The following is a 237500-nucleotide window of genomic DNA, read 5'->3' on the forward strand; positions in this document are numbered from 1 at the left end:
GTCACTCCGTGCCCTCGTCTGTGGTGCCATCTCAATTGCCACAGATGATAATTAACAAAGTTATTAACAAAATTATCCTGGCCCTCGGGAACATCAACGGAGACCCTGGAGAGGGAAAGTGGGACGGATGGGACAAGAGGTGCGAGAAACGGAGACAAGACAGTATTCTGATCAAGTCTCATTTAATCAAGCAAAAAGCGCTTGCTTATAAGCAGAAAAATCACACAACACAAACCGGTTGTCAGGGTAACAATAAACATACGTCACATCGGAAACCAATGATTTCCCAAAAACTTCTTACCTATAATAAGTTTCCATTTCCCCAGAGCTCCTAACTAACTATAGAGTGAAACTCATTTTAGTGCAGAAGCAAGCTACCAGGAAGTCTCCAGTATTCTTGGCTGGTGCTAACGCTCACGTATGTTACTTGGAAACAAGGGCCCATGAAGTAGAAAACGCCTAGCTCAAGCAAAGAAAGGCGTAAGCAGGCCGGGTGGCCCCGGACACGGAATTATTAGTAAGCAGTCGTCACAAAGTCAGGTAAGCACTGTTTAAAGCTTTCTCTAGCTGTAGACATGTAAGTTTACAGATCATCAGATAGGATGTTGGAAACAGAAAGGACTCTGCTCCGTTTCCTAGGTGGAGAACATCCCGGAACTGATAATCTCTCCTGGCTCTTGTGACATTCCTGACTTTCTTGCCCTTTTTCCTCCTTCCCCAGCCTCCCCAGCTCTCAGAGTTCCTTAGCTCCCCTCCCTTCCCTCCTGTCCCCTCCACGACCTTGTCCCCATGAGAAGGAGGACCCGCCCTTCCATCACTCTGTCCTCTGTGAAATGAGGACACCCTTTGGATTCTTCTGTCCACACACGATCTGAAGGAGTTCTGGAGCCATGCCTCTCTCAGGCCCATGAGCACGCACATTTTGAATGGAACTAGAAAGACCCCGAGGCAGAGTGACAGACGGGAGCATCTCCATGTTTCTCCAGACAGCGACAGAACTACAATTACATTTGTTCTTTCTTTCAGGGGACCAATGTGGCCTTTAAGACGGAAAGGCCAAGGGAGGCCAGCATCCCTCTGCACGGGACACAGCCGCCCATCCTGCATAACGGCAGTGTTGTCTTGGATAGACATCAAGGTTTTTGTTGTTTGTTTGTTTGTTTGTTTGTTTTTGTCTCTTTAGTGCCTTTCCCTAGTTAAAAGAGAAATGTATAGACAAGATTTTTTTTAAAGATTTATTTATTTATTTATTTTATTTATATAAGTACACTGTTACTGTGTTCACGCACACCAGAAGAGGGCATCAGATCTCATTACAGATGGCTGTGAGCCATCATGTGGTTGTTGGGAATTGAACTCAGGACCTCTGGAAGAGCAGTCAGTGCTCTTAACCGCTGAGCCATCTCTCCAGCCCCAAGACTTCTTTAAAAAAAATGAAAACAGTATATTTAGTCTTAGAGAAACAGTAATGTCTCTCTTGGTCCAGACTCCTAGTACTGTGTTGTCATCGTGATAGCAACATTTAGTGCGCCCTTTAACAATTTTGATGCATTCACTTGCCCTTTTTTCCTATAAACTGAAGCACATTATATACAGCATGTCATGTTTCGCTCTTTTTCATTAATACAAACTTAGATTATATCCAGGTGTGCTGACACAGGCCTTGAATCCCAGCACCTATGGAGCTGAGGCAGGTGAATCACTGTGAGTTCCTGCACAGCCTGGCCTACACAGTGCATTCTAGGCCAGCCAGAACTACCCAGTGACCCCATCTCAAAAACAATAACAAACCAAAAAACAACAAAAATCTAAATTAAACAAAAGATAAGTCAGCATCGATTACTCTAAAATTTCACGAAGCCACAGGGTCCTGTAGTGAGTCATGACCCATTCTCTACAAAGCAGGGCTTGGGTTTATTCCACTCCTGGGCTGTATAAACAGCCCCTAGGCACACACATACTACTGTATGGGTATCGGATACTTATAAAAGACGATGGTGGGATTTTGCATATTCACCTCCACTAGATATGACACAGCAGTGTTCTGAAGAAGATGCCCAGATTCCCACTCCCCCAGTGCAATGCACATGAAGGGCTTTTCCTGGCCCTGTCAAGAGAAGTCCTTTGAAAATGGGCACTTACGCAAGAAAGTGCCACATAATGGAATTGCCCTGAGAAAATGGATTTTTAAATGAAAGGCCCAAATTACACAAATTGGAAACTGCCTGAATCCCTCAGAGGGGTCAAGCCAGGCCCTGACACAGCTCACACCTCTCCCCAGACTCCAAAGCCCTACTTTGGTGAATCAGTGCACCAAACACTGCCACTCACTGGGGGAAGGGCTATCCCCAGAACCACTTAAGTTCGCATGTGAAGCCACCTTATAGCATATCCTCCCATCTAAAGCCCGAGTCCCAAGTTATTACCAGAAACACCTTCTTTTTTTATGGGTGGGGAGAGCTTTCTGATTTTCGATCCAGACTCTCACACTCTGGCCCAGCTGTGACATGTTATACACATCCTGCCTCAGCCTCCTGAGTGCTGGGATTGCAGAAGCGTGCACCACGCCCAGCTTCTGAATCGGCTTCCTGTGTCTCTAGATTTCTTACACGAATCAAGCCACTGATTATCCAGAGAGGAGATACTGGGTCATACCTCTTTGCTGAGTACCTTTTGGGTTTCCTAGGGGTCTGTGGGTAATGCGTGAGAACGAGGGGCAGGGAATGGAGAGATGGCTCAGTGGTTAAGCATGCCTGATGCTCTTGGAGAGGGACCCAGGTTCCTTTGCCAGCATCCATATCGGTTGGCTCACAACTGCCTGTGACTCCAGGGGAATCAGTGCTCCCTTCTGACCTGTGCAGGTACCTGTGCACTCACACAGGGACATACACACATATACAATAGACAGACAGACAGATAAAAAGCTTAAAAAAGAATGAAAGGCGAAGGTGGAGAGAGTTCAACTGATGAGATGTTTGTTACATAAGCAGGAGGAGCTGAGTTCAATCCCCACAATTCATGTAAAAAAAAAGAAGAAGAAGAAGAAGAAGAAGAAGAAGAAGAAGAAGAAGAAGAAGAAGAAGAAGAAGAAGAAGAAGAAGAAGAAGAAGGCGGCATAATAGTATGTGCCTGTCACTCTAGAGCGAGGGGAGGGCAGAGACAGGTGAATCCTTGAGTTTTCCTAGCCTACTTCGTGAGTATCAGGCCAATAAGAGACCCTGTCTCGGCAAACGAGGAGTGACGCCCAAGGTTTTCCATATGCACTGACAGGCACAAGTGTACACCTTCACACAGGCACGCACATACAGGAGCACGTGGGCACACGTGGGTAGGAAAGAATGAGGAGTAGAAATGGGCTATTGAAGGCACTAGACCTCTAGGGGGTGCAAGTGAGGTCACCATTCCTTGGAGAGTCACAGCCCTGACATGATCCACTGGAAAGCCAGACACGGAGGGTACACGTACTCATATTCTTCTAACTCTGTGGACAGCTGAGTCACAAAAGTGGTGTGACGATAGTTAGGGGGAGAGAAGTTGGCCCGTTTCAACCCACCAGCCGCTGGCCTGGCACGTGACCGCAGCGTTGCGGGTTCTTTGAGGCCAGTGGAGTGATATTGTTACATTAAGATTCTTGGTGGTTGCAGTCGGGGAGTGTCATGGCTACTCCATTGAGAGCTCCTCAGAAACCAGATGGTCCGTTCTGCTCACAATAGCATACACAGTGCAAGACTTGGTTGTTCGCCTCACAGAGTTACCGGAAGAGGCCAACTCTCCTGTCCTTGGGAATGCTTCCTCCAGTCCACTCTGTCCTATGGCTGAGCCTGGCCCAGGAATCCTCTGTCCCTCACCTCTATCCTGAGACCCTGTCCCCTGTCCAGAGGAACCTGGATGACGGGCTCCAGTGTGTGGGTCTTGAATTTTTTGTTATCTAAAGCTTCCTAGCCTGAAATAACATGATACCTTCAACAGTATCCAACCATGGTAACTTTGCCAGGCCTTCAGGAGGGCCAGGAACAGAGCTAGAAAGAAGGGAATGAGCAGCTCTCTCTCTCTCTCTCTCTCTCTCACACACACACACACACACACACACACACACACACACACACACACACACACTGTGGCTTTGACTATTCTAGGGACTTATTTAATATTTCTCAGTTTTCTGCAGAGGTAGTGCTCTAACCATTTCATTAAGAAGGATCAAGTGTAAGGATCAGAGAGGTTAAATAAGTTCCCCAGAGTCACACAGCCCTTTGTGTCTCTGTGGTAGACTTCTGCTGACTTTTCTTGCCTAGTATTCTTTTTAGGCAACAGCTCTTTCTCTCTCTCTCTCTCTCTCTCTCTCTCTCTCTCTCTCTCTCTCTCTCGTTCAAGGGGGACTGATTCCTCCTCCTTTCCCAGTCCAGGAATAGATGTGTGATTCTGGAACAATCGGCATACATTCCGAGATCCCTGCTCTAACACAGTACAGAACGCCTTCCTTCCTCCATCCCTCACACGAGAACTGTGTCATCAGCCGGAGGGAAGCCTTGTCCTCGTGTCCAAGAGATGATTTCTATGACATCTGTGATGGTTTGAATAGGAATGGCCTTCATAGACTCAGGTGTTTAAACGCTTGGCCCATCGGGAGTGACTGGTACCATTAGGAGGTGTGGTCTTGATGGAGTAGGTGTGGCCTTGTTGGAGGAAGTGCGTCACCAAGGGGCGGGCTTTGAGGTTTTCTACGCTACCCCAGTGTGGCACACAGTCTTCTGCTGCCTGTGGGAGTCAGATACAGAACTCTCAGCTCCTTCCCCAGCACCACGTCTGCCTGCACACTGCCATGTTTCCCACCATGGCGAAAATGGACTGAACCTCTGAACTGTAAGCCAACCCCAATTCAATGTTTCCCTTTAAAAGAGTTGCTATGGTCATGGTATCTCTTCACAGCAATAGAAACCCTAACTAAGACAGCATCCTTTAAGGATCTAGATATAGCCATGCCTAAAAGCAAAACAAGTATCTAGGTCTCTCAGACACATCACGCGGCCATTGGTGGGTATTTAGAGAAGTACAAGAAACCCCTGGAAATTGAATCCAGGTTTGTCTGGCTCCAAAGCCAGTGCTCTTCACACAGCACACAGTGAGTCCATTCTTTCCTATGGCCCAGACTTAATAAAGCTACTTTAACCTCAGAGAAAAGACAAATCACAATGCAGCATTGGGTTGAAGACACCTTGGACACACTTTTGCACACACTGCTCTCAGGTTAGTGAGGGAAAAATAGCTTCCCTTTGTAGCTCCAAGTTCCATAACACTCCAAGGTCTTGATCAGTCAGTGTGGCAACCCACCCAAGATGGTGCAGGTCCCTGGGTGTCAGGCAAGACCTGCCTTGCTCTGTGAGGCCACACAGATCTCCAGCAATTGTCAGTACATTCCTGAGAGAGCATCACTGGATTATTGTCTTGCTCTGCTTGTTCACAGCACAGCGTGCAGCACTGTGGCTTAAACAACACAAGTGCTCCACACCTCAGAGGGCTGCTCTGTCCCGCATCTGGAGGCAGGAAGTCCAAGGTCACGATGCCAGCACATTACAGTTCATTCCAAGGGTTCTTCTCGTGGCTCATGTGCATCCCATTTCCTCTGTGCATGTGGTTCCAGACAGTGTATCTGGTATCTCTTAGAGCTGTTACTCTTATGGATCAGGGCCCTACCCTTGTGATATCACTGAACCCTAACTTCAATAAGGCCCTGTCTCCAGACGCTATTACAAGAAGGGTTGGGTATACATGTGGAACTTTGTGGGAGGTGGCATATAAACCGTTTGCCTCAGAGATGCTGTGGAGAATTCCATTCACAAGAGGTATGGAGAGCATTCAGAAGACAGTACATGCTGGCAGTGGTATTGCTTCTAGAAGCTCAAGCAAGCCAGCTCAGATCAAGGCAGGTGACTTCTGGATCTGTACCTTTTTTTTTTTTTTGATGGCTCATGAAGGGACTGTGTCTTTGCTCTTTCTGTCTTGGAGGGCTGTGTGCTGGGACTTCCTGGTTTCTAGGTGTTCAGGTTTGTGGTATCCTCACCGGGAAAAGCTAAATTAGTTAATTGAAAAATGAAAAATAGGAAAATTAAACAGGCAAGTTCTCCAAACATATTGGACCAATTTAAGAGCCAGGTTAACGTTGATTTATTGTTTTAATAAGGTTCCCGTGTAAGGAGAAATGACTGGACTGTAACATAAATAAACGTGGATGGCATTTATTTGGCTATAATATATGGGAACAACAGGGGAAGGGACTCGTTGAGCTTTGGTTTTTTTCTTATCTTTAAAGCCTTTGGGCCTTTATGTTATTTTCAACCAAAACCTATATTCAAAGAAAAATGTGATCCTTAGAGCGTCTTCTTTACCAAAAATGACCTATAAAGCTATCTTTGTCGCTCAGATGAAAGTAACACACACACTGGTCCTCCGCTCTCAAACCAGGACAGTGTCAGGGCTGAGAAATGCTTGAGGCTCAGGAGAGGCCATGGGTATGGACAGAGGGCACACATTAGTCAGGGTTCTCTATAGTAGCAGAGCTTAGAGATTTATTAGAATCACTTACAAGTTAAACCGTCCAATTAATTCAACAGTGGCAGGCTGCGAATGGGAAGTCCAAGGATCCAGAAGTCCTTCAGTCCACAAGACTGGAGGCCTCAGCTGGTCTTCAGTGCACACTGGAATCCTGATTAAGTAAGCTCTGATACCAGTGAAGGAATTGACCAGCAAGGTGGGTGCGAACAGAGAAGAGCAGAATCTTCTTTTTCTCCCATGTCCTTAGATGACTTCCACCATAGAGTGTGGCCCACGTTAAAGGTGTGTCTGACTATCTCAAGATCCAGATCAAAGGCATGAGTCTCTTTACCTCAGAAATCCAGACTAGACATGGATTCACTCTCTTCAAACCAGACAAAAATAATCGTCGCAGGTGTGACCTCCATTTTTAGATTGTGGTTTGTGTCAGACGTAGTCAAGTTGACAACCAAGAGTAGCCATCAGAGACATTCCTCAACCTAGCATCCACTCAAGCCGGGGCCATCTCACCAGCGTAAGGGGGCAGTAGAGAGCTGAGGTTCCAAAGCTGTGGTATGATGTGATGCCTTTATGGCTCAAGTCCACCTCAGGTTTAGAGGTCTTTTGGACCATCATGGAAAACTACCATCATTGGCCCTACTTCTGTCTTTGAACTTTCTGGAAAGTGTAGTCACCAGAAACTATCTAATGTAGCCAGGAAAAACAAAGTGTTTCAAATGTATAGGTTAGATCCAGGTTTTGTATGGCTAATCCATAGACTTGAAGCTGATATGGGCCCTGATGTAGAAACATTGAGGCCAGAAGCCACAGAGCGATTTCTAGTGGCCTTGCAAAGACAGACAAAGCTAAGAGCCAGGGTCTCCAGGCTCGACAAGTAGCCTGCGGAAGCTACAAGCTCTACCAAGTGGCCACTGAGCATGAAGCAGCTTACACTGTGCACCCGAAGTCTTATTTCTTGAGCCACGCACTAGGTTTTGATTGTGTTTCTCCATATTTTTCCTTGCAGGTCTTATATATTGTGCAAGAGATTTTCAAAATAAAGTTACATTTTTAAAAAGACAGTAAGGCAGGACAGTAGGGGTCTCTTTTAAAACTTAGTGTCTTTGTTGAGTTTGAGGGAGAACTCAGAAGTTAAGAGAGACTACTCCCCAGTCAGGCCTACGGAGTTTAAATCTCCGTGTAGGTGAAAGGAAGCAAATCCACCAGCTCGTGAATGAAATGCCTTTCTTCTGCCCTGGAGTCACCCCTCTGAAAACTGTCCTTCCTTTATTTCCTGTACACAGTCCCTGAGGAGAGATAACAGTCTTTTCTCTAGCTCATGAAATCTGGATACAAGCCACAAGGAGGAGTCTGAGCCCACCCAACGAGGGGGAAGGACGGAGGAGGAGGGAAGAGAGGGAGGAGTGGGAAGGAGTGGGGAGGAGGGGGAGAAGGAGGACTCCATCAGAAACAATGGTACTTTGCTCCACAAACCTTCCCCCCTCCCCAGAAAGGCTCTTCTCACTGTACCACTTTTAACAATCTAGTCTGTAGTCGATCTAAGATAAAATGAGCTGTAAGTGGACATTTATCAGTATTGATTTGTCTGATGAGCATCAATAACGTTACATTATCAACACACGGAGAAGATGAAAAGGCTGAGGAGTGATGGGGGGCGGGGGTTGGAAATTGTTCATGAAAGAACACGATCTCCATCAGGAGCCTCTGGCTTACATTAACAAGTCCATGAAATTGATTTCCATGGAAAATGATTTAGATAACAACCCAAGGAGACATTACAGAATTCCTGCAATCATTATCTTTTACGATCTCTCTCTCTTCTCTCTCTCTCTCTCTCTCTCTCTCTCTCTCTCTCTCTCTCTCTCTCTGATAACCTCTCACACTTGATAAGGAAACCATGAGTAAAACAAAGGAAACCCCAAAGGTCTGCCACAAACAGTTAGCAGGCGTTTTAAATAAGAAGCTAACCATGGCTTCTTCCGCTGTTCCAGGAAAAGCAATACCTTAGGTTAATTGACAAGTTATTGGTTGAGTTAATAAAAGTAAAAATATTGTCACTAATAAGTGTGATGGGGAGGACTCAGAGAGAATTCAGTGGGCCTATTTGACGAAGTACACGGCACTGGCACCTACCCATACATAAGATACTTTGAAAGTCCCCACTGCACTGTGACTGGAGGGAAAGGCACCAGTTGACCCCATGTGCACCCACCCTTTACTGGGGACATGGTATGGCTCCTCATCCATAAGTCTTGAATGATAACACCGTCCCCAAATCACCACGTTGTGATGATAGCTGCTAAGAGAGGCAGTCAACTCAAGAGGGAAGGTCTAATGGTATTGCATCTTCAAAGTACTGTTTCTTTTTGTTTCAGCTAAAACTTCTTGGAGAAAGGTGAGCATGTTCAAAGACATTCCTGTCCACCATCTCTATGATGGCCCGCCATGTTCCCGTCCAAAACGGTGACCTTTCAAACATACATTCTGTGTGCTTGAGCAATGCATGCTCTAAAATGTCATTGCTGTTTTTGCTTCTTGGTCTTCGGCTGAGCGTGCCCAGCTGTACATTTCTTAAAGCCCTAATCCCTTAAAACCCCTAAAGCGCTTCCCCATATGTATGGATAGCCTCCCCGAATAGCACTCACGCTTCCTTTGGAATCTCTCCAGGGCTTCCCTTACCCACTGCAGGTGGTACATCTCCACTCTTTGATCATCTGCTCGTTGGCAATCTCCCCTCCATTTAGGGAAGAAAGACCTGGAGGTCTCAAGTAGTCACCTTGATGGTGGGAAAAAACCAAAGGATCAGTTTACCCCCAGAGTCTTCTCACCAGCACTTGTTCCCCATGGATCCAAAACTCTTGCAAGCCACCCAGGACCTTCTCATTGTCATGTGCTGTTTATGACAGGTCTCACGACGTTGCCTAAGCTGGCCTCCAACTCCTAGGCTCCAGCAGTAGTCCAGTCTCGGCCTCTCCAGCAGCTGGGACTGCAGGCACTTCTGTGGGCAGCATACCCATCCTCCTTTGAAGTTCTTGGTGATGGCTTCCAGCCAGGGTGCAGTGGCTCAGCTCTCCAGAGAAGTAATGAAACCTTCCTCCCTGGCTGCTGAAGTGTCTTTGCACCAAGTTCTGCAGGACCCCAGACACCCCTTGACCCCTCACCCTCTCTTGATTTTCCAACCAAAAGGTTAATGCCTCTTCTCTGGGATTGGGAGGAGAGAGATGCTTCCAGTGTTTTCCTGCCAGCTAGCTAGCTGTTCAGATGCAGGCCTCGTAGTTTGAACTGTGTTGCTAACCAGTTCTCTCTCTCTACACTTTCTCATTAGTCGCTGACTTATTTGTGGGACAGCGGAGAAGCTGAATCCCCTCTCCCCAGAGAGGCCCTTCGGTAGGCTGCCCGTCTAGGTCAGTGGCTTGTCTGTTTAGTTTTCCTGTTAGCTCCAGCTGCCCCGGGGGTCACTCTACCTTGAATGGCTTGTAATATGAACCAAAAGAGTGGAGCTAGAGTCCCGGCTTGCAAACAGCTCGCTTTGTTTTCTGACCCATGAAAGTGAGGTCTCAGCAGGGTGATTTTTCTGTGGGTGATCTGCTGTCAGCACCAACCTTGCCCTTCTGAGGACTCACACACTCGGAAAGGCTCAGCGAGGCACACAAACGCACCCAGGCAAGTTTGGTCCCTCTTTCTGTCCTGTATTGTCTGTTCCTCTGCACCGTTGACCCTGTAAGGCATCGAAGTGTTGCACAAAGCTCACACCCACAACCAGCACCGCCTTCGCTCATCCCAGGCCTCATGGCAGGTATTGGAACCACGCACACTCTGTCTTCACTGGATTTCACAAAGAAACCTTTGTGGTGAACAAGATGCATAGTTACCTGAGGCCTGCAAAACACAGACGCCTTTCATCATGCATCTTCATAAAATTATAGTCACTGTCTTGTCAGAAGGCTGTAAAATTTGACATTAACATGAAGTCCCCATCCCAGAAGAGTTGGCAGAGAGCTCACTGTAGAGGTGGGAGAAGGCGTGGAATTTAACAGTGAATGTGAGGTTAAAAAGACACAAGAATACCAACTTGATTGCTGCATCATTCTAGCTGGTGGGGAGTTCTCCAGTTCTGAAATATCCCAAAGTAAAGAGGAAGAGGAGGAGGAGGAGGAGGAGGAGGAGGAGGAGGAGGTGGAGGAGGAAGAAGAGGAGGAGGAGGAGGAGGAGGGGGGGAGGAGGAGGAAGAAGGGGAGGAGGGGAGGGGGAGGGGGAGGAGGGGGGGAGGGAGGAGGGGGGGAGGAGGAGGGAGGGGGGAGGAGGAGGAGGGAGGAGGAGGGGAGGAGGAGGGGAGGAGGGAGGGGAGGAGGAGGAAGGAGGAGGGGGAGAGGAGAGGGAGAGGGGGAGGAGGAGGAGGAGGGGAATTCTAGAGTTTAAAACCTCTTGGGGAAAGCAGGCTCAACATGTCATTGGTCTTTTCCAAGCAAGATTGTGCTGGCTGCTAAATACAAGGATGTCATCACCCCGGGATGCATGGAAGACCTGGAGGGGACTGAGGCAGGTTAGTGAGAGGTGCATCTTCCTCTCCCTCTCTCCCCGTCCCCCCCTCCCCATCCCCACCCCTTCAGCCTTTGCCCTCCTGCTCTTCCCTTCTCTGGCTGGTCTTCACAGTGGTGTTGGCAGGTAGCTTCCAGCTGGGATGACTGCCAGGTTTCTAGATGGAGGAGCCAGGCTGCAGCTGTGTTGGGAGTTGGGGGAGAGAGAGAGGGGGGGGGAGGGAGGGGGAGGGGGAGGGGGAGGGGGAGGAGGAGGAGCTGGTGTGGCTGAATGCAGCCCTGGTTCTCCCTCAGGAAACTCGGGATTTTCTAACACACGGGCAGCTGCTGCACACAGCACGTTGGGTAGTTGGAGTAGTGAGCTGTGTTGCAAATCTGAACACAGCAACAGCATCTCTGACAAAGAGCATCACCACACAGAGCAAAGGGGGAGCTGGGAGCTTTGTCTTCAACAAGGCTCAGGGCACATGGAGGTGCTTGACAGACGAACAGATCCCTGACAGACAAACAGGGGGAGGAGCTACAGACAGAAAGCAAAGAGGGCAAACTTCCAGTTTCTTCCTCACCCTCATGACCTGAGATGAAGGCTGCATGGGCTTTTTCTCCCTCCAACAAGTCTGTCTCCCTCTCTCTGGCTGACCAGATAGGTTCCAGGCCTTAACATAGTTACCTCAAGGTGTGGGCCTATCCCAAGCCACCCCCAAAAATTTAAAACCCCAACCCTCCAGGGGGAAAGTGGATTATGGTTCTCTCTGTGCTCTGCAAGCAATCTGACACGGTTCCTATCTTTTAATTCTTTAATCTGTGGAGAAAATTAACTTGATCAAGATACCTGCATGGTGACATTAGGGGAAGAATCCTTTTTCCTTGTCAGAGTAAAGGACACAGTGATGTAGTCCTCTGTGTCTTGAATCCAAAACACCTTTTCTTTCCTCAAGAAATTAGGGGGTGGTGTTCATGATGAAGCGATGTAGAGGTGGAGGTTTGCAAGGTTCCCCTAAAATAATCTCGACTGATCTCTAAAGCTTCTACGAGCATTAACTTTTGATTTATCAGGCTGGTGGCAATGGGAGACTTCGCAAGTATTTGTGTTTTAATGTCATTGTGCTAAGCAGAGCAGGGCTGTCCTTCCCCTAAATGACCTCATCCGACTCCCAGGAACCTACAGACTTGTTACTTTATGTGGTAACAGGCCTGTCTACCTATGATTGAGGAATTCTTTTTCGAAGATTCATTTTCTTTTCTTTTTCTTTTTCTTTTCTTTTCTTTTTTTTTTATGAGCTGGGGACCGAACCCAGGGCCTTGTGCTTGCTAGGCAAACGCTCTACCACTGAGCTAAATCCCCAACCCCAATTCATTTTATTTTCATTTAGGTACTATGTGTAGGCAGGTTCCCAAGGGGGCCAGAAGAAGCTGGAGTTCGAGGTGATTATGTGGGTGGAGGAGTTGAATGTTGGTCCTCTGAAAGAGCAACGGAACTGGCTTTCTAGGTCCATGGGTGCCGATCTTGATATAGGTGATCCTGCTATCTGCCTCAGGGGGCTTAGTCATGAAAGAACCGATGTGAGAAACGAACAACCAGCCATTGGTGACTGAAGATGGGAACAGGCGAGGAATGAGGGAGCTCTACAAGCTCCGAAAGGGAATGGGTTTCTCTCCTAGAACCTCTGAAGACGGGTAAACTCTGGTGTCGTTGTGACGTCAGCTTGGTGAGCCCTGTGCTGGGTCCTCACCACTAGCACTATACCGGATGTGAACTATTCTAGTGACCCAGCTGCTGGAAAGGTCAAGGCAACAGGAAGAAAATGAATTCAACCACAGACAAATGAGGTCAGACTTGTAACGGACGAGCTTTGTGTTTCAATTTGGATTCAAAAGGATTCCACCTAGAATGACCTTCCAACGGTAGTTAGTGTGTGCATATCCGTGGAACCGCCCAAATTTTACAGAACTTTTATTTTCTTAGCTCCTCTTCTTAAAGGAAGATTGCATCCTATAGGTGGGTGAATACAGAGCGAGGGAGTTTCGTGACACCTAAGGCACAGCAAAGGTGTACACCAGAGAGAAACGATCAGCCAGCCTCACACAGACCACCCCAGAGAGAACACTACTCCTGGTCTTCAGATACACCACAAGAGGGTGTCGGATCCTATTATAGATGGTAGTGATCCACCATGTGGTGGCTGGGAATTGAACTCAGGACCTCTGGAAGAGCATTCAGTGCTCCTAACCACTGAGCCATCTCTCCAGCCCAGGCTGACTATGTCTGAAATAAGCAACTGCCTAGACAGAGCTCTCTCAGTTTTCCTATCCCTTGAGTCACAGATGCTCCAGAGACTCCAGGGATTTCAGGACACAGCGCACCAGTCACATTAGCTCCTTCCAAACCGAAACTTCGGAAGTTTACTCGCAGCACGCCGACTCAGAGAGGTCCATTTCCACACCAGGAGAACTGACGATACCTGTTAGCTGGATCGCTCAGGCTGAGCCACTGTTTCCCAGTGTGCGCTTCAATTCGACCTCGCCTTTCTTGAGTCGAGTGTGCATTTCGTGTGAAATGATCTCGTGGGTTTTTGTTTTAGTTTAATTTAGTTTTTGTTTTGTTTTGTTTTTTATTCAAGGCAGCGTTTCTCTGCATAGCTCTGGCTGTCCTGGAACTCGCTCTGTAGACCAGACTGGTTTGGAACTCAGAGATCTGCCTGCTTCTGTCACCACCATGTGGCGACGATCTGATTTTTAAAGGTCCTCAAGTACATACAAATATACAAGGATTGCTGGCCTCACGTCATAATGTAATAACCCAGTTGGGTGTCTGCAGCCATGCTAAGACCTGGGAGTGTGTTTCCAAGCTCTCTCTTCCTAGTAGAATTTCTTTGTAAGCCAGTATGGGTTAGGAGCAAGAAATTTTAAGCATTCAGTGCTGCACTGTTGAGAAAAATGAGACACAAGTAAGATGGACATCTTAGATATTGGGGCTAAAGGGATGGGAGAGCTAAACCACTGGGTTTCCAGGAAGTCCCCCTTAAAGTGCAGATTTGGGAAAACGAGAAGCTTGTGTGCACCTCAGGACTTTACTATCCATGGCGTCTCTTAGTGGGGAGGATGCCCCTTAGCAGAGGAATGCTAGCCTGCCACCCAGAAGGAAAGGAATTTATGTGGACTGCAGCAGAAGACGGCCTTGGTCTAAGGGTTCTGGAGAGAGTCAGAGATTAGATCAGTTGGGCTCCAATGCAGAGAAAGTGAGGCCATTAGCTTTATTGGAGAGAATCTGGGTGGTGTCCTACTGCGCCCTCTTTGGTCCTTGTCTTAGTTAGGGTTTCCACTGCTGTGACTGAATACTGACCCAAAGCCACTTGGGGAAGAAAGGGTTTATTACACCTTATTAGCCCCAGGCCCCACTCCATCACTGAGGGACGTCAGCGAAGGACCTGGGAGTAGGAACTGATGCAGAGACCACGGAAGAGCATTTCTTACTGGCTTGCTCTCCATGCCTTGCTCAACTTGCTTTCTTATGTAACTCAGGACCACTTCCTCAGGGTGGCACCGCCCACAGTGGGCCCTCCCACATCAGTCATCAATCAAGAAAATGCCCCTCCCCCCAAGCATCTACTCCACTGAGATTCTCTCTTCCGAGGTGTGCCTAGGTTTGTGTCCAGTTGACAAGACCCAACTATCACAGTGTTCTGATCCTCTGTCTCACAGACCATATTCTATAAGTAACTTCTCTATATACTGAAGGGCCTTTTTTTCCTGGTATTTCGGTATTTCGGAGACTCACCATGTAAAGGAGGCCTCAGAGTTGGAGCAATTCTCCTGCATTCTACTTTTGTTGAATACTGGGATTACAGGCATGTGGCCCCATTCTCACCTCAAACACAAAGATTAGTGGTATAAACTGCAAACCTTGTCACTGGGGCTCATCTTGGGGCATAATCAGCATTCTCCCTTCCTTTCTACTCCCTTTCTAGGGACCCTTTAGACAGCAGCTGCTGGCTTAGCTGCTTTACCCGATGGGTACTCATCCCTGAACAGCTGGAGGTCATCATGATCCTTTCTCTAAAGCCACAGACACTGCTTGGGGCTAGGCAGTTAGGTCAGGCTGGGTCTAAGCAGATCATCTGGGTACCATACATGCTTCCTGCCCTGTGTCGGAACGGCAGCCCTCCTAGTTCCTGCTGACCAGAGTCTGTTACTCCCTCCTTACATGTTGACTGCACACATGGCGGAGAAAGCCTGAGGTCTCAGATGGAAGTCACAACTACAGGTTGAGTGGGATGCTTGTCTTGTGGGTGCATTGTCCTCTGGGAACTAAGACGTCCTCACCACAGAGCCCAGAGTGATAAGGTCAAATCCATGAACCAATAGAAACCTTTCTTCCTTGTAAGTTGATCTTGACACTATGATAGGAAGTTGACTAAACATGATTGGTATTTTTTTCTTTTATTGAAAATCTAATTTCCCCTCACCCCTCACCACTTATGCTAGGCAGGGGAACTGGCCCCGAGGTTACAAGAGTTTGAGAGCTGGCTCTGCTCCTCAGAGGCTGCAACACTTGGGAGAGCAGGCCCTGCCCCTTACCTGTGTAGCACAGTAGAGCTGGCCCTGGTTGTGGGGGTTGTGTGTGAGCCAGTCCCAGGGGCATAAGAATTGGAGAGCTTACCCATCCCTGTGTCTGCTGCAGTACTCAGGAGAGCAGGCTGTGGACATTGCCTGGACATTGCGATAGCTGGCCCTGCTAGCATGAGTTTGGGAGGGCTGATGGGCTGAGCAGCTCAGCTGTCATCCAGGACAGATGCAGGGCCCTGAGTTGGCCCACCCCAACAGCTACCCATCTGTGAACTGCCGGGGCATGTGAAGGCCCTACAGATCCAAAGCTGCAGGACCTCCATGACACAGGGCAACAACAGGATGTCTGAGAGGAGTCCCAAGGAAGGTCCCATATTGATAGTGCAGCAGAAGCCAGAGGCCTCGAACCAGACCAATGACTCATTGCAACCAACATTTGCAAGTGAAGATGTGTGGACAAAGGGGAATACTGTGGGATGTACTGCGACACACCACAGCTTTCTTAACAAGATTTTTTGTTGTGGGGGAGTTTGCAAGGGCAGAGGGTGGGTTATGAAGGAACCAGGAGATGAGTGCGATTGGGGTGCAGGATGCGAAATTCACAAAGAATCAACAAAAAGTTAAAATTTAAAAAAAGAAAACAGATCTTTAAAATCACATAACATATCCTGATTATGGTTCCCCTTCCCTCTACTACTCTCATGAGTGGTGTTTGATTCATTAGCCTGAATGCAATGAGGGAGGACCAGATACAGAAGAGAGTGATCGTGGATTTTCTACCTTCTCTCTTAAACATCAGAGGTCTAGGTCTTTGGCTGTTGACTTCTGGGATGTGTTCCAGTGACATTCCAGTTGCTAATCAGGTCTGTAGCTTGAGAGTTGAGATTTCACCCGCTTCTCTGGATTTAAATTCTTCAAACTTGGATTGATCCATGATACTGGCTTCCCTGATTCCCCTGCTTGCAGGCTGCCTATCATAGGACTTCCCAGTCTTTATTCTCACACAAGCCTATTTCCCTAACCATCCTTTGCTCTAACACACACACACACACACACACACACACACACACACACACACACACACACACACACACGTAGGATTGGTTCTGTCTCTTTGGAGAACCCTGAATAATAGTGCCGTAGAGTTCTCTGCTTTGTTTCTGTCTTGGCCAGTGGGGAGGAAGGACATTTTCCCATTCAGCCTTATATTCAGAGATGGCCTCCTAGGTAAGGAACGAACATGACTGTCTTCCCAATCAGTGCTTATGTCCATTCCAATGATATACATACCCTCTGTCTGAAAATAGACCACTTAGGGATCCATGTACCTAGTAGACACAGTGAGAGTTGGACCTATTGCTTCTCACTTATTTCCTGGCTTCTGTGGACTCAACCCTCTAACTCCTCTGCTCCCTCGATAGCAACACCAGCTCAGCCTCTGCATCCAACAGTTCCTAAAATGTTTGGTATCTCCCTATTTCCAGTTCATGAGTAGCCGAGTTCTGGAGGCAACATATCTCAGGCCTCATGGCCGCACAGGCTCATCCACTTTAGCATCCTTGCTCCTTTGGTCTCATCCACCAGGATCTCTTGTGGTAGTTATGGCATTTCCATTCTGCATAGTGGGAGCCATGGGTTTCTTCAAGCTTCAAGAGTCAACAGATTCTAGCAGCGTTTAGAGTGCTATCCCAAGGTCCTTGTCAATGTGCCATATTGTGTAACACAAGATGATGAACTCTTCCTTGCCCAGGTCTTACTTCCCATACCCATTGGTCAGGGTATAGTCCTAGATGTGGCATGTTGGCTCTGCTTGTATAGTTTAGCCGAGTCCTTCAGTTCCCTCAGAGAATAGCCATCTCTCCTTTATGTAGACCCAGCACTCATTCAACCAACTTAACTGCAATACGATTCTCTTCTTTTGTCTGTTGATAGGGAGGGGATTTGTGAATTTCAGGGAGAAAGCACGGGCAGCCTTATAGGGCAGAGACCTCCGCAATACTTCCTGCCAAGAGAAAAGAACCAGCACTCACCAGGACGGAAAGAACAATACCCGTGGGCCCTAGGACATCTGTCTGGAAGACTCTGGGATTAAGTCCATCCGCTCAGATATTCCTATCTCAGCCAGCAAGGTTCCACTTCATCCCTGGCAAACCAGTCAGGTTGAGGACTCAACCTTCTCTGAGTTCTCTCAGGTCTAGAGTTCTGCCCTTGGTCTGTTGCTCAGTTCTTCTGTCTGCTGGCTGTGCATGGAATCTCTTCAGTGAAGCAAAGCTTCTGGCTTCTGCCAGTTGTACTTTGTTTGTGACTTATCATTTGCTATGGTTGAGCGTTTGCTTCCAGAGGATGCATGCTTTGAGGTAAAGACTTACAGAAAGCACACTGGGAGGTGAGGGTACTCTTGGCATCCACCTCAGAAACAGTCAGACAGAAAGTAATAAACTTAGATTGAACGGAAGCAAGAACCCCACTAATCCCATAGGTAGATCCAAGGAAGGCATGGCCCTGTGGGGGATCTCAGGTTGAAAGGAGAGGACTAGGTATCCAAGGGCCATCTAATAAAGGCTGCCCTCAGAAAAAGGTGTGAACTTAATGAGATGACTGTCAGTCAGTCTTTAGCCCTGAGCTAGTCCCAGACAAGGACTTAACTAGAACTGTTAGCTTTGGGAAGATTTGGGGAGTGAGTGCTTGAGTCCTTCAAGAGAGGCCAAGATACCCATCGTTCCATACACATGCCAACATGTATGGAGTTTTGGGAAACTAACAACCGAGAACTACAAAACAGGCTCTTTGATGTAGACAACCCCATGATGGTTCCGCAGATTGTTCCGGAACTTCAATTCTCTGCCTTCCCCTTCTTTGCTACTTGGTACTAAAGGCCCCTCCTGCCTCTCTGAGCAACTCAAATGTTAATAACCCCATGCTATACATATGCGCATTCTCTGGGCTATGCTGAGCTGTGCCACCCTGCTGAGCTGTGCTTTCCTGGTCCTGAATGGTCTGCCCTCAGTCACCTAGAGTTTGCCCTGGGCCTGCAGCCAACTCACTTACTGCCCACAGAGCAACGGGGCAACACCAAGAGGCATGGCCCTTTCCTTAGCAAGGAAAAGCAGTTGAATATCGCGTGCCGGAGACAAATTGGCCACAGAACTCCACAAGTTGTGGATGTTATTTCAGTTCCTAAATGATTAAAGTCTCTAACCTCTGGAACCGTGATAAAGAACATGGGTGGAGAGAGGCTGGTTTTTTTTTTTGATGCTGGGGGAAGGGATGGGCCATCTTTCTTTAGGCAGTGCCATAGGAAGCACACCCCGTAAGAGAGCCACAGATAAGTAAGACATCATTAATAAATCAATGACAGGGAAATGAAAACGGAAGCAGATGAATCAGCCGGTGGGTCGGGTTGTGCAGGAAAGGCACCTCATCTGTGGCTGCTGTCTGCGCCCTAACGAGTCTGCAAGATCAGAACAGTCTTTCATACCAGTACTTGGAATAATGAAGCTTCAAGAACGATCAAAGCATAAATCAATTTTTAAATGCATCCCGGACCTCCCTCAAACACCAGGAAGCATATTTTCTCTCGCTTTGAATTTTTTTCCCTCCCTGGCAGGTGAGGAGAGGCTATGGAAAAAGGGGGGAGGGGAGAAAAGAAAAACCAACTGCCTCATTTTCGCTCCGCTGTGAGGTGCAGGCACACAGCTAATTTAGTGTTTAGCCTCGTGCTTTGATTCTTGCCAGCGGAAGGCACTGAGCTGTGTTTAATCGATACGTTAGATCCAAGCTGATGTTTTCCAGCCTGAGCCATGCCTACCCATCTCTTGCCCAGAATAGCTACTTTCTAACTTCTTTTCCCTCTCGGGCACATAATGATTAACATTTTGTTTTGCTAGCTTTGAAGACCTCAGCACAGAGAAATATTTTTTTTGGTCAAAAGCATAATTTTTCCACTGGGGGGTGGCATGCTTTCCCCTAATGGTAAGAGAACCCGGCTTTAGGACATGAAGGGTCAAATGAACAGTTAGTTCTTTTTTTTTTTTTTTTAAATATTTATTTATTATATATAAGTACACTGTAGCTGTCTTCAGACACACCAGAAGAGGGCATCGGATCTCATTACAGATGGTTGTGAGCCACCATGTGATTGCTGGGATTTGAACTCAGGACCTGACTGGAACTGACTGGAAGAGCAGTCAGTGCTCTTAACCGCTGAGTCATCTAAAACCATGCAGAATACTAGGATAGGCAGGGTGAAAGTTTCATGATGGAAAGATGGGCAGGACCAGAAAGAATAAGGATTTCCAGGAAAAGAACACACATTTGGGTCCAAAGCAGAAAGTCCTGTGCACTGGCTAACAGTAAGGCCTGCTACACAAGACAAGGGAAGAAGTGTAAGGAAAGAGAAGAGATGTTAAGAGGAGAGGCCAGGGTAAGGGAGGGAGAGACCCGGCTGTGCTTCCACTGAGTGGTCCGTTCACTCCTCTTCACACCCCAAATCACGCAGAGGTCAGCAGCAACAGCCCCAGTGGATGTGCTCTCTCCCCTTTGTGCGCCGTCCTTTGAAACACAACAGCTTTCGGAGGAAATTAAACAGACCGCAGAAAGAGCTGGTTTAGAACACTTTATCACAGAAAACAGACCGCCCTCAGGTCAGCGGAGGCAGCACAGGTGACCCTCTGTGGCTGTAGTTTCCACACACGTGAGTCGATCCATCGCAGACTGAAAATACGTGGGAAAGAATCGACTGCCCTGAGGGACACACGCCTTTCTCGGTAAACAAGGCAGAAAGATGAGTTGTGCAGCATCTGCATTGTGTGAGGTAGGGTAAGTCACCTATGGGCGATTTAACGTATAGGGAAGGATGTATATTAGTCACACGCATTGCTACATTACTTTATATGAGGGACTTGGGCACTCTCACAGTTTGGTACCTGTAGAGGTCTTGGAACCAATATCCCATGACACGGAGGAATGACTATATGTACTAGTTTGTTTCTATTGGTGTGGAAAAAGACCAGACAAAAGCAACTTAGAGAAGAAAGATTTTTGGAGGGGTGGGGCAGGGGAGTGGCTTACAGTTCCAGGGAAATAACTCCATCTTAGTGGGGAAGGCATGGTGGCCGGAGCATGAGGCCAGCTTGTCACATTCTATCAGCAGTTCAGGCCAAGATACAAACTCTGGAAGCCAGTTCACAGAGACCTAATTCTTCCAGTGAGGTCCCGAATCCTAAAGGTTCCATAGCTTTCCCAAACAGCACCACCATGCAGGGACCAAGGGTTCAAACACATGAGCCTGTGGAGGACATTTTGTGCTGGGAACCATAACAGGTTCCTTCCGGTTCTCATGTCTGGCCAGAGGATTGGGGCAAACAAGAGCAGGTGTGAGCTCTCGATAATAAGTGATAAACAAGTAAAAATCTCAAGGCTCACACACACATTTTCAGACCTGAGCATTAGGACAGAGATTTGAGGTATTTTTTTGAACATTACAGACTGTTCTATATGTTAATACGTTACAAACTTTGCATATTAAGCACAATATAATATTGAAATTTCATAGCCACTTGATAACCTCAAATGGAGGTACCTGAAAAAGATAAAGAAAATGATACCCACGATTTCCCGGTCTTATTCATACCTAGAAATACCCAGGGGTCTTGTTAATGTTCAGATTCTGGGTAAATACTCTCCATGACGGAATATGGACCTTCGGATAAACTGTCTTCCATAAAAGCAGGCAAAGAGCTGACAGGATAGTTAAAACGTCCTTTTCAGAACTCTGGTGATTAACCAAACACATGCAGCTACCTGCAGACCAGTGTTTGGAGGAGCTGAACAGAGCTCGAAGGCTAGAGCAACCTGTACCATCGTCTTCCCCTCTTCCCCCTCTCTTCTCCAGAGGTATAGAGTGCTGTGAAAATGGCCGTTCCCACAGCAATCGTAGCCGTGAAAAGAAGCAGTAGGTGGAGACAGTAGACTGAGCTTGAGTTACAGCGTGAAGACGTTCTGTAGTGTAAGATAAACAGGCCTAGAATGCAGGGACCAGTGACCCCCACTCACTGAAAGACAGACTTGAAGCAAGTTGGTTGGGGCTGTAGATAAAGGACATGTTTTTTTTTTTTTTTTTTTTTTGTTCTTTTTTTCGAGCTGGGGACCGAACCCAGGGCCTTGCGCTTCCTAGGTAAGCGCTCTACCACTGAGCTAAATCCCCAGCCCAAAGGACACGTTCTTATGCTAAGGTGGCGGTTGCATGAGGATGCCATAGCAATTCTAACTATGCATGAATGACCCTGTCAACAGAGACTCATACATGAGATAAAAATTAATAGAACTAAGGAAGAAACTGATCATTCAGCTAGAGTAGTTTGAAATTGTAGAATAGTCCACATCTAATAATGGAGAGACAAAAGTCCAATGTGGAAAGTAAAGATCCCAACACTACAAAAAAGGAAAACCCGTAGGCACCTCTAGGATACTCCACCAAAGAGCGGCCACCCCCACCCACACTGATTTTAACTGAGCACGCAGCATTCCCTCTGATAAAACACATGTTAAACTGTAACTGAAGTTTCAATAAAGTAAAAAAGATTGATATCATACGATGCCTTTTTGTGCAGTGGAATAAATTACATATTAATAGCAGAAGCATATTTTTGGGAATTCACGACGTCGAAATTAAATAGCACATCCCTAAAGAGCCAATGGATTAAAAAGGAAGCCAGAAGGTAAATGCTTGTGGTTCTCAAACATGACTTAGAGGTGAACATAGCATGCGGAACTCATGGGATGTTGCGAAGCTTCATCCATTGGGGTGGTTATAAAATGCCACAAACCGATTGGCATTTTAGAAACAGAGACTTATTTCTCATTGTTCTGAATGCTTAGTAACTCGAGATTGCACAGCTAGCAGACTCAGCAGTGTGGGCCCACTCTCTGGCTCCAAGACAATGACTTCTTGTCCTTAGACGCGTGCGTGGGGGATGATGAACTAAGCCTCTGATGGCTTCATGTGGGCATGTGCACACGTACACGCCACAGAATGTGTCAAGGTCAAAGGCAAAACTCTGGTGTCCCTTCTCGCTTTCCACCTAGTGTGGAATGGAGTCTCAGTTCCGCCGTTTTGCTGCACACACGAGGAGAGCCCATCTTCGGGTTTCCTAGGAGCCTCCCACCACCCCCGCCCCCGCCTTCCATCTTGCCGTGGGAACAGTGAGGTTACAGATGCACACTACTATGTCTGGCTTTAGATGGGCTCCGTGAGTGTGAAATGAGGTCTTCGTGCTTGTGGAAAACTGTGTTACCCTTTGAGCCATCTCCCCAGCTCTGAGAAACTAATCCCAATCATGAGGGTTGTGCTTTCATAATATATATTTGTATATGTCTATAGTGACGTAATTACTCAAAAGTGTTGACGGCATAGATGCTCGTAACGGCATTCACTATTCACGAGAGCCAAGTATTTGAAACAATTTCAGCGTCTAGGCAGCTTATTAATGCATAAACTAAAACATCTATACTTATGATATGATATTCATTATTCAGCTATAAAACCACATGACAAATGACTTCTGCTATAATGTAAATAGACTGTGAGGACATTATGCTCAGTCAGGGAAACCAGTCGTAACAGACCGCATTTGTAAGTGTCCACTGACGTGAACTGACCAGAGTAGGGAGATGTAGACACTCTAGAAGAAAGGGAATTTGTAGTTGCCTAGAATTTAGGTTTGAAAGGAACTACGGAGCACCGGTGATGATACACGGTGATAAAGATATCCTAAAAGTGGTTACGGCATTGGCTACTCGATTTCAAATAAGCTGTATGATGTTTTGAAGCACACATTTTTAAGGGATGATTTCTTTCTTAAATTAATTGTATTTTAATAAAGCTTTTATTTAAAACACAAGACTCCCGAACTCCCTTGTAGGCTGAGGTAAAGCAGAGTGAGGGTGGGCAATGAGCATTTAGCCAACAGCCACATTCTTAATTCTGTTACTGAAAGGAAGAAGATCTGTATCTAGTGGGGACCAACTCTCAGACTCGGCACCTCCCCATCCCCCACATGCTGCACTGTCTGCCACAGCCTTCGTGGATGCCATCTGGGCAGGATTCCCACCAGATATCTGTGCACGGGGTTGGGGAACTATTCTCGTAGCTGACCTACTTCTAGGGGTTTTACTCACACTTCTGAGATAAACTTTCTTTCTCGGGGGTGGTGGCACACATCTTTAATTCCAGCAGGTGGATCTCTGTGAGTTAAAGGCCAGCCTGGTCTACAGAGCGAGTTCCAGGACAGCCAAGGCTACATAAAGAAACCCTGTCTTGAAAAACAAAACAAGACAAAAAATTCTTTTTACTCAAAATAAAAAGGGCATAACCTAATCCAGTGAGATGTTTCCCTTAGGCCGCAGCCAACACCCTGGCTTAAAGAAGGACATCTTTGGGGCTAATTCTTTGATAGAAAAAATGTCCTCTGAGTAATGGATCAAGGCGCCCATTTTTGGTCATCTCATATTCCAAGCCTTCTGTGATGGTAGAGAAACTCCTTTTGTACTCCTCAGTGTCCCTTGGTGGTTGGGAGGGTCCCCGGAACAGTAAATCTGTCAAGGGGGCGTCCCATTATTACGTCATCCCTGAGGCCCAAGAGGCCTTATTCTGGGAGGCTCAGGAAGTCTTTCATCTCCATAAAGGATCCCACTGCCGTCCACACTAACTCCTGCTAAAGGAGAGGTAATAACGACCAAATAAGCACTTATGGATTTGCTAATTCACCTCCCACAGAACTGAAGAGAATTCAGTTTACCAAAGCTGCAAGGCGGCTCTGGAGGTAACGCCGGGGAGCCTTGGCTTGTCCTTTTGTTTAGCGAAGATGCCACTTTCCAAGTGTGTGAGAATCCCAGATCCACACGAAAACTGGGAACACACACTCATTGTGAGAGCACTTGGCTTCCCAGGCAGGCTTCCTGGCAGCCCAGGGAAAACTGCTCCTTAGCAAGCTCAGAGCAGGCGCCCAGAGCAGGGCACCGGAGACAAAGTCAGTGCGCAGATCAACGCAGACCCTCTCCCTGCCTTCTCTTTTCTTACTTGGGCATAGCTGAAAGGGAGCATCCTGCTGAGCATATATTATATATTTCCCAAAATATTAGCTGATGCGGTTACTAATTGGGATGCATTTGTTGGACTTCTTCTGTCCACTTCATTGCTTCCTGACTTTACCAGGTAGGTGCCAGGGCTCTGCCATTTCTCTGCCATCAATGGAACAGCAGAGGGGTACGTACTTGTCCGCTATTTCCCCTTTCATCCCTAAGGTGATGCTTTCCTTCACGTGGGCTCTTTCCAACACACTCTCCTAGCTTGGAAACACCATCAAGGCTGGCCTTACAGCCTGAGTTTTCTCATACCTCTCTGCCTACGAGGAGCCCCAGGCTGAGCAGGGCCACATGTTTGCTCTCATGTTCTCATGCTCTTAGAAGTGACATAATTACTTTTAAGCAAAAGACTGAATATGTATTGTTCACTTGACCCTGTGCGACACTTGGGGCTTCCGGTGCCTCACGGACCCTTTTGACAAGAGGCTTAACTACTCTTAACTTCGTTTTCTTTGCTTGTTAAGTGTAGAAAGAGCCTGGTCAGCCAGGACCATGGTCGGAATCCAGTGTTGGCTGTCACTGGTTCAGAGTCCGTTCTTAATGTCGATGTCCTTCCCCGCTGTGTAGTGTAGTTCAGTGTTTTACCTAGGAAGGGGCTGAGACAAAACCCACTAAACAATGTCTCCAAGGTCATGCAGCTCATAATAGACACAACCCTCCCTGACATTTCCTATTTAGAATACAACTGGGGTCCATTTCTGTGGTGCTCCTAAGTATCTACACTCATCTAGGAATCGATATGTGAGTTAAAGAAACAAGACACACAGAAACATGGATACTGCACGAGGCATGGGCTCCTTCCACCTGGCAGACTCCTGCAGCAAAAGCTGATCACAGCTTTTCTTTGTAGGCTAGGTCTTTGATTATGTTTCTCCCACTGGTGAAGGCCCTTCTCTGCTTCCAACGCCCCCAAGGTTGCCCTCATCTTCCCTTCAAGACTTACATGTGTGTTCCTCAAGAATCCTTCCACTGAAGGAACATCGTTTCAATCCTAGCTACCGGTTTTCCTGTTTGCTTTCCTCCAGGCATGAAAGATCACTGATGACTGAAGATGAGGTATTTGCTGACGAGTGTTTGCAGAACTTAAGATAATGTGTGATTGATTTCAGTCACAGTTCACTACGTGACTGGTGAGAAATGGGGCTCTTTGGCCCCACACAAAGAGAGAGAGGAACTCAGTGGATAGACACAGCTATGGTGAAGGAAGGGTCTAAGTTACTTCCTAGAGGAAAGGAAGACTGGAAAAGGAGAACACAGGTAGAGGCAGGAAGTCCAGTTAGACAGGGGTAACAGCTTGAGCAATCGTGGAAATGAAATGCAGGAAAAGTGTAGAGACCAGCAGGTGAGTATGGGGCCAGGGTTTTGATCAAAGCAGCAACTACAGACGCATATGCTTCTGAAACCAGGCTCATAGCTCAGTCATAACACACGTTTATAACACACAGTGATGACACATGGTCGTGTAGTGCAGTAGGAAGGGGAAAGGGATGAGACACACCAGGAAAACAAATGTCCCGTTTAAAGGGAAAGTAATGGGTGTTATTCTGTGAGAAATGACCTCAGGGGCATCATTCAATTTTCTCCCAGATGACACTGATATTCAGAGTGTGTGTGTGTGTGTGTGTGTGTGTGTGTGTGTGTGTGTGTGTACCCGCACCCATGTGTGCACCTTTGTGAAATATCTTCATTTTAAAACATTTTTATTTTGAAACTTTCCGGCAGTTACAAAAGCTAAGATACGAAGAGCTGAGCAAACGTAGCACGGAGTCTTGCATTTACCCTCTTCACCCACCTTTCCCTGATAGGAACAATTTACACCCCGGCAGGGAGAGTGTCACAATGACAATGGTTAACAGTGCCCTGTGGTGGCCATTAAGTGGTGTGCTTGTTCTGTCGGTCGCCAGCTCTGGCCAGCATCCTTCCGGCACTCCAAAATCCAGTCTAAAATGCCATGTTGGGATCTCAGTTACTGATTTTCTCCTGTCTCAAGTTTGCAGTGTGTGCGTGTGTCTGAAATTGTGTTTGCCCCTCTGTCACGGTCAAGTTGAAATGATGTGTTTTTGAGGGGAAGAGTCACGGAAACGGTGTTGTGTTTGTTCTCAGTGCTTGATGTCAGCGCGCCTCATTAAGGGGGAGATTTTTTGATCACTTGGTGAAGGGGGCGTCTGCATGTCTCTCCACTTCAGAGTGACTGGATTTATCTTGCATACCTGACAAACACCTGAGGGCAGACTTGAAGCCTGCCAGGGGATCCTCCTTGCTGTGGTCTTGACCACCTATGACCCTTCATGGATGATGGACGTTGCCTACCATCGTTACGGGGATGCAAGCCTGGTAGTGCTTTTGTCTTTCCCTCATCCATTCCACAGCTATTAATTGGAATTCTTTTCTGTAAGAAAAACCTGTTTTGTCTCTTTTCCTCATTTATCCATACTATTCATATAATGTTCATATTTCAATGGAGATTTCCCTTTGTTTTGTTGATTATAGTAGTATTATAATCCAATATTACCATTGTTTTGTTATTTAAGCTGTCCCTTTTGGTATATTACACAATGGCATTTTAAAACTTAAGCTATAACATATCCTTTCCCGCCCAAGCACAGATCTGTTTCATTCCATGGTATGCATCGAACGTGATTCTGTTTTTTTTCTATTCATTTTTAAATTTGATATACTGCTGATATGATGATAGTTCAAACTCTATTGATGGTTAAGTTTTTGTTGTTTTCTTTTAAGAAAGGTTCTCACTCTTCAGTCCCAGGCTGGAGTTGAACTCAGACTCACCCTGAACATCCTCCTGACTCAGTCTTCTGAGTCCTGGGATTAACTTTCCATGCTTTAAAGCCAAGATATTTATTCTTTTGTCAAAGGAACTGAAGGATTCACTAAGGACTAACTTAAGCCCTTCCTCTATCCTAGCTGTACCCCCAAACCTCTGCAAAGGAAATAATGAAGGATCTACTATGTATTGAGTTAGCAGAGTGACTTAGTGGTGGAGTACTTGCTGACCACATAGGACAGTCTGAGTGAAATCCTCAGGCAGTTTTACCTCCTTCTCCTACGTCCTTCTCACAGGAGCCCAAGCCATTCTCTAATTCTTTCCAGTGTAGCTCTTAGAATTCAAGGCTGAGAGATCTCTTTGAGGTTAGATCAACACATAGTTTGTTTCCTTCTATCCTCCTCATCCCAACACAGCTCACCTTTGTATTAAAGCACCATAATCACTTTAAATCACCAAATGGTGGGCACCACTCCTAGGGCATGTGAGGTCGACTAGATGGCCCTCACCAACACGGCACCGGAAACTCTCCAACAGCCTTCGACTTATTTGAAAATGTTCTCTCTTTATTATTTTAACCCTGTCATCTGAATTTGAGTGTTTTCCTGATCGCAGCTATGTTACGGGCTCCGTGGTTTTATCGTTTGGTATGTTCAGGGCATCACTACCTGGGGCGATTTAATCCCATGAAGAGGTGCCATTCATGAGGGGACCTGAGCAACACAAGACTCACCACAAGCAAAGAGAAGCAAGCTGTGATTAATGAGCCACTCTGCTGCTGGTGTCTGTGGCTTAAAGAAGGCAGGTAGGCTCCAGCTGAAGTCCTCGGATAGACAGATTAGCTAAACCAACACCACTTGTCTGCACGGGTGCCTCCAAATTATAAATGAGTAAAATCCAATTGTTTTGGGGTTTGAATTATTTGGCTTTAAACTTGGCTAGCTATGCTATTAACTATTGATCTGTTAATCTATAATAGCTTAGAACAAGACTTTGATGGAAGCTGAAGAGTTTTGACCATAAAGTCAATAAATCTCCCAGAAAACCTCTTTGCCCGTGTATGGCGCACATGCTTGCTGGCAAGACTTTGTCCCCAGAAATTCTCAGTTCAGCTTGACTTCCTTGACTACTTGTAATACTGAAAGCCTCCCATTAGAAGGCAAGCCATTTGGATTTCTAGCTATGTGGCCATTACGTGCTAACTTCCTGCAGATGATTCTGTGTGCTGTGGCTTCCCAGGGTGCTAACAGAAAGACGGTGACTCCCTTTCAACTGTTCCCTTCTTCCAGGAAGAGCAGAGGTTCTTGCTCCAGTTCACGTCAAGTGCTCCATTGTTAATTTCAAGAACTGGAGTGACTGGAGACATTTCTCTATCTGAAAAAGCTAATGAGATATTTTTATGCTAGAGTAGAGCTGTAGGTGTGCTGGATGAGGCAGGGGATTGGCTGGGAGCTCAGTAAATGAAACTGAGAAAGCCAGGGTGACAGAGATTGCTCCTGAGTAAGGCCCTTCTTATAGCAAGCATGTATCTTTCCCTTCACTTTTCCCGTAATGGGGTGAGGAGGGTTGGAGGCAGACCTCAGCCCAATTGACTCCAGGATGGCAGTGACATCCGGGCCATAAAACTCAGCACATAGACAGCACCATCTGCCAAAACAAAAACAAAGACCTAAACCATTAAAGTCTATAGTTCCTGGAAAGCCTTTAAATGTAGTAACCTTGTAAGTGTTTTGTTTTGTTTTGGCTTCTGTAGTTCTGCTTCTTGATAACTTCTTGATAACCATTCTTGATAACTGAAGTATATCAACACAGAACATGGTTTTGTGCTTAAAAACCTCACTCTGAGAAAAACTCAGGACTACACTGGGATCCCGAGAAGCCAGTATATACTCCCGTACTCGCTGCCTAATGACTTCCTATTGGCTTAAAGCCGTATCTGAGTAGTCTTCTCTGGTCGATGCCCCACATCATTTCCCTTACTCTCACAGCTCAGCCTTTGCCTACTGACCACTCTCCTTGTTGACAAAGAGCCCTCCAAGGTTTAGCTCTCTACAAATATTCATAACCATATTTGGGGGGCATCAGCTCCTTTTAGTTATTTTGCATTGCTGTGACTGAAATAAGCAAGAGAACAACTTTAAAAAGATTCGTTTATTTTCTTCAAGGTCTCAAAGGATTCAGTCCAGAGTGACTCGGCCCCTGTGGGTGTGGGTAGAACATCCCAGCTCTGGGAGTGTGGAAGGAGGGGCGGTGTCATCTCAAGATGGACAAGAAGTAGAGCAAGAAGAAGGGAGCATCAGACGTACGCATCGGTGACCTATTTCCTTTTCCCAACTAAGCCCTGCATCCCAGACTTGCTTCCATCACCCCAGATAGCACCACCGACTGTGGGCCAAATGTTCAGTGGAGGAGACAGCTCACATTCAAACTTAACGAAGCCCCGTTTCATTGAGTACAAGACAGCTCTGCCTGCCAGCAAGCAGGAGGCGTCCTTGTGCCTTTCAGACTCGTTTCCACTGTGGCCCGAGCCATGCCTTCATTCCACACCAGTCAGCTCGGTCCTGCAGCATGACCCTCTCCCGAGGAGAACTAATCTTTAAAGGTCTTTCCAGATACTTTCGGAAAGGAGAATGCAAATTATTAAGAAGCAAATGAATAATACATATCAACTTTTATCATTAGATAAAAGAGCATCAAATTGAAGTCAAATTAAGATGGCATTCTCATTCTCTCTCTCTGTCTCTCTCTCTCTCTCTGTGTGTGTGTGTGTGTTTGTGTGTGTGTTTGTGAGTGCCTGTGTGTAAAAGAATTAATTCGGGGAAGAATTTTTAATACTTGTAAAGCTGTTATCCCAATTACAATGCTTAAGGGTGCTTTGACAACACTGTCAAAGCCAAATTTCTTAAGCAACCAGTAGAATATATCATTTCACAGAAAAAGGAGTCTCAGAGAAAAAGGGCAGCTTCTGGGTTAGTTAATTCAAAGGTTCAACAATGACATGGTCTTTTTGGTCTTCCCTCACTAGTTTTGCCTTTGTGTTGACGTGGTTCAAGGTTACCCATGTAGACAGGGCACTGTCCAACGAAAGAATGGACACTTTTTCTTGTTTGACTCTTTTCAAGAATTAAGGAAAAAATAATCCATGAACCTTCCAGCTCCTCTCACCACCCAGGGTTTTGTGAGATGTTCACCTCACTCACGATTTATTCCCAAAGAAGGCATGGGCGCCTAATCAAGACAAGGCTCTGACAGGAGACAAGAAGGAGCAGGGCTTGTGGATAGGCAACCTGTGGTGTCCACTCTCGCTGCCAGGCGGTAGATGCTATATGAGCAGTTCGTGGGTGGACTTTCTAGGATGCTGCGCTATGTATCGAGATACTTAGGAAAGCCCAAACCCTTTGTCACAGCAGTTCCATGCCTAAGGATGATGTTAGTACACCTAAAAGCAGATAAGCCCGTGTCCTCAGAGATGATCATCCCTACAGTAAGAAGGATTCGGGGGAGGAAGAAGGAAGGAAAGGAAGAAGGGAGGAAAGGAGGGAAGGAGGGAACTTCAGGTCCAATAATATGGAAAGATTAGTAATTTCAGTATATGTCCTTTAATGCTATCTTTTAGCATTTTAAAATTCATACAGAGGACTTTTAAGAATGGGGGAAATAGTAATATTAGGATTCAATGAGAAAATGTGATGTGAAATTATATACACATAGTGTAAAACTTCAGGTAGACTCTCAGTAGCAACTGTCTTCTCCACATTTCCAAGGCTAGGGACGTGTGAACCATGTCCCCCCTCACAACTCTGAAGTGTGATTATTCTTGTACCTTGTGAATGGATGAACCAGACTCTGCAACATTCATTAAATCCCCAATTTAAATGCCATTCCCCTGGCCATTGGCAGGGTAGATACTGGAACGAAGGTCTCCCTCACTGTGTGAGCGACCCTCCTTCAGCCTCTCCTGGTTTATTCTCTCTCACCTGCATGGATGAACCTTGCTTAAGAAACATGAACACACACATCTTGGGTGAGGTGGCGCTGGATTAAAAATGAGAAAGATAGGAAACCCAGAGGAAATGGCAGAGAGGAGCTGGGTTGACTTATTCACCATGTCTGCCTGAACACTCTGAGATTCCTGGTAGCCAGAATGGCTCACTGAGTATCTTGAGAACATCAGCCTTAGCTTTAAGAATGACTCCTATCAAGTAGCCAACAGTGCCTTCTCCCGATGTTAACTTCTAAATCTGTAGGCTCAACAGAGAGTTTTCCTACTGAGGCTGGCCCACACAGGGCTGGGCAGGGACATGAATGACCTCAGGTGCTTAAGGTAGAGAGAGCTTGGCAAGTCTGTGACAGAAGAGAATGAAGAGCCATTATTATGTCTTAGAATAATTCTTCCAGCCCCAAGCCAAACATATGTTTGTAACTACTAAGTAAAAAACTGGTAAAGTACAGACAGAAAAAGGACCAGAAAGAGAATTCTTTGTTAATCTCCTTTTGCTCTTCAACTCAAAGCTGCCTGTGGCAACCAACCCTGATGGTGGAGCCCAGTTAGTGAATTGGTCACGCTACCACAGGATTTATCTCATCCAGCGTTTCTCAACCTGTGGGTTGCAACCCCTTTGTGTGTGTCATATATCAGATATCCCGCATAGCAGAGATTCATATTCTGATTCATAACAGATGCAAATACAGTTAGGAAGTAGCAATGAAAATAATCTTACGGTTGGGTGCCGCCCACAATGTTAGGAGCTGTATTAAAGGGTTGCAGTGTTAGGAAGGTCAGGAACCACAGATAAAGGCATGCATTGTCTTGGCATTGGCAACATGACAGAGCGAACCATGAGTCAGGCCTTTGCACTGTGCTCTCGTGCCCACTCCCACGGGTGGGTGAGTCCCTGCTGGCACTACGACAGGCTTATGGAAAAATGGCACCCACAGCCTCTTTGGTGCCATTACTTGTAAGAGAAGGACAAGAATAAAACAGACGTGCAAGAACAATGACCATCACAGCTGACTTTGGAAAGGCCTTGAAAACAACAGTCAGCCATATCTTCAGGAAAACTCACTGGAGATGAGTTTTCCTGAAGATATGGCTGACTGGGCAAAGAGCGCGTCTTCTACAGTGAGCAAAGCTCACACCTGTATTTTGCTTCTTGTTCTGTCTTTTTGAATGTTATGTTTAAAACACTTTCAGGTTTATCTTCTATGCCTGATAGTTCAGTTTAACAATATGTTACAGAGGGGAAGAGAAGATATTCTTTTTTTTTTTGGTTCTTTTTTTCGGAGCTGGGGACCAAACCCAGGGCCTTGCGCTTCCTAGGTAAGCGCTCTACCACTGAGCTAAATCCCCAGCCCCCAAGAGAAGATATTCTTGCACAGTGAATGTACACCTTGGGCATGCTTCCGTGTTATGTCTACGCTGATGTCCCCAGGTGGCCCTGAGCAGGCAACATGCCACTCTGGGCTTTGGCTTGAGAGTTTCTATTCTCTAAGCTCTTCACAATCATCAACTTAGTGGCTCCGAGGCCCCCTAGTGAAGATCCAAACACAAGTTGTTCGGAGCTTGAGAGAGCGGATTACCTCTGGGCTGCAAACTATAGGAAAGGCTGCAAACTTATGTCAGCCTTGAGAAGAGCTTTCTAGGTACAGAGAGGGTCACTGACAGGGATAGGACACCAGGCTATGGGTTTGTTGAAACAAGGGTAACCAGAAGAACCGGAAGCAGAGGAGTCAGGAAAGTGGCAAACATGTTTGAGAAGAACGTTGAAAGACCACATCTACCATCGGACCCAAGGAGGCACAACCGGGGCTAGAAACAGGAGAGATGCTCAAGAGTAGGGAGGCAATCAAGGATGAAGCCGGAGGGATGAGTAAATGTAGAAATACAGTCGAAAGATTCGGCAGACAGGTTCTCCTAAGCGTTTGTCATACCCCAGTTATAAAAAGAGCGAGTGGGTTCAACTGTGGTAGGAGCCTTGCATCCTGGAGGAACACTTACAAATAGACTCACTATCTAAATGAACTTAGGTTGACAACAAGATAGCGCAGAAAGCACCAGGAATTCCATGCCTTTGACATCAGCCTACAGAGCAGTATAGTCATTGCAGTAGCCGGATGTTCATTGGTACGTGGTTACTACCCACAGTCCATCACTTCTGTCCGGGTTAACTCACGGTAGTGCAAATTCACAGGCAACAGGAAGGAAATGTCATACTGGATCTGGCTTAACTATTTGAGACTTCAAAGCCTGCCCCCACAGTGATATACTTCCTCCAAAAACGCCACACCACCTCCACCAAGGCCACACCTCCTCCACCAAGGCCACACCTCCTCCACCAAGGCCACACCTCCTAGCAGCGCCACTCCCTAAGAGCCTAAGGGGCCATTTTCATTCAAACTTATCACAGAGGGAATCTTGTGGACGTTTTTCCCCCTTTGTTGGGACGATTATGAATAAAGTTCTGTGTGCAGTCTTTTGTGTGGACCCGAGCTTCCAGCTCATGTGGACGATGCCAAGGAGTAGTGCAGCCAGGTCTCGTGATAATAATGGGGGAATGAGTTTTGTTGACTCTGCCAATCTGTCTTCCAAACTTTCTCTACCACTTTGCTTTCCCGTGAGCCATGACTGAGAGCCTACGTGTGTCTGAAAGTCAGAGTGGGCATGCCCGTTTGTGTTCTGTGCTCTTCTGTGAACAGCTACATCTTTCATCAACACAGTTCTAACTGGAAAGAGACCTTAAAGCACTGGCCAAAGTCTCTCTCTGGACAGGCACTCTGGCGAGATCTGAGCCTGGCTCCTCCCAGACAGCAGCCATCTTTGATCCTTCCTGAAGTAGCCTGAAGCATAAATGTGGCAGTGGGCTTTGTTAGCAGATGGCTGTGGAGAGTGACACGTTTAGGGTCTGAGTCAAACATTCTGTCAGCTCTTAACTATGCAAATTGTCAGTCAGTGACATCTTTGACATTTCCCTATTAGAAAAATATGTTACTATAAATGACTGTCACTTCTGACGTGCTGCTGGCTGTGAGGGGAATGGAATTACCAGGTGTGGGACCTGAGAGTCAGGGCTACTTCTCGAAAGGCACAGGCCAGAGAGAGCTTTGATGTGTCCGTTCCTGTAAGGGAGATAGATTGGGAGTTAGGGAGGCAAAAGGGAGAAGTTTTGAGGAGACCACGTCTGAGGCCACAGTTCTTCCCAGGCGCTCCAAACAGGAAAACTGCCAGATCGTTCATCCTCTACAAACCACTGCACATGAGGGTTTGATCTGATGTCTCTCTGCAGCAGCAATGGGGACCTATTTGTCATCTTTGAGACACGGCTCTGATGACAGTTTCATGCTGGTCTCTCACTAGCGCCACAAAGCTGCCTTCATCTGCAGCAAAATATCTTCCAAGATAATGTTTTGATTTTAGAATAGTTTCAGCTTTAGGGAAGCCGTTAAGATGGCTCTGGGAGGTCCCATATACTCCATGCCTAGCTCCCCTCATCATTAAAACCGCACGTTGTTAGTACAGCACATTTACCACAGCCAATGGACCAACACCATACACCCTAGTCCATTGCTTCATCCACATTTCCCTAGGTTTTGCCTAATGTCCTTTATCCAGTCAGAATTTCTTCTAGGACACAATACATTTAGTCACCATGTCTGCAAGGAACATTTTAAATAGGAAAAGAACAGCGTGAAATCACTTAAGAGTTTTTTTTTCTTTCTTTTTTTTCTTTATACTTTGCTGGGATTAAACGTCTCAGTCACTCTTAGAGGAGATTACTTCTAAGATTGCCTTAGGTGACATCCCATAACCTTGAAACAAATAATTTGGAGCGATTTCAGATTGACTCCTTATTGCACGAGATACACTTCACTCATAATGGATCCCCTATAAGTGAGCAAGGCATAGATCTGGGAGCAGGAAGCTTGCGAGCCGTCTCCCTTGCTACCTCAGTGCACTGAAACCACCTCACTGTAACCAGGCCTCCTCACCCTCTGCCCTTCTCAACCCTTGGGCTTGCCTCAAGTCATTGTTTCAGGAAGAAGTTTTCCATTTCCCAAATTTCAGGAGGTTCAAAGGGTAAGAAGTTAAACACCCCTCACCAGGGAGGAACATAAAACGCCTCACTATCAGTTTCTGAAGTGTTGAATGAGTGTTCGGACCCAAATCACACTGGGCTCTCACACTGGGCTTTGAACACCTAAAGTCTACAAAGACTACTGGCCCACCTAAAATGTCTGCAAAGCATTGCCCCTGCTTGTGTTTTGTCACAGAGAAACTCGGGCAGTGCCTGTCTCGGGAGTGTCTAGTTAGGGACAACGGCATTGCTTACCTCAGAGCTTGTATTAGTTTACCTCAGAGCTTGTATTAGTTTACCTCAGAGCTTGTATTAGTTTACCTCAGAGCTTGTATTAGTTTACTTCTGCTGCTGTGACAAACACCATAGCCAAAAGTAACTTGGAAAGGATAGTGTAAGCATTTCGTCTTACAGCCTACAGTCTCTCACGAATGGGAAACTGGACAGGAATGCAAGGCAGAAACCTGGAGGCAGGAACTACAGAAGAGACAACAGACGAATGCTGCTTGCTGGTTTGCTGGCCCAAGACTTGCTCAGTCTGCTTTCTTATACCACCAGAACTACTTGTCCAGAACTGGCCCCACCCATAGTGGGCTAGGTCCTCCCACATCAACCGTGGATCAAGAATATGCCCCCAATTACTTGCTCACAGGCCAATTGGGTAGAAACATTTTCTCTTTCCTGGTGACTCCAGTTCGTGTCAAATTGGAAAAAAAATCTAACTAGCACATAATGTCCTTCTTGTTTTTAGAAAACAAATAACCCTAGGACACCCCATGAAACCATGTCAGATCTGTGCAGTATCCTGAAGAGAAGCAACACAGCTGAGACGTGTGGCAGCCACAGCACTTGGAGGTAGAGGCAGGAAGCGCTCTGAGTTTAAGGCTTGCCTGAGATCTACATGAGTTTAAGGCTATCCCTGTCTACATAGGAAGTAGCAGGCTAGCCAGGGAAGATAGCATAGTAAGATCCTGCCTTACTATGGAGGGAAAGGAAGAATAGGAGGAAGTGGAGGTTGAGGGGGAGGAAGAAGAGGAAGGAGGTAGAAGGGAGTTTTCCTTTTGAAAAGATATTTTTTATTTTTTAAATTCTTATTGTTACATGTATACATACATATAAATACATAAATGTAACCTGCCAAATCCATTTATATTTCATATGTATATGTGTTGAGGGCTGACTTAGATAACCTATTCAGGGCTCATCCCTGACGTCTGAGTCTCCCCTCAGCAGCAGTCATTAACTGTCTGTAGCTCTTCATGTCCTGATGGAGCCTTGTGAGATTTCTGTCATCCACGACGGCTGCCAATTGGTGTCAGCGCATTTCAGCTGTTGTGCAGGCAAGCCATATTGTTGAGATTTCAAAGACCCGGCTTCCCTGTCATTGATATAAGATACTGTCTCGCAGCCGACTTCCTAGTCCTCAGGTTCTTACAATCTTTCCACCTCCTCACCCACAATGGTCCCTGAGCCTTAGGTATAAGGCCTATGTCAGAGACGCATCCATGTGAGCTGTGGGTTTGGTACTGGGTACCCCATGGTCAGTTTTCCATTTTAAGCAGCAAGGCTTTCTGTAATGGCCTCTATTTGATGCAAAAAGAATACTTAGAATATTTTTTTTTCCGGAGCTAGGGACCGAACCCAGGGCCTCGGGCTTCCTAGGCAAGCACTCTATCACTGAGCTAAATCCCCAACCCCTAGAATATTTTTTTAAATCATGAGACAGAGACAGTTGAGATATCTCAGTGAGTAAAATGTGTGCTACATAGGCTTAATGCCTGAATTCAGTCCCAGAATCCACGTAAAGGTGACAGGAGAGAACGATGGCAAAATGTTGTTCTCTGACATCGACACATGCACTCGACACACACATACCTACACTCACACGTGTGGAACACATGTACACACTAGGTAGGTAGATTATAGATGGATGGATGGATGGATGGATGGCCTGATAGGTGGTTGGGTGGGTGGATGGATTGATGGATGAATGGATGGATGGATGGATGGATGGATGGATGGATGGATGGCCTGATAGGTGGTTGGTTGGGTGGATGGATTGATGGATGGATGAAGGGGTGGATTGATGGATGAATGAATGGGTGGATGGATGAATGGGTGGATGGATGGATGGATGGATGGATGGATGGATGGATGGATGGATGGATGGATGGGTGGCCTGATAGGTGGTTGGGATGGATGGATGGATGGATGGATGGATGGATGGATGGATGGGTGAATTGACAGATAGAAGATAGTTGGATGAATGGATGGATAGGTAGGTAGGAAGGTAGATAGATGACTAGATATATGTATAGATTGGATAGTCAGATGCATGGATGATGAGTGATTGGATGGATGGCTCAGTGGTTAAGACTGAGTATTGTTATTGCAGAGGACCTGAGTGCAGTTCCCAGTACCCATATGAGGTGGCTCACAGCTACCAATGACTCCAGTTCCAGGGAACTCAGTGCCCTCTTCTGGCCTCTGGAGGCACCTACAGTCATGTGCACATACCCAACCTCTACACACATACACACCTAATTAATAATACAATCTTTAAAATAATGAACACTTTTAAAAATTCTGACATAATTAAGAACAAAAATGTAAAAAATGATTGTTTTTGGTTTAAAAAAAAACAAGAAACCACAGAATTATTTATATTTCATCCTTATGGAGAATACTGTACCAAGAAACAAATGCATGGTGAGACCAGATTAGTCACTGAAAAGATTCACCTTTTGCGATGTTTTGTGTATGCTTGGTCCAGGGAGTGGCACAATGAGGAGTGGTCTTTTGGCACAAAGTGGCCTTTTGGAGTAGGTGTGTCATTGTGCGTGTGGGCTTTAAAACCCTTGTCCTAGCTGCCTGGAAGTCAGTCTTCTCCCAGTAGCCTTCGGATTGAATATGTAGAACTCTCAGCTCCTCCTGCACCATGCCTTCCTGGATGCTGCCATGCTCCTGCCTTGATGATAATGGACTGAACCCCTAAGCCTGTAAACCAGCCCCAATTAAGTGTTGTCTTTATAAAAGATGCCTTCGTCATGGTGTCTGTTCACAGCAGTGAAATCCTTATTAAGACACCCTTACTCTGCCTTCTCCATTTGCCTAAGCTTGCCCTAGTGCTTCAGTTCTCCACACAGCCCTAAGGACAACTTACCATTGCCAAACAGGTTCTTCTGGCATTTTAACACGTGCTCAAAACAGTAATAAAACAGATACTTTATCAGAAACATCCCAGAGAAGATTGCAAGGACTTCTAGAAAGACCGGTGACACCATTCAGAGAGGTAGGGTACGCTAGGAGACCAGCGGAGCAATCTAGCTTCCTGGGCTGGAAGCAGGGAGGTGTTGTGGGTTTGATTTCAGTTTTATAGCCTTATAAGCTGACACTAAATGGGGGCAGTGAGGAAAAGAGGCTTGAATTGGCTGCTTTGATATTCTTTGCTTTCTTTAAGAGATTCAAGGAAACCAGAATTCCTTCTTCTGCAGGGTCTGTCGATGTGTCTGTCGTGGAGCTGACACTGGACCACCTGGGCCATAGCATTAATCCAGTTAGGAGTGCAAAGTAGGACCCCAGCATTGTTTTAGTACTGAGCGGCGGCCCTTAGCCAAGTCCGTGTGACCCTTGAGCCTCAGCTTTCTCGGTTTCAAAACAGATTCAACAGAACCAGCATTTCCAAGTGACACTTTGTGGGGGGTTAATACCAATTATCTGGGAAAATAGTGGGTTAAACATATTTATCTTGTTGCTTCATACATATCTCTGAGATATGTATATGGTATGGCTTGGGAATTCTCAATCTTGTCCTGTACTCATACTTGAATATTGAATATATATCTATATCTATATATCTATATCTATATATCTATATCATCTATATCTATATTATCTATCTATATCTATATCTATATCTATATCTATATCTATCTATCTATCTATCTATCTATATATATATATGAATCTTTTTTCTACCTTCCTGCTCATCTCAGGGCTTCTCCCATTATATTTGGGTACATGTTAATGACCATTAAGTTCCCTGCCCTACCTCCAACTCTAAAATGCATGATTTTTTAAAAAATTCATGTTCATCAATGTGAGATGTTATATAATTGGTCTCTGAAAAAAAAATACATGAGGAAGGGCTGAATGCAGGTTACCTGAGCTATGAAAGAGGATATAAAGGTAATTGTTTTTCTAGTTTTAACTCTGTCACGTCATGGACTTTACACTTTTGGTGCTAGGTAAGTGCATAGAAGTACATCAGATAGTGAACATGTAAAATCCAACGTTAAGCTCCTACACTGATGTTCGCTGAGATGTCAAGACTTTGAGTGAGGTTGATTTTGGTGTGTGAATTTTACTTGGAAGTGTTTTTTATAATAAAGTTTATTTTTCATTTTTTAAATAAATAGAGTAAAAATACATTTCCTACGAAGTCAGAAGAGTCAGGGATCATGTTCATGAAGACAGCGCAATAGAAGGTTGGAAGGAAAGGTAGAGAGGGTGCCCTGAAGGGACCGTCAGAAGGAAAGCCTACCATTGTATCAGGGAGCTTGGATTACTCGCTCTCCTTTGGAGCAGCCAAAACGTGCGAATGCGTGCGTGCGTCGTGCGTGCGTCGTGCGTGCGTCGTGCGTGCGTTGTGCGTGCGTTGTGAGTGCGTGCATAGATGCATGTGCTCATATGCATGTGTATGTTTTTAAAACGATCCGTAAACACAGCAGGTAGTGGCTGACAGCTAAAGGAGAGGTGTGCATTACAGACAGGTTAAGAAGCGTTGCCACCAGAACCTTCATCTATGGACTAACACAAGAGGGACGACGAACAAGATGGCAGCCCTGAGGACTGATGTCTCCTCAAAAGCGGATGAATGACAGACCCCACCCCAACCCCGGCCTGCGTCTCTCTGAGACAGCGTGGGCACTTCCTGAACATCCTCCGCTGGGACGTGGAGATCCTGGACTCACTTCCTTCTCGAGGTAGAAACAACGCTCACGGGATGATGGGTGCACGTTCAGGTTATTTCCTGTGACTCCCCGCAGCATCCTATTCCCCCATCTACAGAGCTGGGTTCCAACAGAAAACAGTAGCAAGTCCAGGTGTCCCATGGAGTGGCACTTCCTACTGGAGTTTCTTGCCCTCTTTGGGAATTAATTAGTGGCCCCTCCACATAAAATAAGAGTCAGATCCACAGTGGCTACAGGAGTATTGTCATCCCCACCCCTCGAAACACTTTTCTTATCGAAGGTCTCCCCGCCCCCCGCCCCCAAACAGCCTGCATTCTACGGGTGCTTGGCTCTAAAATCTGGCCAGATAATCAGACGCAACCACTCTCTTCATTTGCTCCGTGGAAGGATTTGTTTCGTAATGGGATGAGGGTCTTGCTGGGTCTAACAGCCCGTCAGATACATCAGCCGTTCCCGGGTGCTGCCTGGCAAGCGGGGCTTAGAAAAGGCCAGCAATTCTTAACATTAAAACAGCAACTGGGAAGCGAAGACTGGTGGCCCAGCCTCACCCAACCAGATTGCGCGGCTATTTTTATCCCCGGAGCTCAGTATACTGATGGAATGCAGAATTACTTTTGTGATTAAATGTGGCCAAAAAGCCTAGCAAGTGTTAATCTCTGGAAATCTGTTACAAATTGGATGGCAGGCACCAGCAAACTGCTATTTTTTAAGTCTAAAAATAATTCGTAGTGCTCTTTGGTGTAAGGAACGCGGCAGTAAAAGGAATTTTCGTTTAATGGGCTGCGGTGGTAATGATTGTTAGCAGTCAATTCCTAAATATAGAAGGAGACATTATGTCTGGGGTCCCAAGGGGAAAGGAGTTGGGGGGCAGGGGCTAGCGGGGTGGGCAGGGCCCTCCTGGGGCAAGTCTTCGAGCTTCCACATTTCAGTCATCCTGGTCCAGAGGGTGCCGCACAAAAGCAGAACTCCTTCAACTCTGCCTTTGGAAATCTTTTACCACTGAGATGAGAGTAGGGTCAGATGTGGCCAAAACAGGGTCGGGGCTCCATTGACTGGGTACCATTTGAAGTCGCGGTGAATACACTGTGTAGTCTGTTTTGCCTTTTATCAAGGCTAGGTTCCTTTGGAAAGCAGGAATGGTTCCAGAAGAATGTTCTGCCACAGAAAAGGGTGTGCTTTCTAATATGGACCATCTGGAGTCACTTGTGCCAGACAGGCTGAGACAGAGGTGGGACCCCAGGGAGGACGGCAAAATGCTTTGTCATCCAAACCCAGGCCCTTCATGAGTTACTCTGAATGCCCTGAAGACTTCCTGCCAGGACTCTAGCCACGCCTGCCTCAGTTTCCTTTCTGCTTGGGTAGAGACCCCAGACTCCCTCATTCCCAGAGACGTTACTCCTCCTCTCCCTCCTTCCCCTCCTTCGCTGTCATCCATGTGGCCAGCCCACGAGCATGACCCACTGTGTTCCCATCATCCTCAGGGCTGTTCTGCACTAGCATCCTGGAGTAGACGGAAATCAGCTGAAACTGGTACCCTTCCCCTAGACTCCTGTCTGTCTTCTCAGTCCATCTTCCAATAGGAATCCTTCTTCAGTCTGGCACGGGTCCCTCCTCCTCCTCCTCCTAATCCTAAGGGAGGTCCTTCTAGGCTCTAGAACCTTCTGAAACCAGGCCCATCTTCTGTTGTAGAAAAGCATTGTCTTTTCAGGATAGCTACCCTTCCTGTCCTCTATTAAGCATATTTTAGGGTTTCCAGTTACTTGACAAAGGTAAGTACTTCTTATGGGATTTCAGCAAAAAAAAAAAAAAGAAAGAAAAAGAAAAGAAAAAAACCATAAGAATTAGTGGAATTAGAAAATTTCTATTTTGGAACACCCAGTGAAGCAATGAGTCTATTTTAGGCAATGATCAATGGCTTCTCCAAGCATAGGTTAAATGTTGGTGAGAAATTTTATGATGAATGAATTAGAGGTTGACAACCTTGATTTGATCCATCAATCTTAAGGGCACTAATGGAAAGATAGCCAGACATTGTGAGCCTCCTGAAACAATTCACTGGGAAGTTCACAGCCCTTCTCAAACTCTCACTTTTTTGAAAAAGTAAATCTGAGATTAGCCAGGTCTTTAGAGTTCAACACTAATTAGAAAATCATGAGAAGTCGAGGAATTTTTGAAGTGACATCATGTGACCCGCTGACAAGTTTACATCTTGAGCTTACCACAAGATGAATGAAACTCCTCCTCCCCACACACACAGACACACACACACACACACACACACACTTGCACGCACACACACACACACACACACAGACACACACACACACACACACACACACACACACACACACACACACACACATACACACACATACACACATACACACACACACACACACACACACACATACATACACACACATACATACACACACACACACACACACACACATACACACACACACACACACACACACACACACACACACACACACACACATACACACACACACACACACACACATACACACACACACACATACACACACACACACACACACACACACACACACATACACACACACACACACACACACATACACACACACATACACACACACACACACACACACACACACACACACACACACACACACACACACACACACACACACACACACATGCACACACATATACACACATACACACACACATACACACACATACACACATACACACACATACACACACACACACACAGATAAACAGTATTAAGAAGTTAATTGTTGTAAATAAGAAACGCACCGAACTTCAAGCTACGTTACTCAGGTGTACTTCCAGATAAAAGACGTGCTTTGTAACTGGCCCAGGTGCTAAACGTATTAGTAATATGATCATGGCTTTGCCTCTTAGTCCCAAATCCCAAGTCTGGGCTACTCACCACAAAGACAAGCTTCAAAATCCACATAACTTTTTCAAACTTTTAGCAAACAGTGCTTGACATTAAGTATGGAAAACCTTTCCTCATATGTAGAGAGAAACTGTGACAAACAGCCCAAATGATAAGCAGTAGCAGAGGCTAAGGCCTAGGCAGTTTCTCACATCTTGTTCCTGAACCACGGTAGTTTTAAAGCTCTCCTGATTATAGATGTGCCATAGCCTCTTACGAACACCCATATGTACTGCTGCGTGCCTCTACATACATGCACATATGTTGAGTCACTAACATATGTTTGTACACACACACACACCTATGGTCATGAGCAAACAATATTTCTTTCATTTTTTTTTCTGTCTCAGAATAAATCTTGGAGCAAAACAGTGGAGTTTGAGCATTCACAGGAAATAAATTCCAATGATCCATGAGGAATCTCAACACTGACCTCCTGTCTATGCTGGAGGATCTTTCTCAAATGTCCTTCACTACTTTCTCTACCTTAGAAAAAGAATGCCAGCCATTTTCCAGGTACCGCGGGATTGAATATCTCGTGGGGAAGACAACACGAGGGCGGGGTGCATGCCTTCCGGTTCCTGTGAGGTATCTATCTGAGCATGAACACTGCTCTTGAACCCGGGAACCGACCTCAGCCCTCGGTGCTCTTAGAACATTCGCTTCTACATTTTATAGTTTTTTTTTTTTCTTTCTGAGCCTCAGCAAGTAACTGTAGCAGTTATGCGGATTTCCCCTTACACCACTGCTTCCGATCTGTTTGATAACTGTAGGATCAAACTCCCTGATTTGTGAGCAAAATCGGGATAAAGATGCTGATCTGAGAACCCCAGGCTATCCCTTGTAGGTGGCCCATTCAGTCTTTGAGTACCCAGCAGAAGTCTAGGCAGATTTTGATGTCTTGTTCTAAAAGCATTAACTCTTTGAAAACTGCTGGGATGCTAAGGGGTGTGTTTGGCCTTCCTGGTTCCGAGGTGTGTTTGACACACTTCACGTCAGAGGCTGTCAGAGTCAGAGCGATTATTCAGAAGCACAAAATTAAAAAAATATATCTGAAGAGTGTACTTGGATGGAGGCTTCCATTAGCTCTGTTTAGGGGGAAATGTGGTTCAAGAGCGTAGACACGTGAATACTGATTCTTAAATCCCCAGTCAGTCTCAGCACCGTTACGCTGAAACCCAAGACTTAGGTTACACATGATCTTTTTAAAGCAAAAACAATAGATCCTTTTCCAGACCCCGCTTCATCAAATTCTCTGTACAGAGCGGATCTCTGACACACTGCAGCCCACAGAATTTACATTGGTCCTTCTGTACATACATGCCTGGTCTTAACGTGTGCATCCAATGGTTGTGAGTGATTTTCCGGTTAAGAGAATTTCATTTCAGTCTGGGATTATAGGTCAGTGACAGTATTTCCCTAGCAAGCAAGAGATCCTGGGTTCAGTCCCCAGTTGGTGGTGTTGGGAGAGAATTTCCTTGAAATAACTTGGCAGTTAGTCTGAACCATTGTCTGGATAGAGTTAGAGCAGACCTACAAGACACATTTTCACACACCATCTACTTGTGGTGTATTTTCTAACTGTATGTTTCTTACTCCCTCACTCAGGATACTCATGTGGGTCCGTAGGGGTCCCTGTGGAGAGTGAGACAGCAGGATATTCATGTGGGTAAACAAGGGTCTCCTACGGAGAACACAGCAGTACATAGTGGCTACAGCATAAGCCTTACAACCTGATAAACCTGGGTTCAAATCTGACTCTCACCTCCAGCGTACTACCCTCTGTCTTCAAGCTTCATCTGCTGCTAATAGCTTGTGCCAGTTCAATGAAGAAAGGCCGCTGTGAGGGCTGAAGTAGTAGTAGACAGGAGAGCCACCCGTAGGCTTTAGGGTCATGCCATCATTACCTAGTTCCATATGACATGAAGTTGTTGTCTCTGCCTCACATCTCCACAAAAGTGGTGATCAATACTGAGATGCCCAATTCTCTTTAGCACACATATCCATCAGATCTAACCTGCTAGCACCAAGAGGGACAAGGAAGCACCCATGTCACTCCTAGCTTTCAAATCTGGGGTGGTTACTTCTCTCTGGTGGAACTTTTCACAGGTTGCCTGACCTTTGAATAAGTCTCAGGTTTATATCACCAACCCCATCAACATCGGAATGTTTACAGGAAAACACGTGAACGTATAGTAAATGGTAAAAGCACACTGAGTGTGTGGTAACCTGTTATCATTGACCTGTAATAATTCTAATAAACGATACGCTCGCCTGAAGTTCTGAGCACCGTGCCTGAAATACAGAAAGCACTCAATATTTATATAACTATTCATATTTCTATGTCTGGTATGGTGTTGACATTGAGGCACCCCTTCAGGATTAAATGGGACCCCCCCACTTTTCAGGCAACTTTTCCAAAATGCACTCCTAGGTGTTTAAGGCTAAACTCTGGAAGCATTTTCCTAATTAATCTCAACCTGCCCCATATTTTCCCCCAATTTCCGGGTTTAATGTATCTTTATTCATCAACGTCTGTCAAGATGTATCCGAGTGCCTTTACCAGCGGAGTCCAAACAAACAGAACCCACCCATTGCTTTAATGGCAGCAGGAGCTTAATTATCTAACACTCCCAGGGTAAGAGAAAACATCACCCCCACCCCCATCTAATATAAAAAAAGATGGAGGATAAAACCAAAGTCCTTACCTATCCGTGCTGAAATGGGTGGGAAGTTCCGACCCATCAAGTAAAGTCAAGTCTCAAGTAATCAGGTATTTCTAAGGCTCCTACATCAGAACTATACACAGCACGAGGGAACTGCTCACTCTCAAGTCGGGCGAGGACGTAGAAGCTTCCCTTGGTGGGGAGTGGCTCCCTCCTTCTCTCCCATTATCCCATAGAACCCAGACTTCCAGCAAGTGGCAGTGAAGAGAAGAGGGAGGAGTGGGATACAGCACAGCAGGCAGAGTGCCTGTCTTGCTAGAATTAGCACCTGAGTTGGGTTCGCTAAGACCTACATTTAAGCATGTGCTTGTAATTCCAGTGCTAGGGAGAAGAAGGCAGTCAGATCCTTGGGGGTGGGGGGTGGGGATGGGGTTACTGACCAACAAGTCTAGCTTACCTGTCAAATTCCAGGTCAGCAAGAGGTTTTATACAAAATAAAAAAAAAAGTGGACCTTTCTTGAGGGACAACACTAGAACTAATTCATAGTTCATTCTCTATCTATCTCAGTTTCCCTGCCACAGACACTGGAGTTGTGCATAGTCGTGATCTGCCTGAGGTGGGTGCCGGGAACCCTTGCAGGGGTCCTCTGCAAGAAAGCAATACACACTCTTAACCACAGAGCCATCTCTCCAAGTCCAAGTTTCGGAGGCCCTTAATGATATCTAACATTTTCAGTCCTCTCGCTGATAAACACCAAGAATTACCGGGGCTGATCAAATCCTGCGGCTGCTTCCTCCGAGGACACGGCTAGCATTAGGTCTGAGGTTAACTTGTCCCCTCCTCTCAATGAGGAGGAAAGGTCCCCTTCACACATCTACCCGTCCATCTCCATCTCTTGCCTTATGCTCTGCATGGCCTCACTTGAGATGATGGTCCAGCCTCTAGTCCTTCCCTCAGAGATAGCCTAGCCCTTAGTTACAGAACACTCCTCCCCCAGACCCATGTCAACAACTGCAAACAGACGCTTCAGGTATCAGAAGATGTGTAAGAAAAATGACCCAAATCGCAGACAGACACCTGCGTTCACCTCAGGATTCCAGCACTTCGGTTCTTCAGGTGAATCGTGACCTTCCTTTGCTCTGAGCCATTTGATTGATTACCCTCTTCCCTTACCTCCAGCCCCAACTTCTGAGAAGAATCAACAAATCCCAAGACTTCGGATAAGTATCCAAAAAACATAGTCGGTTTCTAAGCATGATTAAAGATAACCATTCTCCTTAGAGCGTTTCAGTCACCTCTCTAACTAGGTTAGTGGTGAGGCTTGTAGCTCCAGGAAGTCTGAGTACCCAGTTTTTGGGTAACTGAACCTCTTACTTATGGCAACCTGCCGCTAAGATCTTGGCCTCCATTCAAGGCCTGGGCGTGGATGATGTGTTAGAAACCCCAGCCTAGAGCATTCAGTCAGGGAAGGCTGGCATCCAAAGTTACAGCGTGGGTGAGCCAAGGGGATGCCAGCCCCAGCACCACTTACCTGTCAGGCCTGATTAGGGGCTCAGCCTCCAGGCAGACAGACCTGAGCTCAAAATCTTGCCTGCCACTTTCAAGCCATGAGATTTTAGGCAGTTTATACACAGTGTCTTTGAGCGTCACCCTCTTCTGTAAAGCAGAGACTATTAACGATAACCCCAGTGTCATGGACTGTTAGGAGGAGTAACATGAATGGTGTTTATAAGCAGTATTCTTTTCTCACTTATGTACGCATGGTTTTGTTCAGAAAACAGGAGCTTTCTGAAAGAATTATGTTATTTAATTTACATCTCAAGTGTTGCCTGCACTCCCTGTGCACCCTGGAAGAGTTCTTCCCCCGCCCTCTCTCCCCTTTGCCTCTGAGAGAGTGCCCCCCCACTATCCCCACACTCTGGGGCATCAAGTCTCTACAGGATTAGGTGCGTCTTTTCCCACTGAGGCCAGACGAGGCAGCCCTCTGCTACACATGTCTTGGGGGGCCTAGGACCAGCCCATGTATGCTCTTTGGTTGGTGGCTCAGTCTCTGGGAGCTCAATGGGGTCCAGGTTAGTTGTTCTTCCTATGGGGTTGCCATCCCCTTCAGTTCCTTCAGTCCTCCCCCTAACTCTCCCATAGGGGTCCCTGACTTCAGTCCAATGCTTGGCCCTCAGTGTCTGCATCTGTCTCAGTCAGCTGCTGGTGGAGCCTCTCAGAGGACAGCCAGGCTAGGGTCCGGTCTGCAAGCACAACATAACATCAGTAATACTGTCAGGAATTGGTACCCACTCACGGGGTGGATCCCAAGTTGAGCCAGTCACTGGCCAACCATTCCTTCAGTCTCTGCTCCATTTTCGTCCCTGCATTTCTTTTAGACAGGAGTGATTTGGGATCGAAAGTTCAGTAGGTGAGTTGGTGTCCCCATCCCTCGACCGAGGACCCAAAACAGGAGTTTTTAATATCAAGTACATCATTTTAAAATGGCAAATAGACATATTGATTAGTCAGATGTGCTGAAGGAGAGGGAGTGGCAGGAATAAAACCATCATCTACCGTTAGAGACAGAGATGGCGAAATCCACATACTGACCCTCGAACGAGGAGGGAAGTCAACACAGATGGTTCGGAGGAAGCTCTGACATTCAGATCGCCCTCAACTGTTCAGGGAATAATGTCCCCTCAGCTTGGCCTGGGTCCGACGAAGCCAAATGAAAAGCTCGGGGCAGCTCTCCAAGGGCCAGGGTGGTCTGAGGAAGGGTTAAGCATCCCAGCGCAGCGGCAAGCAGGCAACATATTTCCAGGCAGCTACGTTTATCTTGTGTTTTGAGCACCTGACTCAAAGCTGAGTAAGAGGGTTTATTTTCTCACTTGGAAAGTTTTCAAAACACCAAAGGGATTTGGTTAAGAGGGAAATAACTCCACTCCAGCTAAATCTTTTTCACTGGCCAAATGGGGCAGGCAGGGAAAAAAAAATCAGAAATCTGCGCTGGGCAGTACACAGAGCCATTCAGGGGACACTGTCATTTGTTTATCAGCAGCAGCCAGCAGCTTCCTGCAACTCTCGCCGCAGCTGCCGCGCTGCAAAGCAATGTCTTTTCATTTTCGGAAAGAGGCGTGCTGAGAGGAATGGTAAGGCGAAGCAAATGACAAAATATTTGACTGCATTTCTCTCCTTTCGGCTATTTTTACCTCACACAGGCTTCCCTCGCAGCCTCTCGCTTTTCCTTCTCGCTCTTGCTCAGCAGTGGAGGTGTGGGTCTCTCAGAGTTCTCAGGAGAGGCTGAGAGTCAGAGGCCGAGGCAAGACGGACATGATGGGACCACCTCTGTGCTGGACTTAAAATGGCCACCACCTCTGTGGGAAGGTTGGAGGAGGCATTCGGGAAAGGGGAAATGGCCAATTCCTCGAATGTTCGCTCCCCAGAAGCAGGGCAGAGCGTGCCTGCTCCTTACTTCCCCAGCGAAGGACTCTGTAAACACACCCGGGCTCCTCAGTGTGAAGGGTAGAGATGTTGTGTTCTTAGCCGAGAATGAAACTTGGTAGCCCACACTATATTGATTGATTGAATGAATCAGGGTCTTGCTCTGTACCCCAGGCTGGCCTGGAATTCATCTTTGCCTTTGGTCTCCTTTGTATAATCTGGGTCAGTTCTCTGTACCATTCTCACCAGGCTGTCCACTGCTGTCCTCATGAAAAGTTACTGTAATTATCTTGCTAATGTGCCTTAGTCCATTCGTCGTTCATTCATTCATTCATTCATTCATTCATTCTTTCATTCATTCATGGGTCATGCACCAGGTTCCCGTTATGAGTGTAGGACTGAGAACAAAACAGAATGAGTCCCAGTTCCTAGCATCCAGGGGGTCACTGCTCGCTCCAAGAAACCGGAAGGTAAGCAAGCAGGACAGCAAGCAGATTTACAAACAAACATCCTGGAGCCAGGGAAACTCATCTGCCGTGGTTATAGGAGGATGCCCTCTCTCCTGGCTACCGCTTCGTGGCCCTGCCTTCTCCTCACCCTTTGCCAGTTCCCCTGTAGGGTTGGTTTGTCTTTTGCGATCTCCCTCACTGCACTTCCCACCACATTTCCCATGGCCCAAATTCTTCTCCGGCATCACAGAGGACCGACTCTCGAGCACACACCGCCTATTTGTCTAGATGTCTTTCTCACCGAGCACCTCAGTGCTAATTCTTTAAAGTGAAGCACCGTTCAAGTCTCTCCTTTTACCTAGAGCGCATTGTGAAGATTATAATCTACAAAGAATATTGAAATGGGAGAGATTCCCTGGGCCTCGCCTCGAACTCGCTTTTATTCTCCTGATTTATGGAGTTGATAGGTGAGGCAATGTTCTCATCCACTCTGCACCGGGGCTGCGCTGACAGCTCCATCCATCAAGCAAGCTGTCAGAGCGATGCTTCAGAGACACCGGGAAACAAAGGTCCAGCTGGTTAACACTTCCAGGGGGTGAGGAAGGAGGCTGTTAACCCCAGTGCCCAGGGAAAAGTATTTCCCTCCCTTGGCTGAGATGTGGACACAGCAGTAAAGTCTCAAGATGGGAGGGGTAGAATTGAAAAATGAACTCCAAATACGTCTACATTTCCTCTTCCTTTGTGAATCACTCCCTACGAGAAATACGTTGATAGGTAATCAGCTGTCAATAGTGATCCCATCGAAAACAGGATTTATCTTTATTAGCAAACTCAGATTCTGATGTCCATAAAGGTAGAGAAAATAAGGGGTGTAAGCCCAAAGGGACAGTTATGCTGGTCCGATGATGTGGCAGCTGGGGGCCCTGAGCCATGAGAGGATAGGGCCGGTTCCATAGTCATTACATTAGTCATTTGGTGACTGAGCCTTTCAGAGCACCTTGAAGTTTAAACGCATATTAGCATCTAAAATATACACTTCAGCTGTCATATAAAATAGTATTTTGTTGTTGTTCCTTTCAAACGCCTTAGATCCTTCTGGTTTTGTTTGGATCACTCGAGTTATTCAAGGCCAGAGAGAAATCCCACAGGGGTTTGAGACACTCAGTAGGATAAAGTCTGGTAAAGTCAGGATCAGGCGGGCAGCAAGAGTCAGTGCAGGGTTCCCGTGCTTAGACGCCTTGGCACCTAGAACTTGGCCAATGGAAGAGCACAGAGAGGCATCGCCCACAGGCAGCACTGCAGCCTTGGAAGTTCGAGCTCTGTGGGCGCTCTCTAATAAGGGCCTGTGCTCCTCACTTGTCTTCCCTGCCCTCGTTTGACTTGGATGAGTCATTCTGTGTTGGGCGATGGAACTCCATGCTGTGGAGGATGTTCTCAGCTCTTCACGGCGGCGTACCTGCTTAACTTGGCAGCTAATGGTATATTGTCCTCAAGAGCGCTAGTGCGGGTGACAGAGGGGGGTGGGTCCGATCACAAAGGGGCTCACAGTTGACAGTGATGAGGAAGATGCACCTGTCTGCTCCTTTCAGGTTATTTGAGGGCTCCTCTTCAAGTGAGTCTGTCCTCGCCTCTTCACCTAAACAGCTCCAAGAATGCATACTGCCTTGCCAAGCGCCCGCCCTCTCCTGTCCCTAAGCTCTCAAATATCCACACTCCATATTCAGAGACCCCTCAAAGGTCTGCGCAGTCCAATTTCATCAGCAGGTCTGTTGCCTTCTAGGAAAGCCTCCAGAAGCACAGGACCTCATAGACCTCCCCAAAGACTACCTTCCACCTTCTCCCCGTGTCTGGATTAGCTTTGTGTTGGGAAGAAGAGCACATCTGAGGTGCGAACTCTGTCCTGAAGAGAACATTTCCGCTAACTCTGTGGGAGTGAGTGCTCACGGGGCTCAGGGGTGAAGGAGGCATTGTGGTACGAAACCTAACTACCCCACTATAATTCATATGCTAAAGTCTTGATGGCCAGCACACAGGGCCTTTGGAAGGTGGCAGAAGTGTGAGGGGATAGGGTGTTGTCCTAGGCACGGTTACTATTGCTGCAATGAAACACCATGACCAAAGCAATTTGAGAAGGAAAGCGCTTATGTGGCTTACACTTTGTTTTATTACTGTTCATCATCAAAAATAAAGTCAGAATAGGGGCTGGAGTGGTGGCTCAGTGGTTAAGAGCACTGACTGCTCTACCAGAGGTCCTGAGTTCAATTCCCAGCAACCACATGGGATCTGATGCCCTTTTCTGGTGTAGCTGAAGACAGCTACATATACATGTACATGTACTCATATACATAAAATAAATAAATTTTATAAAGTCAGGATAGGAACTCAAACAGGGCAGACCTAGAGGTAGGAGATGAGGTAGAGGCCATGGAAGGGTGGCGATTACTGGCTTGCTCCTTCTGGCCTGTTCAGCCTGCTTTTTTATAGAATCCAGGTCTGCCAGCCCAGGGGTAGCCCTGCTCACAAGGGCTGGGCCATCGCTCATCAATCCCCAAATAAGAAATGGTCTAGGGGCTGCCAACAGCCTGATCCTGTGAAGGCATTTTCTCAATTGAGACGACTACAGAGCTTGTGCCAAGTCGATAGAAATCCAGCCAGCACAAATACAGGGAGAGAAAGTTAGATCCTAGGCAGCAAGCCCTTGACGGAGTCTGGAGTCCTTTCTCTCTTTGTTTACTGGCCCCATAAAGTGAGCTGCTCTGAGCCACCACATGGTCCTACCACAGCGTTTGACTTGGTTTTCCTGCTGCTAAATAAAACATTCTAACAAAAGCGACGGAAGGGAGAAAGGGTTTATTCTGCTTCACTGTCCTTCAGGGCATGGAAGTCCAGACAGCAAGAAAGAAGCGGCTGGTTACGTCATCGATCCAGTCTGTAAACAAGGTTGAGGTAGGGGTATAGGGGTGGGGTTAACACAGGGCGGTGCCCAGCTGAGGTTTTCAGCTCCTACAGTCCAGGTTCCTGGTCAGGAGATCGTGTCATCCACATTTGGCAGATCATCCTGCCTCAACATGTGCAGAAAGACACACCCCTACAGGATGCCCAGATGCCAGGCCCCCATGTGCTTCTCTCAAGCTGACACTCAACATGAACCATCACAGTGTTTTGCTTAGGGACAGGCTCTGAGTGACAGGGCCAAACGACTATGAACAGAAGCCTTTGAAACCATAAGCCAGGGGGTTGGGGATTTAGCTCAGTGGTAGAGCACTTGCCTAGCAAGCGCAAGGCCCTGGGTTCGGTCCCCAGCCCTGAAAAAAAAAAAGAAAAGAAAAGAAAAAGAAAAATGAAACCACAAGCCACAGCTAACCTTTTCTCTTTCAAATGAATTGCCTCAGATCTTTTATTTCGATAACAGAAAGCTAACACAGGAAGGCTAGCTGTCGGAATGTCCTTCCTTCTGGTTTCAAAGGAGGAGGAACACCCAAGAAGATCCCTTGGAGGCAGAGGGAAGATGAAGGCATTGGGAGGATGCAAATCAGAGGAAGAAGGTAAGTAAATCACACATCGAGGAGAAAGAAGACACTGGTGAGGAACTGGCAGGATGCAGGGATCAAGGGGACAGTCGCCTCAGAGACTTGGATGCACTGCGTCTGTGTGATTTTCCCGTAAACTTGCCTGTCCATTGCCCAGAAGTGCTTTGGGAAGCCTACGGGGCCAGGTGAGTGTGGCATCTACAGAGTTAAGTTTGAAGACGTGACTGTACATGAGCAAAAAGGTAGGAACAAGAATGGCCTAACAGGCTGATCCTGAGCTGGGCCATGTCAAATAATTAGCAGAAGGCGAGGGGCAACGCTCCACTTCATTACTGTTATTGCTGGGGTCACTGTAGGGTCACAGAGCAATTCTCTATTGTAACAGGCCCTCAGACCTTAACATGACTGACTCCATGATGGAAGTACCATTCAGGTCATAAAACTCAGCATGGAGACAGCACCTCCTGCCAGAACAAAAACAAAGACCTAATCCATCAAAGTCCACAGTTCTGGGAAAGTCTCTAAGTGTACAACTACCTTGCCTTTTGGCTTCTGGAGTTCTGCTTCTGGCTAACTGTTCTTGTTAACTGAAGAATGTCAACCCAGGGCATAGATTTTATGCTTAAACGCTCACCCAGAGAAAGGCTCAATGCTACACTGGGGTCTGAAATAGCCCCAGTACAGTCATGGGTTGGCTAATAAAGATTTTACATTGGTTTAAATCCATGTCCAAGTAGTCTACTCTGGGGAATAGCCCACATCCATGCCTCTGATTGGTGACGAGAGGGTGCGAAGCACCTGGAGGGGTAGCCTCTGGTAATACTTTTGTCCTTCTGCTGGTGACTTGTGATCAAAGGGCCGTCCCCAGCTTTAATCTGAGATCGGGCAGCCCATAACTCTCTCCAACTCCAGGTCTTGGGGAACTGATGTCCTCCTCTGGCCTTTTTAGGTACACATATGGCATAGGCACTCATAGACATGCACATATACACATAAACAAAAATAAAAATAAAAAAGGAAGCCTAAGAGGCTATCCATTTGAGAGTAGGGGTGCATCAGAGGGGCTTGAAGGAGGAGAAAGGGCTGGATCCTTGCAATTCAATTGGAATAGAATCAGTGCAATTCTATTTCAATTAAAACATTAAAAAGAGAAGCAGAGTTAACTGGGGGAGGGGGAGAAGCTATTTGAAGGTGCACTGGATGTTTGGTATGATGGGTAGGCACACATAAAACTTAGGCCCAGATGTTAGCTTACTTAGTGGTTCTTCACTCATGGACTCTAGTCTACAAGCTTAATTTTAACCCATGGCCTCAATAGAAATTCCAATACCCAGTTTTTAAATTTACCAAGTGGGAGTCTGGGCTTAGAGACCAGTGTCATAGTGGAATGGCTCGCTAAGAGACCTAGACACGTCTTGGTGTGTTTGGCTTACAAAACGATGCCCAATGTTTGGTGGCTTCTGAAACCCCATAGAATCACAGAAGCCTGGCACAGACTTCAGGGATCTGGGCTGAGTAGGCCTGGAGTAAGCTTAAACATCATGTTTAGCAAGCTCTACAGATGATTATGGTGTCTATCCAGATGTGAGGACCATTAGAAAAACAAACAAGAAATGGAACCCCAAGTCCCAAACTATAAGCCAATGTCCCTAGCAAAGTAAACAAGGCATGGAAAAAATCATGGCCTTCGCAGATAGGTGGAGGAATGTATCAGTGCTCGTTACTAGTGAGGGAAGGAGAGCTTTGTAGAATCTTTCCCCTGAAAGGCTACACTTTGACCCTAAAGAATGCAAGTGACCCTGAACAACGGCAACAGCCCAAGAGATAGGAAGAAGGTATGATACAGACAGGACAAGGACCTGTGTTCCTCTACGTAAGGGCTATAGTTCAGTTTCTCAAACAGTAATGATCACTAGGGGGTAAGAAGTGGCCGCAGCTATAATACACAGCTGGGGCTCCTGAGTTCTGCTGAATCAGTCTGTAGGAATGCAGATTCTTCACACCAGAAGAGAGCATCAGATCCCGTTGCAGATGGTTGTGAGCCACCATGTGGTTGCTGGGATTTGAACTCAGGACCTCTGGAAGAGCAGTCAGTGCTCTTAACCAGTGAGCTATCTTTCCAGCCTGGAATCCAGATTCTTAAGGAGCACCTTATCTACCTATGTATCATGCATTTACATTTGAGAACTGCTGGTGGATGTGTCTCAGGAAAAAAGCGTAGAGGATTGGAACCCCTCACATTTTAATAAAAGCCAAGGACAGTCAGACTGTGAGGCCTGGACAGGGAGCCAGGGCCATCCATGTGTCACATTTCTACCTCAGGGAGGGGGAAGGGTGCTTGGTTGCAAGTGAAGTCACTTACAGATTGTCCATTGCCATGTATAGGCCAAGCGCTTAACATTTGAGACATGTAGCACATGGTATTTCAAGAATATTAAATTTAACATATCTCTAGGGTGAGAGTGCTTGACTGCAATTATAAAATACTCCCAAGAGGGCGAGGGAGTAAGGAATGCCTAGCCAGCAATATAGCCTAAAATGTTCCGGGGAAATCGCTTGATTGTACTGTACACGGAAGGTTTCCTGTCACGTTTAATTCCCTTGTTTCTTGCTCCTTTTCTTAATCTCATTTTCCTTTCAGTGCCAAGCAGAAAAATTCCTTGAGCAGTCATTCAAAAGATGTGAGTGAGTGTTTTGGAGACAGGAAGGGAGGGGGTGTCATTAGAGGGATTGGAAACTGGGCCAATCTGCAAGTGGTAGCTTGTGGTACAGCAATCCAGGCTAAGGACCCAGGAGAAAGTACCAGAGAAAAAGTCTGAGTCGCACCCCTGAAGTCCCCAGAGTGACCGGTGGGAGATGTCAAAGCATTTCCCACCACTGAACTGGCCACTGGACAAGTTCAATGTCTGTCTATCACAGCCCGGCTTGAACATGTATGCTCTACACATCCAGTGTTCAGGAGAGCCCAGACACCTTCATTCTGCCTTCATATCTTTGTGTCTACTACACTGGAGGCTTAGGATGTCTTTCTGAAACTCCACTCCCCTGCCCCCACACCACAGAGCTTCATTAGCAGTCAGCCGGCCTTCTGAGTTTCACTGCAGTCTCTGGTTATTATACCGAAATCCATTAAACACATAAAATGTCTTATTGGAACCTCCAATTAAACCTCAAGCCTCATAAAAGAGGATGGAGTGATTATGGAAAAGTGATCTAACGCCATGCAAAGCGTTGGAAATAATAATGTCGGGGAAGAATGTGGCGCCTTCTGCTCAGGGAGGGAAGGCTTGGGTTCTTCCTGAGTCATTCTACCTACGTCCAACTTTCTCTACCTGTGAAGTGGGGGTCAGTACACCAGAAGACCGTTGCCAATGTCATTGTGTAGAGGCCAAGGTGAGGTGGCTCTTCTGTCTGCGTGCTCGTGCCTGCGGAATCCAGGGGAGGAAAGTGGCTCTCTCAGAGCAGGAGTTACAGGCATTTGTGGGTGCTGGGATCTGAACTCTGGTCCTCTGCAAACGCAGCAGGCACTCTTGACTGCTGAACTATCTCTCCAGTCCTAACTACTACATGGCTATGTGACAGCCCATAGAATGGCTGTCCCATTGTAGCACAGGTAAAGGAAGGGAGGGGTTTGAGCTGGTGGCCCTGACAGTTAGGAAGGGAGTCACATCGGCACTGTTCATAATGTTCTGGAATACTTAATATTCCATGAGAGGGGAGCGGCACTAAAGTGTTCATGACGCTGAGGTCTCCTTTCTTTCAACCCCTCTGAGTACCACACCCTTTACTATGCCCCACAGTGAGCAGTAAGTTCTGTGAGACAGAACAGAAGTGATGAAGCAATTCGCCCTTCCTTTCTGTAGTTGCTGAGATTGGAGGCAAGGCCTGTGAGCTCTCACCCATCAGTGCACATACATGGATACACACATGGCTTTGCTAAAGCCACAACATGCTAGGGAAGTGGTAATGGGCATGAACTTTGGAGGCAGACTTTACCTCTGACACTCTTGTGCGGAGCTGACCCTGTAAAAATGACGTGCTAACTCTGAATCTCCATTATGTTTGCTGTGAAGGTTAAGTGAGATAATATGGACCGGTTAGGTTAGGCTTTGAGTATGAAATGTCTCCTGTAGGCTCATGTGTTGAACCCTTGATCCCTGCTGGTGACACTGTTTTGGGAGGTGGGAGTCTCACTGGAAGAAGCAGTCACTGGTGTGTGTGTGTGTGTGTGTGTGTGTGTGTGTGTGTGTGTGTGTGTGTGTGAAGAGAGAGAATGTGTGTGTGTGAGTGTGTGTGAGTGTGTATGTGTGTGTGTGTGTGTGTGTGTGTGTGTGTGTGTGTGTGTGTATGTGTGTGTGTGTCTGAGTGTGTGTGTGTGTGAGTGTGTGTGTGTGTGTGTGTGTGTGTGTGTGTGGAGAGAGAATGTGTGTGTGTTGTGTGTGTGTGGGTGTGTGAGTGTGTGTGTGTGCAAAAGTGCGTGTGTGTCTGAGTGTGTGTCTGAGTGTGGTGTGTGTGTGGTATGGTGTGTAGGTGTGTGTGAGGTGTGTGTGTGTGGGAGAGACACTGTGTATAGGTGTGAGTATGGTGAGTGTGGTGTGTGTGTGTGTGTGTGTGTGTGTGTTGGGGTGACTTGGGGGTTGTGGCCTCCACCCTCTTCCTCAATCTGCTTCTTATCTGCCATGAGAGCTCTGAAATAAATGTTTTCCTTTAAAGCTGTTTCATCAGGTCTCTTTGTCACAGCAACGAGGAAAGAGGCTAAGACATGCCCAGATGTAAAAAGAATGGGACATGGCATGTGGCAAACACCAGGCAACGATTATCAGTATCGCTACCTTTCCATTCGTGTTTGAAAGCAGAACAGAGCTCAAAGTGCCAAGACACTGGTTGGACAGCTGTTCCTTCAATAATAACTGAGAGTGAACTTCTCAGCGCAATCCTGAGCCCTTCCACTTGTTTCCACCAGAGAGAAAAGCAGCTACTTATCGTGAGTGACTTCTAACCAGTAGCGATACTTACGATCCCACGTGTACATTTAAACCCATGAGTTTAAGAACAGTTCCAGGATACCTAAGCCCTGGTTTGTTCTGTATACATTTCAAACGGTTCTGTTGCTTGGTTGTGCAAGATTCTCTCATCATGATTACCAGGTACCAGCCACTCACCACCAGCTCCATGCCTTTCTATCAGAAGCATGTCTAGCCTTCACATCGGCCTACAGGACAGGTATTTTTCTTCTTCCCACGATACAGATGTGGGAACTTGGGGCCTGAAGGATGAAAATGACACCTGGGTCCAAATGGGCCCAGGATGTGAGAATAAATTCAGACCTGGTTGTGCATTAATCTCTCTTTTGGCTCTGGTATACCTCTCCTGCTCATGCGAAAACGCACTGGTCAGTGATGGCAGGCTCTGGAGACATCATAGCTTGTAACGGAACTTGGTTTGGGCCACTTTGTTAGCTTTGCTGAGCTATCCCATGCTTCCCACACACCCAGCCTCAATGCCAGTCCCCCAAGCCTCTGTCCTTCTCATTCCCACGCCCACTCTTCATAGCATCTAGGCTCAACTCTGGCCTAGCTCTCGCGTCCTCAGGCCTGCTAATGAAGAAAGGGTTGCATGCTTGACATGGAGATGATGAGAGAACTCTTACCAGCTCTGGTCCTGCCTGTCTGTCACCTACCCATCTGTTCTCACGTCCGGCAACGTTTGGCCTCGCCACATCTCTTCTGCCAACTCTTTGTCTTCTTCTTCTTCTTGCTAAACAACAGGCTTTGAAATTATGAAAGACCAAGACTGAGGACGCCCTCCTCTGCTCCTTTTTCCTACTTCCCAGATGGTGCTAGGCCCAAGACTCCCTGCTTATACTCCTGCAAGCCAGGAGGCACATCCCACCTTTCCTTGGGGGTGGAGGGTGTAAGTTGGACAGATGCTCATGCAGGGGTGCTTTCTGGAACATTGGGCTGACGGGTCTTGCACGCAGACCCACACCAAGACCACAGAGTTGGTAGGCACTGGTACTGTAGGTTGAATTGTACCACAGAACAGCTCCTTATTAGAACCATGGTAGATAAGAGGAGGTATCTCGGCTCATTTTCTGTTGCTGTAACAAATTACCTAAGACTGGGTGGTCTGTAAAGAACCCTGTTTTGACTCACGATTCTGCAGGTGAGATATCCCAAGAGCATCATTGTACCGACATTGCAAGAGGGCCTTGTGCCTCCTCAGCTCCAAACAGAAAAGTGTAAGGTGAGCAAGTGGGGGTGAGAGTTAAAACGCCATTAACAGCTTCACTTCATGACCCCCTGGGACCCCTCATTCCTCCAAGATCTGCTTACTATACTCTCAAAAAAAAAAAGGCAATAAATTCTCTCAGTCACTGATCTTAAAGGCTAGCCTTTCTGCAGTCGCCATAGAGACAATCAAACACCATCCTTGGTGTTGAGGGTGATTTGAAGCATCCATCAGAAGAGGACTGGCCCCTAGTTCACTATGGTGTATATCTGTGAGAACTTGGAAATTTAGACACAGGTACGACTCCAGAGAAAGCATCACAGGGAGAGCTTGCACTCTCCAAGTCAAGGGGATGAGGAGAATGTGGTAACCACTAGAAGCTAGAGGAGTGCCAGGGAACCAACCCTGCCAGTCTAGTCTCCTGGACTGCGAGGGAATACATTTCAGTCATGTAAACCACCTCACCTGTGGGGTTTGGTTACACTGATCTAACAGACCACTAGGCTGGAGAGATGCCCAGACACATCCTGTGAAAACTCATGACGAACCAGCCGTGGGCGATACAAAGTGAAAGTAGTGAGGCGTGGGAGTGTTGCCTGAGGGGGAAGGGAGACTGCTCATGAGTCAGCCTCCAGCTGCAACCTGAGGGTCTTAGAGTTAGTTCTAGACTGGAAATACCTCATCCGCACCAAATTCCCAATCGTTGGCCATGGAAGGTCTCTGATTCTGCCTGGGAAGAAGGGAAGAGGCTGGATTTTGAACCCACTGTTAGCTCCAAGAAGGGGCTTGTCATTTCTGTGGGCTCTTCAGTCTTGTGGAATTTGAAAAGTATCTAGTGTCACCAGTGGAAAGACATGTCCAATCAATGCTGAATCCATCATTTACTATTGATTATTGTGTTCACTCTCTTCCGATTTGAAAACTCTCAAGATGAAGTCGTTTTTGTGGACCCAGGTGCTGTACCTGCTGTTGGGTAGAGCAGCCTGGCCTCATGCACTAAGAGAGGACCATGCGGGACTCCCCAGACCTGCCTGGACTGTGCAAGACCACACGGGAATGCCTTGGGAAGAACTTCAAGTACTGTACCCATCCATTACGACTGTGGCAGTCACTGTACAGGTTATATTACAAAAAGCCCACAGTTTGCCCTGCTCTTTACCCTTACCTCAGATTGAACCAAAAAAATACATACTCTCAGGTACAGAGGGACAGCGCCGCTGGTACCATGTACAAGGGTAGAACCATAAATCCACACCCCTTTCCACCAAGGCAGTCACCGAGCACTGTCAGAACCATACATAAAACATCTCCCTCTGTACCGAGCGGCTGGCTGGCTTTCCTGATTTACTGCGCGCTCGGTCTCCAAGTTAAATACCCACAGAAACACCCAAAAAATATATCCTCTCGCAGCCCTATCTGAAAACCGCACGACCCAAATGATGTCCTCTCGTTTATCACTTACTCTCTGATCCCTGAGTGCCGCTCTCTGAAAAACACCTCTACAGCGGTGTCCCGTAAATTCCACGAGCACAGAGGAACGGAAGCAGGACTCTCCGGGTTTAAGGTCTAAGCATTTTTAAAGTGACCACATTTCCAAAGTGAGACCAGACAGGTCAAACAGTTGGTGTCTGGATCCTTTTATTGGGGCTATCAGTGGCTTCCCTTGATGGAATATTGAGTCTACCTTCCTTGTATGCATGTCTCTTAGAAGTAGGAACAGTGGTGATGAATGGAATAAACAGACCCAAACCGCCTAGTTCTCCCTAGAAACCATTAGAGAGCATCTGTGTGTATGCAGAATTACTCTCCTCAGGGAATCCAGGAACACTGATCCCTACTCAATCCCTACTCAGTGGCAATCCACTGAAATGCACAATTTCCCCCTGCTTCAGATGACTAGTCCAAGAATAAGCATAGAAGGTAGACTGGCTCTGGGTAGTGAGTTGGGTTCGTGACTACTAGATAGAAGATACCTTTGGGCCTTTGGTTTCTCTTAAGATGAGGACACTGCCATGGTGATCAGAATTCAGCCTCCATTCCCATCTTTAAAACAGGACGCAGATTTCACCGAGGTAGCTATCCAACTGGAGCTGGTTGTGTAGACACGCGACTTCATTCTCACAATGACTCCATGCTTAGATTCCTTGTGCTCGCACATATGATTCGGAGATGAATTTTCCAGTACTCCCTCAAGGTCACTCCCAGTGACCAGAAGCTCTCTCCAGGCTCTATCTCATAAGGTTCCACATAGAGTGATGCCATGCTGGGAATATCAGTATCAGGCCTTTGGGACAAAGGTCACATGCAAAGTCTAATAGTGGTGCCCTCAATGTTTACTTTCTTAGTAGGGTACAGCTATGTGCAGGTAAACCAAGAGTAAGCCATGGCCTCAAAGTGCTTGGTTGTAGAGAGGTCTGCAGCCATATAGTCATGGAGATTCTATGCTTCCTTAGTTCTACAAAGATCACTTTCTGACGTATTAGCAGCTCCTGTTTGGGATTCGAACACTTGCATTTGAAGTCGAGCCTGCTTCTCACCAATGGTGTAAACTGGACAAGCAGCCTTTTTGTCCTGTTTCTTGGCTCCCACAATTGTAAAATGAATGTATGCACAGGACTTGCTTCTGCTTCTACTTGACTGCTCGCTCTCTCTCTCTCTCTCTCGCTCTCTCTCTCTCTCTCTCTCTCTCTCTCTCTCTCTCTCGCTCTCTCTCGCTCTCTCACTCTCTCTTATCAACTAGCATTTGACACTGGCAATAATTCCTCACTGTTTTGTTTTACTTGCCTTACGGGAAAGATTTCTTTTATTTGGGGTCTTAACCATCCCAGAGGCTCATAGACCTTCCCCCTCTAGGTAAACCTTAAGAAACCGCTTCTGCATTGATGAGCTTCTCAGCCTCCCAGTGCTTTTGACAAAGGCCTCCAAGCCCCAAATCAGATACCCTCAAAGGCTATGGACTATGTGTGGTTGGAAATTCAGTCTGGTGAAGGGAATAAGAAGAATCTCCGGACCAAGCCCCACCTCTGCCAGGCAGTTGCTGTGGTCCTCTCCAGTAACCGGGCATGCGATCTGAGTCCTGGCCAACTGGGGAGTTTACTGAAACGAAAGCAACGTCACCCAAGAGATGTTCCATTCATTGCTTTCTCATTGTGGTGACGGCAAACCTGGCAGAAGCAGCCTCCAGAAGAAAGGGTGGATTTGGGCTCGCAGGTTGAGGGTGATGTGAAAGTCAGGGGCAGCTTTGTAGCAGGGGCTTGAGAAAGTGGTCACAGGATGTCCCCTGCCGGGAAACAGGCAGATGAATACTAATGTCCATTTTCTTCTCTCCCGAGGCACATTACTGTCTGCACTCAGAGTGGGGTTCGCTTCCACAGTTCCACCTCTCTAGAAATACTCTCAAAGACATGCCCAGATGCAGCTCCTAGATGGTTTCAAATCTAGACTAACTACTACAAGCCCACCTCTTGTCAACAACTTGAGACTCAAACATATGGCATTTTAAGAAAATATTTTAACTTACTTTAAACTAAAAGTTGCAAAGCAAAAAACACACAATGAAATTAACCAGCCCCGTTATACAAGTCAATGGACTTTGATACAGTTAGGACGGCTCCTTGAAATAGAAGCTGTGGGCTTACACGTGGGGTTTGATATTTTTACTACGGAATATACTTTTATGTACATACCACAGAAGTGAAGCATTTCGACAGCTAAAACCAGAAAAGCTTCCTTTTCCTATCGTGTGTTTAATAATGGATGCACACGTGTAAGCAAAGTGTACATGTGGTTTCAACATAGCGTGCAGGAAAGAACAAGGAACGCCAACTATTCTGGGATGGGGAAAGACTAAATGCTGGCAAAGAACACTCAACTTTTCAATCATAATAACACCACTGTCTTCCATAGGCTCATGGCTATTTCGTAGTACAAAACTCATCTGTTTTCCAAATTCAGAAGTCCACAGTCTTAAAAGTTTAGTCTTGAGATCAAAGCATCTTCAGAGACTCTAAGTGACAGGGGAACCCGGCAGAGATGATGACCCAGACACAGTGACCATGCAGACACAATCATAGCCAGTTAAAAGTCTTTATTCCAGCTGTCTGGGATGACACTCAGGTATTCAGGGACCCAGGTGTAGCCCCCCATTGTCCAGAACATGGGGTTTTTGAAGACCTGTCTTGGAATCCACTTGGCATCTTTAGGGGTGGGGTTCACGATAAGCAAGTAAGTTGGCAGAAGCTAAGTTAACGAGTGCATCCTGACCTTGGGTCCTGGGTTAGAGTTGGCGAATTTTCCATGGGATTCCCCATCAAGAAGATGGAATTCTGGTTAAACCCGAAATGGTCTCAGAAACCATACAAGTTGGAGGCGCCCGTGCACTGTCTTGCCCTGTCACAGTCTCCACTGGTTCACTGGGCACGAGTGAAACTGTTGACTGTCCTGTTGTGAGGGTAGAGGGGACTTAGTTGGTCCTAAGGGACAATAGCTTAACTGAAGCTTTTCTGTTTGACGTGGTTGGCAACGCAGTGGAGGGCGTGTGCCTGCAAAACCAGCAGCATAGGAATAGTAATAATTCCTGCTGTTAAAGCTCACTCTGTAGGCTGCACTCCTACCACAGCCGCAGTGCCGGATGCCGTCTAGAAACGTCTTCTGCCAAACAGCCAAGTCCGTCTCTTTTTAAAATTTGGCCTCACTCAAGTTTTTAGGACACGGGCAGAGCATAGCCAGATTCTTCTGTAACGGGAATGGTTTCTAGCCCAGTTTTCAGGGTCCTGTCGTCTGAAGCTTCACGAGCTATGCCTCCAAATCCATGTTTCCCTCTCGTCTGGTCTTCTGAACTTGCGCTAGAATGGCCTGTTGTAGCCAGGTTTCCGCACTCTAGGTCTTTTCTAGAAGCTTCTAATTTTTATTACCCTCACCCTCAAAAGTCACTTCCGTAAACCTATGAGCCCCATGGTCAGATCTGGCATCACATCAGCCCCACATCTTGGTACCAATTTTCTGTGGCTGGTTTTACTCATTTATAAGAAGCAAGAAAGCATTTGTTGACTGTTTGACTGGCTACAGATGGTTACCTCTTTTGTGGTCTGCTTTCCCAGCCACAGTTGGCAATATTTGGTATCAGCCCAGTTCTCTCTTACCTTGCCTTGGCCATAGGAATCAGAAATGGCTCCATTGGCTATAGCAGATCTCCTTGACTCTGTAAGTTACCCATTTAATGCCTGTTACATGCCGGACAACATATGGTGAGCTGCCTCGTGCAGTGCCTTGCATTCTATACATTATGTGTGAGGTGACTGATCAGATACATGAACACATATATGCATTCTTAAGTTGCTCAAGACAAGGAAGGAACATACAGTTTAAACAAGCTAACCTTAAAAGGCTGCTTTCAACTCCAACTCAGAGTCGGAGAATTTGAAATGCTGAGTTATGGCCTCTGGATGAGTATGACCTTTCTGAAGTGGATTTAGGGATGTAGTTCCCTTCAGCCCATAGTTACCACCAACATTCACAGCTCGCCTTCATCAAACAAACACATTTGAGGAAACCAGAAAAATTCCAGGCAACCAAGCCCCAGATTTTCCATGGATATTTTTTTATCATGATGTGACTAAGCCATGAAACTTCTTGGCTATAGTTCAATGCCAGATGATGACTCTGCAGCTGGAGAACCCCTGACACATGCATGCAAGGTTTAAAGGACTCCTTTTTATAGGTGAATATATAGAAGAAGGCATGAGCTATAAATCTGGGGACAAAAATCCCATACTATCTTTGTTTTTAAACACCTAGCATATAGCCACCCTATAGATGCAGACCCTACCAATGTTGTTGGGATGGCTACAGTTGTTGGTGAACCAAGGACCACACAGCCTGCTTTTAGTGACCCAGTGCCAACACCCGCGCCATCACCAGCCACCAAATGCAGAATATTTCCACTATTCCCACAAGTCCTATTTTCTCCCTATGCACACACACTTTATGCCTCTTTATAGAGCCTGTGCCTTCCTGCCTTGTTCTCTCTCTACTCCATCCTCGCTCAGAAGCAGCCATTGTATACCTCCACCCAATTAAACCTCTTCCATGATCTATTACATGGTGTGACTTTGTGGCATTCCTTGGCCCCGATCTGCCATGGTCCTCTTTCTCCAAGAAACCCTGACAACAGTGGCAATGAGTATTTTTTTTCCCAGCTCTTCTATTAATTTAAGAAAGAGAATAGCATCGTGAAAGGGGCTATAGTTTCCTGGTGAGCTATTTATGCTGGTTCACTATTAGCTAATGCTGAGCTAGGAACTGATGCCTTCTTCCTGGTCCCAGTTGAGTAGGACAGAGCTTAGAGGAGGAGGTTGGGTAGACGGAGTCACAGATACATCTGGATGCTTCTCTGTTACACTTAGTCTTGGGATTGATTACAAGGAGGCATGGAGGTTGTGGTAGACTTCCTTTAATGTGCCTGAATGCTTTGTTTTAATGTATGTCTGTATACTGTGTACTTGTCTGGTACCCAAAGAGGAAAGAAGAGGGCATTGCATCCCCTGAAACTAGAGTGATATACAACTCTGATCTGTCATGTGGGTACTGGGAGTCCAACTTGGATCCCCTGAAAGAGCAGCCAGTGCTCTTAATTACCGAGTCATCTCTCTGGTCCTGAGCATTAGACTTTCTTCTCATTGTTACAATCTTCATTGGAAATTTGACTGCATTGAAAGATGTCTAAGAGGTTAGTGAAGTGTACCTCTGGGCATGTCTGTGATGATGTTTTCAGAGGCAATTAGATTGTGAGGACTCTAACCTAATGAGTGGATCAATTATCTAACAGATCCCTAACCTGATGCTTTTATTAGGAGATGGGTGGTAGGGGGTGGGACTCGTCTGGAGGAAGTAGGCTATGGGGCTGGGGCATGGAGCACACACTTGGGAGCATAGACTTGTATCTTGTCTTGGACTTCTCTTGTGTTACTTCTCTTTCTGTTTCTTGGTCCACAAGGTCGTGAGCATTTCTGCTTTATCACATGCCCCATTATAGACCAACGCCTCTGAAAACATGAGCTGAGCTCCCTCTACATTGCATCAGGTAATTTGGCCACAAGGACACAGAAGTAACCAATGCAGTCACAGTGACCAAATACACAAGGGAAACAATTTAGTGGAGGGAGAACTGATTCTGTCTCATAGGTTCAGAGATGTCATTCTCATGAGGGAGCAGGGCCACACAAATCATGACGGCCAGGAAGCAAAGGGACGGTGGCTTTCTTCCTCCTCTTTCTCCATTTATTAAGTAGTATCACCATCATTCAGGGTGATCTTTCTTTTGTAGTGCATCCTCCCTGGAAACATCCTGCAGGCCCGGAATGTGGTTTAAAATCTCCTGGATTGTCAGCTCATTCCATCGGACAGTCAGACTTAATGGAGACAGAAGTCTTACCTATCCCCACACAGATGTGGCTGCGGTTGTGGGTCGCTATCAGAGGACCAGACTGGGCCAGAACTGGTAGAGGAATTCATAAGACCGGACAGTGCTGAGCAAGGAGATTGTGGTGGGTGCGAGCTGTTTTTATTCATCTATACAGTTTACATATAGCACTAGTCTCATACAGGATGAAGCATGCCCACCGACACTGTCAGCTTCGGTAGCAGAACCTTAGAACAGTGGAGCTCAGGTATCTTGGGCACAAATCAGAGATAGAATGAAGAAAACACTGGTAATACCTGACACAGTGATCATATTATAGACCAAATATACGCTATCAGACGTGGGCGGCTTCCTATGAATCCGGTCTATAAGAGCAAGCAAGCCACACTTTATGGCTTTGTCTATGGGCTTATGTTTCCTAAATACAGAAATATTATTCTGTCATCGGATGGAAATAAAAAACAAAGATAGATTCAATAGTAGAGAAATTTAAACACGTGTTGCTTTCAAACCACAATTAAACCATTAATGTATATAATAAAATCGGTCTTCTATTGTCTCAAAACATCGGTGAAAACTCAAATTCTCCTCCCCTTTGTTGTCTTCCACTGCCCTGTTTAAATAATAAAAATAAAGGAGTCAAGGAAGCAGATAGAACACATCCAGGCACATTAGACATCACAGTGGTCCACTTTCAGATGTAGTTCAGTATCTGACAATGGTGGAGACAGCCTGCGAGAGGCAACTGCGGATACCAAGGTACAAGGCCAGCTCTGCTGTATATCACCACTGATGAAGCTCTTGCCCTGCGTTCTCTGTATGGAAGCCTATTCCAGAAGTTAGCATCGATTTTCAATAACAAAGGTTTGGGTTAAAATAATGCTTGGTTGTTCAAGCAGCATAAACAGAAGCAGCATATCAAGATAAACTATCCTTTAATAGAAAAACAATCTGACTACCTTTTGTTTCTGTTCTGATTCATTCGTTAGAGAGCATACTACTGTAGGAAATATAGATGCCAGTAATTAAAATCCCTACAATCAAATTAAGCTCTGCAGGTCTAGAACATTTAAATATAACGTATAGGAGTTGTCATAGTAACCCCTTAAGTTGTCATCGTGCAGCTTCCTAAGCAAGGTCTAGAAATGAGATAACATTTGGGGAGATACCAGCCCAACAGAGCACGTTAACTAAGTCTACTGTAACAGTTGAGCAGCCATTCCCCATGGAGAAGACGAGGAGACAGTAAGAATACATAAGAGATTCCCATGCAAAGCTCTCTACAGTGGCTGGTTCTGTACAGGCCCCAGCAGAGGAGGTGATGGGGAGAGAACAAAGAGTGGGCTGTCCCTAAGAAGGAGACCCTGTCGTCCATTGGTGGAGTTGAAGAAGGCCCACATCATTCTTTCTGCATGGAGGAAGTAGGTTCTTCTTCAGGGGAAAGGTCGTATTTCCCTCAGGGATCAAAACTGACCACTTACCCATCCTTTAACAATCCTGAGCCACATGAACCAAACCCCACCCCTCGAATACTCTTTCTCCCAGTCCTTGGTACTGCATGGGAACTTGCCAGATGGTGAAAACGCCTGCCTTCTTGGGTTGTGGGTGGTCTTATGCTGACCGCCACCTCGCCCTTCCTCTCTGCTATTAATTAAGTGGGACATTTTTTAAATCTTCCGTACAATTCTTTTTTTTTCTTTCTCCGATTATTTAAGAGCACTGGATTAGACTCTGAGAGTCTGCCCATCCTCACATCAACCTCTTTCTGTTTGAAACAACTGTTCACAATGAGCTGGGCTATCGCAGTCTACTTCCTGAGCAGACAACTTGACTGATGTCGTCAGGAAGTGTGAACTACCATAACCCTCTGGAGAACATTAGTCACGGGAAGCATCTAAATTATCATGCTCACGAAGTCCCTAAAGGGTAGCAATAATGGTGTCCATTGCGTGGCTGTCAACTGTGCTGTGGTAGTTGCAGTGGGGCGACTTCTCTGCCGGATGGATGGGGCTCTGAGACAAAGGAGGTGATGGTGGGGTTGTGACACAGACCGTCAGATAGCTCTCTCTTTAGATGACATTGTAGTATGAGGACTATGTCTAGACTAGTGACAGATAACACATTGCAAATGAAATGGTCTAGTTCTAGTTATGGCGATTATATTAGTGTTTATTGGTGTTAAACTGAAGACCATGTCATCGATTGGAACTCATTCGCTTTCCCAACTGCCTGGGAGAATTATTTATGTTACAGATAATGGAAGCCAGGAAAGGACTCTAATGCCAAACTCACCAGCCACATTAAAGTTAAAAAAAAAATCCATCCACCTGGGACTGCTCAGGACTTCAACACAGGGCCAACGCTACTCTGATGCTAAGATGGGACGGTAAAAGAGGGGGCACTGGTCTATAAATGACACCTGCAGCTACAGGACGGCATTAAAGGTGTACTTATGATTTTCAAGGATCAGTTTCTGTCTTTGGTTTTACAGGACTGATTGCAAGACATTCTGACCACACACACCACGGGGAGAAATCTGACTGGAGTTAGTTTTTGCTAGCACATGAGGATGTTACAGAGCAATGCACATGCACTTCATGTCACTGGATTGTATAGTTTTACAATATTTATTTTATTTATGTGTACATGTGTATATGGGCACCTATGGAGGACGAAGGGTCAGATCCCTTGGTGCTGGAGTTAAAGGTGTTTGTGAGTGAATCACTTGATATGGGTGCTGACACCTGAACTTCTCTCTCTCTCTCTCTCTCTCTCTCTCTCTCTCTCTCTCTCTCTCTCTCCTCTCTCTCTCTCTCTCTCTCTCTCTCTCTGTGTGTGTGTGTGTGTGTCTGTCTCTCTCCTCTCTCTTCTCTCTCTCTCTCTCTCTCTCTCTCTCTCTCTCTCTCTCTCTCTCTCTCACACACACACACACACACACACACACACACACACTCCACAGTAAACATTCCTCTTTTTTTTTTCAAGTTTCTTTTTAAGGGAGAGGGACAGGCTCCAGAATAGGATGCTTCTTAGAGTTTTCAGAGTCTCCCAGGCAATTAAGTGTGGTCCTTGCAGCGGACACCTGTGGTGTTCTGATGGTTAGTATCAAACCTCTTCTCTGCTTTGAAGAAACCATAGGATGATGCTAGAAGTGTGAAGTAGACGATGGGGCGCTCCTGTGGAATGTTCAGGTGCTGGACTCTAAAGAGAAGGCTCTCTAGATGTAGCTTGGAGTAGAGGTGACAGAAGCCTGTGAAGGGCGGTGAGTGACAGGCTGTGGCTGTAGGCTCTGCAGCTCCTCCATGTTCTGTTTCCTATAATTTCTGCCCATGATCTGGATTTTTCCAGGCCCCCTGCTAATGCTGCAATAGACTCTCTCTGCTCTATTATTTTCCCACTTAGGCTACCCTGTGTTAATTTCTGGGGCTTGCACATTCATTGGTAATATATGGAGAGAAAATATTTCATTATTCCAGCATTGTCAAGAGGTATTTGAAATCAAAGCCAAAGGGGGAAGTCAATGGTTTCTTCACTGTGTAAGAATCTTAATTGAATCTTCTCATCATTTCCAAACCATTGCACTTGGTGGGCGTTCAAGCAAACGGAGGCACAGATGATTCTGAACTAGTTTTTCTATCACGAAAGAAGACTTTGCCAGAAGATCAAGAGCCCTGATATTACCCTCTGGTATTTTTGCTAGGGATGATTTAAGGGTGGAAATAGGAAGTCCCAAAGAAGAGGCCATTGTCTCATCTCTAAAAGCCTTTTCAATGAGTGTGTGATCAATGGGGATATTACTTCAGCAGACCCTGGGGTATAGCTGTGTAGCAGTTTCCTCTAAGATTAAAACCTTCTATCATAGAAGAAAACTTGCTAAAAAAAAACAGGTATTAAAGGGGAGAGATAGCACAATAGTACACTCTAAGAGGAGGTGAAACAGCCTATCCTGCAGAAGAGCTTGTTGAGCTCAGGAAATAAACAACTCAATGGGTTCAGGAAGTCACTGAAACTGACTAGATGCATTAGACCCTTTCCTCCCCTGGTGTATATAAATGGTAAGGACTACTGAGGCTTACTCTCAGGCCAGCTAAGCTGCCTAGAAGAATCAGGGAGATGAGTCATTTGGAAGAAGACAAGATCAGATGAGCTATGTAGAAAAGACTCAGACTGGTTGAGTGGCCTGAAAGAGGCACACTCCAACTTGTGTTGCCTGAAAGCTGTGTGGGATACACCAGGTTTTGTGAGCTGTCCTTCCTGCTGGGGTGGCCTTTGGTGATGCAACTGTCTTTGAGTCTGTTTCTGTTTTTCTACACAACTCCTACCCATGTTTCTATAAGGAACAGCAATAAAATTCCTTGGTTGGCCAACATAGACTTTGGTGGTACCCAAACATTTGTCTATCATTGTTCTTTATGTAAGGTATCTCATTGTTCTTTATGTAAGGTGATGTCATTGTTCTTCATGTAAGGTGATGTCATTGTTTTTCATGTAAGGTGATGTCATTGTTCTTCATGTAAGGTGATGTCATTGTTCTTCATGTAAGGTGATGCCATTGTTCTTTATCTGAGGTGATATTTGTTCATCTCTCCCAGAAATAGTATCACACGATAGGTATTCATCTAGAGGGGGACCCAGGAGTCATAGACAATATAGTATCTAAGTTCAAAAGCCAAGCCACAGAGCCCAGTGCTGGGCTGTGAACTTGTTCCCAGGAAGAGTGCTTTCTCCTTCTCTCAGATCCTTTGCTTTTCCTTTAAGTCAGTTTTGACAGCTAACAGCATTCTGAGGAAATCATGGGGACTGGAGACAAAGTTGTTGGCTATGGGATGTCTCTGTCAATGCGGTAGATGTGGCCTTCCTGTCCTCGTGTTTCACCCTGGCAATCTGGGTAGCAGAAATGGAGTGAACACCACACCAAAGCTTAGCTACACTCTGATTCTAAGACAAATATTGCTTAAAACCAAAAAATCTGCATGGTCTGTGACCAAACCACTAGGCATTTCTTTCTATTAAATTCAGTGTTCACTGTCTTTTTCCCATTCGAACCACATTCTGCACTCTGAGACATTCAGGGCAAGCTGAAACTGAGGTTCTTTGGTTGGTTGGTTTTGCTTTTTATAGTTTCCAGGGCTGTGATTTACATCCAGCATTTACTGACCCCACATCCACATGGCTTCCATTGCACTGAGCTCAGGACAGAGACTAAGCAACAGGAGTTATTCTGGCTATGCCATTTCTGGACCAAGCTACCTTACAACACCCAGTGGACTCCAGGAGGACAGGGTGGGAACGTGTGCAGTGGTGTGTCCTGGCCCGCAGGGCAGTCAGCAGAGGTTGGGGACCACCTAGGAGGGAATGGGGGACAAGAGATTCGAAGAAGGATGCCAAGATAAGAGTCTGATCAAGGCGACAATTTTATTTTTTCCCAAGGCTGAATTTATACCATAGCAGGGGGTAACAGAGGGAGGAGGAAGTGAGAAACATTTATGAGGCCAAGGACACAGCTCTTTGTGGTCAGCTGATGTCAACAGGATGTTGGCTTCTCAGAAAGGTCACAGGTTTGTCATATCACGAGTCATCCTGACCACCAGATTTGTATTAGTCTTCTGCAGTTGGCTGGGGATTTTCCATGAACCCAGTCATACTTAACTCTAACTATACTATTAACCTCAATAATGGAAGGGTTTAAGGGCATCGCTCCCAACAGCAGTGCACAGCCATCTGTAGACATCATTTGCAGGCAATCTATGCCCTGGCCTCACCTGCTGCCAGTTTCAGGGCTCTGGAAACAGAAAGAGGCTGACTATGGGAGAGAAATCACCATGTTGGACCTTGCCCCATTTTTGAAAAGCTTTCATTGCTATAGAGGAAGAAGACAAGTGAGAACTTCCAAGTTACTCAGAACTGGCTCCTCTCTGAGAAGGTAGGGAATGTGCACTGAGGTAGAAACAATGTTACTTCCAGGACGGCCTCCATTTTCTCAGTAATGTTTCTACTGCTTCATTTAGTGTTGCCGGATTAGTCTACAGAAGTGTGACTTCTTAATGCTGTGACCCTTTAGTGTAGTGCCTCATGTGGTGGTGACCTTCAAACATAAAACTATTTCTTTGTTACTTTATAACTGTAATTTTGATACTGTTACTAATCATACCATAGATATCTGTGTTTCCTGGTAGACATAGGTGACCCCTGTGAAAAGGTCATTTGACCCCTGAAGGGGGTCACAGCCCACAAGCTGAGAAACACTGTTCTACAGGAAACATGGTGCCATGACCAGAGACAAAGGGGAAGCAGGACATTACAAGTGGGGGATGGACTGTTGCCAAGTCAAGCTTATAGCAACAGAAGAAGGTACAACTAGGTAAGATGTATTAATTTTGGAGTTTTGACCTCTTAAAAAACACAGAAATTTTAGTTTTAGTTTTAATCCCGGGTATAGGATATGGGGCTGTTTCAGATTGTCCGCAGCAGCCGACTATGATTTGCCTAGTGCTATAGCAGGAGTGTGATTTTGCCAGCTGCTGGTGTTTCTGTGACTGTGTGACATTTGAAACTCTGGGGACTTTTCAGAGGGGATATAAATGCTAGGGCCCTGAAAGGAGGTTTGGGGTGATGGTTGGTTGTGTTGTTAAGTAGTTGTGCACAAAGAGGAAACAAGAAAAAGAAATTAGATATTCTGATGTTGCCCTAAGGAACTTGATACCCCTAACCAGCAGGAAGTAGTCTGACAATAATATTACCCCCTTTGTGACCCCTGACTTCATTCAGGGATCACTGTCCTTTCCTCTCTATATTTTTTCTCTCTTACCTAGTGTTAGGGGGTTAAAAGAGTGAAAGAAAAGAGGTGGAGAAGGGTAGAAGAAGAACCCACAAAGTAGCCAAAGACAGCTACAGGAAAATCCATAGCAATGGCCAACAAAAGCACACACACACATGCACACACACGCATATGCACACACACTCACATACACACACACTCACATACACACACACATACACACACACTCATATTTACACACTCTCTCTCTCTCTCTCTCACACACACACACACACACACACACACACACACACACAAAATAACTCAGGTAAACCAGTTAGATCTGTAAGGCAGGTGGCACTATAGCCTACCTAGTGAGATATTTCACTATTTCCCAACAATTCTATGGGGTTTACGGAAATTAAAATAGCAATTAAAATTCCATGAGTACCTACCCAGACACGTTGCTGTTGCTCGACAGTTTTGTAATATTTTAAGTCCTTTGCATAATTGAATTAAATAACATGAATGGTACAACTCCAGAGCTAAAGGCTACCATATTCCTGGAAAGAGAACAGCATTATCAAACATACTTATTCTTGGGTGAACCAGACAGAAAGGAGTTAAGTCCTTGATTCGAGGCTTAGCATTTTTGAATATCCCAAGTTCAAGAGACAACCTCCCAAAGTGAGTTATTGTACCCCAAACACACTCGGTGTCCCAATCATCCCACTGGGTGCCGGAGAGGGAAGTACACACGTGGGTTGCTAATCTGTCCAGTGAGAGAAAGCGTGTGGTGTGAGTGTAGCAAGAAGTGGAGTGCTACTTTGAAATGCGTCTCCCGTTATCCCTCTTCATGACCTTGGGCAAGTGATTCCAGCAATTTCGAACAGGGTGCTGCCTTCGCTACCTTATAAAAATGACTATTGCAACTATCGATCAAACAGAGGTGCCACGAGGCTTAATTTATTGGTTAATGTTTGTGTTCCACTCCGCAGCTCCTAGATGGAGGGTGCAGAATGCAAAGCGGCCATCGATTACAGAGACGTCTGCCCTCTCAAATAGCTCTCTGCAAAGTGTTCACTGCTTTGGCACAGACGACGTCTCCAAAAATGGACGATTTCATCCAGTTCCTTTTCAGCCTATAAATTGTTTCCTGCTCCTGTACGGTCTTCGGGCCCTATGCAGAACACACTTTCCATCTTGTTTGAGGGCGGGGAATTTCTCCTCAGTGCGCAGGGCAGTGACTCAGAGGCTCGCCCTTCCCTCTCCATTCCGCCTCATTCTTTATGCCAAAGGGCCATTAGAAGTCTGATTTTCTTTTGATGCTTAATTTAATACATAGGCGTGTTGCATCGAGCTCAGGACTTTAGGGTTTTAGGGCTTGGCTTGGTTTTAGGAATCACTAAAGAGTTTCTTGAAAACAAAATTTAAAAAAAAAAGTATATAAGCAGGTATAAGTTTGAGCATGCGCTGATGAGACTCAGCCAATCCCTGAAGGTTGATGAAACTCAGCCAATCCCTGAAGGTTGTTCTGGAGCCGATCTTGCTACTGTCAATACTATGTTGTTATTAAACTAATGGCAAGACCCCCCGCAGCAAAGGAACAGTTCTCCCTACAGAGACTCCACATAGCTCGGTGAGTTTTGACAACTTCTTTTGGAAATGGAACCAGAGAAAGAAAATTCCAAATAAATTTTATTAGCACATGCTATTTTGAGACTTTCCTTTTTCTATATTTTCCTTCTGCTTCATTTTTTTAGAGTAGTTTTTTTTTTTTTTTTTTTTTTTTCATATTATTTTCGAGCCCTACTGCTTACGGAGTTATCTTAGAAAAGCCTAGGGATTTACGGTGATCAGGTACCGTCAGAGAAGACAGGCTGCCGCCTTTGAAAGAAGAGTGTCACCCCAGTTCCCAAGAAGAGGGGCATACCAGGCCATGCTGGAAGAAGCTCTAGGGTCAGGCATTCTGTGGATGGAAGGAGAAGTGAGGCCCAGGCTTTGGTTTCTCTGGGAAGGGATGACAGCAGTCAGGTGGATATGCGCATGCGCGTGCGCATGCGTAGCTTTGGAGCATTAATGGAACGGAGTGATCTAGGATGCAAGAACGCTCTCTAGCTGTCTGGGTGTGGAAACTGTGCAGGGAAATTTTTGGCTTAGTGTGAGTTAGAGGAGGTCAGGGCCGTGGGCTGCGGGTTCAGTCGATTGTTTATACAAGGTGTGTGTTTAGGCAACTTAGTAGCTAAGGACTAGATAACGCCGGAGGAGCAGTTCCCTTTCAAGTCCATATGGCCCCCAAAATGGAGAAGCATCGCGAAACACAGAAACAGCAGGATGCAAAAATCACGATAAATATGAAGGATCTTTTCTGAGAAAGTTCCGAGCAACTAAGTTTGGCTGGGTAATACCCGGCCTCAGTTTCGTTTTCTGAGATAAGTTCTGGATATACAGCCCAGACTGGCCTCCATTTTGAGATCCTCCTGGTTAAGCCTTAACAATGCTGGATTACAGACCTTGCTCTGTCCGTCCGTTTGTCCGCCCGCCCGTCCATCTATGATCCTGATAGCGCACACATTTTATAAGAAAAGTTGTGAAAATACCCATGAAAACAGCTCTTTGGAGAGTCACCTGGTATAACTCGGCCGATGTGATCTCATTGCAAAGATTAAACTAGAGACCTAAACTGAAAAGGTCTGGGCCACGCTTCTTCTTTGCTCTTGTGTTCTTGTAGAGTAGCTCAAGGTGAAGTTTGCAGGAGGGGACCCGGAGAGTTTGGAAGGAGCAAGCTAGCATTTTCTGTCTCCTTTGGTTTGTGCCGTGCTGTAAGAGCGCTCACACAGATGCAAAGCCTGACGTTCGGCGTGACAGTTGTTTGGAAACTCAGCACTGACGTATGGCTGTGGTTGAAAATCCTTCTACAGAGACAGCTGTCTTTGGCTTGTTGGTGAGTGTTCCTAGCCTGCTATATAAGCAGCTAAACATGGCTTACACGTTCATACGTCCCACATCACATCTGTGGCAAGGGTCATCTAGTTTCTTCAAAGATGGAATCTCAGGATCTCTTTCAATAGTGTCCTATGGACACACACACCCACACACATACACACACACACACACACACACACACACACACACACACACACACACTACCACACACACACACACACACACACACACCACACACACACCACACACACACACACACACACACACACACACACACACACACACACAATTTATCTTGACTGTCAAGACAGGTAAAATGTAACGTTCTTTCCACCTCTATAGAGAATCGTCAGGATCCTGCCTCTACGGTTACAATGATTTGGAATTTGGGATCGTGAAAGCGAAGGTTTCGTTAGTGAATAATGAAGTCAGAGAGGAGCCATTTGATGCTTAGATCTTTACAAGGGAGCCTTGCCTTTGGCAACATGCACCTCAGGCCTCTGTTCACTGACCTACTCCATTCCTGGTTAACTTCAGATAGGCAATCAGACTGCACACTCACCCTCCAGTCCACTTCTTATTAGGATCAGTCCTCTCAGTAGAGACCTGATGTGGGAGCTTAGCAGGAACTGCCAATGCCCATCTAAGTGTCTCCTTCTCCTTCCCCAACTCTCTCAGCCTCACCTCCGGAGGAAGACACCTGACTCTGGCTAAACAACACTCTTACACCCATACCGATTGTTATAGGCTCAGCCAATCCACATGTTTCCTGGGACTTCTCCGCTACAGCACCAGAGGAGACCATTTCTGGATGGAAAGGCAGCCCAGGAAACTATAAAGATGAGGCTGGTGGTGGCCATTTCCCCCTTGGGTAGAACATAAATGATTATGTGAGCCCTGAGAAGAAACGTGGGAGACAGAGCTCTCAGATCCAGCCATACTCGAAGCTAAGTGTACACTATTACTGACCAGGTACAAGAGCCATGAAATACCTTTATGTTCCCTTAGGCTAGTTCAGAAACTGGACTTTTAAAATTTCCAAGTGACAGAGTCCTAACTGGTAAACAGATGTTTTTAAAATACTAGAGTTATTTTTATTGTCCGTCTCCTAGCTTATAGGTGATTATTAATAAAGAGAAACATAACTTAAGATAACATCGACTGAGTGCCTCCTACATGCTAGGCTCAAGTCCTTTCCATAGAGCAGATGAACGAGAGAAGTGCATTAAGTAAGTCCATGGGTTGCGAGTGACTGAGTTGAGACTTGAACCTAGGCAAACAAGCCTGAGTCCGTGCTGTCAGGGACTGAGCAGTTGTTAACTGCAAACAAATTCTTTCTTCCTGTGAAGTCCTTCATTATAATATACAGTGACAGAGGGGAGCAAGGCAGAATGTCCCCTCTCCTCTCTGTCTGACTGCCCCAAGCTACCAATTTAGCTTTCTAAGATAAAGAAGAGGACTTAATTACCCTTTGTATAGAATTTGAGTGCCACTGTCCTCCAGACCTAGGGAAGGACACTGGGGAAGGACTGTGACTCCCAAGCTCAAGTGCAAATTAGCGCAGTCCCCAGAAACATCTATCTTTTCCTAAGCCTAGTGAATGATGTCATTAATCTGCAGAGGGATCCAACTAAATCCCAGAGTAAAGTGCAGTATATGATCTCAGATAAATATACCGAGGAAAGCCAAATGTTACACAGTGAGAGAGAGCAGTTCTACGGCTCAGTGCTTGCCTGGAGCGAAAAGCAGGATGGGCTGCCATGCTTCCTGGGATGAGGTCACCCTGTTTGCATTTCCCCTTGACAGCTCCTGAAGATCTCTGCCCTTGGTCTCATTTCTCCCCCAGAATCAGGCCCCGAGTTTGCACTTAGTTTCTTGATTACCTGCGGAACCCTCGAGGCCGCAACAGCTGTGGCTATTTCGGGTCCTTGGATTTAGGAGCCCAGTGCCTGTCCCTTGCACCTGCCTGAGCTGTGACTTTTGGGATGAGTAGTGACATGGTGGGGAGGAGCAATTCTGAGATCACAGGAGTAGCAACAGAGAGCACCCAGCGTGTGTGTGGTGTACATGTCTTCCCCAGAACGCCAACCATTGTAAGAAGGCTGTTTGGCCTCCAGCTGCAGGAGTGAGAGGGTACCTGGGAAACACGGCGGCGTGACATAAGAGAAAGACATTCTGAGGTGGGGTAGAAGGAAGTTGCTTCTTAAATAGGGGTAACCTGGAGAAGAAGCAGCGGTTTCTAACCGTCCCTCTCAACACTAATGGGTAGCAGTAGGTTGCAGGATCTTGGTGAGGAGGTAAGGAAGTAGACACACTTCTAGTTTCTTTTCTTTTTTTTTTTTTTTTTTTTTTGGTTTTTTTTCGGAGCTGGGGATCAACCCAGGGCCTTGCCTTAACAGGCAAGCGCTCTACCACTGAGCTAAACACCCTAGTTTCTTTTCTTAACAGAAATCAATACACACTTTGTTTTCCTCAAAGTCTTGATCAAAATGCCTTCAAACCAAAGAGGAAGGCTGTCAGACAGCCCCCAGGAGCTCTCTGTCCTCTTTGGCTTTGATTTGGGGTAATCCATTCCCCGTTTGTCTGACCCTCAGACCTGCTGTATTGTCAAGGCCTCTAAGGAAGGGAGAACAAGGCGGCAGCTGGAAGATAGCAGTGATGGTGAGCGTCATGGAAGGTGAGTTCTGAGAGTTTAAGAGAACCAGATTTTTCTGCACCGTCAGACGCTGGGAGCTTGTGTCCTCATAGTAGCATCTACTGGTTCTTTCTGCCCAAAGGACTAGACGTATGACTGTGTGAGTGCAGATCTCTGCTTACATGTGTGCAGCGACTCATGAAGTGAACACACATCCTCACCCATGTCAATGCTAATCTAGGCAAGAGATCCTCCAGGCCCTGCTAAAATGAAATTTACTTAAGAAATCATTGCTAAGCCTTCCAAGCAGACTCAGTAGGATTTAATGTGTGTAGTATGTGTATCTTAAAAGAAAACCTCATTATTTGAAATTAAGATGACTATTGGTCCATGAGACACCACGACACAGGCAATCATAAAAACAAAGCATTGGAGGACTTGCTAGAGCTTTTGACCTGCTTAACGGTTTTAGAGGGCTAGTCAGTGTTCATTATGGCAGAGAGCTGGCAGGCATGGCACTGGAGCAACAGCTGACAGCTTCATATCCTTATTCATAGGCACACATATGCACACACATGTACACACATACACATACACACATGCACACACACATACACACATACACACACATGCACACACACATACACACACACATACACACACACACACACACACACACACATACACACACACACACACACACACACACACACACACACACACACACATACACACACACACACACACATACACACATACACACACACAAACACACACATACACACACATACACAGACACACATACACAGACACACAAACACACACAGATACACACACATACACACACACACACACACACACACACGTACACACACATACACACACACACACACACACACAGACAAACAGAGAGCCTGGGTCTAGTGTGGAAACTTCAAACCCCACCCCAGTGACTTACTTCCTCCAAAAGGGCCGCACCTCCCAGTCCTTCCCAAACAGTTCCCCAACTGGCAACTAAGAATGCAAACCTATGATCCCATGGGGGGCATTCTCATGCAAACCACCACAGGATATATTTGCCAAACCTTGAGGAACATTAGCTTTCATCAGAGAACCCTTGGGAGCCCCAGTTAGCAATCCGATAAACAAAAGATAATATGGTTAAATGTGGCTCTTGCCCAGGCCGTCACATACTGGTTGAGGAGAGTTTAATTGGATGAGGCTCCAACTGTGAAGAACTGGAATAGCCACATAGAATTAAACCTGTTAGGGGTATGAAAGGGTTGCTTGTTTGATGCCTAGGAACTGCAGGAAGAACTTTGAGGAAGGCAGAGCTGCAGAAAAGGGGGTGTTCTTGGCCATATCTTCATCTCTCTCTCTCTCTCTTCTCTCTCTCTCTCTCTCTCTCTCTGTGTGTGTGTATGCACATATTAAAGTGAATGTTTGGAAATCACGGGATAATTTATGGAATATTTATTCTCTCCTTCCTACGATGTGGGTCTCTGGAATGGAATTCAGGTTGTCAGGCTTGGTGAAAAGTTCTTTTACCTGATCCTAGGGTGTATCCTTTTTAAACATATGTTTTGAGGTAAAATTCATGTAGTTGCTATCTATCTGTTTAAGTGTACAATTCAATCTTCTTCCTGTATAATCACAGTTGACCAATGACCACTAATTTTAGAACCTTTTCACCTCCAAATCTTATACCTACTCATTACCATTCTTTACTTTCCCTTAATCACCAGTGACCATAAATTTGCCTTTGAACTTTTGTGCCTGGCTTCTTATACTTAATGTACAACAGCCCAAATTTTGATTTGTGCATACTTTGTTTATCCTTTTTTTCTTAGGTGATGGGTGTTTGGATAGCTCAAGCCTCCTATTACGGGTAATGCCAGACTAGCACTGACCCCTCCACATGGCTTTTCATAGTAGCAAGGTCATGGAGTCAGCCTGGATGTTTGTAGATGTCCACGAACAGATGAGGGAATACAGGAAATGCTGCACATGCATACAAAGGAATTGTACTCAGTTGTAGGGAAAATGGGATTTGCACAAAAGTGGATGGAACCGGAAACCATTATTTTAAGCGGGGTGGGCAAGGCTCAGAGACAGATGGGTTGCACACGTTCTCTCTCGCATGCAGATCCTGGCCTTGGTCAAACATGTATGTTTAGGTGGGAGAAAATGATGGTGAAAACCAGGAAACCAGAAAGAGGCCCAGGAGAGTAAGGGCAGCTCTGAGGGAGGAGGTAGGGAAGGCAATAAAGTAGGAGGGGGACACCGATGGTGACAGGGCACATAGCTGAGAAAGAGGTCTGGGAGCCGAGGAGGGTAGGTGGGGATAGATCAAACGTGTGTGGCGATGACTTCGTACGGAAACCTGTAGCTTCCTAGGCTAAAGGTGGAAGGACATTCACTCACACTTCTGTGTTTCCAGGTCTTTGCGCATGGATCTAGGAGCAGATTGCCAGGCCACACAGGAACCACATGCTGGATGTTCCAAGGAATTGCAAACTGCTCGTCCCAGAGCAACAGCTCTGTCCTCCTATCCCGGGAAGGGGATGCGGGCTCTGGCGTTCCAAGCTCTCATCAAAGCTCCGTGGTGGTCTTTCTTAGTTATCCCAGTGATATAAAGCAGGGCTGTGCATCTTTAATTTGCATTCCCCAGGGGCTAATGATGTTGAGCATATTTTATGTGTTTATTGGGCATTTATGTACCTGGCCAGGGGTGGGGTGGGGGGACTCTGGCCCTTTTTTATCATGGCCGCCAGATATTACCTCCATTTTGTGAGTTGTCTGTTTGCCGATCACAGTTTCGCTCTGTGCACAGCTTTTGATTTTGATGAAACCCAATGTGTTTATTGTTCGTTCCATTTGCTTTTCCTGGCTGTACTAAAGAAATGGGATGGTTTGAAGTCCCCAGAGTTGAAGCTTTCCTCTAAGAGCTCCACAGTTCCACTCTTTGACCCACTGAGGTGATATTTTTATTATAAGACCCCACTGAGGTATGGGTCTTAATTCCATTCTTCTGCATGAAGATGCGCAGTGGTCCTTGATCTATTTGTTGAAAACACCACCCCCCAACACACACACACACACACACACACACACACACACACACACACACACACACACACACACACATTGAATGAATTCCAGCACACTTGCTAAGTGGGATACAAGTATAACTAGCTGTTTCACTGTAGAAACACATTTTACTATTCATGACATTTCAAATTTGGTAAAAAATAAGAACATGTGCTTCTTGTATAAAAGGCTATGTTTGTATTTTTTTTTAATGAAAATTCTATTTCCCTCAACAATAGTTATAACCTTTGAGTATCAATTTGAATAGAAACAAACCTATCGCAAATGCAAATGTTTCCTTATGATAGACAAGCTAGCTTAAGGCTCGAGGGCCCATATGCCACTCTTCTGCTATTAAAGGGGAAGTAGGACTATCACAAAGGTAGTGAGTGACATAGTTATAGCAATCAAGAAGACCACTAATCCTACAACCAGGTTCGATTCTCCTATGAGTGAGATTGATTGGATGGTGATAAAATGTCACAAGAAACAGTAAAAATAAGCACTGATGGAGTTTCCTTAATAAATCCAAGTTTCTTTAATAAAAAAATTTGGGAGATTTCAGACCACGGACGTAAGAATGCAGTGTGTAGAGTATAAGGAAACAACAATCCTGTCTGGGACTCAGGTGGGAGCTCCAGAAATGTACAATTAAAGTCTACGTCTGCCTCCACGTCCTGCCGTATGTCCCCGTGAAGCCAGTGATAACAAAAGTCTAAAGACAGCTTACAAACATGGTGAGATTCATTTAATAGCTTTTGGAGATTTTTTTTTCCCTGTAAAATGGCTTGTATTTCCACAGGTACAACAGTGAAGAAATAAATTTCTCGATTTGACATGAAATATAAAAGAACAGATTTTACAAATATAGCCATAAAATTTAACTGCTCGTAACACTATACATGGTAAATATGACCAAGCCCCCTAACTTCTAGATTATTGAACACAGAGAAGCGGCCTGTGATATCATCTTAAGAGGCAGAACATCCTTTTCAGCATGTTTATTTTTGTTTAGAAAGTTAAGCAGACCTGGAAAATAAGTTTGTTTTCCCCTACTGCCCACTAGGGAGTCATGAGGGCACGCGGACATTTGTGAGGACGCATTACTAAAAAGTAATGACAGAATTCTTGTGTTTTTTTACCACTTCAGGAATGCTTAGCTTCCTTTACAAATATTCTCAAGTTCTCTCGTTGGCCCTGGGTTATGAACCAAGGGCTGGAGCCGCGACCTATGCTCACCACCACAGCAACCTATGCTCACCACCACAGGAGCTTTGGACCCTCAGCCCAAAGGCGGAGCTCTGGGGTCATGAGATTGACAGCTCTGGGAACAGAATCACATCTGGTGAAATCAAGGTCCTGGGGCTTGTCTCTCTCAATTTCCACTGTTAGAGGCAAGACTGCATGAAGCCAGTACTGAGAGTGGCATGACTGCCCACCTCTGTGCCCACCGAAAGGAAAGAACACCTCTGGGGAAGAAAAGCAGGGAGTGGAACCAGGGAGCAACCGTTAGTACACATGTGTAGAGCGTGTGTACCCTAAACTCTTAAAGGGGTTCAGAAATCAATACTGAGCTCTTACTTGCAGAGACTGGTAAGCAAAAATAGGGGCCCTTGCTGCTTTATGGAAAGTTCTCGACTCTCCGAATACAGTATACGTAATAACTTAAAAACGATTTCCCTACTAGCACTGGGAAACAAATTCTACTACAATCGCACTTACGCCGGTCCTGGCATCTTCTGCACCTAGATTAGCTCGCCTCCATAATGACCTCCAATGTTTTCTAATGGCTTTCTCCTTTCTCTACACCCTAACCCTGAAAGTCTATAACCAGTTATAATCACGTGGCTTCCCTGAGGCACAAAGGTACCAAACCCTATAATTAACTATTGAGGAATGATATAAATATGCTCTATTTATATTAAAAGATTTTAATTCTTCTGGGCCACAGACGGACGGGGATGGGGGAAGGACTTGGGAAGCTTAATGCTTAACTCTGCAGTGTGAACTGTGTAGCCCTTTTTCTTTTCATTTTTAATTTTTTGCAAAAGCTGAACGAAATCAGAGAAATGTTGAGAACCACGGCGTGCATGACCCGGCAGCACCGTTTATTAACAACAACAACAACAACAACAATAATAAAAAACACTAGAAAAATACTCAGAGCTATATCCCATTCACTCTGATTTTTCTTTTGTAAGAAAATGACACAACTGAAAAAAATAGCATCTATGGAGGCGTGTCACAAGGGCTTGACTTCTGGAAACCTATTTGAAAAGACGACTGGTCGGGCTGAGACCAGGATGAGCGGTCGGTGGTTTCCGTATGTACAAGTGGGAGGAGGTGTGGGACTCATCCTTCAAGTGAGGGCAGCCCAACCGGAACACCCAGAGCTGACCTTGGAGAAGCTTCCTTCTCTCCATGGTCTCATTCTACATGGATGAACTTCAGTTCTTCATTCTCAAAAAAACCAAACCGTTTTTCAAACTTGAAAACCTTTCCTCAGTAGAGGAGCGACTCATCAGAAGCTGCCCCAGTCAACGTGGCTGCCTTTGCAGGCTGACTATTCCTCTGGCAGGGGTCAGGGGTGGGGCGGGGGGCGGGACCTCACTGGAAATCAAAGGAAGAGCTAAGGCAGCCCCTACTGCAACCGGAGAGCCTGTGGTTTATTACCGAGTTCGCCATGGTATGACCTCTGACGCTGGGATGCTTGCCTTATTCCGAGGTATGTGCTGTGCACGCAGAACTACCAGACATGGTTCTTGACACAGAGAAGTCTGGTATCAGAGTGAACTTCCTTGAAAAAACAAGTTTGGTGCTTTTCTTCTTTTGTTTTGTTTTTTGATAGGTGAAATGTAAAATTTAACCTTACTGGGTGTGAGACCCTTTATCTTAGAAGATAACGACAGGATGTCAAGAATCCTCAAACTATAAATTTCCATATAACTAGAGGCAGGGTGGGGTGGGGAGGAAAACCAGTGATAGAAACGTTGCTGCACCAGATGGCACCCTAGGTTTCTCTAGAAAGTTCTCTCTCGTGTTCTCTCTCTCTCTCTCTCTCTCTCTCTCTCTCTCTCTCTCTCTCTCTCTCTGTCTTTATTTCACTTTTTTCTGCAGGTAATCTATGTAGAACATAGGGAACTACCAGTAAAAAGACTGTTGTTGGATTTTCACATCATAAATATAATTAAAACAAAGAACTCTCTCATAATTCTTAACAGTCTCCAAGGGAAAATAAAGCTATTTTTAAAATGACAGATAACTCCAGCAAACTGAGTCGAACTAAGCAGCAACACTACAGAGGAATTAATATTACCATTTTGCCCTCAGGAAAAACTACTCAAATAGGTTTAATTGGTTGAAAATAGGTGAAATATCAGCTAATAGGCAAGATATGGAAAAACCGATTCAAGTATGGATATGTCATAATCATATAAATTATTTATATTTACAAAAGCTAAAACAGGCAGATCAGATCTGTTGACGGTCCATCTGAGCAGATGTTAATTTAACCGAAGACTTTCTCCCTGGGAATGGGGTGGAATGCAGCTAAGCCCAGCAGTGTGTCTCCATGCTGACATTCTGGGAGCCTCTGATACTACTGTCACCAAGCATAGAAAACAAGCACTCAGGCATTATCAATCAATGCAAGATGAAACAGAGGGCCAGCGCAGCTCATATGAAACTGATTTAATGATTCCCCAGTAAACACTCACTTGCCCTCTGGAAAGCAGGAATCTCGACTAGTCTCTACAGACATGCCACTCAGTGTTCCGTGACAATCACATTTAGATTTAGCTTGATTTGCAAACATTAAAAAAAAAACAAAAACAAAAACAAAAACCTTATGGGGTTCCTTAAGCTGTGAGGGAAGGTGACAGATGGTGGGAAGGTAGGGGACAGAAATGACAATCTCGCTGTTGCTTGTTGCTTCTGGGCTTACAAAATCTTGGCTTTCCTAAGAAGAAGAGAAAGGAAACACCAGCACGTGCCAGCAAGTGGTTTTAGAAGTAAAAGCGTATTTTAAATCCCACTTGGGTCTTAAGTTTTCTGGTGTGCAGATAAAACTGATGTTAGAGTACCTAGGACACGCCCCCTGCTGCCAACAGAGGCGACAGCCCCACTTAGTGCTCGCCCATCACTGCCACCCTCAGTTCATGAATTCAATCATCGATCAATCAATTAACCAACCAACCAATCACTTCTTGACATGTAAGTGTCATGCTAAGCAAAATTAACAACAGGGCAGGCTAGGACCACGGGGGGGGGGGGGATTCTTTGTTGACATGCCAGGTATCTGATGAATGAATATGTAAGTGAATTCCACTGAAGTTAAAATGAAACAGTATATGGATTCTCTCTTCCAACCAAAGTAAAAAAAAAAAAAAAAAAAAAAAAGGTGAGGAAAAGCTACAGAGTTCAAGACAAGTGCATGGTCTACGCCTCCTGTCCACGGGTGTTTGTGGCAGGGCCAACAGAGCTGGCCCTTTGGTACTGGGTCAGATTCTGGCCACTGCCAAGTATTCCCAACCACTGAACATCACCAGATGTGTGACTCCTGTACCACACAGCTCTGCAGGCTGTGCTCTAAGAGACATCTGCAGAGTACCCTTCTTCTACATTTGTAAAATCTTACCCAAGTTTACAAAGGGGGAAAAAAAAATCTGGTTAAAAAACCTAAGGTTAAAAATAAAAGCATGGCAGTTGAAATCCAATCATTACACAGGTATTAAAGTTCAGTCAGGCAGACCTCAGGTGAGGCTGCTGTTCTGGACATGCCAAACACAGTGGTATCTGTCATCGCCTGCCCCACCTCTGTCGTCCCAACTCAGTCCCCCGTCCCCTCAACAAAGAGCCTTACAAAAAGGTAGGATCTACAGTTAGTGGCGAAATCTTCACAGTAACGTGTTAACGACATGTAGATGGTCGTCCAGGGTGTCAGTCCACTGGACCTTGGAAAATCAATTTGATGCAGTTCTGTTCACCAACCAGCTGCGTGGCACAGAACGGACAGGCGGCGTGAAACGCGTGGGTTCCGTGGGGCAGTGGAATCTGGGACCAGTACTTTGCCGACTTCTCCGAACAGACGTGCCCACAGGGGGTGAAAGCGTGAGTTGGGGGTCCCGCGTCAACATAAAACCCTGCCTCACAGCCCAGCCAGAGGGGGACGTAGGGGCCCACAGTCCTGCACATGGGGCACTCCCTCTCGTTGGCTTCGCCGTCGCTCCGATGGCCCCAGCTGTGGTAGCCGTGCACGTGGCCGCAGCTCAGGTACGCCCAGGGCTGCTTCTCTTCTACCACTTCCTTCCGGTTGATGCTGGGGAAGGCCAGGGTGTTGAGGCCCACGGGACACTGGGGTCGGGCTGCGTTGATCTCCTGCCGGAGGGCTTCAATGTGCTTCTGAGTCGGTGCGTGGAAGAGGCCGTCGGCGGTTCTCCAGAGGAGCGTGGCCCCGCACAGGTCAATGAGGGAGCCGTCTTGCAGGACATTCGTCTCGCTTTCCACCTGCAACGGGTTTAATAGAGACGGCTTTAAAAGCGAAATCCAACGATCCATGGGGGCAAGGGCACCCCAACATTCTTCACTCAGAACGCAACAGAGCAGAAGACACGGAGGTAATGCATCCCATTAGAAAGGGGAGGGGAATTATCAACCCCGCCCCCAAGCCTTCGTACCTGCCGATGTCCAGGGTGCAACCCAGAGCACAAGGCGCTGAGCTATTTAAGTTGGATTAATGCAACGGTTACCTTAAGAGTCCCATAAACGTCCCACTTCTGTTTTTAACGTTTTATGCTGGTAATACATCCACAGAGCTTAGGACCGAGGAGCTCCTTGCCAGTGAAGACCCATGCTCCTCTGGCAGAGCTGACGCCCCACCAGAGCATCTAACACATCCCAGGCGACCCTTAGCTGCACAGGCCTTGATCTGCCCTTCATCCGTTTCTCCTAAGGTCCAAGGTGGAAGCCTTCGTGAACGAGTCTTTGTTTTCCTAGGACAAGTGTGCTGCTCGCCCCATGCTCCCCGTGCTTGCATGGGTGATTAACAGCTGGCAGGCGGCAGCAGGGTCAGGCATGGTCAGCAGGACTTGGCCCAATCAGAGGAAGTGCCAGACGCAAGCTAAGCCCTGAGGGGAGCAAGACTAACAAAACAGAAACCGTGCTCTGCAGGGGTGTGAGCAGGACAGGCATGTCCTGGTAAACGAAGCACTGGTAAACTGACCCACTGACCCACTGACCCACTGACCCACAATGGCTGCCAGTAGACTCTGGGGGCTCGTGGGCCCTTATAGGTGTGTAACATTGGGGTGGTTACTGGAGCATGCTGTCATCCCCTCCCTTTCTTTAGGCTGTAGAAGGTGGCTTTGACAGTCAGATAAACTAAAACAGTGGATTCTTGGACTAAGGTCTGGCATGTAGCAAGCACTTTCTGTTACCGTTACTTTGATGAAGACAAAGGTTAGGATGAACTCTGAGAGGATTCTTCCTGAATGGAGATTTGGAAACGTTTGCAGCCAGGAGGAGGGTGATAAGAACAGCCCACCAGAGAGGTGTGATTGCCCTAAGTGTGGAACCCACAGGGAGCTCACAGGGCCCTTGGGAACTGAACAGGCTGGGAACTCTGGGTGACAACATAGCACCAGGCAACAGGCCCAGGCTGCATGGCTGGGGGCTGGGGGAGGTCTTGGTGCCAAGAGAGAATCAGTGTGTCTTTCGCTAGCTCACGTCTAGCTGCACAGTGGATGGACTGGAGGGGTGCAGGGTGGTTGGTCCTCTCTATAAGGCAGAGCTTGGGTACACCACATGCAGCAAAGAGTATCTGTGGCACCAGACAAATCGTTAGAGATCTTGATTTGAGGAAGAAACATGTCTGTAATTTTATATAGATCTAAGACCTGTTACTGATAGGCACTGATTCTGAATCTGTCTGGGCTGCGGAGACAGTCCCGTGGGTAAAGCACTACTCGTCTTGCAAGCAGGAGAACCTGAGCTCAGAACCAGTGTGAGAAGGCCACGGGTGGTACTGTGTCCTTGTCATCCCAGAGACAGGAGGCTCTCTGGGAATCACTGGCTAGCCATCTTAGCCTAGTGGACACAGCCCTGCTTAAAAAAGGGCAGGCAGTACCAGAGGAACAGTACTAGAGGTTGTCTGTTGTCTCTGTGTGCACAAGTGAGCATGCACAGGTACACAGGCACGCACGCTCATACCACTTCCACCTCCTCCTCCTCCTCCTCCTCCTCCTCCTCCTCCTCCTCCTCCTCCTCCTCCTCTTCTTCCTCCACCACCAACCCCTTCTTTCTCCTCCTCCCTCCTCTTCCTCCCCTCCTCCCTCCACTACCACCACCACCTCCTCCTCCTCCCACCACCACCACCACCTCCTCCTCTTCCTCCCCTCCATCACCTCCTCCTCTTCCTCTTCCTCCTCCACCACCAGCACCACCAGCTCCCCTCCCCCTCCCCCACCTCCTCCTGCTCCTCCACCTCTTCCTCCTCCCCCCCGCACCCCCCCAATTTTGGGGCTGTTTCTTTTAGCAACGTTATGCAGTGTCTATGGCACATGCTGCTGTCTAGGCTGTATCACAATAACCAAAGGGGATGAGAACCCCACGTGGCGCCACGCTCACTGGACAGTCTTGCCAGGAATGCTTTATTTACTCTTCTTATTTTCCCTTGCAGGGGACTGAGCACGAGTCCTTGCCCGGGAAGGGTAACAGTAATGTTCAGTAAAGAGCTGAGCTGCCTTCCTACGCCTTGGCCTGTGAGACAGAGTCTTACAATGCAGCCCCATGTGACCCAGAACTCCCAGTCTGCCTGCCTCCACCTCTCCAGTACCATTCAGAGTCAGGGGCTACTGTGCCCGGCTCAGTGTCTGGCTTTTGCTCACACAGGTAGCAAATGCTCAAGAGTGACCCAGCTCAGGGGAGTGCCAAGCTCAGCCCTCTGGTGCAGTACCTGGTGGAATTCTAACTGGATCTGGGGTCTCAATGTGGCCACCCAGGGACCAGGGCAACATTTAACTTTCATGTGCTACTTCCCTTCCTGGATAAGGTGAGGGGGTTCTGCCTCCTGTAGAGGGCTGTGTGGAGAGTGGCTGAGCTGACTGCTTGGTAAGGGAGGCAAACGTCCTGTCTGCACCCACTGTGTCTTCTTCCGACACTGTAATGATTAATCACAAGCCAGTTGAGCTAGGGCAGTCTTGTGTAAAATTATCAGATCACCAGAAACATTTTTGTAAGGAAATTGTTTTCATTTCCCCTTTCCTATTAATATTTTCTCAAAAAGGACTCAGATAAAAACAGAGTTTGCCTGACCTTTCTCAGAAAATGCTTTTCACGTGTGTTCACTGGAGACGCTGAGAAAAGGTGGCCTGGCTGTGAGATGAAGGGCCCTTCCCTGTCCCTGAGTGGTGTGGAACAGAGGGGGTCAGAAGGACTCTAGAAGCAGGCCTCAGGAGGAGGACAGCCAGCTGTCTGTCCATCAGGTCCCTCTCCCTCTCTCCACCTGGAAACATCTGGTCACCATTTTCATCCCTGCAGCCCATAGGACCCCCACCCCCAACCCTGTGTACTTTGTGTTGGGTTGCCTGGGAAATGTCCGCTTTTCTATACTCTAGAAAGAGGCATCTGCTCTCCCCTTCTAGCTTCTATGCAACAAAGTGGAAGTGAGTGATTCTCTTCAGGACCTGTGCCACAGCTACTTCCCTGTCAGGAACCTCGGACGCTCCTTACAACCGGAAAGGGACACAGAGGCACTTGTTTCGAGGCTCGGCAATGACACTTCTGAGAAGAGGCCACCATGGGGATACAGGAATGACGTCAAGTAGAACAGCCTACCTTTGTCTAGGGTGAACAGCACTGAGAATGCAATTAGCGTCTATGAAAGTAACGGGGGTGGGGAGGAGCTGTCCACTTAATTATTTCTTAGTTTTAGAGAACCAGATCTTCTAGTTTAAACATTTCCCTCACTGCCTCGCACTGCTCAGGAGTTCTCTGGCTTAGTACAGTATCATGGGGAACGACGAATTCTGCAGTGATAAACACGATTAACGACTGTCTTCTCACGGCGGTCGGGAGTGAAAAAAATAACACACGTGCACACAGAAATGGCCAGCTACAAGGAGAGGACAGCCGGACCCCTCCAACTCTCCGGAGCTCAGGGGATCGTTTCTGGATCAGAAAATGGCATCTCCCACCCCGCACGAAGGTTCTGAGCGTTATCAGTGGGGAAGCGACGGGCACCATGAAGCGTCTGCGTGCATTTTCCAGAGCGGAGCCCAACTCACCAGCTTCCCCCTCTGCTGGGCCGACCTGGTCTCCCTCAAGGTGTACACGTCTCCACAGACGGAGATCTCTCTCCAGACTCCGGGCTGGGACTCGTCCGTGAAGCCTCCTCTCGGGTGCATTACCAGGACGCCATTGGTGGTGAGTCCGTCCATGTGTCCGCCAGGGTTTTTCCACTTTGCTGCCTTCTCCTGGGGAACGACACCACAGACCAGAGTAAGCTTGCTAAGGGAACGCACGGAGCCTCCTAAAATACAGGGAAAGCCAGTCGGCCATAGTGGCGCGTGCCTTTCATCCTAGCACTTGGGAGGCGGAAACAGGTGGTTCTCAGAGTTCGAGGCCAGCCTGGTCCACAGAGCGAGTGAGTTACAGGACAGCCAGGGCCACACAGAGAAACACTGCATTGAGAAACAAAGTTCCCGGGGGTTGGGGATTTAGCTCCGTGGGAGAGGCGCTTGCCTAGGAAGGGCAAGGCCCTGGGTTCGGTCCCCAGCCCCGGAAAAAAAAAAACCCAAAAAAAAAAAAAAAAAAAAAGAGAGAAACAAAGTTCCCGGCAAAGGTGGGAGAGAGGTGAGGGATTTTGGATTCTATTTAAAGCTGATAAGCGGAGGACAGTGTGCTGGTGTGATGCCAGGAGAGGTGTTAAACTGTTTGAGGCGGAAAGGTTCATCTCTGGCCACGCATGACACTCTCCTCAGGAGTTTAAACATACCTGGTACCTGACCTCCTCACTGAGGGATTCCCCTCCCCTGTGTCAAGCCTGGCATCTAAGCCTTCACTCCCTTTCGCTGGCCTCACTTCTGCCTGTTCTCACCCAGGGACCTACAACTGTTTTACATACACTCACGATCTGGATACAGAAAGAAACAATATTCTTCAATTTTATTAGAGGTTCCAAATTAAAACAAAAAATGTTAAGCCAGTAATGTGGGAGCCGGTGTGTTTCCACGCAAACGGCTGTGCCTGTCCTCAGGGTGGCCAGTGATGGGACAGACTGCTCCAGCGGTTGTGCTGCTTTGACGCCCCTCCTGCTTCCGGGACCATGGGGGCAGGGCAGGGGGATCAAAGCCCTGCTTAGTACAAACCCATCAGAGCAGCCCAGGCTCCCCAAGACCCCAGACCACAGATGTCCGAAAGCTCAGGAGAGGGTGGCACACTCAGAAGCAGACCTCCCTCTCCTCTCAAAGCCCAAGTGGCTGGTGTGCCGGCAGAGACAGTGGGCAAGACACAGAAAACCGGGCCCAAGATGTCACAGGACCCCGACATCATCCTGTGCTGGACTGGCCTTCCACGGCACTTCCTGTCATGTGGGACAATATATTTTATTATCCTTTAGCTCACAATGGACAATTACTCCCTGCAACAATATTCTGATTCTAGAGGTATTTGTATCAAGGCAGGATAGTCACTAAAGCTTTTGGGGTTTGTTTATCAAGATACCCCATGAGGGAAGGGCTTTCTCTTTGTTATGACATACCACATACAGGATGGGATACAGCAAACACTCGCCTTTCTGTGAACAGTTAGTTCACTGACAGTTTCTTTCCTTCCAGCTCTAAGGAGTTAAATTTAGCAGCTCGTTTTTCCCTTTGAAATAAACCTCTCAAATTCACCATAAATGTGTTATACATAATGCTAACATACACGCCTTTAAAATAATTACTGTGTACATTATAACTTATACCGCAAACACAACAACAACAACAACTGAGTAATCTATGGATCTTCTCTTCACTGAGGCGGCAACTCTCTATGCTGTACAGGTTGGCCTTGAACTTATAACCCTCCCGCTTCTTTCTCCCGAGGGCTGGGTGCATGTGGCCAGGCTTCAAATTATCCTCAGGTCTTTACCGCAGCCTTCTCAGGCTGAAAACTAAAACTTAAAAAAAAATAAATAAAAAATCTAACTACAGCCTCCATACAAAGCAAGCTCCCCCCAAATTAAGTACCTATCACAGTAGCGGATGTGAAACCAGAGTACAGTTACAGTACTTACGCCGAGGAATATATTTTTGGAAGAATCGAACCCTGCTGCGAATATGCGTGCTGTGTACGGCTCGTTCCTGTCGCACACGATCCTGCAGGCAAACCTAGAGATGGTGCTCTGTGTGATCTGGGCATCGTCGTTCTGACCGCCGGAAACCGTGTCTGTGACCACGAAGTCGATGGGACTTTCTGTTGACCTGCCCACCTGAAGGAACCAAACATTCTCATGACGCACATGAAAAACGTTGCGTTCACAGGGACAGAGGCCCAGAACCCTGTCACCTTCATCATCTCCGCTTAACCATGCCCTTTCTTGTTACTGGAGAGAGAATTTATGGTAGACGGCAAACAGATCTCTTTTAAAACTCCACTTGATTTTATCCTACTACCGACAGTGAATGAGATCTCCACGCCCCCGCCTCGCCCCACATGCCCTGTGTGTTTTGTGTGCAGACTGACACGCACACAGAGACCAGAACACAACCACGGCTGTCATCGTCAAAGATGCCGTCTACCTCCTGAGATGCTCTCGTTGCCTGCTGTTCCCCAGTCTGGCATGGCGGCCAGCAGCAGTGAGCCTCCTGTTTCTGGCCCCGGCACTGAGATTACACACAAACTACCCTTGGTATTTTGGGTGGGTTCTGGGACTTGAAGTTAGGTCCTCATGCTTGCCGACTGAGCTCTCTCCTCAGCCTGAGACGGACATATATAAACATGCAGGACTACAGGTATCATGCTATAGCCTAGACTCCCTGGCCTTACTCATTTTGTATACTGCAACGTTATGTCTGTTAGTCTACCCATTTTAAATATCACGAGAAAGCTCAACTTTCTATTCTTGGAGAATGATGTTGGATTTTCTATCTGAGATTCACTTGGAAATATTTTTACAGCCAATCACTCTTGGTTCTATTTTCAGTGGTCTCAAACCTTTAGAGAAACAAAGGAACTGTGCTTGCTGGATTCCGTGAGTCAGAGCCCTTGACTTAAACACAGACCTGCAGGAACAAAGCCCTTCTTACTCTGAGACAGAGGGACAAAGCCGCCATCACTCAGTCAACCTAAGAACAGGGGATGGGCGCTTATCCTAGTCAGTCTAGAGCTCAGAATATGAGTGAAAAAATTTAAAAAGCGCTTCTTAGAAATTCATGAATGGATTAAAAAGAAACCTCTCCGGGGAAGTCTAAACGTTGCTACCAATATCACAGTGTCTTCCTTTCCTTGGTGAGACGTCGACACTGCCAAGAGATTGAATTTCAAGAGAATCTTAAGAGTTCTAACAGAGCTTTTCCCATTCAGTAGATTCCACCTTCCCCTATGAACTGGAAGACACATTTGCTTATGGGTTGGAAAATCCTCAGGATGGGATATTAAACATGGATGTACTGATGCTCCCTATGTGTTTGCCTGGAGACATTGAAAGACATGGCCTCCAATCAAAGCCATTTACATGAAGATGAAGAATTCCTCACTAAATATACCGCTAATGCCTTCGCCTGAAAACAGGACTGGTTCAGAAGCTGCTCATGGGAGGAACACATGGGCCCTGCCATGTATGCACATAAGGCCATGAAAATCAATTTCCAAGGTGTTTTTGTTCTGGATTGTGAATTCTGCCTGGAAGATAAAGCAATGTAAAATACATGATTTTTTTTTTAAAAGAAAATCCAAATGAATAAAGTAAAAGGAAGAGATCTTACAACACGTAGCTCTGCGTGCTTTCCAGGAGTGTCACGAAGTCCCTTTGTAAATTTGTTCTGCCTGTTCCCATGCACTGACTGCCCCAGGAAAGCCAACAGACGTCTATTTCCTCTCATTTTCTTTTTTCTTTTTTCTTTTTTTTCGGAGCTGGGGACCGAACCCAGGGCCTTGTGCTTGCTAGGCAAGCGCTCTACCACTGAGCTAAATCCCCAGCCCCTCCTCTCATTTTTAAATGACCCTTAACTCCTTGTTCTAATGGCATGGGTGTGGGATAGATGAGGTGACTGGTTCCGATGAAATTCATCAACTTGAGCGCATATACACCGCTCAGCGGTGTGCATCTCAGGCTTAGAAAACGTACAACTTGCTTAATACGATTTTACCTTCGAGATACCCTAAAGCCATACCGTCTAATTCGCCTGTCTAGGGTTGTGTACCTTCCCTCTGCTGGGTTTGTTTTCAACACGGGTGTGCACCTTAGCTCCACTGACCGACAAAGCTGTGAGTCCTTTTGCTGCTGCTGTTGTTAAAACTACTTACTAACAAACTTTAAAATAAGCTTTATATATGCACAGTTCAAAATGAAAAGGTACAAAAGCCGAGAATAAAAGCACAGCCCCTTTCCTTTTAAAAGTACAGTATTTCGCCTTTGCTATTTTAGAATCTTACGCACATCTACAACGTGTTCCGATTACATCCACCAGTCCCTGCTGGATTCCTCTCCACGTCCCTGTTCTAAGTCCCAACTTCCTGACATTTCTTTTCCCCTTAAACTGGAGTCCAGTTACTGATGCCCGCATGTGCACTGGTGCAGGGCACAGTCCAACCGCAAAGAAAACTGACCCTTCCTTCCCCAGCAGCCAGGAGCTGTCAACTGCTCCTCAGTGAGGGTGGGCGCCTCGTGAGCCCCTCTCATATCCACAAAGGAATGACTGACTAGTTTGACCCTTCGTCGGTCATGTGGAGGCAAGCTCTAGGTTTCTTCTTCTTCTTCCTCCTCCTCCTCCTCTTCCTCCTCCTCCTCCTCCTCTTCTAAGTTTTACTTTGTAAAAGAAAGGTCACAAATGCTTCAAATATTTAATAAATATAGAAACATAAAAAGGAGAAAATATGGTTTCATCAGCACCATACCTCACCCTGCATTTTTATTCTAGACTATGTTTAGGGATGAAACAAATGTGAGAAGCCCTGCACCTTTCCTGGCTATGCTACAAAATCCAAAGCCTGGGTCCTAACATCTATCAGTCTTAGCGAAGGGAGGTGGGACTTCACACACTTTGGGTCCTAATGCCCATCACTCTTGGAGAGGCGGGACTTCACACACTCATTTGTAAGGCAAAAGCCACTGTACTTCTATAAAGAGCCACACGCTGCTCTTAGACAGGTAGGCGAGGGATGTACAACTGAGGCCCACTTCCCAGCCCCACCCCTTCATGTCCTCGGCCATTATTTCCCTCCAGGAGTGCAACGTTGTGACTTTCCCCCAAGTCACTAAACTCACATCCCATGATTCAACTGAAATTGACTTTAAAGACCTGAAATTCTATTTCCAACCAGAGCATTCTGCCTGGATCTGTTATTTTAAGCCCTGCTTTTATCTGGCTGGCCATACTGTGATCTATCATCTCACCTCCGACTGCACTTCATTTCTGGGGTACTAGTACGATTTCCTCTTTAAGACACAAGCCTCTTAGTGCTTTTGCCGGCAAGGAAATCTCAGCCACTTTCTTACTGAAAGCCCGGTTGGTGTGGGAAACCTGCCGTCCGTCTTTTCTTCTGTTGGATCAGTTCCCCCTTCTCTTACAGGCAGTTATGTAGACAAGCTGAGAAGCCTCTAAATTTCATCTGACAGTTGAGTGGTACACAAGCCAAGATGCCTCTGAATTCATCTGCTATTCATAGAATGCTGGCACTCGGAGAATGGCTGTAGTGAGAACTTCACTCACCACACTTGAAGTTTTATATATAATAAAAGTGTATTTGTTGAAGGGGCCCAGGAAGATGGTTCTGAAATAGCACAAAGGCCTCTTGTTTCTCCTCTTCCTCACTTTCCCCTCTGACACAGAAGAATCATGGCTGTTTCTATCTAGGAGTCTTCCCTTACAGGGGCCTTAGATGCCAAGGTGGGGTCCCTTCCATGGCTCTGCTCTGACTGTCACCCGAGTCTTCACTCACTCCCTTAGGTTTGGGGCTCTCTGAGCTGCGGTTAAAGGCACAGATCTGTTCTGGTTTCTGTTAAAGATCCTAACCTGCCACTGATAACCTTCAACTACAGTAAAAATGAGTATTAAAAAAATGACTCTTGGTTCAGACCATCTCAGCCATGCTGAACTGATATAAAAGTTTCCGTGGCTACTCTTGGAACCTCGTCCTGCCACCAACCATGCTGTGGTTGGTGGGCACAGTGGGCACAGACCCCCACTGGACGCCTGCCTTAGGAAAGATCTGCCTACACCACCAGCTCTCACACCTGTATACGCCTTGGACAACCGCATCCACCTGATCAACTTCCCTTCTCAGCCCAGGCCGGCTGGCTTCCTGTCCCGCTCCCTTCTGGGAGTCAGTACACTGCTAACCCCAGGCTACAAGTCTGAACACATCTGCCCCTGGTATTTCTCCTGCACATACTTTCAGCTCCTCCCCTTTCTTCTCTCCTATCAAATCTCCTTTGCTAACTCCAAATTCTGACCAGCAGATCCAACCTATCCTAGGTCTAGTGAGCATCCCTTGTGAGACTCGCTCTGAACAAACAGATCCTGCAGCCCTTCTCGGGATGGCAATGGCTGCCGTACAATATGTTCGATTTAAACGTCAACCCCAAGAACAGTCCTTGGCCTCCCTGTGGTCCCTCTGTACAACCCTGTCACTGGCTTCGCAGCATACTTAGGTACTAACATTTTCCCTCCTTGGCTCCAGTTATCACTGTACGCAGGGATTCAAGTTTATTTGTGTAGCTCAGAACACTTCTGATGGTCTTAGGAATCCTCGACCATGAGTTAATGCTTGCTGATACGATATTTTGCTACTGAGTGGTATCTCAGTTCCCGAAATCATCGGAAATCTGTGCTTTCCTGCGGTCAAGACCCAGAGGTTGAGAGCCGCTGATCTAGGTCCTTCTCTGCAGGTAACAGCATCCTACTCTTCTCATCTCTTTTTCTCCCATCCCTTCCTTCCTGCTTGCCTCTGGCAACTCTACGCTTGACCTGGGATGTCTGCTGATGGGTGGGTGGTCTATCTGCCTTCCTGGTCTTGCTTTATTATATGTATTGTTGGGGACAGAAGTGGACTGTGTGTTCCAGGCAAATTGAATCACATCCCTAGCTCTTTGTCCTCTGTATATCAGACATAGCAGACACTCTGTATCTATACCTAGATATGATATAAAGATGATAGAAGGATTCTAATGGTGAACCAATGCTGTGGACAGACAGACAGGCATGTGTGCACTCACACACACACACACACACACACAAACACATACACACTTATACACACACACACTCACTCACACACACAGTAGTCTACATAGTGAGACCTTGTTCAAACAAAACAGAACTCCTAACATGATGCTTTGTTTAGTACACAGTGAATGAGTGTGTGTGTGTGTGTGTGTGTATGTGCATGAGTGTGTGCGTGAGTGTGCGTGAGTGTGAGTGTGTGAATGAGTGTGTGTGATTGTGTGTATGTTAGTGTGAGTGAGTGTGTGTGAGTGTGTGTATGTGTGCATAAGTGTGTGTGAGTGTGTGTGAGTGTACGTGAGTGTGTGTGTGAGTGTAAGTGAGTGTGTGTGAGTGTGTGAGTGTATGTTAGTGTGAGTGTGTGTGAGTGTGTGTGGAGTGTGTGTGTGTGTATGTGAGTATGTGTGTGTGTACAGGACAATTTCTAAAAGTAATAGTTTAAAATGCAGGTATTAGTAAATCAATGCTAATTAAATGCTACCATCGAGAACTATAGTGATGCACCTAAGTTAAGCTGGTCTCCTGGCCTCAGAGGCAGAGCACACTTGGTCCTCTCTCTCCTCTGAGCGACAGTGTAAGGCCCCGAGTCTCCTCTGAGTCCCTGAGATTTATTTTACTTTCTTGTTGGGAGCTTCTTTATTTCCTTTCTCCATTTATTCCAACCCCAGGAAGCAACTACTAAGATCTTGCTTGCTTCTGTGAATTCAAACTCTACCATCTCTAAACCCCTAAATCCACACCTAGCCCCGACTGTTCACGCTGACACTACCAACACACACGAAACCCTGACTGACATCGAGCTAACAGGGATGAGAAAACGCAGCCTATGCTGAGGCCCGCCCTTAGAAAGGTGAATGCTGGTGTACTGTTTGCCTGCGGTAGACTTTGAACATGCATGCTTGTTAAAAGGAGAAAAAGCTGGGCATGGTGTTGCATGCCTTTACCTCAGCACCCAGAAGGCAGACAGAGGTGGATCTCTGTGAGTTCACGTCCTGCCTGGTGTACATAGTGAGACCCTGTTCAAACAAACAAACCAAAACAAACCAGAACTCCTACCATGACTCTGTTTGGTAGACAGAAAGTGGTAGATATTACAGGGCTGGAGAAATAGCCGTTGGGAGCTGTTCTTCCTGAGGACCTACATTTGGTTCATGGCGCCCACATAAGACAGCTCAGTTCCAGATCTAAGTCCTCTCCTGGCCTCTGCAGCCACCTGCATACAGATGGCATGGACTCTCACACACAGACACATTACAAAAACAAAAAACAGATTATTTCAGGAAAACCCACCAGTGTCGTGCTTTCTTAAGAAATGGTCTTGTTTGTCTTGCCTCTCTCTGTAAGGAGGAAGCATTGGCTCTGTGTGGAAAACAAAACCCAAAGCTTACTTCTGCCATGGCCAGCTCCGACCTCAGTTTAAGGTGGTCTTCCCTTCAAAAACCTTGAGTTTTCAGCTTCAACATTTAGAGGCTATTAAAAAAAAAATCAGTATTTTCCCTTTTTCTGTCTATGTATGCAAGGGGTTGAAGGAGTAGATGGTTGTGTGAGTGTACAACGAGTTCAGACGTCAATGCCATGTCTTTCCCAGTGACTTTCACCATTATTAACCCTTGGTTTTCTTTCCGCGTGTGCGTGCGTGCGTGCGTGTGTGTACGCGTGCACTCTCGCGTGTGCACGCACAGGAGTAATGAATGGGGGGCATGCATGTAAGGCACTGTGTGGAGGTCAGAGGCCTTGCTTGAGTTGCTTCTCTATAATTGTAGCTTCTGGGAATTAGGTGTGGGTCATTAGGCTGGAGGGCAAATGCCTTTACCAACTGGGCCCGTTTACTGATTCTCTTCATCTTATTTGGAGGGCCTCTTGCCGATTCTGGAGCCCCCCAGCAAGACCGGTTGGCCAAGAAGCTCTTGGATCTGCCCAGATTTCTCCCATAATAAAGTAAAGTTTCATCCCACTGTGGTGCACCCTCGGCATTGCCACATATTGGTGGCGAAAAACTCTATCAAGTTTTATTGGATCTTGAGTCTTTTTACTACTTTGACAAAGTGAAGCTCTCAGAAGTTAACTGAAAAACAATCCAACTGCAGCTTTAATTCACTCTGACAAGGGAAGGGCACGAAGAAGAGCGTACTCGTCATCGAAGGGTGCTGCAGTGGGTGTGGGGAAACACTCGAGATTCTCCTTAAAGGGGTGCACCGGCTCCCACTCTGGCACCTGCCTGCCCACTTCGCACGGGACAGACAGGAAGCTGTTGACTTAAGGTTGGGAAAGTGTCTGAGGCAACCGTCAAAGATCACGACGACTGACAGTTGAGGATGCTTCCAGCCCGCTTGTAGTAAACAGGCTTTGCGTTAAACATCATTATGAAGTTCCATAGCAATACTGACAAGAAGTACGCTCCCATCCGTGGCATACAGAGAGCCATTTAGGTGGCGCATGGAACGGCATAGACAGTGGAACTGCTGCTAATGCTGTGTGTAAATAACAGAGGCCTTGCCTCTGAGTCTGAACAACTAAGCCTGTATTTATGGTTATGTCTGTTACTTAGTGCGCAGCTGTCCAGAACTGTTTAGCCTCACGCGGTCCCTGAATGTGCACACCACTTCCTACTCCCCCCTTCACAGAGCTAGCTGCCTGGACGGTGTCTTATTTACCATTTTAGAGACTTTTAGTGGACTTGAGAAATGCTCCAGTCATTTAATAACGCCAACTTAACAATACAGTATTTAATACTAGTATAATATTTAGCATTATTGCCTGTATTTAACACCATGACGTAACTGTTTGACACTTCACAGTAAGCAAGCTTAACTAGCTCTGATGCTAACGGTATGACTCACTGTACACAGCGGCACTGATATTTGCTCCACCAATCTGTTCTGAGCTCTGAGTCTGTATTCAGGGCTTTTCCTTGTCCGGCACGAAGGCCTTGTGGGGCTCCAGTTACATTTCTTAAGCAATGCATTGAGCAAGAGCCCTGTGAAACGTCATGTTGCACATACGAAAGGATATCCTTGGGGTGAGTCTGTGGGAAGGGAAGGTCTTTCACTTGGGAAGATCAGAGTTGAGTCCAAGTGTGTGAGCATTTCGGGTTTTCCACAGCCATTTCCAAACCTCTGCCCCCCACAGAGGTTGCATCAGTTTATAACGCACTGGAGATTAACCTGTCTCTCCCCTATTTCTGACAAGAGTCTTTGGCTTCCTTTTCTAATCTAGCAAGAGAAAAAGAATGTTCCTCCCCTAATCAAAAATCACATATCCTTTTTTTTTTTCTTTCGGCAGATGAGTACAGTGCAGTTTCTTATTTTAAAGAGCTATTTAATGTCCTTTTAAAATGAATAGCTGTTACATCCTTTGATGGTATGTCAGCTCGACTGTGTGTATTTTTCTCAGTCATTTTTTAGGAGTGTCTTATCTTTTAGGACCTCAATTACTTGTGACATGAATTGTAAATATTTCTCCCATTTGTCACTTGCCTTTTACTTTATTACATTTTGGCTATGAAGAAACTTACCTAAAAGACAAAACTTATTCATACTTTATGTTTTGTGGGGACGTCTCAGGATCAGGAAGCTTTAACTTGAGTAATTTATACAGTAATCACTTAATTCAGAAAACCTGGCCACCCAGTCATGTGGAATTTTACAGTGTTAATTTGTGAGGCGGTTTTCTTTCCCAGCTAACTACAGCAATTTTGATCTTAAGTTTTAATCAGATAGTTTATAAAGACAAACATAGTTTACAAAGACAAACATTTCTCCACAAATTTTGAGGACAGTTTAGAGAGGAGACCCTTCTGACAGAGACGGGTTCTTCTTTTCAGTCAGGCGTTGAAGCTCACGTGTGCTACGGAGCTTTCTGGTCGACCCGCTCTACCTGTGCTGAAGTTCACATTTACCTTTAGTTCTTCCTTAGAAAATGTAACCGTGAACCAAGGATCTGTGGTTAAGTTACGTTTCACATTCATTAACCATTTATGCATACACTAGTGGCAGAGTGGCTGGGCCAGTGGATCTGAGGGTTTATGTCCCCATGCTGCTGTGACGCTGCGGTGACGTTGCCCTGTGCACACACTGCTCTGACTCAGTGCTGTCCAGAAGCCACTTCCTCTCAAGGTGCCTGGTGCTGCACTTCCGATCACTAACAGCAAGGAGTACTCTGCCATTAGCTCGCCTGCATTCAGTGACTTTAAAATACAGCCGCTGGCTACGTCTTATGGTTCTCTTTCCGACAACTGTCCCTGTTTCGCTCTTGCTCCTTTGTAAAGTCTGGGGAAATGGGTGCGGGATGGGATTTGCATCTGGATTTGCTATCTCGAGCCCCAACTTTAGTTTTTATGTTTCTGACACTCGTAAGGAAGCCACACTGTGAAAAAGAAAGCCTGCTACTCCGTGGGCTAACCCGCCTTCCCACTCTGACACGTGAAGTCACCTCTGTTCCTCTACAGGGCCTTTGTTTCTTCATCCCACGCTCACTCTCTCTTCCCTGTGCAGATGTGCAGGGGTCCCCTCCGAGGCTCGCCTCCATGGCTCACCTCCGCCTTTGTGCGTGTCTGGGTCCACATTAAAGCTTTCTGTTGGTTAAGTCCTGAATCTTGGGTGCATTTTCTAACCCCTTCTGTCCAGTTTCATTGATGTTTTCCCTCTTTCTTTCCTTCTGCTTTTGTTTGGTTTACTTCTAGACTCTGCAAGGTACCATTGGCTCTTCCTACACTCATCCTATAACAATCTTAAGGTCAAAGAGCTTTTTTGAGATAAGTATTTAATAATCTAACTATCAGGTTTATCTTCTTAAAATTTAATTATGAAAGCACATATGCTTTACTCTTTCTATACGACAGTAAGGCACTGACCACATCACATGAGTTTTCTATACACTGCCTCAATTACTTCTGGAAGACTCCAGTATTTTTTTTTTTTTTTTTTTCGGAGCTGGGGACCAAACCCAGGGCCTTGCGCTTCCTAGGCAAGTGCTTTACCACTGAGCTAAATCCCCAACCCCAAGACTCCAGTATTTTTAGGTCTTCCTTGACTTGTGCCATTTAAAAAGCTCTGTTATGTTTGTTTTAAAAGTGGCCGCCTTTACACTTTTTGTGTCTATTTTTAATATCTATTTTTATTACATTAAGATTGGTGAAAAAAAAAAGGAGGCTATGAATTTGAAGGCCAGCAGGGAAGGCATGTGGGAGGGTTGAAAAAAAAATGCTGTAATTAAGATACAGTCTCAAAAACAAGCAAACAAGCAAGCAAAAACGTCTCGAGATATGGTTTTATAATTTCCTTATACTGCATTAAAATCGGAGTAATTTTTACATTATTCTCACCGCTTTTCCCCTGGGCGTGAGTGAATGGCGCTATGGCAGATGTTCTGGCTAAATGTCAAAACACACACGTGAACGGAAATGGAACGGCTTGCACTGAAAAAGGCGCGTTACCTGAAACATGTCCGTGTCATTATCATGCGTGTACTCCACCACTACGGTCTGGTTCCGTGACAAAGTGTACGATATGCTGTGTTGACCTTTGCAGCTGATGGCCTGATCAAGAGAGGGGGGGAAAAAAAAGAAAGAAAAACTCATTTAAATCTCATCTTAGCAACTGGCCTCACTTCTGCTACAGTTCATTCACATCTCTATCAGGAAAACCCAGCGTAAGCCGGCACGGCTCCAGTGCTCACAGCCTGTCCCCCTAAGGGTTTCATTTCAGAAAGCTTAGTCAGATACTCTATACAGGTATTAAAAAAGATTAGTTTATTTGCAACCCTTGATTTAATTACATCCTCAGAAAAATATAGACACTCTCTTTATCCCCAAACTTAAGTGATAGAGCTTTAGACCAACCACGGTGATTTCTTTAAATTTTTAAAATTTCTTTCACACAGTGGGTAAATTAATAACAATCGGTCACACTGCTTCATCTGTGTTAGAGAGATTATAAGCACAGTCAAGAAAAGTCACCGAAAACACTATTAATATCCTGCAAGGATGCCTAAGTGACAACATAATGTTCCAACCCAGTCACGTCTATCCTGGGCTCTGCATCCCAGCTACGGCTTGTACAAGCGATTGCTGCGCTCACACGTTTTATATCTCACAGAGTAAGGCAACAAGGTTTGGTGGTACATCACAGAAACCCCAGTGCTTGAAAGATGGGGGCAGGAGAACAAGCCAATCCCCATTTTCTAGTAATCTAGGAATAGTAAGACAAGATATTGCTCATATTTTCCCCATAACAGTGTTTGAACATGTCTTAAGTTGTAGTCACGCGCTTTTAATATTTGTACATTAGCAAGGGAATTGATTTAAACGATGCTCTGAGCTGTTTCAATTACATTTTCCCTAGTACTTTAACTTATCTTCATTTCTACGCTTTATCAAGAATAATAAATAAAACTTTAATAAGCTTCCCCATTAAACATTTACTGAGGGAAGGCACTGTCAGAAGCGCACAAAACCCTTCTGAGGTAGCTGGGCGCGTTCACACAACGGACTTGGAGCGGCTCTCTTTGACCAGGAACTGCTCAGGGAAGCAAGCAGCTGGTGCCCGTCCCAGGCAGCTAACGGTATCCAATCAGGAACTCCGTGACCGATCTTTCCAACCCTTCACTGGTCTGAGTCAGACAAGTTCTATCTTAACGTGAACGATATTCTATCATCAAAGTTGCTTTATTGGTTTGGAAGACATTTGATTTAACAATACTGCTAGAGAAATATCCCCCTCCCTCCCTCCCTCCCTCCCTCCTCTCCATGCAGGTGAGGAGGAGGAGAATTTGCATGAGGAGGTCAGAGGTCAGTATTTCAGTGTCTTCTCTCAAATTCTATCTGCACACGTCCCTAGTAGGAACTTGTCAGGCAAACTCCTCACTCTCAAAACACTGTACCTCAAAATTATTACAAGCTCTACTCGTGCTTGCTAGATTTATCATTCTCCCAGTGCTGGGGACTGACATTTTGGAGCTGGCTTCTGCTAATGCGGGGGGTGGGGGGGCTAGGTCAACCCTGTGCAGGTGCCCTGGAGGCACCCCCACGTCACCCGGGGATGCCAGAAGGGGCTCTGTGCGGCTGCCAGGCTAAGTCCAACTGTGCTACTGGGTTTAATTTGTAAAGTGCTCTTGTGTCCACACCATTAAGCCACTATATAAGGAATGCAAGCCACCAGCGGGAGTGTTTACTGTCCTAGTGTGCACTTCTGTTGCTGTAAACACCATGCATGACAGCAAGCAACCTGAGAGGAAATGGTTTACTTCAGCTTCCGCTTCCAGGTTGCAGCTTATCTTTGAGGGAAGGCAGCCAGGTGCAAGGGAAACCCGGGGGTAGGAAACAGGTAGAAAGGACGGTTTTCTGGTTTATGCTTACCTAGCCTTTCACACAGATCTTCACACAGTCCTGGCTCGCCTGCATACACTGATGGTCACCAATGTTGGAATTTCTTCCAGACATGGTCACAAGCCCACTTGATAGAGGCAGTTCCTCACTTACGTGTCCCTCCTCCCAGGTGACTTTTGTTTCCATAGAATTGACAATAGACACACTAACCAGCACAGGTACATATGAGGATGGACTACCTTACAGAGAGACTGCCAAGGCAGAGGAGCCGCACCCAAGTCCCGTAAGAGAGAAAGGGGGACTGGACTTCCAGGCTTTCAAAGCTCCATGCTGTGAATATCACGTTTAACAAAATCTTAGCATTTGAATCTGCTGTGGGCTATTTATGTTGTCAAACAGTAATGGATAGGCTTAGGAGAGGTAAACGGTATGATGTGAAGGAAACATGCTTTCTGCATCTTTAGGATTGAGAGAGCCATAGCTGAGGCCTATGATTGGACGCCCTGGATCTGGGGAAGGTAGGAAAGAGGGGACCAACACACTGCAAAAGCTCCAAGAAGACAGCCAGTGCTGAGTGGCTCACAGGACACCGCCAGCACCTCACAGTAGGACCACCTCACAGTAGGGCTATTCTCCTTTATTCTCATTCCCAGCTTCAAGGGCACCACAGGCATTCAATCATGACGAAATGAGCAAATGAAAGAATTTGCCACAGACACAAGTCGACGTTTATTGAGTCTTCCCCTCACTCTCCTCGCTCTTCATGAATGAAAGCACTGACAGTGACCCATCCCGTTACCCTCAACCGTCCCCAGTCTACGAAAGCTACTTTACTCTGAGTGTGAACTGGATTAAAATGTGCAGCCAGGCGATTGTGTCCGCACAGAATGACAGCTTCTCGTCCATCCGACTAAAGGAGTGAAGCCCGACTTTGAAGTCCCGGAGGCCCATGTGGGCCCACTTAGAGCAGGGCACGGCTTTCTTTAGCTGCTTCGCTTTCCCGTGTGTAGCTCTTTCACAGGCTTAGTGCACCCAGCCTTTGACATGAAGGGTGAGAACTGTCAGGGGGCACGCTGGTTCAACTTTCGACTAAGAACCTGGTGTCATGGAGTGTTCTTCAGGTCTCTAGACTCAAAACCCGAAATGGTTCCAGCTCCTCCTCTCTTAAATGGAAGCAGGCACATCCCGTGCTAATCACAGGCAAGAGAGCACAGCATGGGTTTGAGCATATCCCCCGAGTATCTTTTCTAGATGCCTTGGACGCCGATTATCACAGAACTGCAGGGTACATGGCAGTGTGACTAACTTTGTTTCTGGGAGCTCACTTTGCCCAGTCTCCTCGCTGGGTAAAAGCAATTGGGGCTCCCTCTGCCCCTAGGAAGGGAGATCAAGATGCTTGCTGTGGCCACAGGCTGAAGGACGCATCTGACTCCAGCGTTCTCAGCCCGGCTCTGCGACCACTGCCTTGGGTCTTCCAAGCTCTCTGTTCTCCACTTCATCGACCTGCAGACACCAATGGGACCTGGGAAGGAGGGACTTGGGGGTTGAAGAAGCTCAGGCCAAGGGATGTTTTTTGTATTCTGTCCCCTAGGCGTGGCCAGAACCTGCCCCCACAGCCACCTGAGGGGTCATCCTGCGATATGGCCTCACACTCTACTCTAGGGACCACGGCCCCCTTGTCTTTGGAGCTTACCAAGAAGCACAACGTATACTTCCACTCTCAAAGGCCTTCTGAACAATGGCTGCCATTGCAGTCTTTATTAAGACCCGAGGGACCAACTACTGAGCCTGCCTCCAAGGCACCTGCAGGTTTCAGGCGGTATTATTCTAGGTCCCTCTAAATACCAGTTCTAACTGGTAATTTCATCTTCCAGTCCATTATGTAATCCAAGGAAGTAATTATACGAGGGGATCACTGCAGAAAGGACGTGATAAAAGGAAGAAATAACCCGCAGCGGGCCCGCCATTAAATGTAAGCATCCCAGGATGAAGTGTACACCTAGACTGGTGTTACAGGAAACAACAGTGAGGCAGTTGGGGGTGGGGTGGGGGGAGTCCGGATGATGTAGATGGATTGCACCATTTTTGGTCTAAATCAACTTTTGACCTGTGTGTGTTTAGAAGCATGCCCACTAACAGGCAACTGGATGAGCTTGCTTGACTGTGAGGCAATGTGAAGCAACTGTGTACTCCGTGATGCTAGGCAGAGAGAGAGAGAGAGAGAGAGAGAGAGAGAGAGGGGAGAGAGAGAGAGAGAGTACAGCATGGGTACCACTGGGTCTTTAGTAGACACCAACACAGAAGAGTAGTTCCACTAGCCGGTGACATTCCACAACATGTGAGGTCACATTGCCCATGGTGATGCAGCCTCAATGTGAAGCCAGCCTGTGTCTGAAGCTTCTCACATTCACGTTGCTCGCTCTGTATGAATGGCTCTTGGTTTATTCTTCTAGGCTCCAACTTGACATGCACTTGAAGAAAAGAGGGCATGGCCACATGTGGGCGCCACTATGGTCAACCTGGTTAGCGGAGTTTGGTGCTGAGGAGAATATCACACTGGATCTGGCTTGAATCCTAGTCCAGATACTCATCGGTTTAAATGGCATCCTTTTCTGATGCTTCTGTGACCTTAGTTCGCCCACAAAGGGAGTCAATGCCAGCAGCTCTGAAGTACAACAGAGGCTGGGCACCCTGGTGCTTCCCTTCCTCATATGTCAAGCTGCGCTTACAGCACGGTGTCAGAACCGAACAGGTCTGCCATCAGCTCCTGGGAGTCGACCACATGTGCTGGAGATGACTGTTCTTCCCGGCTTTAAATACATGTTCGATACTGACTGTGTTAATTAGAGATCATCCTGGTATGACAAACACGTTTTTCTAGAACTAATGACTTTTATGTCAGGATGACAAGTGTGATTAGGCAATAAATCCCCCGTCAGTCTGGTTCAAACTGCTACAGGGGGAGAGGAGGTTTCTGCCATCCTTGTCAATTTACGTATAAAATATGCATGAGCACTATTTCTAAAGTAATTCTCAATTCATGGTACATGCGCGCGCACTTTAAAGACATTCCATTTTCCAAGGAACCATATATTTCAGATGAGTGCCTAAGCTCATGGCCATGATAAGGAGGTCAGAGTGTGTTTAATCAACGGCACTAGCATTTCCTAGCAAATCAAAACGATAAGCCTATTTGACAGCAGCAAAAGTTTTGAACTCGGCACTGGGCCACACCCGTTCCCATCAGCCTAGGGAGCTATTTTACAAGCCTTGACAGAGAATCTACCGGGTGCCTGGTACTGGACAGTACCCGGGGCAGACACAGTCAATCACTACAGACTAGAGAGCATGGAGGCTGAGGATGCTTAGGAAGTACTGTTTCTAATTTGGGGTTCACTCCACTACAAGGAAGCCGGATGCTCCAGAAGTCGGGAACAGCAAAGGTTACAGCAGAAAAGCCACTTCCTCTGCTGGCTGAGCGTCTGCCCCTAGGGAGTCCACCATTTCTACTTACCATGTATCCGTGGACTTATGCACAAAGTACAGAGTAAGCCAAGGTCTCACTGTGGTGGCCAATACTGACAACTTGACAGGGCCTAGAGTCACCAGCCTCTGGGCACACCTGGGAAGGACTGCCTAGGTTACCCCTACCGAGGTGGCTTACTCACGATAACCGTGGCAGCACTACTCCACGGGCTGAGGTCCGAGACTGAATAAAGGGAGAATGTAGGCCGACTGTGTTCCCTGACTGTGGATGCTGTGTGACCAGCTCCCTCAGGCGCCTACTGCCATGACGTTCCTGAGACCAAGGGCTATCCCAGGGAACCGTGCATGAGCCCGAACAATCCTTTCCTTCCTTAAGTCGTCAAGCCACAGCAACAGGACAGTAACGGATACTGAAGACCAGCGGTACCGTGATGTCTGAGTACTGCTCTGATAAGCATGACCAACCATGTGGTCTCGAGTAGGTGGGCTGAGGAGTTTGGAATTCTGAGCTAGGAAGTGCTCCACTGCTGGGACTACAGCTCAGTGGGCTGTTCTGATGGGGGCCTGGACAGCAGAGGCCCAGCTCACGGGGTTTCAGAGGGAAAGGAGGATTCCGCCATTCAGGGTACATTGTGACAGTGGATCTGGCTGCCTCCTGCAGGCATCCTGGGAACCTGAGGGAGACTGAATTTAAAAGTAATGGACTAGCGTATTTGATGGCAGAAATCTTACAAGGATGGGATTCGGTTTGCGACATGGCTACTGTTCGCCACTCCTGTCAACTCTACAGGGAAACCCAGTGACACGTCCAGAGACTTGTCTCCCACACGATTCTCTGTCCTGTCAAGTGGCAGTCAGTGTTAACCATCACACTCGGGGTTGGAGGATGGTTTATTTCATTGTACTACATACAGAGCTAAGCCGGATGCACGGCCTTCTCTTGTTTTGTCTTACCTCTGGGGAAATCGGGATGTAGTATAGTTTTCCACACAGGAAAGCCGAGATTTGCATACACTATCTATTCATATAAACACGTTCCCATTACCACACCATGCACCAGTCGCCATAGAGGAAGCAGCGTATCTTAATCATGCAGCCTGCAGAGTTCTACTTTGTTGTAGAGACATCTCCCCACTCTGACTCTGTGGCAGCTCCTGACAGAACATGAGAGGATAAACACAAGGCCCTTAGAGCACCATATTCAGGGTTCAAAGTAACACTGAAACCTAGGCATCAGCACTGCAGCCACCCAGGGGGTCACATGGTGACAAAGACCAGGCATGGCCCCCTGCAGGAGGGTGGCAGAGCCAGTCCAATCTGGTAAGAAGTGGAAAAGCTACCCTCAGCAGACTCCTTCACAAAGATGGCGGTGAGCTTGCTTTCAAACAGTTTTATGGTTGTAGAAATGAGCAAAGAAGAACGTGTAAAAAAAAGGAAGATTTTAAGAGTATTTCTTGAAATACCGATGGTTCGGCAAAACTAAAGCAATATTTGCTCATCGTTGCATATGTTAAACTTGACAAACAGAGAACGGTAACTGTAACAGAAAAGATATTTAATCAGTCAGCAGGACGTGCTTTAAGGGGTATGTGCAAGTGTGTCTTCTACGATCTTCTACAGATAAGTTAATATTTACACTGACAAACATATGAGGTACTCATCCCAGGAAGTGAAGTTTATTTAAAGAGCGAACGCTCGTATCATAAGTAGAATAAAGCATCTTATCAACGGCTTCGCTCAACATGCAAACTTCATTGGCTAATAATCCACGTAGGCACTGCCCATTTTGTTGGCCTGACCAGGCAAATTTCCAGATGCCATAAATTGGCCCTGACACAAACTGATTTTATACTAAGACAACCCAAGACCTGCCCTGCCATAGATATTTTTTAATATGCAGGCCAGCTTACCAGCTGTCTAAACAATTCCTTGAGCGCCGAGAAATACTGAAATGGAGTCTTGCTCCAAATAAAACGTCTAAAACCCACTGGTTCCTACTACTGATAGGGCAAAGGGCCTCCTTCAAGGGTGTTAGAAAGCGAAGTTCAGTTTTTCCGAGTTGACTTTTGTTTTTACAATTCTTAGACGCAGTTAAAGTTGGTCCACCTGCTAAGGAGCCCTTTTCCTTATGCGACTGGTGAAATCTAGAATTCTAGTTATATAGAATCATGAAAATATTTTCGAAAGAAAACATGTATCTTGGCAGTTGGCATTTTCAAGATGCTGAGCCTATTAAGAGTCAAGAAATTACAATTTTAATATTAAAAAGTCTGGGGTAGGACGATGGCTGGCTGGCTCGTTGAGAGCCCTCGCCGTGAGCCCTCGCCGTGTGAGACTGTCACAGGTGATTTCAGTGGAAGGCTGAGCGTGCTCCATGTTACTTCTCAAGGCTCATTAAACCCAGCCTTTTTATGTGCATCAGATGGGGTCTCATGTGGCTCAAACCATACCTCTGAGGAGGTCTAAGCAAACCAATCCTTCGGCCTCCACCCCCCAAATGCTGGCATTTTATTACTGTTATGGAAAAGGAAGCCACAAAAAAGCAAAACACAAAACACTTATTTTTCTTTCTTCCTTTTCTTTTTTCGAGTCAGTCTTGCCATGTAGCCCTGGCTGACCTAAAACTCCCTGTGTGGACCAGGCTGACTGGTGTTCCACTCACAGAGACCTGCTTGCCTCTGCTCTGAGTGCAGGGATTAAAGGACATTCATTAAGAGATTTGCTACACTCCATCTCTTAAAAACCTCTGCCTTAGCTGAGAGACAGATTTTAGGTATCGTTCCTACCCTGTGAAGTACTGCCTTGAAGAACCATGTGACCCTATCAGTGGGCATCTGAAATGAACTAGAGTTCAGTGCCCAGTAGGTAATTACCACTGTATCAAATGTGATCACGATAAACACTCAACATCTCTATTGGCTATTCAATATTTAACCTCACAGTTTCCCAGGTTCTTGATTCATTTATAAGGCAAGATTATTTTTTCTTTGTATGATTTTGCTTACGGGTATGCACAGGCACCATGCATGGGCTTGGTGCCCAGGGGCCAGTGAAGGGTATCGGATCCCTTAGAACTAGAGATTTGTAGATGGTTCTGAGTCACCAGGCGGGTTCTAGGCTCTCAGCCACTGAGCTAATGCCTGAGTCCTCCTTCCTGCCAGAGTCGCCCTTAGGGGCAGTGGCTGAGAAGGCACAGAATCAATGGCTCCAACTCCGGGAGCAGGTGAGAATGTGTCATCAAGCTTGTTTATTAAACCTGGGGAGTGCCTTTTATACCCTACACCTGTGTCCCATTGGTCCCAAGCAAGCATATCCTCCAAGTGGCTGTCATCATCTGTGTCACCAATCTCTAGGCTCTCCATCGGGCCTCAGTCTGACCCACGTGCAGAAATTGCCTCCACGGCTGTGCAACCCACTCACTATTTACTGACATTTATGTCAGACCAGCTACCCCCATGTCTGTCAGGGAAGTCTGCCGTTCCTCCTACACGGAGTCAGCCCTCCAGCCCTTTAATGGGGCAAGGGATATTTTAATTAGGTAAAATGTGCACACGTGAAAAGGATGCACCTTCCAATTCCAGTCACAGAGAGAGAGTCAGAGGACCACTCACCCCTACTATCTGCTTCCAGGGACAGCTGATGGCATGAGCAGAGTGTTTGTGTCGGGAATTAAAACTTGCTGTGCAATCTTCCACCATGGGGACTTAGTGAGGCCTCCTCCTTTTGGACGTACAGGTAAGAGTGTGAACCATCCAGTGCATTACATTTTTTTGCAGGTGCGGTGGTTTCAATGAAAATGGCTCCCATAAGCTTATAAATGTGAATACTTGGTAGAACTGTTTGGCAAGGATTAGGAGGTATGGCCTGCGGGAAGGGGGCACGTCACTGGGAGTGGGCTTTGAGGTTTCGAAAGACGATGACGCCATTCTTAGAGTAACCCCTGCTTTATTCCCAACGATCCCTGCCTAGGTCACAGTTTATTACTTTCACGCAATCTCTTGTGATTGAAAGCCGGTGCCCTGCTGTTTCCCCGTCTACGTGTGCTGGGTTTCTGTTGAAGGCCTTGGGCTTGTTCTAGCAGGCAGTTAAGTCTCCTCAGATCAGCTTTATCTCTCAAGGCTTGCCTTCAGCTTTGTCTGGGCGAGTCTCGGGCAGACCCTGGTGTAGGGTAATTTACTCTGATTAGCTGGGTGGTACTCTTCTGCACACCCCACCCTCTTTCTCCTGTGCTATGTGGTCTTTCCACTCTGTGGGTGGGAAAATGAGCTGATCTCTTTGTGAGCCACGGCACTGTCAGGACAGCTTCCTCCAACAGTGAGGCTGCACCCCCAGACAGAGAGCAGAGCTGACCGGTGGGCTCGGGGGGTACCCTCTGTACCTACTTCTCAGTGCAAGGCCCTTTCCTCTGGGACTCGCCTTCACAAATCCTAGCGGCTGTCTGTTCATCTCAGTGAGGTCACTGGCAGCTTGGGGCTTCATTAGTGGGCTTGGGCCTGGTAACTGCCAGTAGGGCAAACTCTCTCGTGGATCACAGTTCTGTCTTCTGTCTCCAGGCAGAAGGAGGCAATTTTTACGTGTAGGAAGTTATATTTTGTTTAATTTAGAATCTGTGTGTGTGTGTGTGTGTGTGTGTGTGTGTGTGTGTGTGTGTGTGTGTGTGAGAGAGAGAGAGAGAGAGAGCTATTCATTCATAGAAAGATATGAGGTGTATACTTGAAATAATGGCAGTTTTGATCTTAAACAATTCAACTTACTGAATTATTACCCTCCACATAATGACATATTCTAAGCACCGCCTTCATTCACCGCCTAAATTCTGAGCACTTAGTAGAAGCAAACACTTGTTTAATTTGCTTGCTTTCTCTCAGTCCACGTTGGTTTGTGAACTTTGAGATGGTAGGGTGATTTTCTACATTCTTTGCAGCACTCATGTGTCTCAGCATATCTGAAATAATTCCTGAATAATAACGCATGTAGATCAAGAACCTATTGTGTGACTTGGTGGGCGTCTTAGTTAGGGTTTTACTGCTGTGAACAGACGCCATGACCAATGCAATTCTTATAAAGGACAACATTTAACTGGGGCTGGCTTACAGGTTCAGAGGTTCAGTCCATTATCATCAAGGCAGGAGCATGGCAGCATCCAGGCAGGCATGGTGCAGGAGGAGCTGAGTTCTACATCTTCATCCAAAGGAAGCCAGGAGCAGACTGAGCATCCTCAGGCAGCTAGGAGGAGGGTCTCCAAGCCCACCCCACAGTGACACACTTCCTCCAACAAGGCCACACCTTCTAATAGTGCCACTCCCTGGGCCAAGCATATGCAAACCATCACAGTATCTTTCGCATAAAAGGAAAAATTCTTATCATAAAACCAAAACCAAATTGGGTTAAAATAACATCCTGTTTGTGTCCTTGATGCCAATATGTATTACTAAAACAAGGCCCTGCCTTGGAACAAATAAAAATTAACATTCATGTTAAAGGAAAATATGGCGCCGTCTATCCTGATGCTTACCAACTTAGTAGCATGTGACATAACGTGACCTTGCGTAGCTGTCTGGAGAGCTGGCCCCTTTAGGGCACCTGTACCAGCAAGGAGACTCTGAAGATGGAAGACAGAGGACCCAAGCTCCAAAAACATCATTTCAAAGGTATGAACCATGTCTGTCAGGACAGAAATAAAGTACCAGAGAGGAGACCTGCTTGAAATCTACACACTAAGGAAGGTTTAAGATTTTACAATATAGATACTACTTGTTTTCCAAATTTTTTTTTTTTTCAGTTTTATAATTTCTGACTATAGTTTATTTCCATAAGAAAGACAGACAGACAGACACACAGAGACAGACAGACAGACACACACACAGAGATGGTGGGGAGGGGTGGGGGGGGGAGGGGGGGGGAGGAGGAGGGTGGGGGAGGGGAGGGAGGGGAGGGAGGGGGAGGGGAGGGGGGGAGAACACAGAATTCCAAAGCAGTGCGCTTTGAACTAGATGTGATGCACCCTTCCTTCAGAGCCGCCCCTGGCTTCCCGCGCTCCTGATTAAATTTTATTGGGAGCTTTTTGCTGTTTTGCCAAACCTCACTCCGTCATAACCACTATCGTCACGCTCCAGTTTAATAAGCTTCCTGTAAGTCATCTCACGATTGCATTTTGAAAGAGGAGCATCTTTCCAAAGCTCCTTGAGTTGAGTGGGACAGGCTGAGTTACAGCTTTAAACACACCAGTAGCCCAGGACGACATCCGCTAATGAGCACAGGGACGTCTCCGCCTTGATGGGGACCCTAGAACGGCAATATGTAACGTTAACTGAGGGAATAGTTCTAAAGGTGCAGAGTCTTCTCTTCAAGCCTGCGTCTGTTACTCAGCACTCATGGCATCTCTCCCTCGTCTCCAAACTTCGGCTGGGATGCACTGACACAGTGTTCAGTATCTGGCCAGACGCATAAACCCTTGATGCAGAGTATCCTATCCTGCTCCAGATAGCATTACCTGATGCTATTCTTAAACTAAGCTGATTAACGGTTCTCAAAGGTCTACCTCGTAATCCACTTACGCCTCGCTGTGAAAAGAAAGGAATTATGGCGCACACACTCCCATACTCCAGGTTGTCATGCGAATCTTGATGAGGGCACGAGGTGACGCGATGGAACAGCTACAGCAGAAGCGGTTCCTGGCGTCCCGCTGTGCTGGGCTGGTTCCATCAACTAACACGGAGGGCACCTCACATCTCCTGCTTCCCGTCTATGCTCAGCGGCTTCTTTTCACAACTGGATGTTGTCAAAAACCTGAGCTCTGGACTTGGTTTTTGTCCACTCGGGGAAGAGCCTGCAGGGTATGGTGGGACTGTGTGTGCAGTCACACAGCCCATGGCAACGCTAAGTAACACCGGCTTTCGGAGCACAGACCTGCCGCTTAACATCCTGTATCGCAACACGCACGACGGACGAGACGCTTGTGTTTAGCAGTGTGCACACCTCACAGACCTCTGCAGGGACCAGACGGAGTGCCCCGTGCAGGCTACTGGAGACAGACTTCTCACTCGACCTGCACGTGTGGCTACGTTCTCAGCTGACGACCATCAGTGATCACTATAATCACTTTACACTACGGCTGCGGGATGCAATGAAATAAGGGGGGAGGCTTGGTTTTTAAGGTTCAAAGTCTTAAGACACGCATTTGCCACCACAAAAGATTCCATTGTAAACAGAACGCTGAGGGTAACAGCAGTCAGCCTTCGTTTCTGAAGGCGTCTGAAGGCGCAGACCTGAGCACCCATCCCCTGCCGCCACCTCTTGCCTTGTGGAGAGGACAGACAATGTAATACTGACCAATGGTAGTTCACAGGCTAACTCTCCTACTATACCACCCAGTCCAGAAAGCCTGTGAGACGGTATTACCACCCTGAGGTAGCTGGTCTGTAGCCTAGGGCTAAGGGAGGAAGACTAAAACGCTGAGTCAAGGAGAAGCACTCTGTGTCTATTCATGCCCCAGAGGCCCTGGGGAAGCAGAGGGGCAAGACCGGTGTTAGGAGCTTCCTTCCCACACTTCTTCACTGTTTGCTATTGCAAGCTCACTTAATCGCGTCCGCTGACTTAAAGAACTGCCAGTGTCTTATCTTCTAGGGTTGGTTTATCTCGTTGATACCCGACAACCATCAGCAGATGGAATGTTCCCAGCGGGGCCCGGAATTCCAGTGGGAACCACTGTTGATCTGATGGTGACACACCAGTCCGGCCAGAGGTGGTAACTGCTTGGCAATGAGCTCGATGTCGAGTTTAGACAGGGAAGCGGCTATCACAGAAAGTTCATGGGGGGACAGGGGAAGAGTTACATGGGGGAGACAGGGAGAAGCCTTCGGTGATGGGACAATGGTGTTTACATGGAACACATGTAAAGAATGCCAAATACAACAGGGGTCAGGTGTCTGTATGGGGAGTTTTACTCCTAGAGTCTAATTTTCATCTCTCTGCCTGTACAGCTGCTCGGTCCACAGGAAATGCCCGGCATTAATTCACTAAGTTTATAATTCTCATATACGAGCAGTCAATTGGTGAACACCGATGAGCATCACAGCAGAACTCGGGCAGGGAGCAAATGACAAAATGGGCAAGGCTCAGTGGCAAACCTGACCGGGGCCCGGGGCAGAGGTACAGAGATCCAGTGAGGGCCACCAGTGCATTCCAATGCTTGAGCTGACGTTGGACTTCGTGGAACAAAAGCAATGCCCTCTCCCAGAGAGGCCCCGGTACCCTGAGGGTAGCATGCCAACTGTTCTGCTCCACACAAGACAAGGTCCAGAGGTTCGAGTCAGCGATGCAGCAGGATTCAGACAAGGCCCAGCTCTTCTTTCTTTCACTGGGTTCCAGGACTCGGTGTGGTACTGTGCAGCCTGGCCATGGTCCCTGCTCCTCTGGGCCCATCTACCACACCCGTCAGTCAGTCAAGAGTTCCTCCCCCACCCACCCCCACTTCCCACGCCCTCTGGGTGCTTTCTCTCACCTCTCACAGGACTCTGGGTGCTCCTGTCAATCACCCTTAGCTGAATGTGAAGCTCTGGTCAGGGCGACCTATAGCATGGTTCTAGGACGCCGTTCCCCAGTCTTCTGGGCAGTTTAAAGTCTCTGCTTTTCAATAATTCTTTCAATGAAGGGATGGAAGAAACAATCTGAATTTCGCTATAGATCTTGAAACACTCAAATGGAGAGTGCCGGTCTAGCCTTCGAAACCTTGAAAAGAACTAAATAAGAATGTGCAAACAATGGCGCCATTTATCGTGGTAGCCAGAGCCGCCTATTTAGTTGGCTCGATGGCAAGCTCGCCACGCAGTCAAAGCAGTACAGACGCCCGAAAATTATTTCTGCGCTTCAATTAAAATGTACGCCGCTACTTTTGACGGCTTAAATGAACCCGGTATTCTGAAAATACATCGTGACGGATGGTGCTACAGCTGATCTTGCTAAAAAAACTGTCCACATGGAGTTTCTCTGCGTGTGCCAGTTCTGCGGTAGCCCAATGGCATCAAAACAGAGCTTACATTTTCTTTCCTTTTTGGCAATAAAGCTATGGGCGTTTTTAGACATTTCTGAGAGAGAGAGAGAGAGAGAGAGAGAGAGAGAGAGAGAGAGAGAGAGAGCGAGCGAGCTAGCTCTTCTTTAATTTCAACTTTTTCCAAATACAGAGCACGGTATCATCTCTCCAGACTGGGTAATGAGCCTACTCACGACGAGTAAATGACCTGCGAGAGGCATGTCTCATGGGGACAGAGACATGTTTGTACATAAAATGGAGAGATGTAGACGAATGGAATGACTGAACGACAGCTGTACCTTGGTGAATACACTTCAGAAATCACACTCAACCGACCACGAGTCCTCTAGTGATAACTACAGAGCTCTGTCCTCAGCCTCGGAGGCCAAACTTCTTCAATCCATGATTTGTAAGCTGTAGAAGAGAGTAACTTGATCGTCAATCTAAAACTGAAGCGTCTGGGTTCTGGGGAGGGGGCTTGGTGGATGAAACACTTGCCATATGAGTATGGGGACCAGAGTTTGGATTATCTAGAACCCCCATCCAAGCTAGACAAGCAAGGTGACAGAGATAGGCAAGCGGACTGGCTTACCTAGCTGGGATTGGTGAGCCGCAGGTTTCAGTAAAGTGGAAAATAAACAGAAAGACACTTGGTCAACTGGGGCCTGCACACATGTGGCCATGCACATCTGTAAACCTATAAATACACATCACACACACACACACACACATACTCACACACACACTTATGTACACACATACACACACACGCACACTCACACACACATACTCACGCACTCACCTACACACACACACACACACACACATGTATGGACACATGCGCGTGTGCATACACACATATACAAACACAGCACATGGCGGTGTCTGAAAACAAAGACAGTCAAACACTGTACTGCACAGTCCGGATATATTCAACATCAACCCATTCCAAAAGTAGACCAGACAGACAGCACAAAACCTTTAAAGAGATAAATGCAGATGCCTACATGTAGGCTCAGATAATCAATTCTCAAGAATAAATGGTATCTGCTTAAGATCAGTCCTCTTGCCACACTGTTCCAGGGCGAGACATCTAAGCATTACCAGGGGATACAGTATACTCTGTAGCTAAAACAAAACTGAAAACAAACTACGGCAATACACAAGACCAAATACCCAACACGGCGGAGGCTGAGTGATGCTGATGTGGAATAAGAGTCAGGATAAACCGGGGTGACACAAGCCATGTGAGTACCCTGAACCTGTGAAGTTCCCATTCTTGGTTTAGTTTTAAAGACCTATAGTGGTTTCCTGCTTGTGTTAATATACTGCACAGGTGTGTTTATCTGTGTGGAGCAGGATATCAGAGCAACTGTTACACACTCTGTGTGTGTGTGTGTGTGTTTACGCGTGCATGCGCGTGAGAGTATGTGTGTAATAGGGCATCAGAGCTCTTGATTGTGTTAACACTCTGTACAGGTGTGTGTGTGTGTGTGTGTGCATGTGTGTGTGTGCATGTGTGTGTGTATGCGTGCACGTGTATGTGTGTAATAGGGCATCAGAGCTCCTGATTGTGTTAACACTCTGTGCAGGTGTGTATGTGCGTGCATCCGTGTATGCATGTGTGTGCACACATGTGCGTGCGTGTGCGTGTGTGTGTGTGTGTGTGTATGAGTAATAGGGCATCAGAGCTCCTGATTGTGTTAACACTCTGTGCAGGTATGTGTGTGTGTGCATGTGTGTATATGTGTGTGCGCACACGTGTGCGTGTGCGTGTGTGTGTGGTGTACCAGGACAGCTGGGCTCTCCCTATGCAGCAGATGCTCTCCTGCAGGTGCTTTACAGTAAGAACTCCTCCAGTCTCTAAAGATTCAGCTGCACATCCCTATTTCTGTTTCATTCAGTTTTGGTGCAGACACAGAAACAGTAGGACAGGAATCTGAAACGGTGGTCATCCTATTGGCATATGGTTTTCTTGCATATTCTGGATCATTTAAAGGGTTTTGGAAGTGTATGGCACTTCATAAATTAGAGAAGAGAAACTGTCTAGAGAGTGCCTACGCAAACGATCGCACAGTCCAGGCCATCACCACAGTGAAACAATGGAGAGGAGGAGCAGGTCCGGTTTGCGACTCACTAGCTAAGTTCTCGAGCATTTCCCTATCACCCAACTCAGTACTGTGACCGTCTACTGTAATTCATCAACTTGCTTTAACTCAGGAGTCAGGAAGTCACAGCCCACTGTGCCATACAGTGAGTGGTTCTGCACTGTTCTGTTCTGTCAGGCAGCCCAGATATGTGCATTCATGAATCCATACATTATAAAAGCTGCTTCATGGGGTAGCTACGAGGACCTACGCTATCCTTCAAAGCTGTGAGACGGAGCTTCTCAACTTGGGAAAGCGGTGAACAGATTCTTCAGTAGCATAATCGCCTCTGAATTTTACATGCGCCGACATTTCATCTTCTTGATCTGGATTGACACACGCCAGAAGAGTCAGGCTGAGCGGCCCACTGGCATCACTGTTTTAAAAACTTCTGCTTCTAGAATCCTTAGTGTCTTGTTTCTGACCTGTACCAAGAAGTGATTGAGCTGGGAGAGGTAAGAGCACGTGTAGGCTCTGCCTACTGACTGACTGACTGACTGACTGACTGACTGAAGACTTCATTTCAGAGGCCTGTGAAGATGGTTCAGCCATTCTAACCGCCTACTCAGTAGGGGGAAGAGAATAATCTCTGAGAAGTAGAGGGAGAGAGGGATCTGGGAAGGAGAGAGAAGGGAGAGGGTAAAAGGGGAGGGCAGCTCAGATATGGGAGGAGATGGGGGAGAAGTACAGAGGGTCAGGAATTTGAAAGCAGGTGTATAGCAGTGGGGGATGGAGAACTGGGGGGGGGTAGCCACTAGAAAGTCCCAGATGCCAGGGACTCAAGAGGTTCCCAGGACCCAACAGGGAGGACTTTAGCTAAAACACCCAACAAAGGGAACACAGAAGCTGTAGAGACCATATCCAGTGGATAGGCACCGCCCCCAGTTGAGGGATGGGGGCACCCACCCATCTCAAAAATATTAATCCAGAATTCCTCCTGTCAAAAGGAAATGCAAGGACAAAGAGTGGCGCAGAGACTGAAGGAAAGGCCACCCAGAGACAGCCCCACCTAGGGATCCATCCCATAAGCAGAGACCAAACCCAGATACTATTGCTGATGCCAAGAAATTCTTTCTGACAGGAGCCCAGTATAGCTGTCCCATGAGAGGTTCTGCCAAAGCTGGACCAATACAGTACACAGCCAAACACTGGACTGAGCATGGGAACCCCAATGGGGAAGTTGGGGCAAGGACTGAAAGAGCTGAAGGGGTTTGCAACCTCATAGGAAGAATAACATCAAACAACCAGACCCCCACCCCCAAGCTTCCAGGGACTAAACCATCAACCAAAGAGTACACAGGGGGTAGCCATGGCTCCAGCTGGATAGCAGAGGACTGCCTTATCTGGCATCACTACAGGGGGCTTGTGGAGGGGAAACTGGGAAGGGAGATAACATTTAAAATGTAAATAAATAAAATAACCCATAAAAATGAAAGAAGAGAAGCAAAATAATTAAAATGGTTTTTAAAAAGACGGTTCAGGGTAAAACCATTTGCCAAGTTGAGTGTAAGAATGGGCATTTGGGTACCTAGCACCCTTGTAAATGACAGGTAGGTTATGGTGCCCATCTGTAATCCCAGGGCTTACGAGGCAGAGACAGGACCTCCAGAGCAAGCTGGCTGGCCAGAGCAGATGAACCAGCAAGCTCTGGGCTCAAGCGGAAAACACGCATGGAGCTACTGAAGATTATTCCCAAGGTCACTTCTGCCCTCCAGGTGTAAACAAACACCCTTTATGTGTATATCCACACAAATGTGTTCACCTGCACACTTGCAAATAGGCACGTGCGTTGCACACAGACACATGCAGAAGAAGAGAAAGTTAATTTCATACCCATCTCTAACAGATCTCATTAGTCAACAAACCTCCACATAGCAAAGCTGAAATATGTGTTTGCTGAGAACTGTCGCCAGAGCCCTGGGAAAGGAGTGTGGCTGTGCACTCCCACAGTACCAGCATCTTATGAATACTTGGTACCCTGTCATGAGGGACGGCAAAGAGCCTTTCTATCAGCACGACCATCCAAAACCAAATCAACTGAAAATGAAAGGAACCAAGCCAGACCATCTGAAGCAAAGGGTTCCAGTGATACAATGTATCCAGTCACCAAACGCATCTCCTTCAACTGTGCTCCCAGCCCAAGCTCGGGACCAACTCTGACTCTGCACGTCAGTGGTTTTAACCAACTTTACATCGAAATGCTCACTTTCATAGAATGTCACTCTTCCGTGCCGTACACCCCTGAGCTAAGTGTCACACAGCAGCAGCACTTGACAAGGGGGTGGCTGAGAGGTTGTTCCACTCTCTGGGCCTGTTTGCTATTGGCCTTGGGGTTGGCCTGGCACAATTCTCTGCACAGCTGCTTCTGGATGAGGAATTCAACTCTGGGTGGTACCTTTGAGCCCTGTACTGGGCCCTGAGTGACAGAATTAATCAATTCCATTCCCAAACTCTATTTTGTACTTGGTCTGGACAGCTCCACTTTTGCTGGAAGCCATTACGCTTTGCTTGGAAGTGCCTGAAAGACGCTGAGCTCTCTGACACAGCTTCATAGCAGAGGGTGCACAGAGTCCGTGGACGAGTGAACCACCTGCCAAGTCAAATCCAACTCTCGGAGGGTCGAGGGCACTTCCGGTTTACAATTTTCCTTATTTGAGTGAAATTACCAACCTGTCAGATTTGCTGGTCCCTGGACATTAAGAACTAGATTCTGTAATTACACTGGGTTCACAACTTCTGTTTATGGTATTTTTTTAACTGTACAGTTTTATTTTTATTTTGCCACCCTTTTTATGTTCCAAAGAACCACTTCTGGATTACTCATGCATTTGTGGGAGCTCAATAAAGGAAACAACACAGTTTTAATGTTAAAATAGAATCCTCCGAAAGCTAACTAAAGTACCACTCTGTAAGATGCCTACTATGTACCACGTTGAACTATTTGAAAGACTTCACATATCTCAAGTGATTGTTCTTCACATCTACAAAGAAGTAGTGCTAGCATCCCCATTTTGCAGACAGGGAAATTGAGGCAATGACATCAATCGAAAAAGGTTAACCAGGCTTGTTTTTATTATGACCTTCTCAACGAAGGTAGAACGCACAGAGATCAGTGTTCAGAAAGGGAAACAAAGGCATGGTGGGCACAGGTCTCATAGCCCAAAGAATCTCACCAAGAGCTCTACTGAAATGAGCTTGCTCTACAAAGCCCCTGGCAGCTGCTTCAGGGACACTGCAGACAAGAGCCGCTCACCCACTCCCATGAGATGGCGTCTGCTGGAGCGATCAGTAGCCAACTTCTGATGGACCATTTCTCCTGTGCATTAAATCTCACTGGGCTAAAACCCACTCGGTCTCCTTTGGGAGGTTGGTTTAACATCACACGATCTCGAGTACTAGTCTCTTTTCTGACTTTTTAAATTGTTTGAGTTCCTCCTTGCCTCCCTTTCACAGACTCTCCATCCTCCTCGTCCTAATACAGGGTTGTCATTTGATGGTGCTCGCTGTTTTCATGGCTAAGATTTTGAATATGATACTGTAGTCGAGCCTATAGCATGTCACCAACGTGTTTTCTTTCTTGATAACTCTACTTCTCCTAGAATTAATTAGAACTTTTTAGTTATTTGTTTTCTGCTTTCCTATTACTGGTTTATTACCAAACCTTATGACATGACTGAAGAGCAACTCTGTGGAAAAGCCCATGAGTTCACTAGAGTTCCATCTGTCCCCATACCTCCCAGAGGCTGCACCTCCCTGTCCATCTTAGGTAGGCTCATCACTGGGACCAGCACACACAGCCATTCTCCTCTCACCATTAGATTGCCTATTATCTTTTCCTTTTATTGGATCTCTTTTTTCTAGTGTAATGCTTTTATCTTTCTGAAGTTTACTCCCTCACTGCTGTGGAGGATACGCTGGCAATTAATATTTTAGTCCTAACATCTAAATGTTTCTCAGTTCTAGTTTCATACTTGATAGTTTGGCTGGGTATAGAACTATTGACTAAACTCATTTCCCCCGTAAAACAGCAGAACTTTAACTTCAACTCTTATGACTCCTGGTTCTTTAAATTTAACAGTTTTCTACTCTAAGGAAAATCTCACTATTTTCTCTTTTATCCTTGGTGTTCTGAAATTTTACAATAAAGAACTTTTTCACTTGCAAATTTACCTAATAGACAGGATTATCTCTGGCTGTCATGGAACTCACTATAGACCAAGCTGGTCTCAGATTCACAGAGATTGGCCTGTCTCTGCCTCCTGAGTGTTTAGATTAGAGGTGTGTACCACACTCTATTCAGCTTTCTCTTGCAATTTTCAAACTTACTTCTACACGCAGAATTATTGCCACACTGACCAGTTACAGTTCAGCTTCATGACAAAGTGTGGGCCATATTTACTTCCAATGCATGTCAACAGAATGTATAAAAGGCCAAGGCAATGTCTGTCTCCCCTAACTCCTAAGTTTAACAGAGACTGTCTGTGAGGTAACGCTCAAACACAGAGGCTGAATAATAAACAAAGCAGGTTCACTGAGGTCTTAGGTCTTCATTTGTTTGGTATCAGATGCAGTGTTTTATGTATGCCAAGCACACAGTCTGTAACTTGAACGACACCCAGCTCCACTAGGAATTTTTAAAAGCAGATATTCTAAATTATTCTTGCCTTGGGTATCATTTATCTATTGCGATTCTAAAGGAAGATTAAATAAGTAATTTTAGATGTTCCAGACTGTATAAAATCAACATATGCAACTCTTTTGAATAAGAAACTCTATGGGACCAGTCAATAACATCATTTGTGGCTTAGTAACTAAAGACTTTCATTATTTTAGATCTTTTAGGTCAACTTATACTTTAAAACAATACCTCAGTTCGCTAACATGCATTAGCACCTAAGTCATCTTCAAAAGCTGTGATACGAAGAGATAACTCATGCTTCCAGTCAAAACCAAAGGGGGGCGGGCACGATTTTTCACTATTACTGAAAAAGTTTGTTTAATTTACCACTTGAGTTGGTTCAATCACATCAAGTAGGTTTTCAGCCATCTTTCCAATCTGTTACTCTTCTTTTTAAAAAAAGAGTTTTTTGTTTGTTTGTTTGCTGAACAAATCCTTTCATGTGAACCTTAAACTAAGTTTAACCTTTAATGTTCACGGCTGGACATTTTCTGTCAACTACGTTCACTCATCTGGACTAGACATAGGCTTGATATGTCTGCACAAGTTCCAGGATAGAAACAGATTAATTAAACATTAAATTCATTGTTTGGAATACAAATAAAACATATATCACAAATGTAATCACTGTAAGTCTGTATACCATCTAGTAAGGGCTACAGTCAAAGTCAGGCGACCCTGGCTGGGTGTGATGACGTATGCCCTGTAATCCCAGAATTTGGAAAGCTCAAGGCCGGAGGATCACAAGTTCAAAGCTGCCTCAGGTACACAGGAAATCACATCAAGGATGTTTTCAGCCATCTCTCTAATTTGTTACTTTTCTTTTAAAAAAGAGAGGAAGAGAGGTTTTTTGTGTTTTGTTTTTTTTTTTCAAGTTTGCCGAACAAATCCTTTCCTGTGATTTGGAGACTAATTCCTGGGTGACACAAGAGCCTATTGCTAAGCAAGCAAACAAACAAACAAACAAATAAACAAACAGAACACTCAAGAATCTAAGAGCTGCAAGACCCAGATTTTGTTTTCAGAAACACAAAGCCACGGCAGAGGTGGATTCACTAATCGCCTTCAACCTGCGTGGCTCTTGGAAAACCCCTGTGACAAGAACCTATGTCATAAGAAAAAGAAAGTATGTATTAGGAGACTGAGATCGTAAGAAATCTAATTAATATAGTCATTATAAAACGGCCATTGACACAAAACCCTGGATAAAACGTGGTAAGAGTTTTAATCTGTTATTTTAAATGAAAGGCATTAAGTAAACAAACCCCTCTGTAAAATATAATTGTTACTATATAATCTCTTATGGGTGCACTGGAAGGAGCATACTAAGCTAATAATTCAGTTGTTAGCAATTAGAGCTGCGTATCTACTAACCTCTGCAGACGGAACTGATTGACAGCATGCTAAGTGAAAATGATGGGTTTTTTTTCAACATTCCAAGAGACTTTCATATCCTAGGTAATTTTCTATTCAAAATTCTTTCGTCAAGATAAACAGAATGGTTTATCTCTTATCGGCACACCCAAACAGAAGCAAATGACAATACAGCATGTACTTTAAAAAAAGGCGCTATTGCCCCCAATCCTAGGACGACTACGTACACATGAAGAAAGGTCAGGGTGGAGAGTGACCTCCAGGGAATGAGGAAGTGAGAACTCCTCTACCACCGGCCGCCGCTACGTTACTGCCACTAACGATGACCAACACTGCAGAGCTGCAGAAATGTACGGCCACACAAGAAGCAGCCGGGCCATTGCTATACTTATATACGGTTAGGTCACAAGTGGAATATCACAAGCACTCGTGAACAGCAGTGTCTGAGGGGACAGGCAAATGCCTGATGGATGGAAATCCTTAACATTCCCAACGAGGTGGGCAGAGATTCAGAATGTAATGCTCGGTAAGTCTGGAGACGCCAAATTTAATCCAGGAAAGAGGGCTCTCGTCGGCTGGGGGAAGCAAGAGGCACAAAACCCCAAAGACCTTGTGGGAAAGAGATTCACCTCTGTTGCTTCAAGGCACCAGATATTAAACAACCAGAAAAACATTATAGGGAGGTAGAACGTAATTCTGTGTGAGGAAAAGGGATTGAAAAACTGGAGGTGTCTGACTAGAATACGGTTCTGAACAAGCATTAGGCACTGTGTAGGAAGCAGGGTTTGCACCGCCTCAGATGTGAATTCGATGGATCTTTTAGCCTTAGCAGGAATCATATGCGCTAAGAAGGGGTTCAGGGCAACCTCAGAACTGACGGATTCTATTTCTAGAGATCTGCATAAGCATTATGATAAAACTTCATTGAAAACTGAGCCCAGTCCTGAAACTTTGTGAACAGAGGTCTCTTGGGATTAAAAAAATACCTCAAATGTCCACAAATTTGAGATCATTCTGGTCTACAGGGAGTTCTGGGCCAGCCAGGGTTACACAGTGAGACTCTGTCTCAAAACAAAGCCACCCATTTACTCTCGGCTGAAAGTGGTTTCCATTGGTCCTGGGGCAGCCGTAGGTTCTGTTCCAGAAGATGCAAAAGGGATTCTTCTTTGGAGGAACCCACTCTCCACCCTGGCTCCAGTGAGCTCCACTGATAAATTCTGAGAAACAGGAACTCAAGCTAAAAGGAGCGAACAGAAACACTAAAAGGAAACACACCTACAAACAAGGTGCAGGGGCCGCGTGCCAGCAAGAACCAAGAGCAGGGCTGAGCTTGGGTGTGTACATAGGCACGCTCACACTACCTGAAGCCCAGTGGTAGCATCTAAAAAGCAGGGCTTTAGAACTGACTGCTAAAAAAAATTATCATATCCGTGCAATTAAAGCCTGAAAATGAGCCTCCTCTCTCCAGCATCCATTATGAGATTCTTCCTCTATACAGAAAGGCCTTGCTCACACATGCCTGTGTGTATTTGAAAGCGAACTCAAATACGTTTATGCTGAGACATGTTAAATGTATTCTAATTTACAAATCCTAAAAAATTTAATTATATCCACGCCACAAAAGCACCGACTAAAAGAGGTCATACGCACCCGACGCTCATTCCAAGGGTTATGTGACCTGGGCGGGAGATTAGGCCGTTGGGAAATGATGCTCCACCAGAAACCCACCAGCCACTTCTCAAAAGTGGCTGCCAAAAGTAACTGGGGGAAAGGTGAGGAGCAGCCTATCAGATGGGACCAACTTCATCTTTAGTCATGTGACTTCAGGCCTAAATAAAGAATAGACTAAGGAAAAAGTACCAAAAAATGGAGGCATCAACCGAACTTTCTGATAATGAACAGATATTCTTCTTTTTCTCGGCGGCTGCCCACTATCTAATGTGGCTTCCTTGGCTCTTTACATGCAAGGCCTAAGGTGCACAGGCAGAACATATGTGGTGCAAACTCATCCAATGACAGCAGCTTTCTCATGGCCCTGGTTTCAATAGCCCAGTGAAAAAGGATCTGATGGTGTCAGAGACTCGAGATCCCAGAGTACTGCCTCCCGGTTGGTCATGCTCCAAGCATTCCTAAACACCATTACTTGGAGGAGTTGACGTCGATGAGTCAGAGCAAGCGCCTAAGACTGCTGCGATGCTCGGGAAACACGTGGTCAAACACAGCTTCCCACCCTCACGAGACCATTCAAGGAAACATACGGGGCACCCAGCAACAGCTCCCAGATGAACCTCTTTGACTATCCCACCAAGGAGGCAGAAAGACAGGAGAGGAGGGAGGGGGGTGAACCTCACCGGCACCAAAATGGAAGCAAAATGAATGCCAAGGGTTAGGATTCTGTCGTGAAATGTATGTTAGTGGAATGTCGTTTTAACAAAAACATGGCTTTTCAGAGTGTTAGTGTCCAAGGTTTGAGGAGTTCAATAACTATCACAAAGACACCCCAGGACACACAACTGTACCCAAACAAAAATCCCATTTTCCCAAAATACAGACCCGCACACCCCTCCCCCCCCCCAGATCAACTTCTTCAAAGAGTTAAGGGTGCAGCTGGGAACGGCTTCGTGTTTTACGGCTTACAAAGAGTCACGTGAGCATCAGTGTATCTGGGAGAGTAAAGTATAGGACATCTTAACACTCACTAAGGCCTCAGGACAAGCATAGCATGCAATAGGATTTTAGGGACATTTAAGCAGTTGCATATTTATTTACAAATATACGGTGACAGCGGACAAGTGGCTTGTGTGTGTGAGGGTGGGGGGTAAGCACAGTCCCCTCTTCTCATGTCTTTGTGCCATTTTACGGCTAGCAGAGAGGTCAAAGAGACACCTCTTTGTCCCAAATGACTCTGCAATCAGTAAGCCAGGTGTCCAGCAAGAGAGACCTGGTGGGCTATACTGACTCGCAAGGGGCGGGGGCAGGGGGAAAACCACAATGCACGACAAAGCAGGTGAGACGGGACCACAGGCACGTGTAAAAATCAGAATGACCTCGATCCCGGGGGTGCACTTGTGGGACGCGGACGGCAGATAAAGTAGACATGAGACACACACAAGAGGTGGGCAAGATGGGCTGGCGTCAACTACCAGGGTTGACCAAGGCTCTGACCTGACTTGTGGCTAGAAGCAGCAGTGTTTGGATGCTGGGTGGGTCCCTAACATCCCTAAGGCGGTGAGATTACATAAGGACTGAAGACTGTCAATACTTCAGACTCTCAGACTAGAATGAGTCGGACCCAGACTTCACCAGGATTAGCTGGGTGGCTCGATCTCTAAGCTCTAAGTCTGACTCGTGGAGCAGGGATCCTCCCACCCTACCTGCGGGTGTGCAGGTGTGGAACGGCAGACTGGGGCTACCACCAGGTTCTCTGCGGCGGATTTTTCCGGTGGCCGTTTTGGAAACTCTGACTCCCTCTGGGACAAGAAAAGCAGGACAGACCGAAGACACAGTGCCTCTCCTCAGAGGGCAACATTGTAGGGGTTACAACCCTTCCTTGCCCCCTCTTACTGTGCCTTATTAATACACAGCCAGCACGAGACAGTACTGGAAACCACTCAGCCAGTTCCTGACGCCCCACCTCACTCATTGCAGCCGTTCAGGCTCCCACCTCATCCTGCCTCCTTTGCTAGCCCTAAGGCGATGACATCTATATCCTATGCTGAGCTGGAATTCTCAGATGTCTACGTTTCTGAATAAGGTACCCCCCCACCCCCCGACCTGCTGCTACCTAATACACTCTTGCGCCTACCCCAGCCCAAGTCTCTGGAGCTCCTTCGTTAATCTACCTGCTGCTTCGGGCAGCTAGCCTAGCCGCTTCCTTTCCTAGTCTCCTAGGATCAGCCCTCTAGCCTCAATGCTCATTCTACCACACTGACTTTCCAAGTATGTATACACATATCTACTTTCTCTCTACAGTGAGCAACCTGCAACGTGCTACCTCGGTCCTGCAAACACGTACACCCCGGAGACAAGACCCTGAAGACAGGCAGCAGAGAGGGAACCTGACTGACCAACGAGCCATTGCACAGCAGTGTGGCTGGCACCAGGTCAGGAGTACACACAGAGAACCAGGGGCCTGGAAAAGTCGTGGGTCTCCGTGTTTGCCTCAACTAGACTTTATATGTTTACATTGTGAGTCTCACACAATCCATTTGAGTAGTGAGTTCCTTGTTAAGTAAGCCCTTGAACAAACATACAGAACGCCTCCTTCCACGGATACGATCAGAAGCCGAACTCCGCAAGTAAGACACACTGCGTGCATAAACTTGGAATTGTTTTTGTGAGTGAATTGCTGTGCTTGTCGTGGTTTCTCTAGAGGACGAGAGCGGGCAGGATGGAGGGCGAGAGGTGCATGCATTACAAGAGGAGACAAAGGCCTGACAGAACACTATCAGCACAGGTTCAAATCCCCCTCCACTGCACCCCAGACCCAGCTGAGCTCTCGCTGGACGACCTCACGAGCCAAGTCTAGCAGAACCCTGGCGATGAGCTACCAGTGGACAAAATTAAGAAGGCCTTCCTTCCCAAGCTGGAGATGCTACCTTACTAACGGCAGGTCAAAGTCACCACCTGGCGGGGCAAGGGATTTAAGGCGGATTTAGGAAGTCAATGCCAGAACGTGCTTTTTCTTGACTTCAAATTACAGGCCTCATCTGTAAGCAACAGAGGTCATTTTACTGAAGCAAGAACAGTTATTCCCAAAACCAAGTCCCTTCTTGCTTAAATCAGCCATTCAAACGGATATGGGGCGCAATCCAGGTATTAGTCTGGGCGCCTCCAAATCTGCTGTGGTTTTCTAACTAGGACTTTTCAAAGTCACCCATCTCCTTCCTGCTCGCCTCTTGAATTCTATGTTCACCCCATGTCCATAGAAGGTGGCTTCACACTGCCCACTATCACCTGCTCTAAGAATAGTGTGAGTGCACTGGCCGTACCTCCCTACACTTACAGTTTGCAGGACAGAATGTGGGACTAGAGGGAAGCAGGTTTTACTAACACGAACTGGCTATAATCTCCTGTATCACAGCGAGTGGCACACAATTCTTGCAAAATTAGAGTGAAGGATCGCTACATAAGGACTGGGAAAATGCAGGGGCTGAGGAAATGGCTCAGTGCTTAACAGCACTGCCTGCTCTTCTAAAGGACACGGATTTGGGTTCCAGCACGCACGTGGTGGTTCACGGCCATTTATAACTCCGATTCAAGGAGCCCCTATACCATGCCTGTTTTCTGGCCTCTGAGGGCATCACTGGGGTGCACAGCCATACATCTTGGCAAAACACCCATCGTGTGAAGAAATGAAAAGTAAAAAAATAAAAAAACTAAAGGAAAACGACAGGAAGAACACCTGGTTTCCTTTTACCTGCTGTGTACACTTTCAGAAAGTGTCTAAGAATGTGGTATCCATTAAAGGACCCTTGATGAAGATAATAAGTAGTTAATAAGTGGTCCAAATATCTTCTAGTATCAAAGAAGGGAAATAGTGAAGACAAGTGCCCTACTCATAAACAAAAGGTTCTTTTCAAGCTAGATTCCTTTCCACATCAATCTCCATCTGCCTCAATCTTCTTTCCTATGAAGCTCTGACCCACCACCTTGGCCTTTCTTTTCACATCTGTAACCCACAGACAGCAGAATAACAATGGGGTAGCCACTAGGATGCTCTTCAGAAATCGGGGGGTTGGGGGGAGATGATCAGTACCAGTGAGCTGAAGGACACCATGGCATAGAGAAGTTGCCTCTGTGACTCTAAGGAGGGGTGTCCAGGTGCTGGAGCAGTTCAATCAACCCTCAGACATCACTAACCCCTTCGCTCTGAGAATGCTCTCCACCTCTTAAGAACTAGACCTGTATCCAAGCACTGGAGCTACAGAAAGACCAGTGAAAAGAACTAAGGTGGAGGAAAAGGAAACACCCTTAGCAGTAGCAGCAACAGCAGCAGCGGTGGTGGGAGCTGTGTACCTTGCTGGTTATGTGTTGAGCCCTCCTTTCCTTTGGGCTCTGGCGAGAGAGGAATCGTGAGCCGCGGGGCTCAGACCAAGCTGCTTTATGCGCCTTTAGCATGGGTCAGCTGCTGCCACTCTCCTTCCTCTCCGGACTCTGGGGTAAATCTGATTGTTTTACCACTTGTGATCCATCGCTTTGTCCCGTGTTGCTGCCTCTCCTGCATCCACTCTCCCCTTGCTCTAATCAGTATCTTCGCTCTTCCATCGGTTCCATTCCATCCCCCAACATCCACACACACCTCACCGACCGCTGGCTAGGCCAAGCTGTATCTTCCGATACCCAGAAGATTGTATCCAGCCTGCTCTTGGCTGCTTAGGTCACGAGTCATGGTGCCAGGCTGGTTCTAACCCAAGACAGGAAAACCTTTCTTCTTTGCATCCAAGTGTCACATAGAGAATCCCAGGCCAGTGCAGGCTAAAGAGTGAGAGCCCGTCTCCAAAAACAACCACAGAAAAAAGTGCCACCTGCTCACCCAGCCTTGTGCCCCACGGGTAAAATCTGTCCACAGTTCCTTAATTGGTACAGACCGGGGCTACTTATGCTTCCTGCTCTACGGTTAAAACAACAATCCCTCCCACAAAACAAACTCTGTTCAAAATGCTCTTCATGATAGCATTTGTCATTTAAGATACAGTATCATTACATCAGTCGTTCCCCGTGGACACAGAGTTTCTTCTGATCTACATCTAGCAAAACAACTTCTGGATTTTGCGGGTAGGGGCGGGGCACAGTGACTGTAAAATGTACCGATTTAAGCCACACACATGCTGGCCAGGGAAAAGGACAGCTTGCTATAAAGATTAAATGAGGTGTTGCACATGCAGAAAACATCAAGAAAAGTACAGCACGGATTCAGTATGCTTGCGGTTGAGGGAAAGAGGTGGAAAAACTTCCTAGAGGACGTCCAGACTTTTAGAAGAGTAAGAGCGTGTTGACATTATACACGAGGCATGCCTTCATTCAAAGTAAGCTCCTGAGGCTACTGGCACCACTCTACTTGCCTCGCCCTGCAAAAGTAACCATTCCAGTTCCTGCCACAGCTGTCCCATGTCACCTCGATGTGTGTGCGCTAACCTGGTCATAAGTCTATTAGCTGAGGGGTATTATATATATATTTTTAAAAGAAACTGAGAAACTCTTCAAAGGTTTAAAAATCTGAGTGTTCAAGCCGTGGGCTGTTTAGAAAAGTTATCTCATTGAACTGCGTGTTCACAAAGAGCTTGCGTATTTTACACGGACATTTCCCTCTGCCTGCTGGTGGGAGGAGAGAACTCATTAAAATACTATCTGTGGGCATCTGAGAGACTCTGTTTCAGCCTGGCCCCTAGACTTCTGAAAGAAGCCATTATCTTCATCATCAGACAGAGGTACCTAGACATGACGCTCATTTCCAGTGTGGGCCTGACAGACACAGCCTCTGCAACTGGTTTCATCAAATGAACGCAAGGGGGCTGGGGGGAATCTGTTTGCGTCACCAGGAGAAGGTAAAGCTCTGAGACTCTGCCACCAGCACTGCAAGCACAGGGCAGCCGTGGGATGGCTGGAACCCACTTTCCCACGTTCTCCTATCGCCTCCGCCGAGAGCTCCCCCTAACCTGTCTCTTCATTCCCTAGCCCACCCATCCTTCCCGCTGCTCTCTGCAGTATCTCCTTAGAGGGTCAGGGTGGGGAGAGGGAGCTGGTCTCAAGCGAGCCCCATCTGTCGCTGTCATAGCGTCTCACCGGGCATAGCTGTCTGGCTGGTGTATGAATTAGTGCGACTTATGGCCATAGCAGTCAGAGCAGAGCACTGGGCTCCTGAAGACTCAGTACATGTGACACACATGTAAGCTGAACTATGCCGCCTTTTTTATTTTCTGGAATTCTTACAGGGTTCCGGGTTACAGTCAAAGATGGTACTGTGTGTACCCCTTGGTCCTAGTTACTCTATGTCCTGCTCCCCACTTTTGCCTCCTCCTTGTTTGTGGCGCTCTGTGTGCCTACAGAATCCAGCTTTCCAAACTGGTACTGCACTGGCTTCCTCAATTCCGGGCAGGTTTCTCCCTCCGTTTTTCCTCTGTATTGTCATATTGTCACAGATTAGAATACGAAAGAACACACACAATGATTGTTTCATTTCTCGGCTTTGGCAAACTCAGCATGCCATTGTAGAACGACTTTATACAATGTTACCCTTTGCTCAAACTGTTACACAAATGCCAAAACACAAGGTTACTGTTTGGTTTCTGGTTGTTTTTCCAGGGCGAAAACTTTGACTTTTTTTTTTCCCCAAGAAGAAAAATACAGATTCACGCTGTGCTTCTTAACTATGTTACTTCGAAACCGTCATTTTCTTTTCAGCTACTTCCCCCACAAACACTAGCTTCCAGCCAGACTGTCAGCTGTGTGTCAGGGAGCAGAGCACACCCCCGCAGATGTGCCGCTGCTGCACAAATGACATTAATCTGATGTTAGGACTGCAGAGTGTTAAACCATCCTTCCCATGGTGCAGCCCACTGCAGTCACACTGGCGCTGGTGCTGGCGCTGTCACCATGGCCATCAGCAGCTGGGACACGTCTGCTGTGCGTCTCTTGTTCCAAGCCTTGGGAAGAGAGCAGACGTAAGGAGCAAGCTGAATGTCTGCAGCCCACAGATAAGGCCCATGTCGGTGAGACAGGAAAAATCCTCAATGTCTGCTGTTAATGCATTGTTTACCTGTGCTGCCTGGGAGATAGGATTCCCATGACAAGCATTAATAAAGCAATACAAAGTGTTAGCACGACACTCAAATTATCTGTTCAGCTGCATGAGATTTTCGGTCCTGAGAGTCTTTAAGGAGCCTGTATCTATTAGAGAAACAACAGGCGACTCTCTGTAAGGATGTCAGCTGCCTCCAGTCTTTTGTAGAAGGTGGTGAGTTATAAACACAAGAAAATAAGAGACTTCGACTGCATCAATCCAGTGTGTATTGGGCTACTTTCTAATTTACCGACCTACACAGAATTTCCTCCACTCAGTTTTCTGCTTCTAAACTGACAATAGAAATGGAAGAACAATCAACAATTAAGGGTCCTCCATAAACATGAAACAATGTCCCGGGAGGACCACAGAGGGTGGTGGGAGAGTCTGACAGTGTGGGCCTGAGGCTCATTTCCTGGGGGTGCTGACTGATGGAGATACTGCTCCGAGAGCTGCGACGTGCTTGGCAGTGCTCAAAGAGTACAAGAAGTCATCTCATCCTATCACAGGCAGGCTGAAGGGCGGGGACGGGCAGAACCCCAGCAAGGCAGGACAACTGGAGTCATTCGGATTGGAAAACAACATGTGACTTTTGCCAGGCAGACATTAATTTTCAAGAACTACAAAAATGCTTCTGCATGGACGCTTTCATTTCCTGGAATTCTGACTGCTACTAGCAAAAGAGACGGGAAGAACAAACTTGTCATTGACCCAGGTGAGTGCAGGAGAGCATTAAAATCTAGGAAGCTTCCACAGCGGAGTGGGAGGCCACTTAGGAAGCTGAAGAGTAGGCAACGCGACAGTATCTGCAACGTGGCAGAGAACATGTACACAAGCAAGCTACCGTCTTTGGATATGTTTGAACTGGCCAAAATGAAAGAGGAGCCAAGATGAGTTTCAGGACCAATCTCTTCAAATAATTGAAAAATATACCCAAAATTCACTACTCATCTGCTCTAGGACCACACAAGAATAAACAGTAAGGAGGAAAAAATACCCAACAATTTGTGGCATTTGTTATAACATTATTAAAAACAGAATATTTTTGCTTAATGGCTAGAGCGTGAGCATCCCTGCCCTCCCCCCCCCAAACTTGTACATATAAAATCTGTTAGCTGTTAAACAAACAACAAACAAGAGTACTCTGAAGGAAGATGACAGGAAAATGATAGAGCATGGTAGTTAATCTGACGCAGAGGGGAGAGAATTGGGCTATTTATTTATTAGATCCCTGGAGATGGAGTCAACAGAACAGGGTTCAAACTTAATGTCTGCTATTAGAGGTGAAGCTCTGGGCAGTTTCCTCCATTACAGTTTGATTTATTTTCAAAGTCCTTAGAATGGGAAGATTCAGCACGTTCAACCGGCTGGGATATCCTGTGTGAATATCCCACCTTGCGGACGCCGACTTTTCATAAGGGGCAGTGCCCATTACCCAGCTGAGTTCCAGAGGACTGAGTGTTCACTGGGAGCTGCTGAGAAGATGTTGGCCTGCTGCGAAGAAGGAGAGGAAGGAGAGAGAGGAGGCCTTGCTGGGGAGGGAGGAGCCGCATGGTTGGGGAGAGGCAGATGCTTTCTAGAAGGATAACATTCGTAAGATGGGATCACGAGAAAACAATCACCTCCTCTTAACTGCTGTCTTTCCTGTGGTGAAGCACATGTCCATCTTCAGTGTAGAGCTGACTAGGATCAAATATTGCCAAGTAAACCCAGAGCACAGCGCATGTTAAAGGCTGCCGGATGCACCGATGAGTAGACTTATCTGGCTGCTGTTCAGAAGGTGGCAGAGGGCAGAGCCACCCCAGGCAGAGACCGACATCCTTTCTCTCAGCCTGAACTCCTCCCTTCCTGCTGCTTCAGCATGGGCCTGTCACCTGTGAACATAAGGGTCCTGGGAACACGGCATTGTCAATGTCACCTTCTCTGTTCCCGCAGCTTCCAATGCCCAAGTTCTCACCCGAGGAGGAAGCTGTGTCAGGTACACCTCCCGTGGCACAGACCCCTGCAACGCCTGGAGGCTGTGCACACCTGTCCACATGTCCTCACAGGCTTCGCCTGTTCCTGATTCACGGCACCGCCATCGCTCAAGCCCCAGTGCAGCCACAGAATGTAAGAGCAGTGACCTGCACAGAAATGCTTTCCTGTGTTTAACATGCTATCTCGCCCATGCGACTACCTCAAAAACAGGAAGTTCCTAAAACTAAGTGAGATGCAGACAGAAGACTGAATTTTTTAGAACGTGCTTGGAATTATATTAAATTCTCAAGTTATTACATAGACGAGCAAGGCACTACTTAGCCTCCGGGGAGGCTGTCAGCAGCTCTTGGCTGAGAGAGACAACTGTCCCCTGGGCAAGGGTAGAGACCGAATTTGTCTTTTTCCCAGAGGAGCCAGAAAACTATGCCCGAAGAACACAAAGCTGGACAGCACCTCTGCTCTGAACACGGTCGCTGCTCACAGAGGTTTGCTCCATTCTCAGCTCTGAGTTGAGTTAGAAAGAATGCAATTGCAACTGGCTTACACAAAGCCATCAGCAAACACAGGAGAAGAGTCACCACAACTAGAATGAAGAGTTATCATCGGACAAAGTAAATTATGTGACATATAGGACTTTAGGAACGACTACTTTTGCAGCACAAAACAGTATGACATGAATGAGTACATGAGTGAGTGCATGTGTGTGTGTGAGTGTGCAAGAGAGAGAGAGAGATAAAAACTAATAGTGTGACTTGAATACCCACCAGCACTAGCTTCCACTGTTCAACAGGTCTTTATAAACTGGGAGATAAAACCAGTGAACAAGACTGAACAGGGTAGGACAAACCCAAACTGCTTTGAAAGAAGCAAAGAGAGCAGTAAGCCCTAACAGCAATTGACCTTGAATGGCCCCCACTCCACCCCAGTCAAGCACCCACGCACATGAGTGAACCTAAACCAGAACAAGATGGGTCATTTCATAGGCACACAGAAAGGAACTGCGTCAGCGTACTTCTGTTTGCTTTTCTATAATGCTGATTAAACAACGAAGCAAAATTAATTACTACCTTGAAAACCTGGGGATGACATCTCTGCAAAATATGAGCCAGCTTAAGCGAATTCTTGAGTTGTACTGGCATACGCCTCCCACATAAAAGAAAAACTAACAGGAGCGCAAACGTGACATATAATCTAAGTTTCCGAGTGTGCGATGCGGCCACCCAGAGAAGCTGCATGACTCCTAGAAGCCGCAGCAGTACGGACGCTACGAAAGCACAGCGTGCATGCTTTAAGCTTCTGACCAACACTCAGGAGCTGCCTTAGGTACCCACGTTCCACATGGCTGCAACGGTGTCAGGACTTGACAGGAGGAATTGGGCAACAGTGAATGCGATTCAAGCTTTTAATTTGTAAAACTAAGTTCTATTTCCAGGCCCTGTCTGAAGACTCAGCTAATTTTGAAAATGATACAACCCTTAACTCCCGCACTCGTCTTTCAGATGATAGAGTTCAGCTGAAATGCTGTACAGCTTAACATCAAATACCAAGTCCCGACAACGATTTATAAACGTGTGTGTGTGTGTGTGTGTGTGTGTGAGTGTGAGTGCGTGTGTATGTGTGAGTGCGTGTGTATGTGTGCATGTGTGTGTGTGCATGTGTGTGTGTGAGTGTGTGTGTATGTGTGCATGTGTGTGTGTATGTGTGTGAGTGTGCGTGTGTGTGTGTGTGCTCGTGTGTTACTCTAAAGTTCTAAATGGGGAGGTGGCACAGCTGGTAATGCGGTTGGTGTGTAAAGACTGAGGGCTTGAGTCTGACCCCCTACATTCACCTAGCAAGCCAGGTCCATTGATGCCCATCGATCATCCCAGCGCTAGAGAAGCACACACAGAAGAACCCCGCCCTGGGCTCACTGGCCAGCCAGCCCCGCTGACTCTGTGAGCTCCAGGTTTAGTAAGAGACCCTGTCTTAAAAAAGAGAGGAGAGAGATTGAGGTAGCTGAAGTTGACCTCAACCCCCTACAGGACGAGAGCAAACACGCATACATGCACATGTACACATGTATGTGTACATGTACACACACACACACACACACACACACACACACACAAAGTCTTCAACATCAAAGGGATGACTATCTCCTACCTGCCTACTGGAGAGTCCCCACCACTCGAAAGCCCTTTGGCTTCCAATGCACCCAGCAACCCCCACCCCCAATGACCTCTGGTGAGGTGGGGTAGCATTGTAGCAACAGCCTAGGAGGGCATATTTACCACCAGCTCTTTCTTCCCGCTGCCTCTGTGGAACACGGGGTCTAGCCTGTGGGACACAGTCCTTAGAGCATAAATGCCATCTCTTCTCAAGAGGTGACAAAGGGCAACGGCACTTCACAGGGCCTGGTCAGAGATCTGATTCACTGTCACTGCAGAGCCACGTGAGACTGTGACAGACCGTGATCCATGAGTGGCAGGCACCGGTGTCTTGAAGCTTCAGTGAAAAGCTGGCAGCAATTACTGAAACCTCTTCTCCAATCTCCAGCTAACCGTGTCCATGGCTGTTAATCCAAAACGTAAGCGTAAGGGGAACGGTAAATGTCCTACATCCCCATGGGAGAACGCACCCTGCGAGCCAGCAGGGTCATGTCCTGTTCCTGCTGCTCTGCTATCCAACTGTGTTTCTGGAACCATCCCCCTCAGAGCTGTCCTCTCTCCCCAAAGCATCTTGTACCCTGTGAGGCATCATCAATGCCACACTGTCACTTACCACGGTACTTTGAGATCTGCTTGGTATCCTGCAATGTAATGGTACATCGGATGCCCTACCAAAGTGGCTTCTAGGGGTGGAGGTCACTGTGCCACCCCCTACTCCTCCAAGGCTGCCCTGTCCTAGACAAGCAGCTGGGACCAAGTTCAAACCCTTCTAGGACATGCAAGTTTCTTCTTGCCAGTGGAACAGGGCCGAGAAAGCCACTTCTTAGCACTTACTCTGCTCAGGGGACAGGCTGGGAGGGGAGGAGAAACCAAAGGTACGGCTGGTCTATCGAGCCAGCCAATGCATATGCGGCTAATGCATACGACAGCCCCCATACCACGACATCCCAATGCCCAAAATGAATTCAGAGGAAAACTGACATCATTTCCTTTCCCAAACCCACCTCCAATGCCTGTCAAGAGCCACAGGTCTCAAGATCCCCTAGCCTCCTCTACATCCCTCAACCTTACCCCCATGCCTCACAGCCACAGACCTCTCTCAACAAGGAGAATCCAAGACCAATTTCCCAGCCTCGAATCAAATTGAAAATTATTTCCCCATGGGCCCTAATTTAGATCTATGGGTTTTACTGAATTATATCGCAGGGACACTAGGAAAAGCCTTGTAAATGGTTTTGAAAATTAACACCGCATAAGGTCATGTTTGTCACCCAGAAAACTGATACACCCCTGGAGAAAACCGGAGCTTCAGTTACTGGCGTGGCTCGCCCTGAGCCCTCTCGGGCTCTCCCACTCTCTCTTTGCCCCTGCCCTGTGAACCTTACCCTCAACACATCTGTGTCCCTGAACCCTAAAAACATCACCGCTGCTCAAATCCTGACCTCTGTCAACTCGAGCAACAAACAGCGTCCTTTCAGCCTCTTTTCCACATATTTTCTACAGACTGGCTTTGCCCCCTTCACTCCTCCCTTTCCCCCTGGAAAGTGAGCTGACCTGGCCGACGGACACGCCTTTGCTTCTCGGCACTTAAGTGGCAGTGCCGGGATTTGAACAAGCGAATTCCTTTCTGGATCTCCTCAGGCATCTACCGTGCGAACTGTGTATGCCGGACGCCAATCAGAACTGCGAGGAACCTGGGATCCGAACTGTGATTTCATCCGCACACAGTAGAAAAGTCAGAAACTGGACTCTTCCTTAGTCAGCTAAAGCTGAGAGCCTCCCCTCCCCCGCAGGGTGCAGGTGTGATCAGCCTCTGGACATGTGCCTGGCCTGTCCCTTCCCGGTCCAGTCTCCAGGAGGTAGGTCAGGTATGGAAGGAAGACCATGAGCCCAAACGGTCTCCACAGCTGGTTCACCCTGCTGCACTCATGTGACAGTGGTGTTGCACCTGCAAGACCGTGACCTCGGGTCAGAAGCCCCGCCCTCAGAAGGACAGTGCAGTGCTAGGGAGTCCCAGGTATGCACAACAACAACAACAACAACAGCAGCAGCAGCAGCAGCAGCAGCAGCAGCAGCAGCAGCAGCAGCAGCAGCAACACAATCCTGCCCATCACCTCACCTACCTCAAATGTCTTCTGCAACCTGGAGTTCAGCTAGGAAGGACAAGAGCAGATGAGAGGATGCCTGGGGCAGAGGGCATCTGCGTCAGGGCTCCTAAGACTTGGTGATTTACTCCAAGTCTGGCCTGGTAGGATAGTTTCAGGCAGAAATAGTGACACTTTTCAAAATGATAGAAGGATACAAGCAACACAGGGTGGGAGAAAATCAGTCCCTGGTCCCAGACAGTAGGCGCTGGCCCTGGAGTGGAGACACTGGCTCTGGAGTACAGCGCTGGCCCCGGACTGCAGGCCCTGGCCCCAGACTGCAGCACTGACCCCAGAGTGCAGACCCAGGCCCTGGCCTGCAGGCACTAGCCCCAGACTCTAGGTGCTGGCCCTGGAGTGCAGACACTGGCTCTGGAGTGCAGACTCTGGCCCTGGACTGCAGGCGGTGGCCCCAGACTCTAGGCGCTGGCCCTGGAGTGCAGACTCTGGCCCCGGACTGCAGGTGCTGGCCCCAGACTCTAGGCGCTGGCCCTGGAGTGCAGACACTGGCCCTGGCCTGCAGGTACTAGCCCCAGACTATAGGCGTTGGTCCTGGAGTGCAGACTCTGGCTCCAGAATGGCTTGGGACACACATTACCATCTGAGCGGCATCTCTGTCCCATTTCTTCCCAGCCCATCTTTCCCCTGTACTTTGATGATGTTACCCCCCACCTAGTTCTCTAAGGTGCTGTGCTCTGGACAGAGCCCGCACAGGACTCCTCTTGCATGTAACAGGCTCTAGATCTTCTGTGCTGACAGATGAGGTCCAGCGTGCTCAGCCTCTCACTTCTCTTCCCAGGAGAAAGCCAAGGTTGTATTTGTAGGGATTTTTGTTTGGTTTGCAACAGTTGTTTTTTCTTCTTTTTTTTAAATCCTTGTAAGAAAGACAGCCTAGTGGCTATGAAGCTCATTGGCAGAGCTCTTGCCAAAATTTATGAGGAGCCCCAGTACTCCGAGGAGGAGGAGGAGGAGGAAGAGGAAGAAGAGGAAGAGGAGGAGGAGGAGGAAGAGGAGGAGGAAGAGGAGGAAGAGGAGGAAAAAGAAGAGGAAGAGGAGGGAGAGGAGGAGGAAGAAGAGGAGGGAGAGGAGGGAGAGGAGGAGGACCACCAATAACCCAACTGGATCTATAATGAAAACACTGAAAAGCCTTTTATCCCACTGCTGGCTTGGAATCCAGTCCTCTGTCAACCCTGCCCGTGGAAAATAACAAGTGCGAAACGACACCTAGTTAATACTCTAACAGAACGTCTCTAGCTTTGATGTGCCAAATGTCTTCCTATTTTTATTTACTCATCTATTTATACCCTGAAATTAGGATTTCTACTCCAACTCTAAGGACTACAATTGGAGCTACAAATGCAGACAGCGCGTTCTCTGTGTTGATGTGGACTGTACCTGTGGACACACACGATACACAGAAGGCAAGAGGCTTCAGGAGAGGCACCACAGGCACACCTAACACAGCCTCGGCGTGGGACAGCAGCGGTCACTCCCAAGCAGGCGTCACAGGACTGTACAGCAAGGCTCAGAGGTCTCCTTTCCACCCAGCACCCGCTGCCCTGCGACTTCCCAGCTGCTGTACTGAAGGGCTGTGAGTCACGGCTGGCGTGGGACGGCCATGGAGGTGATTCAGTTGGTAAAGTGCTTCCTACACAAGCACGAGGACCTGGAGGTGTTCTGCCCCCGGAGCCCATGCATGGCACAGCAGCGTGATGTGCGTCTGCGTCTCGGTGATGTGGAGGTGCATAGGTGGCTGCTGAGGGCTTGCTTGCCATCTAGCTAGCTTAAGCTAATCAATGAGTTCCAGGTTCAGTGGTGTCCCCGAGAGTTACAGTGCTCTCAATTGCTCTGCAGAAGTCACCAGTGTCAGCGTCTGGCACGCGCGGAAATGCACAGACGGCCCTGGTGTGGTATGTGTTGTAATCCTAGCACTTGGGAGGCTAGGGCAGGAGTCGTTCCACGGAGGCTCTTAGCATGGGTCGTGCAGTGAAACCCCCACCTCAAAACAAAACAAAACACAGATGGGCTAAGAGAGTTTTAGAACAGCTTGCAGCTTAGAAGAATCAAATTATTCCACAGGCTAAAGGTCAAACACAAAAGCTGGATCCACCTTTACTTCAAAACCAATTTCGTCCTCTCAGAGAAATCCAATCTTAACTCCTGCAGCTGTTTCTCCTGCTAATTACTTCTGTGTTCCTAGACAGCGCAGCTCCCTGACTGCATCCACTGACTGATTGTTCTCTCGTCTCTCTTCTTCCTCTGCGCCCCATCCCCAACACGCATGCAAATACTTCTCTGTGTTCGTCCACTGGGTTTGTACTGCATAGTTTTTGGTTGTCAATATCTGCTATGGCATTGTTTATTTAGCTTTTTTTACCACATTCCACAGTGAATAACGATTGCATTTTTTTTCTACTCAATTACTACTTCTCCCTGGAGTTTGACTAGCTTTCAGTTTGTATATAATCCTGGCTCTCTAAAAATATAGCTCTCTCAATATAGTCATTAGACAGCCCATTGGTTCTGGGTGTTTTTGCTTTTTGAATTCCCTCCTTGTACACATTGGGCAACTGCTCTATCCTGCACTATGTCCTCTGGCCAGCTGCTATCCGGACTTTCTTTAGCTCCACCCCAAGTCCTTTTGTCCCCACCCTCCCTTCCCCTGATTCAAGGCACTCCTCCTATTTACTCTCTCCTTTAGATAAAACCCATCTTCTGGTAACTCCAGAGAGAGTACAGAGCTGGGACACTGTCTCACCCTGCTCGTGTAAGAAGATGTATTTACGCTCTCCCTGAGATCCCCTGGTAACAAGGCAGGAGATACGACGTGGGGCTTGGATCAGTCACCATTTCAAAACCAGTGTTCAACCTAACTCCTGAGTCTTCACAGGTGGTGACTGTCATTTTCTGGCGGCTACTGCTCTTCCCCACGTTTGGAATTCTGAGTGTCAGGCTATGCCTTGATGTGGTTCTTTCCTTCTATTTAAGGTGGGCTGTCGATATGTCATCCAATTTTATCGCATTATTACTCAGCACCTCTCCTTCCCATCCGCTCCTACATTCACAGTTGTTTGATATAACCCTTTCCTGGTGAAGCAGCTCTTCCTCTCCCAGAAGCCACTGTTCACCAACAGTTCCTCAGCTGGAGCTGGGAATTCTCCTCCATGCACAGGTCTTGTGCACGATGTCGTAAGCTGTGACTACGTATGTTCGACTGCCCTGTTTTGTCCAGAAAACACTACCTCTAGCTCTTACAGTTTTTTCTGAGGCAGTTCCCCTTGAAAAGGTCCCTGGATCTCGGGAATGGGGAGGAGTATGTTACAGGTGTCCCCTGTGGGGCTGAGCATGCACCCAGGGTAGTGCTGTGTCTCTGTGCTAATTGTCATCTACTACAGTGGCGCTTCCTTGATGAGGTCACCTCGGGAGTTTGTTTAATATATTACGTCATCGTCCAGTCTACTCTCCACCCCAGAAAACATTTCAAACTTCGTTTTCCAAACTTTTACTCACTTGTCCTGATGCTGGTATTATGGTTCTGCCAGACATTTATTTTGAAAACCATGAAACTACAGGGTTTTTAAAAAACAATGCCGTGAATTCCATGTCCCCTTAACTACACTCACCAACTGTGAACACACCTTGTCGTAGCTTCTCATGTTTCACGTGTGCACCTTTTCTTCTCTGGATAATGGGAAGTGTGGCATTTCATTCCTAAATACCGATAGCTGTTTCTAAGAATAAGGATAATTACCTCACTAAAGAAATTTAAAATGAGTCTTGGTCTGAGGGTGAGCGCTGTCCTCCTGGCTCTAGGCAGTGCCCTGCCCTTCCTGACTTTCTGAGCTCTGTGAAGCCAGTGCCCAGCCTGAGCTAGTGAGGGCTCTCCCTGATCTCCTTCCCACCAGCCTTTCAAACGGTTTGGCAGGCATCCAATTCCTGGTATTAAACCCTTTCTGTTTTATATATTCCAATCCTTAGTTCTGGAACAATACATTCTCAAAACCTCTCAATATTCTCTAAAACCACTGACAAATTCCAAAAGGCTTTTCTCCTGGTGTGTTCCATCTGTGTTTACCACATCATATATTAAAATTGAAAAAATTAATTAACATTAATTCAGTTAAAATGACATTACTATAAAATACTTTATGAAAAAAAAATCCTGTACTTCACAAGATGAAAGAACGATTTACTGGGAAGAATGACATTGTTTTATATTTCAGAAATCTTCACGCCAGGCTGGGCTCTCCCTTTCTTTCCGCAAGCAATCTGTTGTGATCCACTGATGTGGTTGAAGTCTATAAAGGGGATTCGGCCTCACTTAGATATGGGAAATGGGCAATTGATTAACAATCTTTGCAGCTAACTGCAGACACACATATAGTACTACAGTTAGCTGCAGACACATATGCAATACATTTAACCACACACAGGTATAATACTATACACCTAACTACAGGCAAATACATGATACTATACAGTTAACTGCAGATACATACACGATACTCTACATAGTTACATGCAGATACATCTATGATACTATATAGCTACACACAGATACATCTATGATACTCTATATAGCTACATGCAGATACATCTATGATACTCTATAGCTACATGCAGATACATCCGATACTATATAGCTAACTATAAACACATATATAATACTATATACATTTAACTGCAGACACATATATAATACTACACAGTTAACTGCAGACACATATACTACACAGCTACCTGCAGACATGTACATGATACGACACTCAAGTCTGACAATGGTCATTTCTTAAAGGTAAGTTGCAATGTCGAAACTATATCCGATGCTCTTATCAACCGCACTAAAGCCCACTGTCTAACTCATGTACTAAGTATCTCTAACTATGTGTGTGCAGTGGTTAGTTTTAATTGTCAACTTGGCTCTATATACAACCACCTTTAAAGAAAATCTCGGTAAGAGACTGTCTAGAACAGGTTGTCCTGTGGGCATGTCTTTGAAGGAGTGTCTTGAGGACACTGATTGATGTGCAAAGACCCCGGCCACTGTTGGTGGAACCAGTGGAGGACACACATTCCGTACTAGAAACATTCATCTCCCTCTGCTTCTGACTGCAGGTGTGAGTATGACCACGGCTTCGGCTACCTGCCTTGATTTCCCTGAAACGATGGCCTAGATTGCAACTAGTGAACCCTTCCGCCCTTAGAGTTGCCTCCAGGTTTTTTGTTTGGTTTTTATTTGTCTTCTTTCAGCAACAGAAGTGAAACTAAAGCACTGTGCGCTTCCATAACGTCCTGTGTTGGTCATGTGGAGTCGTAAGTTCCCTTAGAGGTGTAGATTTTTCAAACCTTGACACTGATGTCCTGAAAAACCCATTCTCACTGACATCACCAATAAATGCTCCAGAAAAACCTTTACTTTTAAAAACTTTTGTGCATGTGTGCATTTGCACATGTGCCGATGTGGGTGTCTCTGGTGTCCCGAAGAGGGTCACAGGCTGTTACTTATGGGTGCTGGGAGTCAAACTCAGGTTCTCTGCAAGACAAGCATTTAACCTCTTTAAATCACCTTTCCAGTCAGTGATCAATCTTGAGCATCAGAAACTGTCAAATCTTAGCAGCAGATATGAGTTTTCTAAAGTCCTAACTTTGCATAAAACCTGATAACCAATACTTTTTACTGATTTCTTTCAGAAAATGTCTGCCAAATATCCAAGTGACAAAAAGCAAAAAGCATGCTTATATATGTAGCTCAAGATAAACATACTTTTCAAGGAAAATGGTGAGTTCAGTTTGCAAAAAAGAAAAAAAAAAAGCCTCTACAGCAATGCTCTTCTTACAACTACTATACTTTGGGGTTGGGGATTTAGCTCAGCGGTAGAGCGCTTGCCTAGCGAGCGCAAGGCCCTGCGTTCGGTCCCCAGCTCCGAAAAAAAAAAAAAAACAAAAACAAACAACTACTATACTTTGGTATAACACAAGTTTTACATACACACTTCTCATGTCATCACGACAAAGGTAAAGATGTGTGTACTTAACAGGAAAAGTTTAATTTTAACAAGTTTACTGCTTTAGCAAGTGAAACTGAATTTTCAAAGCTGCAAATGTTTTGTGGCAGTGAAGACACCAGCTTTGAACCACTGCACTGATTCCTGCTAAAAGGCCAGTTTTACCCCCACTGCTTTTAGACCATCAGTGCGAGTGTCAACACAGAAAGCAGGGGAATGCTTCGGATCTAACGGCTTTCCATCTCTCGGGCCTCAAAGTCGAATGGAAACACTTTTAATTCTTGGAGCAGATTTGCCTCGACCTATCCTATGCGAACCATCACTTCCCTCTGCCCACTTCCTCCTTGACCCATGTTCACGTGCTCACATCTTCTTTGGGAAGCCCTTGCTGACTGGAGGCCATGTGTTCTTAGGGCCACTTTCACTGTACTTGCACACTGAAGCAAGCAAGGTTTATAAGGGCTCTTCAGATCCATCCTGAACCTGCCCTCAAGGACTTGTTCTTTGCTCACCAGATCCCTAAACCACGAAAGCTCCTTCCATCATGGGCTGATGTACCCCAGTAACACCGTTCTTTGAGTTTAGCCAACATGTCTGACACTTAAGAAGTGTCTGCCTGGTTTTAACTGCCTGTATAACTAGATAATATCAGCTTTATGCTTGCCTTCTGGGCCTCAGTCAGTCTGAATACCTGACAGCTCCTAATGTGACTGTCAGTTCCAGCGACCATACAGACAAAGGCATGATTTTATGTTCCCCCATAAGCCAGAGGCACCCAGAGCCACTACTGGTTAGATGTGTTACTCTGTACTAGTGGTCTCTGCAAATGTAGGCCTTGCTACCTTCTGGCCACACAGACAATCTTCAGTTGTCTTGATGGTTCTAAGTCCCTTTAGCCTTTAGCTGGTCCTGAACACCTCACCACAGTGATGGGGCTCCAGTGTAACCACCAATTTCACTATCCATGTCCCACACTGGAACTAGATTTAATTGTGCTTCATCTACAGTGTGACCCCGAGTTTCTGTGTAAGGACAATCTGCTTAGCCGAAAATGTACCCACTATCCAAGTTGGTTCCTGCTCCTCATATACCCCAAGGGTGCTAGTTTCTAATAGAGCTGATTGCTTGCTGGAATTTCTCACTAATTTATAAATCCCAAAACGATACTGATTATAATATATCCAGTACCTACTTTAATACCTAGTGGACAATAGACACTCAGGGCATCTGTTAAACTGATTCAATGGGATCGTGCATATCAAGTTCTTAGCATAACGCCAAGATGAGGAAGTCAACAGGGAGGCTGTCTGCACTGTGGCAGGACGACAATTATAAGAATGCTATGGCCTGTGCAAAGATTATTCAGTATTTGCCCTGCCAGCCTTGTCGGCCTGCGAAATATGTTTTCTATTAGAACGGGGATCTCAGCATGTATCTGAGGGCGGTGAGAAGTGATGTGGCCTGAGAGAATGTCTCTGTTTGTGGGTAGTAATTTTTATTATTAATTTCTGCTACCTCCTCAGCATTACACTGCAGACTTACAACTCGGCAGGCAGCCTTGCCACCACTGGAAATTAAGGTCTCTTCTTTGACAACCTGTTGGGCACATTCTGATGAGGTCCGACCAAACTGCTTTCAGGAGCAGGGACCAGACTCACATGTCATGCCACCAATCCCTCTGAGGGTAGTGTTGAAGATTTTAGCAAAAGGAGCAGCAGGGGTCTGGGGATTCAGAAAACACTGACAGAGTTCCACAGCAAAAGCAAACAGGCAGCATGAGAGCCTGGGCTGAGGTGGGGACAGCACTGGGCTGAGGAACTGCCTGGCTGATGAAAACGGGCAGCTTCTCCTGTTCAAACATCTCAAGCGAAACCACTCTGATTGTGTTTTCTAGGAAATGAAGAACCATTAGCAAAACAAAGCGGCCTTTGATGAAATTCTGAAATAGAGATATCACAGCCAGGATAGCAGACAGTGAGTTACTGAGTCCCGACTGACAATGCCGGAACTCAGTGTGAGCAGAACCGCGAGGTTAATTTAAATTAAACCTCAAAACAAAAAAAAAACAAAAACAAAAACAAAACCCTCGGTTTACACAGCAAGGCCTACGTGGGGAAGAGACTGCTGCAAGATTTCCATCAATCTAGAGCAGTGGTTCTCAACCTTCGTAATGCTGCGACCCTTTAATACAGTTCCTCATGCTGTGGTGACCTCCAACCATAAAATTACTTTGTTGCTTACTCTGTAACTGTAACTCTGCTACTCTTTAAGAACTGTAAACAGTTGATATGCAGGATAACTACTACGCGAACTCCAAAGGTGCTGTGACCCATACATAGGTTGAGAACCGTTGGTCTAGAGTAACGTAAACTCTTCCTTTCCTTCAAGGGGGGTGTTTTCTGCTTTTCCTGGATTCGTCCGAGTAACAAGTCACAGCACAGTTGGCTTGATGAAGTGTAGGGAAGCAATCTGGACACAAGCAGGTTCTCCAGACCGTCACTCGCTCTACCCAGGCCACCTTCCGTCCTGCTACAATACCAGTGAGTGAAGTGTACGCTCTAGTGTCCAACTTTGTAAACCACAGCAAGATGGTGGACAGACACTATTCCTTCTGCCGGGGACGCTGCTAGAAAGGTGACTCTCGTTGGCAGGTTGTCTGTGTCCTTTTCTGCACTGGAACAGTACTCCCCGGCTAGTGCACAAGACCCTCTGACTCTCCACTCACACTTTCAACATCCGCGATGCTCACAGCAAACTCTTATTCCAACTGCACTTCAACTCACTGCTAAACCCCAACTCTTTTCTAACCCGAGACCTAGCACCCAGCAAGTGCTCAAAGTGGGGTCTCTGCCAGAGGTTCCCTGTGAGGTCAGCACGCTGTCCTGGAGCGACACTGTACTTGGTAACAATATTCACCTTCAACGTGACCTGGCCTGAGGAGTGCACTCAAAGGTTCTACTTCCTTAAATATTCATTTTAAATTTCTATTGAGTCTTCAGATTTGCCTCTGCTTTTCTTTTGCAAGTGGGAGAGAATTCTAGGCTACCTTGGCCAGTCCTGGCTGGATCCTAGCCACTCCTGTCTTCTGTGGGATTGCCCAGTCTAATCTCCACCCCTATACTACCTACCCCACCCTCTTCCACAGGCTCAGGATCCTTGGGACTCAAGGATGTCTGAGAGTCTTCCATACTGAGGTCTGTATGCACAAATCCCTCTGTCACCTCACGTCCCTGCACCAGCATCATGACTCACTGGTTCTGTTTCCTCTGATTCCAACACTATCTTTACCTCCCACAGGTCTACAGTCCACTCCATCCTCAGTGCCACCCCAGGGCTCCGAACCCTCAGTGAAGAGCATCCCTGAAGGTCACCTTATACTGGCAACACCGGTGGGTTCTTCGTGTGTTCTCCCGCTTGGCCCCTCGTGGTCCACACCTGCTGCCAGTTGCTGGCCTTGCTGGAGGCCCCAAGCTCTCCTCTTATTCCTTGGGCCCAGAGCCCCTAAACACACCTTTCTCTCTTTTTCTCCAGAATGGTTCAAAGCTGCAAGGGCGCTCACTCCCTGCATTTCCAGACACCATCAGAAGGTCCCAAGCTTCCTCACCCTGCGCAGCCCCCCTCTCCAGCTGCAGATGCACACTTCTTGTCACCTTCCAGGCCCAGCGCTTGTTAGCCTCACAAACACCTTAAACTCGGCAATTCCTAGACTCATTCACCTCTTCTTCCCAGGAACTGTAAGACCCTGAGCCTCCCAGGGCACCCTTAACTATTCAAGTCGATAGCTTGGTTGCCCAGCTAGCCTGCTCCTCCTCCCTTACTGCATATCCCAACCAGTGGAGGCCAGATCAAAGCATCTAGATTAACCTACACGAGCATCCCTAAGATGTCTTTGCCCACTCAGTCGACAGCATCACAGCCCCTTGTCTGCACAACAGCTAACCCATCTGCTACAGTCACCACTGTGCAGCCTGACTATTTTCAGTTTCAAAAGAACCATCGATGTGACTTTCTCAATGGCGACTGCCCCATGCCTTGGTGTTGTTCCCTGGAAAGCCTGCCGGAGCCTACCAGAGCCTGCCGGAGCCTGCCAGAAACCCGGTGAGCAGGATCCTTCCCCTCTCGGCTCTTCTTCCTGCCATGTTTCCCACCTAACCCTTGACATGGAAGAATTCCTTCTCAAGCTTCTCCCTGGGCAGCTTCCCCTAATCGAGCTCCCCATTAGACACACGGACCTCAAATTCTTCTTCGGAAGACTCAGCTGAAAAGGTGCTGTCTGCTGAAGCTGGTTTTCTCTTTGCCTAAAGTGTAAAAATACCTTGCCCCAAAACAGCGGTGTGGTTCTGTGTATGAGATGTAACCAGGTCACAAGGCTGACCAAGATGAGGACTGCATTGCTCTTGCTCAAAATTACCTGGGTACCCTCAAGAGAGCATCAGTAATCTTTGATAGATAAATTATAAACACAGTCAACACAGAACCTCGAAAACACTAGTTTAACTCACTGTGAGTCACTGCTTTGACCCTTAACTGTTCAACTCTGAGAAATGAACATGAGTATTGTAATAAATAATTCCCAGAGAGATGCTTACAGTTACAGAGTATATATCTACACACACACACATGCACATGCACGCATGCACACGCACGCGCACACACACACACACACACACACACTTATGTCATCGAGGTAGTTATATGTATAAATATATTTATTTACATATAAGTGTGTATCTGTGCAAGAGGAAACACACACACAAGCAGACATGGGGTAATGTGAACTATGACAGATGACGTTGGCCCTAAGTTCAGTGACTTCTCACATCATCGCAACGCCATCGTAACACCTGGGAACAACTTCCTTTTTATTCCAACTTTACTGACTGTTTAAGAAATGCACCACAGTCACTTCGTTTTTTTTAAATTCTGGCTCCAGAGAATAACAGAAAGTGCCATTTAATCCTTTTAATCTCCTTTAATGAAAAACACCTAAGCCATCTTCTATCTTTTTTTTTTTTTTTTTTTGGTTCTTTTTTTTCGAGCTGGGGACCGAACCCAGGGCCTTGCGCTTCCTAGGCAAGCGCTCTACCACTGAGCTAAATCCCCCAACCCCGCCATCTTCTATCTTAATTTGACAATTTAGTCCTTTATGATGAGCTTTCTCTGTAGAGCCAACCCTGGTATCAAACGCAAGATCCTCCTGCCTCAGCCTCCCGAGCGCTGAGATTACAGGGACCCTCCACGATGTATGGCTGTGACTGACATTTCTAAACGGTCCAGGCTACAGGTCCCACAAAGTTCTGCCTGTGCTGGGTTTGTCTACTTCTAACTGAAGAGACGCGGGTGCACATGTGCTGTTGACAATGGTGTGCAGAGGACAATGTGCACTTCCTGCTCAAGGGCAGCCGGGAACAGGACCCACACGACTCCCTCTCCTTCCTCCACACTTAGGCTACACCTAAACCCAGGTCCCACAGGGCCAGGGTTCTTCCAAGTTGATGACAACCCAGGGTCACGCAACACTTAGGACAAAGCTAACGGGATGCTGGCTGTGAGGGACCTAGAGAGCAAGTTCTGCCTGAAGGGAACGAGTGAAGGGCTGCAAGACGCGGAGCTGACAGAACCCAGCATCTGTCCCTAAGCACGGCACTGAGGAGGCGCTGGGGAGGGCTGAGGGGTTGGCTGTGCGAAGGGAGGTTGGAGAGCACCTGGAAGCTCCAGCGAACCAGAGTCGAGAACCAGAGTCGAGTAGCGGTCAGAGACTCGATGTTACATTTGAGGCCATTTCCAGAAACACTTGAAAACAAGCTATGGTGTCCTACATACCTTTTACAAGGACTGGACAATCATCTCCACTGCAATTCGGCAACAAGAGATGTGTCTTCGTTTAAAACTGTATCTTCTGTGAGCAATTTGCAAGTGACAGCTGCTGGGAGAGGGAAAATCCGCTTTCTCCTCCAATGGGGTTGCCCAGGAAGCTGACCAACATACAGTGGACTTCAGCTTCTTGAGGGGTTGTTGTTGTTATGGTTTGGTGGTTTTGTATTGTTTTGCTGCACCACCTCCCGAGAGAGAGAGAGAGAGAGAGAGAGAGAGAGAGAGAGAGATATGAAGCTGGGTAGGTCGGGAGATGGCAAGGATCTGGGATGACTTGGAGAAGGGAGAATATGACCACGATAGAGTGTACGAAGTCTTTAAAAAGTACTTTTAATGTAATTAAAAACGTCTAGGGCCTCAGGACATCACCTTCAGACATTCAAGCTGTCAGATGTGGAGTCTTGGCATGCCACTAGTGATCCTGGGAGGCTGGGATAGAGTCTCAGGGATCTCTGTGCCTCTGTTTCTTCATCTACCAAACAGGGCGACAGAACTGAGCGGTCGTCAGAATAAACGAGGTGAGTGCTAAGTGCTAGACAGCGCCCAGCACATCGAGCGTGATCAACGCCTCTGTAGTCACCAGGTTAGGACAGCAACTCCACTTAACTCCACTCCATTTTTTTTAGTTACTTGAACCTTTGTAGAAAAGAAAAAATGTGAGCTGACTGCCCGTAGATGAGATTGCTGTAGACTATTTGCAAATGGACTCTTGGTTAAACACCCCCTGATATTAGCTCAGGACAAAGCACTTGCCAATCAATCGTTCATGAAGACAGCGGTTCAATTCTCAACACCACAGAAAGTAAACCAACAAAAACAAAATATCCCCAGTTGCATCCCAGTAAACCAAGAGCAGCTAAGCACCCTGGGAGAGGCTTGCTAACTGCCCTGGGAGAAGCTTGCTGGTACAAAAGCAATGATTCCACACACCTGCAACCAAGGCGAAGCATGGTTTTAGGTGGAGCCTGCCAGTACAACTCTATCACTCATATAAGGAAACTGGACTTTTTTCCTCCCTCAAACTTAACATCCGTATGGGAGGCCCTTGCAAATGATGGCAGAATTCAATGAGATGCACTTTACAGAGCAACAGGAAATCCGGGTAGAGCACACGGCTACACCTTTAAAGGCCGCTCTAGGCCTTTCCTGCGCGACTGTTACTGCTCTGCGCACTGTTGTCCAGGGCTCTAGAGTGAACAACTGCCCTGTGCTGGGCGGAAAGGAGCTCTCGGGCCTATGCTAGAGGAAAACGGCATGACGTCACCATCCCCAGCCTCTCCGCGTCTCCTACATAGTTCCAATGACACTTTTACGGGGAAACCGGGTCACCAAGCCAGCACTCTGCTATCACTGTCCACGGCTGTTCTCTGTACACCTTACAGCCTCCTCGCCATGGCTGGGATGGGGTGGGGTGGGGTGGGGTGGGGCAACCACTTCTGATACCACACAGCAGCAGGCAAGTTCCAGGCCACCAAACTCATATCAAGAGTGAACATGTGTGTTTCATTCATAAATCCAGGGCCCTTGGGCAGGTCCAGAGCAACCCGCCGGGAGCATAGCGTAGCTTTTAACTATTCACCGCTACACCCAGCATCTCAGCACACGGCTGTGTGGTTTCAGGCTGCCCAGAAGGTCTGTTGTTTATCTCTCCGCCTATTCAGATAGTTTCTTTCCTTGCAGACATCGCTCCCAGTGTTCAGCAAAGCTTTTGTGACCTTTGTAGAGCCGGAAGTCTATGGTCACTATAAAGACAGACAGCACAGGACTCAGAGCCTCTCTTCCATGTCTCGTCAGCTCTGCGGCCCTGGGGAGCCAACTCTGTGCCCTGAGGTTCCTCAACTGAGAAGTGAAAATTATAGAACTCCTACCCCACAACCAGAAACACAGGGAAATCAGTAAAGACGCAAGACACCAGTGGCCTAACTCCCAGCAGCTAACTGGACTCTCTACCCACTGGCTGTCCTTATTACAGCACAGCAGTGATCAGCAGAGGTGGGCTGGCAGAATACAGTTCTTTTCTTCAGAGAACGGTAACATGAGGGATGTTTGAAAAACCCATCGTGGCCTAGACTCAAGCACTTGAGTCGTAATTCCGGCTCTGACAAACTGCCCTTCATCTAAAAGAATCCTGCATTACCCCTCTGTCAATGGCTGACAGGAAAAGGCAGCTTGGTACCAACCTCTCGTCTACCAGGTGAGTGAGTCTGCTCAATGCTGAGTTCCTTCAAAGGTGAGCTTCAGCTAGGAGTCATCACAGTCACCCAAACAGGCCTAGGCAGAACTTGCGGTCCCGCTCAGTCCCTGGATCCTGGAGCAGTGGTCAGTATAGTTATTTGTACCAGGAGCCACCCACACTTCTTAGAAATGCCCGGTTCACTGTTGTTCAGGCCCCAAGAAATCAACTGGGGGGGGTGATTTAGCCTACACAAAATCCCCTTTCTTAATTTTCCCAGCAGTAATGATTTTTAATTATACTCTGGATCCTGTCATTCACAATGGCAGGACCAATCCCACGGCTCTAGGTCCTTTCAGCCGAACTGTGTTTATGCCACGATGTAAGAAGATCAAAAGAGACCCAGCTAAAATGCCTTCTGTATAAACAAAAACAGAAGGAAGCAACCATCAGGGACTAAGCAGAAGGGCTGTGCTCAGTTTCCAAACATGGATGTGTGGGGTGGAGAAGGACAGATGCTCTGATGACTCAAGCGCGTCATGTGACCACTCTCATGAGCAAGACTGTGGGCAGCAACACAGAGGCTCTCGGCTCTCACGTACCACAGTAATAATATTCTGTTTGCTTAGAGAGTTACATGGGGGGAGGGGTTCAGAAATCCGTAAAATTTAAGAAAATATACTAAAAATAAGGAGTGAGGTTAAAATTCACTTCTTTGAAGTAAAAATATGTTAGCAAAAATGTACATGATATTAGGAACATATAATTTATATACCCAAATCATTAAATGAAATACATTTTGTTTAATGTATTATCTGTAACACAGTAAATCCAGAATGTAAAGAAAACTTTTGCCTATTTGAGAAAAACAGGAGTAAAAAGGAATCAGTTACTCTATACACACACACACATATGTACATACACACATATGTGTACACACACACACACACACACACACACACAAACACACATACAAACAGAATTGGCATTTCCTTTACCAACAGAAACTATACATCCAGGAGTACTGTCAGCTACTGTAACCTTTAGTAACCTAATTCTAAATTTTGAAGCTATTGAAGGTCTTTACAGAAACAAACTGCCTTATAAAAAACAACCTAAGTAGAGATCCTGCTAAAACAGGCAGATTCAATATGAGATAATGCTTACCCCCAATTAATCTACCAATTACACGCCATCCTTATCAAATTTTCCACGTGTCCTTGGACGGCATCTGTCAACTTGATCCCAAAATTCATACAGAGGGAAACAAAGCGAGAACAGCCAAGGACTCTGGCAGAAGCGGGTGAGGAGACTTAGCTCACCAGGGCCGGGGACTCACAACAGTGTGGTTCCAAGTCACACTCAGCGAGAACAGACCACAGACTGACAGGAACAGCACTGCACATGTGGGTCCTCGGAGCTGCGGTAGTTTTGTAGGTGACTAAGAAAGTGTTACAAGCTAACACAAGAAATCACAGAGAAGCCTGGAGATGTTACATGAAATCAAAATCTTCCTGTAGCTTACAACCTACGCAAAATAGAAACCAGATGCTAAAAGTCCTATCTATGAAAGTAAAACCGTAAAAGACAGTATTAGAAACCATCTCTAGGAAGGAAGGAAGGAAGGAAGGAAGGAAGGAAGGAAGGAAGGAAGGAAGGAAGGAAGGAAGGAAGGAAGGAAGACAGGCAGGCAGGCAGGCAGGCAGGCAGAAAGAGTGACCAACATGTTTTTCAAGGAACACTTATTTTAAGAAGGGAAATCATCTATAATACCACTTGATATTAATCCTATTGATGTGACTTTCCCAGTCTTGAAAGTTACACTTTAAAAGGGCGTTTCTGTCATCTACTGCTCACCTGTTAACACAGCCAACACCATGCCCCCCGCCCCCCCCCCCGTTTCCACCCCAGGAATCAGGTGAGCACTGTGGAGTTGAGTGGAAGCTATGTTTTACCTACCCACTGGGATGACAGAGGTCATGCGGTGGTCACCTGCTGTGAAGAGAACTATCCACTTCATCCTCACAGCCATAGCCTTTAGACAACCTTGGTGTTCACTGACACACGGCCTCCGGCAATGGGATCCCAGACACCCATCACAGACTTCAAGTTGGATCAGGCCTGACATCTGAGCTACACCGAAACTTCCAATGGTTCTTCCCCGGAATGGCCCCCAAAGCTAGGACAGGGGTGAGCATGATCTGAAGAGGCAGAGTGTGGGGAGGTTCTTCTCACGATCTGGGCATAGGATTTAAATACAGGAGGTGACCATGTTTGGAGGACAGACACCCCCACCCGTTTCCTTAGTGCTGATTCCCGTGACTCAAACTATCTCCTCTGCCTCTACCACTTTGAGCCGGGTTGCTGCACGGCCTCTCACACAGAGCGAGCCCGTTTCACAGCCACTGTGATGGCCACGTGCCTCAGACGTGCTGTGGTGAACCGATGCCAGGTGAACAGCCTCATGCCAGTTGTAAGGGGAGACAGGCTGATGGCAGGGGAATTGCCACAGACGGCTGTGTGGCATGGGACGTGGGAAAGAGCATAGCTGTGGTGCTCGCTCTGCACCAGCATCCCTGCTCGAAAATGAAGGACAGAAAAGTGGTAAGAAGTAGAGCGCTTGCCTAGCAAGCGCAAGGCCCTGGGTTCGGTCCCCAGCTCCGAAAAAAAGAAAAAAGAAAAAAAAAAAAGAAAAGTGGTAAGAGGCAAACGTGAAGTTACAACATGACAAGCAACAGTAAAATGTAGAAACAAACAAAAAAAACCCCACATGTTCAGAACCCCGCTTTTCCAGAGAGAGAGGCCAAGGGACCCGGCATAGAAGAACGGTTCACTAAGGAGAGGTTATTCACTCTCCAGTCTTATCTCTGCCATGCATCCTTCCACTTCACAGACACCTAAAAGCATTTTTGCTAAAAGCTTCAGACATGTGTCAAAAAAAAATGCATTAACTTAACAAGCACCCGGTTTATGGTTTTAAACTCCCATCCGAAGGCAGTGAATTCCGCTGCACTCATTAGGGTCATCCCTGGCCATGCTAAAGGATGGCGGGCTTTCATTCCACACAGGTGCTCTTGAGTTCCAGGATCAGGGACAACACTGTTGTCTGCCTACACTCTCCTACATAAACAACCAGATCTTGAACACGCAACCCCTTACAGTTCCCCACGTGAGTGCTGGTGGGTGCAGAGAAATGGGGTGCTCTGGGGGAAAGCGGTCGGAAGCATCATGTGGCGGAAGGCTGTGTGCGAGTTAAGATTACCGGCTGGGTAAGGGGCGTCCCTGAGCAGAACACAGGTCTGTGGAGAAAAACTCCATCCTTGGCAAGAACAGACTGGCCTGGAGTCCAGGGACACTGTGAGGGGTCTATTCATTCATCCATGGACACCTGAGATTATGAGGGTATCAAACAGTGCAGAGTCTAGGGGCTCCCTGGGCACGAGAGGAAAGAAACAGCAGTATACCACGTGTCCCCCACTCGGACAATAAGGAACTGGAGAAGGAACTGGGACTGAAGGCAAGAAGCACACCAAGGCCAGATACTTAGGTGAAAAACAGGTTTTGCTCAGTACAAAGAAAGGCAGACACGAACTGAGACCACCACAGGATGGATGGGGGCATGAACAAACCCCAGGTCAGTGCCCCAGTCATTAAATGCATTTTAACCTCGGCTGCAGTCTGTGAGGGCTGCATATGGGTTCCTAAACTTAGAACCCATTATTACTTCAGTTTTAAAAGGTAGGAGAAAACTTTTGTCAGCTCAAACAAAGTCAAGACACTAACAAGACATAAAATAACTGAAGGGCCTGAGACTTAACCGAGATGGTGGTGGCCACCAGCATCCAGAGGACCTCAGAGTCTTTGGGGGGAGCCCGAGAAACCCAGAGAGGCTTCAAGAGGAGAGGAAGCTTTGGAAGATGTGTCTGCAGAGCTCGTAGTATCTCAGGAAACACTAAAAGAACAGGCAGGTCTTAGAGAAAGAGCCTTTTAAAAAGTGGTCTCATGAAATTTGAGAAAAAAAAAAAAAAAAAAACGACAGAGCAGCCCACACTGCTCTCCTGGTGTGGGAAGGGTTTGTTGGGCCACAGCACTGCCCATGGGCTGCCTGGTGAGCTGGCCCCAAGGTGTGCAGCGGCCTGGAGCTCTGTGGATCCTTCTGCTGGATACATAGCCCAGGAGCAAGCTCACCCTGACTCTAGGTAACCACAGGGTACCTGAGATGAGCCTCAGAAACAGTCCAGTATTTTTGGTGCTTCAGAAACCAGGAACCTTGAACCAGACCAATACTGGTTGCATTAAGTATTTGCATGGAAAGCTGCCTGGGCAAGAAACACACGAGGAATAGACGGCAGTCTGCAAAGCCCCTTTGTGGATGAATGTGAGTGGAGAGGTGGCAACGACGGCCAACGGAGACTTGGGAGCACAGCTGTGGTGGACAAAGGAGCACATCCCTGCTCGTCAGGGCTAGCCACGTGGAGTGTGGCAGCCTGTCGCTCATGCAGGCTCTGTCCTCCATCATCTGCCGAGCCAAACAGTCCCCGACTTGGAGCAACAGGATATGGGAGATGAAGAGTGGTTCACTTTCTGGGGGAAGGCTCCTCGAAAGACGTCCGTGGTCCCTGCTACTGCCAGAGACCATGTTGGTGTCTGTGATCAGTGTTGCTGGTGGAGGCCATGATGGATTCCATGGCTTGACTTGAGGCCACGTTGATATCCATGGTCCACGCTGCTGTGTGTTGGGGGGCATGTCTGAGGTCTGTGCTCCCCTGGAGGCCGTGCTGATGTCCAAGGTGCACGTTACTACACCGGGGCCAACCTGATGTCCTTGGTTTATGCCGCTGCCTGAGGCTACGCTGGTATCCGGTTTTTGCTTCTACCAGAGACCATGTTAATGTGCATGATCACGGCTGCCGCAGGAGATCCATTTGCTGTGGTCTGTGAACGGTGCTGTGACTCTGGCTGCGCTGGTGTCCGTGGTCTGTGCTGCTGCTGCTGCTGCTGCTGCTGGAAACCATGTGAAAGTCCACGATCTGTGATGCCACTGGCTGTTAGGCACGAGGAGGTTTCTTTTGCAGTGGTGTTGATGACTGCAGACTTATAACTGAGAATGAGAGACGCTGAAAGGCTCTGTAACAATTGCCCGCCCTCCCCCACCCAAATAAAAACACGGGAAACCATTGGTGATTAGACTTGAAAACTGTGGCAGTGACAGAGATGCTGAAGTGAAGATCTTCCCAGTTGATGGCTTCAGGAGGGACCAGTGGGTGGGTGGGGGGACAAGTCTGTTAGTTTTAAGGAGCTGGCCACCTAGAGTTTGACCATGCTCCATGAGTCAACACAAACTGGGCTTGTTTTTTCCTTTATGAGGGGAGAGCAAAGAGGTGGGAGGGTGAACCTGGGAGGAACCACAAGCGAGTGGGATGGGGTACGCGGTATGAAATCCCCACGTAATCAATACTGTGCTAGGAGGAGGAACAGCAGCAGCGATGGCAGGACTGGCCGTACAACAGTGATAGTCTCTTCACGACACTACGAAACAAAGTTTGCATTGGCCACACGCCAAGTGCCACACATCTACAGAAAGGACACTCGGGCATCCCAAGAAAGCAGGCGGCGTGACAATGACTTCCATGGCTTTTACATCTCAATATCTTAACACCTTAATATAGAGGCGAGTCAAGCGTTTGGGTGGACATATGTGGTTTCTGTCAAACACTGCTCAGTCTTATACAAGGCACTCGGGCATCTGTGGATTTGATACCTACAGAGATTCCCAGACCCAATGCCCTATGGATTTCCAGGTAAGCCTCTGTCTCCACTTTATAAAAAAAGAAGAAAGAAAGAAAGAAAGAAAGAAAGAAAAAAAGAGGGAGGGAGGGGGGGAGGGAGGGAGGAGAGAGAGAGAAAGAAAGAAAGAAAGAAAGAAAGAAAGAAAGAAAGAAAGAAAGAAAAGAAAGAAAGGGCTTGAAGCTACTGTCTTGATTAGGGTTGTACTACTGTGAACAGACACCATGACCAAGGCAACTCTTTTTTTTTTTTTTTTTAACTTGAGTATTTCTTATTTATATTTGAAGTGTTATTCCCTTCCGGTTTAGACCCAACATCCCCCTAATCCTCCCCTCTCCTTCTTTATGGTGTTCCCCTCCCCATCCTCCCCCAACAATCACGTTCACCAAAGGCAACTCTTATAAGGACAACACATTAATTGGGGCTGGCTTACAGGTTCAGAGGTTCAGTCCATGATCATCAAGGTGGGAGCATGGCAGCATCCAGGCAGGCATGGTGCAGGAGGGGCTGAGAGTTCTACATCTTCATCTAAATGCTGCTAAGAGAAGACTGGCTTCCAGAGAACTAGGACTAGGGTCTTAAAGCCCATGCCCACTTCCTCCAACAAGGCCACACCTCCAAATCGGGCAAGCATATTCAAATCACCACACTGCACTCCCTGGCCCCCATAGGCTTGTTCAAACACAGGAGTCTATGGATGGCCATACCTAAACACTGCATAATAAAAATTACATTTAGTCCAACATCCAAAGGCCCCATAGTCTACAGCAGTCTCAACAACGTTCAAAGTCTCTTCTGAGATTCATCCAATCACTTAACTGTAACTCCCAAGGAAGACAGGGAGCCAGCTGGGCAAACTCCAAACTCTGCATCCCCATGTCTGATGTCAAAGTGGTCTTTAGATCTTCGACTCCTTTTCCACCTTTGTTGACTGCAACCAATTGCTTTCACCTGGGCTGCTGCTACTTCCTGTTAGCAGCCTTCCTCGGCAGGTATCCCATAACTCCGGCATCTTTAACATTTTCAGGTCTCCATGGGAACTTCAACTTCTCAGCTTCTTGTTCCAATGTCTGGGATCCACACATGATCTTCTGGGCTCCCCCTCTGAAGGGTTTTTGTCAGTTCTCCAATTCTGCCCTCTGTAGCACTCTAGGCTCTGGTTGACTCCACTCCATTGCTGCTGCTGTTTTTGGTGGTCATCCCATGACACTGGACTCCCCAATGTGAACACAACATCCAGCTCTATTGCACTTCCTGGTGCCCTTTAATTACTTTAAAACGTGCGTTTTTGTATTTTTTTCTTTCTAAATCTTGCTATGCTGCATCATAACACTCTTCATGAGACTAAGCCACAGCCCAGAGTCTAACCTGGATTCTTTTAAGACCTCCTTTGTCAATGCAATTAATTTGACCCTCCCCACCTGAGCCTCAGACAGATTGTTCAGACGAGGGCAAAAAGCGATGGCATTCTTCACCAAACTATCACAAGAACAATCTCTCAGCCACAGGTTAAAATTCTTCTCCTCTAGAGCCAAGCTTCCACAGTTAAAATCACTCTCAGTAACAGTCTTTCACAGTCGTACTAGGATAGCCCATGAAGCCCCACTTAAAGCATTCCAATGCTTTCCAAATTTGTAGTCCCCCAAAACTCACATTCTCCCAAACAAAAGCATGATCAGGCCTATCACAGCAATACCCCAATCCCTGGTACTAACTTCTGTCTTAGTTAGGGTTTACTGCTGTGAACAGACACCATGACCAAGGCCACTCTTATAAGGACAACATTTACTTGGGAATGGCTTAATAGGTAAAGAGGTTCGGTCCATTATCATCAAGGCAGGAACATAGCAGCGTCCAGGCAGGCATGGTGCAGGAGGAGCTGAGAGCTCTACATGTTCATCTGAAGGCTGCTAGGAGAAGACTGACTTCCAGGGAGTTAGGATGAGGGTCTTAAAGCCCAAGCCCACAGCGACACACCTACTCCAACAAGGCCACACCTTCTAATGGTGCCACTCCCTGGGCCAAGCGTATTCAAACCACCACAATTACCTTTAGAATTTCATACCAGCTTCATGGATATTTCTAAGCTGAAAAATGCTATTTCTTTAACAAACGTATATTCTGAATGTCAGAAGGTGAATAAGATTTTTAAAGAACACCTCTCACTAACTAATTTCAGATGAATTCCTTAACAAACAAACAACCTACAAATGTGAGTCCATTGGGAGTGTCATCAGATGGGGTTGTGCTGTGTCATGCTGACTGAGGATGGTGTTGTGTTGTGTTACAGTGACTGAGGATAGTGTGGTGTGTTACACTGACTGAGGATAGTGTGGTGTGTTACACTGACTGAGAATAGTGTGGTGTGTTACACTGACTGAGGATGGTGCTGTGTTATGTTACAGTGACTGAGGATAGTGTGGTGTGTTACACTGACTGAGGATGGTGCTGTGTTGTGTTACAGTGACTGAGGATAGTGTGTTGTGTTACAGTGACTGAGGATAGTGTGTTGTGTTACAGTGACTGAGGATAGTGTGGTGTGTTACACTGACTGAGGATAGTGTGGTGTGTTACACTGACTGAGGATGGTGCTGTGTTGTGTTACAGTGACTGAGGATAGTGTGGTGTGTTACAGTGACTGAGGATAGTGTGTTGTGTTACAGTGACTGAGGATAGTGTGGTGTGTTACACTGACTGAGGATAGTGTGGTGTGTTACACTGACTGAGGATGGTGCTGTGTTGTGTTACAGTGACTGAGGATAGTGTGGTGTGTTACAGTGACTGAGGATAGTGTGTTGTGTTACAGTGACTGAGGATAGTGTGGTGTGTTACACTGACTGACTGAGACCCACTTTGTTGAGCAGGACTGGTATTGACTTGTAGCTCCTTTTCCAGAATCCTACTTTAAGGAAACACATTCCCTAACGTAACTTCTGCTGCTCCTTCTGTCCCTCCTTCATCCAGCCCTGCCTTTTCATTCTATAGAATTAGCAACCACTACCACAACCAAGGCGTGGGCAACATGAATCCATCCTTGTCAAACCAGGCTGAATCCAGGGAGGAGGGAGCATCCACTAACTTAGGCACCAGAAAAAAATCAGTATTAGTTTCAGCCTATTCTCCCCTACACAGGAATCCCCTCATCCTGGAGTCAGGGATGCTGGTTCTCAGGGTGCTGGCAAGTCTGGGAAGACAGAGGCTAAGAGAAGAGACCAGTTCTTCTTAATCAAAACCAAAGCCAGATTAAACCCCATATCAAAGGTCAATTTAGAAAGTACATCCATTTCCATAAAGCCCAATGTAAGGTGACGGCTTCACCCACCCCACCCCCGCGTCCCCCCTCCAGCGCTGTGTCTGAAGGAGAGGGATTTGGAACCACCTCCTGCTTCTTCTGCTTCCCTCGTCCTGCATCAGAGCCATGTCAAGGCAGCTTCTGAACGTGGACTTCCCGGCTAAGAAGTATTATCTCCTATGATCCACTCTGTTTGTATTCTGTGACAACCAGAAGACGTAAAAGGGCACCCCATGTTAGAAGCAGCAGTTAACAGTAGTTAGTATAGAATTATACAGATATTAATTACTAGTGGTCAATGGGCATTTTATTCTTTAAGAACTTTACGTGTACATGGTTTACATGATTCCAACTTGAGAGCTGGGTAAGTATTTATTCTCTCATTGAGAACTGAGTGTTCGAGGGTTGCAGTGGTTCTCTCAGGCAAAGGGGGGCTGGGGGTTCAACCTGGGGAGTTTAATTCCAGATTCCACACTGACGAAAGATTAACAGTCTAAATCAATGCTCCTTAACTGGCATCTAGGACTCCCAAGATGAGGAATGTCTGAGGACCTCCTTGGCAGTCACGACTGAGGACGGATGCCCGGAGGAGCCAACCAGTCTAAGCTGTCAACAGTGCTGAGGCTGGGACACTCCCTGTCCTTAACTTTGGAGCTACCTTCTCTCCTGTCACAGGTGGGAATGCAGAGCGGAGGGCAAGCACGAGAAACTTAGCATAAGGAGAGATGAAGCGCGAGTTTGGCAAGTTGACTAGAGTGCTCACTCAACTGTTCAAAAACAGTAAATTAAAAACAAAAATATTAACACTAAAATCAGAAAGGGAAGTGGTAACCAGCATCAAAATTTTAAAGCTGTCTTTGTATTATAATTCAAGCAGGGAAATTCTGAGGCCCTTGCGTAGCCACTAAAAAGAACAGTTACTGGTCCCCTAAGCCTACCTAGCAGGCAGGGGATGTGTATATGGTCCATCTTGCCTGGTCCTCACCAGCAACCCTGCAAAGATACGCTTAGAGAGCATGCCCTGGGCCTCACAGCCAGCAAGGAGCAGAGCCACGAATCTGGTCAGGATCACCCACACTGGTCCACACCATCTCTGAGTGACCTCTGGACCTCACAAAAACTTGGAGACTAAGGGAAACATGGTCATCGGTGAGCATTAAAAATGTTTTTCAGAGGAAGACAGCAACATACCACAGTAGTAAAAGAGTAATATAGAATTAGAGTTTTCCCTGGAATATTCAGCTCTATAAAATTATTGCTGTTCTAGCAAATCTACCAATTTTCCAAATGAAAGTAGGTTTTTTTTTTCTTTTCACTTGCGGCAAAAGCTAGATTTCTAAATTGTTGCAGGCTTAAACACAAACACCAGTAGCTATGATTAACTTGCATTTATCACGACTTTACATCCTAAGGTGAAATAGCTTTTTAAAATACCAAATATCAGAAACCAAAAAAAAAAAAAAAAAAATCTAACTGGGATTTTGGTGGTATCAAAACTTTCAGGCATCTTAGTTATTAGAATTATATCCACACAAAACATTAAATAACACTAAATAAACTCCTGCATCCAACATATGAGTATTTCATTTACAAGGAGTCAGACACAGAGACGCTCACACAGTGGGACCCGTTTTTAAAGAGCAGAAGCCACCTGTGGCTTCCGGGTCGGGCGGTGGGCACCTCGTTACTGCTTAGCTCGGACAGTAGCCAGGAGGGGAACTACCGGATCTCTAGGGCTCGGGCAGGGTACTGCTTCTTGACCTGGGTGCTGTGTAAACAGGTGTTTGCTTCGTGGAACGCCATCAAATTCCACATGGAAGACGTGTGCATGCTAAGGAAAAGTCGAAATAAATGAAAGATACCATACCTGGGGGTGTACGGAAGTAGGATGTGCACCTATAACGTATGAGACCCTGGGCTAACGACACTCACCGTCACATGCTAAGCAGAAAGTAGGAAGAAATTCAAAATACTAGGTAAGATCTGCTTGCCAGAAGTCCATTCACCTCACCGAAGACGAGCAGATTCACATCAGTTCTACTCTGCTGGTAAGACTTAAATATCAATGCCGTTCGGATGATCCAGCAAGGCACGACAGGGCAAGCAAGTAGACTCTGCATGTGAGGACACTTGCCGCCAAGCTCACGCCAGATTCAATCCACGGGACCCTCGGGGTAAAAGGTCAGAGCTGGTTCCCACGAGCTGCCTTCTGACCTCCACACATACACCAGGACACGTCTGCCCAAACACACCCAGAACACGTATGTTTTTAGAGGTAGTCACACTCTTCTATGTATACGACTAGGCTGCAAAGGAACGTAACGGCGATGGTTAATGTCAGTTGTCTGGTACAGAATTCAACTCAACTCCTGTGAGGGTTTCCTCGGTCAGATTAGTTCAAAGAGGAAAGACCCATCTTGATGTAAGTGGTACCTACCTCCCCTCCCTTCAAGCCCAGAGAAGGGGAGAGGAACTGTGTTGTTTGCCTGGCTGTTTTCACTCTTGCTGGCAAGTTCACCTATCCTGTCGCCAACACCACTGCGTTCCTTTCCAGGTTTCCCTTGTAGACTGAAGACCAGAAGCTCCCTGAGTATCTTCCATGCCCTCATCTCCAAACGGGGATGCTGAGACATGCTGCCACATGGTCTGAGCAACTGCCATACTCTGCCTACCTGCTGTGTGTCAGCCATTGTTAGACCAGGAAACCCCCCATCCCTTAAATACACGTGCATTCTGTGAGTCCTATCGCTTTAAGATCCCCGACTATTACAGCAGTAAAATGATTTTTAAAGAAGGTTGATAGAGGGCTGGGGATTTAGCTCTCAGTGGTAGGCGCTTGCCTAGGAAGCGCAAAGGCCCTGGGTTGGTCCCAGCTCGAAAAAAAAAAAAAAAAAAAAAAAAAAAAAAAAAGTTGATAGAAAAAAGATTGCTGATGTCCAGGTTAACAATTCCAACCAGACATTATTATTATGACCGACTTAGAGAAATCTTTTTTTTTTTTTTAAACATCTAATCTGTTCGTGTTTAACAAGGGCGCAGCTCTACATGGAAAAACACGCAGAACAACTCTTATGTTCGAGACTCAAGGCTTGTGGAACTCGGCTGGCAGGTGAAGAATGCCAGAGCAATGGGCTGTGCTGGGCCAGAAGCACCTTCCCTTGAGAGGGCTGTGTCACGGGACTCTCTGCGCTGACCACACTCTCCAGCGAGGGTGTCCACTGACCTCCAACGTTAGTGCGCTCAATGATTCAGAAACTTCTTCGCAGTAATGCTTCACTGCTGGGAGCTAAGAAAACGATAAACTCAAATCATCAAGTTCACATAGGAAGCCTACAACCAAATTCAGTTTCAGTTTTAACCCAACTTTAGCTAAGTTTCTTCTAACACCTCAACGGCCGGTACAAAAGTGTAGGGGCCAGGTTTCAGAAACCAAAGCCCACTCTGACATTGTTATGAGTAATTCTTTCCAGAGCCCACCTCACCAACATCAGTGTACATTAGCCGATTGCTACCACTACCGTATAGGAGTTGATGCCTTCCAAGTTAGCCACTGGACAGCAAACCTACAGGGTAACCTGCTGTCCCAGGAAGGCCCAAAGCAAGTAAGAGCGTCTGTGTAAGAGCTGAGCATGTCGGGCTAGGCAGCAGGACAGCGGAGACACACAGGCTCCTGTATCTGAGGAAAGCCAGTCCACACCTCTGACGAAGCATAGGTGCACAGCAAACATTCTGTGAGATCCGAAAGGACTTCTCTCTGAGGATGGGGAGGAGATTCCGGGGAGGTGAGAGCACAGGTTAGTATATGAGACGGAAACATGTGTTAACAAACGAGGGTGTTACCGACAGAAGCACAGAGCTGTGAGGGGAAAGGCTATCTGGCGAGCGGAGAGGAAGAGAACAGACCGTGTGAGGAGCTCAGAGGGCAGCTGAAAATGCAAAGAGAATACAGTCCAAGCGAGCACATCTGCCCGCTCTGCAAGACAAAACCAAAGGGCTCAGAGGCCAGGACTTCTTTACCTAGAACACAGATGCCATCGACCGAGCTCGCAGATGTAAGCGGTGTTGGACACAGTCACGTGGGGTTTCAAAGAGGCCAACATACTTTCTCGAGAACCGTGTGCTCCGAAGCACAAGAGTCTAAACCAACAGCAGTCATTCCCAGTCAGCCCATGATAGCGATTCCCTCTCCACTCCATCGCCATTTTCAGCTGCACTGGACTCATTTCCCTGCACCTGTACAGCATGCTATCAAAACCACCCCTGCAGACACACTCGCTATTACTGAGGTCAAGCCTCCATCACTGATCCCTCTGTAGAAGGGCTCTCTGCGGAACACCCGATCTCACTAACCACTGGTGCTGCCAATTCAACAAGGCAGCTTCCAATTCCAACTGTGTGTGTGTGCATATGTGTGTGTATATGTGCATGCAGGTGTGTGGGTGTGCATGTGTGTGTGTGTGCATGCAGGTGTATGTGTGTGTGTGCAGGTGTGTTGTGTGTATGTGCTTGCAGGTGTGTATGTGCATGCAAGTGTATGTGTGTGTGTGCAGGTGTGTGTGTATAGGTGTGTGTATGTGCAGATGTGTATGTGTGTGTGTGCAGGTGTGTTGTGTGTATGTGCATGCAGGTGTGTGTGTATGTGCATGCAGGTGTATGTGTGTGTGTGTGCAGGTGTGTGTGTGTAGGTGTGTGTGTGCAGGTGTGTTGTGTGTGTTTATGTGTGTGTGCAGGTTTGTGTGTGTACAGGTGTGTGTGTGTGTGCAGGTGTGTGTGTGTGAGTGTGCGTGTGTGTGTGTGTGTGTGTGTGTGTGCAGCCAGTATGCGTGTGCCTCTGTGTGTGCATGTGTGTTTTGTACGCAAGTTGAAAATGTGCATGTGGCAGCTGGACATTGACATCGGGTGTCTTCCATTTTACTTTTAGAAACAGGTCTCTCACTAAACTCAGAGCTCCCCAGACTGCATGGCCAGCACATTCTAGGGATTTGCCTTTCTCTGCAGCCCAGTGCCAGCCAGGGTTACAGACGTGCTGACACGCTGTTGCACTGGGCTCTTAGGTAGGCACTGGATCTAAACCCCGTCTTTGTTCGTGTGCAGCTTTTCCCACTGAGCAGTCTCATCAGCCTGGCAGCTCCCACCCTTGTGAGCGAGAATTCACTAATTCACTTTGTTGTCACGGCGGCCCCTGTCTGGCAATGAATGGGTTTCTGAGCCACATTTCCAACCCAGCTCAGAAAAGGCAGTCAGAGGCAAGCCTCCTCAGTGTGTCCCCTGTTCTCAGGGAATCTACTCCGTGCTTCGGCACCTGTGATTACGTGATCCTCCAGGGCCCTGGGCAACGCACTCCTTAGAAGTGAGTCAACTTGCCAGGTCGTTTTTGTCGGTTGGTTTGGTTGGTTTGGCTGGTTTGGCTTTTTGACACTTTAAAAATGCAATCTAAGGGGTTGGGGATTTAGCTCAGTGGTAGAGCGCTTGCCTAGGAAGCGCAAGGCCCTGGGTTCGGTCCCCAGCTCCGAAAAAAGAACCAAAAAAAAAAAAAAATGCAATCTAAATAAAAGTCCTCTGAATTTTTATTGGTCACTGTTTTCAAAGGGAAAGTTATAAGAAAAGACCCCCTTCCTCAACAAAAAGAGGGTTCCAAGTGACTAACGGGGTCATAATTCAACTGGGTTAGATTAAAAGCATAATTAAAGATAGCATTCTCTAACACTAATATGTTAAAAACAAGTCAATGGAATTTTGCTTTAAGGACACAAATTATTTTTCCAACTAATACATGCATTGAGTCAAAATTATAATTATTGTGTAAATGTAATATACATAATTACAGTGTTAATTAAAGATGCCAAGCACTAGAATCAACATTTCCTGTTTTAATTCTCTACCTCCAAAATTGTTCCTTGTCCCTCAGTTGTCGTTTTTTTCCCTTAATATCTTTGTTTCCTCTAACACAAGACTAAGAACCAATCACAAATACAGGCGTTTTGTACTTAATCTACCATAGAACAGTAGGTGTAAGTTTTCTCTTGCCGCTGTAACAAACCATCAAAGACCTCTGCTGCTAAAAGCACAATAAATTTTCTTGCAGACCTGTTTGCCAGTATTCAGCAGGCACCCTGGATTCCCTGCCAGAACCACACCAGGAGGACAGCAACGAGTGAGTGAGTTCAGGGGAGACTGCTTCTAAGACACTTGGGTTGACTGCAGACCCTATGGTGGGAAGAGTGAAGCTCTGGTTTCCTTACTGGCTGACAGGTTTGTCCCCAGCTTCAAGAGGAAGCAGGCACTCTGATTTACGGTCCTCTTCCTCTACTTCAAAGCCCCCTTTGCCCTTCTGCCCTCATCTCTCTCTAAACTATGCATCAAAAACCCTTCCCTTCCACTGTTAAGGGCCCTTGTGATTACACTGGGCCCTTGATAATCCATGATAATCCCTCTTAAAAGTTCCTGCCTTATTACATGCAGGGTTCCTTTTGCCATGAAGGCAAAACCAGAAATTAAGGCACAGGCCCCCTGCACCCAAATGGGCTAACTACCTATAGAGTGCATACGAGAGACTCTTTTATTTGAAAGCGTGACTGTTATTCACGCTACACAGCAAATCAGAGTCACACACACACACACACACACACACACACACACACACACACACACAAACAACTTTTAAATTGCTGAAACTAGGAAAATCCCAATATTGCGAATCAATACATCGCCCTTTTGGAAGTACTCAATGTTGGAATCTGGAATCAGACTTCTAACTTCAGGTTAAAATGTATTATACAACATACTGAAACCTACTTGAAAGGCTCACAAAAGGCTACAGAAGAGAACTGATAAGGAATTATGTTGTTTCAGGTCCTAAAACTGCAAGTGACGCTGGTTTTAAATACTTAAAAGCACCCCATACATTTCCTGGTATTCATACTATGAAACCACACGCAAATGTGGTGGGCAATGGCATCAATCACTCACAGAGTCACCCCACTAATTTCCAAGCTCCCTGTTAGTCATTAGAAGCTGTTAGCACGATCCTTTCTTTGACGCAGTTGCACACGTGGCTCGATGTCTGAGCTAGGGTTTGACTGAAGAACCCAGGTTCTCTCACTGCTCCAGTTAGTGGAAGGGAGCAGAGTCTGCACACACGAGGACCCTGACTGTGCTGGAGGGGCAGCTCTCGCCCCTTTGCTCACTGATCCACGTTCAAAGCACCTGCTCTCGTACAGTCACTGTTTCTGCCATCACCTAAGCCGTGGAAATTACTTATTAGGTGTGATTTTTTTGCTCTACAGAATTCCAAAAACAACTGGTCAGATAATAGGAATCAATGAATTTTAAAGATAATGTTAAAAGTAAATAATGCATTACTCATATCTGTAGTCTATATAAGGTCCATGCTCGGGTAAGCTGTCAGATACTTTATTTTTTCTCCTGGAATTCTTACTTGCATTTCTTTTCAGATTTGGTTCTAAAATATTCTGACTCACCACCACACTTGCCTCTATTTGCTTTTTATGGGTTTTATCATCAATTACCTGTCAACTAACTCTGGCCATGTTGGCATTACAATTTCTTATTCTTAATATAAAGAAACGCTTCACATAACATCAGTTACACTACCAAGGCCAAACCCTTAAAAATGCTACCCAGCCAACTGCTACCTCAGTCTCCACACAGGCGAATGCCTTTCTGAGACATCAGAGCTAAGAGGATACAGTCACAGCAGGCTGCTATCAAGGCTCAGTTACCTCAACATTGTAACTCCGGGTTCTTCGGAATGCTATCTAACTCTAGTATGTATTTGATGTTACCTCAACATTGTAACTCCTGGCTCCTCAGAATGCTATTTAACTCTAGTGTAACTCTGATGTGAAGTAACCAATTCTTTCAACATAAAATGTTACAAGGTTTCCTTAGTTTACCTTTCAAATCATCCACAGAAAGAACACCAGGGAGAGTGTCCACTGACAGACCCTTCTCCCCAGCTCCTCACCTGCATCATCTGTGCAAAATCTGTGAGGTTTTCCTGTAAGTACGGCTCCTGGAAACCATTTTTATTGAATCCATGAGAGCCAGAATAAAGCTTAATGTTTTTCAGATGTCACTCCTTCCGGCTCTGTGAAATCAACGAAAGCCATCATGCCATCTCCACAGTCTTCCGCATTGCACTTTAAGTAAATCACTGGACTTCTACGTGAAATGGTTGGCGCTTCGCCCTTGATGACTCGGATTTTACTGCTTTGCTTTTCTAAGTTTTCCAAAGGGTGATTTTTCCCCCATCTCAGTGGATGTTGTGTAATGATCGGAACCATAAATTTAAACTGACATGATCACTTCCTACAAGAACTGTACTGGAAGGCAGGATACTCTGTCAGGAAATCAGGTGAACTGTATGGCATGCTCTCGGGCACACCGTCTTTGCTTTATCAACACTCAGTAACGACAAGTTGCTACTTTAACCATGTAGAAGCTGACCCGTGCCTGCAGTTTTACTGAAATAAGTGGCTTCTCATTCTAGAAATGACACAGTTTGTTTTATGTTTGTATCCAGTAGAGAATCAAGATACATTCAGCTCTGCAGTTTATTACTCATTCTTTTCTTTTCTTTATAGGTTCAGAATATTCATACTTACAGTGCGCCTAAATGGAAAAGCCCAAACTATAACATACCTTACTGAATTAATTAAATTATTTACAATAATCTCACTAACTAATTCTTGAACTTCAAACTGTCAGAGAGTAGAGTGTGGTGATTCATACACGTAGTCAGGAGGCTGAAGCAGGGGGACAGTGAGTTTAGGGCTAACCTAAACTACATATTACACCCTGTCTTACCAAGCAAAACAAACAGGTTTTCTCACACTACGGACTGAAGATTTATAACAAAGTGACTATAAAGGAAACCAAAATCAAGACTGTAAAGCCAAACTATGTAAAAGCAGCACCAGTGAACAATCTGGGGACACTGAGAAGCTGGTGCTTCTCCTCAAGCAGTCAGCTATGCTTTCCAGGGCCACCAAGACACACTTCAAAGGTGGACTCGATGAATCCTGTTAGCTGCTGAGCTAACACTAAAGATGACATCAGCTCTCCCACTTCTCACAATCACTGTGATGCTCACAGTGTTCCATCCACTACCCACTCAAACACGCCGCTGCGGTATGGTCGGTCTCCAAAGGCTTACGTGTCCACAGCTTGGTTCCTGGGTGAGCCATGCTGAATAGAGGTGCATCTGTAAGAGGAGGCCGTAAGGTCGCCACCATCAGACTGGATGAGTACTGATCTTAGAGTAGGTGAGGTGTGAGGACACCAGATAAGCTCCTATAAGAACCAGCGCTGGGAACAACAGCTCCAGGATATCCGCTCCATTTCCCGGCTAGTACAAACCCCAATGCTTCCCTTTCGGAGAAACTCAAATCCTCCAGCTAGGCCTGATCTCTCTGCATCCCTGGCTGGCTCTACCCCAACGTTTCCCAGTCTGCAGAGGATTATTCGCCCTCACGCAGAGACTCTTCCCTGCCGACCTGGTCCACATTTGTGCCTTTTTCCTCTCAGCGCTTCTCACAGTGCACAGTTGCATATGTACTCAAACAACACTCCACTGTTTGCCCACACTGGCCGATTAGCTCTGTGCTGATGCGTCTGCCCGAGGCAGTCTACCCAGTACCTGGCATAATGCCTGGGCGTGGAAGGTACTGGATAAATATTTGTTGAATAGATGAATGGGTGAATAAAATATGAGGCTTTATGCCTGTGTAACAGATCTGCCAGGAGTAAAACAGGACTTCTGATACTTCTAACCACATTATACAGTCGGAGAGGACCTGTATTCTTCCCAGAGCAAATATGTACACAGGTAAAGATTATACAAGCCGAGATTATACAACAATAGCGTGGGCTTGCCATCAGAATCTGCCTGGCTTTAATGCTGGCATTCATGGGCGACTAAGAGGGCCCGTCTCCCGCTGACTTTACCATTGGCCAAGAGACATCATTGCTCTGCCCTCAAACAGAGAGACTGAGGGAAGACACAAGGACAAAGGTGTTAGGAGAGAGGTCGGGCCAGACACCAGGTCACTGAAGTGCATGAAGGAATAAACTGTAGGTCAGCAAGGGGAGCAGGGGCCAGGACCGAGGTAAGTCAGGAACATCGACTCACAGGAGACAGGAACGGCAGCGGGATGTAGTCATGTCTAATGCCATGGCCGGAAACAAAACATGGGAAGGGTAATAAGTGTGTTTAGGAGCTGGGAGTTCATCTCCTCAATCCTGCCTGTCCACCAGACTACTGGCTTATAGATTCAGTCAAATATGTGAGCACAAAGAAACTGTTCGTGCCTGGATGGAACCCAGAAGCAGCAAGCAAGGCTCACAGAGCAAATGTAGCAGGCCTAGCAGGTCACACAGACAATGGTGTGCATCTGAAAGGCCCAGGAGGGCACAGCCTGTGACTGAGGTCTAGGTCCCTGAATGGGAGAAACAGATTCAACCCCTATTCACGCTACAGACGATATTCCGTGTTTCTTAGGTACAAAGCCCTGGAGGCAGTCGTACAAGGACAAGTAAGGCTGAGGTAGGCCAGTGGTTACCACCCCGCACCCCCACCACACACAGCACGGCCCTGGTCTGTCTCCCTGGGCCGTGGTGAGGCCAAGCTGAGCCTACCAGATTCTCTCCTAAAAATGCAAACCTTGAGTAGCCTTCCAAGGCTCCGAGAAAATATTTTCTTTTCCAGATTACAAAGAGGGTCAAGGCCTGATGTGCCCAATTCTTAATATTGTGGATAACGTGTTTAGGTACAGAGACTGGCACGACTACTAAAAGGTGAATGGTTTAAAAATCTTGAGGCAAAAATCTAAGCATGTAGGAAAAATAATGAAAGCTAAAAGGGGGCAGCAAGAGGTGGGGAGAGAAGAAGGCAGAGGATTCCTTATTGCCAAATTCCCCAGAGCTAGCGACAAGTTTGTTCTATTTCATCACAGCATGAGCTTGGAGAGCCAAAGCGAAATCTAACGTCTACAATGTGTGTGTGCGTGTGTCTGTCTGTCTGTCTGTCTGTCTGTCTGTGTCTGTCTCTGTGTCTGTCTGTCTTTGTGTCTGTCTGTCTGTCTGTCTGTCGTGGGGGCGGGAATGAACCAAACTCAGGACCCTGTATACACTCTAAGCCAAGTCCTCTATTACCATGCCCGAGCCCCAGCTTTCTGTTTGTCAGCCATTCTATTAACATAAAACGCCCGACTTTAAAAGGAAATCACGGCTGTATGACGGGAGATCCCCATAGAGTGAAGAGAAACGTTACGTTGAAAACGAAGGAAACGATAATCGGGACAGATTCAAAGCAAAACAGGGAAGAGAAATGTCAATGGCTCTACCGAATTAAAAGGACCGTATTTACACTCCAAGAATGTTCTGGGCACTCATTGTGTGCTCTCAAACATCCGTCTTGTTTTCCTTCTTCACATTCCACACGGGGTGTCCTGCGCAGGTCCTGGGTTCCATCCCCAGCAGGCGGTGCTGTTTAGGGAGCTTGCAGATCCTTGGACGGGAGGCGTGGCTGTTGGCAGTCAATCGGAGGCAGTCCTGTGTGCTCTGTTCCCAGGACCATCAATGCCTCCTGATCCACCATGAAGTCAAAGGCTTGTGCTACAAGATCCAGCCACCGGGGACTGAGCCCCTCGGCCACCGTGCCTTCGCCGTTGCCGTAACTGGCATCTCCTGAAACGCGGCCGGAGTAAACCAACCTCTCAGGGATTTTGTCAGGGGTGGCTGGGGGAAGTAACTACGACAGACTGTAAGACCTTTCTCGTGTCCTTCACCGCCCAAGAGCTCGCTTCTACTCCATCCCTTGTGATCCTTCAGGTCCCGGTGAAGCCAGGTCACATCATCTCCCAGCCTTCACAGTAGCCAACCTTGTCCACTCTACACTACTCTTTCTTTTTGGCTCAGTCATCACTATCAGCAGACCGCTGGGGCTGGTGCATTCTCAGACCCTCTCCAAGGCCGCGACACGGATCCTTAAACAGCCAACTGTTCGCAGGCTGATCACTGTTTACGCCGTGCATGAACACGATGAACACTACACTCGATTCCAAGGAAGCGTCGTGTCCTCTGAAGGCTGGTGTTCAGTAAAAACAGAACCGGTGCTTGACTTTGCCCAGGTTGTTCAAAGCCATAATCACAAACACATCCAGTAACCCGGTAAGAAACATTGCATATTAATATGTTATTTAAAAGGCAGGTATTATATAGCAAATTGTTTTATTGAGAGAAAACTTGCCGTAAGTGTAGTATGTAAAACTGATCATAGTATAATATCAGTGTAACAACTTGCCAGTCAGACTGGAAACTCAAGATACTTATCTCTTGATTATGTATCAGAGGACACACATGATTTAATCCTTTAAAAAAAATTAACATTTCATTTACTTCCAACTTGGTCTTGGTTACCGTTTTATTGCTGTGAAGAGATACCGTGACCAAGGCAACTCATAGAAATTTACTTGGTCTGCTTACAGTTTTAGAGGGTTAGTCCATGACCATCATGGTGGGAAGCAGTCAGGCACTACATGGGAGCAGTAGCTGAGACTTTTACATCCTGATCCACAGGCAGCAACCACAAAGAGAAGACAGGCCTGGCGTGGGCTTTCGAAACCTCAAAGCCAACCCTCAATGACACGCCTCCTCCAATAAGGCCACACCTCCTAATCCTTCCCAAGCAGTTCCACAACTGGGGACCAAGTTCAAATATGAACCTAAGGGTGTTATTCTTCTTTACACGACCACCAACCAATTTACTGGGAAGGAATAAGCGTGGTGAACCTACTGTACCACTTAGACCTGTCTACTTCACACTGTATTAATCACGCAAACTCAACCCCAAGTCATGGGTGGACAATGCTACAACACGTTATAGCAATGGACAGAAGGAAAATGGCAATCTTTGGGAAGTTTAGCCCCAGATCTAATGCAAAAATCCTTTAAGATAAAAAGCATCACACAGCTCCCAAACACAACTGTAACCGGATGAACGCCAGCTGCCTTCTGCCCTAAAACAGTGTACGAACTTCCAACGTCCCCTGCCTACCCCTCCCCATCAGCCATCGTGCAATGCTTCCAAATGTTTGAGCATCAGGGAATGGGGAGAGAGATGCTGTGGGCACCTATTGGGTCAAGGTCAAGCTGCTACACACCTCACCGTGCACAGCACAGCTCTTCAAAGACATTCCCCAGCCTCATGTAGCTGAGTAGCTCTGTACTACGTGAAAAACAAGGTCCAGAGGAAAGAGCAGCTGACGAGAAATATGAATGTCACCATTTGCCTCAGCCACCTACCTTGGATGCCTGGGGTGTGGAGACCACGTGGATTGTGCTGGGTTTGACACCGTTGGCCTTGGTCCGCTTATACAGGGCAAATCTGCTTTTCCTCCTGCCCCTGTCACCATTAGGTAAAGCACCATTGTACCTGAAGTAGAGACAATAAAAGCGACCGGTCAGTTGCTTGTAAGTTTGAAAAGTGTTAGGTGTGAGCACTAGGGCCAGAGGGCAGGAGTGGCCAGAGAGCTGCTCCCTGAGCCCTTACGGAAGGAGAGGGTTGCGAGCAGACTTCAAGCTGTAATAAAGCCCAAGTCACTTCCAGAGATTTAAAAGTGACGGACAAGTAATTATAGGTTTCCTATTCTATAGAGACAGACTCTGCAAATCTTCCTCAGAAGAGACAAGGGTTTACATAAGCAAATGCTCATTCTTCAGAGGCTGTACAAACACTGGTTGGAGTTGGGAGAGCCTCTCTAACAGACCTCGGGAAAAACACTTGAGAGGTAATTTAAATGAACTAGTTAGGGAGGAGTATGCTAATTAAGCCGCATCTCTTACTCTCAGATCATGTTAATGCTTTCTGCATGATCTTCATTCGCAAAAAAGTCTAAATTTAGTCACTTTCTGCAGAGTTCTGAATCCTGGGTGCATTCTCGCTAGTTTGAACCCTACACAGCTAGGTTACCAGAAAAAAAAAAAAACAGGTTATACAAATTGTACACGAGTTTTACCTCGCTCTAAAATACCTTGGAAAGTAAACAAGTCCTGAGGTAGGCTGCTCATATTTAGCTAATGCCAGAGTTTCAAGAAATTCAGGATTACAGCTGACAGTGTGGTTTCAACTGCGTGTGCTAACCACGGCTTAACTACTAATCTCTGAATGTTTTAACCAGCATCCCATGTGGCCACACGGATTTGACTAAGACTCTTTTGGCACCATGGCAGAACTTCCTCCCGAGAGAAGATGCCAGTGAGAATCGTGTAAAATTTACCAGGATAAACACAGCTGCTCTAAGGCCCTCTGAGAACACCAAAGAGGAGGGCCACAGGTCTGGTCGCCTGTGCCTACTCGGTCTTACCCAGCAGACCCCGTCCAGAAGAGAGGTGTGGGGTGAGGCCCCTGGGAACTGAGCAGGTTGGAACAAAGGGGTCTGGGTGTATTTATAAGGGCTGAGTCAATGGCTCTACCAGACAGTGGTTTTACATTACAACGAAGTTATTTGTACTGTGACTGTCATCTGTTTCCATGCCCACCGCAGCAGAATGCCAGCTACCTAAGGATGTCTCCAGACTGAAGGAAAAAAAAATTGTCAAGTTTTAGGAGTCTCTTTTTTCCTCTGAAGCAGGAGTTTTAAAAATGTATATTTTGCCTAAGTCTGCCATCACTAGTATCAAGTACTCACGAGTAAACGATCTCTATAGACTTACTTGAATATATTCTGACACCACTTAACTCGGGATCAGCAATATATATACATATATATATATACACATATATATTTACATATATATATACATACACACACACACACACACGCACATTTATTAAAGGAAACATGTGAACCGATTAAAGTCAAGATAGTGACCAACTTGGAGAGGTGTTTTCACAAGTTCTGTCAAGGTTTCCTATGTCACACAGTTTCCTCGCTCCTACACTCCCAGTCAGGGGAGCCAGGCCTGGGCAGTGTGCCACAGGCACTGTGTAGCTCTCTGCTCAAAACTGCATCCCCTCCTCGAAAACCCGCCCCTCCCCTCACACTACCACTCCCTGTCTGCATAAGACGGGACTTGCCAGCACCTTCCCCTGCTCCTCTCCAACTTATATCTGGTCCAACAACATCCTCATCCTAGGACACACAGAACTGGGAGAAGGGACAACTGACCGTTTTTGGTGGGTGGCCTGAGCCACATAAACAGAGCAGTGGGAATGTCACGTTCTGGCTGACGCAGAAAGCGAGGGGAAACCGTGTCTGTAAGGGCTTTTACAGGCTCAGATGTCCTCCAAGCCTCATTCGCGAGAGGCTGTTTCACAGCCTCCACGCTATGACCAGCACAAAGGGAAGGGGCCAGGAATGCCAGCACATGCAGAAATGACTTGATTTAAACTGCCTGCGTTCTTGCACAGGTGCACAGATCCTGTAGGCTACACAAATGCAGCAGTGCACGTACACACTAATGCATCTACACAACGGCAAGTGCAAAGTCCTACTGGGAGCAAAACCGTGGCGGGAAAGCAATGGCAAAGATGAGTCCAGTTTCTCGTTTAGATTGAGCGCCTAAGCCGTACACCCAGTGTTTACCAGGGCCCTGCCTTCACGGGAGCCTTCGATCTGTAAGGATCGAATACAGTGGTGTTAGAAACACACAGGACCAGGGGTGCTAGCGGCATACAGAGCAGGGAAGGCACTCTGGAGTTGTCGTGTACCCAGGCCAGAGGATAAGATGTGGAACACACACTAACCAAGAAGACTCGGGGAGTCCCAAGTTCTAAGTTCCAGAAGCAAAAAGGCAGTGGGGAGGTGGGAAGGGCAGACAGGGTGAGGCTACAGGAGCAGGGTCCTGCAGGAAGGACCTGGCTTTCTTAGCCTAAGGAGAACAGGGAGTCTGGTAGGATTTGCTCAGTTAGTATGATAGGACCAAGGAAGTACTCAAGTAAGGTACATGATTCAGGATGAGCTCACATGGGCTATTCGAGTGACCGGTGCAGAGCCTCGTCACAGCCTGAGGGGGCAGGCGGTAGACAGATGCTGCGTCCCCAAAACAGATACGAGCACACCCTGGAGTCTGTGGGTGGACCTTTCAGGAAAAGGCGAAGGCTTTCAAGAGGAAGCCATGGTAAACTGTTGGTGGGACCTAACTCTAATGACAAGCATCTTTAAGAGCCGCTCTGAAACAGAGGAAGAGATTGTGCAAAGATGGTGGGGAGCACACTCTAAGGAATTCCTGAAGCCACCAAAAGCTGAAAGAAACAAGGAAGGCCCTGGAACCCTCAGAGGGCACAGGGCCCAGTCCACACCTTCATCTCAGTCAGCCGTGAGCCTTCCAGAACTGTGAAAATGTAACACCCATTGTTCTAAGCTACCCGTGGGCGCTCATCTGTTATATAAGCCCAGGAAATTCCGCAGGATGAATCAAAGCAGAATGGTGGCAATGAGCTAGGGCCTGATAAAGAGGTGGCATTAAAAAAAAAAAAGCTACTACATCCCAAGGATTCTAGTGCAGCATGGGGCCCCAGGTCCACAAACATGTGATGTTACACAGGTTGTACTTGAACAAGTCAACAGTATGGACAGAGAAAGGAAAGATCAGAGAGGTTCTGGCCTGGCCAGGGTGAGGGCACTTCTAAAAGGAGTACTGGAATTACGGGTTATCCAGATACCAGGCAGAGGACAGCTGCCATGGGCCCTGACAGATCCTCACATCACTCAAGGGCAGGGAAGATTTTGCCTGGGGGGCTCCCTTTGTAAACTTTGTAAGCCCTCAAGGCAGGAAACTACCCAGCCCCACTATTCCCCACAACCCACACACACACTCGCACGCACGCACGCACGCACGCACCAGAAGCCCCAGCAGCCATGCCCCTCCCTAAGACCTCCCTAACTGTCCTAGCCTCTGTAGCTGTCACGAAGGTCATCTCTGGACCCCCAACAGGACCCTCCTCAGATTACACTTATTTTAGGTGAAAAGTCTGAATAAAAGCTACCAATCCCTATGAATAGGGAGACCCACCAATCCCTGACCTTCCCACAGAAACCCATTAATTCCTGAGCTCCCACAAGTTCAGGACTTGCAATTCTACCACCCTTGAAATCTCCATGTTAGGAAGCCCCACAACGCCCAAGAACCCCTCTATAAACACCAAGCTTTGTCCAACTTCCTGCTGTGTTACTCCCTCCCAGGGGCATAGGTAGTCGCTCCTGAATTGTCCCCTCCACACCCGGACCCTCTAATAGATCTTTTATGAGATTTGCTGTGACCCTCTCGACAGAAGAAGACAAGAAAAGTGAAGAGAAGAAACAGAGAGAAGGCGGAGGCTCCTGAGTTCCTCAGCTCAGCTGGGGATCCCCTCCCCGGGGGCTGCAAGGCCTCTGCTGAGGAGGCTTCCTCTGAGAGCTGCATGGTTCCTGGGCTCCCTTGTCTCAGGATGCCCTTCCTTTGGAGCACCGTCTCACCTCAGAGCTGTGTGGTCCCTGGGTTTCTGAGCCCCAGAATGCCTTCCCATCCGAGCAGAAAGGCCAACCATGTCGGCGGGCCTTTGCCGTGGGATGTTAGCTAAAGCAAGGAGGATGCACAAGAGCCCTGTTCAAGAAAAAGGTGCGGAGAAGGGAAGCAAAGAAAGCTGAGGCGAGGTCACAGATGAAACCACTACAGAAAACCACCATTCTTAAGCATGGGCAGAGGGAACAAGCCCAGGACAAAGTTTCCTCACAAAGATAGAACAGAACTCCATGGGTAGCACCTAACCAGGTCAACGGGACATGTGAACCATAAGGAGCGATGGTGGTCTGGAATAGAACAGGTCATGGTGACCTCACCATCTTCACAAACTAAACAAAGCTAATACCTTCCACCCTACGCCTCCCAGAGCCTCCACGGCGGCTCCACCCCCAGCAGCATTAGTCTAGGAAAGCACTGTGTCCGTCAGCCACACCAGCTTCCCGGACTCCTTCAGCCGATGGTCACCTGATTTTTGTCTCAAATGGAAACATGCACTTGGTCACCCACCATGGATGCCCAACGCCCTTCCACCCATTCCTCTTCAAGGTCTCTCCGAAGCTCTCCTATCAAGACACATGTCTGGTGGGTTGAAGAGGGTCACAAATCCCTCATCACTGCTCCTCTGAAAAGTGGAGTCTAGCGTCCTCTTCCCTAAATGTGGGCTGACCTTCATGGCTTATGTCTTACTTGCCAACCAGATGCAGAAGGAGGTGAGAGTCAGGTGTGACACTCTGGTCTCTGTTGGGGACCCTGAGGACCTGGGCTGCCCAGCGTTAAGGCGCTGTGCTTTAGAGTGGCTGGCGATGCTCTCACAGCGTTCATGCTGATGCCCAATCGACTTCAGGTCGGGAACTACAAGCTTGTAACAACCAGCTCTCCCCTTACCCCTCCCTCCCGTCTGGTCCCATTACCCCTAGAGAACTGTGACGGTGTTGGGGAAGTCGAGGTACCTGGCACGGTGCACCAGAGACAAACAGTAGGCACCGAGAGTGTCTCTAGTGACGCGCCCTTGCTTATGGTAGGCCCAGGCAGAAAGGCAAAATTCTGCTTGGAGAGGCAAAAAGGCACTGCTCCCAGAAGGAGGTCAGGATGCCCTCTGCCTGGCGAGCCTTTCACAGAGAATCTGTAGGAACAGAGCGCCCGGGTGCTGCTGACTCATCCTCTGTAGCTGCTGAATGGGGTGCTCCGGTCTGAGCCCACAAGGTGCCTTTGAAGCGTACACATTAAAAAAGAAATCTGAGGATGTTTTTAAAAAACCCATTTACTTAGTAGATGAGCGATTAAAACCTCTGCAAAGAGGCAGAGCCAACAGCCTGCCTTTGTAGTAAACTCACATGGAATTTAAAAGATAATGAAAATCCTTCGGCAGGGGTGGGGTGGGGGTGTTAAAATCCCGCCCAAGTGTTCAAGGGATTCCCTTGGTCTACAATATAGAGTTCATATACCAGTGTCCAGCAATATCATTTCTATTTTCTGCCAAGAAAGCTGAAATGGGGGCATGGCTCTTAGGCTAGTTACAAAGCTCAAAATGGGGAAAAGTCAAGAGCCTCGGCAGGTAGGAAAGGTCATGCAGAACCCAAAGCCACATCCAGTTCTGTCCGACTCCAAACCGCACGCTTTCCTGAACACAGAAATGACAAGGTGGCATCAAGGCATGTCCTGACACCCAACCGGTGACACTGTCTTAAAACAGTACTTGCCACCTAAAGATTGACTTGTCGAGAAGAAGGAAAAAAGGACAGACAACGCTGAGAGACGGGGTGGAGGAGCACCCATCCCGGAGTCACTGCAGGGGCAATGAGCTCGCCCAGCAGCATCCGTGTGGAGTGAAAACTGTGGGCTCCCGCAAGGGAGGCAACAACCGCAGGTTCCAGGGACAGCCAGGGTTTTCGTTACAGACTGAAGGCTCTGGCTTCCGTTCAGAGCATCACCTGTCACTTTCGCCAATAAATCACAAGCAACTACTGTACCCCATGTGACCCAGTAGCAGGACGCAGGCAAGGCAGTGGCCCCACCACTGACTCCCATGCGGAGTCCTGCTCTGACCGGAGGAAGATGCTTGTGAACCATGGCGGCCTGGCCCGCCAGCAGATGTTGCAGTCTTGACCCCCTCACTATTTAACTTAGCGCACTGACCTCTTCCCTAATGAGCTAGAATGCCGAGATGCACCATTTCTCTGTGCACAGCACCGCTGCACACTGCAGTCTTGTAAGTAGCAGGGTTGGGTTTTAGCTACAGCAGGGACGACGGGAACCACTGGAACATCGGTTCCCTCTGAAGGTAACCTGCGGCCACTCTGTGAACATCGGTTCATTCGGGAAAAGTTCCCAGCTCTGCCATTAGAAGACCTTCAAGCATCAGTTTCTTGTCGGAATTGGTACCTGCTCCAAGGAGCCATTCGAAAAGATATTCAACTTAAGACACAGACACATGCATTTTCTTTTTCAAAAACACATCAGGTAAGATCACGGGGTGTTGTCAGGCTAAAGGCTGGGGTCAAAGGAGTCGAGACGCACAAAGAAACCTGAGTCTTGATAGATTTAGCCAGGTGGAGAAGGCTGTCCATGTTACATCAAACCTATACCGGTAAGTGCTAATGAGAGGAATTAAAATAGGAAAACTGAAGGAAACAGAAGACTGTGCCTATGCCCGTTTTTCCGTTTTACCTTTTAGTGCTGGGTGAGCCCGAGGCCACACAAATTATCTATCACTGAGACAGCCCCAGGCCCTCAATGCTGCTGCTGCCCTGGTGTCTTGGAGGCAAATATATTGGCACGTCGATGCGTGCAGCTCCAGTCATGGGGTGATGAACGCCTTCCACAGCCAACCTGTGTGACAGACAGCGCAGGCCATCCGGCGTGTTCACTTTGCTCCTCCCATTTGGAAGGTGGTTATCTTCTAGGCAGCTCCTTCTCTTTGCCCATCTTCCCTACACATCTCCGTGGTGCTGTATGCAGAGGAAAGGCTCACCCAACAACCAGGACATCAGTGTGGGGACACTGACGTAGTCTAAGGATCGTGATCCACCCACTGTGGCCCACCTCTTTCCTTAGCGATAACTGAGACTTTACCTATCATGACTGTATCCTCAGCTACAAGTTACCAATTTAATCAAAGAGCAGTTCTCAAAGGCTTCCACTGAGTATGGACACAGGAGGCATTCCATCCAGGTCTAACTCTGGCATCCTGTGCGTCCCATCTCAGAGGGAGAGTGGGTCGGGTCATGTCTGGTGATGCTACAGGTCACCTCGTGCTTATCGTCTAGTTCCAACTTCCTCGTGATAAAATATTTCCAAAGACCAAGCCTTACAAAGTGACACCCATCCCCAATATCAAGAACACAATCCTTGATTCACCTTCAGCTGACAGACACCTTCCCTTCCCAGGAGGCTGTGGTGGTTTGAATATACTTGGCCCAGAAAGGAGCACTATTAGGAGGTGTAGCCTTGTTGGAATGGTTGTGTCACTGGGGTGTGGGCTTTAAGACCCTCCTCCTAGCTCCCTGGAAGCCAGTATTCTGCTAACAGCCTTCAGAGAGGTAGAACCCTCAGCTCCTCCTGCACCATGCCTGCCTGGATACTGCCATATTCCTGCCTTGATGATAATGGACTGAACCTCTGAACCTTTAAACCAGCCCCAATTAAATGTTGTCCTTTATAAGAATTGCCTTGGTCATAGTGTCTGTTCACAGCAGTGAAACCCTAACTAAGACACAGGCAGATCCACAAGCTTGTCCCTCCTCGGTGTCAAAAAGCCTGGTGTGGCTAGGAGAGGCCTGGATCCTGGCCACCTACAATCTCCCATATGCCTCCACAAAGCCCCTACACTTCTTGAAAGGAGATTTCTACAGAGTGGATTCTGTCCAGTGTGCCTCGAGAGGTCTGGCTCCTGGCCTCGGCCTCATTAGCACCACACCTACGCTGATCCCCGGGCAAGCACTTCGCTCCCTCTGGCTTTCATTCAATTCCTATTGATCCTTGAAGGTCAAAGTTCCTCTAGTTCTTCCTGATACAGAAAGTAAATACATTAATAAAATAAAGGGAATCATGGTGAGGAAAACCTGGCTCACCTAAGACAGACACTCACAAAAAAGAATACTTATTCTTCAATATTTGCCTTTGCCCTCTGAAGTTCTCCTCATTTCTACCTATGCTTTCACACAACCACACGGAGTACTTACTGCTTTCACTGTGCTAAGGCCTGATTTTTAAGCGAACGTTTTTCAGGACGGCTGAAGAGGGTAGACAAAGAACCAGGGATAAGGAGGGGTCCTACTCTCTCTGTTCCAAAACTGCTTCTTTCAGATGACTCCCTTTCGTCTATCTCTGGAGCCAACAGGCCAAAATACCTCAAACTAAGGGATGGTCTATCCATGCTTTATGTCAGGGATGGCTTACTTTACTGGTGAAAATTTTAGTTCTTTTCCCGTAGTCATTTTTTTTTCTAAAAGAATGAAAATGCTACCCTCAGACAGAGTAAGATGTAGCAGGAGATAGGCTTACCCTTTCTGTTACTGTTTCTATCACTTGCCGTTTGAGATCACATGAAGAATATACCCTAAATCTTTCTATGAACTAAATGTCTTCTATATATTGAATACAGACAGTCCCACGTTTCAATAAATTTAGAATTCTAGTACATGTTTTGGACATCAAATCCTATGTATTCCTTTTTCATGACTTTGGTGTCTGTCTATTTTGGTTTGGCCTCTCATTACCAAAATTAAGACAGTCGGGTGTATAAACCATAGGTGGTAAAATAAAAACCCAGTCCCAGGTCTTTATGAATACAGATCCTGGGCCTGCTAACCTTAACGCTCCAGCCATAACCTTTATATGGGTCAGGCCACAGGAGGGCCTGTTCTAGTCAGTGTGTGGGAGGAGCGGGGTTGAGACAAGCAGAGGTTAGAAATGTGCTAGGTGGTGAAGCGGTCTTGCGGGCCTCTCAGAACCACAGGGCAGCCTCCCAAGCCAAAGAGGAGGAGGCACCTGGAGGCTGCCACATCTCATGGATGCGAGGGGAACCCAGGTGATGGGGCGGGGAAACAGGGATGAGGACCGAGAAAGGAGGTTAAAGTGGGGAGGGGAAGGGAGGATAAAGTACTACATGGGTGAGAAGGCAGGGCGGAGGAGGGTGTCAAGCACAGAAGAACTAACGTAAAGGTTGTTGGGAAAAGCTATACGGAAGCCTACAATTTTCTGTGTCCTGATTTTTTGAATGTGCTTGTGTATCCATATATGTTAATTGGAGTTATCACACACGGTGGGTTAAGCTTCTTCCCGTATGTTGCCAGAGAGGCCAATAACAGACGTGAGGGACTTCCCTTAAGTTGTTGCCCAGACCTGTCCTGGAGACCCCACACAATAAGGGCTAGTGCCACTGTTCCTCCCGACTGCCTACAGGAACTTGATAGCCAGACCCTGTTGCTGAGGACACCACACATGTTGGTCATGGGACACAGAGAAACCAAGCTGATGCTGACTGGGATGATTCCTCTCTGTTGACAGCTCTGACAGTCCTGGAAGCGGGGAGAGAGCAACCGATGGTCTTACCCACTTGTGAACTCTGTGTACTGCAACCACTTTCTGAGTGGATTCAAGACCCACTCCACAGCAGAAACATGCCTGGCACTGCAAATCTGACCAAAAACCATAAACGCATGTCCAGGGCACTCCCACGCCCAGGGCTGAGCCTACGTGGACGGACACTGAAGAGCCTCCAGCCAGCTAGGGCACAGCCAACATGACTCTGGCAGGCCTTGCCCTTCTCCCATTCCCTAGGACTTGCTAGAAAAAATGAGATTACATTCCTAAAGCAAGCCCCCAAGATCTACTCCCTTTTTTTGGCCACTTCCTCTTCCTAAGGTCCAGCTATCAGAGTACTGAAGTCCAGCAATCAAAAGCCCCCTTTGGCTCACCTAATTAACATGACCAATTAAAATACAACACCACATCCTAATAAGGGTTCCCCTTTTACATTTATAACCGCCATTTTCCACACCTGTCTCCTCTCTATCCAGAGGCAGTCCTTTGCTCCTCCTCTCCCTTGTTCCCTTCCCCTTCTCCCTCACCCTCTCCCTCGTCTTTGTCTCTTACTCTCTGCCTTCTGGTCCTCTGGCAAATCAATCTCCTCTGTGCTGAGAACTTAGACATGGGAGTCCTGGTCTGACACTTCTCCCTTCAAACACGGCTAGCAAACTGCCTTCTACATTTGTAGAGCTCTACCAGTACTTTGGGAGATCTCAGACCTCCTCAGAGGAGCCCCTCTGTGCAGCAGACAACGGCTATCACATAAACTCACAACTGGTCCAAGTGCAGAGAATCAGTGCTCAACCACAAACAGGACAACTGTTACCACGCCCCTCCTCAAAGCTCAGGACCATCCAGAAGGAGGCAGAAAGACTGAGCCAGAGGACAGGGAAGACCAGAGCTGAACAGCATCTTCAGATGAGACAGGACCACTGCCCTCAGGAACTCACAGCAGCTGTGGCTGGCTACACATAAGGCCAGCCAATGCTCTCTACTATGCGGTGCAAAGGGGTCTTGAGCCTGGTCCCAGCCCTTACTGAAGAGGTACGGGCAGCAGGGAGAGTCTGGGGGATGGAGAGTTTTCTTTACGGGTGTGGTACCTGGTGGGTCAAGTACACGCTAGCGAGTGTCCCACACTCACAAGTGGAGGGCCAGCACAAACTGGAGTCCACACAAGACAAAGCCTGTGGGATGTGAGGTAGCAAGGTGTGCGTGCATCAAAGGCAAGTTAAAGGAGAAAAGTTGAGGGTGACTACAGTCAAAATATATTATATTCTCAAGGGATAAGTAAAAATCTTAACTGAAAAAAAATCTCATGGATGAAATAAGAAACAATGCCACTCCCCAACCCCAGAGCCTCCCCAGTCCCCTCAATCTTCCCACAGTTTGGTAAGTGACCGCTGCTTGAAGCTGGCTGGTACAAAGTAGCAAATGACAACAGTTAGCTGACTTCTGCAACTCAAAGGCAAGTTAACTAAGTAGCTTCCTCAGTACTTAAAGACTTTTGAGGCCAAATAGATACATTAAGTATCTTTTCAAACTTTTATACATGAAGAAAAGCATTCAGAAGGATAAGAATAGAGATAATTGGGGCTGGGGATTTAGCTCAGCAGTAGAGCGCTTACCTAGGAAGCGCAAGGCCCTGGGTTCGGTCCCCAGCTCCGAAAAAAAGAACCAAAAGAAAAAAAGAAAAAAAAAAAAAGAATAGAGATAATTTTAAGTTTACTCCCTTTAAAGTTGGTAAGAAAAAGAAATTTCAAAATGTGTAACACAAGAGAATGGTTGATATGTTTGATTTTTTTTCAATAAATCGTGTCCATTAAAATCTGTGGCCCCCTAAACCTATTAATATCTGCATACAATGACTTTAATCTTACATAATCAAATAGTCACAAAAGAATTAAGATAAAATTACCTATTATTTAGCAAAGAATTGATCCTTTAAAATCTGTTTGCACACAAATTCTACCTCAACAGAAGTCTCTAGAAAGAGCATCTCTACCACCCTCTGAAGAAAGGAAGCATTTTTAACCCAGCACTGGCCATGTCATCAAAATCGGCAGTAAGACAAGGCGTATTTCAAAACCCAGAACTTAACGCTAAAAAGAAATCTGGTCACTGGCCCAAAGCTTCAGGGTATTAAGCCAGATACATAAGCAAGCACTGTGATGTCCTCTGTACCGTCCCAAACCACAGCACTGAAAGTCGTTTTCCATCTCTTCCTCTTGTTTAAAAATGTCATGGCATGTCTCTTCCTACTCCCAAACAAACCATGCCAATGTGCTTAAACTTCTGTGTGTACAGAGAGGCTTTTCAGAATCTCACAGACGTACAGACAAGCCAGAGCATGCAGAATCGCTGACTACTACTAATGGAGAGAACTTGTTTCTAAGACTCGCTCTGGTCCTCTCCTACCTCTGGCTGGTACACTTTTCCTGTCTCCTTCCTGAGTCCCGCTTGTAGCTAAGCACTCCTCGCTGCACTGTGGCTGGCTCAGAGCTTATGCAGTAGCTGCAGAAAGGCTCCCATTGCTACTCAAGTTTGTTCTAAGGTATTTTAGCCTTGCTCAATTATTCAGGCAACTTTCTCAGAGACAACGTGACTGTGTCAGATGTAAAAGTCTTAATGAGCCTGGAAGAGTGGCATCATTCATGGCTTCCCGGCCCACCGTTGGTCCTACGTGGATGACTCCTTTTCCCTTGACTCTTCTTATAGCGCAAACACAAGACTTAGGACATATTCAAACTAAAAATACATACAGAGTCGGGCTCCAAAACAGAAACCCTTTTAAACAGGCATCGTAACTGCACAAGAGCAGATGAAGAAGGTCGATTACACGCGAGGGCTTCTGAGCCTCTGAGTAATAAGTGCTGTTTGCCACAACCCACTCTTAAGAGTGCCACAGCAGCACGCTGCCCAGAAGTCAATGTGCGCTGGGTCATTAAGCCACTGGCTTCCAAAGGGAAGAGGCTTCACGGCCACCCTGAAAACAGATACGCCCATTACCTTGTCAATTAGCCAACAGCGGACTGTACTGAAATGACCACCGAATCTTAATGGAGGGACAGCGGTATCAATTATTCAAGCACTGAAGCACGGCCGAGATCCAACCCCTCGGTCTCTCCGTTCACAGATCCCTGAAGTACAGGGAAATCATAGGAAGTTGCAGGCACAGGAAGAGCCACCGTTCACACACTGTAAGTGATCTTACACTTCGCCACATGCGTCTCCACTGTTTAATGTGGTAGACAGTAGCCACGAGAAGCAATTAAAGCTTCAGTTTAAAGTGAAGCGAAAATTAATACTAGTGTCAGGCAGCACATCAGCCCACTGGCTCGTGCGCAGGATGGCTGCTGTGTGAGAGGTCTGCTGGCCCACGATCATGCATTTTCTAGCATGTCAAGTAAAGAGGGGATGAGCACTAAGGTCACATGACCAGTCAGCAGAAGAGTCCGGAGTCCTAGTTCTAGTACATCCCGAAGATTTCCACAATCTGACAGGATTTGAACACACACAGGGTCCCTGAAACACCAGGGCTGGAACACATTCTCAAACTCCATCTCTCTGCTTGACCCCCACCCCCACCCCCACTCACTCCGAGTGGTGATTAAGAAGATGTTCTATTGCCTTTTGAGGGAAAAAACAATTCTGGCGTCAGAAATATTTTTCTGCTTGGGGCTGACGCATTTCCCCTAGAGACACTCTCTGGAATTTACAATGTAAATTACTAACAAAGTGTGATTTACCCACAGAAGTTCATCTCACAAACAACTTCCAAACAGACCCTGCGGATGCCAAACAGGCATAGATAAACCAGACTGCCGACTGCTTTTTTTTTTTTTTTTTTTTTTTTTTTTTTTTTTTTTTTTTTTGGGGGGTTCTTTTTTTTCCGGAGCTGGGGACTGAACCCAGGGCCTTGCGCTTCCTAGGTAAGCGCTCTACCGCTGAGCTAAATCCCCAGCCCCCTGCCAACTGCTTTTTAAGAGCATAGAATGACACTTCATCACCACACGGTACTTTTGAGAACATTCATGAGGTAGATATGAACGGTCACAAAGTTTCAAGGGAAAAAAAACTTGATTATTTCTCTTATTCGTGAACCAGAAATATTCTCATAATAGTAAGGATTTGTTTCACTTAATATATAAAAGTTTGACGTGTATATACAATCAAAAATTACACTCAACGAGTCTAGAGAAAGACTGGCAGCAACACAGAAAGCACAGCATCCGATAGCTAACTTCTTTAAAGATGAAAACACAGACGCTGACACAGAAATACAACAGAGAAAGACCACAAGCAACCCGCAAAGCAGCTATGACAAACAGGTGAGAAGTTTAAAATGTTCCAGCCTTGTTAGGAATTTTTAAAAGTACCGTTTGCCAATCAAATTACCAAACTTTGTTCAAATGCCACCGAATCCTGACAAGCCTCTGGTGAAAATATTAACCAGTGCAATTCCTCTGCAAAACAATTTAGTAACACACAGCAGCACCTTCCCAAAATGCTCACATACTGCGACCCAGAAATCCAAATTGGAGAGCGCCATCCGAGGAACATAATTTTGAAATAAAAGCCAAGTTTTATGCACAAACATTGTTTATTACATTGTTACTTGTAATGACCAGTAACAGCGAATCGCAGAGACGTCCGATAATAATGGGTCTATTTGTACAATTCTACACGATGAAATAGTTATCCCAAATTCCTCATGACGATGAAACAGGAGTATGAAAACTAAATAGAAAAATGTGTGAGTAATATCCCCTTTCATATTAAAAATGTTTAATATACACAGGACAAAAAAAGCAAAAGAAATGTAAGATGTTAACAGTGGTTGTTAGAACTGTATGGTTAAATTTTTATTTACGGTCCTCTCTTTTGGGTGTCTACAGTGAATCTATTTCTTTAAGTTTGAGTTAAAGTGTATGCATGTGTGTGTATGTGATATATATATTATATATAATTTGTATATTCAAACAGGCTGTCTTACTCTCTAGTAGCACAGCAATGTTCTATTTATAATTGAAATAGGGCGCAGATATAAAATCAACCCATAGGACTGAAGGTTAAACACAGACTCAGTAGAACAGCACAGCGAATCTAAAGCGTTAAGTGGCCACTGTTATGTTCACACAGGCACTGACTGTGACACACAGATAAGTAACACAGAGGCACAGCGGTGCTCTCCTCCACCTTACATAGATGTCTGTGAAGCTGTCCGGCCACCAAAAGACTAACTCCTTATGTATTACTGTTGTAGTTTCATTTCAAATAAAACCCTTGCTTTTACCAGAGATACCACTGACATGGGCACATCTAATTCTTGTGCATGGAACTGTAATCAGGTTTTTAACTTTGGTGTAAAGTTCCAAACTGAAGACATACTTCGGGAAACTTGTCACTTGAAAATATTGTTTTGTTTTGTTTAATACTGAATTCCTATCGCTCCGCTCTAATCAGGCTGTGCTGCACTTACCTCTGCCCTCCCAACGCCTTCCCGTGTCCTTCACGGCAGTAACAGAGTGCTGACATTCCGCTGACACGGACTTGTAGTCCACACTGCATGTACACGCATGGAATAAACTGCAGGACTTCCAAATATCCGTGGTTTGTATGAACGACACACTGACAGAAGTCAGCGAAGGTCAGTAAGAAGTTGGGAAGCTAGAGTGCTTCTTTCCAAATGAACTACTTCACACATGTCTTCTGTCGCCTTTTCCATAGTTCTCCTCTTCCTGGCACCATGCGTGGGACAAAGCATGCAGAATCCACAAATTCACCTGTCCCACTGGTCTGCTACCATGGCATATGCAACTCACTCCTAGAGCTGTGCTCCCAGAGGCAAGGTCTGGAACTGCCTAGGTCAGAGTGTAGCGTACACCATGAAGTCTCCATGCTGTTACGAGGACGATGGCCGGGTGTGTGGGGGTTGGGGGTGGGGTTAGAAATGTCTGGACTTTCACAACACCTACACTCATTTCCTCAAGCATGCACTTTCAAACTGACAGTAACTGGGAATAGGTTTCAATCTGTGAGACACACTATATAGTCATCTTTTCCCAAATACATCTTCAATAAAAAATTAACACTAGTGGCTACACTGGTATCTCAACGGTTAAGAGCACTTGCAGCTTTCAGAGGACCCGAGTTTGGCTTCCAGCATCCACAATGGGTGTCTCACAATCACCTCTGACTTAACTTCCAGATGATACAATGTCCCCTTGCTGTGAGAAAAAGCTGAAGAAATCTGAAAAGTGGGAAGTAAGTGTTTTGGGGGTCAGGGTGCAAATTTTAGACTGTAACCCTGGAAAGAAACTATTAACTCAACTTTCAAATGAACTACTGAATAAGGACATACCTAGGGGAGATGGGACAGCCGATCCTCTCAGAATTAAAATCAGTGAATATAAAAGGAGGAGAACTCACCATTAGGCAAACACCTTGGTAATCAGAGACTGTCCCTGGTAAAATCCACCGACAGATGTTAAACTCAGTGAAAGAAAGATAAGGAGAAACACAAAAATGCATTTGGGAAGGTCTTCCCAAGACATTTATCTATTACAGAGGGCAAACACTAAGTTCGGCCACCACCCTACCCAAGGCCAAGACAAAGCACTCCGTCACTGTGGCCCAACTCAACATTGACCTCACTCTATCTATGGACTTAATGAGAAATCATGCCATGCCACTCATAAGGCCCTGCCACTGCTTGGTGCTCACCAAAAGCCCTGGTAGAACTGGCTAAGGAATTTTCAGAGCTGGAGAGTGGAGAACTGACAGTGACAGATCCTGTCAGCCAGGACTGGGCTAGAGCAAAGACAGAGGACACGGAGGAAGATGGTAGAATCCACGTGGAGCCTGCAGATTAGGCTCTGGGATGTCGTCTCCTGGCTTGGAATTATTCGCTAGTTATAAACACTGATGCCGCTAAAGGAAGCTGAGTGAGGAGTGTACACAAAATCTTTGTGCTGTATTTATGATGTCTATACAGGACTTAAGTTATTTCAAAACGGAAAAGAGAAAAGACCTGCTATCCAAAGAGATTCTAAATCTGGCTGACTATCTCTGAAGTGGTAAAAACAGAAAGGCTACATAAAACTATTTTCATTAATGTAAATTTGATGAACGGCAACTCTTAGTGCTTTTTAAGAAGCATGTCATGACTTCATCCTCTTTGTGTTAAGTGTTGCATGCATGTGTGCACAAGGTCATGTGCGTGATGCAGGTGAGCTCATGCCACAGTGTGTGTGTGTGTGTGTGTGTGTGTGTGTGTGTGTGTGTGTGTGTGTGTGTGTGTGTGTCGAAGTCAGGTGTGAGTCCTTGCCTCCCACCTGCTCTGAGGCGGGCTCCCTGGTTCACAGAGTCATACACCAGACTGCTGACACCTTGAGGCTTCCCAGCTCTTTGAAGGAGCTGTAGGATTACAGAAGTGCCCTACCAGGCCTGGCTTTTGGAAGCCCTCAGGATTAACCCAGAGTCACCACCACAGTCCTAGCAACCTTGTGATTTAAAATGAAAAACAGCCTTACCGATGGGGTCGGGGTGTGGGCTGTATAAAACAAAGAGTCTGTAACAAGAGCAACCATATGCAGTTGTGTGCACTTGTGTGCACTTGTGTACACAACAAGAAACAAATGGAAGCCACCCACCCATTCGCCAGATATTCAACAAGCCCCTATTAAGCCTCTCCAATTCCAGGACACTGATACTATGGTGACACGGTCCCTGGGTTCACCAAGTTCATACAGAGAAAAGGACAAAAACCAAGGGAGCAAATGTAAAATAAATCACACCAGAGGCTTTGATAGAAACTACGGGACAACAGACAGGAGAGCACAGCTTCTGTGCCAGACCCGCCTGGAAGCCCAGACCATGTGAGCAAACTTGATTCGATTTCCTGAAAGGGCCCCTGGGGCTGCAGTGAAGAGAGCTGTGCTGCAGAAAGGAGCCATCAGTGGCCAGGGGAGCCCCAGCCAAGAGCAGGGGCTCTGAGTGACCGACCTATCCTTTACATGGTCTGTATTCTCCATGTCTTCCACAATGAATACACTAAAGCTTATTTAAGAAGTAATGGTTAGGATAAGACGTTAGGAATGCTTCAGTTCTCCGCAGCTGTGCCGGCACATCGCTGGCAACGCTGCGATCTCCTACTGCTGCCCTCCGATTCTAGCATCAGAGACAGACATGACAAAACAGAACATGATCTCGTTTTCAAATTGGGGCTGGGGGCTTTATATAAAATACACCCTGAAATTTTCTAAAGTCTAATAGCTCTAGGTTAGGATCAGGACTCAGGGAAAAAGATATCCATCCCTAAACCTTAAATTCTTAATTCTCTCGTTATAAACTGCATAGTGTCCAAGGGCAACTACTAATGGTAAATGGGAGAGCAATGGTAAGCAGGCTTAGAGAGTCCTGCTGACAGCCTATGTTCTCACAGCACCGTGGGTAACAGTGAAATCAGTGCAATAACGGCAGGCAGGACGGCCCATTTTCCTCTCTGTTCAGAAGCAAGTGGACCACCTGTTGTTTACCTATTTGACCAGCAGTTACATTTGCAGGGTCCTGTTTATTTACATAGAGACAATGTCTCAGTTTCTTGTTTATCTACAAACTTAGAAACAATGTCTCGAGTATTCCAGGTGGACACCAATTAACGTTAAAAGAAAAAAGTAAATCTTTTAAAAGAAAAAAAGAGGAACTCCTTATGTAGACAAAAGCGGCTTTGAACCTGATCTTCTTGACTCCAACTCCCAAGTGCTATGATTATAGGCATGGGTGGCCATGCCTAGTCTTTTGTGGTGCCAGATAGCAGACCAAGGGTTTCTCCTAGGCAGAGACTCTTCCAACTGAACTACAGTTCCGGACATTTCTTTTGACTTTAAAGGGTAAGAAACCATTTTAAAGGTGAAACACAGACCAATGTCAACACCTCGTCAACTCACAACTATTTCTTCAAAGGTTTCTAAATGAGGGATTGGTGTTTCCTAGCCACAGTATAGTAAAACTCAGTGCTCATGAAAGAACTCCTTATAACCGGAAAGGACCAGGACGGTCCAGATGACACACCTCACTTCTGCTTAAGCTTTGCCGGTGTCTATGTACAATGCTATAAAAGGTGGTCCTTGGGGGTTGGGGATTTAGCTCAGTGGTAGAGCGCTTGCCTAGGAAGCACAAGGCCCTGGGTTCGGTCCCCAGCTCCGAAAAAAGAAAAAAAAAAAAAAAGTTGGTCCTTGGAAGGGAATACGTGAGATCTTGAGATATGATCTCCCAGCTGAGCTGCAGGTCCTTGAAATCTTGAGATACAGTCCATGAAACAAATCTGTTCCTCACCAGAGAAGGCAGTTCTGCCTCAGAAGGAGAACAGCAGAAAAAGAAGAGGGGATGTACCTGCCAGTCACTCATATGCCTGCCACTCCTGTCTCACCAATCCTCTGGCCCACATGAGCCACCAAGGCCCAGCAGATACCAACCAGACTCTGGTATGGCAAAACCTTCCTACACTTTATTTTTCCCACCCGAAAACTCAGCAGAGGGTCTAGTGCCCGAAGAGAGCTCAACATCTTCGTGATGTCCTACGTTGCTAGGACAGCTCAACAACAAGGTGCCTGGGAAACCGGCGGAAGTCAATGCTCGATGGCTGTGGCTGCACCCTAGAATCTGCTCTATCCTCTTGGCCTTCCCTTTGTGCCTCTGGATGAAGTGAGATGTCTGGTACCAAGTCAACCCCCTATCGTCGCCATTGGTTCGCTTCATCCCATGAGGGCTGGGTTCTTGAGCCGTCCATCTTCCTTCAAGTATCATTAGATTGGAATCTCGAACCAAACACTTGTGGGCCCTGCGGGCCTCATCCCCGTCCTTCCATGTTGGAGTTCCAAGAGGGAAGACCAAATCATCCTCACAAGTAACTCGGAAGTCAGTTTCAAGGGTTTGCTAAATTCGTATTCCTTCCTTTCAGGTACCACTACAAAGGCAGAATCGAAGGGCTAGCCATGCTGCTGCTCTAGTTACTACTGCTTTGGCTGTCTTTGAAGACTGTATTAGTGTGCGGCTACTCCAATGAGCTCCACTGAGAGCAACTTCCGTGTTCTTGGCTGCCTACTTTAATGTGCGACAAGTGGAGGGTGAAGTTTGTTTTTGGTTAAAAAAAAAAAAATATTCATCCCAAGTTCCCACAGACATTCATCAAGGAACACATCAGCTCTAAGACATTACAAAGCGTCTCACTCAAGCTCAGCTCCGGAATGGGCCTGCTCCAGGAACGGGGCATAATTTGACCGGAACCAGCATGTTCCTTGTGAGGGAGAAAGGCAGTCATTAATTTCTGATGAGAGTCGATTTCAAGAGCAACGGCACACCCTTCACCAAGGCTGGGCCTCCAATACCAGAACCTGGCCTCCCCCTTTAGTGAAGGCAGTTTGTGACACGTGCAAAGGAATGGGTTTTACCTATGAGTGCGTTTCACACAGCGGTGACATGGGAGGCTATCGTCTGGCTCCGGCATTTACAGTGCCATCTCACTGGGTACAGGAATCAGATATTTAAAAAAAATAGCTTTAAAAATATTTTTGTGACAGGGAAGAAGAGCCAACACCCCAAAACAGAAAAGACGGGGGCGGGGGCAGCAAACCAGAGCATAAGTGGCAGTTAGCATGAAAAAGCCCTCAAGCTTTAAAGTCACCCTAAGGAAGTGTCCTCCTGCAGCAGAAGGAACAAACACACAAACCCACAGCCAGACACGCACCATGCAGAATGAGACCCTGGAACACTTACCCTCCTAAACAAGAGGACATGGCCATCAAATCCCTCCCCTCACAACTCAGTAGAAAGGAGGCAGAGGGGTCTAAGACGATGGAAGGCACCAAGCCAGCAAGGCTCTCTAGAGCAACAGGAACTCGCAGAGACAGGAGCATACAGAGGGCTGCACCAGGTCCTCTGCAGATCTGCAAGGCTTCCGGCTTAGTGTTTATGGGATTCTCAGTTGTGTGGACAACTGGGCCTGTGGTCCTTGTGCCTCCTCCTGAGCTCGTTTCCTTCTGTTCTGTCCAATTCTGCACCGACGTATATGTGCCACGCGCACATATATGGGACTCCGTTTTGTCCAATTCTGATGTGTTAGTTTTTGTTTTAGCTTGTTATAATTTATTTTATCATTGTCCCATAGAAGCCTGTTTGTTTTCTAACGAGAAAGGGAGTAGTAGTCCCAGGTGGGAGGGGAGGGGAGGGCAGGGGAAGAGGAACTGGGAAGAGGGGAGGATAAGGAAATCACAACCAGGTTAAATTAAGTTGGGGGAAGGGTAATCTACTTTCAGTGAAAGGAAAAAATTTAAGTTTTAAAAAATAATTCACACACGTGAGTGTGTGTGTGTGTGTGTGTCTGTGTGTGTGTGTGTGTCTGTGTGTGTGTGTGTGTGTCACTTTGAGACTTAAAAATAAGCTCAGTGAACTAAAATAACAATGTACCCAAGGAAGAGGAGAGAAAGGAGATATTTGATGATAACTGGGTAATGACTAGGATTCCAGTTCAGTAATGGCTTACACATGAAACTATCAAATATTCTACTTAGCAACTGCAGACAAAACCTTCATACCAATCAATTTCTATAGACTTCATATGCTTGTGAGACCACGATGTCCACAGAACACTGTGTTTTAAATCCCACTCACTGTACTCAGCAGCCCTGCAGTCTCTCTCGTGTCTCCTGCCCTGCAACTCCCCTTCCCCAGCCCATCTGTCTTCCTCTCCTTCCTGGCTTGCGTCTCCACACCCAGCCACAGAAAGCCATGGAAAAGCCATAGGGTAAGGTCAGGCCAGGGCCTGGTGCTGGGTTAGATAATTAAAGATCCTATGGCTTTCCCAAAGACTCCACCTCCTCCCAGCTGTCCCTGCAACAATGTAGCCTCCCTCCTGAAAAAAATCCCTCTAGCTCCTGTCAGCTGAGATCCCATCCAAGCCCGGTCCCCACCCACCCCCCCACGTCCTCATCAACTCTGTCAGCAGGAGGAGTGAAAGGTGGGCCGTGAAAGTCACCTGAGAAAACAAACATGCCAATGACCTCAGGAGAGAGAACTGTTTCCACGTGAGCCCAGACAGGCAGTGGAATGCATGAGCAGGCTTTATGTGACTGACAGTGGACCTGAAACTATTTGCTTCTTCGGTAAAACCACAAACCAGTTACATGGGAAGAGAAAGCATGCAAGGATTAGCCTGATAGAACAAACCTTTAATATTTAAATACCCCGTCATTACTCAGACATCCCTACCGGGAAAGCCCGACTTTAAAGTATGTCAAAGAGGATGCTTACAAAAATTCCAACTCCAAACTTCATGAGCAAATCCCTGTTACGTAATAGTCCTGGCTGGCAGCCCCCTCTGCCTTCACTGCTGAGACTTTTCAGAAAATTTTAAAACGGCAAACACTTGTCAGTTTGGGAGGAAAAAGCCACACGGGACCATGTTTTCTTTCCTGGAGAAAGCAACCAAACAGTGTGATATTCCGATGAGCATGCTCGAATCTGCACTCTGGAGCATGTGGGCACTGGGCGAGCTCTCCTCCAGTGGGTGTCTGTAGCAAAGCTACCCCTCTAAGGCATCAAGCAAACATGCTTCCTAGGGACTGTCCTCCCCACTACAGGCAGAAATCAGGATGGTCCAGGAACCAGTGTTCTTGCCTCATTTCAAGCTGAAAGAAAGAGATTTTAAGCCCCAACAGAGTAAAGACTTCTGAACTTTTCTGCAAAGATCAACCAGTTTAAACTCCCTGAGGCAGCACAGGTAAAGGTCAAACAGTTTAGGATCTGAAATTCAAGCCCTCAGCCCAAAGCCTCAAACTGGATCCAGGCAGTGACAATTTTGCCTTTTAAACGATGTTTGATAAAGGTGGAAACCAGTGCGTCAATGAGAGGGGCTCTTTTTCCACATATAAAGGGCACTGCTAAATACCTTCAGAGGAAGGCACCACGAACAAAGCCCTCCTCCCACCCTCTTCCTTCATGTATGAGCAAACACAATCTGTGCATGGATCCAGCCTCAGACAATCCGGTAGGCAGTATCCCCAGGGGACTAAGCAGCAGGGTCAGGATGGCTGTCTTGCCTCTACCCTGGTGGTAGAAAAGAACCAGAGGACCACTTAGGAAGTTCTGCTTTCTTTACGCCCTTTCACCCAGACATGCTGATTACATGGTTACATGTTAGACGGCTCAAAAAGTTCTGTTTTCCCTGTTGTCTGTCCCAAAGATTACGGAAGAAATTTCTCCAGTTTACAGAGAGAAAAATGCTCTTACTCTGCACACTTAACAGCCTCTCCCTTCTAAGAAAGAAGGAAAAAAAAAAAAAAAAACCTGCACGATTCTTAGGTTAATGCTAAGGCATCAAACAGTTTCTGAGAGACATCAGGAAACTCATTTCCAACTCCTGCAACTCCAATGCTGTTTCCGCCTGTGCGGTGAATCAATGGAAACTAGTGAGTAAAACTGCAGCACCCAAACAGACTGATGTCTGTGAACACGGGGAGTGGCCACCACTCGAGCCTGGCTTCGAGGAGATGCTTCAGAAGATTGGTTCTATATACTTGGGATATTTTGCACGCCTAAGATTCCTAAAAGCTACAAAAAGTGGGATCAACAAGGTCTACCTACCTAAAAGGAAAGCTGTGGGAGGAGCACAGAAGACTGAAGAAAAGGAGGTGGAGGGGGGAGAGAGAAGGTAGGGAAGAAAAGGAGGAGGGGGGAGGGGGAAGGGGGAGTACAGAGGGAGGAGAGGAGGAGAGCAAGAGGAGAAAGGAAGACTGAAATAGGACAGAGAGAGTAGAGGAAAGAAGACACTTCAAACCAAGAGTGAGACCACTGGCATGAACCCACGCCAGTCTGGGCTTTATTCATTAATTAAAACCCTTGGCACGCCATGAATTACACTAATAATTACATCAGAAGATGTAGCAGTCACCAAGGTCAGGAGGCCGAAGTAGTCAATTACTGTTTTTATTCAGATTTCAACAAAGGCGTCTCTTCTAGATGAGCAGCCCTGGAGAATGACGGATCACAGATGACAGCCCCGGCTTGGCTTTCTGCTCCCAATTCTCCAAGGTTGAAACCATGATTTAATCTCATCTTCCCCGGCCCAAAGCATTTCGAGAAACTATAGTTTCGAAGGTTAAAAATATAATTAGCTAACGGGGATCCTTCGAAATTACATGTTCCACAGATGGGTTGGCTGACAAGTTTATTCTGTTGCCCCACTGTCTAGATCCAGACACTCTGAGAATGTCAAAAGATACCCTGGCCTCAGTGAGCCACCCACCCAGGTGAGGACACTGAAGAACCTTAGCCGCACAGAATGTGTGTGGATCCTCGGCCAGGGACACACAAGTCTCCTGACCGTCCCAACCATCCGTCTAAACGGCCAAGACCCTTGCAATGCTGAGCCTTCGCCCCCTAACTAACTTTACAGGAACCAACGCTTGAGAGGGACTTTTAGAGTGTTCCCATAGTTCCCTGTTCTCCGCCTCTTTTAATTTCACACAGTTATCAGGCGATCACTAATATACAGGAAGAACAACGGAGCAAGCCAGATCCACCAACGACTCAGCTTGGTACCAGCTGTACTTGAAAATAAAATCAACCATAACTTAGAAAAAAGAAAAATTCTTCTATGGCAATTTCTGCTAAGCAACCAGTTCACCTGCCACACCCATGGTGTGCCCGCACACACTCCTGAGGTGTGCCTGACCCCTGAGGTGTGCCCGACCCCGGAGGTGTGCCCAACCCCTGAGGTGTGCCGGCCAAGCAGAGTCTCTGCCATATAAACTGACCACTAACCACTCAGCTGGGAGTCCTCAGTGAGCAAAACTTTCACAGGATTACATTGTTGGTCTTGCATCTTTTTAAAAAAAAAAAAAAATCAGCTACTCTGGTCCAGAAAAAAATAAAACATTCTAGATCTTGAAATATATTCTAGTAGGGATATAAAGGCTGTTTTCGATTTAATAATGGTTACCATATGCAACTGATAAATTCATCAAAGAAAGTAATGGGTCACTTGTCACCTCTTGGGAGAAATCTCCTCTGAGAGATAATCTTCAATAATAAACGTATTCATCAGACACACCCACCCAAATCTTGAGGCTACCGTTCTTGAAGGGCTGTGATTTCCTGGCCATTTGTTTACTGATAGGTGTCTATCTATGTAGTAGATCATTCCGGAAAGATCTACTAGACAGAACTCCTCAGCTGGAGACTCGCCGTAAGACAGTTGCTTATTTTAACCCAACGGAGACCAAATGAACGGTTTCATTAAAGCCGCTTTACAAAACCACATCTCACAAATCATTCCCACTGCAGCTTTCTCCCAAAGACCCGTGCGCGCACTGAGCGGCCGGCCGCCCCTTCCCTTCAGCACTGGAAGTCATGAGGATGTCTGCGCTCTCAGAGCTTGGTCTGGGTCTGCTTCCCACTTCGAGTACCGGGATGCTGTTGCAGACACCGCTCAGGACAGTGCTTTACACAGTCACGCTGCCGGCCAATGCACAAGCAGGTCATTGAAGTCAGCACGTTCTCCCCATTTATTTCCTCTGAGCCACACGAACCATCTGGATTTCAGACATTTTGTTGTTTACCACGGCCCCTGCAAGGAAAGGAGCGGGAATGGGAGGCGGAGCTGAAATTCTCACTTGAGGATTCCAGAGTGAAGGTTGGGTGGGAAGCTAGCAAGGGGGGCAGATAAAGGGCAAGAGAAGAGAGATGGCTTATCACACTGGTTAGCCACATTCCCTCCAGCAAAAAAGAAACTGAATTGAATGGTAAGATCTCTGATATCCTTCTGATAATGAGGAAAAACATAAACTCAAGTTGGCTTCTAGAGTACCCCAGCTGTCTTGCTTCAAAGCTCCAACAAGCCACCCTCAACGTGGTGTAATGGGGTACGGTTGGCCGGGAGCAGCCCGTTTGCAGAGACAGGCCCCAGAACAGGCTAGCTGCAAACATCTACACTTTGCGAGCATAAAGCTCTCCAGGCAAGAGCAGAAAGGCGAGAGTGAGCTCGCACTCGGCCAAGCCCAGCCAGCACACGGAGCCAGCCTCGATAAGCCTTGGGCGAAAATAATGGAAAGAATATTTCTCTGTGGCTTCGAGGTGAGAGATAAGGAGCCAGGGCAACTAATTTCAAGTAAAACTAGAGCTTCGTCAATGTCAACAGAACTGGGTTTGCGATGTTTCTGGAAGTTTTTTTTTTTTAATACTACAATACCAAGAAGATCCAAAGCCGCCATCCCAACTCCGTATTTATCCATCCTAATGCTCGTCATCGTTAAACTTAAGAGAGAGTTTAAGCCTGTCTCGATCTCATCTCAGGGACTCTCAACTGTCACTGAGCACCCCCATATCCGTGCAGTAAACAACTTTACAACCCGCTGCACCTCAGAAGGCAGTCGGGAGACTTTTTAGAAGCCTGGTTAAGTACGAGTAAGTAAATAGCTACTTTAGGGGAAGAATGCATTTTTAAAACCAGAACAAGGAGGAGGGTGGCCTGTTCCCACATCCAGGAAAGTTGCTTACTCCCTCTGCCTATCTCTGCCAGGGTAGGCCTCACGCCAGGTGCTGGGGCACAGAGCAGCTGAGGGGACACTGAGGAGGCCCAGAGGCCTCACTGGACATCCTTGCTGTGACAGGAAGGGAATGCAGGGAAAGGCGGTTGAGTGCCCTCCTAAGCTATCCCCTAAGGGAACTGGGATGGGGTGGACAGCAGGGAGGCAGAAGGAAGCAGGGAGGTTGAAAAGGCAGGAGGAGGGAAGTCTACACACATTTCAGACTGTGGAGGGGAAGCCATGAAGGCTGGGATGGGTGTTCTGAGCTCGCCCACGCAATGTATGCACAGAATTTACCATCCCGGAGGAGCGTTTTCCTCTGCCTACACCGACTTATTCTCAGAGGCCGCACCTCACATAACAGTCTTTCTGAAGTCCTGTAGGCCTGCTTGATCCTCCCCTCGTGTATCCTGTGAAGACAGGGGCCTTAGGGATGGCAGGATGACTCCTGGCCTTCCCCCTCCAAAAAGGGAGACTTTGTGTTAAATGGCTAACTAACTCAGACCTACTTTGAAGAAGAAAAGAGGTATTGGTTTCATTTTAAAATTTTATCAGGAATCAAATTCTCTTTTTTAAAAAAAAATAAGGTTAGTTGGGCCATAAGGTTAGTACTTTTTAAAGGGACTCACACGGTAAGTACAAAGTGAAGTCTGTAAAATGTTTGTAGATGAAGCGTAACTAGAGAGTGAATTTCTTCGCATAGACTTCTGTTGTACAACTCTTCAGGGTGAGACCATGTTGCTGGAGAATAAACGGTCTGCCTTAAAACTCCTTTCCTTTTACAACTGCTTTCGGTAGAGGGAAGCTGAAACGACTGGTGTCGATATCTGTAGGCTGCAGGAATCCAGGACACATAACTTAAAAGTGGATTTAAGCTCAGAGAAACCGAAGGTTAAAAAACAAATTCTCAAGAACAACCAAAGAGGAGATCGTTCGGTGATTTCCGTGTAGTATAGTGGTAGTGGTCAAGTGACTAAAACAGTCCAACTAGGTCAGAGATCCGCTTAGTCTGAGCTTAGGGACCACACGAAAGCCCTTCTCTCAGGGGAGTGGAGCTCCCTTGTCCACGTAGACCGAACAGGAAGAACAGGGGCGGACATCCTTTGACCCCTGCCCTGACCCTGGAGGAGGAGCTCCAGGGGAAGTGGAAACAGCAGAGCCAGCTCCAGCAGGACTCTCAGAAACCTCCACTCCCACTGCCCGGTCCCCCACACCCTGCTGATCCAGAAGGAAGTCTGCAAATCATAACCACAACTTCGCCTGCTTCTGATCCTGAGTGAAAATCATTCCTGACAGTGCCACAGGCTCGATGCGGTCTTGTGAGCCAGGGGACATCACGGCACAAACTTCCGGAAGCTGAGGTGCATGAGTTTAACCAGTTACACTCCTGGACATGAACACCCTTGGATGCTGGTAAACCCAATGGCCCAGAATTCTGCTTCGTTTGTCCAGTGGGGAAGACATCACCTCTAGATGGGTTGTGATTCAGCCCCTGGTGGGAAGGGGCTACGGTCGTGTTCTGTCCGCCTCCCAGAGAACACTTTGCTCATCCTATGGGGCAGTTTATGCTGTGCTATCCCCCTGTGAGACTCACACACACACACACACACACACACACACACACACAACCCTCAAAGCATGCACTTAGGTGGTGGAGGGGAACACAAGTAACTAGTGGGATGCAGATATGGTTCCCTCTCTTATCTTGTGGGGAGAAGTGACTCATGGTGCCTTTTTCTATTTAAAACAGTATTACAGGAGCAGACACCTGCTGTAGGTAATTCGACTGAAGGGCCTTCTGGTGAGTGAATTGCTTTGTGTCCCACCTGATTCCTGATTCTCGATTCCTGTAGTTTACTGCATTATCACAATGTGTTGACCGATCCCTTCCCTGTGGCACTACCATGCTCAGCTTCCCCCTCATAACCTCCTCTACTGCTCATCAAGATACCCTGCTTGTTCCCTGGTCTTTCACCAGCGGATACTTATGAGGTCTGTTTGCTAGGAATGTTTCTGAGAAACACAGGGTCATGAGTACCTCATCGAGCGTGCTACTGAAGTCACAGGAAGGCTGAGCCCACACACCACAAAACTTTCCCACGGTCTAAGTCACAGAGTCCCATCAAAGCCTTAAGCTGGAGCACGGTCCAGTTTAACACTTAGTTTAAGCTAACAAAAAAAAAAAAAGGGTCCCTTTCCCAGTCTGCTGCTCATCTGTGCCCCTCAGACGAGCTGAATGAATTTCATCACTGAAACAAGCTGTACTGAGGAGACAAATGTTGTTGGGTCTTCCCCCTTAATCAATAACAGGAAGGCCAAGAGACAGGAAAGGAAAGAGCCACAAATAGCAGCACCAAGACACAGGTAATGCCAGTCTTTACTGAGGAAGGGAAGTGTCACTGAGGCTCCTTCCCTAAGCTACCAACCTAATAAAAATGTTGGTGTAAATAGCTCCTCAACGGCAAAGGCAAAGAGGAAGGACTTCAGGACTTCGTACCTCAGTCACAAGGTCAGAGCTGGCCTATGGCGGACCGGAGGCTGGAGAGATGATCTGTAATCGCTCTAGGTCGGCCGTTCTCAACTTGTGAGTCGTGACCCCTCTTGGGGGGGGATTGAATGAGCCTTTCACACGGATCACCTAAGACTCTTGGAAAACACTGATATTCGTATCATAATGTATAACAGTAGCAAGATTATAGTTATGAAGTGGCAACAACCATAATTTTATGGCTGGTGGTGACCACAACATGAGAAACTGTATCAAAGAGTCGCAGCATTAGGAATGCTGGATCTGCATGATCGAGGCACGTTTTCCTGGAACCATCAATTCGGCTGTGATACATCCACGTGAGAAAGACAGGGGCAGAAATCCTGTGTTTGCTGTTTTAAACATGCACAGGAAACAAAGCAGACTTTTTTTTTTTTTTTCTAAAGACGCTAATCTAAGTTGTAAACGCAAGAAAACACTTTTACTGCTGGTAACTTCCTTAAAGGAATGATGTCTTGTGTTCCGTGCTTAATGAAAACAATACAGCATGGAGGTTAACCTGAAAAGGTCAGTCAAAAGGATGTTAGGCTGCTGCTGAACACAGAGTCTGACAACGGGAGTGGAGACACGAGCTGGAGTCCAGCCCTGGGTTCCATCCTCAGGACCCCTAAGACCTGGCAAGGTGAAACCAGGGGAGGAGCTGTAACTCTCAGGGCTACATGAGAGCCTGGGTCAAAAAAGGAAGCCAAGGGGTGGAGCAGATGCACTGTGGATGAGGGGGTCACCCAAAGCTCCAAGTCCTCCCGCCTTTCTTCACTTACAAGGCAAGCAAGCCATGAGGCCTTCTTGTGTTCCAAGGCTGGGGCCAGCGGCCCTTCTGCATAGGACTCAGATGAGAATAAGCGCTCAGAAACATCAGATGTCATCATCAGGGCTGAGGAACCAGCCCTCTGGGCGCCCCTCCTGAAGGGAAGAGGAAACGGACTTATAAAAAGAAACAACCGTCCAGGGGAGATCACTGGTCTCCACATAAAGGGGAAAAGCCTCAGCTCCCTTTGCTTCCTCCCCTAACGGAGACCTCAGGCACAGGTTCTCTCAGCACCGGGAGGCCTCACTTCAATTCAAAGGGAATGAGCAGTACACCCGGAAGACCAGGCAGAGATGGAGAGAGGGACACTCCGAGGCCGAACAGGGCATGCAAGCAACAACCAGGCCTCCCACAAATATCACCGAAACACAATTCCACCCGGTTACACATCTGAGGGGCCGGTCTGGAGCAAAAAGCCAGGCTCTATGCACACTCCTGCTGGTGTGGCTTGGCAGAAGGCAGTGGGGTTGGGGTGGGACTTCAGTAGAGGGAGCAGCCTGCTCGGAACCACCACGGGAGTGGCCTGGGGGTCAGCGGCCACTAGAAAGAGCCTCCTCAGACAAGGAGAGGGGAGCGGTGGGCTCTGATGTCATCCCACTTCCTCCCACCCCAGCAGACACTCGCAGGGACACCGTGACTTGGGCCTGTTGGAATGCCAGGCCGGAGTGGGTGGAGGAAGGCCAGAGTGTGGAGAGGAAAATGGTTATCAGGCCCCGACTGCCTGGGCCAGTGGGGATCGATCCCAAATCATTCACCACTTGTAGCTCGTGTCTCTAAGACAAGAAGCCCCCACAGCATGAAATGACCACACTGTCACCCAAACGCCACTGCCAGAATGGTACTACAACCACTGAGAGGGACTGTCCCTCAGCAGGAAAGGGGAGAGAGAGGGAGAGAGAGAGAGAGAGGGAGAAGGGGAGAGAGGGAGAGAGGGAGAGAGGGAGAGGGGGAGAGAAGGAGAGAGGGAGAGAAGGAGAGGGGGAGAGCGGGAGAGAGGAAGGGGAAGAGAGGGAGAGAGGGAGAGGGGGAGAGAGGGAGATAGACAGACAGAGACAGAGACAGAGACAGAGACAGATAGATAAGGGAAAGGAACTAGAGTCGCCTAAGGGCCAGAGGATTACCAAACTCAACTATTCATAGCCTTGTATAAAAGCTTCTTCCTGCACCCAGAAGACCCTGAAGCACTCACCATCAGCCGAGCTACCCAGGCCAGAGCCTCTGCCCTTCCAGCCTTCCACTTATCCACCCTCACCATGATTTCTAAACACTGAGTGTCTCAGCTCTCTGGGCTACCTGTGCCTTCATGCACCCTATTCTCACCTCACTAACAGGCTCGCCCGCCCACCCACCCACCCCCACTCGCTCCCACACATCCTGCCACCTCGGCAGGCCAAAGTAGAGTCAGAGAATTTGAGTCCCTCACACAAAAACCAGCTTTGTTCCCAGTGGCTACCCTTGCACTTGGCAGCCACTAGCTAGGTTTAATTGGCTCAAGTCCTCTTCTGCCAATACGCTACAAAGTCCGGGAAGACGGGGACTAGCATCACCAGTTCCCTAACTTAAGAGCCCACTGACTCTGCATACCGCATAAGACACTAGCCACGGGTCCCCTTCCCCAAGCACTTCCGTCTCAGGGTTTCAATGCCCCTGTGGCTTCTGTCCTGCAGTCCCAGAACAACCACTCTCCCTTCAAAACTGCTCAAAGGCTGCAAAAGGCTGCCTCGGGCAATCTTTCCAATGTCCCTGGTTACACATTCTCTGTCCTCAGATGAGTGGAAAGAAGCAAACTGCTGAGCCGTACACACTGACCTCCCTGTCAGGCTCTGTCACCAGAGAGGACCCTGGATGAGTCAGTCACTAAGCTGGGACCTCACTGCCCGAGTAATCTGAAATCTTGGGAGAGTAATGGAAAACAGCTTACAGAACCCGGAGCTCTGTTACCCTCTCCCTGCAAACGCTGTGTCTCTGCACTTGACACTTGGCTCACTTGAGCTCCAACTAGAAGTACCATAGCCAGACCACCCAAGGTCATCACTCTCAAAAACTGAGGGGTTACACCACACAATGTTGATATGGCTACCTGATCAATTCAATATGCCTGCGTAAAACACATGTGATTTTATAGGTGGTCCCAAATGTTATTACAGTTTTAAACTTTAACACTACAAAACTGTAAATGCTAGAAACTTAAAAACACATTTCAAAGTCTCGCTTAACACTGCGTTGACTAAAAGTAGAAAACGTTGGGGTTAACTTAGAAATTACACTTCTCTCAGCGGCCTGCAGGAAGAACTTCTGTTTTCTGTACTGTCCCTGAGTTGGTTTCCTTTTTCCTTTCTACAGGACATGTCCAGTTTCGAGCCAGCGATGGTGGTTTCCACATCTGCAACTTCTCCCTACTTGCTACCCAGAGCCCCAGCCCCAGAAAGGGCCTGTTGCATTGTGGATGTCACGACCGGCTTCTCTGTAGAAAGCAAGCCCCCACTCCACAAAACCACACCACACCACAGATACCTTCTGCCTGTTTCTTAGCCAGCACAGAACAGCTCTCCACAGCCTGCGTGGGGCCTGAAGTGTTTTGTGCTGCATTCTTACCTCCCGAAGCCACAGCCAGGGATCACACAGGGATGTGAGCTTCCAGGCTGCTACCTGCCCCTCACTGCAATGCAGAGATGCTTTTTCTGGTCTCCTGGGAGTCTGGAACCTACAGGATGCCAGGAGGGATTCCTCCCTCTTCTCAAGCTTCTGCTTGCTCTGTTATTTCACAACAGGTAACCCTTAAGAGCCTGGAAAGTCCTCTGCCATGCATTTACCCATCTGGGGCGAAAGTCTCCAAGAGCATGGCTGTCAGTTCAGTCGGGTCAGCGGTGGGCTCTCGGCACAGCTCAGAAGATAGTACTGAGGAGGACAGGGACTAGGCAAGGAGCCTCGACGATAACTTACATGTGATAAAGTTCTTCCAGATGCTTCTGTTAGCTAAGATTCTCAGAACCTCCAGTATTTAATGTTTAGAGTAACTCATCCAAAATACTGTAATTACGCTAATTGAAGTAATCAATAACCTAAAGGAAAGAAAAACAACTCAACAAGAGCTCCATGAATCCACTTCATATTAGAGTTGTCAGATCTAACAAGTGAGCCACATGCAAATGGTGTATGGCTGCTTCGGAACAAGCCTCCCAGAACATGACTGCACACAACGTCTGTCTCTCTCTCTGTCACTGTCTCTGTCTCTGTCTCTCTGTGTCTCTCTGTCTCTGTCTCTGTCTCTGTCTCTCTCTCTCTGTCTCTCTCTGTCTCTGTCTCTCTCTCTCTCTCTCTCTCTCTCTCTCACACACACACACACACACACACACACACACACACACACCCCTCTCGTTTGGACACAAGACGGTAGAAAGAGCCTTCTTGCTGTTCCGGGTAAGGCCAAGTGGCAGGTCAGTGGACACAAGGAGCCCTGCTGCTCTCCTTCATCCGTCCATAACCTGAGCTTAGTGGCTGTCATAGACCGGGTCCTGCAAGCCTCCTCCTCTCTTGTAAATCTCTCAGACGCCAGCACCTCTCTCTCCAGGGAAGTGGTCAAAACTTCTCGACAGGGCAGCCCTCCGCTAAGGAAACAGTCTGGTGTAAAACTGCACTTCCATAAAATTCACGCTGAAGTACTAAGTCCCAGAAAGTGCCAGGATGTAACTGCATTTGGAGATGGGCTTTAAAAAGAGGTAATCAAAGGTAGATGGGGGTGATACCAGAGGCAGGTGGGCAGGCGAAGGAGCCTAAGAACATGTGAGAAACCGGTTATGTGTCAGCCAAGGAGAGGGGCCTTAGAAGAAACCCCAACATCCTGGTCCTTAAGTTCAGAACTACAAAAACCCTAAGTTTCTGCTGTCATCTTGTCTATAGTGTTTCTTGGCCCCCGTGAAAGGTATAGTGTGGCAGAGGCTACAGCAGCCACTAAGGCAAGGCATAGAAGCTTGGCATGGTTCCTTCTACCACGGTGACCAAAGCAAACCCTGCGGCCAGCAGGTCTGAGAGGGAGGGATCACACCCACCAGCACACCCAGGCCAGGCAGGGGAGTTCTGGCTGTCTGAATAGAGCATAAGGTGATGTCAAAGACCCGACTCCCCTCCAGCCACAGGACTATCCAGCCACAAGACCAACTGGGAAAGGGGTCTCAGCTCCACCTCGGTGACAGTACAATACTTTCCCTGAAAGGCTTTAGAATGAAGCACTGAAGTAACTAAGTGAAAACAGGTGCAGCACGGGGAGAACATCTTGAAATGGAGAGGGGCCTGGTCTGCAAGACTTTCCTGGAAGCTGAGCGGAAGCAAATTCCCCTGTCTACAGTACTTTACTTCTGAAGGAAGAGCCTCTCCTCGAGGTAATCCGTCAGTCAAGCATCCCAGGGAAACCTCACTACACGGAGCAGGAGGTGTTGTGGTGACGACGCGTATCCCACAATCTCAGAACACCACAGAGTCTAGGGAAGGATGGGGAGAGGCAAGGATGGGGAGGGATGGGAAAGGTCAGAAAGAGAAAGAGGGCGGAGGTGAAGGCCCCTCTAGGGAGCTTGCTAGAACAGTTAACAGCCTCTTTTCCTACCAAAAACCCAGAAGCTGGACGCAGTGACTGCCTGCTGTGGTTGGATTCTGCGGAGCCGTTCCTAATGAGAATGGAGGCAGAAAGCACAATGACTTCTTATCCTACAAACAGATTTTGACACGAGCTAAAAAGGCAAGGAACCAAGTCGCTTACGCATCTGAGTGAGTAGCTTTGTGTGGACGGCTGGAAGGAAAACCTCAGCCGAGCCTTAACTCCGGGCTGAAATGACCCTGATGTGTATGGATTCGATGCCATCCAAGACGCTGGTACGCCCAGTGTTTCCAGCCCTAGTGGACTTGCACTGATGACCACAGCCCTTCAAGGCCACCATGGTGCTGCAGTGCAGCTCAGAGCAGCTGGGAAAGTCACAACAGATGGCCTGCTTCTTCCCTGTGAGGCCCAACTTGGTGCAGGTGACCACATGACTGGCGGGTAACTCGTGAAAAGAAAAACAAATAAAGTTGGAATTGAAATAGCTGACATCCGTAGAGTAGCTCCTCGAGGAGACGCTCCGTGAGTATCTGCTGTGCCCCCAAAAGATGTGCCCAGCACCCCTCGACTGGTGGATTCACGGGTCCCTGCTCGTACATCCAAGTACACGAAGGGAAGGCCATGCAGTTTCAATGAACGCTGACAGAATTCAAGGACCACGCTCGACACACTGGGCATGCAGATGCATGTCCTTATCACTTCAGACTGACTCATGCTCACCGTGAGGATCTGTCTCGTATCTGTCCTCCTGTCTTCCCTTGGGAAAACTCCTCTGCCTCCTTAATTGATAGGATACCTGAATGCCTTTTGGCTGTAACACCAGAATGTGTGCTAAAAAGGAGGGGAAGCCCTACACAGTGGGTGTCCTCAGAAGAAGACCGTTCTCCAGTCAGCTTGTCCTAGATTATTCTCTCTGAAGGGGTCCCACCACCATTTCTCCCTAGCACCCACCCTGCGAGACCTCTCCTCCCGCACACCCAATCACTCTCTGAAGTTCTGCCCTTTTTCCCCTCTGTCCCTCAAAGTGAACATGAGGTAAACAGAGCAGGTGCTTGTCTGTGACAGTACCGGGGTTTATAGAGCCAGGCCTTAGCCAATAAGTCTGTAGTCAATGACCAAAGGCAAGAGATAAAACTAGGTCCCAGGGGTTGGGGATTTGGCTCAGTGGTAGAGCGCTTGCCTAGGAAGTGCAAGATCCTGGGTTCGATCCCCAGCCCCGAGGGAAAAAAAAAAAAAAACTAGGTCCCAATGACAGGACGCAGGGTCTGGAAAGCCAGATCACAGACCTCTCTGTCTTTGCCTTGGTGGACTCTTCAGTTTCCTCCCCATCACCAGGGTGCCCTCTCTGTAGAAGGCTCTGCCCACAGACCTTTCTAGTCTAACCCTGCAGTAGTCTCAAACTCTCCCACAATACCCCTCGTGGCCTGTCTCCATCTCACCTCACACTTTACCTCATTATTCTGCCCAATCGCTTTCCTGAAGCACTGCGCTCTCCCCAGATACCAGCGTTCTTTGCATCCTCTTGCCTGTCTCCTGGCCTCCTCTTCCCATTTTACAGAGGATCTGCTAAAAGACAGCACGCATCACAGCCTTTTGCTTTTCCTGACTAAGCCTGAAGCTCTCTGCAGCTCGGACTAAGTCTATCCTGCGCATCTGAGTAACACGCACGGCATGTAAGTATGTGGGGGACAAATAATGAACTCCGCCTCAACTATAGCTGGTCACTACAGGGGTGGGACAAGAGCGTCTAGCAATTCGCCTGGGTGGGAATCCTGCCCGCCTGCCTTAATTTCTAGCTGCATCCCCAGGGTCTGGAAGGGTAATAATAAATATTTGTTGAACGGATAAATTCCTGGCTTGCCTGATGTGACTCCGCCCCCTTTGCCTGATGCGACTCCGCCCCCTTTGCCTGATGTGACTCCGCCCCCTTTGCTCCCCGCTTGAGGAACGCTTCACAACATGTGGGGGTGCGAACACTGCAGTACTAGAGTAACATCGCTGAATCATCTTCAAGAACCGCCCTTTACTGCTTGTCTAAGTCATAAGCCACAGGTCTTAGGAGTCATCATCACACACATGGTGGCTAAGAGTGGTTCAGAATGGCCAACTGGGACAAAACTAAGACACGTGCGCTAAGCATGTCCTGTGTTCATCAACCTGTTTTCCAAAAGACGAAGGACGACAATGAACCAATTTGTGACTCAATCATTTCACCTTCGTTTTTCTTCTCGAAACACCTTAGGAGAGCCCTTTAATTAAGTCATTAACAATTCCTTTGCCTGGATATTTTTCTCCCATGCCAATGAGGCCCATGGGTTGCTGTTACATTCATTTAAAAGCCAACCTACGATCCCACTCAGGGAGGTCACTACCCCTGTACCCGTGTCACCAAGGCGCTGGGATGGGTCTCCCTATAATGGACTGAATGCTGTCTTATTTTGTTTCACTTCTGTCTTATTTTGTGTTTTATGTTTTGGATAAGTACGTACTGTTAATGACCCTGAATCCATCTGGTCTTATTTTGTTCAAACAAAGCATCTTGATATGACAGTTGCATGAGGAAATACATCCTGAATGAAACGTCCTAATAAAGTTTTCAGTCTTGGCATATGAAAGAAACAGATCTAAGAAGGCCAGACTGCCAAGCCGACAGCCAGACAGACACACACACACACCAAACGAGGCTAAAGTTAGTAAAGGGAAACATAGCAACCCCAAGCCAGTAACATCATAACCCATAATAGCCTTGGAATGAGGCTCCCTCCGCAAACAGACGGGCAGCAGCTCTCCACATCACCCCACATGCTGGGTGCCAGCAAGGAACCTGGCTGTTTATCTCTACACAGTCGAAGATCTCTTCGTCTATAAACTACAATGTTGGACATCTCTGGGGTCAAACAACAGCAAAAAGGAAGGAAGGTATACAGTAAGAGAGGCCATCAAGGCAAATCCAAAGGGCACAACACAGAAAGGACGTAGATAAAAGCTGCTTTAAAAACCCTAAAATCTGAGTCCATAGCATGGTCAAACAAGAGAGCCCTCTATCTCATCTGGCAGAACAACCACCAATCCAGGGGAAGAGCAGGCCCCTCCCTGGGGTATTGCATTTCCAGTCACAGTGCATGATAAGCTTTGACTGCCAGGGGGTTCTTAAACCTCTTTTTTGTGCCAAGCATCCTTTAGTATCTGGAAGCCCATTGAGTCCTGCTCAGGAGTGGGGAAAAGGGGGTTTTCAATGCATAAAATAAAATACAATGGATTACCAGTGAAATTAGTTACTTTGTTATCAAAATAGCTTTACATTGGAAAATCAAGGGTCCCTCTAACAGTCTGTTTAAGTGCTGGAGGTGAAAAGCAGGGCCTTTGCACATGCTGGGCAGTGGCTTTACCATAACCTATACTCTCAGCCAGCACCTGTATTGCGTATGTATTTGAGCGGGGTCTCACATACAAGCTGACCTTAAGCGTACGTCATTACGTAGCTGAGGACGACCACAAACTTCCCGGGACTTCATGTTAAGACATTAAGCAACAAACAGGCAGCAGTTCTCTGCCTTGCCTATCCTGGGTGAAATACTAGATTTCAGGTGGAGATCTGTAAAAACAGGTTTTTTTTTGTTGTTGTTGTTTTTTTTTTTCCAAATCCAACTTTGTGGATTCTCTGAATTCTACGGAGCCCTTGGCTGAAAGCGTTGAAAACAACATGTTCTGTGTCCCATCTGATCAGAACTAAAGCTTTGCAAAATGCATTACCCAGTCAATGCAGAGGTGAGGGAAACCGAGAGAGTAAGCAATATATTTCTTCCCCAAAACCAGGATGGGCCATTAGTCCGCGAAAGAGCAGCCTGCTTCAGAATGAATTCAGAAGGGGGCTCTGAGGCCCTGTAGCACAGCTGGAGTCAGCCAGCAGCAGAAAACCAGGAAACTGACCCAACAGGGCAAGTACACAAAAGTAAAGGAGCCCTCCATCCTTTCAAGGGCCCTGGTTCCTTTGTGAAGGGCTAAATAACCTTCCTCTCAGACTCCTGCCACTGCGAAGTTCCATTACCAGATTAACCCTCTCTCTGCTAACTATTTGTCTCAGTCTGCTTCACTTCAAAACATGACTTTTTTTTTTTTTCTAAAAAAGTAATTACACTCATGTACTCTGGGGACTGTAAGTGGCACGTGCGTGCGCCACGGCTCCGGTGTGATAGAGGTCAGAGGACAGTTTACCAGTGGGATTTACCTATGTGGAGCCTGAGTCAAACTCGGTTTGCCAGGCTTGACAGCAAACACTCACAACTCCTGGGCCAAGTCCCAGGGCCATCTCTGCCTCTCTGGAATAAGGATCAGAGAGTTTTACTAAATGTGCACGATCTTGTACATAGAACTCCCATCAGTCAAAACTATAGACTACTACGACTTTTAAAAACCTGTTTTGTGCATGGCTACTTGATAGAAGGCAGTCCTATCCCTGGCCTTGTGTGTAGTGTGTGTGGGTATATGCACATGCGCGTGAACCCAAATGCATGCACGCACACACGTGCCTCCGGGAGCCAGAGGCCAGGGTAGGGTGTTTTTCTCTGTCACCCTTCACTGTAATTTTTGAGAGGGATCGCTCATCAGATTTGGAGCTGGCCATTTGGACTAGTCTGGCCAGACTGGGAGCCCCAGGGATCCACATGTCTCTGCCTCCCCAGTGCTGCGGTTACAGAAGTGATCACAGAAGTGATCGAACGCCTTTTACACGGGTCCCCTTGCTTGTGCAGCAAAAACTTGCTCACTGAACTCCCTCCCACACCCCAGAGCCCAGCACTGACTGCTCTTCCACGATGATGACAATGGATGTGTGCCCGTGTGAATTCTAGCACTATCACTTTAAGACTCACGAGAATCAACAAATATCAAGCTACTTAGAATTTGTGAACTGTGAGTGTTCCATGTTTGAGCAAATGCACAGAGTAACAGAGGACACCCCGGAGAGGCTCCTTGGAGACTATTTTGATATTGCTGAAGAAACAGAGAGGAAGGAACTAAATCAATAATCACAGAGCCAGTGCGTCAGAAAGAAAAAAAAAAGACTTTAATCAGGGTTCCACTACCTTGAATGGCTCTTAAATCCCAAACCACTCCCCCAACTTTAAAGTGATAGCCAAATTAATACTTCTCAGCTAAAAGGAGCAAACGGCCAATCATTTCTCCAACTTCAATTAAGCAGTGGACACACTAAGGACTTGCGACCATGACAACAGTAACTGGTTAGAATTACCAAATAATTCCAATCCCACTAACTGAACCGAAAGTGATGACCCCACTAAAATCCTACATGGCATTCTCCCCTGCTGTTCAAGAATAACAAGAATCACACGTACACAGATCTAGGTCTGAACCAACTTGACGGTTTGCTCTCCGAATGTCCTAGGTAACATTTTACCATGTGATTCAGAACACAGAGAAAAGGACAATCACATCGCAGTTGAAATAAAGTCACTGTACTTTCCAAGTAAACAAAATAGGCTAACATCATCAGAGGCTGTGAGCATCTTTAGCCCCAAGAATAATTTCACCAAGAAAATTTCCTAGACAGTCTCTGCTCACCAATATGTAGACCCCAAAGGACCGGGCATGCAAAGTAATGGCTTTTTTTTTTTTTTTCATTGAAATGCACTTGTTATTTTAAAGGTCAGGAAGGCATTCTCTCAAGTCCAGTGGGCAGAACTGGGTGAGACTTGGTGAAAATCTAACTAGTTCACTACTTTTCAGGTCCTCTTTAGCGTGCCCAATGTGGCCAGAGTCTGAAATCTGAAAGAAAGAGGGGGAGGGGGCCGCGGCCACAATTCAGGCATACACAAGCCAGACCAGCATCTGCTGCTCCCATTTTTCTTCCTTAAAGACCTTCCTAAAGCTGGCAAGAAGCAGCATCCCCCCCTACCCCGCCCCCACAATGGCAGAGCCTCACTGTTAACTAACTTCAGTTGGGGACAACACAGACATCATTAGTCACTTACGTATTCGGGTTTCTCTCTCTACTTATGCTGTGTTACACATTAAAATGGAAGTGTCCTGTCCGCCATTCGGTGATACCCAATGTCCAAACAGTGTTGGCATGTGGTAGGTGCGCGGATAATTGCCGTGCCGGCCTCCAACTACTCGGTAAGAAACCACTAAGCCATCGCGGATCCAGGAAAAGCATTCGTAAAGGACGGGGCAGGTGTTACAGGTAATGTGGTTACACAGACACTAAATTACAACAGTCTGGGATACAAACTCTTTTCCTGGCATTGGGAGTGTCCTACGCTTTTAGTTATGAACACAAACCTCTCTCGGAGCTTACTCTACACTGCTCTGAAACATCCCAGAAGATTGCCTCAAAAGGAAATAATGAAATGGCTCTGGCATAATCTTCTGTGTCAAATTCACAGTGTTAAGCATAGTCTGAAGCCAGCCACATAAACAAAACCAAACTCCACAAAATCAGGCTGGGCTGAAGTTACATAAGACAGACTAAACTGTGGCTCCCCCCCCCCGCCCCCACTCCCCTCCTATCCCCTCCTCTTCCCAGCGAACTCTGACATCTGTCTCTTAAGCGCAAGCAATTCCCATGCAGGTGCGGAAGGCGTTCGACTGCTGAGCTTCCAAATAAGCAACGGTGTTTCCAGTGCTACCCCCCGCAGAAATGCTAGCAACAAAATGAGGAAGGCTAGGAAACTTTAGACGACGAGCTTAAGTCTTTAAAAAGAATTTTTTTTCTTACTTCGAGGTAGTAATCAAAACACGTTTCTCAAAGTTCCCTGAGTCTCTGCTGGTGGGGGAGGGGGGTCGCTTCCTCGCGTGCCTCTAAGTCCACCCATCAGCACCCGTGTGGGTCTGAATACAGATCTTTCAACAGAGGACAAAAGCGCGGGTTCCCCTGAGCGGCACATCCAAAGGGAAAACAATCCTTCCCCTGCAGCACTAAACCCAAGTTGCTCCAGCGCCGAGTTTCCTGCACTTTCCGCCTCCCCCACCCACACCCTTTTCATTGCCCACTTTAACCTGCTTTAATCCTGCGAAGCCTCCCTCCCGGTTTATTAAGGGTAAACAATAGAAATGTCACAAGGAAACTCAGGAAGTAGATGAAGTCTCTTAATTGCTGCCGTTTAACGATTGTGGATAATTACTATCTTCAAAATGTGATTTTTACCAGCGGAGTGGAAGCCAAGGCGGGCAGGGTGGCGAGCTCCCCGCGGCTGGCGGGGGCATCGGCAAGGCCGGGGCTCGAGGGGTGCAGGGACCCGAGGGGGATCAAGGGGTACGGAGACCCAAGAGGTATGGACACCCGGGGGATCCGGGAAACGTTGTTGAGAGGACCCGGGAAAACCAGGACCCGGTCCAGGCCCTTGGCCGATCTCACTCCGGACGTAAAGAAGCGGAGGCCAACCGGCCGCCCCGGTCACAGACTGGAACAATGCTTAACCCCCGCGGACTGGGCTCTGGGCTCCAGGGCTCCGCGTTCGCGGTCCTCAGGAACCAGAAGTCCCCAGCGGCCACGGGCTCCCGGCTGCACCGAGCGACCCCGCGCGGTGCAGGAGCGCCCTCCGGGCCGCAGCAACGAGCGCCCCGGGGACCCGGGCCCTCAGGAGCGCATCCCTCCGCGACGCCCCGCCGCCCGCGTCCTCAACTCACCCCAGGACCACCAGCTCCCCGTATTTCACCGGCTCCTTGTTGGGGGAGCTGGGTTCCTCCTGGCCGGGTGAAAACATGGAGCCGTGCTCGGCCGCCGCCGCAGCCGCCTCCGCCGCGATCCCCGCCGAGTCCGCGCCGCCGCTACACTCCCATCCCGAGAACGGGGTGAGCGCGCCGGGAAACGGCACGGCGGCGAACGGGGCGCGGGGCGGCCAGTCCCGCGGCTGCTCCGTCGTGGCTGCGAGCGTCGCCCGCCGGCTTCCCCGGAGCTACCCGCTCTTCCGCCGCTGCGAGCGGGACCCGACTAGGAATGCGAGCGGCGACCGGAGCCCCGCGGGAGGAGGAGCGCGCGCCGCCGGGGGCTGAGCGGGCCGGGCAGGTGGGACGGCGCGCCGCCGCCCGCGCCTCCGCGCTCCCGCGGCCCCCGCCCGCCAGCCCCGCGGCCCGCGAGCGCCCGTGTTATGTAAACATAGAGTAAAGGGGAAGGGAAGCCCTTAAAGGGGCAGCTCTGTTTTTCTCCTCACTTCCTGTGGAAAGTTGGAGCGCGGGGTCTTCGTCCTCAGCCGCGTGCCCCGGGCTCCTGGCCCCGCCTGCTTGGAAGCCAGGCGTCTTGCCCCTCCCCGCCCCCAGCTCAGGGTGCTGCGCGCCCTGATCTGGGGGTGTCTGCTTTCAAAGCCAAGCCTTTGAGGGGGGCTTGAAAGGAGAAAGAATCTGCCCATGGGTGGGGGTGGGTGGGATAATCGAAGGACCCCAAGAGCTCCCCACCATTTCACGGGGTGTACCAAGAGAAAGAACGAAGGGAGGAAAGAAAGGAGAGAGAGAGAGAAGGAGGAAAGGAAAAAGGGAAAAGAAAAGTCAAAAGTTACTTTTAATCCCTTATTCACATCTCTGTCCCTTCTTTCAACCCCCTGGGGAATTTAAAAGGGAATTACCTAGGCGGATTTTTTTTTTAAATGAATACAAATGTTCCTTTATTTCCAGGACTTAATCAAAGCACCGTTTGTATTTTATGATTTTTTTATGTTGCTGTGTCTTTAAAATATTGTGGGCTGTGATAGTTTTACTGACTGCTGTTTTTCATCATAGAGGAATTTATTATTCTAGCATTTATTAAGCCCTTGCAACATGCTAGAGACGCTACATATTATTCCTGTCACTGCCTTTCCAGACTGTTAAATATTTAAAGAAATAAATACTGCAAAAGCTACCCAGTGTATAAACACACACACACACACACTTAGGCTATGACTCTAAGTAAAAAGCTAAAAAAGAAATAATTGCACGGGTAGCCTTCCATTCTACCGCTCAGCACCGTGTGTGTGTCGCTCTCTGACAGGCTATTACTGTAGTGACATGACGCTTTCTGGAATTTTACTTCAGTTAGTAACTGGCTTTTCTTCTTTTAATTGAGGCTTAGGAGATAAATTACTCCGCTATTGATGAGCCAAAAATAAACTTTATTAAACAATTACCTTATTTCCGCTAATTACAGAAATTCTATTCTTAGACTAAAGGCAACTAGCTATCCGGCTTAGTGTGCATAGCCTCTGTGCTTTTCTCTGTTATGAAAATGTAAAGGTTTAGCCAGCGACCCTCCTTTAGACATGAGTTCTTTCTCTTCATCCAGTGTTGGTAGATTTCCGTAGGATGGGTGTAGGTTTCCTTACTCCCTGGTCCCACTTACTATATCGACTATGTGACTGTCAGCAGCCCTCTGAGTCCCGTCACAGTTACCCATCTCCCTAATTACAGTACCTCGCTCTGTCATGTGAACTTCCCCCAGTCTGCTCTGTTGCTGCCACTGATCTCTAGGCTACAATTACCCCCTTCTCTCCTGGCACGCTGTGCTTTTGTGCTTGCATTTCACTCTTCTGGCTCTGTTTCTTCCTTGCTGCGCTCTGCATCTGCTGTTAGGAGGATGGAAACAAATATTTATTAACCTCCTACTAAGTCCCAAACGCGAGGCTGAGTGCTTCCCATAAGCTGTCCCAAGCTTTGGCAGAGACACTCCTCCATTGCTGTCAGCTGGTCCAGACAGCTCCGCCCTCCACAGGGGCACCTTTCTGTGCTCTCCTGGCATGTTGGTAGAGCTCTAGTCTGTCTTTGTGGAAGTTACTTACAGGTAGTTCTGCTTTCTCCGAGTTTTTGTATCTGTGGAGGCTTTGATCTTAGGCAACTCTGGACTTGTAAGTCTATCGGTTCTGTCAATCACTGTAAACCTTGCAAGCTTGCAGACCGGGAAGCCAGTCTGTTGATGACCAGCAGGAATGCATGCATAAGAATGACAGGCGTGGGATCTGAGTGAACGAATGGACCAAGTAGGGACTGGCGGCACATCGGTGGTCCTGTGGCCTCAAAAGAAATATCGGACACTCATCTCTACCTACTTATTGCCACGCGAGAATGATAGCTCGCTCTTACGTATGAAATCAATTTTTAAGTTCCCAATCCCAATTGCGCATAGGCTTCTAATATTGAGCGGTGAGAAATGCATCTGAGCTTTTTGGACTTGCACACATAATATCACTTTATTGTTTGGCTGCCCTTTATATGCGATGTGGACCCATTGAAACTATGTCCACTTTCTAGGTGGTTCCCAAAGCCCCCAAATCTGCTTTTGCTGATTTTAAGGAAGGCCACATGGGTAAATTAAAGAAGACGTCTCAAACCAGATCAAACAGTAGAACTGTGAGTTTGTGGTGGGCTCGACTTTCTCAGAGTTTATGGTCTGGGACCCTAAAATAGCCAGCTTTAATCTCTCTCTTCCCACCCCTTACCTGATCAGTTGTCTGCTACAGCTTCAACCAGCAAGAGCATAACCCCCTCCATCCCAGCTAACACCAGGAATCTGATTGTAACAGAAATTTATCCCCTCCTGAATAATTGTTTTAGTAGCTTCAGGCTGGCGGGACAATCTGGCTGTGCCATCTGCCAATCCACGGAGAACCAGGGTGGGGTTGGCTGTCCTTGCTACTCCCATCAGCCCCTTTTCTCCCCTCCCTGCTGTCTCTGTCATGTATGTCCCCAAACCACTCCACACGCCAAATTTTCTGAAATAACCCAATGCGTACTGATTTCTCCCCCTGATCGATTTACCCCTTTTTCTTTCAAAGTAAAAGCTTTAGCCAAAAGGTCTATGTTGATTTTTGACGTACTTTAAGTAAAACCAACCATATTTCTAGAGTGAAGAGTAGTCTAACTTTTGATCACACCATATTCATGTTTACAACATCTAAGGGACAAGTATGCGCTTTGAAAAGCATATATTTGGACAAGCTGTTTTTGCGTGTGAGAGACATCAAACGTTTGACTTTTAAGCTGTATCCTCGACTAAAGCATCATGGGTGTTCTTCCCATGCATTTGGAAAATGTGAGGAAAAAGAATTTTTGAAACCCATTTCAAAAATCACCCATAAACTTGACCGGAAATAGCCCTATTTGTCATGATGTATGTTTTCTCCTTAAAACTTACTTTTACAACTTCACTTGTCAGAGGGGGAAATGTGCACAGCATGAACATGTTTCCGGTCATTCAGGAGCAAGCACCTGTATGCTCCCTTACCTTCCGGTTGTTTCCCTTTCCTCCTTTGGTTTGGTTTGGTTTTGTATTTGACAGAGCCTCCCGGAAGAGTTTATTATTCTACTCTCTCCTCCTTTCGCATTGCGTTCCAGGTGGTTCTTTGCACAACATACTCGTGATGACTTGGGAGGTGGGGTTGATCAAAAGTATCGGCCTCCGTTAATCAGTCCTCCTTAATGGAGTATATTTCAAAGTCTTTGCTCTTGGAAAGGTATCTGCACGTTACTATTTCACTGAAGTGGATTTCCACACGTAACGACTACATCAAAGGGTGTAAACATGTTAAAGACCTTTTGATGTATACTTCCAACGTGGATTTTTTTTAAATGATCAGGGCCTGCCAATTTACCCTGCAGTCCCAAGTAAAGGAGAGCCTGCCTCAGGGGATGCTCGGCTGCACCTAACTTGACTGGCGATCTTTTTTTTTTTTTTTTTTGCGTTTCTGTGTTTACCGTTCTGAAGAGTCTCCACTTTTACTGTATAACAAAAAAACACACACACACACACACACACACACACACACACACACACATACCGTGAGACCCGCCTCCACACACTGCTAAGCACTCACTGCCCCACTGAGCTGTTGATTATAAGCAGCGTTCTGCCACAGGTTTCCAGAACCTTTTCACCATGCATGGCTGCATTTTCACACCCAGTGAGCGGCAGCTTCCTTCCCTTGCTCTGCTTCCGGCTTCCATGAGCTGATTGCTTTGGGTATATCCTTTAAGGGAATCAGGCTGAAGTCTTCCTTCTGTGACCTGTGTACTACGCGTATCATCATGACCCCGAGACCCATCCACACGATTTCCTCATCAGGGTCTGAGTGTTCCATTTTCTTTACCCATTCCTCCTTGGTGGACACTGAAGATGGACAGTGATGAACGCCGTGCATGACGCAATCCATGGGGGAAGTTCAAATATCTCACAGAGATATCTCGAGTTTAACTCTTAATACGTAGATGTGGGCTGTTGGCTCAGACGTCCGTTTTTGGACGTCTGTTTTGAGAAGCCATGCCAGTTTACCTTCCTACCAACATCATGCAAAGGTTCCCAGGTCTCTCCACTCCCACGGACATTTATTTCCTGCTTTGTTTTTCTATCTTTTGTGAGGTGATCCTAACAGGTATGAGGTGATTTGCATCCTGATCTCAACGTCAACTCGCTGATTGTGGGTCTTTGTTTTTGCTGTATCTGTTGGTGTCTGGACCTATGTGGCCTTTGAATAAATGTCGACTTAAATCTTGTGTCCATTTTCAGTTGGGTTATTTAAGTGAGTTTAATGGTATTTGTCTTGCTTTTGGAGGAGAGGCGTTCTTTATATTAGATTTTAACCTCTGGCCAGATACTCGGTTTGCAAACATTTTCTCTCGGAAGCTTGGCGAAGGATTGATAGGCTGACTCAGTTTCCGTCTGATGCAGCACTGCCTGCCATGGTAGCTTCCCTGTCTGTTCTTTTGTCACAGCCAAGAAACAAGGCGAACCTCTCTAAATCCTTCCCACATTCTTCTCATAGTCTCGGAGTGTGAGGTCTTGACATTTTTTAGTTTGTTTTTTTGAAACAGGGTCTCATTTTGTAGCCCTGGCTGGTCTTGAACTCACAGCGATCCTCTGCCTCCTAAATACTGGGATTAAAGGTGTGTGCACACGCCAGGCAAGTATTCCATCCCTGAGAAACATGCTTAGCCCTTCTGCTGAAGGCCTTATACTTAAATCTTTTGTCCATTTCATTTGTTCTGTAAATGCTGTAAGAGGAAGACCCAATTTCATTTCTTTGTGTGTGGACTTCTAACTGCCCCGATGCCGTTTGTTACAGAAACAACCCTTGGCTTTTGCCTGCCTGGGCACATTTGTCAAACATTAGTTGGCCATACACATTGTATATTCTTGTGTTTTCGGTTGCTATAATAAAATATCTGAGACTGGATAATTTAGAGAGAGGAGAGAAGGGGGAGAGGAAGGGAAGAGGGAAGAGGAAATAAAGGAGAGAGGAGAGAAAGACAGGGGTGGGGGAGAGATGGAGTCAGAGATAGAGAGAATGTTTTTTTTCTTTTTTTCGGAGCTGGGGACTGAACCCAGGGCCTTGCACTTGCTAGGCAAGCGCTCTACCACTGAGCTAAATCCCCAACCCCGAGAGAATGTTTTTGCTCAATGTTCCAAAGATCCAATACAAAAGCAGGTTCTGCCTGGCTACAGCGGGAGCTTCCTGGTAGATGACGTCACAGCACAATGACAGGAACCTATGTGACAGGCAGAGATCATACGATGAAACAGGGAGACAGATAACAGGGAAACACCGGTTTTAATTTCTTTTCTAACGCCCTCTTATGAGAACTAGTGCACTCTGCAATGTCAATCCGTCGGCCAACTTGCCATGACCGTGTAACCAAAGTTCTACTGGAGAGGAATACGTTCAGAGGAAGACCTGCTTGTGTTGGCTCACGGTTGTAGAGGTTTTTATGCATGACTGCTTGGCTCTGTTGCTTTGGGGGGCCTGTGCTGAGGCAGAATATCATGACAGGGACACCTGGTCAGGTAAATGTAGACCTGCTATGGTAGCTGGGAAATGAAAGAGGTGGAGGTTATGGCCCCAAACTCCCTTTCAGGGACATGCAGTGCCCTCTGTTCTGCCAGACTCTGTCTCCTAAAGCTTCTATTCCCTCATTCATACCCAGACCAAAAGCCAAACATTTCTTACAAGAAGCTTTAGAGACACTTACAATCTAAACCATAACAACCAGCATTAGTCTGTAGTGAGGGTACTCTTTCCCATGACCAGATTACCTCCCTCTAGGCTCCACTACCAAGACGCCACACTGCAGAGCACACTTCCTGCACATGGCTACTTCAGGAAGCACATGTGGGCTGTATGCATTCATAGCTCATGGGTCCCTTCATTGGTGTGTGTGCATGTGTGTGTGTGTGTATGTGTGTGTGTATGTGTGCATGTGTGTGTGTATGTGTGTGTATGTGTGCATGTATGTGTGTGTATGTGTGTATGTTTGTGTGAGTGTGTGTGTGAGTGTGTGTGTATGTGTGTGTGTATGTGTGTGTGTGTGTGTGTGTGTGTGTGTGTATGTTTGTGTGTGTGTATGTTTGTGTGTGTGAGTGTGTGTATGTGTGTATGTTTGTGGGGGGGGGCACGCGCGCATGTTTGAATGCCTGTTTATAGTGCCCTCAGAAGAGGATATTGAATCCCCTGAAGCTGGAGATAAATGCACTTGTGAGCTGCCCAACATGGGTGCTAAAACCCTGAACTCAGGACCTCTGGAAGAATGGCAAGTCCTCTTAACTGCCGAGCCATTTTCAGCCCATCCGTATGACTTTCAAGCACACTCTTTCTCGACACCCCAGGCTGGCCTCAAACTTGTGATGTTCTTGTCACCCGAAGGCTTGAGTTACAGGCACACCCTGTCATGCCCGATCTGTATATTTTTACACCTATACCGCACTTGTCTCTAAGAAGCTTTGGCTAGGTTTCGAGGCCAGGGATTGTAAGACATCCGTCTTCATTGTTTCTCAAGAGCCTTTTGGCAAGCTGTCGTCATTTGTGGCTCAATACATTAGCTTACGATCTTCTATTTCTGCAAAAAGTGCCGTTGATTATTTTGGTTGGCATTGCGTTGAATGTGCAGCTTCTGGCTGAGACAAGCAGGCTGATGTGGTAAATCTCCCACCCATGGGCATTTACATTTCAGTCTTCTCGAGCGAGTTAATAGACCTAAGTGGTTTTCTTGTTTGTTTGTTTGTTCTTTGTTTTTGTTTTATACTATCATAAGTGGGATTTTTAAAGTTTGTTTTCTGGAGCCTGTTGTGGCATTATTCGAGGGTTTCTACTCTGCCTCTGATCTTTTATTTCCCAAATAAAAGGCATAAAACCTTTATATTGATAACGAGCCTTAATTAAAGCACTAGAGCTGAGCAGATATCAACCCTTTTTGCTATTCAGTGTATTTCGGTCAATAATTCTGAGTTCTCACTTGCCCTGTTCTACCTGGGCTGCTCTGATTCCAAATGACCAAGCCTCATGGCCGTGTGCTCACCATCTGCTTACCCCATGGTGCCTTATTACTTATTCCCTTCTCTCACCTTCTGGGTCTCTCTGTCTTAGATCTCTAAGCCCCACCTACCTCTCTTCTGCCCAGAAACAGACACCCAAATCTAAACACAAGCACAAGCAATAAACAGAGAGAGAGAGAGAGAGAGAGAGAGAGAGAGACAGAGAGAGAGAGAGACAGAGAGAGAGAGAGAGACAGAGAGGGAGAGGGAGAGGGAGAGGAGAGGGAGAGGGAGAGGGGAGGGAGAGGGAGAGGGAGAGGGAGAGGGAGGGAGAGGAGAGGGAGAGGAGAGGGAGAATATGATTTTTGTGGGGCTGGAGAGATGGCTCAGCGGTTAAGAGCACTGACTGCTCTTCCAGAGGTCTTGAGTTCAATTCCCAGCAACCACATGGTGGCTCACAACCATCTATAATGGGATCTGATGCCCTCTTCTGGTGTGTCTGAAGACAGCTACAGAGTACTCATATACATCATAAATCTATTTTTTAAAATCCTTTTGCATGACTTTTTTGTTTGTTTGAGGTTTTGTTGTTGCTGGGTTGGGGGGGTTATTCTTTTGGTTGTTTTTTTTCTTGTTTGTTTTGACAGGGTTTCGCTGTGCAGCCCTGGCTGTCTTGGAAGTCGTTCTGTAGACCATGCTGGCCTTGAACTCACAGAGTTCCTCCTACCTCTGCCTCCTGAGTGCTGAGATCAAACACATTCACCACCATGCCCCACTCACATTGCTTATTCTTAATATACTGACATGCAAGGGAGCTTTGCCTCCTGTGACTTTATTGAATTCATGTATCATATTTTTGTGAAGTGTTTCAGACTTGCTGTAGAGTGCAGATAATTTTACTACCTTCCTTTCTGATGTATTTACCTTATTAATTACTTTTCGTTTGTCTTTCCTACTTTTCCTTAAGACTTCCAGTCCTGTGCCAAATGAATGCAGCAAGTGTGGACATATGTGCTTCGCCCCCTGTAACTTTAATTTTTTCTAATCCTATTTTTAATGATGGCTTTTTTAAAGATTTATTTATTTATTATATATAAGTACACTGTAGTTGTCTTCAGACACACCAGAAGAGGGCATCAGATCCCATTACAGATGGTTGTGAGCCACCATGTGGTTGCTGGGAATTGAACTCAGGACCTCTGGAAGAACAGTCAGTGCTCTTAACCACTGAGCCATCTCTCCAGCCCTTAATGATGGTTCTTAAACACTAACATCCCGTGTGTGCCCATCACCCACCAGAGGTCATTGGAAAGAAAGGGAGGGGGTTGTCGGGGAGGGTGGACCTGTTTAGAAAGGTGTTGTAAAACTATAAAAAATAAAACAGCTGTCTTTTACCCGCTCTAGGTCCGGCACCACAGTGCCCCAAGATATCTGCTAGATATCTTAATTCTCAGTCAGCAGAGTGTCTCACCCACTTTGCTCCATCCCATATCACACTCTCTCTGAGCCTGGCAGCAATCTCTCTACCTATCTAGTTCCCAAGGCAGGTTTCCATGCCAGAAACACACATCCCAACTCTGCGGCAGCCCAGTGTCTCCAGCCGCCGCACACTTTCCCGCACTCAAACCGTCACATAAAAGAACACACAATACCTTTGACCCCTGTGTGTGTTGTCTGGAAATTGGCAGTTCAGTTCACAGGTCAGCAGGCAGTGGCCGCTCGATCCACTGGCAAACACCTCAAGGATACACAGCAGTCCAGCTCAGTAGGGTAGTGTTGGCAACAGCAGTGACACGACCTAGCAGAGACAACTGGGCCTCAGCCTTGGCTTGAGTCAAGCAGGAGGGTCCAATAGGAACCCAGAAGTTCTCGCTGTGCTTCTCTCAGGGACGTGAAGATCATGGAAGACAGGAGACCCACAAGGGCTACACAGCTAGCTGTACCAACAAGCCAAGCTCTCTCCCCTCCCTCCCTCTCCTCTCCCTCCCCCCCTCCCCCTGCCCCTCCCCCTCCCCCTCTCTCTGTCACTCCGTAGAGTTCTATTTATGTCCTCCAAACCTCATGCGTCCACCACGAGCCTTGCCTAAGCACAGGCCCTGCCTCAGCACACACATCCAATTAGCCTGAGTCCGCAGAGTCCCAACAACTGAAATGTAAGGCTGACCAATACAGGTGTGTCGTTAGCAAAGAATCCTTTATCACGCGTCCTTTCACACGCTTGCTTTAGCAGAACATCCTCTCTCTTGTGTCTGCCTCAGCAAAACGTTCCTTCATGAATCCTCCTTCGTCTTTCACCTGTGTCCACTTCAGGAGAACACTCCTTCAGGTGTTTGCCCCAGCAAACCGCCCTCCAACACCACTGACTCTCCAACGAACCCTTAAGTCTCCACCTCTGCCCCCAATCTCGGAAGGGTTTATTTACATTTCGGTTGAGATTTTTGTGTGGTTCTTACCCAGCGTTCTGGGCTACACTACGTTGCCAACACTGAACTATCCATGCAGCTTTATCCATTTGGTCATGATGTATGATCCTTTTAGTACCTGTAAAATTCAGCTTGCCATTATTATGGCTATTTTGAAGTGCAGTTCTATGTAAATTGGTGGGCTCCAGTTTCTTTCATTTTATGTGACTTTGTAATTTCTTCCTAGCCCCTTCCATTGTTGAAGAGGCCTTTTTTTCTATTGTGCATTGTTGGTACACTTGTAAAAGAAGTTTAACTGGCCACATATGTATCAGTCAGTTTTCAGTTGCTGTAACAAAACATTTTAAGGTGGATAATTTGTAAAAAAACGAAGAATGGGTGTGTTTTTCTCGTACTTCTGGAGACTCAAGAGGCACTCTACCTGGCTTGGTTAAGGAACTTTTGATGGAAGAAGACTTGAAGCTAACAGTGTTTGCAACAGGGAGAGGCTATGCGATGAGCCTGGATACAGATCTGTAGTTCTCGGAGCTTGTGGAATATTCGTCTACGTTTGGCATAAGATTACCCTCCTCAGAAAATACATTTGAAAGTGTTCTTTCCCCTTTAACTTTTTGGAAGTATTTAAGAACGGATATCGATTCTCTAGCTATTTGATACAATTAACTGGAGAAACCTTCTCTTCTTTGGGAAGTGTTTGGCTATTGATTCAACCACCTTAGTCCCTTTCTGCTTAGACTCCCTGTGTCACAGGGACTCAGTCTCTAGATCATACATTTGTAGGAATGTGACTGTGCTTTTCTATATATTCTAAGTTTCAATATATAATTCTTCACAGTAATCCCATAATTCTTTTTTTTTTTTTTTTTTTGGTTTTTTTTTTCGGAGTTGGGGACCGAACCCAGGGCCTTGAGCTTCCTAGGTAAGCGCTCTACCACTGAGCTAAATCCCCAGCCCCATAATTCTTCTTTCTATGAATACAGCATCTGTTACAATATCTCAATTTCTGGTTTTATTTATTTGAATACTTTTGTCTCGATTACTCCACTCAACAGTTCATCAATTTTATGACTTTATTTTCAGAAACACTAACCCTTAGTCTCTTTCTCTTTTGGGTTTATTTCTAATGTTTTTCTTCTTGGTTTTTATATAGTTCTCTAATTTTATTACTTCATTCATGCTGCTAATCCTTGGGGCTAATCTTCCTTCCTCTTCTAGTTCTATGAATTGTACAATCAGATTGTTAACTCGAGAAGGTTCTCTTTTAATTTTAAAAAGTTTTATTTTTATATATGTGTGCATGTGCATGCGTGTGCATGCATGTGTTCGAGAGCATGTGCATGTGCGCGTGTGTGCATTTTGTGTGTGTGTGCGTGTGCATGCATGTGTGTGAGTGTGTGCATGTGCATGCCTGTGTGTGTGTGTGTGTGTGTGTGTGTGTGTGTGTGTGTGTGTGTTGGGAGGGGATGCCTGTGGAGGATAGAGGACTTATCTGATCCTGTGGAACTGCAGTTATAAGTAGTTGTAGGTATAGGACTCGAACTTGAGTCCTCTGGAAGAATAGGAAGTGCTTTCAATCCCTTAGCCATCTCTGCAGCCCGAGAAGCTTTTCCTTTCTCTCCTTTCTTTAATGTAGGCATCAAGGCCACACCTATTCATGACTACGTCTATTTTTACAGTATCCGATAAACTTTAAATATTATGCCTCTTTTTAAAACTTGTTTCACAGTATTTTTTTTCAATCTTTTTTTTTTCTTGATCCGCTGATTGTTCAAGACTATGCTGCCTGCTGTCTTTACGTCTGTGAACTTTCAGATTTACTCACCGGAGACTAATTCCTGCCTTCATCCTATTAAAAGTGAGATCGTTTTTAATATAGTTGATATTACGTCAGTCTTCTTAAGTGTGCAATGGCATGTTTTGTGACCTCGTTGGGTCTATCATGGAGAGTGTGTTTTGTGCTCGAGAAGAGCGTGTATTCTGCTGTTGGATGTGTGCACCAGGTCAGTCAAGTGGCTTGGGTACCCTGAGCTTGTAGTCAGAAAACTGTCAGATGCATTGCTTTAAGTCCGGACCTCCCTCACAAGGTTCTATGCAATTGACTTCTTGACTCTAAGCGGAAGATCAAGTATGTATTCCTTTTCGGCTTCCAATTTGTCCATTTCCGACCATCTGACACATCCTATTGTGTAACTCTTTGAAAAAGGTATTAATTCTTTTAATAAGTAGAGGAGAAAATAAACAACTTCAATACTACAAAAGAGTGAAAGAAAGATCTAATCCCAATAATATCCTACAGTTTCCCCTAGAGGCAACCATCATCTTCAATTTCTTGTCTATGTTCCTGCAACATTCAATGTGTGTGTCTTCGTGTAACTAAGACATAAGGAAATATGCAGAATGGTAGTAGATATAGAATAGCATTTCTCATGTAGTAAGGAACCTTCAGGGAGGACTCTGAGAAGATCATTGATAACAAAATAACAACTCATGCAAGGCCCGGGGAGCTAGTGTGGTTTAATGAAGCTCCTCCACATCAGTGGTCCTGGCTGGGAATGAGTGTAGCATCTATTAAAAGCAGGAAGAAAGCACACCGTTGTAGAGCACCAATTGGGCAGAAAGTGGGGTTTAGGTGAAGGTGGAGACACAAGTAAGGAGGCTGCCATGTAGAGCCTGAGGGGCATTGGCGTGAAAGTCAGATCTGTTCTCTTTGATAATGGAAACCACTAGAGTTTGGTGTAGTTGTTGAGATAATAAGAAGTCATTGAACAATTTTGCCTATGTAGACATCGTAAGAGACCACGGGGTGCCTCGTCAGACTCAAGGTACACATTCTCAAAGCCATCTAATGAATGATCTGTAAAGGGATTTATTTTTACTTTTTTTTTTCAGTATAGAATAGAGTTTATTCAGGGCATGGGGGAGGGGAGTTAAGAGGGCAGAGAAAGGCAAGAGAGAGAGAGAGAGAGAGAGAGAGAGAGAGAGAGAGAGAGAGAAGAGTAGAGGCTGGCCATGAGCACATGGAGAGAAGGAGGAGGGGAATTTTTACATTTTTTTTAAAGTCTAAGGCTAGAATGACCAAAATCAAGAAACCAAACTTGTAACAATGAAATGGCATTGCAAGGGGCTCTCAGACTCCCATGTACCCCCGGATGAGGGATGCAAGGGAAGAAGTAACCGAGGCATGGGAAGGCAAATTGACTGAGGGTTTAATGACCTCAAATTCTACAGCAATTTTTTTCATGCCTGCCTCAACTATCCCATCTGTGAAGTGGGAATACCAAGTCCCTACCTACAGATAATGCCCTGTAACTGAGCCACGGTGCAGTCCAGTCACTGGATAAAGCTGTAAGTGTAATGTGATGGGAAACAGTATGTGGGAATGTTTATAAAACATGCCACGGTGTGCCGGGAGCTCCGTGCACTCGTGCAGTCCTGTAAGAGCACGTGTGACCAGTGTTATCTGTTATGTTGGAGACACAGTGACAGATATAGCAGATGACATGATGGGCAGTAAGACAGCTGTTATGTAGGAGCCCCAAGGCTCACGTGTTGCACTTGGGATATAATTGAGTCGTCTATGGCTAGCACAGCCCACGAGATCTGTGGCTTCCCTGTGAATGCCGTTTGTGGCTACTCGAATTTCAGAATTAAATAGGAAATGGGCCCCAGATGAGAATGCTTTCCAAACTGCGAAGCTCTACAATCGTTTGAGTATGAGGAAGCACCGAGTACTCAGGCTCTGTTAGGAAACCAGAGCGAAAATTTCGATGTAAGAGTTCACCGTCTATGAATATCATTTGACCTTAAATCACGTTGGCCGCGTGCGTTTTTATCTTAACCTTTCCGTAATCTTTTAAGTTCGGCTGTTATGACTGCACGTGCGAAGGGGTCGGGTGTGTTCAGCTGCAAAGTCAACACACAAACCCGCATGACCTCATCTCCTTCGCCACCTGCTCACTCCCAGACATCGTCCAAGGGCACATTGACACAGCTCAGAACAGACAGCACTAACCCCTGCGGCCAACAATTAAAGTAGGCACCGGATGACAAGTAGAAGTTATAACTGCCCCCACCCCTGTAAGATAAATTATAAGATGATGTGACATTTTGCATTCCTCTCGGAGCGTTTAAGCTAAGGTTGCTGTGGAATTGCCACCATGGGAAAATTGAACACTTGAACACCACAAAAATCTAATCGTGAGCTCAGGAGATATCCACCTGCTTTGTCCATTTTGGTTCCTGCTAACCTTTCTCTTTGCTTGGTCGCTGATCAGTGTTGGAGGGGGACATTTTCCCTCTTGTTATGAATTGTCTTTGGCTCGTGATTCGCTACAGTCAATATCCCAGAAAGCTCTGGTGTTAACCAATAGGACGCCAGAAATAATATACAACCGCAAAGATAGTCCTGACTGAACTCCAAGATCGAGAGACACTTACTATGAGAGACGAAACAAAACACAACAAATTTCTGTCAAGTGAGGGACATCTGAGCAGATGTTAAATTTCATGTGAGCCGCATCCAGACCAACAGATGTTTAAACCAGAAGGGAATCCCAAACCACACAGAAAATGTTCTTCTAGAAACATTACTTGCCAGAGCTGTAGAATTGGCTCAGAGGTTACGTGTGCATCCTGAACTTTCAGAGGGTTCCGGTTCCCAGCATCCACATCCAGAGGCTTACAACTGCCTATAACAGCAGCACCAAGTGGGTCCAACAATCTCTTCCTGATTCTGTGGTGTGGACACCCACATTCACATTGCACTTACCACCCAACATATGCACAGAATTAAAAATAAAAAATAAAACCTGTAGGATAGCCTATCACTCACCCTCTCTCCTCTCCTGGGCAGTTAAAATTGTATATCCCTTTTCTGCATTTGTCACAAACTTGCCATATGTTCTGTTCTACATGTATCATATTCAATGGAGAAATTTCTTAGAATAATCTTTTTGAAATAAAATAATAGGGATATCAAGTTTTGAAATATGATTGAAGCATATTTTAGTTTATAATTAGAGATTTTACTGAACAACTTTTGAGGGTAATACATCTTTTACTATAGATTTTAAGATGCCAAAATGTAGCGGCTTCAAATGAAGTCAATTTCTGCGCTCGTCTGCAGGGTGGAAATGTGGACTTAACTGGGTTGGGTGGCTTTTCTTCTCCCAACCTTTTGCCGGCTCATGCGGTTCTGGTTGGCTACTGGTCACCTGAGGACAGGATGGTCCCATTTGCTATCACTTACATTTCCAGGGCCATGGCATAAAGGCCTCTCTCCATACCCGGGCTTTACCCTGTCTCCCTGTACAGTCTCTCTTTCTACACGATGTTTCAACATCAAGGGAGCTAGCCAGGCTTATTCATAAGACAACAGCTTTCCAAAAGGCAGAGATGCAAAATTCAAGAGCGAGGGCGAGGTGCTACAGAGGTGAAATACTGATACGCAGAGGTAGAATGCTGTAAAGTAACGTCTTCAACTCGTGGCTTTGATGTTGGGACTGAGCAGTAGGCAAGGGCTAAAAAGCTACTAGTAAGGCTGGGATAGCTGTGACGGGGTGGAGACAAGCAGTGGTGCATAGAGGCAAAGACAAAACAAAACCAAGCAAACCCAAAGTTAGAAGTCAAAGGGGTGGGGGAAAGGAAGGGAAAGAAAAGAGGAGAGGAGAGGAGGGGAGGGGAGAAGAGAGGAGAGGAGGGGAGGGGGGGAGAGGAGAGGAGAGGAGAGGAGGGGAGAGGAGAGGAGGGGAGGAGAGGAGGGGAGAGGAGAGGAGAGGAGAGGAGGGGAGAGGAGGGGAGAGGAGGGAGAGGAGAGGAGAGGAGAGGAGGGGAGAGGAGGGAGAGGAGGGAGGGTAGGGAGGGAGAGGAGGAGAGGAGGAGAGGAGGGAGAGGAGGAGGGGAGGGAGAGGAGGAGAGGAGGGAGGGGAGGAGAGGGGGGAGAGGGGGGAGAGGAGGGAGGGGAGGGAGAGGAGAGGAGGGCAGGGGAGGGAGAGGGAGAGGAGGGAGAGGTGGAGGAGAGGAGGGGAGGGAGGGGAGGAGAGGAGAGGAGAGGAAGGGAGGGGAGGGCAGGGAAGAGCAGAGGAGGGGAGGGAAGGGAAGGGAAGGGGAGGAAAGGGAAGGGAGGGGAAGGGGAGAGGAGGGGAGGGGAGGGGAGGGAAAGGGAGGTTAGAGGAGAGGAGAGGAGATGAAGGGAGGGAAGGGGGATGGGGAGGAGAGGAAAGGAGAGGAAAGAGGGATGGAAGGAGGGAAGAGAAGAGGAGGAGAGAAAAGGGAAGGAAAAGGAAGGAAGGGAAGGGAAGGGAAGGAAGGGAAGGGAAGGGAAGGGAAAAGGAAAGGAAAGGAAAGGAAAGGAAAGGAAAGGAAAGGAAAGGAAAAAAGGAAAGGAAAGGAAAGGAAAGGAAAGGAAAGGTCTATCCATCTCCACCCCTGCTCCCAGGGCTGAAGCTACAGGCACTGTCTGTCACCCAGCCAGATTTTCCACACAGGTACTGGGAATCCAAACCCAATGCTTGTCCCCTCTCTCCAGGGCAACTTAGTCAATGCCACTCAAACCCTGATGTATTTTGCTATTGTTCAGTTTAAAATATTTTCTAGTTCCTCCGAGACTTTGTCTGTGCATGAATTGTTCATCATTTTTATTTTAAAGGTTTTGGGGGGGAGGGGCTCCCTATCATATGAGGATTTTTCTATCTAATCGAATTTACTTGTAATTTGGGAAAGTATATTATCTTGGCCCTTCGCTGGTGTACAGCACTCAGTTGCTATAGGAAGCCGCATGTGCTCTGTTGTGCGTCGTGTGCACTGGGAAAGGGGTGTTAACTCTTGAATTCTGAAGTCATTTGTGTAGTGTTCCTTAAGTGTCAAGCGGCTTTGGTAGTGCTGAATTTTTTAAATGA

At 46.9% G+C, this 237500-nt stretch overlaps 1 protein-coding gene across 1 annotated transcript; it reads right to left on the reverse strand.

Annotated features, from left to right (window-relative positions):
• Positions 1-87443: 87443 nt before the first annotated feature.
• Positions 87444-221021, reverse strand: Peli2 (pellino E3 ubiquitin protein ligase family member 2). Its single transcript, XM_032917608.1, has 6 exons — positions 220603-221021; positions 178697-178826; positions 104584-104685; positions 94001-94195; positions 92007-92195; positions 87444-88230 (listed from the first exon to the last, which is right to left on the reverse strand). The coding sequence occupies exons 1-6, from the start codon at positions 220677-220679 to the stop codon at positions 87664-87666; spliced, it is 1260 nt and encodes a 419-aa protein (XP_032773499.1). The 5' UTR covers positions 220680-221021; the 3' UTR covers positions 87444-87663.
• Positions 221022-237500: the final 16479 nt, after the last annotated feature.

The sequence above is a fragment of the Rattus rattus genome, chromosome 12 (assembly GCF_011064425.1).
Source record: "Rattus rattus isolate New Zealand chromosome 12, Rrattus_CSIRO_v1, whole genome shotgun sequence".
Classification (NCBI taxonomy): domain Eukaryota; kingdom Metazoa; phylum Chordata; class Mammalia; order Rodentia; family Muridae; genus Rattus; species Rattus rattus.

Bases quoted from the DNA above. Each gene is read 5' to 3' on its own strand.
- Peli2 (XM_032917608.1), bottom strand. From the start codon at position 220,679: ATGTTTTCACCCGGCCAGGAGGAACCCAGCTCCCCCAACAAGGAGCCG. The intron at 94,196-104,583 runs GTAACGCGCCTT...TGGTTCCTTCAG, and splicing joins ATGACACGGACATGTTTCAG to GTGGGCAGGTCAACAGAAAG. The intron at 88,231-92,006 runs GTGAGTTGGGCT...AACCCGTTGCAG, and splicing joins CCCAGCAGAGGGGGAAGCTG to GTGGAAAGCGAGACGAATGT.